At 42.1% G+C, this 244,494-nt stretch overlaps 5 protein-coding genes, 2 long non-coding RNA genes and 1 other non-coding gene across 11 annotated transcripts; 3 read left to right on the top strand and 5 right to left on the bottom strand.

Annotated features, from left to right (window-relative positions):
* Positions 1–22,852: 22,852 nt before the first annotated feature.
* On the bottom strand, positions 22,853–26,302 carry LOC128315479 (uncharacterized). Its single transcript, XR_008298276.1, has 2 exons — positions 25,971–26,302; positions 22,853–25,821 (listed from the first exon to the last, which is right to left on the bottom strand). It is a non-coding gene; the product is annotated as an uncharacterized LOC128315479 (long non-coding RNA).
* Positions 26,303–27,268: 966 nt separating this feature from the next.
* On the bottom strand, positions 27,269–66,599 carry ZC3H12D (zinc finger CCCH-type containing 12D). Its single transcript, XM_053222118.1, has 6 exons — positions 65,627–66,599; positions 55,627–56,002; positions 45,998–46,137; positions 40,248–40,482; positions 36,750–36,856; positions 27,269–35,613 (listed from the first exon to the last, which is right to left on the bottom strand). The coding sequence occupies exons 2-6, from the start codon at positions 55,929–55,931 to the stop codon at positions 34,829–34,831; spliced, it is 1,572 nt and encodes a 523-aa protein (XP_053078093.1). The 5' UTR covers positions 55,932–56,002; positions 65,627–66,599; the 3' UTR covers positions 27,269–34,828.
* A 12,798-nt stretch (positions 66,600–79,397) lies between these two features.
* LOC113598954 (U6 spliceosomal RNA) lies at positions 79,398–79,499 on the top strand. The gene has a single exon (XR_003419720.1). It is a non-coding gene; the product is annotated as a U6 spliceosomal RNA (small nuclear RNA).
* A 690-nt stretch (positions 79,500–80,189) lies between these two features.
* PPIL4 (peptidylprolyl isomerase like 4) lies at positions 80,190–116,716 on the bottom strand. Its single transcript, XM_027056656.2, has 13 exons — positions 116,560–116,716; positions 111,049–111,116; positions 110,900–110,964; positions 110,523–110,640; positions 109,682–109,824; positions 109,097–109,193; positions 108,240–108,356; positions 102,813–102,937; positions 100,574–100,640; positions 98,816–98,927; positions 94,413–94,509; positions 89,763–89,910; positions 80,190–84,012 (listed from the first exon to the last, which is right to left on the bottom strand). Exons 1-13 carry the CDS (start codon positions 116,627–116,629, stop codon positions 83,761–83,763), a joined length of 1,479 nt encoding a protein of 492 aa, XP_026912457.1. The 5' UTR covers positions 116,630–116,716; the 3' UTR covers positions 80,190–83,760.
* Positions 116,717–123,346: 6,630 nt separating this feature from the next.
* Positions 123,347–145,655, top strand: GINM1 (glycosylated integral membrane protein 1). 2 transcript variants are annotated; one of them, XM_027056654.2, is made up of 8 exons: positions 123,347–123,541; positions 128,615–128,674; positions 128,845–128,941; positions 136,776–136,927; positions 137,478–137,634; positions 138,443–138,576; positions 140,165–140,328; positions 144,955–145,655. In XM_027056654.2, exons 1-8 carry the CDS (start codon positions 123,422–123,424, stop codon positions 145,064–145,066), a joined length of 996 nt encoding a protein of 331 aa, XP_026912455.1. In that variant the 5' UTR covers positions 123,347–123,421; the 3' UTR covers positions 145,067–145,655. The 2 variants fall into 2 exon arrangements, with proteins under 2 accessions (XP_026912455.1, XP_026912456.1); XM_027056655.2 differs by having other exon boundaries at positions 123,357–123,541; positions 138,446–138,576.
* A 1,371-nt stretch (positions 145,656–147,026) lies between these two features.
* On the bottom strand, positions 147,027–189,429 carry KATNA1 (katanin catalytic subunit A1). The gene is made up of 11 exons (XM_027056653.2): positions 189,149–189,429; positions 176,975–177,149; positions 175,330–175,487; positions 167,344–167,524; positions 157,460–157,581; positions 156,194–156,299; positions 155,217–155,375; positions 150,855–150,981; positions 150,200–150,334; positions 149,760–149,886; positions 147,027–148,509 (listed from the first exon to the last, which is right to left on the bottom strand). Exons 2-11 carry the CDS (start codon positions 177,134–177,136, stop codon positions 148,311–148,313), a joined length of 1,476 nt encoding a protein of 491 aa, XP_026912454.1. The 5' UTR covers positions 177,137–177,149; positions 189,149–189,429; the 3' UTR covers positions 147,027–148,310.
* Positions 189,430–189,456: 27 nt separating this feature from the next.
* On the top strand, positions 189,457–192,620 carry LOC128315478 (uncharacterized). Its single transcript, XR_008298275.1, has 2 exons — positions 189,457–189,671; positions 192,066–192,620. It is a non-coding gene; the product is annotated as an uncharacterized LOC128315478 (long non-coding RNA).
* A 4,016-nt stretch (positions 192,621–196,636) lies between these two features.
* Positions 196,637–229,228, bottom strand: LATS1 (large tumor suppressor kinase 1). 3 transcript variants are annotated; one of them, XM_015085428.3, is made up of 7 exons: positions 228,740–229,228; positions 215,683–215,830; positions 210,383–211,893; positions 207,540–208,122; positions 204,766–204,948; positions 204,460–204,566; positions 196,637–200,528 (listed from the first exon to the last, which is right to left on the bottom strand). In XM_015085428.3, exons 1-7 carry the CDS (start codon positions 229,079–229,081, stop codon positions 200,019–200,021), a joined length of 3,384 nt encoding a protein of 1,127 aa, XP_014940914.2. In that variant the 5' UTR covers positions 229,082–229,228; the 3' UTR covers positions 196,637–200,018. The 3 variants fall into 3 exon arrangements, 2 of the variants coding, with proteins under 2 accessions (XP_014940914.2, XP_026912452.1); XM_027056651.2 differs by lacking the exons at positions 196,637–200,528; positions 204,460–204,566 and adding an exon at positions 206,663–206,726 and having other exon boundaries at positions 204,808–204,948; XR_003419265.2 differs by lacking the exons at positions 196,637–200,528; positions 204,460–204,566; positions 204,766–204,948 and adding an exon at positions 209,128–209,190 and having other exon boundaries at positions 208,046–208,122.
* Positions 229,229–244,494: the final 15,266 nt, after the last annotated feature.

The following is a 244,494-nucleotide window of genomic DNA, read 5'->3' as shown; positions in this document are numbered from 1 at the left end:
GGAGGAGTCACTTAGTATCTACTTTATCCCATAATGTGTAGGTGCTGGGGATCCCAGTGGTGCTTCTCTTGAAGAGAATCTCTATATTAAGACTTTCCGAAAAATATAACTTGGTTTTTCTGAGTATGAAAAAAAGAAAGTAGTGTTTGCTGATCTCTTTATGTCGTAACCGTAGAAAGCCCTGCCTTGCCTCGATTTGTGTTTTAAACCTAGTGAGACAGAAATACCCTTTGCCAAGGAATATGAGGCCTGGACTTGCTGGTGGTCTGGAAACCACCTTCAAGAATTACTGCACTAAAATAGAATTACGGACACTAAGAACCTCAGATGGAAAGATGGACTTCTGTTTCTCATCACTGTTATCCTTGGGTGTTGACGTTCTCTTATTTAAAGGTGAGGTGGGCAGTTAGTTCGGGGAGTCTGGATTTCTCAGAAAAGCTTATATTAACACAATAATGGCCAGTATATGCTCTTATAACTAATACATTATGCAAAGATGTATGTCATATTGCAGGTTTTTGTGAAAGTATGAAAATTAATTTCTTTTAAAATTTACATTTACTTAAAAAAAATTTTTTTTTTTTTACATTTATTTATTTTTGAGAGACAGAGAGACAGCGCGAGCAGGGGAGGGGCAGAGAGAGAGAAGGAGACACAGAATCAGAAGCAGGCTCTGAGCTCCGAGCTGTCCGCACAGAGCCCGACGCGGGGCTCAAACCCACGAACCGTGAGATCATGACCTGAGCTGAAGTCAGACGCTCAACCCACTGAGCCACCCAGGCACCCCCCATTTACTTTTTTAAGTGACCAATCTAGATGAATCTGCAGTCTAATATTGACTTTATATTGGAGAATTGAAATTGTGCACAGAATCATATCCATAGGTAGTCAAAACTATGTTGGTTATTAACTTTAAATGTATTTTAAAGCATTTTTAAACCGCAGACTTCCCTGACATTTCATCATACCTCTATCCCAGTTAAATGTTGACGGGACAGTCCAGTGAGCGGTGATGGGTTTAAGAAGTGAATGGTGTAAGCTATAATATTCAGTCCCTGAGTGATTGAAGTTGGCTGTATTGCCTTAGAAAATGATGTGAAATCTGTAGTGGCACTGAAGGCCGTTCCAGATTTAATACCTTCATGCTGGGTGTTAGCATAACTTCCCTTATAATATTACAAAATACTTCTATTTCTCTGTGACAAACATATTTTTGACTCCAGTTTTTAGAAGCTACAATTATTATATCCATGTTACTTGAAGATGAAATGGTTTGAGGCTGCATTTTAGTTTTTATTGCTTCCATCTGAAGTAAAGCAACTGAGAGAAAAGACTTCTAAAGAAAACACAATTTTGTAGCTTTATATTTGTTAAAGGAGGATTTTCCAACCCTCAGTATGCAATAGACTGGGTTTGTTTTTTTGTTTTGTTTAAGAGAATGTAGTTAATCATACAGAAATGATTGCTGTAATACCTTGTCTTTACAACTATAAATCTCTTCCTATATTCTAGGTTCAAAAATAGAACTGCCCTGTTATAATGGTTGATTGACTTACCTAGTTCTTTAGAAAGGTTGTGAAAGCACTTGGAGGCTATTGATTTTTTTAATTTCGGTATAGTTAACATACAGTGTTCTATTAGTTTCACGGATAAAATATAGTGAGTTAACAACTCTATACTCTGTGCATTTGCATTTTTAGCACTATGGCACCTTGTTCCCTAGACCCCTCATCTTAAGAATCAGGCCGGTTGAGGTCCAATTCTGGCATCTCCCTAGATTTACCCTGTAACCCTAGGATAGTTCCTTGCTTTTATTTCCCTGCCTTGTTAAATGAAGATAATTATATTAATTATGTTAAGCCTGCCTCACAGGAGTGCTGAGAGCCTTAAGGTGAAACTATCTGAGCCAACCCCTTCTCACTAGGAACTTCCCTATCCTTAAGCAGTGGGTCATGTTTTTGAATGGGTTTTGATGCATTTTTCTCATCAGTGTGAATGAATGAAACGGTAAGTTTGCTATTATTTGTCTGAAGTGGCCTAGGGACATCACGGTGGACCAGAATTTGGGATTTTGGTCACTGCGATTAAATTACTTCTTGCCTTTTAATGTCAAAATTTACTTGTTTTGCCAAGATTATCAAAGGCTAACCTGAAGATCAAGTGTGTTTATATTTCTGTTGTGTGTCCAGCTATCTAAAGAACGTGTATTTTATGGTGGAGTATGACATGATTTCTCCAGGAAAATAAACACTTTCTTCAAAGGACTTACTCCAGTGTTTGCACATTTGCATATTTGTCTCAAGGCTGAAATTGACCGAAGGTACACGTCATTCTAGCCTCTCTTTACCAATCCCCTACTTTACCTCCTTTTTTTCCCCTTTAGGGCAGGAATACATCCTACCTCTGACCCAAACTATATTCCAAAAGTGTTTATTGACCCTCATAGCACAGTGGGCAAACACTAAAATATTTCTGCCATGGAAATGCTTTCCAGAGATTTTTAAAAGAAAAAAAAAACCAAAAAACCAGACTTCCATTCCCACCTGTGAGCCCACCCGTCATTTCTTACAGCTAAGTGCCTTTTTCACACTGCTCTTCCTGGTTCTCCTGCCTCCTGTTTCTTACTCTTCCTTGCACTGTGCAGCCAGGGTTAGAGGTAACACCATGCCCATGCTCCCCTGTTTAGAAATCTTTATTGTTTCCTGACAATAAGCTGACTGGGTTTACTTGTAAAATTCTGTAGCTTGTCTTCAGGATGGTTTGTTACTTTCCAACGGAATACTCTTAGAACAATCAGCCTGTTCACTTCCCTTAGGCTTAGGGCACATCCCCACCAAGGTACTTTTGTCCATTCCACTTCCTCTCTCTGAGTTTAAACCTTCAAGGATCAGGTCAGGGGTCAAGGTCATGAGGCCTTCCCAAGCTACCTTCTTGTGGCACTTGCTGTATTTTTTGCCCACTTGGCATTTATTGCTGCTTTGACCTGTCCATTCATAAACTGACAGGGTAGGTATTAAGACGTAGCCCTTTGTGTCTCCACAGTAAATACCCGTATGCATAGAAAGAGGTCTGTAACTGTTGATGGTGATGATGATGATTGAGGGCCATTTCTAACATTTAAACGATGGGTACAGCCGCTATATTTCACATAGGACCAATATAAGTTACAGATTCCCAGGCCAGCCAGTAGTTAATAGGAATGCTTTGCATTTAAAATACTAGGATATGGCACAATGCTATTGGGATATGTAAATGCAACAAAATAATAGGATGTTTCAGTTATCTTCTGTGTGGAAAAGTAGAGACCTTTGTGGATATTCTGGAAAATACAGACATTGGCATTTGAAATTGTGGCCCCTGATTCTGTTCTATCTGATTTTACTTCAAAGCTTAAATTTTGTCTTTTCTTGGAGTCAGATATTTGAGTGGCTTCTTGTTCTTAGACATGATAAGGATCAAAAAAACTTTTTAACTCACAACTGAAGCAGAGGGACGTGAGAGAGTTTTTTGTTTGTTTGTTTTGTTTTTTTTTTTCTGAGAACACTGGTCAAGAGAAGAGAGAAAAAAGAAAATTGAGTGAAGAAGGTGTAATAACCCTCTCCTCCTTTTTCCCAAGAAAGGTGAAAAGGCAGGCTTCTGACCAGTTGCATGACAGCAAAGAGTGTATTTGTGGATTGTGTATGTAGGACCAACACACTGCCTGTGTGATGACTGCCATCAAATGTACGTTCTATTACCAACAGTAATTAACTACCTTTTGGGTTTTTAATAGAATTATTTCACAAACCCATATGCTGAAGAACCAGATTCTTTCCATAGAACAGTCTACACATCTTAGAACTACCAACCCGGGCAACCTGGCTCTATGAAGCCACTGAATGAGAAGTCGTACACACAATCTCATTGCAGTGAATGATCATAGGTGATTTTTGTTAAGACTGTGAAGTGTCCCAAAGTTACAATTATATTTAATATCAAAACGCAAAAACATACAGCAAAAGTGTTTGGAACTTGCACACTTGTATTCCTCTCTTTACCAACCACAATCTCTCTTCCATCATTCATAACCATTAATAACCTACGGTTAAATGCAGTGGGTTCACATTACATGGAACAAATGGCCCCCACATTCTAAGACAAGTGAAATAAAGAAAAAGCAGGACTCACTGAAAACCTTAGGCCAACTGTCACTTTTTCCTCTGAGCATCTGTGCTGTGGAATCTACATTTGCTGCAGTGCAGAGATCGTGAGGACCCCCTCCCCAGAGTCGTACAAGGCTTTCATTTTCATGGCATTTTGACAGACCCGTCCATCCACAAGTAAAAGGATTTTATTGCTGTAACGCGTGTCATTGATTCTATTTCCTCTGTTTTCTACAGGCGTGATACTGAGAAAAAAAGTCCTTCATTCTCAGAAAGTGCAGGTTAGTAACGTTTCGGCTTTGTCCTCTCTAGACAGAATGACGAACTGCCTTCGGTCTTTCCTTACACCGTCTGTTTTAGTGAGGGTCTAGCTTCCTCTACCGTGTTTTATGGAGTATAGTGGGACGTGGGACCTCTTGCATCCTGATTTGCTTGGAGAATGGGCTTAATGCTTGTCTTCTGGTGAGGGAGCAGAATGGCCATCCTGATGCTTAGCCCCAGGACCAAACTGTGATTCAATCTTGCTGGGTCAGAGCATCTCTTCTTAGCACATCCTTGAGTGGCCAAGAGCGCATTTTCCTAGCCAAGTAGAAGTAACTACCTGTTTCATTTACCTGTTTCCTCTCACGGATGTAATCAAATTGATCTGACAAGATCTCCTTCTTCAGTAGATAAATTGTCTGCTATGCAGTATTTCATTTTTTTAATGTTTATTTATTTATTTAGAGAGAGAGCACTAGTGGGGGAGGAGAAGACAGAGGGACATGGAGAATCCAAAGCCATCCAAAGCAGGCTCTGCACTGAGAGCAGAGAGCCCAAGACAGGGCTCGAACTCCCAAACCGTGGGATCGTGACCTGAGCCGAAGTCGGACGCTCAACTGACTGAGCCACCCAGGCGCCGACAGTTTTTTAGATAGGACTAACGTGCTCACTATGTGAGGCACGATTCTAGATGCTTTACAAATATGAACTCATGTAATCCTCAGAAGAGCCCAAAGAGCTAGCTGTTCTGATATCTCCATTTTACAGACCAGGAACTGAGGCAGAGAGATTAAGTGACCTGCCCAGGGTCACACAGCTGGTAAGACTCAGGCCCAGAGTTCCCACTCAGGCCTCTGACTCCCGTCCCGCTTTTAACCACCACGACATGCTGCCTTCAGGCTTCTCCGTCTCCTGCGAATGGATATTTATTCCTACTTCCTCCAAAGTGGCTATGGTAAGTTATCAGCTCTCAGTCTCTAGAATCATCTTTACATTTTAGGAGACGCTTTACTTCCAACTTGTGCTGCTTCCTCCTTTGCCAGTCTTCCGACTCTTCCTCTGATGTGTGAGGCCGAGGTCTCTTTCTGTGGTCACCACCGTGCACCCTGCTTCCGGCGGGGACCTGGCACATAGCAGACACACAGCAAATTTTAAGTTCAGCCCGTAAATCTGGTGAGCTCGCGTAACTGTGTTTTTCTGTTACTTCCCTCAAATGCTTCTCCACTCAAATGTGTGCACGCACAGCCCTCACCGTTCTCCCGTTGTGCAGCTTGTGACTTTGCCTGCTCGCTATAGCCGTTCGTGACATGTGCAGGTCGATGAAACATTTCCGTCTCCTGACGCTCACATTCCCAGCTGAGGTCAGACAAGGTTCCAAAGCTCTGCCTCCCTGCTTGGGCTTTCCTACTGCAAACAAGGGTCCGTGTTTACGGTCTAGTCAGTGACATGTGCTGCACGTTTGTGGTGCTTTTTCTTGGCGATTTTGCTGTTTAAAATGAGCCCCAAGCAGGGGCGCCTGGGTGGCTCAGTCGGTTAAGCATCAGACGTCAGCTCAGGTCATGATCATGATCTCCCGGTTTGTGGCTTCGAGCCGTGGGCTGAGCCCTGGGCCGACAGCTCAGAGCCTGGAGCCTGGAGCCTGCTTGGGATTCTGTGTCTCCCTCGCTCTCTGCCCATCCCCCACTTGTGCGCGCGCGCTCTCTCTCTCTCTCTCTCTCTCTCTCAAATAAATACACAAACATTGAAAAAAAAATTTTAATGACCTCCAAGCATATTGCTGCTGTCTAGGGCTCCTTAGTGCAAGCAGGCTGTGACGTGTCTTACAGAGAAAATGCATCTTGTTCGGGCCTAAGCCATAGTGCTGTGCAGCCTGTGAGTTCAGGGTTAGTGAATCAATGTGTTAAACAGAAACACATATAAAACAATGTATTGATTGGTTGATGAAGATGTGAGCAGGGCCTTGTGGGAACCTCAGCCTGCATTTGCCCCAGGAGCAATGATTTAGTACTTGCTAATTCAGTGTTTGTGAAGACTATATAGGACACAACCACCACAAATAATGAGAATCAACCAGAATTATAGCGGAAGGCAAGTGCTGTCCACAGAGGTACAGCGTTCAGTGAAGGGAGAGATGACTTCTAATGGTTGAGTCTGGGACAATTTATGATGGGAGCATTTGAGATGGGACCCAAATGGTGGGTGAGGATCTGGTGGAGGCAGGGGAAGATGCTCCAAAATGCAGAGAATAGAGTGAACCATGGTGGAGCCCAAAAACCGCAGGGGCCCCGCGGAGATTTGCAGGTAACCTCACTTGGCTGAAAGGGGAGCACGGGAGGGAGAGGTCATTTGAACCATTCTGCGAAGCAAGATGAAGAGTGTACTTGATTCAGTGAGCAAAAGGAGCCATGAAAATAATTTGGGTGGTTGGCCCCCGAGAAATGAAAACGTAAGTCCATCAGTGTTGATAGCAGCTGTATTCATAGGAGCCAAAAAGTGGAGACAACCCAAACTTCCATGAATAGGTAAAGGGATAAACAGATGGTGGTCTATCATTGCATCGGGGGTGTTAGCATCAAAAAGGGACAAATATGGTGCAACAATATCAATGAATCTCAGTGCATTGAGAGGCGTGAAAAAAAACCAGACACAGGAGTACATCTGTAGGGTTTCGTTCATATAAAGTTATAGACAGGACAAAACTGTGGTGACAGCAGAAACGGGGATAGAATTCACTGAAAAGGGTCACAAGGGAACTTGCGTGGGGTGATGGGAATGTTTCACATCTTGACTGTGGCAAGCCTGCATGGGTGTATCCACTTGTCAAAATTCGTTTAAAAATGGGTGCATTTGGGGGTACCTGGGTGGCTTAGTCAGTTAGGCATCCGACTTCGGCTCAGGTCATGATCTCACAGTTCATGGGTTCGAGTCCCGCATCAGGCTCTGTGCTGACAGCTCAGAGCCTGGACCCTGCTTCGGATTCTGTGTCTCGCTCTCTGTCTGCCCCTCCCCTGCTTGTGCTGTCTGTCTCTCTCTCTCTCTCTCTCTCTCTCTCTCTCAAAAATCAATAAACATTAAAAAAAAATTTTTAATGGGTGCATTTTGTTACATAAAAATCATGCAAAGTATATGAGAGTATATAAATTAAAATAAGAAATTTGTTTTAAAAGAAGCTTTAGGAGGGAAAGCATCTGGTCTATATTTCAATACCTTTCCCGCATCCTGACAAACAGACACCTATGAGAAAGGCAAGTAAGTGGAAAAGCAGAAACACAAAACAAGTTACCACTAGATGCTCCCTTAGTAATGATCAGGTATAAAGTACAACCCCGTCATATCTAAAGCTAAAAACTCCCCGACGTAATCCAGTTGGGGAATGTCCATGATCCATTCTGTTGCTGACTCGGATTTGATTCACAATTTCGTCTTAGGAGGATAGATACCAATTCGTCTCTATCACCACTAGCTACCTGGTGACCAATATACCTGGCGGGGTTTCTTCTCAAACTGTAACACTACTGAATTAATGCCGAGCAAGACAACTGCACGGGGCCATCTGTGGTTGGGAGCATCGTGTTCTTCGAGGGAGCTCGCGTGAAATTGGTGAGCGCTTCTGCACTGTGAAGAGGCCAAGTGGACCCTGCCGTGTGTAGACCGACATCAGCACCAGCCTAGTACTTTGGTTCTTCTGATTCTTCCACAGGATCGTTCATTCTCAGGGAGGTAAGAGCTGCTCTGTTCTGGCGGTGCTTCAACGCCCATGCAGCCACCGTCTGATGTCCCATAAAGCGTCCCCAGCATCCACGATGCTCCCACTGCAGGCACCACCTCTGGCCTACAGCACAGACAGAATTCTCCAGGCAGCTACCCACCTTCAGTTTTCCCAGTTACAGGTGTGTTTTCATGAAAATATATGCTGATTTCTGTAATTCTCTTCTCTGTAAAACTAACATCTCTGGTAACATTCGCATGCAGCCTCTTAGGCTGACAAATCCCAAACAACTGTCAGAGGTTCCTGCTTTCTCAAGTTAAACCTTGACTTAGAAATTTGATTTCTTTTTGATTCACCCAGACAATGCACTCCTATGTGCCAAACATTCTGAGTTCTGGTCACATAACAGTGAAGAAGCCCCAGTGTTAATCCCGGTGCTCGTCTGTCCCCTGGGATCTCCCATGACTGAGCTGTCACAGCGCCGGGCTCATTATGTGCCTTCCCTATATGCTGCCCAATTGCTTTGAGAGTAGTCTTACAGGATTTTGTTTTCAGGTTCCAGGTTCTCTCCTAAGGAGCAAATGCTCAAATTCAGAAGAATAAATTTCTGGATGGGAGCGAACATCGCCTTCACTGAAAACTATAAACTTTAATGCTCTTTGCTTCTGCTTTGTGAGATAGTAAAGAACCTCAGTAGTCAAAGGGCTGTTAATGCTCAGAACAGTAGCTTTTAATCACTTGAGAACTGGTTTGTGGGTGAGGCGGGGTGGCAAGCAAAGCAGGCAAGTAGCGGCATCCGTGTGCCAGCTCCCTGGAGGCTCGTCCACGTTGCTCTAAATACTGCATGCTCTGTATCTTGCATTTGTGGTACGCGGGGCAGCATCTGATTTTCTCTTTTGAAAGCTGGATGGATTCCTAAATCTGACTTTTTTTGTTTCTTTCTCGCCGTCTTTCCATCAGTGTTGTCTTTAATAAGGAAGGGAGAGTGGAGGGCATCGCAAAGGGATGATTCCCTTCTACCTAATGCTGCGTTGGGGAAACCACACGTGTGGTTGGTTTCTTTCCTTGGGCTCCACGTTCTTGCTTTCTAAGCACATCGTGAGGGCGTTTTTCACCAGCTGAGTCCAATGTGGCACCGCTCCTAACTGCTGAATAAACAGAATGGAAGGCAAGCAAGAAGAAAAGCACCAGTACACGCAGAGGCATAATTACAAGGGAACGTTTTTAAGTTGAAAACATTGCTCACCCGGAAAAAACTTGACAGAGAGGAGTTTAAGCTGTTTTCAGTTTTCCCTTCAGAAGAACTGTTTTCTTACAAGGTTGGTATTTCCACAGTTCAAAAGAAGCTGCTAGAGCAGAGGATTAAAGTTTTGATTAATTCCAAAAGACGGCACAAACACTGTGTGGCGGGCTCCCGAGCACCTGACGCTGCAACGAATGCCAAGCAGAGGAAGCCACGGTTCGTCGGGGGGGGGGGGGGGGGTGCTCAGGGTTCGAGGGGCGCCGTCAGCACCCCCCACACCGGCCCCTCTCAACTCCATCTCAGGAGGGGCGGTTTGAAAACCCACGTGAAGCCATCACCTCCCCTGCGTGAGCATACAGGCGTTCACACGCCACCTGTTAGCTGTGGAGGCAGGGGCATTAAACTGGAGTGAGACCCGTCCCCACCGCCCTCGCCAGGCGCTAACGGGAACCAAAGCAGCCGCGGCGAAGTAACCGGCTCGGTGCCCCCCACGGCGCGCGGCCCCCAGGGTAGCCCGCTGGGGTGCCCTGTATGCCTGTGGCCCCCACATGCCGAGCTCCCAGCTCCCTCCCCACCCAGCCACCACCGGTTCTTTCGGTGATCCAGGGCACGTGAGAAAAACGAGAACAATGCGCTGAATTCGCAGAAAGCAAACTGGATTTCGGCTTGAAGTCTGTTTTTTGTTTCCAGGTTTGTAAACTTCCCTATAGACCCTCAGCCCCACAGAAGGGGCCGACGGGTAGAGCTTCCCAAGCAGAGCGGCCCCAGCTGCGGAGAGGCCGGGCGGAGCTGCTGGGTGGGGGTGGGGACCCGCGGCCTCGGGGAGGGGAGAGGAGCTGCGGGGGACCAAGTGCGGGGTGGGGGTCAGGGAGAATCGCGGCGAGCTGCGGGGTCGAGGGGAGCCTAAAGGGAGGGGAACGGGGCTTGGGGGGAAAGGGGGGGAATGGGCCGGGCTGCGGCGGGCGGGCAGGGGGCGGGGCCTAGGGGAAGGGCAGGCGGAGCTGCGGGGGAGCCGAGGGAGAGGGGGGCGGAGCTGCTGCGGGGGTGGGGTGGGGGTGGGGGGCCGGGGCCGAGGGGGAGGGGAAGGGCGGGCGGGCGGGGCGGGTGAAGTAGGCGAAGCTGCGGGGCCCGGGAAGGGTGGAGCGGCGGGGGATGAGGGGGCGGGGATGCGGGGGCGGGAGGAGCCCCGGGCAGGTTGCAGGTGGGGCCGCGGCGGCCGCTGCGCGTCGGAGGAGTCCCGCGTCCCGGCGGAGGGGCCTGAAGGAGCCCCGGTGCCCGGTCAGGGGTCGGAGACCGGCGGGAAGCGCCGGAAGGCTGGGCGCGGAGGGGCCGGTGCGCCTGCCGCTGTCACCGCCCGGCCTTGTGCGTCGCAGACCTCAGTGTCCTCACTCCGCGCGCTTCCCACCCGCCCTTCCCGAGGACCAGGTTGGCTTCCTGTCACTGCGGAGGTCCCGGGGCCACAACCACGGCTGCCCCTTTCTCCTCCGCCGTCCGTTCTAAGTTTCCCTCACCAAGGCTGTCACCTCGGCACGTCTGCACGGTGGCCGCGGCGGTGCGATCCGCACCTCCCCCCTCTCCTTGGCGGCCCTGCCCGTGGGCTGCAAACGTCTGTGCGACAGGAGAGTGCCAGGAGGTGGCCGCAGGGATCGTCGGGGCGCCACACACATTACCTCCCTGGTCCCATCTGTAAAACGCAGCCCCGCCTCCTCCCGCGCATCGGGACGGCGACGCCTCACCTGCTGGTCGCCGGAGACCAGGGTCGCAGCGCCCTGCCACGGCAGTACCTTGTAGTTCCGTGGGACCTGCTAGGACCTGCAAGCCTGGAGACCCCAAAGTTGGGGGACGAGAAGGGCACAATCTCGGATGGGTCACTGGTACTCCTGGTGAGTGGAGCCACTTCTGTTCCCCCCACCTTCGTTTCCCAGCCCTGTGTACCCTGGCTGGGGTCACTACCCTGGACAGGTTTCTGACTTAATGCCTGAACTGCTTAATGCCTGAAAAGATGGCTCCGTCTTTTCCGAATGCTACTCCCGAGCCAGTGCGCAGCTGAGCAGTCAGGGGGGGTCCTTTCTCCGGAGCCACCTGCTTCTGCACTGGGGCAGTGTGTGACGGGACCAATGGCTCTGAGGATCAGGGACCGCTCCCACAGCTCTTTCTCTGTGAGGAGCATCCCCTTGTCTTAGGTTTGCTGTGTGGGACTCTGTGCCCATGGGTGAGGCATCCAGGAAGCCCCCGATGATGAAGCTGGCTGAAGCTCTGGGGGCAGGGAAGGCAAACACACACCAAGAATGTGTATCTACCTTGACAGCCCTCCCAACACAATGGGCCAAATGGGGCTGGTGGTTGTCCTTGAGGAAGAGGACCAGGCCACATCAGGGGCTCAACTTCGGCCTCCAGTGCTGACAGGTTAGAAAGTCAGAGGCAGTTAAGTAACTCAATTGGCCTTGGTAAGTGACAGTTTTCATGCTGGGCATATATATAACCTCCATCATGGCAACCATAGCCACTCCATTCATGTGCCCATCGTGCCAGTTCCAGGGGGTCAAGAACAAAATCTGACAGATGTCAACTGGCTAAGTACTTGTCTACTTCGTTGCTCAATGCCTCTTCCAGTGGACATAATGGGTGGTACAAAAATCTTATTTCATGCCGACTTCCATGTACCCTTCACGTGCCTCTACCCCAGACCTCCTTCTTTCCCATCGTCCAGTCATTTTCTTTCCAGGCACCTGATCAGACAGCCAGGCCATTGACTACTGCCCAGAGATCAGTATTAGTCTCTTGGGCCACTTCTCCTTCCACTTAAAGTACATCACGACTCTATTTAGGCAACTTCCCTTAGCTTTCTGCTCTTCCATTCTTGACTTTTTCTGTTACAGAAAAAGTTGGCTCTAGGGTCCCCATGATCTAGTAACCACCTCTGTGATTCTTGCCAGCCAAGTCCCCGTGGCCACCCCTTCCCTCTTGCTGGTCATTATAGTGATTGCAACCTCCCAGCTTCTGGTGGTTAGTGCTTCCATGGCCTCTATGACTTCATGGGGGTGGGTGGCCATCCCTTTGCCATCAACCCTGGGCTGCAGGGGAAAGCTACCATTGAACTTCCTAGTGATGCTGGGTCCCTGTATCAGTGCATTTCCTAATGGCCTGGAGTCCTCTCTGGAACATTTTCTCTGTCCTCCCAGTCTTCCTGCCTCAAATAAGATATGCTTTCTAGTATGACCACTCCCCTCTGTTTCTTTATTCCTTCCTTTCCCGTCTGGGGCAACTCGGACATTTTCACTTCGCTCAGTGTTGGCCACCACACTTCCAGGCTTCTAGCAGCCACCTCAGCAGGATTTTGCCCTCTCCCCTGGAGGCCTTGTTACAGTGTTAAATCCTGTGTCCAATAAAGCGCCCCCCAATCAATAAATTCTCGTTTCTCCAACTTTAAATTCTAGCCCCCTTAATCAAGCCCTTCAACATCCAATGCCAGAGATACTCCCTACATCCTGTGCATACTAGCTAATTCTTGCTCTTCTTCTGGAACATAATCATTCTCCTCCCTGGCCAAGTGCAGTCTGTATACAACCAAATTATGCTGGGATCGAACCCTAGTTATCAGTCTGCAGGCTGGAGAAGAGTCAGCTCTGTAGGACAGAGGCCTCTGCAGCGTCTTTCAGCACAGGGGACGTGCTCTCTTACTAGGGACGGGCTGGCCACCTCTGCAAGCCCTGAGGGTTCGGGGTGGGGGGTGTTCAGCAGAACCCACATTCTTGGAGGCACCCCCATGGGGATGCCACGTCCCCCTCCCATGCTTGCGGGCCAGGTTTTCCAGTGAGGGCAATGAGTCTAGTGACATGACGGATCTGCCTTGACCAAGTTCTGAAACGTCTCTCAAGTTCTGTGACGTTCGGGTCCTCCATTCACCGTTCAGCTGTGTCCGTTCTTCCCCCGCAGGAGACAGAGGCGTCTTTGCAAGGAGGCCCTCTGGCTCTCACACCCACCCTCTCTGTGCTCGTTAAGAGCCCTCTGTCCTTACTATCTTTCTGCAAGGCCTCAATACGTGCAGCAGTCACCAGGTAACACGGCTCCCCCTGGAGACACGGTCCCCCGTCTCCCCCTCCGAAGGATGGGTCCCACAACCTCGGGACACCACCGCGGGATCTTCGTAATGGGGCTGCCACAACGTACCAGGGACTCTCTGCCTCACACACCCCTCAGGGCGGTGCCCTCTTCGCCCTCTGGGGAGTGAGCCGTCAGGTCCTTAAGCCCCTCTCGTGTCCCCTGTGCTGGTTCAGGTCCTCTGAGAAGGAGCTACAAAGACTGGTGAGTTGTGTGAGACACATCCTGGGGGCAGAGCCCTGAAGGATAAAGAAGGAAGACGCGGGAGACCACAGGAGAACCTTGGAGGGCAATGCAGGAGGAGAGAGAGCAGGAAAGAGGGCTGAGTCCTCTGACGTAGGAGATCTGTCTCTCAGGAAAGGGGCTGAATGAGTGCTCCCGCCATGCTGTCCTTGGCTGGGAGCAGCTCGTTGGAAAAGTGGCCTTTGGGCAAACACAGCGGTGGACCCAGAGGGGAGCAGTTGGGCCTGTCATCTGTGCTTCCCGCAGGGAGAGATCTGAGGGATGCATGGCTCCGGCTGTCGCAGCAAAATACCCCTCCCACCTCCACCATTAGCTCCAAGGACAGCGGGCTCTCAAAGAAAGGCAGATTTAGATAGCTCCCACGGAGGGTGCTCCCTGACAGTCGGACAGGGTGCTCTTCCTGGCCATTGGAGAGCAAGGGGACTCAACACGGAGCCGGCCTAGGTGAGATGAGTCAGAGAAAGGCACACGCCATATGATCTCACTTACAGGTGGAATCGTAAACAGCCAGACTCTGACACGGAGCCAGGGGTGGGTCAGTCAAGGGCCACCGACTTCTGGGCATCTCCTGCCCAGCCCGGCGATGACAGTTTACAAGACCGTACTGTCTACTTAACAGTCGCTCAAAGAGTAAATCTTAAATGTTTTTACCACAAACGAAGGGGGGGTAAATATGTGAGGCGGTGGTAGTGTTACCTAGCCCTACTGGGGTATTCATCTCACGATATAGACGAGAATGGAATCATCACATCGTGTGTCCTACGCTCACGCAATGTTCTAATATAGCAGTAAAGCCGGGGGAAGGGGAATCAAGCACCCTGATTTGCTTTGTTTTGTTTTCTGTTGGGAAGCACAGTGTGTATGAGACTTAATCACCTTCTCAGAAAGGTCTTCATTAGCCATGAAAGAGAATCTCTACCGACGGACAGCAGTAAGGGACCTCAGACGGCTTGGGTGACAGTGCCCATCATTATATGTCATTTTTAAATCTCGTGATATATTGAGACGCTGTCTTACCTTCCCAACTCTTACCACTCTTATCCAGCAAGGGCCTGAAGAGATGGGGTGGCTGTGGCACCAGTTGAATGAGGGGAACAGGCTGGGGAGAGATCCAGGACCTGTGTGCCCAGTCACTTGTTCTGTCATAAACAAGACAAGCGGGCTTCCAGGATTCAGATTCGTGGGGTGGGATGGAAGGACCCCGGAGGAGGGTGGCTGCCAGGAGCCCGCTGACCGGTGAAGGGACCCTGGAACTCCATGCTGTTCTGGGCTTGGAGAATTTCAGGAGTTTGGAGGGGAGGTGGGGCAGGAGCAGAGAAAATTGATGCAAAGGCCCTGTGGCAGGAAAGATGTGGCATATCTGAAGAACTAACAGAAGTCCAGGCAGCCTGGGGTCCAGAGAGAGGAAGGGAGTGTGGCCTGCACAAAGGTCACAGCGGGAGGTACTGGCTGGATGTGCGGGTCTGCGGCCACATCATGAGTTTGGGGCTTTGAGAGGCCCAGGAGGGCACTAAACAGAGTGGTCCTTTTCTAGAAGCTTGCTCTGGCGGCAAGTGTAAAGAATGAATTAGGGGGGCAAGAGGCTCTTGGATGAGCAAAGGCCACAAACAGGCACTTCTCAGACATGGAAAACACAACAGCCAAGGCTCCAGGGAGAAGAGCTAAGCCTCACTGTAAACAGGAAAGTGCAAATTAAAACCACAGTGACATCAACGAGAGAAAGGATAAAAACCATATGATCATTTCAATAGATGCAGAAAAAGCATTTGACAAAGGACAGCATCCATTCATGATAAACCTCAACAAAGGTGGTTTAGAGGGAACATACCTCAACATAATAAAGGCCTCATATGAAAAACCCACAGCTAACTCATAAGTCAATGGGGAAAAACTGACAGCTTTTCCTCTAAAGTCAGTAAACAGACAAGGATGTCCACTCTCACCGCTTGTATTCAACACAGTTCTGGAAGTCCCAGCCACAGCAATCAGACAACAAAAAGAAATAAAAGCCATGCAAATGGGTAAGGAAGAAGTGAAACTTTCACTCTTTGCAAATGACATGCTACTATCTGTAGAAAACCCAAAAGGCTCCACCAAAAAACTACTAGAACTGATAAATGAATTCAGGAAAGTTGCAAGAATACAAAACCAGTGTGCAGAAACCTGTTGCATTTCTGCGCACTAATAATGAAGCATCGGAAAGAAAAATTAAGAATACAACGCTATTTAGAGTTGTGCCAAATATCATCAAACACTTACGAATAAATTTAGCCAAAGAGGTGAAAGACCTATATCCTAAAAACTATAAAACCCTGGTGAAAGAAACTGAAGATGACACAAAAAAAAACGGGAAAACATTCCACGCTCATGGATTGCAAGAACAAATATCGTTAAAATGTCTAGACTACTGAAAGCAATCTACAGATTTAATGCAATCCCTATCAAAATGCCAACAGCATTTTTCACATTAAGTAGGACAAACAATCCTAAAACTTGTATGGAGCCACAGAAGACCCAGAATAGCCAAAGCAATCCTGAAAAAGAAAAACAAAAGTGGAGGCATCACAATCCCGGACTTCAAGCTGTATTACAAAGCTGTAGTAATCCAAACAGTATGGTACTGGCACAAAAATAGACTCATTGATCAATGGAGCAGAATAGAAAGCCCAGGAATAAACCCACAATTATATGGTCAATTAATCTTTGACAAAGGAGGAAAGAATATCCAATGGAAAAAAGACAGTCCTCTTCACCAAATGGTGTTGGGAAAACTGGACAGCTACATGCAAAAGAATGACACCAGACCACTTTCTTATATCGCACATACAAATAAACTCAAAATGGATTAAGACCTGAAACCATAAAAATCCTAGAAGAGAGGAGGGGCAGTAGTTTCTCCGACACCGGCCATAGTAACATCTTTCTAGATGTGTGTCCTGAAGCAAGGCAAATAAAAGCAAAAGTAAACTCTTGGGACTACATCAAAATAAAAAGCTTCTGCACAGTGAGGGAAACAACCCACAAAACTAAATGACAACCTACAGAATGGAAGAAGATATTTGCAAATGACACATCCAACAGAGTATCTAGAATATACAAATAATGTATGCAACTCAACACCCAAAATGTAAATAATTCAATTTTAAAAATGGGCAGAAGACATGAACAGACATTTCTTCAAAGAAGATGTGCAGATGGCCAACAGACACATGAAACAATCTCAACATCACTCATCATCAGGGAAATGCAAAATAAAACCACAATGAGATATCACCACACACCTATTAGACTAGTTAAAATAAAAAAACGCAAGAAACAAGTGTTGGTGAGGATGCAGAGATAAAGGAACCCTGGTGCACTGTTGATGGGAATGCAAACTGGTGCAGCCACTTTGGAAAACAGTCTGGAGATTCCTCAAAAGGTTTAAAATAGAAACTACACTTAGATCCAGTAACTGCACTACTGGGTATTTACCCAAAGAATACAAAGTCACTAATTCAAATGGATACACGCACTCCTGTGTTTATAGCAGCATTGTTTATAATAGCCAAACTATGGAAGCAGCCCAAGTGTCCTTCGATAGATGAATGGATAAAGAGGATGTGGGGTGTCTGTGTGTATGTGTGTGTGTGTGTGTGTGTGTGTGTGTGTGTGTGTGTGATGGTATATTATCCAGCCATGCAAAAGAAGGAAACCTTGCCATTTGAAATAACATAGATGGAGCTAGAGAGTATAATGCTAAATGAAATAAGCCAGTAAGAGAAAAAGAAATACCATACCATATCACTCATATGTGGAATTTAAGAAACAAAACAAATGAACAAAGGAAAAAAGACAGAAATTTAAAAAAAAAAAAAAAAAAAAGACTCTTAACTATAGAGAACAAATGGTAACCAGAGAGGAGGTGGGCAGAGGGATGGGTGAAATAAGGGAAGGAGATTAAGAATACAATTAACTTGATGAACACTAATAAATGGACTGTTGAATCACTATGTTGTACACCCAAAGCTAATATAACACTACACTGGAATTAAAATAAAAAACAACAAATAGGGGCATCTAGGTGGCTCAGTTGCTTTAGCATCCAACTTCGGCTCAGGTCATGATCTCACGGTTCGTGGATTCGAGCCCCACGTTGGGTTCTGTGCTGACAGCTCAGAGCCTGGAACCTGCCTCAAATTCTGTGTCTCCCTCTCTCTCTGCCCCTCCCCTGTCTCGAACTCTCTCTCTCTCTCTCTCTCTCTCTCAAAAATGAATAAACGCTGAAAAAAAAAAAGAAAGTTTTGGAGTGGTGATCCAGGGAGTCCAGGAGAGAAATCCATGGGTGTAATCACAGCAGAAGCAAAGAAAGGGCAGGTAGGAAGCAGAATGGATGGGATAGTTGACGTTAGAAAGTGGAAAGTGTTTCAGGTGCCTGGGTGGCTCAGGAGATTAAACATCCAACTTCTGCTCAGGTCGTGATCTCACAGTGAGTCTGAGCCCCGTGTTGGGCTCTGTGCTGACAGCTCGGAGCCTGGAGCCTGCTTCGGATTCTGTGTCTCCCTCTCTTTCTCTGACCCTCCTCCACTCGCACTCTGTCTCTCTCTTGTCTCTCAAAAATAAACACTAAAAAATATATATATTTTTTTTAAAAAACAAGGAAATGGAGAAGGGAAGGTCAAGGATATCCTCCCATTTCTGGCAGCCAGGTAGGCAGTGAAGACAGGACACAGATGGAAGAGGTGTGAGGGGAAAGTCATGACATCAGGTTTAGAGCATGCACCAGTGGGTCATCTGAATAGAGCTGTCCTGGGGACAGAGCAGTGGGGGGGGGGGGGGGGGGGGGGGCGGAGGCGGGTTGCTGAACCCTGAGTGTGTTCCAGGCTGGATAGGCAGCTCCCTGTCAATGACGATTCAAGCACATAGTGGGGTCACCAGCAGAAAGGGTGAGAAAAGAAGGGCCTGACCAGCACCCCTGCACATCGTGGTCAAGAAGAACAGGGGAAAGGGGCTGGAAAAGAATGTGAAATGTCAGTGTATCAAAACAGCCAAATTCTAGAAAGCAAACAGAGGGAAATGTCTACAACAAACAAGGCAGACAAAAGATTACCATATTCAACACGTATAGCATTCTTACAATGATAAATAAAAAGCACGAAGACCTTGATGACTGAGTAGGTAAAATGCTTGAATAGTTCACCAAAGAGGAAACATATGTTGATCAAAGATGGGGAGTTTAAACTGTTCTCCTACCAAGTTGTTGGTGTGCTGGTGCTGCTGGTGGGGGGGGGGGGGGGGGGGTGGGGGGGGGCAGTTTTGTTTCTAATCAGTTCTTGCTGGTGGAGGTGATTAAGTCAGGCCCTCGCGCTTTCTGGGGAGGGTATAAATTCACCTGCCTTTTTGGAAAGCAATTTGACAATAGGCATAGCAGGGCTTCCAATATCAATTACTTTGCTTGCCTCCAGTAATTCCACTAGGGGTAAATTCTGAAAAGGTGAAAAAGTGGGGTGCCTGGGTGGCTCAGTCGGCTGAGCATCCGACTTCGGCTCAGGTCGTGATCTCACGGTTTGTGGGTTCGAGCCCCACATCAGGCTCTGTGCTGACAGCTCAGAGCCTGGAGCCTGCTTGGGATTCTGTGTCTCCCTCTCTCTCTGCCCCTCCCCCACTCACGCTCTGTCTCAGCCTCTCAAAACTAAATAAATGTTAAAAAACATTTTTTTTGAAATGGTGAAAGAGCTTTAAGCCAAAGACACTTATATATACTTCTGGCAAAAAAGAAATAAATAATGTTCAGTAAATTGTATATGGAAGTTATGATATCGTTCTAACCAATGACGTTTACAAAGATCATAGTAAGCTGAGGAAAGGCTCATGTTATAATTTTATAAGGAGAAAAATCCAGAATTTTAAATCATATCTGGAGAATGATCTCAACTATACATCTGCAAACAACAGTAACAAAAATTTGTATGTTGAAAGCGTATCAGAAGGAAATACACCAAAATGTTAAACAGTTGATCTTTTCCTTGATTTTCTAGTGTCTCCTGTGTTTTCTATAATGAGTATGTATTTCTTTCATAATGCAGTGTACACGCACATTATTTTCCAGAGGAAAATCAATGTTAGGCGTCTTCAGTGGATGTGCGCATCGTGCGGTTATCGTGAGGTTGGGCACAAGTCCCCTGCTCACGAGAAGGAGCACAGAGCAGGAAAGCCTGGGGTGGTGGCTTTTCCAGCCATCATGTGACTTTTTCACTGCATCATTATTTGGATTCAGCTTCAGTTGCTTTTTTATCATTTCCCTAAGGAAAGCCATAATCTTGCATTGTTTATCCCATTTCCGGAAGAGCCCATTCAAGCGAGGAGGACACAGAAGATAAACCCAAAGCTACATGCCAGGCCAGCACTACACACAGCTGGACATTGTACAGCAACCAGAGCCACGGGTGGCTACTTAAATTTATAATTAAATTAAGTAAAAATTGAAGTTCCGTGCTGGGGCACTTGAGTGGCTCAGCCAGTTTAAGCATCCAACTCTTGACATTGGCTGAGGTCATGATCTCACAGTTCGTGTCAAATTCTGTGCTGACTCTGCACAGCCTGCCTGGGATTCTCTCTCCCCCTCTCTCTCCACCCTTCCCCCACTTGCACTCTCTTTCTCTTTCAAAATAAATAAACATTTGAAGTTCAATTCCTCAGTCACAGTAGCCACATTTCAAATGCTCAATAGCCACCTATGTGTAATGACTACTCTCTTGGACAGACCAGAACATTCCCATCATCACAGAAACTTCTGTTGGTAAGCACTAATGGAGAAAATCAACTGGCTTTTCCCATATGCAAAGATGGCTCAACATTAAAAAATTAGAAATGTATATTAATAGATGGAAAATGTAATCGTCTTCGTAGATGTAGATAAAACATTCAGGAAATTCAAGATTTGTTCATACAAAAATAAATAACACCAATGAAAAATTGTAGGAAAGTGTAAAGAAAAAAGAATCAGTTCATAATAACAACAAAAACTACAAGGCACCAAGGAATGATTTCAATAACATATGCATGCATACCTTTGTAGAGAAAAATCTCAAATCACTACTAAAGAAAATAAAGACAACCTAAATAAGTCTAGAGATATGCCATGTTCCTAGCTGGGAAGATTCAGGATTATAAAGATGTCAATTTCCCACAAATTAGTCTCTAAGCTCAAAACAATTCTACTAAAATGTCCAGTAACGTGTTTTGTAGAACTTGCCCAGCTGATCCTAACATTATCCAGAACAAGTAAGGACCAAGTACAGCCAAGACTCTCCTAAAGAAAAAGAAAAAAAGGAGAGAAGAGACATGCCCTACTATATATCCACTCATTTCTTTATTCAACAAATGGGAAGCACACACTGTGTACTCTAGCTTGAAGTGATGGGAACAGAGCAGTTAACAGAACAGTCAGCAATTCCTGCCCTCATCGAGCTTGGTCACACTCCAAATATCAAGACTCGCTCTAAAGCTATAGTAACCGAGATGCTGTGGTGTTAGCAACAGGCTCAGATGAACAGGTGACACAGGATGGGGCTTGGTAGAGGAATAGCATGTCCACTTGGAGAAAACAATTCCTCACCACACACAACAACAAGCTATAGGTAGATTAAAGACCTAAAGTGAAATATGAAACTTTAAAACTTTTAGAAGAAAATACAAAAGAATATTTTTGTAAACTTGCGATGGGGAAATACTTCTCCTAAGACATGAAAAGCACAAACCACTAAGAAATTGTTGATTACTTGGCTGCATAAAAATTTATAACTTCTGTTCAGAAATCCCTAGAGTTTAAATAAACCACAGACTGGGAGATGATATTTCCAAAGTGTATAACTGAAAACAGAAATTATTACCCAGTATACATAAGAGACTGCTACGAATCGATAGGGAAAAGGTAATACATTAGAAGATGAGCAAAGGGCATTAATAGGCAATTCACAGAAGAGGAAACCCAAATAGCCAACAAACATCAACAGATAGAAGTTAGGAAAGGGCGCCTGGGTGGCTAGGTCGGTTAAGTGTCCAACTCTCGATTTCGGCTCAGGTCATGATCTCATGGGTTGGTGAGATTGAGCCCCATGTCGGACTCTGCCCTGATGGCACGGAACCTGCTTGGGATTGATTCTCTCTCTCCCTCTGCCTCTTCCCCTCCTCTCAAAATAAATAAATAACTTAAAAAAAAAAAGAAATTAGGAAAGTGCAAATTGAAGCAACAATGTGGTTAAAATCAGATTGGCAAGGAAAAGAACAAAACTAAAGAAAAGGACAAAAGAAGTATGTTAATAATGTGGCCAAAGAAGATGTCTACACATCGCTGCTTTATTCCTTTTTTAAAGAAGAGAGAATTTATTTTATTTTCTTTTTTTAATGTTTATTTTTGAGAGAGAGAGAGAGAGAGAGCACGAGCGGGGAAGGAACAAAGAGAGAGGGAGACACAGAATCCGAAGCAGGCTCCAGGCTCTGAGCTGTCAGCACAGAGCCCGACGTGGGGCTCCAACCCACGAACCGTGAGATCATAACCTGAATCCACGAACCATAAGATCATGACCTGAGCCGAAGTCGCCGGTTAACCGGCTGAGCTACTGAGGCGCCCCATACACATCACTGCTTTAAAAGTGGAAATTGTTTCAACCACACAACGTGAAATGAGGCAGAATTTGAGAATTGAAATGTGTATGTCCATGGCCTTTTAAATTCCACTCTTAGGTGGAAAGAGAAAGATTCTCTCGCACATGAGCACAGAGACCTATGTGAGAACAGTCATTGCACAGAAAATGGGTTAGTACCTGTAAATGGGCTCTAGGGTCTCACGGGAGTGATAGAAACGTTTGAAACTTGACTGTGGTCATGGTTGCACAACTTAGTAAATTCGCTGAAAGCCATTGAATTGTATACTTTAATAAAGTGGGTAAACTCTGTGGTATGTAAGTTATACCTAAATAAAGTTGTTTTTAAATTGTCATTTCAGCCTTACCTGCAGTAATAACAAAATTGGAAATAGCCAATGATTTTATAAACTGATTGTTGTAGAGATTCAATGGAATACAATACAGTGGTTCAAATAAATAAATCAGAGCTACTTACAGCGACAGTAATAAACCCCCAAAACGAAAAATAATGGTTGAGGTGGTAAAAGCAACTTGCAAAATGATGTAATAGAAATGGGAATATTTACATAAAATTTGAAAACACACAGAACGATGCTATACAATGTTTGTGAATACATATATAAAACAAAGCAAAACACTGAAGCAGACATGGCAATTCAATTCAAGGGTTTCTTGTAATGTCCTCTGTAATTTTCCTGTACATTTGACATAGTTTATTATGAATTTTAAAATGCAACGGTAAAAAATATTTTTATTTGCCCTTCCGGCTGCTCACCATACCGACTGCTTTTACATCCTCCATCACAAAGAGCTGTAACTGCCAGAGTGCAAAGCCCAGGTGGGCTTTACCTGTATTTTGTGTCAACTGTTGACTGGTTACTGGCCTCAGGCTGGGCACCGCTAGACTTTGGGGAACCCCACGGTCATGCAGAAATCGAAAGGCGGATCAAGTTGGAGCGCGGTCAATCGTCCGGAGCCCAGGTCAGTCCATGTCGTGTACAACAGTGACACCTAATGGTCAGGATCGGTACTTGTGTGCGCTCCTGGGTCTGAAAGTCTGGGGAGCCGAGGTGGGGAGGTGGGGGGACACTAAGCTGGGTGGCTTGTCTTCCAGCTGCTCTTACAAGAAAGAGAAGGATTCAGACTGGGGAATTTTATATTTGGCCAACTCCCTTCTCAGTGAGCTGAAGCCGATGAACACTCTCCAGAAGACCTAACCTAGTTCAGAGATTGTGCTTTTCCTCCTCTTCCGGAAGTTAAGGGCACCGAGCTTTGCGTCCTGAAAAAGGTTGCTCCCGGCGTCCTGGCAGTGTCTGAAGTCCTCTAAAAAGAACACCTTAAACCCACATTTGAAGTGAGATTTCAGGCCAAGAACTATTTCTGCAGTCGGGTAAGAAAGACTGCCCGGGAGGGGCGCCTGGGTGGCTCAGTCGGTTGGGCGATCTCGCGGTTCCTGAGTTCGAGCCCCGCGCCCGGCTCTGTGCTACCGCTCAGATTCGGATTCGGAGCTCGCTTCGGATTCGGTGTCTGCCCCTCCCCCACTCACACTCTGTCTCTACCAAAAAATGAATAAAAATTAAAAAAAAAAAAAAAAAAAAGAAAGACCGAATGGGGTCGGAACACGTATTCTTTCCTGTTTCAGAGCAAGTTGGTGAGTGATGCTAGCTGTGTGGGGTCAGTGTCTAAAGCTCACAGTATGTCAGGCCCCACAAGACCTTAGGGTTTATGTTACCAGCTCTCCAGAGGCTTTGAGACTGAGAACAAAACGGACTCAACGATGTCTCTATTTCTGACACGTCCACACAGGACAGTGAGTATACTGAGTACCCACTCCCCAAACAGGCAAGACCAGGGGAGGAGCGGGCCTTTCTTGCCACAGCCATTCATAAATTCGTGAAGTCGGCACAAGAACTAGCCCCTAGTGAAACTGACTGCTTCCTTGCCTTGACGTTGACATCATCACCAGCCTGAGTCTTCCAAAATTACCAAAAATCAACATCTTCATTTGAAGGTCGTTGACTGAGTAGGGCAGAGAGAGAGCGGGACCCATCAGTGTATTAGGGCTTTTCAAAAAAAAAGAACCAATAGGGGGCGCCTGGGTGGCTCAGTCGGTTAATGGTCTGACTTGCGCTGGATCATGATCTCTTGGTTCCTGAGCTTGAGCCCCACGTGGGGCTCTGTGCTGACAGCTCAGAGCCTGGAACCTGCTTTAGATTCTGTGTCTCCCTCTCTCACTGCCCCCCTCCCCTTGCTCGCATTCTCTCTCCCTGTCTCTCTTTCAAAAATAAATAAACATTAAAACAATTAAAATAATAAATGATAATAAACATTAAATATTAAAAAAAAAAAAGAACCAATAGGAGAGAGAGAGATTATACAGAATTTGCTTGCATGATAATGGAGACCAGCAGCCCCAAGATCTGCAGCTGAGTTGACAAGCCCAGGAGCACTGATGGTTTAATTCCAGTCTGAGTCCAAAAGCCTAAAATGAAGCGCCAAAGTATAGTCCAAAGACTGGCAGGCTTGAAACCCAGCAAGACCTGATGCCTTCAGAGGCTGTCAGGCAGGAAGAACTCTCTGTAAGTCAGGGGATGGTCAGCCCTTTTGGACTATTCAGGCCCCTCACCTGATTAAATGAAGCCCACCCGCATTCGAGACAGCGATTCCCTTTACTCACATCCAGAAACACCCTCACAGGCACACTCAGAAAAATATTTGATCAAATATCTGGGTGCCCTGTCGCCCAGTCAAGTTGACATATGAAATTAAACATCACAATCAGTGACAGTTTACCCCCTCAAGGGTGAGCATGGGAGCTGAAGGAAGCAAGTGCCCGCTGGGCCCCACGGGTGGCTCTGTGATGGAGACCCCTCCCCAAAGGCCAGGAGTGGCCACGCTGCCCTGGCCAAGGGCCTGATTCTCAAGTCTGGCTTCTTGTTTTCTGTTTCTGGAAAGTGGGTTGCCAGGCTTACAGTAAGACCCTCTTCTCTCCCTTCTCCAGGACTCCTTTCAGTCACTGTGGCTATCGGAGCAGAGGGAGAGTGAAAGCCGTTCTTGTGGCCTTTCCAGGAGTCTTTCAGCCTGGCCCTTTGCTTTCAGGGGTCTGTGAGGAATCTGGGTGACCAGCTGTCCGGTTTGTCCGGACGAAACACAGGGTTTCCTGGGTGTGTGGGGTTTTCGATGCTAAAACCGGGCCAGTCTCGAGCAACCTGGATAAGAGTCACCCCAGGAGCCCCGCCCCATCTGAGGGGCTGTGAGAGGCTCCAGTTTCTTTTCCTGCCTCGATGTCGATACCAAGCCAGCCCTGGACCCACAGAAGTGTCCAGCAGTCTCGTGGCTGACTGTCTCTGAGGCCGAGGGCAGCTGCAACTTTGGATCCCAGATGTTTTCTCGGTGGTGCAATACTGACGGATGTTTGGCAGCTGCCTTGGGTCACTGCTTTTGAGCCCTCGATGTGGTAGGAACACCGTTGTGGGTCACAGCTCTCTCCGGTTCCTAGACGGCTGGCCACTGCTTGCTTAGCTCGAAAAGCCAGGCGGCAGTCGGGTCCCTTCCACTGCCACACGCCGGCTCCCTACTCACCCCGCTCACGGTACGGCTTCAGCAAGAGCCCCGAGATGTCAGAACTGGAAAGGGCCGTGGACTTCTCGTTGCCAAGTATTTCCAAAGCGGTCCTGGCCGAGAGGTGCAGGGAGAGCCAGGCCTCACAAAGACGCGCTTTGTTTTCTTTCTTTTTCGTTTCGCTTTTGTAAAGGCTTTATTGAGGTATGATTCACATACCATACAATTCACTCCTTGCAAGTGAACAATTCGATGCTTTTTAGTACAAACTTGTACAACCGACGCCACAATCAAATTTAGAACATTTCCACCACCCCGCAACGAAACCCATGCCTTTAGTTCTCATCCCCTTCTTCTCCCAGCAAGCCCCCGGCCCCAGGAAACCACTCATCTTTCTGTCTCTATAGAAATGGCTTCTGTTACCTATTGATTTCAATGTCTCCTGGGGAAACTGTAGCTAATGTATCGCCCCAGGACTTCATGGATACTGACACTGTTTGGAAAATGCTAGGTAAAAACAAGTAGGTATCAAATCAGTGGTGGTCTGCCTCAGGGCCAGAACTGGAAGGTGGTACTTTCTCGTGCCTTCTCTTTTTTCTGTTGCCGCTTTCTCCCCTCTCCCATGCCCACCCCCCACCGCCATCTCCCGTTTTCCAGTTGTTCCGGAAGCACCTACTTAAGGCTTTCCTCTCCTTGTCTCCCCCCGCCGACCTCCTCTGGGGCTTTGGTGGCTGGGACTCAAACAGGAGGGGCTGCCACAGTCTGGGATTTCTCCTCCGGGGTGTCCATGAAGGGGACGGAAGAAGACCAGAGCCTGGATGGGGCCCAGCGCCAGCCCACCTCTGAAGCAGACAGAGGACCCTCCTTGAGTGAGGGTGGAACAGCCAGGACAGGCCACTGCCCTCCACAGGGGGGCCCAGCAGCCCTGTGGTCTCTCCACAGACCGCCCCCCACCCCAGCTGCCCCTCAGGCTGAGGTGGGCACATTGGAACAGCACATTCCAGGGGGCACAGACAGGGCAGGGTCGCCTCCTGCTGGGCTTGGTACAAGACAGAAAGGTGACAAGGCGAAGCTGGGACCAGCCCATGGTGAGAGCCAGAACACCTCGAAACCTCCAGAGTCAGTTCTTCTGGGAACACATTTTCTTTACAGGTTTCTTTTGCTTTTAAAGAGCTTTACTGGGTCACCTGGGTGGCTCAGCCAGTTGGGCGTCTGACTCTTGATTTTGGCTCGGGTCATGGTCTCATGGTTTGTGGGTTCGATCCCCCCGTCGGGCTCTGTGCTGGCACTGCAGAGCCTGCTTGGGGTTCTCTCTCTCTGCCCCCCACCTCTCTCCCTCAAAATAAACAAACTTTAAAAAAATAAAGAGACATCCTATAAATACACTTCATACATATATATGTTTTTAATGTTTATTTTTGAGAGAGAGACAGAGTGTGAGCAGGGAAAGGAAGGGCAGAGAGAGAGGGAGACACAGAATTCGAAGCAGGCTCCAGGCTCTGAGCTGTCAGCACAGAACCTGAACCGGGGCTCGAACCCATGAACTATGAGATCATGACCTGAGCCGAAGGCGGACACTTAACCGACTGAGCCCCCCAGGCGCTCCTGTTTTGTCTTTTTGGTTTTTCTAACTTTTATTTTCTTTTCTTAAGTTTATTTATTTATTTTGAGAGATAGAGTAAGTGGGGGAAGGATAGTGGGGCTCTCCCCACTGTCAGCACAGAGCCCGACACAGGGCTGGAACTCACGAACCGTGAGATCATGACCTGAGCCAAAATCAAGAGTTGGACGCTTAACCGACTGAGCCACCCAGGCACCCCTCTCTGGGGACCTCTTGAAAGGGGTTAAAAGCCAGAGACTATGAATGAGTAACATGGTCCAGGGCATCTGAAGGTTAACTGTCCGTCTGTACACGATCTGAGGCTGAGTCCCCCAGGGTGTGAGCCCTGAGGGCAGGGGCCACGAGGTCAAGTCCTGGGGTGGAAGAAATAGGAAAACCTTCTTGGCACTATAGCTCCTAAATCACCCCGGGTAAACAAGCAAAGGAAAATCTCCCCAGGGCCCCAGGCAGTGCTTTGCCAGTGAATCAAAGGTCAGCAAAGCCATAAATCAACTTGCATTTGCACCAAACAGATCATGAAGAGTTATTTTGAACTTGCCTTGGCCAAAAAAATTCCCTGGAGCAGAACCAACTCAAAGAACACAAACGGAGAATGGGGAAACGTCCATCTTCCTCCTTTCCCAAGCGACGAGGCCGTGAGGCCCCCAGGGCCAAATTCTCCACAGCGAGTGCCACCTCCTTGCCTGGGATATCACGAGCCCGAATGTACGTGTTTGGGACCCAGGGTGCCACGCGTGCTGGGCCTTCCACAGAGCAGCCACAGGAGCTGGCAGACATAGAGCTTTGGCGGGGGGGGGGGGGGGGTGGGGGGTGGGGGGGGGTGCCTCCCAGGATCCTTCATCCCTCCCAGGAGCCAGGGCCTGCACAGGATTTTCTGGCCATGGAACCAGCACAATGCTCACGGGCACCATCACGTCACTGACCACAGCTCATGCGCTCCAGGCTCTGGCGGGTGAGGATTCGCTTTCAACGAAATATGCACGCATACATAGAAAGAGGTCTGGAAAGATCTAAACTTTGGTGTTTTCACGTGTCAATTCAAGGGGCCTGAATTTTCCGCATCTCTTATGATGAATGTATACTTTACCACTTTTTAAAAGGCCGGGTTGTTTAGCAAGAAATTTTTTTCTTGTTATGAAAGCGATCAACTGGAGAAGATTTAGAAAATAAAGACCAAAAGGAGGAGAGGTTGCCTGTCCTCATAATCTCACCATCTGGACCTGTGCACCTTTTCGAGAATTTCTTTTCTATAAGTATAATATGCATTTACTAAATGTTTATTTTATTTTGAGAGAGAGTGAGAGAGAGCATGTGAGCAGGGGAGGGGCAGAGAGAGAGGGAGAGAGAGAGAATCCCAGGCACTGTCATCACAGAGCCCCATGTGGGGCTCGATCCCACAAACAGTGAGATCATGACCTGAGCCAAAATCAAGACTCACACATTTAACTGACTGAGTCACCCAGGCGCCCCATATAATATGCGTTTTTAATAAAAGAGAAATATGGCCCATTCTTTTTTTTATAATCTGCTTTTATACTTCATAATCTATGCTCAACGTTTTCTGTGTTAACATCCTCCAGCAATATCATTTTAGTGGCTTATACGATTCCATTAAATGAATGTACCATGTTTTATTTAACTCATTTCTTCCTTCAAGGCTTTCAATCAAGAAATAATTCACTGTTGGCCACCACAGGCAAACTATCATGGTGCCATTCTGCCTACCCTAAGCAGACGCACAGGAAGATCGCGCTCTCCTGCCCCGTGCAGACAGGTGTTGCCATCTACTTGGAAGCTTTAAGAATCGGTGCACTTTTGAGAACGTTCTCTTCTTCCGCCCACTTGGAAGCTGGAGACAGATCCTCCCTCAGCCTGGGTCTCTGCATGCACAGCCCTGGCTAACCTACGGCAGACCTGGAGCACAATATACCACAACCCTGTGGTCCTAGCCATTGGGATCTGGGACTGTTTGGGTTCAGTGACATAACCTCACTGATCCTGACTGGCCTAAGAGCTGATGGAAAGACAAGGCTAAAGACAAGAGCCCCAACCCTCTCAAATGTGCATGGTCTACACGCCCAAATACAAGGAAAGAGTTCAATGATGAACAGCAAATAACTACTCAGAGCAAAATCTTTCCAAGGGTGCCCTGGGGCAGTGGGAAATGTCCAGCCCCGGAAAGGACAGCGGTGAAGAATCCGAGAAGAGGACCGGGTCACAAGGGCTGGAATGGCCCCGGTAGGCTTCGTGGAGGAAGGGGAGAGAGAAGGGCTTTGAGGGCCGGAGAGCTTTGAGGGCAGCGGTGGGAGCAGGAGACCAAAGAGGACAGAGCAGAGGAGTTACATACAATCAAGTGAAACATGGCCCCCAAAAGACCACTGAGAAGGTGGTTCTGTAGGAAGAAGGGGCTTTGAGAAAACGAGGGCTAGAGACAGTCTCAGAGAAAGGAAAAGGGGGCCGGACTGGAAAAAAAAATCACCGGCGCAAAGAGGGAGACCTCATTTCCATCCTGTGCTTCCCATCCTTCCTTTGGGGGGAAGAAGCCTCCATCCACTACCCCAACAAGAACGGCATCGGTAGGGCTTGGTGTGGCTTGTTTTAGTCACACAGACGCCATTTTCAAGAGTAAGTTGGACTTCGGGCAAAGTCGCAACTATTGTGATTTACTAACCCTATTTGAGTGATTACTCAGACCTTGTCAGCCACCCAGTCAGTGTCACTCAGTGTCACTCAGCGTCAGCCAGCCAGCCAGTCGATATATATACGGCATTCGACTGGCTTTTGAGCCCTGTGGCCCACTTGCCTTTCTGTTTATTTACCACACCTTTCCTGTTCCTGGGCATTGGGGTTAAGTATGTCATTCCTCCATAAGGACAGAGAGGTGACATTGTTCCCCCAGGAACTTGGAGCCAAGTAATTACCAAGCTGGGCCAGGGCCCGCCCCCGCCCCCCCCTTTCCAGTGAAGCTGCCAGCGGCTGGGCTGAGCGCTCCGATCCTGAGAGCTTCCTGAGATCTAGAGGGCATCGGTTCAGAAGTGAGTCAAAGGGAACAAGGTCACCTTTTGACTCTGAAGAGCCACTTCCTCCTCTGCGGGGCATTTTGGCAGTCTCCCACCTAAGTGCTCATCTGGCTGCAAGCCGGGAGTGGCGAGACGCGCACGACGATCGCTCAGGCCCTGTAGCAGCAGGGCCTCCAACTTGCTCCCGCAGAGAGCTGTGCTGACTGTGGATGGAAGGTTTTTCCTGATTAAGCGACAAAGAGAAGACACACAGCGGCTCCCTTCTCCGGTGCCACCGGAGCCGGCGGTGGAGGACGGTGCGGCCAACCTAAACCCTGGCCCAGAGTCCAGAGTTGAGCGCTGTTGTTTTGCCTGGCGTTCGTTCTGTCTGCCTGGACACCGTGCCCGCTTCTTAGATCTGACGGAAGAGCCTGGCATCCCCTTAAACCTCCCGCCCCCCCCCCCAACCGTGTGGGGTCTGGCGGGAGCTGACAATCACAATACGTGCCCTCATCTGGGCCAGAAAGGACCATGAGACCCAGCTGCGTCTAGGGCAACACCTCACAGTGACTGGTTCAGTGCTGGGCACATGACCCAATCAGGTCACTCAATTCTTCCCAGGATTTTTCTGAGGCTGAAAGTCCTTCAGCTGGAAGGACACGTGCCTGGGTCTGCCAACACAGTGGCCCTCGCCGTGCAGAGAAAACCTCAGAAGGAGAGAATAATCCACATGCAGAAGAAAACCAAAGAGAGAATTCCGACAGACAGGGTTCAAGCCCGTCATTGCAGCCGACCCCGAAGCCGCCTCCGCCCCTGGCCTCCTGACCTTTGGTTTGTAAGCCATGCCCGCACCCAAAGAGCCTTGCCCAATACAAACCAGTATACTCGCTGCCCAGCTGGGCCCACCCCCACTGCCTTCTCGTACTCATACGGACAGAGCTGGTCCCGCGTCTGGTTTCCCAGGACCCTTAACTTCTCCTCTTCTGCCCCTTGTTGTCAGAGGTGGGCAGAGAAAGCCAAGGAAGGTCCGCTCAGTCAGTCCTCAGGGGGTGCAGTAGACAGTCCCTGAGGGGGAGACCTGGGGGGACCAGGACCCTCCCTGGACACATGTGGCCTTTCCCAGCTATGAAGTGTGCACATCATACCTTGGGCTCCGACACTCTGGGCATGCAAAATGTTCCCTTGCACACTTGGTAATTCCACACCGGGCAGCTTCGTGGGCAGTAGGCAGGCACACGGGGCACCCCCACTTAGAAGGACCCCATGCTTGGTTGAATGCTGTGCTGTCTTGACATTCTTGACCACGTTTGAACAGGTACCTGCATTTTTTTAAATTTGTTTCTTAACGCGTATTTATTTTTGAGAGAGAGAGAGACACAGAGTGCGAGCAAGGGAGGGGCAGAGAGAGACGCAGACACAGAATCCACGGCAGGCTCCAGGCTCCGAGCTGTCAGCACAGAGCCCGACGTGGGGCTCGAACTCACGAACCGTGAGATCACGACCTGAGCCCCAGATACTTAGCTGGAGCCACCCGGGCGCCCCCGGGGGGCCCTGCATTTTAAATCCATACAGGGCCCCACAAGTAGCTGGGCCTGGCTCTGTGCATTCCCTCACGGTGGGATTTGTGATTCCAAGTAGTTGTTCCATCTCCCAGAGCCCCCTCCCCCATCACCCATTCCTTAATGCCTCTTCCCCTCCCCCCCACCACGCTCTTCTCCCCACCAGGGACTGTTCTCCTAGAGAACGGAAGCTGTACCCGTGCCAGCGGGCAGTTGGCTCATTGTCCCCTACGTGAATTCTGTGTAAACTCCGGAGGGCTGGGATTCATTTTACCTGGAGCAAGGCTGACGTGAGTGGCTTCTCCTGCGTCTACCCCCTTGACCCCTGATATTCTGCAGTTTCTGCCGCAAACCGCCGCCCAGAGGCCTCTGGGAAAGCAGCCCCAGCAAAAGCACGGTATAGCAGCAGGCTCCTCAGATCTGAGCAATCAAGGATTCTGCTGCAGGTTTACACAGGAAGAACGGCTTTTATGAGACTGCTTTGTGGTTCTGTAACGAGGACTTTAAAAGTCTAGCAAACCGATAAGCAACCTGTGTCCTTGGTAACCGCCGGCTGAACATCCAGCAAAGGCATGTTCTCACCTTGGGCCGCCCCTGGAAAAGGCAGATCCCAGCCTCCTCAGCCCCAAGGGAGGAATAACACTAAATAAGGCAGCCACAACATCAGTTTTCACACCCACAATATTTGACGTGAAAACTTGGCCTAAGGGGAGAAGCCGCCATGGGAGAAAATGATATACAATTTGGTAACAGAGAGCCCACGTGTGGATAAAAGTGATTTATTTTTGGATCACGGTGACAGTTATGCAACTAGGAACATTTCAGTCACCCATCCATCCATGTTTTGTGTCAAAAAGACGTACCAAGACTTTGGAAAAAATTCCAAAGGGGATTACACTGAAAAGCGCTGTCTCTTCACCTGTTTTTGTGCTTGTCTTCATCACAGTGAACCAAATAAAATAGCTTTACAGCTTACTAAAACTCAAACTTGTCCTCAAAGGAAGCAGTTTAAACATCTCCAACTGTAAGTCAGCAGGGAGACGGCTCTACGTCAGGAGACAGACCCAAGAGACAAACACATAAAGTTGTCTTGTCAAAAGAAAGGAAAAAACAAAACAAAACACCACGAGGGAAATCCACTTTATCCAGGAAGGGTGGGGCCTCTTCAGGACTAAGTTCCCAAAATACTAAGATATAACTGTGGGTGCAGTTGTCCTCTGGCAAAAAGAGGTGAAGACCAGATCAGGCTGGAGCCACTCTAAGAATCTGGTTTAAAAAGACGAAAAGGGGGCGCCTGGGTGGCTCAGTCGGTTAAGCATCTAACTCTCGATCTCAGCTCAGGTCTTGATCTCAGGGTTGTGAATTCAAGCCCCAAGTTGGGCTCTGCATGGGGCATGAAGCCTACTTAAAAAAAAAAAAAGGTCAAAGGGGTCACAGGGAGACACAGCGTCACTGTACCTCCACTGGTGGCATTTACCATGAACTAGAGGGCTAGAAGCAGACTCTCCCAGGGGTGCACCCTGCTCTGTGTCCACAACGCATGCAGCTGAACGATGCTCTGAGAAGAGTTTCCCTTTGCATTCGCCAGTCTGCAGGAAGCTTTTGGGGGATGGGAGCTGATTTTCCACTGGGAGGTGCCTCACATTCTCCCTGATGGCCAAGCCACCAAGGGTCCTCACGAACAAATGAGCTAAGACCTGCACATCTGGACTTGTAACCCAGAGTGAACGGGTGGATGCCCACTAGAGATGCCAGGGCCCCTGAGGACGCAGGGTTCATACCCCGCAAGCAGTCTCATGTCCTGTCCACTGCAAGCAGGTGGGTCCCTCCTCCCCAAAACTCAAAGCAGTAGTTGGCTGGAAGAAACAGCACTGGTGGAAGGTGGCGATAAACCCCCACGACTGAGGCTCATCCCAGCTCTTCACTGACCCACCTGGAGGTTTCTGAGCACAAGTACTGACTCACCGGGCCTTGACTCAGGAGTGAGGTGTGACTTAGAAGGCTCAACCAGTTGAGGATCTGTGCTCTGCCCTCAAGACCACGTGCCCCTGCCCCACCTCCAACCACACAGAGTGACAAGCGGACCCACCCATCAAGGCTAGAATTCTAGGTTCCTCTCATGAGGTAAGAAACAGCTGATATGAAACCTATCAGATGCCAAGACCTCCACCAGTCAACTGACTACGTATTTCAGATGTCACATGATGAAATAAAAGCCAAAGCCATTTACCAGGATTTTTCAAACTTTTGCCCATGACCCACGTTAAGTTTGCACGGCTACCAAGGGCACACAGGTGCACACACATGTAGCTAACATACAAGAGTTTCATACTTAGCTTGGTCATGTGGCCTGTGCTCTGAGATTTCCGACACCACTCCTTCTGGTGTGACCCACTAAATTGACGTTGTGACCCACTCGTGGATCCCAAATGCAGGTTGACAAAACAGCCATGCAGTGTTCTGGACAAACCCCTGGAGCCGTCATGGGACCTTCTAGTCTTCCAGACATAGGAGGCCACTCCCTCCATGGATGTGGCCAGCCTTATTCTGCAGGACACCGACCTCCAGCAGCAAGCCCTGCAGTGTCAGTGAGGGTCATCAAGTGCCAGCATGGGTGCTGCTGAGGGTGAGGAAGCCGGCTTCCCTGACCTTCTTGAAAGAAAAGAGGGCTGCAGGGTGGCTCGCCCCAGGGACAGGCCGACCACCCGCCCTGACCAAGCGGCAAGGCAAGATTGGGACTTCCGGTGGCTTGGACGACTTCCTTAGGATTTCCCCACGGGAGCCCCAGACGTCTGGAATCTCTGGATGAGAAGGATGAGCCGGGTGACGTCGGAGAGCGCCGGGAACAGGGCCATGACGCTGTCCACCTGGTGGGGCGGGAAGATGCTGCAAAGCGCGATGCGCGCCCGGGCACGCGCGTCCACCTCGCCGCGAGCGGAGGGAGGCGGGGACCCCGAAGGTCCCCCGAAGGCGCCGTCGCCCCAGCTGCGTTCCGCCCAGGCCGAGCGGCCCGGGAACCGGCCGGTCCCTTGTTGGAGGGCCCGCGGCTCGGCGGGCCTCCTGCGCTGGGGGAGATCACTGTGCGGGGCCCCGGGGCCGTGGCCCCCCCTCGGCCCGACCTGGGGGCTCAGCAGGCCGGGCAGGGCTCCCGGGGACGCCGAGGCCCCCGGCGCCCCCCAGTCTGGACGGCGCGGCCGGGGCGCGAGGCCGGCGTCCCGAGGGGGCGCCCCGAGGGGCCCAGGGTCGTCGCTGAAGGCGAGGCGCGAGAAGCCGCCTTCGAGCGCGGCCACGTCGGCCGCCCGCCGCGCGGGGTGCAGGCTGCGCACGCCGGGCGCCGGGGGCCCCGGCCAGGCCGCGGCGGGAGCGCCCCCGGGGCCGCCCTGCTCCTCCCGGGCCGCCCGCGCGCTCCTCCGCCGCTCCGCCTCGGCGCCCGCGCCCCGCCAGGCCCGCGTTTGCGCGCGAAGCTCGTCGGCCACCGCCAGCTGCGCCAAGTGCGGCCTCTCGGGGTGGTAGAACTTGCACTTGACGCCGTAGGTGCATTTCTTGCCTGGGAGGGAAGGGGCAAGGGGGAGAGGGCGGGTGAGACCTCGGGTAGGAGAGGCTGCGTGGGGGTGGTGGTCGGCGCCCGGCCCTTCTCCTTGGAGACTCCTCGGGCCCTCTTCAGGAGTCTCACGATTGGGGCTGGACGAGGAGGGGAGGAGGGGAGAAAGTGTCCTGGGGCCGGATTAGATGGGTGAGGGTGCAGTACCCTCGCCCTTGGTGTAGGGCGCTGGACCCAGTAATCTCAGTGCCAGGCCGGGAGATTGTCCGTATGGGAACTCCTTTCGACCAGGGACTGAAAGCAAACCTCTAGATCCAATGACCTTCGGCCTCCACTTCCCCAGGGAACCCTGTGGATGGGGCCACCCTTGTGGAGAGGGTGTGGAGCGGGTGCGCCCCGCACAGGATTGCACGTCCAGTATGCCTCAGTTTCCACCGTTGGCCTCATCGCCTGTGCTGATCATTGCCCTCCCCAACAGGCTGTTCTAACAGAAGTGATCAAGCAGTTTATCGCCCAGACCTGGACACTTCTGAGAGGGCATGGGAGCAAGGTGAACCAACGTGAATGTGTGTGTGGTCACCTTAATTGAACAAGAAATGACTTTGAATATGACTTTGAACTTCTTTGGACACAAAAAACAAGCCCTGGCGGCATTAAACGAACAAATGAACTTGCCAAAGCAAGTTAGCGAAAGAGCTGGCTAGAAGTGCTCTGGGATAAAAAGCCTTAATTCTTAATGGATAGCATTGACGAAGGCCATGAAGGTCCAGGGGTGGAGGGCTGGTGGAGGCTGGAGGGAGGGGTGGAGGGATGCAGAGAGACACGGCAGAGTGCAAGGGGGAGGGACTGAGAAGGAGGAGCTTGGGGGTACACACGGATACAGCTTTGCCCTGTGTGGGACCCCTGCGTCCGGCCCTCACAGACACTCCCATGCAACAGCCACCCAGGATGTCAGTTCATCCTTATAACAACCTTGTCAGCAAGTGCCATCCAGAGAGGTTAAACGATCTCTCCGATGTCACACAGCCAGTTAGGAGAAGAACCCAGGCTGCTGACGAGCAGGCCAGCACTTCTGACTGTGCCCTGTGCCGCCCTCACACGACACCTGAACCGGGATCGCGAGGCATGGGGGTGCCACCCACCGTACGGACAGTGCTGCCAGGAAGGCTCTGGGGGCTTGGGCTTCCTGCTCAGGAAGTTGCTCAGGGTGGGTCCCCGGCGGCCCAAGGGGTCATCGGGAGGCATGAACCTGTAAAACAAGCACAGGGGGGCAACTGCTAGACCCACAGAAACTCACCACCAGCACCTGCATGGGGAGCAGGCCCCAGCCAGCCGGGCGAGAGAATGGGCGCAGCAGGCACGGCTGGCCTCGGGCGGGGCTCACCATCCAGGGCTCTGCCCCCCACCCCCAACCCCCCAAAGGGCTGTGCTGCTTTCAAATGCTACACGGCCCTCCCTTCTCACTGAACCCATGAGCGGAGAGCACGGCTCTCGGGAGAGCAGCCTCGGGCCTCTCCCGAGAGTGTGTCCAGCAAGGGCCGCAATCACCCGGCAACGCCTTTAAAACTGCAGGCTCCTGGCCTGTTTCCGATTCTGTGTCTCCCTCTCTCTCTGCCCCTCCCCCGTTCATGCTCTGTCTCTCTCTGTCCCAAATAAACGTTGAAAAAAAAAATTTTTTTTAATAAATAAATAAATAAAAATAAAACTGCAGGCTCCTGGCTTCCCACCAGACCTGCTTCATCAGACTCTCAGGTGGTTCAGGAATCTGCGTTTTAACAACTTCCCAGGTGATTTTTATGCACTGAAATTGAAGCGTAATCCCTCTAGGGTTCCCCTGGGCCCCGGGTCCGAAAGTGACCCTGTGCTGCTTTCTCACTGTCCAGACCTCCCTGGGGCTGCAAACAGCCCTCGTCCTGCGGGCTCCCTTACTCGGATCTCCTGTGTTGCCCCACAGCTCTGGACATATACAGGTGGGGGATAAATATTAATACGGTTTGAAATGCCAGCCAGTGAGCCGGTGAAGAAGCAGGTGTAGCCGGCACACAGAGCCTCAGTGCAGGTCCTTTTGGAACCCCGGGGAGCTCTGGGTTTGGTCTCAGCTTCCGGGGCTGCCTGACCCCGGCCCCGTTCTCTGATACCCTCCTGCCCCCACCGTCTGCCCCTTCCCATCTCCCTGGAATTAAGCCTCACAAGGAAGGGAATGCATCCTCAGTGTGCCCACAGCTCAGAGGGGAACACATTCCTTGGGAGGAAAACGCCCTTCATTTAGGGCCATCCATTTTTTTATGTGAATACTTTCGTTCCCAGGAGGCATTTCCAGGTCATACAAAGGTTCTGCTAGAGGGGTTGTGGTTCCTAAGTGGGGGTTGGTGTCCCTCTGAGAGTCAAGGGTCATACTGAGTCTCACCATGCAGACCACATACCCTAGGCCAGCCCAGGACTGGGCAATCGCTGGTGCCAGGCAGCCTCCGTGGCTCAGATCCCAGCTACACAGCCGGCTTCTCAGAATTGGGCCCTGACCAAGAATCTGGGGAGCCGTCCACTGCGGTTATTAGAGGTTCCCAAAGGCTTTACCTCCTGCTCTCTGCTAGGCCTTGGCCGCGGTGAGCTGGGCCAAGAGGGCCCTATGGACGTGCCCAGGGCACTGGGGCAGGCGTCCTCACCCACAGGCAGGCAGGGAGGCTCTGCCTTCTGGCAGCTGGGGGACCTTCTGGCAGGCCCTTAGCAGAGGCCGGTGCGTCAAAAGGACTTGGCCTTGGCCCCAGGCTGTGGCCAGGCCAAAGGCAGCCATGATCCATCAGACTTCAGTGAGGATTTTCTGGAACCGACAGTCGCCAGACTTTCCAGATTTCTCCAGGCCTGAGCTGGATAGAGGGAGCTGCCGGCCTTGAGTGTATGGAAATGGCCATGGGGGCTCCTGGGGCCGGGGAGCAGGTAGCTAGCTGCTTGCAAGCCTCTGCTCTGGGGCTGAGGAGGATAGTAGTAGGGGCACAGTGCCCTCTAGAGGCACCACGTCCTGGCCTGGCCTGAAAGTAAGTGCTACTCTTCGGTACAGTTAGGTACTCTTCGGGGTACAGCTCTCCCTAGTCCTCAAAACCATCTCAAACATATGATTAATCCAGGTATGGTTAATTCAAGGTGAGGGACATTTAGTTCAGTGACAGGGATTTCCCCCATGACACACAGCCCGTAAATGACGGAGCCTCCACTGGAAACCTCATCTGCTGCCTCCAAAGCTCTAGCTCTTTCCAGAACACCACACTGCCTCCTGGGCTTCAAGGTCAGGAACGGGCCTGCTGCGCGCAAGTGGCCTGACCCAGCCGACCTGTCACCTCTCTCCCTTCCCCAGGACCGCAGCCATTCGCTTTACTGATTCACTCACTCACTCACTTGCCATCTACAACTAGTTCTTGAGTGCCTGTGATGGGCCATGGCAGACAAGGCACATACAGCCCCTGTCGTCACAGAGTTGGGAGTTTCTCTTAAACCATATTTCTAAAGGCCAGTCCAAGAGCCCAGAATGAGGGTCAAGCTATCACTGCCTGGAACAGAAAGCGAAGTGAGAGTGATATCCCAGCGTGCTGTACCCTCTGCACCCTGCCTCCCCGCCCCGCCCTCGCTAGTCTCAGACCCATGGCCACCTTGCCAGACCCCTAGCCTTTGCCCTCAGCGTGCCTGACGACATCCACACTGCTCCCTCCCCACCTTAGCTCTGTCCAGGGGCCCTTGCCCAGCACCTGCTAACAGGTTTGTGCCTTGTGTCCATGACATTGCCCTCCCCCAGCTAGAGCTGGTTGGTTCAGGGTGGACCTGACCCAGGGGAACCAACCTAGGGGACAGAAGAACCAACTCGACGCTCTTGAAAACTGCAACCAACAACAGGTATTGCGATGGACTCAGTTCCAAGTTCTTCTCAACCCCCCCAAAAAGATGACTCCCGTATGTAATTCAAAACTTAAAAAAAAAAGGACGTGAACGTAAAACAAGTGAAGGGAAGTGCAGCAAAGTTCCGATTTTCCCCAGGATGGCTGTTTCAGTGCTCTTACCTGTAGTAAATGCTTTAAAAATAAAAGCAACAAGGGGCACCTGGGTGGCTCTTGATTCCAGCTCAGGTCACGATCTCACGGTTCGTGAGTTCGAGCCTCTCATCGGGCTCTGTGCTGACAGTGCGGAGCCTGCTTGGGATTCTCTGTATCCCTCTCTCTCTCTCTCTCTCTGCCCTTCCCCCATGTGCACTCTCTCAAAAATAAGCAAACATTTAAAATAATAAATAAATAAAAGCAACAAGTTGATGGTGCCCCAAGCTCGAGCTTGGCCCACCTGTGGGGCAATTCTTTGCCAGGTCAACCACATGTGGGCATGGGAACAGAAAGGTCATGGACAATTGGGACAAAACAGCCCTGCTGAGGAATCATGATCGCGATGGAGAGGAGACCCAGAGGGACTGAGAGAGCCTCTACGGACCCCGGGGGAGAGAGCAGGTGACTTCCAGTGGGCTCTGTCTCCAGAACTGGGTGTCCTTTGCTTTGGTACGGTGTGCCCGTGACGGCAAGCCCCGCTGGGCTTAGGCTATTTGGACTGGCTTTCTGCCAGTCACCCCAGCCCCCCGCCATGCCAGGACCCCCTGTGCCACCACGTACCGATCATTGACAAAGGAGAACATGAGCAGCCTCTGCTCGATGAACCACTTCCACTCGGGGTTCTCGCTCTGGAGGTCACGGTAGTTGTCGTTGGAGACGATGACACCATCCTGCTCGTAGGCCACCTTCACAATGTAGCGGTCATCGTAGCAGACCACCCGCTTGCCGTTCACCTTGCGGGACGGGGTATACACGAGCACCGCCTGCCTCTCCAGCTCCTCCAGGACGTGCTGCTCTGGGGGCCACAGGGCGGGCGGGAGACAGGATGTGGCGGCTTTCTGGGTGGGACCCCCACCCCTAAAACCATTCTCAGATCGCCCAGCATGTGGGGCAGCTCAGGGATCCTCTCTGAGCCAACTCCTCCTCCCCCACCCCATGGCCCAGCCTGGCACATGAGCAGGGAGGTCAAGAGAAATTTGCCAGCAGCTTGGGGTCAACAGGGCTCTTGGCTTCGGTCCCGAGAATGATACTCTACGAGGGGAGTCACTTTAGAAAGGAGAGCAAAGCCATAGCTCTTGTCCTTTTGATGGTCACATGCCATAGTACCCCTACCACAGCAGACACAAGAGGCCTCTGGAGAAAGACATTCGTAGTTTAACTGGAATCCTGGCAAAGCCTTAGAAGTTACTAGGAGACTTGCATCCACCTGGAAGGCTCCTGCCTGAGCCCGTAGCTCAGAGCCACTGTCCATCTTCCCCCATGGTACAGGAATCTGCCTGGGACACCCTTAGGACAGAGCACACCGTAACACAGCTCTGAGGGACACAAGGATGTACTAGGGAGAGTCTGGGATTCAGACCCTACGCCTGGGTTCTGGTCTCAGCTGTGGCTCCTCCCTCTCTGAACACCAGATTTTGCAGCTAGTATAAAATGAGGTTAGCAATTCCTCCTTCTGTCTCAGTGTCTGTGAGTAGACCGATAAGCTCGCGTGGGCGACAGCTTAGTATGCGGACTGGTGAGGAGGTGAACACCTGACACGCCACAAGGTCTCTTACAGGAGCTAAAACCCACACTCCCGGGAAGTCTACTCTTTGATCCTAGTTTTGCCTTTGGAGGCAGGCGAAAGAAAATCCCTTCTACTGTAACAGTTACTCAGAACTTGGAAGAACTTTAGCATATTCTTCACTAACGGTCTCTTCCCTCAAATCTACATCCTTTCCTATATGACTTTTTGAAAGTCCACAATGCACATAAGGGCACCAAGGATAACTTTTAAAGCCGCCTACGCAGCACTCCCATACAGAACTACAACGTGGCCATGCTTTTGAGGTCCCCGGCGCCCCTCCCACTTTGCACGTCTGCTGCCCCTTTGACGTAGCCCAATTTTTAGACTTCATGTTTACAGTTCCCTTCTTTTCGTTTTTTATTTTTTTTAATTTAATGTTTTATTTAGTTTTGAGAGAGAAAGAGAGAGACAGAGCATGAGCAGGAGAGGGACAGAGCACAAGTTGGGGGAGGGACAGAGAGAGAGGGAGACACAGAATCCGAAGCAGGCTCCAGGCTCCGAGCTGTCAGCACAGAGCCCGATGCGGGGCTTGAACCCACTGACTGCGAGGTTATGACCTGGGCTGAAGTCGGACACTTAACCAACTGAGCCACCCAGGCGCCCCTCCTTTCATTTTTAAAAATACGTATGTATGCATCGTCCCAAAAGGACTATTTTTCACGCGATTAGGAACCTCTAGACTTCACACACATGGAATCGTACTGTGCGTATTCTTGCTCGCTTACTTTCTTGCTGTTACATCGTGTTGGAGAGGTTCGGCCACGTCCCTGTGTTCCCCACTGTCAGTTCTGCGCGTCAGTCTCCGGGGACAGGAGTACAAGGACTTCTCTAGGGAGTAACTCTAAGAGTGATATTGCTGAGTGGTAGGGAAAGGACTTTCCAAAACAGTGCTGGATTGTTCTCCAAAGCAGTTCAATCGGCTGACTACCCAACACAGCATTCAAGAAGACCGTGTCAGGGCTTGGCTTTTCAGGTTTCTGAAATTTTGCCAATCTGGCGGGTGTACAGTGCCCTCTTATTGTGGTTTTCTTTTGTATTTCTTTGGGCACTAATGAGATTGAGCGTCTTTTCATATGTTTATTGGCCATTTATGTCTTCTCTTCTGTGAAAGGCCCATTCATACTTTAGTTCATCTTTCTGTTGGCCCTTTGTCTTTGTCTTATTAATTTGGAGAAGCTCTCTATAGATTCTGGACAGTAATCCTTCATCAGGAATGTGTGATCGCCTCTCCCAGTTTAAGGCTTGTCTTTTTTTCATTTTTCGGTTTTTGTGGTATCCACTAATGAACAGAAGCTTTTATTTTAATGCAGTCAAATTTATGAATCTTTCCCCTGGAGCTTTGCACTTGTTGTGACTTGTTTTAAAATTCCTTCCCGGGGCGCCTGGGTGGCTCAGTCGGTTAAGCGTCTGACTTCGGCTCAGGTCATGATCTCGCAGTCCGCGGGTTTAAGCCCCGCGTCGGGCTCTGTGCTGACAGCTCAGAGCCTGGAGCCTGCTTCCGATTCTGTGTCTCCCTTTCTATGCCCCTCCCCTGCTCATGCTCTCTCTCTCTCTGTCTCTCAAATATAAAATAAAACATAAAAAAATTTAAAGTAAATTAAACTGAGCTACTCGTAAGCCATGAAACTGTTCCAATACCCTTATGATGTTGCAGATGTTATTTTACTTTAATAATGGTGAGGTAATGTGAGTCATGATTTCATAACTAACTAAGCAACTTTATTAAGATAGCATTTACTGGATCTTCGTATGCGTTTAAAACAAAGTCCATTATCTGGGGGCGCCTGGGTGGCTCAGTCGGTTGAGCGTCCGACTTCGGCTCAGGTCACGGTCTCGCGGTCCGTGAGTTCGAGCCCCGCGTCGGGCTCTGTGCTGACCGCTCAGAGCCTGGAGCCTGTTTCAGATTCTGAGTCTCCCTCCGTCTCTGACCCTCCCCCGTTCATGCTCTGTCTCTCTCTGTCTCAAAAATAAATAAACGTTAAAAAAAATTTGTTTTTAATTCCTTCCCTACCCCAAAGTGATTTCCCTACCCTTTACCCATACTATATTTAAATATTACACAGCTGTTGAGAGCCGCCATTCTCCATGTTCAGACTGTAAAGAGTAATTTAGGGTAAGCAGTTCATGGTGAAGAACTGAACACAAGTATTTATCCCTGCCTCCCTCTCATAATCCTATTGAAATGGCAGTAAAGAAGTACAAAACGGGGAGGGGATCCATAATCACATTAGACCACATGGGCCAGGGAACAGCAGCAAACCCAGGAAACCATACTGATCCCCCGGCATGTAGGGAGCCATAGCCCAGAACGTGGGTAGAAGGCTGAAGTGGATGTGAGGCCATCCTTCCTGCAAAGGCCCAGAGTGTTCAGCGGGCCTGTGGAGAGGACGTGGGAAGTCCATGGAAGTCAGGGTGAACTACCTGAAGGGCTACTCCTGGGGCAGGTGCATCTACCCTTTCCCTACCCTTACTGCTATAAGGAAAGTGAGACGTCACTAGGAAGGAGGAGGTTCCCATGTGGCCTTTGACCTCCTGGAGTGAAGCCATCATGGGGCACTTTGCACTGTGCACCTGCCTGCCCCACGCAGGGTCTGCCCAAGTGAAATCTGCCGGTCTACACTGACGGTCAGTCAGCCCTGCCACTCTGGGAGAGATCCACGTACTAGGAGAGAAGATGCAAGGAAATCACATAGAGGTGTATCTAACCGATCTGGCTCTTTGTTTGCAAATCAAAACTGACGACCAAACAAGTGCTAGACCTTTGAGAAGACTTAACAGCACCCCTCCACACACACACCCACACACACTCACACACACTCATACACACACACACGCAAACACACCCCCAAACTCACACACCTACACACACCTACACATACACACACCCCCACACACCCACACCCACACCCACACACACACCACAGAAATGAACAAAGGGAACTCACCCAAGAAAAATAAATAGGATTCACAGAACTTAAAGAGAACTTTTTAAAGTCTATATTACTATAGAAATAATTAAAGATATTTCATCCCTAAGACAAGGATATATATTTTTTAATGTTTACTTATTTTTGAGAAAGAGAGAGACAGAGACAGAGCGTGAGTAGGGGAGGGGCAGAGAGAGAGGGGGACACAGAATCCGAAGCAGGCTCCAGGCTCCGAGCTGTCAGCACAGAGCCTGATGCGGGGCTCAAACTTACACACTGCAAAATCATGACCTGAGCCAAAGTTGGACGCTTAACTGACTGAGCCACCCAGGCACCCCAAGAATATCTTTTTTTTTTTAATTTGAGAGAGAGAGAGCATGCACATGCGATTGGTGGAAGTGGCAGAGGGACAGAGAGAGAGAATCTTAAGTAGGTTCCATGCTCAGCATGGAGCCCGATGCAGGGCTCGGTCCCACAACCCTGGGATCGTGACCTGAGCCGAAATCAAGAGTCGGAGGCTCAACTGACTGAGCCACGCCAGTGCCCCAACAAGAATATCATTTTATTTAAAAAATAAAGACAGAGAATCTGAAAGAGAAGAAGCAGCAATTAGAAACCATTGGTAGAATTAAAAACAACACCACAAACTTTTGGTTAAAAGGCTGAAAGAAAAAATCAAAGATGGAGAGCCTGAGTGGCTCAGTCAGTTAAGCATCTGACTTTGGCTCAGGTCATGATCTCTCGGTTCATGAGTTCAAGCCCCACGTCAGGCTCTGTGTTGACAACTGGATCCTGGAGCCTGCTTCAGATTCTGTGTCTCCCCCTGTCTCTGCTCCTCTCATGCTCTGTCTCTGCCTCTTGACAATAAATAAATGTTAAAAAGATTTTTTAAAAATCAGAGAAATCTCCCAGAATCACCAGGAGGTCAGCCCCACCATCACTGAAGAAACAATGCCAACAGTGGCTTAGTGTCTGACTTCTAGTAATGAGAAAGCCAAACAAAAACAAACAAACAACACCCTGTTTATTTAAACCACCTGCTTTGTTATTTGTAGCTTAAAATATTCCTAGCTGATATAAGAATTAAAAATAAAGAATTCCCTGGGCCTTAGTTTTCTTTTTTTTTAATTATTATTTTTTAAATCAGTTTGTTTTATGGTCAATGAGTTTCACATTTATTTATTGTTAGGAGACAGAGAAAGACCGAGCACTGGGAGGGGCAGAGAGAGGGAGAGACATAACCTGAAGCAGGCTCCAGGATCTGAGCTGTCAGCACAGAGCCTGATGTGGGGCTCAAACCCATGAACCTCAAGATCATGACCTGAGCCAAAGTCAGATGCATAACCGACCGAGCCACCCAAGTACCCTTCCTTTTTTTTTTTTTTTTTTTTTTTAATGAAGAGATTGGACAAGGTATAAAGTAAATAAATATCATTGAGCCAAATGAATGTCTCTTTCAGATCCTATATTCTGTTAGGGGCGGGATGCAGATCCAATCTCTGCAGAATGTTAAAATTTGTATGACACAATCATTTGGGGGACTTAATCATTCACACTAGAAGACAAAATAAGTAGTTTATTCATCTATTCAACAACTATTTATTGAGCACCTACTATATGCCAACTATATATTGAGCACCTCTGCTGGGTGCTAGGGCTATGGCAGTGAATACTCATAGTTAGTGTTCCCATGGAGCTTATAGTGCGGTGACAAACACAGACATTATCAAACAAATAGCTAATTGACTATAATTGCCACAAGAACTACCAAGGAAAGGTGTAGAGTACCTCTTGAGCATATATCTGCTCCAGCATACCTCTAATAGGGGTATCAGATCTTGGTGGGTCTTTCCTCCAGGATGGAACAAAAACTTTGATGTAGGCGTGTCCTCTGTCCCTGAACCAGTCCACAGCCAGCTGGATTCCCCGGCAAGAGAAGGCTTCTTTATTTCCATGGCTACGATGGGAAAACAAAGAAATCTGTAGAGTCACGGAAAAGGTTTCTGAAGAGTGATTTCCCCTGGGAATATCCTGAATCACAGGCTCATAATCAAAGGGAATCAGGCAAATCTGCATTTGAAAAATAGTTCATTCTCGGCAAAAAATGGATCCTTTAACTGGCACCATGCGGCTTGCGACAGTATGTGTATGGAGGGTCTTGGGCTCCTGGGGAAGTGCACCCCAAGGATTAGTAGACACGATCCCCTTTTTCCCTGCAGCTGTAAGGATCAACATAAGACAGAGGAGAGTAGCCATCTGCAGAATACTCTTACCCTAAGAGAGGGCTGTGTATGTGTTATGGGGCTTCCCAAGGAAGGAGGCCAAGGTGGCCCAGAAATTCCACTGAAGCATCAGGAAGTAGAGACCAGGGGAGAGAAGGCCCAAGACCAGGCAGGGCCTGGCGTGCCTTACTGAAGACTCTTTTTTTTTTTTTCTTTTTAATTTAATTTAATTTATTTGAGAGAGAGAGTGCAAGCAGGGGAGGGGCAGAGAGAAAGGCAGAGAGAGAGAATCCCAAACTGGCTCCGCACTGTCAGTGTGGAACCCAGTGTGGGGCTGGAACCCACAAACTGTGAGATCATGACCTGAGCCAAAACCAAGGGTCTGAGGCTTAACCAACTGAGCCACCCAGGTGGCCCAAACTCTTCTCCTAAAAGGAATGAGAAGCCATAGCAGGTTTTGAAGATGGGGGGTATATGTGCTGTGCTGTGATACGATCCAATGTATGTTTCTAAAAGCTCAATCTGGCAACGCACAGGACAGTAAATTGGAAGGGAGCAAGGTGGGGGTGAGATACCCAGTTAAGAAGCTGTCACTGTCATCAAAGCAAAACTGGATGGTGACTGGGACCGAGTGGGTGGTGGTGGATAAGGGAGAAGGGTAGGTGAACCTGAGAGATATCTGGAAGGGAGAATCTCCAGAATGTGGTGATTGGTTGGATCCTGGGCGATAGTGAAGAAGGCATTGAGGAGGCTTCCAGATCTCTGGCTTGTGTAGCTGGTGGGCTCCTCCTTGAGACGGGGAGTCCTTGGGGAGGACAGGGTGTAGAGGGAACGACTGCGGGTTTTGTCATGGACACATACTGAGCTGGAGGAGCCCCTGTAGGTGGACATGCTGAGTTCCAGAAGAGAGTTCTGGGCGACAAAACGTGTAGGGCATCTGTGCTTACACAGCACTGGAAGCCAGAGAATTGTCTGATTGCCGAGAGGGAGTGAGGGGCCCGGGAGACGGGTCTGGGGGAGCTCTGGAACTCAGAGCTGGTTTCGGCAGGGGTGGGGCAATCTCACAGGAGAGACGGAAAGGATCTCTCAGGCCAATAGGAAGCAAACCAGGAGTGCCACGCTGTGGAAGCCATGGGAAGGAGGCATCCGGGTGCTGCTCGAGGAACCCACGAAGCCTGAAAACATCCCTGAGGACGAGTCTGTGCAGGTCAGTGGTGTTTGGCCGGCGAAGGAGACGAGCGGATAGACGAGATCATGAGATCGCAGAATCAGTCGGACTTCGCCCCGGGTGCAATACATCCTGGCCTCTGCTTCCAGCCCAGCCACCCGCGCGGCCTGCAGCACTTTGTCCTGGCCAGCCACCTTCCCCGCTCCCACCGCAGGACCTTTGAACCAGCTGTTTCTTCCCCTCTCAGCCCGGTCCACGACTCCTCCTGCGGATCTCAGCTTCATCTCTACTTCCTCAGGAAAGCATCCCTGCCCTCTGGTCCCCCTCCGATTCCCCTATTACGAGTCCTCACGGCACATGCTGCTTCTGCCTGGCCCTAATCTCAGCCAAATGATTACACACACCTATAGGATGAACAGGTCTCCCCCTCTTTATCTCACAAGCTCCTTTTGCTCCCCATTGAATTCCCAGCACCCACATGGCGCCTGATCATCGGTAAGGGGACAGTAAAAATGTGTCGAATGCATGAAGGGCTGAGAAGACACAGGTCCTGTGAGCCACCGGAGGGGGAACAGCCCAGGCAAGGGGGAAGAACCGGGTGGAAAGACAACGCGAAAGGCTCACTGTGTCTAGGGACCGAAGAGACAGCAGAGTGACTGGGGCAGGGAGAGAGAGCAAAGGGGAGAGTTGAGAGTTCACAGAGAGCCCAGGGCACCATGACAGCCTCTGTTGAGAAGCCTGGCCCGCAGCAGCCAGCCCACCGCCCACGTCCAGACAAGGACGACACTAAATTTCCATGCTGTGCTTTCTCTTGTGTGTGTGGCCTCTCCTGCTATTTTCTCAGAGGGGATCAGGATAGGCCCAGGTTTGTAAAGAGAAGGCAGGCTTTGGAAACACCAGTCAATAGTCTTGAAAGTCAGGCTTTGTGGACATACACGAGAACTCTAAATTGCTCTGACTCCAGTAACGTATCGGGAACCAGGCCTTGAGTCCTACACCCATAGTGTCTTCCAGTTTAGGGAAAATAGTCCTTGGGCCCCTGAGGCCAAGCTGTGGGTTATGCAAACAGTAAGGAGAAAATATCAATGTCTGTGGTGCAAAGAAAGGAAGTGGAACCAGTCCCTCTGCCCCAGAGGAAGATGAAGAAAGAAAGGAGAGGGAGGGAGAAAGAGGAGGGCGTTCACAGGGTCCTTGCCCATGCACCCCCCCACCCCTGCTTCACCCACCAGCCAGAAGGGGAGGAGAAAGTATAGAAACATCAGGATGGGTGTGAAGAGGAGGCCAAAGGTCGGGCTCCCAGCACAGTGTTGGCAGGTCACAAGGCTCTTGGAGATCCTGGGTTCAGCAGGGCACAGTGTCCACAGAGCTGCACGGCTGCCTCGGAGGAAGGGGGCAGATAGGTGAGCTGGAAGCATCACCCTGGATCCCTCGCATGCCCCCAGGCCCAGGAGACTGTCGGAGGCCTAAGGAGGGACAAAGACGCCCCTGTGAGGGGGGCAGGGCTGTAAGCCAGCATGGATCCCAAAAAGACCAATGACCCTCCTACGTTGACCATTCTGGAAGCTAAGCCAGGTCAGACCAGCTGCTCCATAGCAGAGCCCCGTGAGGGTCCCAGACCCCCCTCTCCCAGCCAACATCAGGTCTCAAAGCCCCCAGATGCCGTTTGGGAGAGGAGCGGGGGAGAGAGAGGAAACATGAACCCCAAGTCATCCAGAAGGCAGGAGACACCAAGACATCACACACTGGTAAGTTTAGGTTTGCCGCTCGCCGCGACCTGAACAAGTAGGGAAGAGACTGTATCTGTCTGAGAAAATAAGGTCTATTTTCTGCGCACACTGGAGCAGGAATATGAACAACTGATGATACCCCACCCCACCCCCACTCCCAAACATGCCTCTGTCAGCGGTGACAAGTCTGTCCTCCGTTCTCAAGCAAACATCTCACCACCACCCTTCTTTTAAAAATGGCTTCTTGGGGAGCCTGGTTAAGCCTCTGATTCTCGATTTCGGCTCAGGTCATGATCTCACAGTTCATGGGTTTGAGCCCCGTGTTGGGCTCTACGTTGACAGCTCAAAGCCTGCTTGGGATTCTCTCTCTGCTCCCAACCCCACTTATACTGTAAACAAACAAACAAACTTAAAAAAATGGTTTCTTGAGTGCTCTCTTTCCTGTGACCACACATCTGTTTCTGTGACTACACACCTTTGCTGGGTGTGTGGGTGGAGGGAGCATGTTCGGTGATGAAGCTGAACCCGATTCCTCCGAGGAGGCAAAGGCGAGCAGGGCCACAGGTTCTGGTGACGATGGTCAGGACCACAGCCTGAAGTGGCCCTGGCTGGGGGCTTGTAGAGGGGAAGGGGTTGGCAGTTCAGCAGTTCAGGAAGAGAAAAACTGAGGAATGGTGCTACCGTGAGCTTCATGCAGCAAAATCCAGTCCCGTGGCCTCTCTGACCCCAGACTCCAAGATGGCAGCCCCTCAGCCAAGAGTATCCAAAGGGCACTAAATATGATTAAGACCAGAAGAAGCTGGAACAAACATACATCGGCCCATAGCCCTCCTTCCCTCCCTAAGCTGTGCTCTCCTCTCCAGCTTTGACTCCAGGCAAGGGAAGTCAGGGGCTGACCCCTAGAATCACTAAACTGATGTCTCTGGAATGGAGGGTTTTCATTCAGGTCTATTGTTTTGCAGGACCGGATTCCCACACGCTCCACCCCAACCTCTCTTCTGAGCCTTCTGGTCTCTTTTGAGATGTGAGGATTGTTACCGTTCGATCCTTGCCACATTTTTTTTTTTTTTTTTTTTTTTACCAAACTTTGAGGTTGGTAAAAACCTCATAACCCCATTATGGCTGCCATATTTCTGACCACAGAGAGCCCTGGGCCATGGCAGGATTGAAGCCACACTCAGGGACCACCTTCTCACCACGGAGGGGTCTGTCCCTAGTTGTCTGCAGAGCTCCCAGTCAGGCAAGAAAGCACTCGCGGTCACCCTGGGTCCACACCCCTCGGCACACAGAGGTAAATGCATAAGCCTAAAGCATTTATTTATCTGTGCATCCCTCCACTTACTCAATGTCAATTTATGAACATCTTCAGTGAGGCTCTGTGCTGGGTCCTCAGAGACATACCTTGTTCCTGCTTCTTGGAGCTCATTTTTAATATTTGTAGAGTCCCGTGTCCCAGGCCTCTTTGCACTTTGCGCTTCAATCATTGCAACGAGCCCCCAAGGAAGTGACCTTCTTCTGACCGCACCCTTGAGGAAACTAAAGCGAAGACAGGTGCCCACCTGGCTGGTCCAGGGGCAGATCTCAGAGCCTGATCTGTTGGGTTGCAAACTCCTCCTCCCCATCTCTTATTCCATTTATTCCTGCCCCTCCCCGGTCTCTCCCCTGACACCCAGACAGGTTAAGTTGTCTGCTGTTAAAATGCTGGAGTTTGGGGAGGGCCCTTAGGGCTTCTTAACAGTCACTGTGAACCAGCTCATCACCGAGAGCTGAGAGCCAGGCCCTGGGAAAAGGAGACAGAAGCGGTAGGTTTTGGATAAAGGGAGGGTGGTAAGGGGAAGTGGGTTGGTGCCCGCGGCAAACTTGGCCTGCGGGACAATTACGCCTGGGGCGCCCACAGTCAGCATGGCCATTTGCAGCAAGTGGACCAAGCACATTATGTGGACCATCACTGTATCGTTGACTATTGCCCAGGAGGTGTCTGCAGAAGTTAGCGACCCGCAGAACGGTGCCCGGGCGAGCAAGGTGGTGCTTGTGGTGGGGGGAGGAAAGGAAAAGATGCTTCCTTCAGGGCAGGAGGTGCAAAGCACAACCCTCTTTCCACTCTGTTTCTTTTTGGGGGTTACATTGCAAATACTCGGAGTTTTATCCCTTTCTTTCACCAAGAGATCTCTCCCCAGCTCAGGGCCGGGGGGAGAAAGAGAAGATGTGCCTTCATCGAAGACAGGGAGAAACAGGTGCAGACCGAGGTAGGAGCCCAAAGCCAGCATTGGCCAGAGTCCACTCAGGGACTCAGGAGGAGGTTTGACCCCCAGCCCAGGAGTGCCTCCTCCACGAAGAGCCCACTGAAGGGGGCTGATGAGACGCCCCCGCCCCACTGCAGGCCTGAGCTCCTGTCACTGAAGGTTGGTTACTCCAGAATAAGCCAGATTCCGTTGAAGTTTCTGAGAGCTTAGAAATGTAAATGACGACCCAGACAAAAGGCCCTCGCACGCCAACTTGGGGACTCGTTTAAGTAAAACCCTTGTCTGGGCAACAAGAGGATGTGAAATTATCAGGTGGTTTTCCCCCAAGCTGAAGTCCTTCCAAACCATCCTTTTCCTAAATTTGCCTACAGAACGCACCACGCAGTGGGCTCCTGAGAGTTTGTCGGGCAGGCAAATACGGGCACGTGTGCCGTGAAAGCCACCTTCTTTGTCAAACCTGCCAGATGCTTTTAGCTCTTTCTTGAGCTCACACCCTCCTCTCTCATGTACACACACGGGAGCACACGCACAGGCACGCCCACACCCTTTGAAGGTGCAGGTCTTGTGCTTGGAAATCACTCTGTGGGCGGCCAGCCCACCAGAGCCACCTTTCCGTGCACATGTGATGCCCGGTGGGGGCGGCGGGGAGGGGGGGTTTCCAGAAGGCTGGCAGCAGCAGAAAAGGCATCCTGGGGACCAGTCCTACAGAGATCACCTGGTGAGGGGGTCCAGCACATCCTGTGTGCAGCGGGCAAGTCGGGGCCCATCCCACCTGGGAAGGGCTCTGGTCAGCACAGGCAGGCTCTGACCCCAGAATAAAATCCATGGGGTCAGGGGCTCCCACCCTGAGACACTTTGGAAGACTGGGCAGTGGGAAAACCAAAGATGCACAGTGCTAGAAGAAGTACAGGGCTTTGGAAAGAGCTCTGAAAGCAGAGCCTGGCATTCATTGCTCTGTGACCTGGGGCAAGTTACTTACTCTCTTGGAACCTCTGCAGAAGAAGAGAAATTCCTTTCTCAGAAAAATGCATTTATTTCTTTCATGCATGCATAAAATAATCACCTCGAATCCTAGAATGTTACAGATGGAAAGCCACTTAAGATCATTGTTGTTTAGTCCAACCTCTTCATCGTATAAACAAGGGCTCAAAAACATCACGTGACTCACTCTGAGGTCACACAGCTAGGGTACAGTCCAATACCTAGGCGCTCATCGCATGTGGCCGTTTACATTTAACTTCAAATTAATTCAAAAGACACAAAATGTAAAATTCAGTTCCTTGGTCACAACAGCCACACTTCAAGTGCTCAGTAGCCCCATGTGTCAAGTGGCCATCGCTAATGGGCAGATAGGTCTAGAACTTTCCATCATCGAAGGGAGGTTTTGGTGGGCAGCTCCCAGCTAGAGGTCAGGACTCAGATCTTTGGACTCTCCCAGTGGCTCCTCAGGGCAGCACGGACATGAGCTCCAATCTGCCTTCTAAGTCCTTCCCTACCTCATGCAGCATCAGACAGCATACAAAGCAATATCTTCTTCCAAAACAGAGCGTAGCAAAGTCTGCGATACTACAAAACCTCAGAAAGGAAAATTTTCAGAAACCACGTTTCTGAGGTTAACTGAGTTTTGAGGTCAACTGATAATAACTAGACACCATGTTGGTTTCAACCACCCATTGTGTCTAAAGGGCGAGCCCCACACTTAAATCTCTCCTGCACAACTGAGATCTGGCAGAGCCCGAGGGTCATGGGTCCTCTTGACACTCTGGTCGGAGGACACAGGCGGTGTCACTGTGGGAGAAGGAGCCAGGGGATGAGGGAGAGCCTCACACCCCAACCGTCTCCCAGACTGGCCACTGAGCAAATCAGGTCCCACCCACCACGTGGTGGTTGAACAATGGGTCTTTTGTCCCTGACTCGGGATGCAGGGGCGGGGGAAGGGACGGGATGTGTGTGTGTGTGTGTGTGTGTGTGTGCACATACAGGTACACACACTGAGACTTCACACAGGCACACGTGCTCTTGTTAACTGAGATGACGTACGGGCAGCAAGTGTGTGAAAGAAAGCATCGGTGTTCTGACACATTCTTCATAATAAGCCTGAGTGATGCCTTCTACTTGTCCCCCACACAGATTGAGTACGAGGGGATTAAACTAGTTACAGTTGTGTGGGAGGGGGGACCAAATGGGTTTACCTGGGACACATCATGGTCACACGCAAGTGGAAGGTGTGGTTTGAGTTTGAATTCCAAGCAGCAACAGAGATTTTCAGCAAAATAAAATCCTCCAACACCACCCTATCAAAACAATTCCTAAAAACTCTCTGGTCCCCAAGAGAGCATGCCCACACTTCCCTGTAGCAGGTGAAGTAGTCAGTCCTCCCAGCCCAGAGCCATTCGGCTCTTTTGATCTGGGATCACAGAGCTGGTACAATCTTAGGGCTGGAAAGGTCTTCAATTTAAGCAATACCCTTTTAACTTTAGAGCCTCCTTTCTATGGATGCCCAGAAGGAGAGGTGGCTCGTCCTGATCAGACAGAGGCCAGGCCCCCCTCACAACCCTCACACACCCTCAGAACCTACCAGATCCTTTTTTTTGTTGTTGTTTTTAATTTTTTAATGTTTATTTTTGAGAGAGAAAGCGTTTGAGTAGAGGAAGGGAGGAGAGAGAGGGAGACACAGAATCTAAAGCAGGCTCCAGGCTCCAGGCTCTGAGCTGTCAGTCCAGAGCCTGATGCGGGGCTTGAACTCACGAACTGTGAGATCATGACCTGAGCTGAAGTCGGACACTTAGCCGACTGAGCCACCCAGGTGCCCCAGAACCTACCAGATTCTTAAACATCCTTTCAACTTCCCCCTGAAATCCCGAATTAAGCAGGATTTCATAGTCTGGCCTATCTGGTGCCTACATGGGAGCGTGTGTGTGGATGTTACAGAGGCCTGAGGACCAGCCCAGGGTGACCCAGCTGGCTAAAACTTGAACAAACACCACGCAAAGCACAAAGGCACAGCGCCAAGGGCTGGGCCAGCCTGGGTAGCATCATTCCAAACCTCCGTCCTACACTGCCAAGTCCAAAGTGAGTCCAAATCCCCAGGGAAAGCCACTGGCCCTGTCAGCCAAAGGACGGACACCCTCTGGACACATTTAGCGCTGCGGAGAACACGCCTCTCCTCAGTCCCCACCCTTGGCTCAGCTTTTGAAAGGGGAAGTGCGTCTATTTACAGCCTCGAGAGGCCAGTTTCCTATGGATCTGCCCTTTGCCTGCCTGTAACTAAGGGAAGAAGTAGAAAACCGCGCTTGTGTGCACAAAGCCTCCTCCTGGCCTACTGCGGAGTGTGGATGAGACGCTAAGATTGGCTTGCAGCTGAATGGAGCCGCGCAGGGAACGTGACAAGCCAGGGCACGGCCCTCCCATCACCGACGCACACAAAGATGCCAATACACAAACACTGACAATCGTGTCTGCGGCTCAGGGGCCGTGAGCACACGTCTCCAGCCTGGCTAGGGAGCCACACCACCGCCAGCCACCTCGCAGCACCCCTTCCACCCCACCCCCCAAAGAGGCTTTCTAGTTCAAGCACATTTCCCCTCTGGTTCTCATTACCTTTAGACAAGTAGCAAAGCTACCTATTAGCCCGTGTCACAGAAGAGGAAACTTGAGATGCTATGGCTTTCTGAGTCACGCAGCTGGTTAGGGACAGGCTCTAGACAAGAAGCCACATCTGCCGAGGCCCGGTGCTAGGCTCCTCCCCAGTCATCTACCGCCTTTCTCAGAAAAGAGCCTCTCTCTGGGTCGATACGATAATAGCTACCACTTGTTGAACACTTACTCTGCGTCAAGCACTGTCCTAGGCGTTTTGTGCAGCTCCAGTTCTCACAACTGCCCTCTAGGGAGGTTTTATACCAATTCTACAGATGGAGAAAGTGAGGCTCAGAGAGGTTAAGCGACTTACTTAAGGCCACACAGCTACGAATGGGATGGAATGGGGATTAAAGGTCCATCCATTAGCCCCCAAACCACTCTTTGGACAAAGCCACTGAAAAGAGGGACAGCTCTCCCACCCCGAGGCTCCAGGACGAAGAAAACTACCTCATGGCCACGTTGCTGCCGTCGATCACTATGGGTCGCAAGGAACTGGCTGGGTCTCCACGCTCTTCTTCCAGCTCTGCCGCCAGCCCGCAGTGGGCAGAGTCCAGGGTCCCGCAGGAGCCCCTGGGAACGAGCAGGGGCACAGCACTGCTCTCGTGGGCCCCAGGGCGGCTGCCAGTCTGGATCAGCTCCTGCAGCACGTCGTTGACCAGGGCGTCCTCACCCAGCTTGCCCAGCACCCTGACCACATCGTCCCGGCTGTAGCCCAGCTTCTGGAAGAACTCCATCTTGCTTGAGCGCTCCATGCCGTGCCAGCTGGGGCCCTGCTGAGGGTCCTGCCCCCAGTTTCCTTCTGGCAGAGCCACCCTGGCATGAGCTAAAGAGAAAAAGCATCCATCAGGTGTTTTCTGAGCGGCCCGGGCCTGGAGGCTGTCAGGTTACTGAGGGCAAATTATGCGTGCTCCCTCCCCGCCTTATCTGTCAGGAAATCATGTTGCCTGGTCCCCTTGGGGATTTTCAGTTGCTCAGTGTGGTTGGGGAGCCACAGATGCAATCATGCTGCTTTTACTCGTGCACTTTCTGAGGACTTCTCCCCACCCAGGTGCCCCCGCAAGGATCCACTGGCCAGAGGAGCCAAGGGCCGCTGAGCAAACCACCGAGCACTCGAACATTTGCACGCAGGCCAGAGACGTGTTTCCGAGGCTCGAGCATGGGCTGGGTTGGGCCCCCCCCCCACAATTCATTCGTTGAGGCCCAACTCCCGGTACCTCAGAGCGTGACTGCCTTTGTAGAAAGGGTCTTTAAAGAGTTGATTGGGTGGAAACGAGCTCCTTAGGGTGATTCCTGGCCAATATGACTAGTGTCCTTATAAGAAGAGGAACAGAGGAAAGACCATGTGAAGGCACAGGGAAAAGACCGTCTACAAGCTAGAGAGAGAGGCCTCGGAAGAAATCAACCCAGCCAACACCTTCATCTCGGGCTGCTAGGCACGGAACTATGAGGCAGTAACACCAAGAATAGGTAAAATATTACATATATGATATTATATGTCATACATACCACCCCTGTGGTATTGTGTTATAGCGGGCCCCGAAAATTAATATAGCTCCTCAGCTTAAAGAGGGGAAAGGGCTGCCTGGTCAATTCCATTCCCAGGAAAGCAATGCTCTGGCCCAAATTCGGCTCTGTGCTGTGGCACAGCTTTCCCCAGCAATGAATTCAGATAATAGTGAACCTGTAAAGTAGAAGGTCCTAACCCGCACTTTCCAGCGAGCATCACCGCCTGGCCTGTACCACGGGAGTGGTGGGGAGGTGGGGGTTCAGTCTGACCCGCGCTTACAAAAAGAAGACTGAATCAACACGACCCCTCTGGACAGACCAGGTCCCTCTCTCTTTTCTACTCACAGACACCAACAGCTTTCAAAAATCATTTGAAAATACAGAAATCGTCATGCAAATATATTTCGTGTGGAAAAAAATGCAACAATGTCAAAGCGTAAAGAATAACAAGAGAGGGGCGCCTGGGTGGCTCAGTCGGTTAAGTGTCCAACTCTTGGTTTCTGCTCAGGTCGCGATCTCATGGTTCATGAGTTCAAGCCTCGCGTCAGGCTCTGTGCTGACGACGGGAGCCTGCTTAGTCCTCTCTCTCTCCTTCTCTCTGCCCCTTCGCTGTTCATGCTCTCTCTCTCTCTCAAAATAAATAAATAAGCTTTCTTTAAAAAAGAAAAAAATTTTTAAAAAGATACACTGTCTCTCATACAAACCCCAAATCCCGCTTGCCTCTCCTGCTAAGTATTTGTTTATACCCTTCCAGTGCTTTTTCTACGTCTTGACTTGCATCTCTAACAGATACAACATATACTGTCCTAGCCGGGATGTTTTGACATAAATAGTATCATGCTACATCACTGTTCAGCAACTTGCTTTTCTTATTAAAAATGCATTTGGGAAATCTTTCTCTTTTTTTTATTTTTTATTATTATTATTTTTTTAATATTTACTTATTTTTGAGACAGAGAGAGACAGAGCATGAACGGGGGAGGGTCAGAGAGAGGGAAACACAGAATCTGAAACAGGCTCCAGGCTCTGAGCTGTCAGCACAGAGCCCGATGTGTGGCTTGAACTCACTGACTGAGAGATCATGACCTGAGCCGAAGTCGGACGCTCAACTGACTGAGCCACCCAGGCGCCCCTGGGAAATCTTTCTATGCCAGTTTATCTGTCCTGCTGCCCACTGTATCCCCAGCATTTAGAACAGCACCTGGCCCAGCTGAATCTCCTGCCGATTTGCTGAATGAGCGAATGATTGGCGTGTAACCATATGCCAGATGATGGAAGTTTAGTTTGCCTGCCATTTCTCTCGTGCACATCTGTCTTGTCCCCCATCTTCTTCTCAGTATGACAGGCTCTCTACCTTCCATTCCTCCTCTCCTGCTGGCATCCCCCGCAGCACCCACGTCTTCCTACTGGATCTCAGCGTGGCTTCCTGTTCCCTGCAGGGCCGCTCCCCTTAGCGCAGGAACTCCACCGAACGGACTAGGTCTAGCTCTGGCAGGAGGAGGGATTTCTCGGCTGGTCTCCTGGACAGAGAGGCCCGGCTGTCACCTCTACTCCACCTCGGCCCCCTGACTGCTGAAACACCAAAATCGCCCCCGAGGTCACCAGGGACCTCCTCATGGGCAAATCCAACAGCAGCTCCACACACCTTGCCTTATACAAACCTCTCTGCTGCTTTCAACACTGTGGACCACACCCTTGACTCTTATTTTAAATCAAGACACTTAAGGGGTTCCTGGGTGGCTCAGTCAGTTAAGCATCTGACTTTGGCTCAGGTCATGATCTCACCGTTGGTGGTTCGGACCCCACATCGGGGTCTGTGCTGACAGCTCAGAGCCTAGAGCCTGCTTCGGATTCTGTGTCTCCCTCTCTCTCTGCTCCTCCCCTGCTGATGCTCTGTCTCTCTCTCTCTCTCTCTCTCTCAAAAATAAATAAATTTTAAAAGAAGTAATAATAAATCAAAACATTTTGGACCACCTCCTCTTGAAACTCTTCTCCCTTAGGTTGTAAAACTTGGTCCAAGTCTTCTAAGTCTTTCCAGTTCTTTCCTTAGTCTCTGCTCATGGGTTCAAAGACAGGGTCCTGCCCAGGCCATCGGCTCTCCCTCTCGTGCCCTCCACCTGCCCCTATACTGGAGAGTCTACAACCGCACTTGTGGCTCAGACCTCGCTAAGCACCAGGCACGCACAGCTATAAATCTGTGAGGTAAATGGCATGCATGCTATTTGAATAAGTTCTGTGGGAACTGAGAAAATGCTGTCATTCGCCAAACATTGGCTGAGTCTGTCTACTTCAGCAGACCGAGTCTACTTCTCAAAGTGTGGTCCAAGAAAACTCGGGGGGCGGGGGTGGCCCAAGACCCTTTCAGGAAGTCCTCAAAGTAAGAACTGTTTTCATAATGACACATAATAAGGCGTAACGTGCTTTTTTCCACTCTCATCCTCGTGAGCATGTCATGAAGTATTCCAGAGACTGAGTGTTGTGGGATAACCCCTGGCGGTCCTCTGGTAAGCCAGATAGTAATTAGAGACTTGCAAATATACATCGGTGCCAGTCTTCTTACAAATTTTTTTGTTTGGGGAAAATATAGTTATTTTGCATAAAAATACATTATTTATACTAATGTAATGGTTTATTAATATTTAAAATAAACAAATGTTTATAATTGCCTGATTTTAGTTTCTAATAAGGTGCTTATCAGTGGATGGATATAACTCACATAAACGAAAGCTCTTTGGCATCCTCAATAGTTACGAAAAGGAGTTCTGAAACCAAAAGTTTCTTCTTAAATCCAGAGTTTTCTAGTAGGCATTTCCCAGAAGATGGTCCCGTGTAGGGAGCGAATAGTCATGTTATGCAGGGTCCCAGGACAGAAGCCCAGTGTCTTTCTCACACCATCCACCCACCTGTCCCACCCACACCTTCTTCATCCCCTACCTAACTCATGCTACAGCGTCCTACAGGCCTCCCTCAGCAAACCATTTGGCTCAGTCCCTGTTTGTAGCCAGCAGGATATTTCTAGAACAAGTGTGACCATGTCACCCCCTTCCTTAGAAATATCCTCAGGATGGGGCGCCTGGGTGGCTCAATCGTGTGGGCCTCCGACTCTTGGTTTGGGCTCAGGTCATGATCCCACAGTTTGGGGGTTTGAGACTGATGTGGGGGCTCTGTGCGGACAGTGCAGAGCCTTCTTGAGATTCTCTCTCTCCCCCTCTCCTTCTGCCCCTCCCCTGCTTATGCTCTCTCTCTAAATAAATAAATAAATAAATATCCTCAGACCCCGTGTTGACCTACAAGAAAGACACAAATGCCTAAGCATCCTGCTGAGCCATCACCATGCCGTGCTGGCCCCTGTGCAACTCACCACCCACCCTGGCCCACCTGGCCCACCTGGCCCTTTCTCTTGAGCCATGATGAATCTCTCCTGGCTCCCCAAGCCTTCTAGAAGGTTCTCATCACCGTGCTTCTGCATGTGCTTTCGTTTCTACTTGGAATGCCCTTTTTGGTTTGGCAAACTTCAAGATTCGGCAGAAATGCCCCTCAAAGTGGTCACACCTAAGTCCACAAACAGAATGAGTGACTCGGTCATCTCATCTACCAGGCACTTTGCTCACAGCTCTGCAATGACACATTGGATCATCACTTATCCGTATCTCAAGACACTGTGTACTATGTTCCCACCTCTTTGCCCTCAGAATCACTAGCACCTGGCACAGTGCTACTATATCTAAGGACTTTAATAGGTTTTTCTTCAGTGGATGCCCAAAGCTGAAAATAATCTTCCCTGCTCAAATATTTTTTCTTGGGTTCCCATCTCATTGAATGGTGTGCCCCAGACTAAAGAAGACATCTCAAGGTCATGTCACCTACTAGGCACCAGGCACTGTGCTGGGACCCAGTTCCATAAAAACTAATATACGGTCCAATTTCAATTTGTTTACAACCTCTTCAGGAAAACAGACCAAATAAGTAAATACCAAGCCATCAATCATGGCAATAAGCACAATACTTTCAATTAGGAAAAAAAAATGTGCTCTCAAAACTCAGGTGAGGAGTGACTTATCTTCCTTTGAGGGGACAGGAAAGGCCAGGAAGTTTCCCACAAAACTGGGCAACAGAGGATGCGCTGACATTTCCCAGTGGGGGAAGGGCCAGGGCATCTCCCCCCGGGGGGTTCTGGGAGGGCCTCCTCACCCCACTCCACCCACCACTACACTAATCTAACTAGTCCACTGACAAAAGATTTCTGTCACTCCATCCCGTACAGAGTCTCCTCCTTGACGGGTGACCAGTCCTTCTCCTTGGGAAGGTTGTTCTCTTGGGCTGGGGTCCAGCTTTGGGCCAGTCTCTGGGGAGGAGGAGGACACTCACCCAGCCTGGCAGGCCCGACTCACACCGGGAGTCACCTACTGTCCCTGAAAGACCCTTGGGCTGGCTCTCAGGCCTGCAGAGCTTCACTGGGGCTCTTCCCTCTGCCTGGAGGTCTGCCCCTCCTGCCCCAGGCCGGACTCCCCTGTCGCACCCGTCCCTCCCACGCCCCCGCCAGCCCAGCTACACCCCCACCTCCGCCCTTCCTTTCTTACACATACGTGTGGCTCTTGTTTTAATTTGGAAGAAAGATCTCGGGGGGAAAGCTCTCAGTTTTTCCCCATTGAGGATGATGTTAGCTGTGGGCTTTTCATAAATGGCTTCTATGATGTTGAAGTATGTTCCTTCTATCCCGACTTTTTCGAGGGTTTTTATTAAGAAAGGATGCGGAATTTTGTCAAATGCTTTTTCTGCATCGATTGACAGGATCATACGGTTCTTCTCTTTTCTCTTATTAATGTGACGTAAAGAAGTTGTGGTTTATATACACAATGGAATACTACGTGGCAATGAGAAAGAATGAAATATGGCCCTTTGTAGCAACGTGGATGGAACTGGAAAGTGTGATGCTAAGTGAAATAAGCCATACAGAGAAAGACAGATACCATATGTTTTCACTCTTATGTGGATCCTGAGAAACTTAACAGAAGACCATGGGGGAGGGGAAGGAAAAAAAAAGTTGGAGAGAGAGGGAGCAAACCATAAGAGACTCTTAAAAACTGAGAACAAACTGAGGGTTGATGGGGGGTGAGAGGGAGGGGAGGGTGGGCGATGGGCATTGAGGAGGGCACCTGTGGGGATGAGCCCTGGGTGTTGTATGGAAACCAATCTGACAATAAATTGCATATTAAATAAATAAATAAATAAATAAAGTTATAATGTATTACATCCACAAAAAAAATTTTGGAAGAAAGAGGAGAAGGGAAGAGAGAGGAGGGGTGTGAGAAAGAAAAGGGAGAGGGAGGAAAAGTGAGAGAGAAGGAAAAAGAAGAATGACTGTGGCAGACAGCATGAACATCACAGTTGGTGCTCACAGAGCTCTTCGCTGTTTCCACACCACCTTCACTGAGAGCCTCTCTCCCTTGAACTTGCCGTTACCCCCGGTTGGGTAGACGGTGGATAAGAGTAGCCCCTTTCCACAGGTGAAGAAGCCGAGGCTCAGAGTGGCACCGAGAAAAGGCTATACGGTTGGTAAGCGGCAGAGGCTGACAAAAAGTAGAAACCCAAAACAACGTGTTGCTCTGAGTTGTGCTCAAGATGGAGGCAGCATCTTGTTTTTGCAGAAATCGAAAAACCCGAAATACAACCGCCCGGGTGACTTCTCTTTGGTCCCAAAGTAACAGCTATGAGGAGGGTCCGGGTTAGTGTCGTAACTTTGCAGTCTGAAACCTGCAGACCGAATCACAGACATCTTCGCAATGAAAAACCTTGGGGCTTTTACCTGGGGCAGGGGAGGGAGAGGGGCTGCGTGAGGCCTGTCCTCTGCAGCTCTCCACGGCACCCACGAGTTCCAAAAGAGCTCCCTTTCTTTTATTTTTATGATTTAAAAAATTGTTTTAAGTTTATGTATTTATTTTGAGAGAGTGGGGGATGGGCAGAGAGAGAGGGGTTGGGGAGAGAGACTCCCAAGCAGGCTCCACATTGTCAAGCGCAGAGCCCAACGCAGGGCTCGGTCTCATGAACCGTGAGCTCACGACGTGAGCCAGAGTCAGGAGCCAGACGTTTCACCAACTGAGCCACCCAGGTGCCCCGGAGCTCCCTTTCTGAGGAAACTTTTGAAAGGTCATGCGTGGGACAGGAGGGCTGTTTTTACACAACATCAACTGAAAGAGTTCACCCACTTCAGAGGCTTTCTTTTGCCCCCTTGAGATTTCAAAATCAACTTCATTTCCTTTTAAAACTTCTAAATAAGGGAGAAACCTGAGGTGGGGGCCTGTCCTCAGGAGCCTCCGCTGGCCCTCAGGCCAAAACCCTCCCCTTGAGATGCGATGGTCTTTGAGCCGCAAGGCTGCCAGCAGTTTCTCACTGCTCTCTATTTTTAAGTCCTGAAAGTCTGAACGATTTCATTTGAGTTTGCTTCCTCAAGCTTGACTGGAAGTCACAAATAGCACAGATAATTAGTAACCCTTTAAAAATCCTCGGTCTCCTCAGGAGCTCGTAGGACGGTCAGCCTTGCAACACTTCCCGATGGTCAATAGTCAAGGGAGCCATGGAGATGGGCTCGGGTAGAATCCAAAGTTGGAGGTGGCCTAACAAAGCAGCAGGAAAGAAAGGGAGAAAGAGGGAGGGAGGAAAGGTAGAACTTTATTAACAAGGAGCATTAGGGGTGCCTGCGTGGCCCAGTCAGTTAAGCATCTGGCTTTGGCTCAGGTCATAATCTCACAGTTCGTGAGTTTGAGCCCCACCTTGGGCTCTCTGCTGTCAGCACGGAGCCAGCTTTGGATCCTCTGTCCCCCTCTCTCTTTGCCCCTCCCCAACTCTCTCTCAAAAATAAATAAACATTAAAAAAAAAAAAATGAGAATTAGATCAGACCGGTTCCTCCTGGAATCAGCCAATCCAGGTTGAGGGCCTCTGGACCTAGGGTCTGTAACCTCTGACTGGAAGACCTCCTGAGGAAAAGAATACAAGAGAAACTGAAGAAGGAGAAAAGGAGGAGACATTAGAGGGGTAAGACATGTAGAGAATCAGTAGCTCACATGTGCCCAGTATTTTACAGATACAAGGGACAGCCTTGCATATTGCCTTTGGAGATACCAACATCTGTGGGAGATGGAAAAGGATTCGTTACTCATGACTCATGTTGCAAGTAAGAAAACTGAAGAAAAGAGAGGTTTTGCCAACTTACCCCGGGTCTCACAGCTAATTAATGGGAGGGACTAGACTCCCAAGGGATTCCTCCTACAGCCTGGCCCAGAGGGTGCTGCCCAGGGCTGCTCAGGGGGCCACCGAGCAAGGTGAGCCCGAGCACCAGCCCCAGGAAGAATGCATTCATCACGTTGCCCCTGACCCTCAAGTCTGTTCCTGGTCACCTCTGCCACTTCTAGAGAAATCCACCCCATCATGATAGCCAGAAGTCACCTGCATGATGAGGAGAAAAGTTCTCATAGACACGGTCCGTGCAGTTTTGTGGCTCAGCTCAGATCACTGGGGTTGTCACTTAGATTTTGGGGAAGTCACAGAGAGGCAACGACTTCAGCCCACGAGATTTGGGTTTTGGGTCTGGCTTTTGGGGGATTTTTTTTAAAGGGAATTATAATTTTTTTTAAAAATGTGGTAAATTATACATACCACAAAATTTGCCATTTTAACTATCTTTAGGAGTGCAGTTCGGTGGCATTAAGCAACCATTACCAGCATCCATTTCCAGAACTTTTTCGTCTTATAAAACTGAAACCTTGTCCCCGTTAAACACTAACTCCCCACCCTCTTCCCCCACCCGCCCCTGGTAACCATACTCCTTCTTGCCATCCCTATGAATCTGACTACTCTAAGTACTTTCTACAAGTGCAGTCACGCAGTACTTGTCCTTCTCTGACTGGCTTATTTCACGTAGCATAATGTTTTCAAGTTCCGCCCTGTTGCAAGCATTTGTCAGAATTTTCTTCATTTTTAAGGCTGAATAATAGTCCATTATGTATATGGACCACCTTCTGTTTGCCCACCCACCTGCTGACGGACATTCGAGATGCTGCTCCCTTTGGGCTGTTGTAAATAGTGCTGCTGTGAGCATAGGCGGCCTGGTCTTGGGTTTCTCCTTGAGCTTGTCCCTTGCTCTTCCGTATTGCTATACGTTACTTCGGATACACACACAAGTATATACACACAAGCCCTGATCCATACCCCAGGGCAACTCTGAGTTAAAAAAAAAAAAACAACAAAAACCCATCCTCCTTATCTTCTACACCCAACCTATTCACTCGTCAGGTATTGGCATTCCTGGCCTGGCATCACCCGGCCTTGCAGAGGAGTTCATAATCCTGGACGCGTGGCCAAGGTTTCTAACAACCACAGGGAATGAGCCAAAATTGTCTCCATTGCCTCCGATTAAGATTTATTTCCATGTCCTTCTGGGCCTTCTTGGAGCCCGCAGAGCCGTCCTTTAGGAGAGATGGGGTTTGGGACTGTGGTCAAATATTCCTGATCTGCCGGGAAACTAGACACCCACAAATCAATATCTAGCCTAAAAGATATGTTTTTGGGAGCGTGGAGACAGGCTGAAAACGTGCCTGAGCATTCTCGACTTTTTGATTTCATAAAACTAAAAGATGTTCGAAGACCACAGCAGGAGTTGTCCCTTACACCTAAGAGTTCCTCCGATTAATCTTTCTCCCACGAAAGCCCTCTTGAAATAAAATTCAACTGTGCTAAAAAGAGCAAGGATTTCACCTTTTTTTTTTTTTTTATCTGTGCACTTAAAATCATGTGAGGCACGGGAAATCAGACTGCTCAGAATAACGCTAATCCAAGGACTGCTCCCCAACTTGCTCCCCGCCCCATATATTCTTGTGTCTCTCCTCCAGCCCTGGACCCCACAGCACCTGTCCTACTGAATGATGGCCGGAGCCAGGCACTCACCAGCAGGGCGCGTCGCGTCAGCCTCCACAGTGGACACCCGTGCTCCACGCAGCACCCCCAGCTCCACGCCTGCCACAGTCGGCCAGGTATCATCCAACCTGAGGGAGCCCTGCCCGGCTGGGCCACGAGGCCATTAGGAGGCCCTTCATGCCAAAGCTCCCCTTCCTGGGTGCCACGATCACATTCAGCTGCCAAGGTAGTTTTGCTCTGAGTTTTTTTTTTTTTAAAAAAAAAAGGAAAGGAAGAGAGCAATCAAATGAGGGAGGCAGACTTGAAGGCTTCGCCCCGGCATGAGTCACCGAATCAAAGTTTAACAACCACATGCAAAACAAATTCTCTGAGGGCATGGGCTGGCTGCACAGGAAAAAGCCAGGAGAGGCTCAGAGAACAAAAGTGTTCACAGGCGGAGGGTGAAAACTTCCGTTCCAAGTTCCACTCATGCCTTTGGCTGAAAAGAGCATCTGATCCGAGGGGCTCCCAACCTTACAAGCAAAACGAAAGCATGCAGGAGTGAAAAGTGTCAGGCGAGAGGAAGAACAGAAATGCCTACCAGATAAGGGTGCACAGGGGCTCGGGCGTGGAGAGGCCCTGTCCCTTCTAGCACAGAGTCCCTAACAAGTCCCAGAGGCCTTCGGGCTAAGGGCACTGGCCTCTGTCTCTAACAGGACTCTGAGCTGTCCTCACTGTAGCCCTGCATGGGGTGAGCGGCTGCTTGTCTCCATCTGGCAGGGGGAGCCTGACCTCAGGGCCTCCTGACCACGGCATCCTGCAGCTGCCTAGCTGCCAGCGACAGAGGGTGCGGGCAGCAGACCCTGAACTCTTGTCGTCTGTTTCCTGCATCGCTGGATGCCCGTCGGGGGTAGAGAAGGAGGAGGGAACACAAACCACGGCAAGCCCATCTCCCAACAATGACAGGGTTCTAAAGTCACTTGCCCAAGCACACGGTGAGCCAGCAGGTAGAGCTGGGTTTAGAGTCTGAGAGTTGTTGCTTAGGAAACTGGACTCGGCTGGTCTTCTTGATTTATCCCCCATCTGCCTCCTACAGAAGGTGTGAGGCTGTCTAGAATATTAAGACACAGAATGGGAACACTGACATAAAATCACGGTCAGAAATGATTAGAACAACAGAAACCAGAACATGGTACTGGAACCCAGATTAAAATAGTCACTTCTGGGTCGCCTGGGCGGCTCAGTCGGCTGAGTGTTCCACTTCGGCTCAGGGCATGATCTCGTGGTTCATGGGTTCGAGCCCCGTGTCGGGCTTGACAGCTCGGAGCCTGGAGCCTGCTTCGGATTCTGCGTCTCCCTCTCTCTGCCCCTCCCCCGCTTACACTCTGTCTCTCTCTCAAAAATAAACATTAAAAAAACGTTTTTTACTAGTGACTTCATCCGAGCCCTAACTCTAGCCTTGTTTTCCAGCACAATGGATTTTCTAAGAACAAGTATGATTTCTGTAGCGCCTCCAAGTGTACTCAGTGCCTTCCATCGGAGCGTCCTATCCCCACGACAGCTCTATGGCCCCAGAATTGTTATCCCCACTTGTGAGATACGATCCAGGGTAACTCAACTGCCTGAGTTCCCTCAGTAAGTGGTTGGCCCAGGACTGAAACTCGGGGCCACAGAGCTCCAAAGTATCCTCTCTACACGTGGCTTCTCCGCTCCCAAATACCGAATGAAGCACGAAGGGTTTCCGAACGAAATAAACATTCTCCTGGCATTAAATGTTAGGGGAAATCTAAATCCTTATGCTGAGTAACACATCAGACACCATCTTCAATTCAAGTCCTACAGAAGCTCAGAGGCCAGTGGAGGGGGGGGGTAGCAACGAGCCAAGAAGGGAATTCTCTGAGGATATTGTCCACTGCCACCCTGCTTCACACAACACGGGTCTGGACAATGAAACGTAAGAATCCTGGTTTGTGTCCGACCCCAGACAAAGGGCACCTCTGCGCACAGGAGGGACCACAGTGGCCAGCACCAACCAGCTCCGCAGGAAAGACACTTGAATGTGCTCACCTATCAGACAGGTGAATACTTGGCAGAGGCCCCAGAGTTCTGTGTCTGAAGACTTGGAGACATTATTGAAGCCACAAAAATTGTGACTCAGATGTCTCTGTAAGACAAGGACCACCGTACGGGGCCATTCTAGTATCCGATCTAGAGAAACCCCAGCTGATTCCTCCACAGCTAAAATGACTTAGGGGCACCCGGGTGGCTCAGTCAGTTAAGCGTCTGACTCTTGGTTTCTGCTCAGGTCATGATCTCACGGTTTCATGGGTTCGAGCCCCGCACACTGCCAGTGCAGAGCCTGCTTGGGATTCTGTCTCCGTCTCGCTCTGCCCCTCCCTCCCTCCCTCCCTCGCTCGCTCTCTCAAAATAAATAAATAAACTTAAAAAATTATTAAAACGGCTTAGTTGCCATGACTTGGAAGAGCCAAAAGACTTAAGCCACAATTTAGGCTATTTATTCCCAACTGAATGAGAAATAAGGCCTGCCAGAGGTAACAATTTTAGCTGCGATATCACTGACCCAAAACTAGACTCTACCCACAAGAGCTGTAAGAGAAGGCAGCGGCTTTCCACTTGCAGGGGTGACCGGGCGTGTGTCTACATCTCTTTAAAGCCGTTAGAGGGGCGCCTGGGTGGCTCAGTCGGTTGAGCGTCCCACGTCAGCTCAGCTCATGATCTACAGTTTGTTGGGTTCAAGCCCACGTCAGGCCCTGTGCTGACAGCTCGGAGCCTGGAGCCTACTTCAGATTCTGTGTGTCTTCCCCTCTCTCTCTGTTCCTCCCCCAGTCGTTCTCTGTCTCTCTGTCTCTCTCTCAAAAATACATAAACATTAAAAAAAATTTTTTTTAATAAAATAAAGCCGTTAGAGCATTGAGAAACTGGGTAGCAGGCCCAGCATTCTTCCCTCTTCTCCCAGGCTTACAATCGGCGTGGACTCTGCCGCGAGGCTATTTCTGTCCCCTCTGGCCCTGGTGATGATGAGACAGAGGTCTGTGCTTTCAGGAAGTGGCCTGGAGGTGTTGAGACAGTGGCTCCTAAGTGTGTGGACACACACCCTCCCCAGGGAGGGGTGCACAAACGTGTAGCTAGCTGTGCCACTGTTTCGGTGGTCCCTGGAGCCCTGGGTCAGCCACCTCCCCTCTATCTAAGGCATCTGTGAGCACCAAGAACTATCTTGCTTTGCATGTTTTCTCAGTGAGCTGACACGGCGCCTAGGTAGTTGCAGCAGGGGTACCGACAGGCGAGGGCTCAGCCAGATACCCCTCCGCGCCCCCCCCCCCCCCGCTCCCGCCCCCGCCCCCGCCCAGGCCCCTGCCACTCTCCACCAGCAGCAGTGGGAGTTCTGTTCCTCTGTCTCCTCGCCAGCACTTGGGAGGGCGAGACATTGTGCTTTTTGCCAGTCTGATGTGTGAGAAATGGTATGTATCACTTCCCATGGTTGTTTTGACTTTCGTTTCCCCAATTACTAGGGAACTTGGGGATCTCTTCATGTTTACTGGCCACGCGAGTTTGCTTTTTTCCCTCCACTGCCCGGTGTCCTCTCGTGTGGCCTTTTTCTTACTGATTGCCATTAACCTTCACCTGTTCTTCCTGTTAACCTTTCATCTTTTGTGTATGACATAATTGCTGCTAGTCTAGCACGTGTCTTTGAGCTTCGTTTATGACGTGTTGGGGCCTGAAAATGTTTTGATTTGGGGGTGGTCAAAATTATGGGCTTTTCCTTCATCATTTGCGCTCTCTGAATCTTGTTTAAGAAATCCTTCCCTATGCTAAGAGAAAAAAGGAAAAGAAAAGGGAAAAGAAAGGAAAAGAAAAAAAAGAAAGAAAGAAATCCTTCCTTACCCTGAAACTGTAAATAGATTTTCCTATATCTTCTCTAAAGTTGTAGCATTTTGCTTTTTCTAATCAGGTCTTGAATCGTGATCTGGAATTTGTTCTGATATCTAAGCTTATATCATAGTTTGGTGTCATAAACTCAGAGTCAGACTGCCCTGTCACTTATCTGCTGTATAAATAAACGTGAACACATTATTTAATCTCTCTGTGCCTCAGTTTCTTCCTATGTAAAATGGGGATAATTATCATATCTATCTCACAGAACATTATGAGAATTAAATTAGTCCATGCATGAAAAATGCTTAGAACAGCGCTTGGCAGGTATTAATTGCTGACAGATGGCTGTTATTATTTTGAGCACAAACTCCAATAAAAATGTGATTACTAGAAGTTATTATGGCAAAGTCTAGCACCCGGGAAACACTGAGCTACCATCAGAGAGCTACAGAGACCAGGGAAACAACCTCCCGGTCCCCAATAGGAATGAGTGCACCCACAATACACACAGAAGCAAGTGGACAAGAAGTTGTCATTGTCATTCTGGCTTAGCCAATAATCTAATTTAAAACAACTGTGTATTTAAAACAATTTTAATTTAGGGCACCTGGGTGGCTCAGTCGGTTAAGTGTCCCACTTCGGCTCAGGTCACGATCTCAAGGTTCATGAGGTTGAGCCCCATATCAGGCTCTGTGCTGACAGCATGGAGCCCGCTTTGGATCCTCTGTCCCCCTAGCTCTCTGCCCCTCTCCGGCTTTTTCTTTCTTTCTTTCTCTCTCTCTCAAAAAACAAAAGCAAAAACAAAAAAAAATAATTTTAGTTAAGGTGTGCCTCAGTGGCTCAGTTGGTTAAACATCTGACTCTTGATTTCTGCTCAGGTCATGATCTCACGGTCAAAGGATCAAGCCCCACGTCAGGCTCTGCGCTGGGCTTGGAGCCTGCTTGGGATTCTCTCTCTCCCTCTCTCTCTCTCTCTCTCTGCCCCTCCCCCACTTGCACGCGTGTGCTCTCTCTAAATAAATAAATAAGACAATTCGAGTTTATTAAATTATCTCTATGAATCACTCCTCTGAGTTCCACTTGAGATGTTATCTTAACTACAGGGATCGAGGCAATTAAAACTCTTAAGTACATTCCAATTTCGTTTCATACCATGCACTGGGCTGAGAATATAAAGCACCAGCTGAATGAATGAACTTTCTGCCCCGGAGTGAATGGATGACTGTAAACAAAGAGTTACAGGCACATGTCAATGTCAGCGTAGAACAGGGTTTCTCCATCTTGGCACTACTGACTTTGGGGCTGGCAGATTCTTTGTCGTGGGGACTGTCCTGTGCACGGTCGGGTCGGGTGGATGGTCAGCAGCTTCTCTGGCCTCTACTCACTAGACAGCAGCAGCACGCCCCATCACATCGTGACAACTAAAAACATTCCCAGACATTGTCAAGTATCCCCCTGGGGGCAAAATCACCCCAGACTGAGAACCACGGGACTACAGTTTCCATCAAAGAGGGAATCCCCACTCTGAGTGAGGAGGTGGAGGAGGCTTTATATAGGAAACAATGGCTCAGCTGACTTTAAAGGACAAGCTGGGGCGTCTGGCTGGTTCAGTCAGTAGAGCATGCACCTCTCAGTCTTGGGGTTGTGAGTTCAAGCCCCACGTTGGGTGTAGAGATTACTTAAAAATAAAATCTTTAAGGGGGGGGAATAAAAAATAAAAAAAAATCTTTAAAATAATAATAAGTAAAGGACAGGCTGGAGTTTCCAGGAGAAGTCTGGATTCTCTGGGACATTCCAGGTGGAGGAAAAATCTAGGCCTATGCTCAGAGGCACAAGGAAACTTGACAAGATCCATCTGTTTGGCACTTAGCCTCAGGGTGAAATAACTTAGCTCAGGAAAAATTTTAAAAACTTTTTTAAGAAGCATTTTCATTGTAAAAAAAAAAAAAGTAACTGAATCATTAATTAATATGTTCTCACACAGGCTGTTTTGTTATTTTGTTGTTTTGCTTTGAGCAAAATGATTTTCATTTCTGGGTCATCGTGAAGCTACCGGCTCAGGAAAACCAACAGTCTCAGAGCGCTCAAGGTTGAAATACAAGCGCCATCATCAAGGGCCTAGCCTTCCAAAGGTTGTCTAAGCTCTGAGGGATCTCAGACCTTCTTATCAACCAACGGTAAGAAGAGTACTGATCTGCCAGGGCACTCTCAGACTTCCTTTATTCTTTCTCCAACCTTGGCTGCTGAACTCATTGCCCTGTCGTTGAGTGCCTGGTTTGCTAACCCAGGGCTCAGGTGCTTCTGTGTTTGGTCCTGGAGACATTAGACAGCGAGATTGTCTCTATATAACCCAAATGCATTGGCATGCTGGGAAATCTCCCTGAAGTCGCTGCAGCCCACAGCTCCCATGGGTGTGCGTTGACTATGGGGCGCCCAGCCTTTCTGACGTCTTTGGTTCTCTCACAAGAGCCCTGAGGGAGATGTGAGATGGTCTACTCCTCTCTCCATTGCCAGAAAGAGAGACTATGAACCAAAAGGTGAGGTTTATGAGAACCAGGTGGAGGAACATAGGCTGAGGACAAAGAATGAGTGATGAGACATATGGTAAATTGAGGCACCTTCTCCTGGGCTAATGCTCACAGATTGTTTAAGTGGTCACATTCGAACACTTGCAATTCTCTGCGTCTGGAAATTCAGGCCCTAAGGCTCAGCTTGGTTTTGTCTCAACAGCATCGTTGCTGGTCTCTGGCCACGCTTTTCTTGAACTTTGCAAACACCTCACCCCTCACAGAGGGTTGAATGGTGCTCCCCAAAAGCTAAGCTCAAGTCCTGACCTCCAATATCTGTGAATGTGACTTTATTTGAAACAGGGCCTTCACAGATGTAGCCGAGGTGAGTTGTTATACCGGGTTAGGGTGGGCCCCAAATCCAAAGTCTTTATAAGAGAAAGGAGAGGGCGAGTTGGATGAGACACAGAGGAGCCACGGGGAAGGCCGGATGTAGAGAGGCAGAGACTGGAGTGACGCAGCTGTGAGCCAGGGAACACCAGCAGAAGCTAGGAGGAGGCAAGGAAGGCTCCCTAGAGCCTTCAGAGGGAGCGTGGCCCTACCAACACCGTGGTTTTGGACTTCTGGCCTCCAGAACTTTGAGAACACACTTCTGTTGTTTTAAGCCGCCCAGTTGCTGGTAATGACAGCTCTAGGAAACGGATATGCTCCTCAGTCCCCAAACCGCCTTCCTTCAGAGCTCTTGGCTGTGGCAACCATTTACTCAGCTAAGCACACGTCTCCATAATGGGAAGATGGGCAGGGGAGCCACAGGGCGAATCCTTGTGCCCGGGGGTTGGCTGGCTGGCCGAAGTCCACCTGTCCTCCCCGGTACAGCATCTCCTGTGCCTGCACACCTAGGGCAGACCCGAGGCTCTACCGTGAGGCCCTTCACGTTATTTCCCATAAGCATATGCCAGGGGGAAGGGCCACAGATGTGTACCTTTGGGTTGTTCTCAGAGAATGAGTAGTAGATAATTATCAACAGAATAATGAAACGACACTTATGATAAAGTTAAAAATAATTCCTGCCATATGCTGAGACTGCAGAATTCGTGAGACTGGTTTCCCACTCGATGTGAGGCACTCTCCTGCTCACCAGATGTGCCAAGATGAATCAGACAAGGTGCCCGAGCTCAGGACGGCTCCGCGCATGCCACCAACACAGCACGAGGTGAGCCCCCGTCAGCCGGGCGGTCTCCATGCCGACCCTGCACCATACCAAAGTTTTACTTAAGCCCGTTCGGCCCTGACCGTCCTAAGGATATCGGAGTTACTTCCCATAATGCCAAATGAGTGGCTACGTAGCAAGGATGGTGTGACTTAAAAAAAAATGTTTATAGTTGGGATGCCATTCCACATTCTAGTGCCACACCAAGCGGATATCAGATGCAGGTTCTGGCTTATACCTCGCCTCCTCTGGGAGCCCACTCTGATGTGGCTCTGGATGAGGGACTATGTGTTCAACAGATGTTGAATCGTAGGAATCTGGTGCCAACCCATGTGGAAGATCCTATCCAGAGCTCCTAGGGTGACTTTCCTCCAAGACCCCAGTGCCACTGCCTTTCTCAGAAATCAGGTCTAATTTTCCACCGCCTGGCAAATCAAAGCCTAGCTTCTCGGTTTTACATTCAGTGCCCTCCCTTTCCTGGTTCCTCCTCCCTTTCCACACTCGCTCGGTACCCTTCAGGGCCCGTCTGCTTCAGTCACACCATCACGTTGCTGTCCCCTCCTGGCTTGCCTCTGCTCTCAAGTTTTCTGCCTCGGAATCCCAAGCTCTCTCCAACAGACCAAACTGCCTTTGGAGGAAACAGAACAAAACTTTTCTCTTTTTCAGGAGCCAGAGGTCATCGTGGTCTTGTTCCCAGTTTGCAACAAAGCACAACTTGTCTCACTTTCCTTTTCATACAAGCTCTCTCATATAAAATAGTCCCGTGTGTGTCTCGATCTTCCTAGTGTCCTTGGAAAATAAATAATAGTGATACACACTTTTAACTGCACACAAAACGCCTCTGAAAAACCCTGCCCATCTGCCCATTTGATGCACAGTGCATAGGAGAGGAGGCAAACACAAAATTAAACCTAGTGAGCAGTCCCGTGTGGGTAAGATAAGTAAGAATGAAGACAGTTCCATTAGCAAGAATAACTGAGATAACTTGCTTTAAAAAAAAAAAAAAGACAATTTTGAAAATTAAGGGGATCTCCATAATCTATCACTTAACAACAGGAAGCACAAGCTTCTCTAAAATTTCCCAGCAAAACAATTTCATAGCAACAGCCACTGAAAGGTAAGACTTCTGTGATTTCGATTTTACTTATCTATTATTCATTCTTTGTGACTCAATCTAGATGGGTAAGAAATGTCAAACTCGAGATTAGAAATTTTTTATGATGAGTGGAAAACCTAGATATGAAATCTCTCTTTCAGTGACTAAAAAACAACCAATTTATTGAAAGGCACTTGTGAAAGTTTAAGCCTATTTCAAGTTTCTTTCTTTTGCTGTACCCACTGAAGGTGTCTTTACTCTTAACCTTTAATGGTTCTCATCAATTTGAAAATTCAGTAGGTAAGACAGATCAGCCTGAAACTCGACAGCAAAGTCATAATGAGTGAGCAATTTTAGCCTCAAAATAACTTTTTTTCTTCCCGTTAATAAAAAACAACCTGACTACTATACATCTTGCTCAATTTTTTTCCTCTGGTTTTGGCAAAAGCGGGTAGGACATCTAACGGGAGCCTGGTTTTGAGTTCACCTAAGACCTAGAGAAGCAAAACAGAAGAAACAGGAAACACAGTCACTTTACCCTAGATGTTAGTAGTAGTAACATAGGACCACGACTGCCCTGCATTTAGTCAAGGATACGCGATGGCCACTGTCAGGAGAGATCACCACTATTAAAACCACTTTCTGACTAACAGAACTCTTTGTTTCGGTGCACACATCTCTGTTAGAACTACAGTTTTTCACACCTGAAATATCAGCTTTTACAAGTAAGGACAGTTTTTCCTTGAAATGCCAGGTTCAGAAATTCAAACTGAACCTACTGAATTCAAGTTTTAGGTTCTAGGTTATTTCTTCTTATGATCCCTCTCATATTCAACCATTATTTTTCTCTTGGTCATTCATTCTTTCAGACGTTGTAGAATCTTCTGTATGGAAAACATTTAGTTTTCTATATTCAGGGTGATAGTTTCTTCTGTGAGGGCGTTACAATTTTTTCTGTTGATGGCTAAGAATTATGAACAATAGTGGAGAGACATCCACTCTTAGCAGCTTGGTAAACTGATACTCTGAATTATGACCACCTATACCATCCCCCCCCCCATCAGCCTTCTGTAAAACATCCATATGCCAGATAAATTGTAGCAGTCATACTCTAAATACACTGATAAGATTGGAAGAGGGATTTCCTCAAGACCTAAAAATGTATTAACAAGATGGTAAGCAAACCACCAGCCTTCATGTAGAGCTTGGGGAGTAAAGGCCTCAGGCCACAGGGATGAGGGGTGCCAACAAGGACCAGGCTTTGGGCCCTAAGAGAGTTGGGAACCTGAGTCTAAGATCTTCACCTAAAGCCAAGGACTAGAAAGGCCCCCCCACGGGAGAAAATCTAGGCTAGAAAAGAATATCTGCAGGCATATTCCCAGCTCTGTAATGATGGGAGATAGGAATCAAGCTTAATATAGACTGTTTCCCCCAGTATCTTGTTCTACAAATATTATGGTCTACACTATGCATGCACTTGGAAACTGTAAGCGCAGAATTCAAAGTGGCTCCAAGTGATGCGACTTGCCTGAAAGGCAAATATAAATTCTCTTTGGAGAAAAGTATTCTCGATTCAGGTACCTTAGGAGTCCCAAATTATGTATTCCCAATTAAAAAAAAATAATAATTGGAAACATACAAGGAAAAAAGCCACTATGCCCAAGAGGTAGCAGGAAAAAAACATGAAGATTCAAATTCTTAAGAAATTAAAATATTGGAATTGTCAAAAACACATTATAAAGTAACCATGTTGGGGCGCCTGGGTGACTCAGTCACTTAAGCGTCTGACTCTGGCTCAGGTCATGGTCTCACGGTTCATGGGTTTGAGCCCCGCATCGGGCTCTGTGCTTACAGCTCAGAGCCCAAAGCCTGCTTCAGTTCCTGTGTCTCTCCCTCTCTGTCTCTCTCTCTCTCTGTCTCTGTCTCTCTCTCTCTCAAAAACAAATAACATTTTAAAAAAATTAAACTAACCATGCAAATAAAACAGAGTGGAAATAAATGATCAAAGAAATAAAGGGAATAAAAAATAACCATGTGAACTTGAAAAAGAAGCAAACAGAGCTTGTAAAAATGAATCACTGAAATTAAAAATTCAGTGGATGGAAAAAAATTCAGTGGATGGGTTAAATAGCAGATTTGGCCTATACGAAGAAACAATGGGTGCCCTGGAATACATGTCTGAAGAAATTATTCAGAACGTACCATACGGAAAATATAAAAGTTAAGATACAAAGAACAGAATAAGGAGGTCTAAAAAAAAACTGACTGAGGTGGCAAAAGAATAGAATGAACAGGGGAGAGGCAATAGAAAATGGCAGAGAAGTTTCCAGAATAGTGAAAAATATCTGAAGCCATCAGACATAATATACAAGACAAGGCATAATAACCGTGAGACGAATGATATACTAAGAAAGCTACATACATCTGTACCTAGATATATCATAGTGAAACTCTATCACACCAAAGAAAAAACAAAACTCTTAAAACCAGCCAGAGAACTTCCAAGAACTACTGCCGGAGCAAGTGGATGTCCCTAAGAAAAAAACCCCAAAACTCAACCTCCATATTGCTTCTGACTCAAAATTAACTCAAAATGGATCACAGACTTAAATGTAAGACTCTGAAACTTTTAGGAAAAAAATAGGAGGAAAACCTCAGGATCTTGGGCTAGAAAAAGAATCTTACTCTTGACGCCAAAAGCATAGTCCATGAAAGAAAAAATTGATGCACTAAACTTAAATAAAATTAAAATCTTTTGCTCTGCAAAGACCCTGTAACAGGATGAAGAGACAAGCACATAAGCTACACACTGGGAGATTATTTGCAAACAATATATCCAAAAAGAACTAATATCTAGAATATATGAAGGACTCTCGGGGAACCTGGGTGGTTCAGTTGGTTAAGTTACCAACTCTTGGATTTCAGCTGTCATGATCTCAGGGTTGTGAGATCAAGCCTCATGTCAGACTCTGCAATGAGCATGGAGCCTGCTTAAGATTCTCTCTCTCCCTCTCCCTCTGCCCTTCCTCCCCTGCTCATGTTCTTGTTCTCTGTCTCTCTTTACATATATATAAAGAACTCTCAAAACTCAAAAGTAAAAAAAAAAAAAAAAAAAGGGAAATCCAATTAGAAATAGGCAAAGAACATGAAGAGATATTTCACCAGGATATGAAGATAGAAAAACGAGTACATGAAAAGATATCCAACATCATTAGCAATCAGGGTAACAGAATTAAACCCACAATCAGATATCACTATCAGAAGGCCAAAATTGGGGCACCTGGGTCGTTCAGTTGGTTGAGCATCCGGCTCTTTTTTTTTTTTAATTTTTTTTTAACGTTTATTTGTTTTGGAGACAGAGACAGAGCATGAACAGGGGAGGGTCAGAGAGAGGGGGAGACACAGAATCCGAAAGAGGCTCTAGGCTCTGAGCTAGTCAGCACAGAGCCCGACGCGGGGCTCGAACTCACGGACCACGAGATCATGACCTGAGCCGAAGTCAGCCGCTTAACCGACTGAGCCACCCAGGCGCCCCGAGCATCTGGCTCTTGATTTGGGCTCAGGTCCTGATCTCAGGGTCGTGGGATCGAGCACCGTGTCAAGCACCATGCTGAGTGTGAAGCCTGCTTGAGATTCTTTTCTGTTTCCCTCTGCCCCTTGTCCACTCATGTACTCGCACGTGCTCACTCTCTCTCTAAAATAAAAAAAAATTTTTTTTAAATAAAATAATCTGACTACACGTTGTTTCAAAGACACACTAAAACATAAGGTGTAAGATAAAACCAAAAGGATAATAAAAACTCTACCATATATTACGAACAACTTCAAGTCAATAAATTGAAAACTTCAAAGAAAATAACAAATTCCTAGAAAAATGTAGTAACAAAAATAAGCACTTGCAAGAAACCGAAAGGCTAGTAATTCCATAATCATTGAAATCTCAATCAGTAGTGAAGGACTTTTTCCACAAAGGAAATACAAAGTTCAGATAACATCATAGGCAAGCTCTACCCAATTTTCAAGGAATGGATAATTTCAATCTTTTTCATCTCTTTGAAGAGAATAAGAAAAGAGAGAGAGAACACTCACTAATTTATTCCATAAGCTGGACGTCAAAGTCAGACAAGAGCAATACAAAAAAAGAAAATTAGAGGCCAACTTCATCACTATACTAGAAATTTTATTTTTTTTAAGTTTTCATTTATTTATTTTGAGAGAGAGACAGAAAGAGAGAGCAGGAGGGTAGAGAGAGGGGGAGAGAGAGAGAATCCCAAGCAGGCTCCACACTGTTAGCGTGAGCCCACTGCTGGGCTTGAACTCATGAAGCATGAGATCATGACCTGAACCAAAATCAAGAGACTGACACTCAACTGACTGAGCCTCCTGGGCCCCCCTGTACTAGAAATTTTAGCCAACAAACACTAAAAGAACATCACTACTACAAATAAGTATACAGTAGGGGTGCCTGGGGGGCTCAGTCGGTTGGGCGGCCGACTTCAGCTCAGGTCATGATCTCGAGGTCTGTGGGTTGGAGCCCCACGTAGGGCTCTGTGCTGGTAGCTGAGCCTGGAGCCTGCTTCTGATTCTTTGTCTCCCTCTCTCTCTGCCCCTCCCCTGCTTGCTCTCTCTCTCTCTCTCTCAAATAATAAACATTAAAAAAAATTTTTTTAAATAAAAGTATACAGTAAAACCTTGGTTTGCAAGCACAATTCATTCTGGAAACATGCTTATAATCCCAAGCACTTGTTTATCAAAGAGAATTCAAGAACCATTGGTTCAGTTGTGATCACGTGACATTAGGCATCACATACTGCTGGTATTGCAAGAAATCGCTCGTTTATCAAGTTAGAATTAAAAATGTTTGCTCGTCTTGCAGAACACTCGCTGAACAAGTTACTTGCAATCCAAGGTTTTCCGGTATACATATTTTTAAAAATAATTTTAAAAATAGGAATGAGGAAAGAAAATACAATGTATTTGCAGGTAACATTATTGTCTACATTAAAGACCAAAAACAAAACAAAACAAAACAAAAAAACCCTGGAGATAAGTTTTAAATATAAGGCTTTAGTAAAATGACTGCATAGAAGGGCAGTAATCTAAAACATAACTTGTGTGCTCACTTCAGAAGCACATATACTGGAATTAGAACTATAAAGAGATTAGCACGTCCCCTGCACAAGGGTGACATGAAAATGAGCAGTATTCCATATTTTCTTTTTTGTACTGTTTCTGTAAGTCTAAAATTATATCAAAATTAAAAGTTGAAAGGTACGTGTGACCTCTTAGGTCAGGAAACAAATTTATAAAAGAATAGAGTCTTACAAAATATATGGAAACTAGGAGTAAATCTAACAAAAGGAGTGCAAAAGCTTTGTAAGGAAAATTCTAAGAGGTTCAAGAACTAATTGGAGAGATAAGCTATTTTATGAATAGGAAAATTCAATATTATGATTGTTGTTTTTTTTCCACAAAAGTTTCCATTGTTTGAACGCAAATGCAATTAAAATCCTGAAAGAATTCTTTGGGAAACCAGGCAAATTGATTCCAAAATTGCACAAAACAAAGGGCAGAGGCATTTTTAATAAAACAGGTCGGGGGGGGGGGGTTTGCTTAAATACTTTCTATTGCCATAGAAATATCGATGTGTGGTATTGGTGGAGGGATAAACAGTAAACCAATGGAAGAGAGAGCCCATGAAACAAAATCCACACATATATGGAAACTTACCTGATAGAAGATCAACAGGGAATATACATGATCTATTCACTAATGTTTTGGACAACTGGCTACATCCATATGTTAAAAAAAAAAAAAGATTTTTTTTGCTATATCACACCATACACATACACACATACAATGTGGATTAAAGATTTAAACTTAAAAAAACAAAGCTTTATTTACAACTTTTAGAATATAGGAGAGTATCTTTATTAAGGACTTCTTGAACAAAATATAAAAAACACAAAACACACAGAGAAAGGCTAATAAATTTGACATTCAACTTAAAAATTTCTGCCCAAAATATATAACCTAATTCTAATCAAACATTTAGACATAACTTCTAGTTTACGGGAAATAGAGAAGAGTTAGAAGACACCCCAGATTCTGAAACACTCTAAGAAATATTCTGGCCTGAACTCTTCAAAAAGTCAATGTCATTTGAGGTGGGAAGGATGGATAAGAAACTCTTCTAGATTAAGAGAATAAAATGATGAGAACAAGATGTGATGCATGAATGTTGAGTCTGGGATTAAAAACAAATCACTACCTCAAAATGACATTCTTGAGATATTCAGGGAAATTCAAATGTAGACTATGTGTTATTTATTCTGGGATTATTGTTACTTTTCGTTTCTCTGTACGCAACATGAGACTCCAACTCATGACCCCAAAATCAAGAGTCTCACGCTCCACAGACTGGGTCAGTCAAGTGCCCTTACTGTTAATTTTCTTAAATGTGATAATAATATCGTGGTTATATAGGACACTTGCTTTTTAAGAAATGCATGGTGAAATACTGAAAGGTTAAAGTTCATCATGTTTTCAACTTACTTTCAAATTGGATCAACAAGTTGTTATTAATTGTTAAATCTGGATGGAAGGCTTATAGATGTTCATTGTTTTTGTGTTTATATGAAAAAATTTTTTAAATCTTTTAAATATTTTTGAGAGATAGTGTGCTAGTGGGGGAGGGGTATATATAGAGAGAGAGAGAGACAGAGGATCCGAAGCAGGCTCTGTGCTGACAGCAGAGATCCTGATGCAGGGCCTGAACTCACAAACCACAAGATCATGACCTGAGGCAAAGTCAGACGCTTAACCGACTGAGCCACCCAGGCACTCCTGAAATTTTTTATATTACAAAGTTGAGGGGACATTTACAACTTGTGCTCTTCCAAGCATATCAATACAAAGGTGAGAAAATACGCCACAAACTGAGAAAAAATGTTTACAACATCAAATAGTAAAAATGGATTAGTATCCACAATCCATAAGAAAAACTCCTCAAAGAAATCTGTAATAAAAAGACAACTTCACATAAAATGGGCAAAAGACATGTGAAACTTTTCACAGAAAGCAATCAAGAATGACTATAATACATATGAAAAGATACTCAACCTTGTCAGCATTTAGGAAATGCAAATTTAAACACTGAGATTTCTACTCTGGCCAGAAAGCAGTGACAGGAGCAGAATTTACCTTCCCCATGTTAAACAACTAAAAGCCTGTACAGAAAATATCCTACAAAGTTTTTCAGACACTGGACAACAGCCAATGCAAGACAGTGACTCTTAAGAGAAGAACAAGGCAAGTCCAATAATTGTCTGAGGTTACCGCACAGTGTCCACACTACATACAGCGTGGTGATAGGGAGTCTCCATGGGCACAGAATGCAGGAGAGCCAAGATAAAGTTTGTAGGGCAGAGAATTGGAAAGAGGGGAAACTACAAAGGGAGAGTTCCAGATCTACGGAGGGTTTGCCTGAGTCTTCAGCTGAATACTAATCAAGTGTATGCACATGAGGAAACTACCAAAAGGTGGGAAAGAGCCACCAGAAAAGAACAGGCAACACAATTTGGGAGTTCATACAGGGCTCAAAATAGTTCTTGTTCCCATAGCCAGAGAGGGGAAATCTCATCAAAGACAAAGCATAGTGGAGAGTATTCAGAAGGGTTTACTCCCGTGGTGAGCCAAATTAGCCCTAGCGGCTCATTAAGCTTAAAAGCAAGCTATGAAAGGATCAGACTGTTTCCAAGTAACTTCCTTATGTTCCAGAAAAAGCTCAACATATTTAAAGGAATACAAAAACTCTAGTGCACAACAACGTAAAATCCAAAAATTACCAGGGATACAAAGTAAATTACAACTCAATAATGGGTGGGGAAAAAAATCAATCAATAGAAACAGACCAGAAATGATACAGATAGAATGGCCAAGTACATTAGAACAGCTATTATTAACGTACTCTGGGTGTTTAAAAAAAAAAAAAAAAAAAAAGGAGGAAAGCATAAGCATGTTAAGGAGAGGCATGGGGGATATAAAAAAGACCCAAACGGAACTTCTAAAATTAAAAATAATGTCTGAGGTGAATACTACACTGGGTGGGATTAAGAGAAGATTAGATACTTCAGGAGAAAAGATTAATGAATGTGAGGACATAACAATGGAAACTATTCAATACGGAACAGAGAAGAAGACTTAACCCAAATGGAGCATCCGTGTAACGTGCGACAACTTCAAACAGCCTAACATACAAGTAATCGGGAGTCTTAGGAGAGGGCTGAGAGGAGGGGAAACAGCAAAAAGTAACTGAATAAATAATAGCCCCAAATTTTCCAACCTGGTGAAAACCATAAACCCACAGGTAAACAGCCCAAGCGGAAGAATGATGAAAAAACTACACCAAGCACATCATAATCAAATTTCTTAACAGCAGTGAGAAAACCTTAAAAGCAGCCAGAGAAAGAGAACAAGTTACATATATTAGAACAAACATAAGAATAATTGCAGTCTTCTTGCTGGAAGGCACAAGAAGATACCACTAAGCGTCCACTAAATTGACAAAATTGAAAAGCGGGAAGCTAAGAAGTGTTGGAGAGAATGCGAAACAAAGGTAAGTCACATAACGCTCGTCGGGGTGTAAGCTGGTTCGGCCACTGTAGAATATAACTTGGCATTATCTTGCAAAGACGAGGATTTCCATACTGCGTGAGCAAGCGATCTCTCTCCTGTATACAGAATGGTCACAGCAGCATTGTTTGCAACAGCAAAACCAAAAACACACAAACCAACCCTAAATGTCCACTAACAGAAGAATGGGTAAATTGTGGTCTATTGATACAACACTATAAAGCGATAAAAATGAATGACTCTCAAAATATACTAAGCTGAAAAAAGCAAGTCACAGAAGTAAACATACATTATGCTATTTATATAAAATTCAAAAACATATAAAACTTAACATTTTATTTACGAATACATCCATATGTTGTAAAACTGTAACAAGCAGGAGAATGACAAATAGAAAATTCAGAATAATCATCACTTGAGGAGAGAACACACAGAGGGTTTCTAAAATGCAGGTGATACTCTATTTCTTGAGCTGGCTCATGGGTACACAAATATTTACTATTCTTTATACCTTATATATACACATCTGTGAATTTCTGTACGTATGAAATACTTCATTTAAAAAAGAGAAGAGTGGAAAATGTGAAAGACTTGAAAAATGAAGACCACTATTTATGTATAACAATAAAATTAGTGTACAAAAGTATACAAAGAAAATGTTCAACTTTTTATTGTCTTTCTGTGCCCTATACAATCAGTATTAATCGAAAAGGGCCATAACCCTAGTGTGAAAAAAAAAATAACAAGCAGAGTCTCTGACGCTTTGACACAATATCTGAGTACCTGGTGCTCCAAGTTAGACAACAGTAAATACATTAGCCACCCATGTCTGATTCTCTGTCTTTCATCTGTACTTGGATTTTTCTTTATCTTTGGATTTCCTGGGACTCCTGCTTCGGTCTCTCTTTTTACTCCGTTCTCTTTCGTAGGGGTCTGTTTGGTATTTGGCTTTGTGACTGTTACTGTAGTGGCCGTCCCTTTCTCGAGATCGGCTACGACTTCGGTTTTGAGGTCGGTCTCTCTTTTCACTCTTTTGTTTCTCCCAACAGCTTTCCTCTTCTTCATAGTGACCAAACCCCATTTCCCTGTAGATATCCTGTCAAAGGAATGGAGAGACAGTTACAGGTGGATGAGTAGAAGAATCATCTTGTAGTCACTGTCAATTAATAAAACTCAGCGAGCAGCTATACCAGCTCAGGCTGGAACACTACCACTAATGCCCAGAATCTTGTAAATCAGAAAGCAAAAATAATTCACAAAGAGACTTAACCATTTTTCTTATCGATCTCATTGCTTTGTATCTACTATTTCAGCTGAACTAAAGGATCAGATCCAAAACCAAGAACTGAAATCATCCAGCTGAAAACAGAACAAGTCTTTAGAGAAAATCGCGACACCAAGAACTCTGGTTGTGGCTGGTCACCTTTCTACCTCCCCCTTCTTCACTCCCAAGTGATCGGCAATGGAATTACTAAAATTCCCCTAAAAGCCCTACTTTTACCCCTAAAAGAAGAGATAGCCAGGAGAGGTTTTAGACAAGTCAGTCAGTCCAAAAGGAAAACAGATGCTGCATACTTTGGTCTCATTATTTTTCAAGTGTTTGTTTTACAACAGCTCCTCTCCAAATCTTCAAATAAATCTTCCTTGTTTACACTGCACTGATGTATGTTTTTATTAAAAATCATTTATTTATATATATCCGTAAAATGAGCTGAGAAACAATGGAAAATTCCACCGCCCTTAAGACAGACAATAGAGTAGGGACATTAAATTCCATTCTTAGTAATTAACAGTCGTAATTTCCACACACAGAAGAGGGTTACTTAAAACAATTCTCTTTCTGCTGGTGTTCTACCCCTAATTAAAGTGAGTATCTCAGCAAGTAGCTGAAATCTAAAGAGACCAGAGCCAATGCTCTTTCAAGAGATAAGTTTGTAAAATCCAACTTCCTTAACAAATTTCTCTCAGAGGAAAGGCAAAATCCTAAGGATTGAGCTCCCAAGGGTCCCAACTCTATCGCCACAGACATTATAGTAAAGATAAATATCAAGGTTTAAAATCTAGAGTGATGAATACCCATGGTTAAGGACTGGGTTGTAAGCAAAGATTCATAATTATTCCATACACTGTCCAGATACTGTACATGACACCCGGCATGGAGATTGTCATATGTGAAAACAGATCTAACATGATTGTTATAATCAGTGTTTGTGGAATACAACATTATAAACTGATTCATAATTTCCCACACAATCCCAATAGGTCTTGTCATTCTAAAAGAGCCCCAAGGTAGAAGAATGACTATGTGGCTTAACCCTTTACCAACTGTTTTCTAGCAAAACATGACAGCCCCGGATCAAAGAATTTTTTGGTGCTTCCTGTAACATATACAAAATGTAAATACCTATGTACTATTCTGTCTGTACACTTAATTCTTGTATTGGTTGAGACAATCAACTTTTAAGATGGAGAGACTGCTTAGCTGATGCGTAACTCTTTAAAGTCCTCAGCAATTATACAAATAGGCAATTAAATGCTTTGAGTGTTTAAAGTAACAGCGAAAGAGATAAAAGACTACACAGTACTTAATTTTTTGAAAAAATTGAGGAAGCTGAAAATGTGAAATGGACAGAAGCCTTAAAACCTCTCCTACTTGGATGGAGTATTTTCAAAGCTACACAAGCTTTGAAGTCAGGCAGCTCTCGGTTCAAATGGTCTCTGCCATTTAGGAGATGTGTCAAACAAATAATCTTGAGGTTAGATTTATCAGGGGAGGTTTCATAGAGAAGTTAGGACTGGAGATGAACCTCAAAGAGTGAGTGGGTTTGGCTGTGGATTGGCTGCAGGAAGGCTAATGCACAGAGTGGAAGTGAAAACCAAAGAGCAAGGAAGAAATCAGCACTGTGTGCATAAAAGAGAAACTTCAGGTGGCTGGATGAAGTCATATTAGAACAGATCCTTTAAGTATGTATGTGCTAGCACAGTGCTAAGTGCTTTGGGGGCACAATATTACCCTCATTCTAGAAATAAAGAAATTGAGACTCAAGAGATCTATACAGGTTGGAGATTATTATTTAATTGATCAGTAACTTGACATATAAAATTGAAAAGGGGGTGGTACAGAATAATGAAAAAAACCCCTCATACCTGACTGAATCAAAATAATGTTAAAGTTCTAGCTCTCTGATTAAACTCAAAAGGCTCACAGGCCTGTGGGGTCAGGAACTTTATATCTAAAGTGAGAGAAATTAATTCGATGAGCTCTAAGTCTTTCCAGTACAGACTATAAAAAATTGTATCATTTTATGGGTGCCTGGGTGGCTCAATCAGCTAAGCGCCCAACTTTGGCTCAGGTCATGATCTCATGGTTCCTGAGTTCAAGCCCTGCATCGGGCTCTCTGCTGTCAGTGCAGAGCCTGCTTTGGATCCTCTGCCCCCTGTCTCTCTGCCCCTCCCCTGCTCTCTCTCTCTCCAAAAATACATAAACATTCAAAAAAAAAATCTTAAGAAAACATTCTATCAATTTATACACTTAAGACATAAGACAAAATGATTAAACTAGCATGTGGCTAAAAAGGAAAGAAAAAACACCATTAAAAAGTCCTATTTATTTATTTTTTTAAGTGGCCAATTTAAACAACCTATCCAATGATTTCATGTAAAGCAGTCCAAAAAAAATCTAAACTAAGAGCCATGCTTGCTCAGGTCTTTAGGACTCAATCAAAGGTTTAGTTAAATCTAAATCACTAAAATAATACTACATGATTAAAATGACAGTAAAAATAGAGTCCCAAATTATAAGAATAATAAACACCTTAAAAGCCACAGAGGACTGACAGCCAGTATGAATACTTCTCAGCAAGGCAAAACCCACAGCCGAGAACTCACTTCCTGGAACCCCAGTAAAGTCCAAACCTCAACAACATAGTAACCACCTTTGGAATAAAGACACGAGGTGAAAAAATTAAACAGAGAAGTTTTCGAATTCAATAGTAAGTCTGTCACTCAACAAAAAACAAAGAACTTCAAGAAATAAGTTAAAACATTCTTAGGGAACTAGGCTTACCAAGCAAAATACCAATAAATAGGAAAATCTGAGCTATACCTGAAAATAATCTAGCACTGAAAATTCCCTTCAGTGATTATATTTTTGAGACTGAACTCAAAAGGATAAAGATCAGAATAATACAAAAAAAATCTGGCCCACTAAAATCTTAAATACAGATGCTATTTAACTGGAAAAAAAATAAGAGAAAATTAGTATAAGAAAAAATAAGAGAAAACTTGATTAGTATACTAAATCAAGTACAAAATCAGGGGTGCCTGGGTGGCTCAGTCATTTAAGTGTCTGACCCTTGATTTCAGCTCGCGTCATGGTCTCACATTCATGAGATAAAGCCCTGTGTTGTGCTCTGCACTGACAGTGTGGAGTCTGTTCTCTTTCCCCCTTTCTCTGCCCCTCCCACGCTCTCTCTCTCTGTCTCTAAATAAATAAATACACTGAAAAAAAAAATAACCAAGTACAAAATACAAAAACATTTGCTTTAATATACTTTGAGGGGAGAAATAAAGTTAGGAGATTATTATTTAGAATTTAACAATTTTATGTTTTTTAACTTTTTTTTTTTTTTAACGTTTATTTATTTTTGAGACAGAGAGAGACAGAGCATGAGCGGGGAGGGTCAGAGAGAGAGGGAGACACAGGCTCCTGGCTCTGAACTGTCAGCACAGAGCCCGACGCTGGGCTCGAACTCACGGACTGTGAGATCACGACCTGAGCCGAAGTCGGACGCTCAACCGACAGAGCCACCCAGGCGCCCCGAATTTAACAATTTTATAATTACCAATGGACTTAAAATTATTTGAAAGATACTAACAACATTCCCCCCAAAACTACTTGATGCCTTTTACTCCTTGCCAAAAAACAAAAGTATTTGCTATTATAAAGTTTTAAGTAATCAAAGAGAGGATAAAAACGATTTGCAAAAAGAGGAGGGAATCACAGACTTAATTAAAATGTGGCCAGCTTTTGGATTTTTTGGACCTCTGATGATTTCAAATACACCAAAATATATCTCAGGCCTGATTTCACTGATTCCAGATTCCATGTACAAGTGCAAGATGAGAAACTGCAGCTAAAAGGAACACATGGTGAGTGTGGTGGTAGGAGGAAGCAGGGGTAGAGACCAAGGAGTTTTAGTGGCAAATCTGCTAAATAGTCACAGAAACGGGACGCAGCCACCATTTTAAAAGATTGGGGTGGTCTTAGGCTAAACTGATAGAGTACAGACATTAATAAGAAGAGGGAGATGTTCCATTAGATCACACTGGATTATTATACTAGGGGACAAACTATATTAGCATAGCAATAGAATTTAGGAGAGGAAACGGCCAGGAATATATTCCAGATAAGAGCAGCAGCAGAGTGGTTAGGAGTACACGTCCAGATTTACACTGTGCTTCTCTTACTTATCAGTGGTACAAAACCAGGCAAGCCGCTTAACCTCTCCAGTTTTCACTTTCTCTGCTGTGAGATGGGGAAAATCGTATCCACCGCACACCGTAAGCACACAAGATGTTAGCTATTACGGATTCATGTGCCTATTATTTGGAGGATTGAGTAACTGAGTGAAGGTGTAACTTGAAAAATGAGGGCAGGTCATGAACGATGGCAATCTTTAAACAGCAGAAAGGCTACGGAAAAAGACACACAAGATAATAGCAAGAAGTAGGAATATATGCTATCTAGAATACAGGAAACTAAGAATATATGTAAAATACGTGTCTGCTGAAATTTTTAAAAAATGAAGAACAACCCATGAAGCACATTAAATGGTTACCTTGGGGGCAGAAGGGGACAGGGGACAGGGAAGGGGACAGGTTCTCCATTTGTACCACTTTACAGATTTTACTTTGGAACCATACAAGTGATTTTTAAAACTAAAAAACAAACAAACAAAAAATTTAAGCAATCCCTAAACATCGAAAAGAAACAAACTGAAATATCAATCTAGTTAATGGCCTTACCACAGAAACTATTCCAAGTGATTTAAAACACGCTAATTTGACTGTAACAGTAAAAGTAGTAATACCCAGTGTAGAAAATGTGTGCACCCACGTTTTCCTTCACTTAATCTCAACAACATACCTATAAGGTAAATATAATCTCAATTTCACAGAGGAGGAAACTGTAGCTCAGAAAGCTCACTAACTTGTGGACGCCACATCAACGAACAGCCGTGCCGAAATGTACACCTAGTTTTTCCGAAGCCAATCCCTTACTTTGCCAACCATACATATCTCTCCTCTGCATTTTTGCTTGACCTTCTTACTTACCATCTTGAATTTTCTCCCTTCTCACCTTTGCCTACTAAAATCTCTGCATCAACCAGGGCCTGGCTGAGAAGTCCTCACGTGGTTGATTATGAGTGCTGTTTTTATTTCAGATACACAATATAGAAACGCATAAATGTCCCACAGGCCTGAAAACCTCAACAGCTACCGGTACTATACGTAACACTTGGTAATAAATGAAAATGATAAATGAGCACTTTCTCAGCATAACCACACTGATGGGAATTAGTGTCCACATGCATGGAAATCACACTTGTTTTGCAATATGGAACTAAATGATATACCAAGCTACTCTGAAAACAATCTTGTATCATTTGTGATATATGTTCTTGACAATTAAAGTTCATTAACCCCAATGAAACCATTGGGGTTAGAACATATGCACCCTGTCCAGATCTATATGCTTAGTCCCTAACTTATGTCGCTAAGATGTAATGTACAGAGGGATAAAATGGTTACCCCCCTGCAGCTAAGGCCGGACACTCGAAGTACCTGATTAGTATTTTTGATCGGCATATAGTCCTCATCTTCTTTTTCTTCCGAGCAGTGACGAGTTTTCTTCTTGTGTTTCTTACTTGTGTGGGAGTGACTTGATTTCGGATCCTCTCCTTGCTCATCTAGTACAAGATCGTATTTCGCGCTGCAGCAGCTAGTTAAGGACAGATGTGAGAATGGACACTGATAACACACCAAAACAGAAGAATCTGGTAAACAAAGGAGGCCATGAGGCTAAAGGTAACTTTTTAAAGCAAAAAGCATCTCACAAGCATAGAGTTTATGTCTAATACAAAACTAACTCCTATTTTCTTTCATTACATAGTCGGGGAAAATGGAAAGAACCCTGACCTTAAACAAGCTATTAACACTCGGCAAGTAGGTGGGCACAAAACATGTATCCACAAGTGAAAATATAAGAAGCAAAAAATAAGGAAACCTATTTGTTAATAATGAAAAAACTTAAACTTAGAAAAGGAGGCACATGTTTCACTGGAGAAAAAAGAAGGTATTACAAACCCCAATGGCAGAGGAGCTACATAAGACAAAAGGAACATTCAGGACACTCTTCCCTTGAAGTACTAATTAGTTCAACCCTATAGGAGGAAATTTAGCAATGCAGAGCAACAGCTACCATATTTTATTTTATTTTATTTTATTATTATTTAATGTCTATTTATTTTAGAGAGAGAGAAAGGGTATGACCAGGGGAGGGGCAGAGAGAGAGGGAGACACAGAATCTGAAGCAGGCTCCAGGCTCTGAGCGCTCAGCCCAGAGCCCGACGCGGGGCTCAAACCCACAAACTGTGAGATCATTGTGAGATCACAAACTGTTAAGCTCCACAAACTGGAGCTTAACCGGATGCTTCACCGACTGAACCACGCTGGCACCCACAACTACCATATTTAAATTACAGTAAGAATTTATAAAAAATTAAAATAAGTTAAATGAACCAAGACATATATAATGATTATTTTTAATAACAAACTGACAGCAACATAAAGCATAGTAATGAAGATAGTCTTCAATATATTGTAGAACTTCAACATGATGGATTATTGCAAAGAAAGATACTAGCAATGATAAATGAATGCAATGAAAAAACCTGGAAAGGTGTTTATGAAAAATTAAAAGTGAAAAGAGACTGAAATACTGTCTATACCATATGGTAATCGTTAACTTTACAAAGCATAAAAGATGAAGACTTGAAAGGAACGAGAAAAAGCATCATTTTTCTAGGTGGTAAACTGTGAGTGAATCTTTTTTTCTTTTTTTTAGTTGAAGTGTGGTTGACATACAATATTGTATTAGTTTCGGGTGTACAACATGGTGATTCAATATTTATATACATGAATGAATCTTGTTTTAAGTTCACATAAACGTGTTATAAAAATTATGATAATGTATTTTAATACAGAGATAAGTATTTTTTTTCTAATGTACTATTACATCTTAGAATAAGAGAAAATGTAAAACTATTACAACCTCTATTGAAAATAACCTCAAATTCTAATAGAATTTAAAGAAGGCTAACAAGTGTCAGAATAATGGTTTAAAAAAAAAAAACTCTTCTGAAGAAGGCCCACATGCAGAGCAATTTTAGTGGCAGGTGGGACTAGAGTAAATCGCAGACACACTTCCCTCAGGACTCGAGTTCCAGGTCTGGCCTCACGCTGCCGCAGCTCTGCGCTTTCCTCAGGGACGTGTCACTTCTACAGAAGATGCAACAGGAAAACGCTGCAGCCTCTGGCTTTCACAAGATGGCTGCGATGGCTAATCAGCCTGCACCATCCACTACGTTACTCCATCATCTCTAACTTCCTTGCTCCTTTATAGTAGGTCACAGTTTCCAGAGTAGCTTCTGGAGCCCCTCTTTTTTCAGGTACAAATTTGGTAGCCCGTGCCCAGCATTTCACCTCACTGTGTTGCTTTACACATGCCGCGCCCTCTGTCCAAAATGCTTTAAGCAGCGGTTTTCAAACTGCTGACTGTAACCTGTCAATGGGGAGCAAAATCCACTTAGTGGGTCACGGCCAGCACTTTGTAATAATGTAGAACAGAAAAGAGTATACGGAGCCTCGGAAAAATACCATTGCATTTCTGTTTCAATTATGTGTGCGCGTGAATGGCTATCCTTGGATTGTGGTGGGTCCAGATATAAACTGTATTTCTGAAATGATGGATCAAGTTAGAGAAAACAGCATCCCACCTCAGCCCTCCTCTCCTCACATTCAAGTTGCAGCTTTTGTCATTTCTCTTAGTGTTACCCGAGGGTGTCCCCTGACTCCTTGCCTCTACAAGACCCATATCCCACAAACGCACTTCTTAGCAACACTACAGACATATTTATATTTGATCCACAGTAATTATTTAAGGTCTGTTCATCCCCCCTCTCCAACAATAAAACGTAAGGTTCTATAAGGGCAGGGGCTATGTTTTACTGCTTAGTATACATCAGATGCCAAATAAGTATCTGTAGATTATTTATTATACCACCAGATGTGACATTTGTCACATCTCTTTTCCCTTGCTTAGCTACTATCTTCTTCTGCTCACTACTATAGTCAACACTTGTAGATGCCAAATCTTTCCAGTTAAACACAAATTTGAGATCTCCCGTCTTCTTTTCCACAGTTACTTCCCCGAGATCTACCCTAAGTTAAACTTGCCTTACCTTTTGTTCTATTTTTTAATCTTCTTAGTAGTAGTGTAATTTACGGCAATTTCTTTCTTCTCAAGATCCATTAAAGTGTATCTCCACCATGACTTTGTAACTTAAAACTTACTATAAAAAAAACTTACCAGATTATTACATTGTCCTCTAAATCTCCCTTCCTTGCCATAGTAACAAAGTAACATATAATATAGAATGAGGACAATATATCTCTTACATGTTATACTTTTTGTTTTTTATCTCTTACATATTATAAACACATGTTCTACCAATCTAATATTTTACCTGAGATTATAAATGCCTTGCTGAAATGAAATCTATCAACTACCAACAACATAAAGACCACCATATTTGGTCAGACTCAAGAATTTCCTTTTTCTTGTTCAATATTCTGTTTGAGAATGATTAACATTGGTTTACATCAGGACATGTCTGTCTTCTCCATCAATTTCAAAAGACTGAAGGCAAGCATTTTTCAATACTAGTCAAATGTGGTTGTTTAAATTAATTAAAATTCAACAAACTTTACAGTTCCTCAGTCCATTTCACATGCTCAAAAAACCACATGTGGTTACTAGCCATACTGGATGGTGGAGATATTTTCCAGCCCTGTAGAAAATTCTACTGGAGAGCACTGGGCTACAGATTTCTTCTCAAACATACCTGGTTTCCTTTCTTAACTTTCAGTAATCTATCATCTTAAATTTAAAACATTTTAATACTACATATTCTTTCCTTGCAGCCTGACCTACTTACCTCTGTGAGGGAAAGACACCTCCCTGTACTTTATACTCTATGCCTATACTTCCTTTTATTTGTCCTACCCACTTCCCTTCTTCCAGCTGCAGTTACTAGTAAGTCTAAATTTAATTTCAAAGATTTGTTAAATAAATCTCAAGTGTATTCCATCCACACCTTTTATGATTTTAATATTTCAATCATATCTCCTCTAATGTTCACCTTTTTAGACTGGAACTTAGCTTACTGTTTGATGTGTATGCATGTGAAAGCCTCTCCTCATGTTGATTATGTCAGTGTATTTCAGCTTTATCCAGCTGTTACACCTTACAATGTTTCATGTATTGTAGACAGTCAACACATTTTTTTACATAAGTATATAACAAGTCAACCTGATATTCCTCTTTCTTTGATGAATACTTGGAAAGGAAATGTCTAAGGCAGTGTGGGAAAAGAGAATCCCTAAACTGCTAACAGAAATTAGGAAACAAAGAAACCATTTACCAGAAAGCATCACAAAAGAAGTAACTTTTGCAATGTGTAGAGTGATAGATTTATAATGAGAATATCAATGAAAAAACTGAAATGACATAATGTAAGCAGTATGTCTCTGATTTTTTTTCTCAACCTAAAACCTCAAAAAACTTAAATTAAATGGTCAAGTCAATGAATTTCTTTTTAATCCTATAAAAATCAACTCTTGCTTACAGTATGAGCCAAATAAATATTTGTTGCTAGACTGACAATGTACTAAGCAGAAAGAAGCAACCTAATCATATAAAATAACAAAAGGATTTTGTCAATCTACACATTTACCATCTCCAAAGAAGTTAAACATTACAAGGAAGGGTAACACCAAGAATTTAGCTAAACTATATGAAGAAAATTTCTGACTATGGGGAACTGAAAACATTACAATTATATACAGAAAATACAAATCTTACCTGAAGATTTCAGAATAAGTGTTAACCTTAACCTAAGAGTAAGGAGGGAAAAGAATTAGGCTAGAGATCTCTTTGAACTGTAAACTCCATAAAATAGAGAAAATACCAAAAAGAGAAAAGTATATGTAAGACGGTAAAAAAATATTAACAATAAACTAAATGATGTCTTCACAAACCATCTGGATTCAGGAACCTTGTCTTCTACAGACTTTATGACTTATAACATATCACATAGTACTCTACACAGAGTGGATGGTCTAAATCCACCAATTGGTTCTTGTGAAGGATACTCCTGCTTGGGCTTTACTTTATCTTTCAAAACTAAATTAGATGGTTTATCCTGTTCCTTTTCATACTCCTTGAAATCACTCTTGGTGTATTTCCCACCTATTTATTAAAAAAAAAAAAGAAAAAGAAAAAAAGAATTTAGTAAGAAAACTCACCTAATTTATCAAAGAACAAAAATTATTTTATAAGAGGTATAACATGAGCTATTTTATAAGTAGCATATATACTGAGGAACAGAAAACGACTGAAGATTAGTAATTCATTCTCCATTACTGTTTTTAAATGAAATCTGATACCTATTTTGCTAGGTAGCCCTATGCTGCCACCTAACAATTTATGAGAGTATTACAACATCAAACTTTCAATCCTAAATTACACAATGAATACTTTCACTGGGAAATAATGCAGTGTTTAAGGAGAACCATTGAGTCCATAAGAAAATTAGGTCCAAAGGAAATTGATGGCTTGAGACTGGAGTCTGAGATCTGAGAGACTTATCTTGGAAGAAGTAAGGCTTTAAAGATCTCTGATCTGTCAAAAGAGACAGACTAAAATCTCAACAGAGCACCAAGCAGATAGGGCACAGTAGGACCCACACAGAAATTCACTAAAGGGTGTGAGAGGGGAGGGTTGGCAAGAACACCAAAGACAAACTGTGTCTGCTTTCAAGTTCTTGCTTAAGAGCACCTTTATTCCTCCCAAGTGCCAAAAATGAAATCAACAATCCCTCCAGAAAAATAGGACCTACCGTTCTATCTTGACTGGCCTTTAGTGGCAGGGCAGGGAAAGAGCATCATCCTCTGCAGCCCCTTGACTCCCAAGCCTACTCTCCTACCAGATGGAGATTCAGTCCTAGACCTGCTGACCAACCTGCCTTTCCTATCCCCTCAACTACCATGACTAAGTGCTTCTAGTGGGAGGGCTTCGTACACAAGGGCCAAGACTGAACGTACAAGTAAAGCAAACTGCAGGTACACAGAGAGGTGTTTTGATTGGGAATCCTACATACAACCTATCATCAGGTTCTTTAAACAAAGGAGAAAATAGGAATAAAAGAAGTAGGTAAGCATCAAAAACAAAATGAATCTACCTGGTAATTCCAGAGACTCTTGAAACAAAAATGGCCAGTAAACAACATTTCACAATATTTCACGTGAACATGAAATAGACAACTGCACACATTACAACACTGATAACTATAACGAACAGGTACCATTTCATCACTGACAAAAGATTCTGTGCTTGTCAGGAGTTTCACTATGGATGAGGCAGTTACGGTATAACGGAAAGAGCAATGGATTAAAGTGAAAAGTTCTGTGGTCAAATCCTGACTCTAGTGGAAGGTCCTAGGTCAGCCACTTCTTTGAAACTCATTTATATTCCTTTCATTTGTAAGCCGAAAATAATACCTACATTTCACAGAGCTATAAGACAAAGTACTTAGCACTGTGAATGGCATAGAGTATATATTCAATTTATTAAATACGAATCCATAATACATAAAACTATCTCAAAATTAACTACAGTTAACAAATAAACATGTTTATGATGGCATGTGAAGCTAAAGCATCTGTCTCCCTTTTCACTCACATGTGGATCTTGAGAAACTTAACAGAAGACCATGGGGGAAGGGAACGGGAAAAAAAGTTACAAACAGTTACAAAAAATAAACCACCAAAAAATAAATAAATAAATAAAATAATAAAGCATCTCTCTCCTATATGACATTTTATTTTATTTTTTAAAGAGTTTATTTTAGGGGTCCCTGGGTGGCTCAGTCAGTTAAGCATCCGACTTCGGCTCTGGTCATGATCTCATAGGTTTTAAGTTCAAGCTCTGCATCAGGCTCTGTGCCGACAGCTCAGAGCCTGGAGCCTGCTTCAGATTCTGTATCTCCCTCTCTCTCTCTCTGCACCTCCCTGCTTGCACTCTCTCTCTTTCTCTCTCAAAAATAAGAAAATATTACAAAAGAAAAAGATTTTATTTTAAATAATCTGTACACCCAATGTGGGGCTTGAACTCATGACCCCAAAATCAAGAGTTGCATGTTCTACCAATGAGCCAGCCAGGAGCCCTCCTCTATAACATTTTATTTTATTTTATTTTATTTTTTTATTTCATTTCATTTCATTTCATTTCATTTCATTTCATTTCATTTTATTTTAAGTTTTTAAGGTTTATTTATTTATTTTGAGAGATAGAACAAGCAAGCAGGGGAGGGGCAGAGAGAGAGAAACCCAAGCAGGCTCTACACTGTCAGCACAGAGCTTGATGCCAGGGTTGAACTCACAAACCGGGAGATCATGACCTGAGCCGAAACCAAGAGTGGGACATTTAACTGACTGAGCCACCCAGGTGCCCCTTAGAGAGGACTTTAAAGTGAACTTACTTTTTTCTAAAATGTTACATAGGAAGGGCATCTGGGTGGCTCAGCTGGTTAAGCATCTGACTTTTGGTTTCAGCTCAGGTCATGATCTCACGCCTTCGTGGGCTCAAGCTCCACATCAGGCTCTGTGCTGGCAGTACAGAGCCTTCTTCAGATTCTCTCTCTCCCTCTCTCACTGCCCTTCCCCCACTTGCACTGTCTCTGTCTCTCAAAATAAATAAATAAAGTTAAAAAAAAAAAGTCCTCTGTAAATAAACTACATTGAAACCACTCGGGAAGGCAGTATCATTTTTTCAGTGGGTGGATATGTTAGGAAAAGAATCGAGAGGAAAAAAAAACAAAAACTAAATTAAATCCTATTTATATCGTCAGTTTATGTGACTCTCAATAAATCACTTCACAAGATTGTGCTTCAAGTTCTTTCTCTGTGGTGAGGAACTGTAATTACACTGGCTTCACACATACCCCAAATGCTAAAATTAAATTAGCTCTTTGGGGAAAAAAGCTCCACAGAAGAGCTACTTCTGGACCAGAACTAGAGTGCATTAGGCCAACAGCTCCTCTATAGTTCTTGAATACAGTTATTTGATTCTTTTGTTTACAAAGCTGCAATTACTACATGTGAAAAACACGCCACCTTAGTGCGTTTAGTTTTCGCGAGTCACTGAAAATAGAGAGCAGTGTGCAAATCTAGTCATGCAATCCAGCACGACAGTTTCATGGGAGAAACCAACACTATAAGGAACCCTGACCCGTCACCGTCTCCCACCATGGAGAACACAGCTTCCAGCGGGCCTTCCTCACCTATTTTGGACATTGATCATTTCTTTTTCTGAACTCCCACAAGGTACCATGACCTACCAAACAAACGAGCACATCACTCTCAAGTAGTGTTCTTTCTTATTTGGAAAAAAAAAAAAAAAGAATTCATAAAAATCATGGGAAAGAAAGAAAAGTTTTATAGAAAAAGAAAGTAATCCTGGAATTCCTAGTAAAATTTAGCATGATGTGGTGAATAACTGTCAAAGTAAAATCTTCTAAAAATACTGCATCAAAAATCAAAAACTTACATTATTTTAGCATACAGACATTCAATCTTAAGTTTGACATGCTACTACCAGAAATTCAGTTGACATATATATATGCGTATGTGGACAATGTCATATGCACAGGGACAGTAACACAGAAGAACAAAAGATTAGAAACTTCACTGTCCATTAATAGAACTAGTCCAATAAATTATGATATATACATTCAATAGAAAACTGCAGCTGCTGAGAATGTCATTTTTATACACGAATATGAATTGCTCTCTTAGATGTATTATTAAATGAAAAATGCAAGATATGAAGGCAGTATGTATAGCCTGCATCCATTTGCCTTATCCTTTTCTAAAGTTGAAAATAATACATATAAAATAAATATGCTTCCTTTTTTAAAGGAGAAACCTATAAATATACATAAAATATATATGGGGAAAAAACACGTTGAGAGAAAATTCTCAACATAAAATAAACACAGATGCATGTATATTCAAAGAATGTATGCGGAAAATAAAGAAACAGGTGAGAGTGGTTACCTCTCGGAAGGGAAATGGGGTAGATGAGGTGCAGAAGTGGGAGAGTTTTTTACACCACCTTTCATGGACCTTTCCCACTTTGTACCATATGACAACGAAAACAAAACAAAAAAAAAACTGTTTTGCATCTAAAAGAACCAAGCCACCACAACCATCATTTTGCAAATATCTGCAATGGTTTAAATGGGTTAAAAGTAATTTATAATACAAAGCCAGTAAATATGTTCATCACAGCTTAAAATACACATACACACATACATACACTCCCCTTTATCTTAGATTCTCGACAGCAGCTACATGAAACCATAAATGGCAGAAGTTACATCAATGAACATTTCTCCTAATGAGCAGCACTAAGTCAAAGGAGATATACACGCAAGCACACTCACACGCACAAGCACGCACGCGGAACAGAAACAAAGGAAGATGAACCAACATACCTTTTCCTTTCCATTTAACCTTTGCAACAGACTGGCTAAAATCCACATGTATTCTTCTGTCATCTATAAGTACATTGTCCATTTTGAAGAATGCTTTCTCACAATCTTCTTCCTGAGAGTAATTATAAAAACTCAAGCATAAAGCTTTATGGAAAAGATTTCTGCAGCTTCAACAAATACTAAAAATACAAAAGTTTGTTTTTACCCAAACTAACATTTGCAAGCTTACTACACGCGAAATGCCGTTAAATGTTTTGTGCCTGTGACCCCAGGTAACTCTGGTAACAAGTGTATGAGGAACTACTACCTGCTATCATCTCCATTTTCTCAAAGAGAAAACATCAGTTTAGAAAGGCATAGAAGTTGTCAAAGGTCAGCTGGCAAAGGTGAGAGCCAGGACGTGAGCTGAGGCAGTCTGACTGTAGTGGACATACATATACTTACAAATTGTGTTCCCCAAGTCCATAACCACTTTTACTCAAAACCCAAAAATATCCCGAAAGTTCAAAGTTGTTTTTATAAATTTGGTGTTAAAATCCATTTGACAACAAAACAGTCTCCTAACAGGAGACTATGGACTTAATTTATTCCACTTGGTATGAATATGCATTCATTTCTGTCCAGAAATTGTGATTGATTATGGAGTGCTGACCCAGAGGAGTATGACACAGTCCACAGGTGTGTGTACACACACACGTACACAATTACCTAAGTTCTGAAAAAGCCTGAAATCAGAAACAAAGCTATTCCCAATGGTGTGGATAATGGACTGTGGGCCTGAGATACCAAGGTCCTTGTTACATAAGGATTCTTCCGGTCAGCAACTTTGAAACCCCGTATTTCCATTTCGGACATCTGAACGCTAGGAATGATGCATTTCAACCCAGCACTGGCAATTATCTCCTATATTCCTGGAAATGTATCCTTTGGTCTGCTCACAACTTACTACAGGCAATTCAGAGAAGCAGACAAAAAAATAAAACCTAGTTACAATTATATTTATTTACCATGTATGTCAAGAATTAAATGGATCATAAACTCCATGAGGATACAAAGCTTTAGCCATCTTTGTATCTGTATCATTTAGAACATCATCTGGTACATGGTAGGCAATCACTGGGGGCATAATTTTAATCAAGTCACATGACCACTATGTGTCTCCACGTACTTATTTGGAAAAGGAGGACAGTACCTATTCTCACAGAGTTGTAAGGATTAAATGCATATCAGGTAGTGTAACACCTGGCTTAAAGAAAGCTATGTGAGTAACATAAACTCTCATCATTGTTATTATAGATCTAGAAGGTACCATCTAATCCAATATTCAGGTTTTATTTATAAGGAGGGTAATATCTAGAAATGAGAGTTCCAGATAAACTGTCAAATATAATAGTGACAGAGCTCAGATTAACACCTAGAACGTTATACTCAGTCTAGTTCTCTATTATTCAATTACAGATCTATGTAAACAATGCTGAAAAATCATTTCTACAACATGAAAGACATTACCTAAGACGTTAAAGTTTTAAAGATACACTCAGACTGTACCTGAATCTAAACTAAAGGTACATATATTAACACCAACAGATGTTGTATTTATTTAAATAGAGGGTATAATAAAATTATTTTTCTCGGGTGCCTAAAGGGCAAATTAATTTTCTAATCTCAGAGACTGGAAAAATTTTACAATTCTTCATACTTTAACACTATATAAGAGCAAAATAAATATAAACTTAATATATCTATATAATGACCTACCTTTTCAAATTCAATAAAAGCATAACAAAGGGATTCTCCTGTCTTCCAATCCCGGATAACTTCACAACTGAAAGAAAGTTTGGAAAAAGTGACTTTAAAAAAAAAGCATTTACTCTTACTCTTCAAAAGTGAAGAACAAAATACGCCATTTATTAAAAGTCAAAGTTAAACTCATGGAACTATATTTCTCCCAGTTTCTTCAATAACAATTCAAAAAAAGTAGTTCACCAGTGTAGTAACTAAATTATCTAAATTCTACTCTAAATGACCAATCTTGGCCTAAATTCCTAATGCACTGAAGAAAGAATAACAGTATTTACTTTACCATGCCAAAAGCAAACTAATGCTAAAAAAACTCTTTAAGTCTTTATTCACTTCTAGTCCAAATGTAAATGAATTACAGAGTATACAATGATACTGCAGAATGTATACTGTAGTATACAATGTTACTGTATGTAAATTCATACACATGTACATGTTTAATAAGTTTATACTTTGTAGAGTTTTATTTTTTTATTTTCTTGAGAAAGAGAGGGAGCGCGCGTGTGTGCGAGGGCAAAGGGAGACAAAGAATCCCAGGTGGGCTCCATGCTCAGCACGGAGCCCAGCGGGCTTGATCTCATGACTATGAGATCATGACCTGAGCTGAAATCAAGATTCAGACGCTTAACTGACTGAGCCACCCAGGTGTGCCCTTGAATTTTAATACAAACCAAGCTCAAATTAAACTTCATAACTATAGCTATTAAATACAACTAATCCATCTTAACAATCAAGTAAAAGGGCCAATAAGAGGAGTTGAAATCACCTGGCTTGCCCATTTACTCACATACCATAAGTCTCATTTTAAAAACATGAAATGAAATGAATAGGGAAATAAAACATTGTGAGACAAAGGAAAAGTAATCACATTATACCATATGGATCAACTGTTATGACATTTACATATATTAAAATGTAAATATGGAATAATGATCTAACCAAAACTATGACACAATCAAAGTAGTAGGAGGTATGAATGAAGATGGAGAAGGCAGGAAGAGAGGTAAATCCTCACATGCCTCAGCAGGAAGTCAGTATATAATATCTAAAACTCAAAAATAAAAAGTAGCAATATAGGAGTATTTTTTGTAAATATGATATACCATAAGTACGTGGAGGAATAAAGTTGAGTAGCCATTTATGGAAAGATTTTTCTTTCAACAGGAAGAATAAAGAATGATTTCATAGGCAAAAACAAAAAAAAAACAAATAAAAAGCCCCAAAACATAACCTAAAAGGAAATTCTAAACATAAAATAATACTTTTTAATCAATTACAGTTGACCCTTGAACAACATGGTGGTTAGGGGTCCCAGCCCCCTCCCCTGCAGTAAAAAATAAGCATATAATTTTTGACTCCCCCAGAACTTAACTACTAATAACACAGTCAATTAATACATATTATGTATGTTACATGTATTATATACTGTATTCTTATAATAATGTAAGCTACAGAGAAGAAAATGTTAAGAATAATAAGGAAGAGAATATACATTTATAGTACTATACTGTGTTTATCAAAAGAAATCTGTGTCTAAGTGGCCCCATGCAGTTCAAATCTGCAGTTGACCATGCAGGTCAACTGTGTAATTGACCTTCCTCAAGAATATTTCCCTTTCTCACAGAAATACTAGCTTCATAGACTTTTACATTAACAATGCAGGGGAAGAAAGCATTATTAGCAAAAGAAAAAAATTTGGGAAAACTTAGATTCAAATTTATTTTGACATAGGGGTGCCTGGCTGACTCAGTCAGTAAAGCATGCGACTCCTGCCCTCAGGGTTGTGAGTTCAAGACCCATGGTGGGTGTGGAGACCACTCAAAAAAGAAAAAAGTTAATTTTGACATAGATTGCTGGTAATTCTAGCGAGAACTTATATAAGTATTTTAAATATTAAAGATTACTGAGAATACTACAGAACTACTTAAACTGTTCCATTCACTTCCTGTCTTAGACTGAAAATGTCTGTTGGAAGTGGGAGAATCATTCAATTATATATGTGTGTGTGTATTTGTGTGTGTATATTTCTATATATACACATACACATATAAATACATCTTTTTCTCCCCTGCTATGCAAAAGAGTCATCTGTAAAATTCACCAGTACAAAATCCTAGAGTTCACAGATTCATCCAAAAATGTCATTAGAAAACCACCAATACCTAGTTTTTCTAAAATCACTAATTCTAGAGATTACCTTCTTATTGGCCCAAATCTTGAGAATATTATCTCCAGATCTTCATCTGTGGTCACTGGATTCAATTTACACACAAACAGCACATTTTCTGGAGGTTTAATATCTGCATCAGGTAGGTCTCCCACCTAAATTGTAAGTAAACAAAAATATAAATCAATTCCTTTGTTGTTTCTATTCTAACTACCCTACGTATGCCCAAAATGCTGATTTCCCTAAACAACTGAATTTACATTTGAAATTACAGGCTCAGGGGCACCTGTGTGGCTCATGAGATTGAGCCCCGCTTTGGGCTCTGTTCTGACAACACAGAGCCTGCTTAGAATTCTCTTTCTCCCTTTCTCTCTGCCCCTTCCCCACCTGTGTGCTCTCTCTCTTTCTCAAAATAAATAAACTTAAAAAACAAACAAACAAAAAAAAACAAAAGAAAAAGAAAGAAAGAAACTACAGGCTCAGGAAAAGAAATCTAAATAAGATTGCAAAATCTGAAACTATACTGTTCCTGGTAGTAATATTAATAGCTAATACTTGTCTGACTTTGTGTGAATACCATGCTTCGCACTTCACACACACTACTGCCAATTCTTAAAACAACTGTGTGGTTTCCATTTTAAAAATGAGTAAAATAAAATTCAAGAATGTTAAATAATTAACTGAAGGCCACCCAGTAAATAAGCAACAGAGTTGGGATTTGAGCCCAGATCTATCTGGCTTCAAAGTCCCACTTTTATCTCCTGTTTTTCTTTTTTCAAGTACTTCATATATTAAAAAAAGAATTATACAAAGTATATCTAAGGAATGGAGCATGAAAATAAAAAACACCCACGATGCCAACTAGCTTAAGAACTAAAATGTCCCTTTGGGCACTTTGGTGGCTCAGTCGGTTGGGAGTTTGACTCTTCATTTCGGCTCAGATCATGATCTCGCAGTTCATGGGATTGAGCTCTATGTTGGGCTCTGAACTGGTAGCCTGGAGCCTACCTGGGATTCTCTCTCTCCTTCTCTCTCTCCCTGGCTCTGCCCTTCCCCTGCTTGCATTCTCTCTCTCTCTCTCTCAAAATAAATAAACATTAAAAAAAAAAAAAAAAAAGAACTAAAATGTCCCCTGATCCCATTACTCTGTCTCACCAGAGTAACAAATATCCTGCTTTTTGGTTTTCCTTTTTGGCCATTCTCCTGTATCTTCAGAGTTTTCTCAAATAAATATGCATCCCCAAGCAATATAATTTAGTTTTGCTTGTTTTTAAACCTTTGAAAAATATGATCATACTGACACTAGCTTTCTGCATTAGTAATGCTCCATTCTTTCTGCACTGTTGTTTGATATGGAACAGCAATAATTCAGGGAGAGTGTTTCTTGTTTTTTACTCTCACCCTCACTATCATCTTCTACTTCAACCAAAATGAATTCGACTTCACAACCAACTACTGCACTGAGTACGGTATCCCAGTTCTACTAAAGGACCAATGAGGGTAACTGTGGGAGAACACATGATGGAAATGGTTTCATTGTGGCAACCCTGTATTTGCCATGGGCCTTTAGATGGGCAAACAATACTTCTTTATACATAAATTTGAAAACTCTCACTAATGATTTCTGATAACACTATCATGTGAAGTATCTCCTCTTGGATAAACACACTTAAAAAAAAATTTTTTTTTTTTTTTTAAATCAGAAACAGTAATAAGCAACAGAGCCAGTTAGATCTGCTCAGTGCTTCTGAAGCCTAACAAAAGACAACAATCTGGAGCACCTGGCTGGCTCAGTTGATAGAACATGCTTGATCTCAGGGTTGTGAGTTCAAGCCCCACACTGGGCATAGAGCTTACTTAAAAAAAAAAAAAAAAAAATAGAAGATGAAACCTGTTAATAGTGAGAATCAAAACAACACACAGCCACATATTAGAATGGCTAAAATCCAAAACACTGACAATACCAAATGCTGACAAGGATGTAGAGCAATAGGAACTCTCCATCATTACTGGTGGGAATGCAAAATGGACAGCTAGTTGGGAGGACAGTTTGGCAGTTTTTTAGAGATAAACATAATCTTACCATAAATTCCAGTAATTGCATCTTTAGGTATTTGCCCAAATGAGTTAAAAATTTCTGTCCACACAAAAATCTGTACACAAACGTTTACAGCAGATTTGTTCATACTTGCCAAAACTTGGAAGCAATCAAGACACTTTTTTTGAGAGAGAGTACACACATGCACAAGCTGGGAGAGAGAGAATCCTAAGCAGCCTCCATGCCCGGCACAGAGCCTGGCGCTTGATCTCACAGCCTTGAGATCATGACCTGAGCCGAAATCAAGAGTTGTACACTTAACCGACTGAGCCACCCAGCTGCCCCAAGACATTTTTAAATAGGTGAATGTTTAAACAAACTGTGGTGCATTCCATACAATGGAATGTTATTTCGTGATCAAAAGAAATGAGCTATCAAGCCACAAAAATACACGGAGGAATCTTAAGTGCAAATGGCTAAGTGAAAGAAGGCAATCTTAAAAGGATACATACTATGTGATTCCAACTATATGACATTCTGGAAAATGCAACTATGCAAACAGTAAAAAAAGACCAGTGGCTGCCAGGGGAGGGGGGCAGGGAGAGATGAATATGTGAGCACAGAGGATTTTTAAGGCAGTGCAACTATTATGTATGATGCTGTAATGACAGATACATGTTGTTACACATTTCTCAAAACTCACAAGATGTACAACACAGAGTGAAACCTAATGTAAATTATGGACTTTAGTTAATAATAATTTATCAAATATTGACTCACCAAGTGTAACATATCTACCACACTAATGCAAGATATTAATAATAAGAGAAACTGTTGGGGAGAGGGATGAGTGTGCACAGAGAATTCTCTGTTACTTTCTATTCAATCTTTCTACAAACCTAAATCAGCCCTAAAAAATAAAATCTACTTAGGGGTACCTGGCTGGCTCAGTCAGTAGAGCATGCGACTCTTGATCTTGGGGTTGTGATCTCACCAAGCACCATGCTCGGTGTAAATATTACTTAAAAAAGTAAAATCTTTGGGGCACCTGGGTGGCTCAGTCGGTTGAGCATCTGACTTCGGCTGAGGTCATGATCTCATGGTTCATGGGTTCAAGCCCCGCGTCAGGCTCTATACTGACAGCTCAGAGTCTGGAGCCTGCTTCGGATTCTGTCTCCCTCTCTCTCTGCCCCTCCCCTGCTCACACTCTGTCTCTCTGTCTCAAAAATAAACATTTTAAAAAAAAGTAAAGTCTTAAAAGAATATATAAACTCCAAATTTATTAAAGTCAAAGCAAAAAAAAGAATCCATGAATCCTTAGTAAAAATGCACATATAGATAAAAAGATAAAAAAGAAGGGCCATTCCTTACAGTAGAAGGCAGACTGACAAGTGTAGAAGTAGTGGGAATTAGAAAATCACCACTCTACATTCATCAAAGTAAACGCTGGTTGAGACAAGAATCATGAACAGCTGAGAAATCCACAGAGACAGTTTGATAAGGGACAAGATATTTGAAAGGTCTCAAATGCTACAGATTGTTTACTAGCTGCAAGGGAAAAACCAAGTATGCAATGGAGACACCAGGCAGAGGATTACCTTGATCAAGTAACCAAAATGAACACTTTCCAATGAAAGGCAGATGGATATTGCGGACCTGTTACTGCAAATGTTACATCTGAGACGGTCACTTATGTAGTATTCTGTCTGTGCACATAATCTGAATCTAATCACAAGGCAACTGTTGAATATTCTATAAAACAGATGGCTTGTATTCCTCAAAAATGTTAACAGCATGAAAAATAGACAGGTTAAGGAATTCTTTCAAAGGTTAGAAGAAACATGATAACTAAATGCAACAGATGATCAGTTAAGAGCTGGATTCTAGACTTTATGGGGAAAGTTATAAAGGATATTACTGAAATAACCGACAAAATTGAAACATGGGTAAAATTTTTATCAATTTTAAATTTCCGGATTTTGATAACTGCACTGTGAATATGCACAATAATATCGTTGCTCTTAGGAAATGCACACTGATGTAAGAGGTAAAAAGGAATGATGTTTATGACTTATTTTCGAATGGTCCAGAAAAAATAATATGTGTATATACATGTATAATTGGAGAGAGGAGAATGGGAGAGAGAAAGGGAGAATGAATAATCAAGCAGATGTGGCAAAAATGTTAAAAATTGGTGAATCTGAGTAAAAGGTATAGAGAAGTTCTCTGTACTACTTTTTTAACTTTCTCATAAATTTGAAATTATCTGAAAAATAAAAGGTTTTGTTATGCTAACCCAACATCTTCCTGGCATAAATTGCCTGTACTTTTGCTTTTGAAATTCTGATGCTAATATAATGTTCTTTCACTTATAAGTCACATATTCTTCCTGCCCAGTTGCTCAAAAGATTTTTCTTTTAAGTGCAGTAATTTTCTTAGAACTTGTTATTCTGTTGGTTGTTCTGGGTCAATAGTTCCAGATACACAGTGTGCTCATTAAAAAGTGTATTTTCAAATTTTTTTTAATTCAGTAAAGTTTTCTTGAATTGTAACCTTTAATATTTGTTCCTTCAGCTTGAGATGAGAACAATGAATTTTGAAACAGGACAAGAATCTGCAAGCTCTACTATGTAAAACAATGATAATAATAAAAACTGAATTATTCATTCAAATATTTATTGATGATCTACTGTGTGATAGGTATGCCTATTCCACAAAAAATTAACAAATGGAAAAAATGTCTGGTAGGTCAATTAATCACTATTGAAGAACTGTTCCCCAAAGGACTTCATACTGTTAATAATACAAAGCAGTATGTTTTAGGGTGCTCAATTTCTATACAGGTTCCTTCCTCCTGTAACTACTTAACCTCAATACTTGAGTTGTACAAAGAATTATTAATATACATAAAATTCAGTGCAATAAACACTCTTTAAAAATGAGATAAATAGGGGTACATGGGTGGCTCAGTTGGTTAAGCCATCCAACTCTTGGTTTCGGCTCAGGTCATGATCCCAAGGTCATGGGACTAAGCCCCATACTGGGCTCTGTGCTGAGCTTGGAGCTGCTTGGGATTCTCCCTCTTTCACCCTCTCCCTTTGCCCGTCTCCCCAGCTCACACACACGCACACTCTCTCTAAAATAAAATAAATAAATGAGATGAATATAAATAATTGAAATTCAACCCATATTCGAAGTTGTATATCCACTGCCTATTTTTGAAAAAGGCACTTAGCACTATATTGATAATGGAACCAAAATTTGTTTACCTTTCATGTGTCCTATAAAGTTTAATCCAGAAAAAATTCAAAGCTAAGTTTTTAATATTTTGATTATCAAAGAGCCAAAAATAAATTTACAATGAGTTATATATTAAATAAATTTCAGAACAACTATATGACCAAAAATAATCATCTTACCATTTCTAACAGAATAGCCTGAGTTTTGGCCTCTTTTTCTGCCTTTATTTCTTCTACTTCTTCAGCTGATCTTCCTTTAAAATCATCAATTTCTTCATCTGCTCCTATTCGACCACTCTGTAAGGCAGAAGCCACTTAAAAATATACTAAAAGAATTGAAAAATCTGAGAAACATGGGAGACATGACACTTTATCCTTAGTTCCATCAAATATGTTAGAACAGAAACTCAAACAAACTTACAAGCCTCAGAAAATTATTTTAAATTAATTTGATAATATTGGCCAGACTAAGCTTCTAATTTATTGTTAAATCAAGATAAACATTTTTAAAGAAACTATCTAGTATCCAACTCAGTGCTGAATGCAGAAGATAAATGATCTTAAAAGTTAAGCACCAAATCCCAACTATAAAAATCAATTCAGCTTTGACAAAGCTTCATAAACAGAAACTTATACCTTAAAACGTAAGAGGAAAAAGTCTGCATTATGCCACAAAAATATCCAGGTTCTAGTATAGCTTCAGAGTGTCCCCAGTTGAAAAGCTCCCTTACAAGATGATGTTTAATTTAGCCTCAAAGCTATACTCCTACACAGAGTTAGGAGATAAGAAAAACATTTTCACAAGGTATTAACATAAACTTCTAGAGCTAAGGCTCTACTGGTGGAACAGAAATTGAAGAAAGAAAATCAGGGAAATGAAAACAAATTAGGGAAAGGAAAAAATAATTCTAAACTTGTCCTAGTACAACTGATCAAGCAAGACATTCTGAAGAAATAAGTTTTAACAGACTAAAAAGCAAAATCTATGCAAAGCATTAGTATGCACATACATTCAATCACAAGAAGGCTCTACTTACATCGAGCTGTTCCCTTGTAGGTTCTGGTGATCGATCAGGGATTAATAAATCTGGAGGGTCATCAAACGGATCATCTAAAATCACTGTGTGATTTATCCTTACAAAATAAATCCAAGTCAAAAGGTTACATTTACATTATTTCAGAATCCATGTTTTACTTTTTACAAAGGTTATAACAAATGTCTTAAGTATCTCTAATGACAAAAAACCATAGGCACTTAAATTTTAATGCACAAGGATATATTACTAGAGTATCATTTATCTTAGATTTACTACTCTGCATTGCTCTAAAATAACATGTCTAATATTAACATAAATGTCTAAATCTTAGTTTTGCCATTATTTCTCAATATGCATTTTTTAAAAACTAAATTAAAGGATTAATAATTCTTCCCAACATAAGCAACTATAATTAGTACAAGTATAAAAATACAAAAAAATCTTGTTTACTTTATGGAGTTTTATAGTCTTGTATTAATACACATTTTGGAATTATCCAAAAACCAGTCCTGCACTTGGTATCTCCACTATGTGTCAAACACTACAGTATTAAAACATTCTAGTACATTGAGACAGCAAACACACCTGATATCCTGATATGGTACAAAGTCCTTGTCAACAAAGGTCTCATTAATTTTCTTAATTATGTCCATGCCTTCTGTCACCTCACCAAACACCGTATGAACACCATCAAGGTAATCTAGATTATCTCCTGTAGTAATAAGAAACTGCATAGAAAGACACAGCAAAATATAAAAATATATCTATAATTCTAACTGAAATCAATGACAGACTGACAGAAAAAATACACAAAAGTAATACTTCACATTAACTGTGTGGATTCTTACCCACTTGTTACTTTTAAAAAATATTCCCTGATTGCTTAAAATACTTGGGCAAACCAAAGCTCAGTTTCTTCACATGTGAACTGAGAGGAAAAAAAACCATCTACCCCAAAATGGGTTGTTGTAAGGATTAAACGAGACAATGAATGAAAGGTTCTCAATATGATCTGTTTTGAAGTACAGACCACAATGTCAACAGTGATGGTCCATGGATAGTGGGATTGTAGATGCTATTTTCTCCCATGTACTGTTTTGTGTTTTCTGATCTCCTCATAATGGACATACCTTACATTTAAAAGGACAAAATAACTTTTTTTAAAGATTTTATTTTTAAGTCATCTCTACACCCAACATGAAGCTCAAACTCACAACCCCGACATTAAGAGTCGCACACTCTACCTACTGAGCCAGTCAGGCACCCCCCAAATGTTTTTATATAGAAAAAAATATAGTGTAATATTTTTCTTCTAACAACTATCTTTGCAATTCTCTTCTTATTGGGTAGTTTGAAAAGATAACTCTGTGGCTCTTTCTAGTCCTTCATTTTAAAACAAAATTCATCTTCTCACTCATTTCCTCACCTGAGATCCATGTTGATCACTGCCATTGTTCACCATGGACACAGTGCCTTTCTTCTTGTGCTTAATTCTTGGTACTTTTTCAGCCTCGAAAAAGCTTGCTTGATCACCATACAGTTGACTGAAAAAATACATAATAAAGCTTTAAAATATAAGTACGCTCAATATGAAATACAGAAGTTCTAGTACCAAACAGAACTGCCATTTCTTTGTAGAAATACCATTATGATTCAGAATACTCTTTTTTGCTATAGACACTTAGAGAACTTAAGGGAAAAATCTATCTTTGAACGATATTTTAAAAAGCTGATTGAAATATGCTAGTTAACACTGTTAAGAGGCAATTCTATTTTTTCTCATTTAAAAACAAAAGAACTCACCCAAAAACAGACTCTCCTCCACGGCCAGTCCCTGTAGGATCACCAGTTTGTATAATAAAATCCCTCTATAATAAGTAGGATACATTATTAAATCACAGAGTTTGCTAAGTGGTTCCAATAATAGACATGACTAATATCTACCAACTTACCTGTACATTGTGAATAAGACAATAATTGTAATATTTTATTTTGCACAACTTCAGGAAATTCAAGCAGGCTGAAAGAAAGTAAATATTAAACTTATCACAGTAGTTCACAAATACATTTTTAAGCAAGTATATGCACAGTTGGTATAATTTAATTTCTAAATTGCCATATAAACACTTCCCCCCAATGTTCAAATGTCCAAAGTCATAAAAAAGGAAGTAAGTCTAGGAATATATTTTAAATCATATATATATTTATAATATATATATATCAATATAAATCAATAAAATAAATAAAATAAATATAAATCAAATTAAATAAATAAATAAATATAAATCAATATATTTTAAATCATCTTTGTATTCTCTTTTTTTTAGGACTTCTTGATCATCCGAGCTAATGCAGGAAACTGACATTTGGGATAAGCAATCATTTATTAATGGATTAGTTTTGCAAGAGAAAAAAAAGAACAAAGAATATACTACAATATAGTATAATTATATAACACAGTATACTACATTATAATACAGTAATATATTATGTAATATAGTATATACTGTATATATATGTACATGTGGTACATATATAGTATACTCTTAGATGTATACTATACGAATCCAGCAGAGTACCTGTAAATGGATATAAATTATATAAATTAGAGAAAATCAAATATCTGACACCAATTTTTTTTAGAGATTTTATTTTAAGTTATCTCTATACCCAACATGGGACTCGAACTCACAACTCCAAGCCCAAGTGAGCCAGCAAAGCACCCGAGACCAATTTTTTTACGATGATTAAATAGCCCTTCACAAAAATCCATACGCTGATCATGTACCAGCTTTCTCATATAAATTCACTCACTTATTCAATAAACATTTACTGAGTACTTTTTAGGTGCCTGGCACCACTGTCACAAATGCCATTAAACCATAGTCCCTGTCCTCGACAAGTTCACAGTCTAATTGTGGAGAGATACACTAACAAGTTCTCAGAACATTAAGCCAGAAACCAGACAGAAAGACCTATGAGGCTGTCTAGAGAGCTTATACCCAAACCAAACTAGTTACAATACTGGATATACCCGATAATACCATTTGTGCCACTTAAATAGCAAAATAGTAAAAAGTTATTTTAAAAAAGCCGCAAGAGTTCAAAAGAAAGATTGCTTCTGGCCAGGAAAATTAGAAGACCTCATGGAGGTTTAAGGTGGGCATTAAAAGAACTAGACAGGCAAAAATTAGACTGAGTAAGCATTTCAAGCTGAGAAGACATTATGAATAAGTCTAGAAGTGCAAATTTAAATGTTTTCTGAAGGGTCCGAAAGACCAGTTTACGTTCTGTAACACCCTGGTAATACTAGAGTGAGAGAGGGTAGAGAGACTGAAGGGGTAGGATGGGGCTAATCTATTGGAAGGTCTTGAGTACCAGGCTCTTGATAGTTTTTCTGGAAAAAACAGATTTCTGGATTACTGTTGAATACAATGCTACAAAGTACGTATGGTACGAATGTGCAACAAAGGTACCACTCTGGTAGGGGATACTGAAAATGGGAGAGGTTGTGCATATGCGAGCATAGGGGGTATATGGGAAATCTCTCTAAATACCTTTCCCTCAATTTTACTATGAACCTTAAATTGTTCTTAAAATATAAAGTTGTTTAAAATAGGCAAGGGGGGTAGTGAACACAGAATAATGTATAGAGAAGTGGAATCACTATACTGCACCTAAAGTAATGTAACGCTATGTGTCAACTAAACTCAAATTTAAAAAAAAAAATTTTTTTTAAGGCAAGGGGGAGAATCTATAGATTAAAAGATATTTAAGAAAGGGGTGTGCCTGGCTGGCTCAGTTGGTAGATTATGGGACTCGATCTCAGGGTTGTGAGTTCAAGCCCCATGATGGGTATAAAGATTACCTAAAAATAAAATCTTTAGGGGAACCCGGGTGCCTCAGTCACTTAAGCGTCCAACTTTGGCTCAGGTCATGATCTCGTGGTTCATGAGTTCGAGAATGCTTTGGGCTCTGTGCAGACAGCTCAAAGCCTGGAGCCTGCTTCAGATTCTGCGTCTCCCTCTCTCTCTGCCCATCCCCCACTTGCTCTCTCTCTCTCTAAAAATAAACATTAAAAATAATTAAAAATAAATAAAAATAAAATCTTAAAAAAAAATTTTTTTTAAAAGGTATTTAAGAGATCTATCAACCAATATAATAATGGACCCTGTATGGATCTGCATTTAAATTAGCAAATATTTTTTAAAAATTTTTTTAAATGTTTGGGGCACCTGGATGGCTCAGTCGGTTGGCCGTCAGACTTCGGCTCAGGTCATGATCTCATGGTTCATGGGTTCGAGCCCCACGTTGGGCTCTGTGCTGACAACTCAGAGCCTGAAGCCTGTTTCATATTCTGTCTCCTTCTCTCTATGCCCCTCTCCCGCTTGCGCTCTGCCTCTCTCTCTCAAAAATAGACAAACATCAAAAATTTTTTTTACTTTTTATTGATATTTGAGGGACACAGAAAGAGACAGAGAGAGCGAGCACTTGCGCACGCACTTGAGCAGGGGGAAGGGCAGAGAGATGGAGACAGAATCGGAAGCCAGCTCCAGACAATGAGCTGGGAGCTCGAACCCACAAGCAGTGAGATCACGACCTGAGCCAAAGTCAGACACTTAACCAACTGAGCCACCCAGATGCCCCAAAATTACCAAATATTTTTAAAACATTTATGAGACAATAATAAAATATGAATGAAATTAAAATATTGCTAATTTTTTAAGATACGATAATGATTTGGGGTTATGTTTTTTTTTAATAATTTTTTAGAAATTCAAAATGAGGGGTGCCTGGGTGGCTCAGTCAGTTAAACGTCTGACTTCAGTTCAGGTCATGATCTCGCTGGTCCCCGAGTTGAGCCCCACGTCCAGCTCTGTGCTGACCACTTGGAGCCTGTTTCAGATTCTGTGTCCCTCTTTCTCTCTGCCCCTCCCCCATTCACGCTCTGTTTCTCTCTGTCAAAAATAAACATTAAAAAAATTTTTTAAATACAAAATGAATTACAGATAAAATAAATCCCATGTAATAGACTTATTACAAAAAATCCAGTATAAATGAAACAATACTGGTTATGTGTTGACAGCTCTTCATTATAGCCGGTCATTGGCGCATGAAGGTTCATTTACGTGACTCTTTCTACTTCTATATATGTTTCAAGTTTTCTATACTAAAAAGTAAAAAAATAAAAGAAATAGAAGAAAGGGAGAGAGGGAGGGAGGAAGGAAAATAAGCCTGGATATGTTTACTATAAGTTGATAAGCAGTTACACACGTAAGTAAGTATCCAATCACATGCTGGCAAATATATACAAATGGGGTGGGCTTAGTTTTTAGCGTTCCAAACTGCAGTTGCAGAATTGCTACTTGTCTATTCTGCCTGCGTTCACTAGGTGGGCAAACCCTACTCCCTCTTGAATTCCTCACAACCCTGGGAAAAGAGGCCCCAGCCAGGTGCCCCACATGAAGAAACCAACTCAAAGAAAAGCAAACCAAGAGATGAAAAATACAATTCCCTATAACATCATTTGAACCCCTGGATCCCACCATCCTTAAAGCCAAGTTTACCCCAGTAGCAGGAGGCAATCAATTATTTTCTTTGTTTAAGCCAATTTGATTTGGGTTTCTATCATCTGCACAGAGAATCCTAACTAATAAACACACACATATACATTAGTCACTATAATGAGCCTTTAGTGTGTGCAAAGTGGCAGGCGTTGCACTAGGTGCTTAGGATAGAAAGACAAGGAAGGCACTACGGTCCCTGCTCTCGTGGAGTTTACAATCTTGAGACAAGAACTGCAAACAATTACAGGATAACAGGCAAACGATGTAACAGAATGTGTTACATGCTTTTTAAAAAGATCTTAGAGCAGAAGAAACAGATCTAACTCTGCTCAGGGACAAGGGAGAGCCTCACAGAAGAAATCATGCTTGATCCAAGGTGTGAATAATAAGCAGGAAGTCGGCCAACAGGACAACAGTAGAGAGAACTGTGGGGTAGAGGCAACAGTACGAGAAAGGCCGGGATGTATGACTGAGCATGTAGTGTTGTGGGGTGGGGGTGGGGGGTGTACAACTGAGTGCAGGATACTGTGACAGCAGGAAAGCAATTACTGCACGTGGTACTGTGGCTTGTTTCATCTTTTAAAAAAAAATTTTTTTGAATGTTTATTTTTGAGAGACAGAGAGAAAGAGCGTGAGCAGGGGAGGGGCAGAGAGAGAGGGAGACACAGAATCCGAAGCAGGCTCCAGGCTCCGAGCTGTCAGCACAGAGCCCGACGCGGGGCTCGAAGCCACCAGCCGTGAGATCATGACCCGAGCCGAAGTCGGACGCTCAACGGACTGAGCCACCCAGGCGCCCCTCGTTTCATCCTTTTGATGGACTCTGCGTTCCAAGGGGACAGGATGCTAATTGTAACTTATCTCTGTGGCCTCCAGCTTCTCCCTGATCTGAAACATCCTCCACTGTTGCCCCTTATCTTCCTAAAACAAGTCGGCCATGCCTCAATCCTGCTTTTAAAACCTTCCAGGACCCTCATCAGTCGTCAGTAGAGCACACAAGACTATTCACATCTGACCTAACCAATATAACCTATACGACCAGACACGCAGTCTGCCATTCCGTGTCACATATCATTCCTTCAAGCCCTGCCAAACTACTTGCTGTTTCCAGAAAGTTCTAAGCAAACTTAAAAAAAAAACAAAAAACAAAAAACAAAAAACAAAAAAACACCCTCACTCCCACTCATCTTTCAAAGAGCTAGTTCAAGTGTTCTACTTTCTTTGCTGGCTTCACTTCTCCCCGCCCCCAGCCAGGAAGAATCACTCCTCCCTCCGGTTTCCATGGCAACTTACACATTCTTCAACCACAACACTTACAATGGGTTTGTAAGACTTAACAACACTTAAAGGGGCTCCCACGCCTATTTCTCTTGGTGGAAAGTTAGACCCTTAAGGACAAGACGCCTATCCCAGAGCTTGGCAGTCTACACAGCAGGCGATCAATGAGCGTTTGCTACGGCTCCGTGCACACCTCCGGACAGCCCTTCCTCCACCCACGCTGGATGCCCACACTCACTGCTCCAAACACATCCTTCGTACTTCCATCAGGACTCCCTGGTTACACCCCAAGGAATACTGGTTGTGTTCCTCTCACAAGTAAAGCGCAGTACAGCCACAAAACCTACAGGCTTGGTTATATGCAGCCTGCACGCGCACACACGCACACACACAGGCATTTAATGCCACAAGCACCCGCCACCCGATTGGCCGGCACCACATTCGAGAGAGAGGCCGCTCCTCACAAAAACTTTTCCAACCACGGCCCGCTAGTGAAACAGCCCAGTCGTGGGCGCCAGGAGCCCAGGAGCTCGAACCCGGTCAAGGGGGCCGGGCAGCGAAGGGACAGTGGGGAAAGGAGAGCGCGGCCCCGGCGAAACGCGAGCGGGGCCCGGGCCTCACCGCGCGGCCGCTCCTCGGTGTACAGATCGATGACGACGTCGCCCAGAGTGGTCTCCAGCAGAACCGCCATGGCGCCCGCTGCTCCTCCGCAACAAGCCGCGGGTGTGACAGGCGCAGCCCGTCGTGGTCTACGCCACGCGTCACTCTCGGCGCGACGCCTTTTTACGTCATTCTTCCGGCGACTCCGCCCCCCTCGCGGGCGGCTCGGTCCGCGCGTTGGCTGTGTCCGCGTGGTGGTGTGCTGATGGGTCCCGCCTCTGGCGCGGTCCTTTTGAAAATCCTGGTTCGCCCCGGGCGACTGGCACGGAAGCCTGGCGCTCGAAAGGACGTCTGTAAAGGGTATTGTGCCTCTTTTGTGTCCATCTCAGGAACGAGGCGGACCTTCCAGCAGCCGTTTCTTCTCTGCTCCTCGCCCCCTCGAGGGCGACAATGGCGCCAGCTTCGCCTGTGTTCTTGCGGGTACTACTCGGGGTTTCCTAATCGGTGTCTTCTCGTCTCCCTAAATCGAAACCTTTAGGCGTTAAATGCACAATTTGTCACCCAGAAAGGTGGTTCACAGGGAGTTCTTCCCTGGCTAATCGTGCCTGGGGCAGAGGCCCTGTTACGGCAACAGATAGTGGCTGGTCCTTCGTGCGACAAGCTAAAAGGCTTCATCCCCAACTCTCCACTGGTTTTATCCATAGTCTTTGATTTTGAAGACTTAACAAAACTACATCTGATCTCTGTTCAGGGTTTCCATGCAAAGTTTATTCCCCGAAATCTGTCCAAGCAGATCACTCCCTTTTTTTTTTTTTTTTTTTACCATTTTATACATACTTCTAGCTTCCAATTACTTCACATCTAAATAAAAGCCAACGTTTTTATAACGGTCTACAAGGCCGTACCGGATACTCTGCTGCCAGGTCTTACCTGTCTTCTCTCTTATTCTGAAGCCACACAAGACTCTTGCTATTCTTTGAATGGCTATTGGCCATTCTTCTGCCTCAGGCCTGTGGGCTCGCTGCGCGTTCAGATTAGAACCCTCTTGTCTAGATACTTGCATGGGTCTCCTTCACCTACTATAGGTCTCTTGCTCATAGGTCATCTCAATGAACCCTTCCCTGACCACCATAATTAAAATTAACCCCGTATACATACATGTTTGGTTTTTTTCCAGACAGCTTTTCTCCATGGCACTTTTTACTAATGCTATTTATGAATTTGTTTATATTTTTATATTGTTATTAAAATATAAGCTCTAGGGGCGCCTAGGTGGTTTAGTCCATTAAGCGTACAACTCTGGATTTCAGCCCAGGTCATGATCTCACGGTTCCTGAGTTGGAGCCCTGCCTCCAGCTGTCTGCCCTCAGCCCAGAGCCTGGTTCAAATCCTTTGTCCCTACCTCTGCCCCTACCCTGCTTGCACTCCCTCTCTCTCTCTCTCAAAAATAAACATTTAAGGGGCACCTGGGTGGCTCAGTCTGTTGAGCTTCCGACTTCGGCTCAGGTCATGATCTCACAGTCCGTGAGTTCGAACCCCATGTCAGGCTCTGTGCTGACAGCTCAGAGTCTGGAGCCTGCTTCGGATTCTGTGTCTCCCTCTCTCTCTGCCCCTCCCCCGCTCACGCTCTGTCTCTCTCTCTCTCCTATAAAAATAAATAAACGTTAAAAATTTTTTGAAAAATAAACATTTAAAAACAATAATAATAAAATATAAGCTCTAGAAGGCTATAGCAAATTTTGCCTGTCTTATTTACTGTTATATCCCTAGTGCTTATGACAGCTTGCCACTTAATGGATGAATAAATATTAGCTGAGTGAATTAATGAATATTGGCAATTAATTAAAGAAATGCAAATTAAAATAACAATGAAATTGTTGATGGGAATGTAAAATAGTACAGCTGTTTTGGACACTGCATTGAACTCATCTGATCTTTTCCCAATATAGTAAGAGTACAGATTACAGGGTAATATTTGATAGAATTTTGTATATGCTTAAAAGAAATATTATAGATGAAGAAAAAAGAGGATTTGGAAAAATTAAGTAATTTTTAATGACAAATTTGGACTATTACAAAAAGAATTAGAAATTGGCATAATAAATATGAGGAATCATTTCATATATAAAGTGATTCACTAATGACCAGAAATGATATTGCCAGTCTCTTTTGCAGACTCCAAGCCCAGGTGTGCATATCTTATGCCCAAGATAGAATACCTTATTTATTACTCAGTGTGTAATTTGCTAGATCTTTAAATTATGGTGTGCTGAACACACACACACACACACACATACCGACATATCATTAAATATCAAATACTCTACCTTCGTGGGAAACATGCCATTTCATGACATGATATAGTTTATGCTTGTCATCATCTTAATTACACTTGGAATTTCTAATGGTATAAATATTTAAGTGGTTTATATAGTAAATACATAGGTGAAAAGAAATGAGATACGTCCTTCACAGTTCTACCAAATATAAATACTCAAGTAGATTTAATTTAGAGAAAAGATTAATAAATTTGTATTGCCTTCCAAATATCAATATCACCAACCATCGTGACTAATTTCTCTGTTGACATCTTTTCATATGCCTAATCTGAACAACCACATTCAAAAGTCTGTAGCCTCACTAAAATTGCCAAAAGTAAAATCCTGATATTAAATGACTAAATATATGAACAACAAAAACGCATGGAGTACCTGGGTTCCTTGGTTGGCTAAACATCTGACTCTGTTTGTTTGTTTTTTTTAAAGTTTATTTATTTTTGAGGGATAGACAAAGCACAGGCAGGGGAGGGGTAGAGAGAGAGGGAGACACGGAATCTGAAGCAGGTTCCAGGCTCTGAGCTGTCAGCACATCTGACTCTTGATCTCAGCTCAGGTGTTGATCTCAGGGTCATGAGTTCAAGCCCCATGTTGGGCCCCATGCTGGGTGTAAAGCCTACTTAAAACATACACACACACACGCACACATGCACACACAATGCACTATTTATGATCATATTTGTTGTAGAGTATTCACGTGTTTGACAAGTCTGGCATGATTTCCTTTATTCAACTTTTGTTCCTTTTCCTGCTTTTCCCCCTCACACCCTAAGAAATTTCAGTTTGGTGAACTGAGATTCATCCTAGTGACTTTTGTCCTAACATTTACAGTAGGATATCTGGGACAGTGGCAGTCCAGGGGCTACGGAACAATTTTGGCTGGCTGAGAAGCCTGCTTCTTCATCTGCCTATCTTTGTCAAGAACTTTAACTGCCTTTTCTTTGTTGTGATTATTGTAGCATTGACCTTTTCAGTCGATATTAGTATGGTGTTTTAAAATGTAGGTTTGGGGGCACCTGGGTGGCTCAGTTGGTTAAGCATCCAACTCTTAATTTCGGCTCAGGTCATGATCTCACAGTTCGTGAGATTGAGCTCTGGGTTAGGCTCTGTGCTGACAGCATGGAGCCTGCTTGGGATTTTCTCTCTCCCTCTCTCTCTGCCCATTCCCTGCTCTCTCTCTCTCTCTCTTTCTTTCTCTCAAAATAAAGAAGTAAACTTAAAAAAAAAAAGACCTTTAAAAAAATAAAATGTAAGTTTTAGTATTATTCATGTATGGTGACGCCAACAGGTCACGAGATGACTGCCATTGAAAAAATAGTTTTGGGGGCACAGGGTGGCTCCATCTGACTCTTGGTTTCAGCTCAGGTCTGAGCTTGCAGTTTGTGATATCCAGCCCCCATTCAGCTCTGTGCTGACAGTGAGGAGCCTGCTTGGGATTCTTCTCTCCCTCTCTCTCTGCTCTTCCACTGCTCGCTCTCTCTCTCTCTCTCTCTCTCTCTCTCAGAATAAATAAATAAACACAAAAGAAAAAAAAGTGGTTTGTTACTCACAGTTCCCAAGACAGGCAGTAGCACACCATGCCATGCAGGGCCAAATAGAAAGTACCAGGGTTGGTCAGGAGGCGGAAGGAGCCAAGAGGAAACCATAGGCAAGAGTTCTTATTGTGGTCTCTATGGGAAAAGTAAGAAAAGGTAGGATAAACAGGCTTTGTTGGCTAGTTTGAATAATTTCAGTGGGCTCTGGGGTATATAGGCTATATCTAATTGTCTAGTACCTGGCTCTGGGATGATTAGGACAGAGGAATATTGCCTCCTGAACCTTAAGAGCCTGATAAAGGAGGAGATTCAGAATATGGACTCTGGATTGATTGTTTTGCATATAAAAGGCATGCTGTGCATTAATAGAAAATGCATATTGGTCTCTGCCCCCAGTTCCTGGCATGGAGCTCCCAAAAACCATGTAATTTCCTAAGTGATAAGACTACTAGGAGGGGCACCTGGGTGGCTCACTTGGTTAAGCATCCAACTTTGGCTCAGGTCATGATCTCACGGTTCGTGAGTTTGAGCTCTACGTCGGGCTCTGTGCTGACAGCTTGGAGCCTGGAGCCTACTTTGGATTCTGTGTCTCCGTCTCTCTCTCTGTCCTTCCCCCCACTCACACTGTCTCTCAAAAAATGAATAAATGTTTAAAAAAAAAAAGAATACTAGGAACATCTCTTGTTCTAATATTGTTTTTTTTTTTTTTCTTTTTTAAGTAAGCTCTAGGCCCAATGTGGGTCTTGAATTCATGACCCCAAGATTAGGAGTCACATGCTCTTCCAACTAAGCCAGCCAGGCACCTCTAATATCGGTCTTTGACTCTGTTACTGACACAGAGCTTCTGAAGCCATTGTGATGTCCTGGGTGATTGGAGTCTTTTGTTCTAATGAAGTAACTCTTAGTGGGCTTCTGGCTGGCTCCTGGTTGAGGGCTGGTCACCAGAAAGACCACGATGTAACTAGACACTTAGAATTTTCAGCCCTTCCCCTGATTTTCTTCAGATGGCACAAGGGCTGAAAATGGAGTTAATGATTGATGATGCCTCTATTAAAATCTTATAAGTACAGGGTTTGGAGAGCTTCAAGGCTGCTGAACAGGGGGAGGTGCTAGAGTATGGCATGCTTGGAGAAGGCATGGGAGCTCTGCCCCTTCCCACATACCTTATCCTATGCATCTCTTTCCCTCTGGCTGATCATCTGTACTTTCTATTATATCCTTTAATAAACTGATAAACGTAAGTGTTTCCCTGAGTTCTGCTCCAGCAAATTAATCTAGTCCATGGAAGGAGTCATTGGAACCTCTGCTCTGTAGCTGATTGGTCAGAAGCACAGGTAATAACCTGGGCTTGCAACTGGCATCTGAAGTATGTGTGGGTGAGGGTAGGTGTGGGCTGTCTCACGGGACTGAGCCCTTATCCTGTGGGATCTGATGCCATCTCTAAGTAGATGGTGTCAGAGTCAAATTAAATTGTAGGACACTTAGGTGGTGTGGCAGAAAATTACTTATTGGTGTGTGCCAAAACCTCCAACAAACCCCTAAACTAGCAGGCTTTTTTACTGTGTTTTGGTCAAAGCCTTCCTGGAGCTCAGAACTAGCTATGGAGACAAACAAGTGGAAGAATAATGGATGGTAAGACTATGGGGGAGAGCTCTGTTGGAAAACACAGACTACTTCATCTTCCCTATCTACTTTTTCATATAAAGGTACTTTAGAATCTTACACATATGTTACCAATTAAAGTTATGCAAATCTACATGTCATGTGTTCTAATCTTCAGATTCCTTTTTAATCCAGGCAGTGTGAAATAGAGTGAAAAACCCAGTGGTTGTAGTTGGACACCAAGAGTGGGTGGGACTTCATTGCAGAAAGCACTTGCAGGTTAATAATGTTGCTGCATATCTCATAGTAGGCAAGGAGTTAGTTGAATAATTTTGTAGTATACCACAAAGATTTTAAAATTTACCCCAGCTAGAAAAGCAGGCATGTGGAGAGGGTTTGATAAAAGAAGGGCTAAGAGAGAAAGAGGCTTGGGTTCTTTCCAAGTCAAACGTTTTACTTTAAAAAAAAAAAAAAAAAGGCTAAATGTTTCTTATTCTGCCTTGAATGGTAATATCTCCAAGTTCTTCTCAATATTCAAACCTATTAATCTGAAATGCCGACCTTCTTGGCACTCTCTGTTTTGGAGAGTTTCATAAAATATTTTTTAAGAATACGAAAGGGGAAGACATCATCTTTATTTTATAGATTAAGAAACTGACTAGAAAGGCTCCCAGAGCCCAGGTAGACTGGTTTCCTGCTGAGAATGTTGTTCCCATGCGGTCTAAAGTGATATGCTGAATGTTGAACATTTGATGTGTGGTTGATCCTCAACCCTGTCACAATAAATCACTTGGGGAACCTAACTACCAATGCCTGAGCAGCAGCCCTGACTAATTAAATCAGAAACGCGGGTGCCCCGGAAGACCCCAGAGTCAGTAATTTTTAAAACTTTTCGGGCAATTCCCATGTGCAGCCAAGGGTGAGAACTACCGATTTAATAAAATTTCCCCTCTAAACGTGACATACTCTGTTTATAATGTAGAACAGTCTTCACCTATATTACCATTATATTTATTTTATATATGTAAACACATACACACAGCTATAGTTATGAGCATACCCATATATACTAGTCTTACTAGAATATACTAATTTTAAAATAATAGCATCGAATATCTTTTCACTCCGTTTGTATTAGTAGCTCCCTCCAACCCACACCTCCACTCTGAAGACGAAATCTGACCTTCCCCCGCTTGACTCCGCCCCTCGACGTTTCGTGGCGGTGCGCGTGCGCAGCCCGTTTTTTCCAGAGTCCCCGCCCACCGGTGCCGCGGGTTCCTTCCACGGACCGGCTCGCTCCCGCCCCGCCTCTCAGAGTCCCGCCCCCCCCAATAGCCTCGCCCCGTCCCCGCCCTTCGGGCTGGCTCGGCCCTCAGCTCCCGGCTGTCCACCGCAGCTGGCCTGTCCAAGATGGAGGGCTCTCCACCCGCGCCGTTTGCCCTCCGGCTGCTCCTGCTCGCGGCGCTGCCGGCCGCCGGGTGGCTGATGACCGTTACCCATGAGCTGCCCCTGCCGCCCCGAGCCCCGAAGGTAGGGCAGGGCGGGCGCGACTCGGCCGCTCCTCCGCCCGGACCCTCTGGCGAGGCGCGGGCCAGAGCCGTGGGATTGCGGCGTCCTCGTCGATGCCTCTTAAGACCGCCCGACGGGCCAGGGGCTGGGGTCCGGGCGCCCAAGAGAGTAGTGGGGAGAAGCCCCCAAGGAAATGGGGGCGGCCTGGGAGGAAGCGAGAGAGCGAAGAGGGCCCTTTAATGTGTGGTTAAGCCTTGTGCAGCGAAACTTAGCGATTCTTACAACAGCCCAACTGTTGCCAGCCTGAGGGGGTTTTGCCATCGAAAGTACCGGATCACAAGTGCTCTCAGCCTTTTGTAATGGCGCCTTCCTGGGGTAGAGCGGGCACTGGGGCAAGGCGGTGTTTCTGCCTTATGTGCACGGGAAATGTAGAAGTGGCTCGGTGAGGGAACAGGAACGATTCCAGGCCACCTGTCTGCCCCGGCGGGAAGGACTGCCTTCCCCCGGCGGGCAGGGCCCCGGGGTGCGCCTACGCCGGGTCGACGGGGCGGGAGGAGAAGGGCTGAAGACCCGACTCGTAACCTGACGTCGTCCCCTTGGTGGGTGTTAGGAGGAGTGGATCTTTGAGCGTGGCAGGACCGGCCACACCAGCATCCCCTGGGAAACTGCTGGAAACGCACTAATCCGATGCTCTGGGGGGTGAGGCCCAACAGTTTAAGTCAGCAAGCCCTCCAGGTGAACCTGAGGCCAGCTAAAAGTTGGAGAGCCGCAGCATCCTTGTCCTAGAGGGTGGCTGGTCCTTCCGTTTTTGCCGGGGAGTCCTGCTGAATTAAACCAGTATTTGCCATTCATCGATTGCATGTATGGTTGGGACAAGTTTGAAGATTTTGAAATGCGAGTTTTCCCAAAATGAAAAGAAAGAATATAGGTATGCCTTTTCTTACTGGTCGGGACCCACATCCAGGGGTGACTTACACCATAAATGTCACTTTTTAAAAAAAAATTTTTTTTAATGACATTACTCTCCCTGGGAACAAAAATAAAGAGCATATCTCAGTTTCAGTTCTGCTGGGGCCTTTCAAGAAGCCACAGCAATGCAAGCCCTAAGAACCACTTGTATTTGAAATTGTATGTGGACCACAGTTGCAACTGGTCAAAATGTGAATGTGATTGGCAAGCACCAAGAGACCAAGTACAAATGAAATGATTCCTGAAGTTCCAGTAATACATTGTTTTCCAAATTTTAAAGACTCATCATAATCACTTGTAAACCCAAAAGACATTTAAGGCCCTATAGTTCGAGAAAAATGCATTTTGACTGCGAGCTGAAAGTACACTGCACTGTGGGCTTAGTGAATTCATCATTTCAGTTCTTCCTTTTTATGCCTGCCTTCCACTTTTGGAAAGTCCAGATCTATACTCAGAATTTCACAGATGAAAGAATGTTGAGCAGCGACAGGGAGAATCTCATTCCTTGGAAATGTTTATATGGGAAGCTGAAGCCTCTTGATCTAACTTCTTCAACATTGCATTGTGAAAATTTTCAAATGCACAGAACACTTGAAAGAACTTTACAGTGGTCACCACGTTAGATAAGTGCAGTCCCGTAGACCACTGTATAGTGATGGGGTTTCTCTGCTCTCTGCATTACAGTAGTCACAAGACTACTGTCAGTGAGCGTTTGAAATGTGGCTGACCAGGATGATTGAGGAACTGAGTTTTAAAACTTTTAGTTAATTTAAATGTAAACAGCCACATGTGGTTAGTGGGTACCATATTGAATAGTGCAAACTTAGACTGCTATTAATGTTTCACTGTACTTACTTTATTATTTTTTTTAATGTTTGTTTATTTTGCAAGAGAAAGAGCATGTGCGTGCGGAGGAGAGGCAGAGAGAGAGGGAGACAATCCCAAGCAGGATATGCCCTGTTAGGGCACTGCCCGTCGCGGGTCTCAGTCCCACAAACTGTGAGATCATGACCTGAGCTGAAATCAAGAGTCCTGTGCTTCACCTATTGAGCCACCCAGGCCTCCCTCGATTTGCTTTATATCTGCTCATCTATTCATTTTTGTAGCCAACCTGATCTGAATGTAAGAAAACTGATTGAAGTGAGGAAAATTCTCTCTATGGCCCTTCAGTGGCTCAGATCTACCGGATTATAAGCATGTTCTGTTTTGTTTACATATGAGTTGTTGGAAGTTGAGGCTACCCAGGTTGTAAAATAATACAAATTTTTATAGTACGTTCTTCTAATGTTAAAATAACTTAGTCACCAAAGAGAGGCATCCAGAGGACACTTTTTAAAAAACAAATTTTTTTTTTTAACGTTTATTTTTGAGACAGAGAAAGTGTGAGCAGGGAAGGGGCAGAGAGAGAGGAAGACAGAATCCGAAGCAGGCTCCAGGCTCCAAGCTGTTAGCGTCAGAGCCGACACAGGGCTCAAACTCATGAACTGTGAGATCATGACCTGAGCTGAGCCAAAGTTGGACGCCCAACTGCCTGAGCCACCCAGGCGCCCCTGCACTTATTTTCTTATATGTGTAAATATTTATTTCATGTATTTCCCTCAGACTTAATTCATTTATTTTAAGCCTTAGGATGTCCTTAGGATGCCATTGTGTACCAGCTGGGCATCTTGTGAGTGAAGGAATTAGAGGAAGAATTGAAAATGGGTGGGTAGAAACTTCAGTTCTGCCACCCACTTTTTAAGCATCCACCACCTTGACTCACAAGCTTGAACTTCCAGTTCAGTTAGAGGCTCTCAGGAAGAGCAAGAAATATGACCTATCTCTAAACTTGGGCCCAGGAGGTAGTAAGGGATTAGAATCTCTTCTGAAATGAGATCATTCAGGAAGACCAAAAAGCTTAATTGCCTTTGGTTCTCTGCAACATACAGCATGATAGTATCTGTTAGTTGTCTTTTACAAACCCCAGATTTTACTAGGCAGGTGATATATGTAAGTGCAGTAAATTACTGGTAATACACTGTAAGTTCACTGCTGAAAGGCAGAAGCTATAAAAAGGTTTCTTAGAATACCATCATTGGATGGTTTTCTCTGGGCTGTTAGAAGAAACAATAGTCCATAATCAACGGATCCTCTATTTTGAAAAGAATTCTTGGCTGGAATTAGGATGCCAAAAAATACACCACCAGTTTGATGACTTACTGAGTGTTGGTTTGTTCTAAAGATGAATGTATTGGTTCTAGCTCATGCTTAGTTCTAGATAAGGGTGGGCCAGGAGAAAGCCAGGCTGGTTCTGAAGTTTCATATGCCCAAATATAAGTTGGCAGGTATACCAGAGTGAGCCTAAATGTACGGTATAGGCTTTACATGTTAGAACCCTGTTCTTTGAGTAGAATCACCTCAACCTCATACAATCATTTCAGTTTTATTCTCTCATTTGTTGGAGATATATAAAGTATTGGAAGCAGTCACAGTGCCAAGAGATTCACTTGTATATTATTTTGTTTATGAACAATTTTCAAAGTTAAGAATACCCCCATGAAAAATATTTTTATTCTAGAATAACAGCATCTACCTGTGAAAAAAATTAGGGGAAGGATTTGTTTTACAAATGACATATTGCAATTCCTTTGAGTATTGGTGAATATTTCTTAAAATACTGCTTTCTTCTCTACAGAAAGCATGTCATTAATAAACTTAAATATTTGGGGCACCTGGGTGGCTCAGTCAGTTGAGCATCTGACTTTCGATTTCGGCTCAGGTCATGATCTTGCAGTTAGTGAGTTCAAGCCCCATATCAGGCTCTTCGCTGATGATGCAGAACCTGCTTGGGATTCTCTCTCCCTCTCTCTCTGCTCGTTCTCTCTCTCTCTCTCTCTCTCTCTCTCTCTCTCTCTCTCTCTCTCTCTCTCAAAACAAATAAACTTTAAAAAATAAACTTGGGGCACCTGGGTGGCTCAGTGAGTTAAGCGTCTGACTTAGACTCAGGTCATGATGTCACAGTTCGTGAGTTCGAGCCCCACGTTGGGCTCTGTGCTGACAGCTTGGGGCCTGGATTCTGTGTTTCCCTCTCTCTCTGCCCCTCCCCCGCTTGCACTCTCTCTCTCTCTCTCAGAAATAAGTAAAAACATAAAAAATTAAAATATTAAAAAAATGAAAGTAAAGAAGCAAATACTTGAATAACTGCTTTTGAGCATGCCTTGAGAGGTACTAAAACAGATTTTGTACAGTACATACTTGTCCATGGGCACTAGGGGACACATTTAAGAAGAGTTAGAGCAGTTTTGTTTATGCAAACAAAAAAGTTGGAAACAATTCAAATGTCCATTGATAGTAGAACCAATAAGTAAATTGGTAATCATTTGATGGGCTTTTTATGCAGTACTGTAAATAAATGTCCACAGCTGCATGCATCAACAGTTGTAAATAAGAGAAGTTCCAGAAGAATACATATAAAATTGTTCCACTTACATAAAGCTCAGAAACAGGTGAAACTAAACAATATGTTGTTGAGAGAGAGAGAGAGAGAGAGAGAGAGAGACAGTAAAACTATAAAGAAAAGCAAAAGAGGCACCTGGGTGGCTCAGTCAGTACTCTTGATTTCTGCTCAGGTCATGGAGCCCTATGTCAGGCTCCATGTTCAGCGCGGAGATTCTCTGTCTCCCTCTGCCCTCCCCCCCCACCTCTCGTGAGCTCGCTCTCCCTCTCATTCTCTCTCTAAAAAAAAAAAAGAGATTAATATGGAAGACAACCCAGGGATTCCTTCTGAGGATAAGGGAACGTGATAGAAAGGGGGTGACTTCTAAGGTGTGGACAGTATTCTAGTTTTTAACCTAGGTAGTAGGGATTTGAGTGTTAATCTTTTCTTTTAAACTTTACATTTGCATGTTAGAGGCTGTTAAATGTGATATATTTCATAGTTAAGTGGAAGAAATGCAGATTATGAAAAGTTGGAATTGTGAATAAGGGCACAAAAAGTCCTGTGAAAAATGCTGGGTTTTACAAAATGTCGATGTTATAAGTGATTATACAATAAATGTAATTGAAGGGAAAAGAAAAAGAACTGAGTTATTCCCATTCTGTGAAGTGCAATTTCACCTATCCAATTTATATATATATATTTTGCAGGACAGCCTCAGAATTAATGTAACTACCCTGAAAGATGATGGGGCTGTATCTACAGAACAGGTTTGTCTCCTTTTGATTATGATTTTAATATGTCACTTAGCTAAGTATTAGGCAGCCTATGTTATTTTTGCCTACACATCTAGTTCAGTTAGATCATGTATTTTTTACATGAAGATTTTGTCATCATTTATAAACAATTGGAATTAACGTATATGCTGCTTTATTTTAAGGTTATTCTTAACATAACCTACGAGAGTGGACAGGTATATGTAAATGACTTGCCTGTCAATAGTGGTGTAACCCGAATAAGCTGTCCGACTTGGATAGGTGAGTACTACTAAATTATTTCCATAATTGTTCTGCTTTTAGTAATATTAGATTTGTGAAACACAGTTCTTTGACGTATTTTCATTTTAAATTAATAATATATGTCATTATTGGAGTATATAGTAATACTAATGTGTTTAAAATTCAAATCCTACTTTATATCGGTTATTCTTGGCATATTCACATTTCTTTTTCGTGAGGTGGGCATTGATTGGAGCTGCATTTCTGGTAGGTTGATATCCATGTAAGGATGTGCAGGAAATTCATAAGTGGAGATTTACAAGTAAGAGGCAAAATCTTGGAGGAGTGCTTATCACAGATATAAAAAGTAAAGAGAAAAATAATGTTGTTGGTCTGATGCTTTCCTTTTCTGTTTCTTCTGCCCTTAAGTCCAGATAACATTTTTCTTTTTAACCTTTTGAAATCTTGAGTTGTTCAAAGACAAGCAAATATGTTACATTGTACCATAGTGTTTGAAGGAAATAAAGAATATGAGAAATATGTATAGCATTACTACCTGTTTTAATATATGCATTTAGAGCAGTAAATTTTTCTCTCAACAATTGTATTCTGCACTTGATTTATCATGTACTTTGTCCGTGCAATTCGTAGTATTTTCAGATTATTTGTTGTGATATCCCCTTGTCCTGTGGTCCATTTAGAAGTTATAGTACTTAATTTCCAAACATTTTGGAACTTTTGTTTTTACTGTTTCCACCTCTATCATTAGAGGCATACTGTGTATAATTTTTTTTAATGTTTATTTATTTATTTTTAGAGAGAGAAAGAGAGTGTGTGTGTATGCGCGAGCAGCGCAGAAGGAGAGGAAGAGAGAGAACTCCAAGCAGGCTCCACACTCAGCATGGAGCCCAATGTGGGGTCGATCTCACAAATCCTGAGATCATGATTGGAGCCAAAATCAAGAGCCTCAGTCAACTAAGCCACCCAGGCACCCCTATGCTGTGTATAATTTTAACCCTTTGAAATTAGAGACTTGCTTTTTGGCTTGGCAGATGGTCAGTGTTAGTAAATGGTGATGTCCGTGTGTCCTTTAAAAGAAAGTACATGGGGCACCTGGGGTGGCACCTGGGGTGGCTCAGTCGGTTAAGCGTCCAACTTCGACTCAGTCGTGATCTCATGGTTCATGAGTTTGAACTCTGTGTCAGGCTCACTGCGGGAGCCCGCTTCACATCCTCTGTCCCCCCCTCTCTGCACCTCTCCTGCTTGCACACATGCTTTTCTGTCTCTCTCAAAAATAAATAAACGTTACAACATTAAAAAAAAAAGGAAGTACAGTACATAATTACTTGGATGTGATCTATATATGTCAGGTAAAATTTGGCTATTCATATTGTTCAATCTGTTATGGAATTGCTGAGTTTTTTGTTTGTTCGCTTGTTCTGTCATTTACTGAGAATGGTATGTTAAATCTCCACTACGTAGCTTTGTTGTCTCAGCTTTGTTAATTATTGCTTTTCTATATTTTGGCACAGTATTACTAAATTCATACAGATTTAGAACTGGTATGTCTTTCTTTAGATTGACTTTTTTATCATTATAATATGTTCTTTATCTCTAGTGACATTTGTGCTTTAAAATCAGCAGTACCTCTATTATTTTAGCAATAATTGCTTTTTGGCCTGGTGGGAGGTGGATTGTTGTGTGGTATCTTCCCATTTTCTTTCAGTCTTTCTGGGTCCTTGTAATTAAGGTGAATCTCTTATAAGCAGCATATATTGATTTTTTTTTTAATCAGTCTGTCAATTTGTCTTTTAATTGGGATTTTAATTTATTTACATTAATGTAATAACGAATATATTTGGATTTAAATCTTTCATCTTAATTACTTGTTTCCTATTTGTGTCCTACCTGTTTTTTGTTCCTTTTTCTTCTCCTTATGTCCTCTTCCGGGTTATTTATTTTTTGTTTCATCATTTCCCTCTTTCTTATTGGTTTTTATGTTATTTTACTATTCTTTTAATGGTTACCCTTGAAATCAACTAACTAGTATTTTTATCACTTCCCAAACAATACAAGAACCTTAGCACACATAAACTCCATTTATTCCCTTTCTGATTGATTTTGTGTTGTTATTGTCATACATTTTAACTCTTTGTGTTCTTTTTTTTTTTTTTTTTTTTTTTTAATTTTAGAGAAGTGGGGAAGAGGGGCAGAGGGAGAGAAAGAGAGAATCTTAAACAGGCTCCAGGCTGAGCACAGAGCCCGATGCGGGGGCTCGATCCTGTGACCATGGGATCATGGCCTGAACCAAAATCAAGTGTCAGATGCTCAACCGACTGAGCCACCCAGGAGCTCCAACTCTTTATGTTCTTAAGCCCTAATATTATACAGCACACCCATAATTATGCAGCATAACTGTTCTTATTATTTTGTGGAGTCCAGTACTCATTTATTTTTACCTTAATGGTTACCTTTTCCATCGCTCTTCATTCCTTATCTGTGTTCCTCTCTGAGGTCACTTTCCTCTTGCCTAAAAAATTCCCCTTAGGAGGGGATTAGGAAATCCCCTTAACACAGAGTTGTTAGCAGTGAATGATGTGAGCTATTGTTTGAAAACATCTTTACTTTGCCTTCATTTTAAGAGGATCTTTTTACTGGATATGGAAATATAGGTTAGTTCTTCGTAAGTTAGTGTTTTAAAGACTGATTTCATGGTCTTCTTACTTCTGTCGTTTCTGTTGAGTCCGTGTCAGGCTCATTGCTCTGTTGTGGATAATATGGGTCTTTTTTGTCGTTGTCCTTGGTATTTTTTTCTGAGTCTTTGGTTTTCAGTAGTCTTACCGTGATGTGCCCAGGTGTGCAGACCTTTAATCTGTGACTTGATATCTTTTGTCAGTTTGGGAAAATTTTTTGGCCGTTATCTTTTCAACGAGTGCTACTTCTGCCTCTTTTTTATTCTCTTCTTGCTTCTTATTTACACATATGTGTGAAACTTTCACAAGGTTCCATATATATTTTACACTTTTTTTCTCTCTTTTTTTTCTTTTTATCCTCCTCACACACAAATTCGTCAGCTCTGTGTAATTAATTTTGTTTACTAAACTTTACCTCTAGGATTTCCATTTATTTCCTTCCTTCCTTTCTGCCTTCTTCCTTCCTTCCGTCCTTCCTTCCTTCCTTCTTCTTCATCTCCCACGTGGGCCCCGGATATGGGGCCACCTCTTTTTTTTTTTAATTTTAATTTTTACTGTAATAGCTTAGACTGGTCTGGTGAAATTCTCCATTTTACCATAGCTTTTCTTGAACCTATTACTTTCAGTAACTTTATTTCTTTATTATTTTTTTTAAGTAGTCTCTTACGCCCAATGTGGGGCTCTAACACAACCCCGGGATCAGGTGTTGCATGCTCTACCGACTGAGCCAGCCAGGCACCCCTACTTTCAGTAACTTTGAAGTTCACATCTGCTCAGTCTAATTTCTTGAGCCCCTCTGGATCTGTTTATTCCCCCCGCCCCCCGCTCTTTTTCTTTTAAAGGTTTATTTATTTATTTTGAGAGAGAGCGCGCCAGCAGGGGAGGGCAGAGAGAGAGGGAGACAGAGAATCCTCCCAAGTGGGCTCTGTGCAATACGGGACTCCATCTCACAAACTGTGAGACCATGACTGGAGCTGAAATCGAGAGTGGGATGCTTCACTGACTGAGCCCCCTAGATACCAGTTTTTTCCCTCTTGATGCTTCTCCGATATGTGTTGTTGTTTTTGATACTGTGTAGGAAAAGCTATAAAGGCTCTGGATAATATTATTTTACTCCAAAGAGGATTTACTTTAACCCCTGGCAGTCATGATAATAAGAGGCAGAGTACCTTAATTTTTAAATCGAGGATTAGACTGTTTGAAGGCTGGATTCTCATCTTTGCAAGGCTTAGTCTATTCCTCATTAACTGTTACTCCTCACATGTAGCTCATCATAGGTCCCAAGTGAGAACTTGGAGTGTTTCTGAGGGCCCTTCTTTTGTGGGCCCCAAACTCCCTACTGTCAGGAGCCTGTCAGAAGTTCTGCTTAACTTCTCAGTGTCTTAGGTATATGCTCAGTTTCTCAACCAAGCCTGACTTACTAATCAGCAAACGCTTCAGTGGGGAAGACTGCACAGAGTGTTGGCTTACTTCTGTGCCTCCCTTCTCTCTAAGATCTTGTCACAAGTCCTGGATACCTTTGTAGCCACAGTCTTTATTTTATGCCCCTCTATGTGAGACTGCCGACGTCTGCCTCTTTACTTCTCTGTCATTGCTTTCTATTGAGCTTTCCAGCTTCTCTACCTGTCCAGCTGGGCAATCAGCAAATGCCTTGTGGGGGTGCTGGCCGTCTTTTTAAAAGCTCTCTGGTGCCTCTGGACAGATTTGGGTTTTGAGTGTAGATGTGTGCGTTTATTTTATTTTATTTTTTAACGTTTCTTTATTTTTGAGAGAGAGAGTGTGCACACATGAGTTGGGGAGAGGCGGAGGGAGGGTGGGGACAGAGGCCCCGAAGCGTGCTCTACGCTGACAGCAGTGAGCCCGATGTGGGGCTCCAACTCATGAATCATGAGGTCATGACCTGAGCCAAAGTCAGACGCTCACTCAGCTAACTGAGCCACCCAGGTGCCCCTTGTGTTCTTTTTTGTGGTTGTTGTTACATCTTTTCTAGTAGCTCTCAGTGAGAAAGTTGGTGAACAACAAGCTAATTCCTCATAGCTAGGAAAAGAAGTGCTATCACTGGCTTATATAATCATTCTGTTGATGTTATATCCGTTACTGAATTTGCTATGGAGTGTGACCTGGCTGCTGTCTGTGTTGTAGCCACCTTCCTGGTCATCCAGTCATTGCACTGAGTTTTGTTGATAGCTGCAGTAAATGCCCATCTTATCAGTTGTAAGAATCTTCAAAACATTAAATACAGCCTCAACAAAAGTCTTCTTTCCTTAAATTTTCAAAGTAATTCTTCTTTGGTAGGTGTATGGGTTATCGCTGTGTAACAATTTAATCCTCAACTTAGTAGCTAGTGACAGTATCATCTCATGGCTCCTGTAAGTCAGGAATCCGAGCCTGGCTTAGCTGGGACCTCTGGCTTTGTCCTAAAGACGCAGTCCTCTCAGGGCTCCACTGGGGAAGATCTGCTTGCTAGCTCCTCCCGGGTGTTGACAGGACGTAGTTCTTGTGAATTGTCACACTGAGGCCTCAGTTCCTCACAAGAGGTTGGCTGGAGGGCTCCCTCATTCCCTTGCCACGTGGACCTCTGTAGGGCATCTCGCAACATGGCGGCTGGCTTTATCGGTGAGAGGACAAGGGAGACTGTCAGCAAGAGAGCACTAGCAAGACAGAAGTCCCAGCCTTTATAATCCAACCATAGATGTGCCATTCCATCACTTTTACTGTGTTCTGTCTGTTAGAAACAGGTCACTAGGTCCAGCCCACACTTAGCAAGAGGAATTACACAAGGATGTGAATTATCAGGATCAAGGGTCAGTGAGAGCCGTTTTTGGAAGCTGCCTACCACAGTAGGGAAAGTCAGAATATCAAGGGCTTTTGTTGTTTTTAATTTAATTTTATCCTGCAGCAGAGTTACCAGACTGGGGACTGAAGAATCACCACTCTGATGTATTTATAAGACCGCATTTTCTCATCCATTGAATCTCTTGTGCCCTAGAGCGCCAGCCTTTGGATGTACAGATACGCTGACAGGGAGCCTACTGTTTTGTGAGCAAGACCGATGGGCAAACAGGGAAAACACTGAGATGGACCACAAGAGTGGGGAAGTTTTACAGTTAGGAGCCTTAGAGGATATGAGGGAGGATAGGCAGACCAGAGAGAGGGGGAGCAGCGAGTGCCCCCATAAGGAGCCTGAAGAAGGACCATTCAGAGAACTATCAAAAAAGTCACAGGTTGCCACTGAAGGCATTTGAGCAAGGAGGCTGTGTAATCAAAACTCTGTTACAGCAGATTAATCGGGCACTGTTGTGTGAATGGTTTAAAGGGGGAGAGATTAAAGAAGCAAGTAGTTCAGTAACTATTATAACAGTAAGTAGTTCATGAACTACATATTGGTTGGGTAGGGAGGGAGGGATGGAAAGGACAAATATAAGAGAATCTGGACCCGGAATGGCCTGAAAGAAGCAACTAACTGGACGCAGGGAATGAGGGTGAAGAAATCAAATGTAACCTGGTAACTTTTGTCTTTGCTGGTTTGGAGAAGGGTGAGTTTATTCACAGAAACAGCAAAGTCCAGGAGGACCAGTTTTGTGAACACTTGGGCTGAACTAAAAGGTTAGGTCACTTGGTTCTCAATGGAAATGTCTGTAGCTATTTAAAAAGTTAGAAATGTTAGTCTGTGCCTTCCAGAGATTTTGATGTGTTGAGATTGGGGAGAGGCTCTGGCGTCTGTACTGTTTTCTAGTTGATTCTGATGCAGAGTTAGGATTTAGAACCACTTGACCAGGTGTCTGAACAGTATTGATAACTTATGATGGCATATTTATTTTAAATTATGTATTTATAACTCTGGATGGAATCACTACTGAACAAAAGCCATAGAACAATAAACTTAATGCATTCTGTCAAGGAACGTTGCCTAGTCAAGGAGACAGGCTGATAAGCTAAGAGCTACACTGCAAGAAAGTTAGTGCTTTAAAAAAAAAAGAAAAAAAAAGGCATGAGGGGCACTTGGGTGGCTCAGTTGGTTGAGCGTCTGACTTTGGCTCAGGTCATGATCTCATGGTTTGTGAGTCTGAGCCTCGCATTGGGCTCAGTGCTGATGGTGCAGAGCCTGCTTTGGATTCTCAGTCTCCCTCTCTCTATGCCCCTCGCCCCGCAGGTGCACACATGTACATGCACTCTTTCTCTCAAAAATAAACATTAAAAAAATTAAAAAGAAAAAAACAGGCACGAACTCAGCAATGTAGGGATATAGTAGCTAGAACTACCTAAGTAGGAGTTTATTAAAAACGGATGAGGAGAGAGGGAATAGTAGAGAACATTCCAGATAAAGGGAATAGCCCTGTACAGGCACTGAATCAATTTAAACAGCTGGGTTTGCATGTAGAATATCCATCTTGGTTCCTTTTTTGTCTAACAGTCCTCATACAATAACATTTGAGGGACCAACAGTTGAACAACTCAGTGCTCCTTTTGCACTAGTTTCATGGATTTATATTGGTTTATCATTTTCTGTAGTGTTTTCTGCCTTAATAGGATTATCTGCTGCTTCTGTAGACCAGCTGCAGTGGTCACACCACACTTCCACTGGTGTGGGCTGGGGGGCTCTTAGCTAGAGGGGAGTATAGCCAGTAGCTAATCCTACCCCATTGTCCACGGGTGGAGAGTAATTACAGGGCTTTCCCATCCTCCTCCCCATTCCTGCCCTTTCCGGTAGCAACAGGTCACTTACTGGAGAAAGAACTGAGAAAAAAACTCAGTGTCTTTACTGCTTTAGGCCCCTTATATCCCCGGGTTTTGTGAATGAGTGAATGGATGAATGGATATGCTTCCCTTACTAAAACATGGGATTGGCTGTGTCTTCTGACTTGCTTTGTAAGTAGTTACGTCTTATTCATTCCTCCTTGACAAACTCTGTAAAAGAATAGGAGTGAAGTTGCTAGTGTAGTGGTCTAAAGACCACCAAGCACTTTTCCCTTTTCCAGTGACTGTAAACATGGTGAGGATTTGCCAAGTTGTCTTTGTTTTCATAAATTCTGTAACATCAGTGAAGTCGGAGATGAAGAAAGGCAAAGAAACGGTTATCCAACTGTCCTGTTCCCCGTGAATGTCATCAAAATAATCAAATTCAGTAACAGGTTTGGTGGCATTTTTGTTCAAAGCTGTGACTACTTTTTTTTATATAGTGAAGAATGAAAATCTGGAAAATTTGGAGGAAAAAGAATATTTTGGAATTGTCAGTGTAAGGATTTTAGTTCATGAGTGGCCTATGACGTCTGGTTCCAGTTTGCAACTAATTGTCATTCAAGAAGAGGTAGTAGAGATCGATGGAAAACAAGTAAGACAGTCCGATTCTTAATTGGGAATTAAATTGTAAAGATTTGTGCTAGGTATTATACCTGTGTTCCATTACTTTATTACTTATATCTGACTTGAGAAGGAAGAATGGTACCCTAATGTTGCCTGTAGCCAAGCGTTTAGAAGTTTCTTTTACTTGGTTTAGCATTTGTTCAGCATCTGAAGTATTAATTTTTTTTAACAAACTGAACATATTTGTACATATTTATGTCACTTTAAGATATTATAAACATTAGTAAACAGAAAAGTAAATGAAAAGACTGAATTTGGTTCATGGCTCTGCCGCCTTTTCCTCTGGCTAAGTCTAAGTAAATGAAACACAATGGGGAGCAAGGTTGTAATTCTGAGTGCTCAAACACTCAGATTAAAGCTGCTAATTAAATGCCTGAAAGTGAGGGGAATACAGAGGGATTGTGAACAGGGTAAGCTTTTTAGTTAAAGAGATCAAGGAGGAAAAGTTAGCTTTAGATGCTTACGGGGTTGTGCCATTATTTAAAATGAAGCGTAACTGTTTATGTTTTCTTTCATAGGCTCAACAAAAGGATGTTACTGAAATTGATATTTTAGTTAAGAACCAGGGAATACTCAGACATTCAAGCTATACCCTACCTTTGGAGGAAAGCATGCTGTATTCTCTTTCCCGAGACAGTGACATTTTATTTACCCTTCCTAACCTCTCCAAAAAAGGTACTTTAAAAGACTGTTACTTAAAGCATTAAGGAAATTAATTTTTTAGTGGGTAGCTTTTGAATTGTAGTTAGTATGTTTGGAAGTAGGCTTCTTTCAGAAATGTTTTATAACACCTATTACTTTTATGTCCCTTTAAAAACGTTGGAATCTATTTTGGGTCTTAATAGAAAGTGATGAAAAAAAAAAAGTGATCAGTGATGACTGCTTAGCGACACTTTGTGGTAATTATCTACTCTTACTCTGGGCAGTCATCATAAAATACACAATAAGAAAATTGGTTATGGGGCACCTGGGTGGCTCAGTTGGTTAAGCATCCGACTCTTGGTTTTGGCTCAGGTCATGATCTCACAGTTTGTGAGTTTGAACACCATGTTGACCTCTGCATTGACAGCATGGAGCCTGCTTGGGATTCTCTCTCCCTCTCTCTCTCTCTCTGTCCCTCTTCCACTTGTTCGCTCACTCTCTCTCTCTCTCTCAAAATAAATAAACATTTTTAAAAAAAAAATACTGTTTAGGTTCATTTAGAGAAAGAAGTATTCATTCTTCCCATTGAAACATGGAACTTTTTGGAGATTTGACCTTCTGCATAATAGAATCGTAACTAGCATAGCTCCTTGTAACTGTTTTAGTTTATGGCTCCTGTGCAGCATTTAAATCTGAACATTCAAGTGTCATTTTTTTTTTCTCCCAAGGCAAAATACATACTCTTAGTGTCCTACATATTTTTGAAATAGTAATGTTAGAACTATTAGGAGAGACACCAGCATGCACCTAGCGTTTTGGTAACTTGGCTCTTCCTCCTCAGTAGAAAGTGTTAGTTCATTGCAGACCACCAGCCAGTATCTTATCAGGAATGTGGAAACCACCGTAGATGAAGATGCTTTACCGGGCAAGTTACCTGAAACTCCTCTCAGGGCAGAGCCTCCATCTACGTATAAGGTAGGTATTTGGGGTTCTCTTTATATTACAAGCATTTTTGGAAGAAGATAGCCTTGCAAAGGAGGTGGAAACCATGAGGATTGGAAGTATGAAACATTGTTAATAATGGGCTCATGGTTATTTTATTTTTTGGTATTCCTGTTTTAAGTTTCATTTAACAATATAGTTACATGATTATGAAGTCATTGGATTTCACTTTGGGGGGGAGTTTTCACATCCAGAGTCATTCCCATATTCTCATTTATTCTGTGACTGCCACCTCACGCGCACGTACGCACACACACACGTGGTGCCCTCAGGATCTTGAATGGTGACCGAACACACTTGGTTCAGAGTGTCCTCCAGGAGTCAGGTGGCATAGCTCTGAATCTTGGTTCTGCTGCTGACGAGTTGTGTGATCTTGGACAAGTTCCTGGTCTCTCTAACCCCACTGTATCTGTACAATGGGGCACCTCCTTTAATCTGTAGAACCATGCAGTCGTTAACCAAGATTGAATAAACTGGGTACAAACACAAGAGTGTATTTGTACCTATTAAGTATTCCTGTATTACCGATGACATTATACAACTGCCTGGGAATGTACGCACGGTTCAGACCGAGTATCTGGACTTCTCCAGATGTGTGAGCTAGGTGTCTTAGTCAAAATAATTTCTACTTAAGTGAGCAAGGTCTGTTGTTAGTCTCAAAGGATTCCAGAGACTTCTTTGAAGTTTCCGCTGAAAGTTGAGATTGCTTATTTGGGGTTGCTGGGAAAGTCAGGTCACTTTTTGCTGCCCGCATGCCAGCACCCTGACCCTGTGTACCTGCCTTCCTCAGAGTGAGGCAGCCCGCACCATCCACGCGCACGTTGGTGTCGACTCTGACTCTAAGCAGAGTCACTGTGTTTTTGTGCACGGTCAACTCCCCACGTGGGCCAAAGACTACTGACATGTTTGTCTTTCTTCCTCCTCTTGTCCTCCAAGTATTAGGAACACATCATTGCCTCTGGTCTGTTTTGCATAGACTAACCAAACCTCTTACCATTTAGCAATTACTTACACTGAATTTATATACAATAGTATAAACAATCGTAAAAAATAATAAAATAACATTCCTGTGCCGTATTACTAGAACATAATTTTAAAAACTGTAAACAACTTTATCAAGATACATTTTAAAATAAAATGCACCCATTTAAAACATACAGTTAAGGGGCGCCTGGGTGGCTCAGTCGGTTGAGCGTCCGACTTCAGCTCAGGTCATGATCTCGCGGTCCGTGAGTTCGAGCCCCGCATCGGGCTCTGTGCTGACAGCTCAGAGCCTGGAACCTGTTTCAGATTCTGTGTCTCCCTGTCTCTCTCTGACCCTCCCCCATTCATGCTCTGTCTCTGTCTCAAAAATAAATAAATGTTAAAAAAAATTTATTAAAAAATAAATAAATAAATAAAACATACAGTTAAATAAGTTTTGATTAAGGTAGATATCCATATAACCAGCATCACAATCAAAATACAGAATTTTATCATCACCCTAAACTGGAACATAATTTTTAAAGTTTCATAGAGATCAGATGATACTTGGCTTATCTAATCAAAACTTCTTTTTTAGGTGATGTGTCAGTGGATGGAGAAGTTCAGAAAAGATCTGTGTGGATTCTGGAGCAGTGTTTTTCCAGTGTTTTTTATGTTTCTGAACGTCATGGTGGTTGGAATTCTAGGAGCAGCTGTGGTAATAACCATCTTAAAGGTGCTTTTCCCAGTTTGTGAATACAAGTAAGTATTTCTTATTTTGAAACAACATTAGTATTTTTACTAATTAAAAAGCAAGTTGTATTACTTACTGTGTTTTAAAGTAGAAAATATAAATATATGCATGGCTATAAGACAGGTGGGAGGGAAAATAATGTCGGCTTTTTTTAGCTCGTCTTCCAACTGTAGCAAAATTAAGACGCTTATTGGATATCTGTTGTGAACAAGACACCGGTCTTGGGGATTCAGACGTGAATAAGACAGCTACTCCCTAAGGACTTAGTCTGGGAGAGAAAGGAAGCCTGTATCCTAATGGGAAATGCAGTGTTCGGTGAACAAATGAAATGCGGGCCTCACTATGTGCTTTCTACCCCAAAGTATCAATCTAAAACGATGTGGATTTTAGAAGACTAGCAAGGTATTTGGTGCGGCATTGCTTGCAACAGCAAGCAGAAGAGGAAAGCTCTGAACCATTTACCTGCGGGGGCTAAACTAACTACTGGTTTACGCGCGCAATGGGATTCTGTGCAGCTGAGATGCGAAAGGTCCAAAATCTATTAGGTGGGGAAAAACATTGCGTAACAGTATGATTTCATTTGGGTAAAACAGAAGTATTATGTTTGTATGTATATAAGTGCAAAGAACATTTCTGGGATGACAAAGTGATCTCTAGTGAGTGGGAATGAGAGCAGGGGCAGAGAGACTGACTTTCACTTCTTCCCTTTCTGTACAGCTTGATTTTTTTAACCTTAAGAAATTATTTTATAAATTTAAAAGTGAATGTGTTGTTAGCAGTTTTACAAGTTAAACAGTCAGGGTCTCCTGGCTGGCTCAGTCGGTTGGAGCATGCAACTCTTGATTTTGAGGTGAGTTGGAGCCCCACGTTGGGGGGGAGAGTTTACTTAAATAAAAAAAAGAAAGAAAGAAAAATAAGTTAAACAGTCATTTTAGTCGTCTTAGTAGAAGTAAATCTCAGTAGACTAGAGATGACCACAATTTTTGGCTTAAATTATATTGTACTATGTTGGAAAGCCCATAGGATTTACAGAAAAAAAGACCCGATTTATTTTTTTTCTTTTTTTTTTCAACGTTTATTTATTTTTTGGGGGACAGAGAGACACAGAGCATGAACGGGGGAGGGGCAGAGAGAGAGGGAGACACAGAATCGGAAACAGGCTCCAGGCTCTGAGCCATCAGCCCAGAGCCCGACGCGGGGCTCGAACTCACGGACCGCGAGATCGTGACCCGGCTGAAGTCGAACGCTTAACCGACTGCGCCACCCAGGCGCCCCTAAAAAAGACCCAATTTAAACATTCACTTCCCCACTTGCTTGTCGTTAAGGTCTTCAAAGCTACCATTTCTTTATGTGTAACATTGAACTAATGCCTCCCTTAAAAGGGTTGCTAAAAGGCCATATTGCAAGCAAAGTGCCTGCAGAGTAAAGAAATATTAGTACCCCTCCCACCTTTTTGTTTGGTTTCCCCTGAAGAATTCACATTTCCCATTTCTTTCTAAAACTGAAAATTCTGGAACTTAGTGGTTTCTTTCTATTTCCTTTGACTGCCAGGAACCTCAGGACTTTTTTCGAATTTTATTATGCAAACCTGCATAGAAAACTGTGTTGCAGGGTTTTTTTTTATTGTTCTTTTACCAAATGTTTTGTTATGGGCTTCTCTGTGGGAAAGACAAAATGTAAATTAAAAACCAGATTTGCAGTATACTGGGTTTTTTTTAAAGTTTATTTATTTGGAGAGAGAGAGAGAATCCCAAGCACACTCTGCACTGTCATCACAGAGCCTGACATGGGGCTCGAACTCACCAATGTGAGATCATTTCCTGAGCCAAAACCAAGGAGACACTCAACTGACTGAGCCGCCCAGGCACCCCTGAAGTGGACTTTTTATCAATGGCAGTTGTACTAAGGTAGTTTCTAGTAGTAAAAGATTTCATCAATGCAGAAATACAGAGAGCAGTTAAAATACCTCTGCTTTTCCCTGTTCTTTAATTCTTGTAACTAGGGGGAATCACTGTGCATCTTTTATCCAAATTCTGTGTATTGATGTAAACATATGCTAAGGTAATTATAATTGTTTATTATCCTAGACGGAGGTTCCTAAACTTTCTTATTACATAGCACTCTTAGTGTGCCAGTAACTTTTCCCAGTGCCTCTATCTAGGCCAGAAGAAAACTCTAAAAATTTTTATTTAATTCTTAATTTATATACACACATGTGCATGTATGTAATTCTTAACTTACATTTTCAAATGGGATGTATGTGCCTATAGGACGCTGCACAAAACTCTTAGACTGGACACTGCCACCCTATTTCCTGTTCAACACTAGCTTTTGTACAGTATTTGTTTTTTATCATAATAACTGCCAAAGTCCAACTGGGCAAAGATCTGACGGCATTGAAAGGACAGTGTAGTACAATCTAATGTTGGAACTGTGAACTCCCTCAAAATGAAATCGTGAAACTTTGTAATAGTCTGCAGTGCCGCCCCAGGATTTCCTTTGCATCTGGGAACGTGGGCTTAAGGTCTTTTCCTGTCCACACTTAGATATGCTTCTTGATTCTCCTTATGGCTGCACAGTGTTTTTACAGTGTGGATATGCCATAACTTAACCATTCCTCCACTAGACCCTCCAGGAACTTCCAAGTTCATGTTATTTCCAGTAACGCCCTAGTGTACATCTTAAATGTACATACATCTCTTTGCATGTGTGTATTGAATGTAGAATAGATTCCTCAAAGTGAATTTACTGGGTCAAAGAATGTATGTATTTAATATCTTGCCAAGACTTGACAGCAGTGTTTTGTTTTTGCCACTGGGGACAAAAATATAATCTCATTTTAATTAATTCGCATTTTCTTCTTACTAGCATCCTTGCGAGCCCAGGTCTGGCTGAGTCTAGCATCTCTGTGACAGCTGGCTGGCTCTTTCTCCTCTGACATGCCTGTTCATAGCCTTTGTCCATTTTTCAGTTGTGTTGCCTTTTGTAATCATTAGTATATTGGAGCTCCTTTGTTTGTTATACACACATAGTATCTTTTCCATTTTTTTTTTTTAATCCCAGACTGCAATTTGTCTTTTGCTCTCAATTCTAGTATCATACAAGAATTTTAAATTTGGGGGCTCCTGGGTGGCTCAATCAGTTAAGTGTCTGATTCTTGATCTCAGCTCAGGTCTTAATCTCGGGGTCGTGAGCTGAAGCCCGATCGGGCTCTGCCCTGGGTGTAAAGCCTCCTTAGAAAAAAAAGAAAAAGAAAAAAGTTTAAGTTTGGGGTTAGAGCAAAGTCCTTTGTGGCTTTTAAGGGTTTTAAATTTTTCTTAAGTAGACCTTTTCCCTTCTTAAAATTATTTAAGTGTCATCTTCAAACTCTTTTTACCAGCACTTGTGTATAGATGAGGCCAGAATTCTGATTTTTTGTTTTCTAGAGAGGCTACTGTTCCAGCTATAATTTGCCCACTGAATCGGAATGTTACCTTATTATGAACTAAATTCCTGCACATATTAGCCTTATTTCTCCTGCTTTGTCAAGCACTGTTCCAGCGGCAGAGTTCTGATTCCTATACTGCATTAACAAAACCAGCAACAGGGGCGCCTGGGTGGCTCAGTCGGTTGAGCATCCGACTTCAGCCCGGGTCATGATCTCGCGGTCTGTGAGTTCGAGCCCCGTGCCAGGCTCTGGGCTGATGGCTCAGAGCCTGGAGCCTGCTTCCGATTCTGTGTCTCCCTCTCTCTCTGCCCCTCCCCCGTTCATGCTCTGTCTCTCTCTGTCTCAAGAATAAATAAACGTTAAAAAAAAAATTTTTTTTTAAATAAAAAAAAAATAATAAAACCAGCAACCGTCTCTTCCCCCCATTGTTCTTTTTAAAAAAATTGTTACAACTATTCTTGCAGTTTCTCCCTCGTGAACTTTTAGAATCAGCTTGATGAGTTCCATAAATAACTAACTTCAGTTGCCATCTCAATTAGGATAACACTGAACTTGCAAAAGAGGTCTTGGATACAATCCAGAGATCTCCCTGGTCAGGTACTTTGGGGAAAAAAGGGAAAATGCTGTCTAAATATCTAAGGTTGCAGGGCGCCTGGGTGGCTCAGTCAGTTGAGCGTCCGACTTTGGCTCAGGTCATGATCTTGCAGTTTGTGAGTTCAAGCCCTGCGCTGGGCTCTGTGCTGACGCCTCGGAGCCTGGAGCCTGCTTCGGATTCTGTGTCTCCCTCTCTGTCTGCCCCTCCCCCACTCACACTGTGTCTCTCTCTCCTTCAGAAACAAACATTAAAAAATATCTATCTATCTATCTATCTATCTAAGGTTGCATCCCAGTGGTGAGTACCAGTTAGAAAGCTGCTTGGGCCTGGTCTTTTAGACCAACTTGTGCAAATCTGGGCTTCTGTCTGCCTTGGAGATCTGTACTTACCCAGTCCTTTCCCTACTTACAGTGTAAGTAAGGAACTTCCTCTTACACCTTCTGTTCGCTCAGCTTGGTTAAAGCAAACTTTGGACTCAGAACTTGTCCTACTATTAAATGAAGCAAAAGCACTTAACCCCAGGGTATATATTTCATTATAACCTTAAAGTAGGCCTTTCTTACTACCAAACTGTAGACGGGGAAATGTTTAATTTTGATTTTTATATTTCAGAGGAATTCTTCAATTGGATAAAGCAAATGTTATACCTGTGACAGCTATCAACTTATTTCCAGATGATACTGAGAAAAGAGCAAAAAACCCTGAAGATAAAACATGTGTTTAAATCAAATCGTGGACTCTGAATTAGTCTTTTGGCTCTAAATTTGCCACTTGAATAGAATTTTCTTTAAATCATTAAGAATCAGTTTATACACCAGGGAAATTGCTAAACTCCTAAAACTGCCTAAAACTTGACCTTTAAAGTGACAAGTTAAAGTTCACCTTAGTCTATAACAGGGCTGGCTATTCAGATGATGAATTGTTAAGAAAAACCTAAATGAAGTGGAAGAGAAGACGTGAAGAAACTTCCAAATTACAAAAAAAAAAAAAAGGGAGCAAGACGAAATGCCATGTGCCAATACTTTTCAAGGTGCCTTTGTAAAGGAAATTATATCCACTTAATTACTATAATATATGAGACTTTATGAAAAGCACTTTATGAAATTCTAATTTAAAAGCTCAAGATTTAACACTTATTTTTTTATTCAGTAAAATGTGCCTTTATATTAAGTATGTGACTCAGTATAAAATCACTGAAGTGTATCATGATTTGACTGTATCCTGTACCAAGACTACTTAAACCTTGAATGCACAAGGATTTAAAAATCGTAGTGACATGTTCTCACTCTAAAATAAACTTTTTTTGAGGAAAACAGTATAGAGTTTTGGTATAAAAACACCTCCCGGGCAAGAATTACTTCTTTGTATAAGAGCTCGTTTCACACACTGGCTGAGACCAAGGCTCAAGTCAATTAATGAGTCCATCAGTATCCTGGAATTAGAGCCCTTGCTCTTGTCGTCCTTAGTGCCGTTTACCCTTCAACAGTGTTTGGTCTCTTTTTAAAAAAACTTCTCTCATATTGACATCTATTTTATAATGTCTAGGATATATATAATACCTTTACTCCATGTGCTCGATGTTTTCTATTGTGTTTTATTATCTTTTATTGCAACCCATGATTTTAAACACTTTGTTCAAGAAAGTAGTGACTGGCTTTTAAAACCACCTTAGGGAAGAGGGGGTAAAAAATAAAACCACCTTAGATTTAGGCTGAATAGATACGTATGTGTGGGGGAAAGATGACAGGTGGCAGAGTGAAGGAATGAGGTTTCATTTTTGCCTAGCTGGTTTTAATAAGGACTAACAGCCCTGTGAAATACACTTTCTCCATGTTATAGAAGAATAAGTGATAGCATGCAATTTAAATTTAGTTTGATCCTAAAGTCACCCAGCTTATAGTAACTCTTTATGTCCTTCCTCAGAGTTGCTAGAAATTACCAGCTCTACCTCCAGTGCATCCATTAAGCATGATGCTTATAGACTCTAGTTAAGGAGAACAATGTAGGAGGCTATGTGGCCAATTGGAGAGTGTAGGCTTTGCAGTTAGCAGAGCCCTCTCCTGCCTTGCCTCCTTACCAGTGACACCTGGGACCATGGTGTGACAGTCTTTTTTTTTTTTTTTTTGAGAGAGAGAGAGAGAAAGCACAAGCGGGGAAGGGGCAGAGAGAGAGAGGGAGACACAGAATCCGAAGCAGGCTCCAGGCTCTGAGCTGTCAGCACAGAGTCCGATGCAGGGCTTGAACTCACAAACTGCGAGATCATGACCTGAGCTGAAGTCGGACCCCTAACCGAATGATCCACCCAGGCACCGCAGCACTCAGTCTCTGTGAGGCTCTGTTTTCTATGGTTGAGATGATACAAGAAGTTGTCTTTTACAGAGTAATCCTTGGGGTGTCTGGATGGCTCAGTTGGTTTTGCGTCCCACTCCTGATTTTGGCTCAGGTCACGATCTCACGGTTCGTGAGTTCAAGCCCTGCATCCGGCTCTGCACTGGCAGCTAGGAGCCTGCTTGGGATTTTCTCTCTCTCTCTGCCCATCCCCTTCTGTCTGTCTGTCTCTCTCAAAATAAATAAACATTTTAAAAAAGTAATCTTAAATGAGTATCTTAGGTAAGATTGTATGCCATTAATTTTTGTTTCATTTATTAACTTATAGTTGCACCATTAACTGTTACTTTAAAAAAAAAAAAGTGTTTATTTTGAAAGAAAGAGAGAGAGAGAGGGAGAGAGACAATCCCAAGCAGGCTCCATGCCACTAACACAGAGCCCAGCTCGGGGCTCAGTCCTGCCAACTGCGACATGATGGCCTGAGCCAAAACCAAGAGGCAGACTTTAACCCACTGAGCCACCCAAGTGCCCCCATTAACTTATTTTAATTATGCACAGTATCCATGAGCGAATGGGTTAATGAGTCATTTATTAGGGTACAGTGAGCAGCGTAAGCTTATGAGAATTTACTTGCCTACAGGGCAGCTCATAGGTAGGCAGAATAAAGTCAAGCAAGAGTGTACACGGGGCGCCTGGGTGGCTCAGGTGGTTAAGCGTCCAACTCTTGATTTCTGCTCAGGTCATGATCTCACGGTTTGTGGGATGGAGCCTTGTGTCGGGCCCTGCAGTGACAGTGCGGAGCCTGCTGGGGATTGTTTTCCTCTCTCTCTGCCCCTACCCTACCCCCCTCTCACACAGTCTCTCTCAAAAGTAAATAAACTTAAAAACATTAAAAGCAAGGGGCACCTGGGTGGCTCGGTCAGTTGGGCGTCTGACTTCGGCTCAGGTCATGATCTCATGGTTTGTGAGTTCGGGCCCCGCATTGGGCTCTGTGCTGACGGCTCAGAGCCTGGAGCCTGCTTCAGGTTCTGTGTCTCCTTCTCTCTCTGCCCCTCCCCAACTTGTGCTCTGTCTCTATCAAAAATAAATAAACAAAAAATTTTTTAAAATACATTAAAAGCAAGTATATATAGATACATATTTTTTTCCTTTTAAGTGCATTGTAAAACGAAGGGGCTTTAAAGCTCTCCCAGGAAGAGGAAGGAAACCACTGGAACGGCAAGCAGGAAGGCGCGCTAGGCGTGGTTCATGCGTCACTGGCCACTTGTGTAAAAATGGTAGGGAATTTCCAGTTATCCACTGACACCCAGGGTGCTACAGCCAGTCTTACTCCTTAGAAGGAACGGCAGACGCACAGGGGAAGAGAAGACGCTGTGCACAGAAGTGCGTAGAAAGACGCTTTCCAAGCTAAGAATCACATTTGTGCTGCAACATACGTGCTCAGTGAAAGAGAAATGGGGTTATACTAAAATAAAACAAATTTGCTTGCAGCTTTAAAAAACTGCCTTTATTCAGAATCGTTTTTAAAATCTTACCATTACGAAAGTTTAAAAAAATATAGCACTCGGTGCAATGAAATACTACATTTAATTATTATTCAAACACTTAAGGCAGGTTTCTCACAGTTTACATGTGAGAATTTAGCATGATCCAAACTCAAATATCCATTTCTCGTATCTTTCGATATCTGCAGCAGAAACTGACTTAGAAACTTTTTTTAAAGCCATTTCAAAATCCTCCATAGTTGTAGGCATGTGCATTTCCTCTTTTGAAAGATTTCTGATTTCTTCTGGGGTCAAACCTTCAATACGCCTTCTCATTGCCATCAAGGACGCATCCCTAGTTTTTAAATTAAAACACACACAGTGTTATTTTGATTGAATATAAACCTGGGGAAAGAAAACTTTTTCAGTATGTGTTACTACTCTGTTATTATCCACACTGGACATATGTAGTAGTGCACAGAATCTTGTATCAGATACAAGGCTTGTTCTGAGTTGTTTTTTAGCAGTTAAATCTTCCAAGATGAAAAGAAGGATATTAGTTTAAATGAATGATACTGAGCAGGAAGCCCGAGGAAAAGTAAAAGGGTATTAACAATGACGCTAGCAACTGAATTTCTTTCTAAGTGGCCGATAAAATAAACATCAGAGAAGAGAGAACCTGTTAGCTGAAAAATATTTTCTACCTGTGTAAGAAAAACTAAATGATCAAATCAAGGTGTTTCTCTTTTCCTTTCTGTATTAGTTTTGTTTGTTTTGGGGGCTTTTATGGTTTTGTTTTTAAAGAAGAAACTTCAGATTTAAGGACCTCTGCTTTCACCAAGTTTCACCTTGGATAACAGCCACCATTTATGCCAAGGGGCCTGCTGGGGATTCCGTCTTCCTCTCTCTCTGCCCCTCCCCTACCGACCTCTCACACGCTCTCTCTCTCAAAAGTAAATAACCTTAATAAACATTAAAAACAAGTATATATAGATATTTATTTTTTCCTTTTAAGTACACTGTAAAATAAAACACAGCTGCTTCACAGACACACATTAGTTTTCACTAATCCTCACGACAACCTGCGTGGGGAGCTTACTTTACAATGAGTACCTTGCTGATAAACATATGAACTAATACTTAGATCAGGACAAAACCTACTTGAATCAACTGGATTAGAGATTTGTTTCTTTTTCACTGCTGTTCCTATCATATTCGGGACACTTGCCCTGAAACAGTGAGATCGTACTCTCCTTGAGTATGCCCAATCAGTTCCACAGTTCTATTTCTTACAAAAAAGTATATGCAAAAGGCACAGCAACATTTTTTTAATCCGAGAATTACTGATTTTCTATATTACACCAGTTGTTCTAATACCAAATTCTCAAACTTGTCGTTTTCAAATGCACCACACTTGTTCAATGACATGCAAACCACTCAAATTCTTACCAGCACCTTACCACGAACTTAATACCAAAACTTGTGTCTCTGACTAGAAACCGTAATATAGGTCTTTATTCTTCACCTGTCTTATTAATTCGGCGTAAAAGCTTCCTAACAGAAGTTAATACCCACAAAAACCTATGCTTTGAAAATAATTCATACCTGCACACGTTGGTAATGTCCGCACCCGAATAACCTTCCATATTTTCTGCTATACTTGCAAGGTCAACATCATCAGCCAATTCCAGCTCACGTAGACTTATTCGTAACAGCTCCTCCCTGCCTTTTGCTAATGATGGAAACAAATTTTTAAATGTTAAGCCTTCAACATAAACATAATCAAGTCTACTTTGTATAAGAAGTTGGTTTTCCAATTCTTAGAGCTCATTTGCTTAAAAATTTAAGAGACACTCCTCGCTATTTAAAATTTCCTGGCATCGAGGCTTTCAGGTTCTAGATAGAGCCAAACCAATTAATACAAGCAAAGACATCCTACAAGTGTCTCCTTAAAGGAAAGTCAATTAATACCAGATTTTAAAATCTCTAAGCAAAACTACCTAACAGTTAACATGAGCTTTCTGACAATATTCAAATGAAGATACCTGATGGTAATGGAATATAGATTCTTTTCTCAAGACGTCGTCTTAATGCCTCATCAATATCCCAGGGAAAGTTAGTAGCTGCCAGAACCATAACCATCTTGGAAGGGTCATCATTTTCAGAAGCACCCCCAACACCTACGAAAAAGGGTGAGGAGAATGTAAAAAGACACTAAGTCAGTATACAAACTAAAGCTCAACTACTTAAAGATCATCTCATATTTGGTACTAAATTACAAGGTAGTATAATTGTTAAGCCTCCCTACGACTTCTTAAGCTAACTGGTACATAGATGAATTTGGGGCCCAAGAAAACTAAGTTTTAGTGTGCAAAAAAAGAAAAAAAAACCACCTCAAAATAGATTTAATCAAAAGACCAGCTCAGCTTAACTGTATACCAATTTCTACAATTTTTCAAAGCATCCGTATCCCTGAGGCAAAGTTATTTGCATTTATTTCAATTTCATTGCTAACAATAAGAAATCCGAGCATATCCCACGAGGCTCTGTGAATCGCCGTTATTTCTCGCATGTCCCCACAGTCAGTGTACCCAGTATACCGTCAACCTCCAGGACCTACTGCCAGCCCCCTCCGGTCGTCTAGAGCGTGTGGCTTAGCACCAGGAGTAGAGCTCAGTCCGTGCGCAGACGCACACATACCATCCATCTGAACCAGCAGCTCTGCTTTCACCCTCCTGCTTGCCTCGTGCTCTTCTGAAGTCCCTCTGCGACTACAAATGGAATCGATCTCATCGATAAATATGGTAGCCGGGGAGTAAAATCGAGCCTAAATGAAGAAACCATGTAACACCAGGTTTTTATTTCATTTAAAAATACCCCAGAGCAATCAGGAGAAGAGCCACAACGCATCTGTCTCGTCCTAATTCTGGGGGGAGAGGATAACCTGGAACAGCTAAGAGAGCGCGTCTAACATAAGCTTACCATACACTTGAATCTTACATGGCTTTTTTCGTGACACTAAGTACTTGAGCTGGCAATATATGTTTACTCACGAGTGATACACATACAGAATTACCTTGTATGCTGCAACAATAAGGGCGACAATGGCCGGAAAACATTTACAGATATTTGTAAGTGTTCTCAAGTTCTAGAAAAAACTGGTTACAGACAACCATTACCTTAAATAAAATCATATAGATTCCCTCTAAGAAATCCTCATTAAATTGCCGTTTTTCATTTGACAATACACTTATTACAGTAACTAAAGAAGTTCATTACTAATCATTTTTAAATGAAGTATCCAAACTTACAGAATCAATGCACAGGAGGGTTTGAAGCTAAATGATGGCAAAGATTTCTCAAAACACGGCTTAGTGAACCAACAGCACTTTTCAAAGGTTTTTCCAAAAATAAAAGTCTGCGATGGCAAGTGAACATTATGGACTTGAACACGCAATTATACTGGGTCTACAATTCTCTTGGACCATGAGTTATAATCTAGCATGCTCTAAGAGGCAATTCACTGTTTTGGAAGCACTGTGCCTCCAAAGTATGGATTCAGTTTTAGTCTGTCCACCTGGAAAATCCTTACATTTTTAAATCTCATTTTCTCTTTTAGTTGAAAATCTGAATTCTAAGTCATCAGTTCCCTCCACAGGGATAATCTAATTTTTTTTTAAGTTTATTTATTTTGAGAGAGAGGGAGAGAGAATAAGAGTGGGGGAAGGGCAGAGGCAGAGGGAGAGAGAATTCCGAGCAGGCCCCACGCTGTCAGCACAGAGCCTGATGTGGGGCTCAAATCAGGAACTCAGGGATCATGACCTGAGTCGAAATCAAGAGTCAGACGCTCCACTGACTGAGCCACCCAGGCACCCTGGATAATTTTTAATAAGGTGTCCTGATTTGATTTTAGGTAGTACATACAAAAATTTTTGTACTCTTTTCAAATAATAGGAAAAAAAAATAGAGGAGAAAACAAGAAAAAAAAAAAGCATCCAAAAAATAATCTCAATTGAAATTCTATCAAGAAACCACCTGTCAACAGAGCCTACACTAACAAAAATTAAATTTCAACCTACTTGTTGCCATACGAAGAAAAAACCTAGTAGATTCTTCCCAACTATTCAGGGTCTGCAGAATGGTCTGACTTAAAGCAGAGGCTACAAGGCACATGTAAATTGGCTTTGGATGACATGGAAAATATTACAGAAAGATTCAAATGTTTTGGCCTGCACAGCAACCCTTCTGGTAATAGAAGTCCACCTTTTCATTCATTAACCATCCTTTCACATTCTTGTTCCACTACTTCAAGAGAGGCCAACTCTTTTGAAGTTACAGGGGCATCATTCAGGCCTGGCCAATCAGATCGCTCCCAATTCTCTAACCAAAATGATGGATTGAAGCACGGGCATGTGACTCAAAACAGGCCAAACATTAATCCCTGGAATTCTGCTGGAAGAACTGAGAGACGAGGGCTAATTCCTCTGGGATTACCTTAAAGACAATAAACACAAGGCTTAAGGCTCTGAGAGCTATCTTCACCACCACTGAGGACTGCCCCAAATCAAAGCCAACCCACAGGAAAATAGAGGCAAAGGTCAGAGAGACATCCCAAAAACATCTGAATTGCTAGATCTTGGTAGGTCTAAAAATCTAAAACATAACCTCCAAAAATTCCTAGTTACATGACCCAGTATATTATTCTTTTAAACTCATTCGAGTAAGTTTCTGACACTTGAAAATGAAAGTTCTTGACAATGCAACAAAAATTATACCATTAAGTTTTTGTATGTGTTTGTTACCATGTCGTGAGAAAACTCCTGTATACGCTTATATTTATGTGGCATTATTTAAAATACAAGCCTTGAGGCATGTTTGCTTTGAGAGATTTCTGGGGGACAGGGGTGGGCCCTCAGGGAGAGGCAAGTCCTCTATAGAGCAGTCAAAACAAGATATGAGAGGCAGTATCACTTTACTCCATAAGAGAGCCCATATGGTGAACAGAAAAAAAAAAAAACAACAAACAAAACAACTAAGCTAGTTTTAAATCTGAGCTCTAACCAAAAGTCGCAAAGGCAGAAGCTCCAAACTGTAGGCACTGGCTTGTGATTAAGCCCCTACCTAAGCAGGCAACTCAAAGCAGCACATTCCAGATAAGCAGGCATTTATTTAGAGATGGTAAACACCAGGGAAGCCAGTAAAAAATAAGCTGTTTGATACACCTTCATAAACCTCACTATAAAAAATAATGTAAATTAATACTTTGAAACAGGCTTCCACACAGAAGAAAATGGTCAGTTTTCTCAAATATAAACCCTCCATTAGAAAATATATCAAATAATTCTTAAACAGAACAGCTAATTTCTATTTGCCCTTGTGAGTCAGGCTCTGTATTAGACAATTTATATGCATTAGCTTGTTTCACAGAAGTAACTCCTGTCGAATGGTCCTCTTTTTATAAAGCAACTGAGGATCAGGAAAGGACTCTGCCCACAGTTACCAGCTCGGAAAGCGAGAGAGGAGGGGTCTGAACCCAGGCCACCTGGCTCTAAAGACGCCCCACTTAGCCATTCACTCTACTTAGCTTACATTTTTAAAAAGCCTAGTTATTCTGGAATCCTGACAGTAGAATTTTCTTTCCCCTGAAGCAAATAAATGATCTAAGAGGTTCTCCACTAGATTCCTCTAGTGGCATAAATTATTGATAAGCTATTAAGAAGAACCTGTTAGAATTTGCATCCTGCCTTATAAGTTATCGAACCTGAAGGACAAAATAGGAATTGAAACAGAAGACTTTACAGAAAATGGATAACCTGGGGCACCTGGGTGGCTCAGCTGGTTGAGTATCTGACTTTGGCCCAGGTCATGATCTCGTGGTCCATGAGTTCAAGCCCCGCATCGGGCTCTGTGCTGACAGCTTGGAACCTGGGGCCTGCTTCAGATTCTGTGTGTCCCCCCTCCCTACCCCTCCCCTGCTCGTGCTCACTCGCTCTCTCAAAAATAAACATTAAAAACATTTTTTTAAAAAAGACATGGATAACCTGAAATTATATAAGGGTTTTCGTTTGCTTGTTTTTATTCTGAGCCTAAGGAAGTAAGATCTAGCGTCATTAACATAGCCATCTAAGACTTCATCCATGATGGAGTCTTTAGAGTTAAGAATGCCAGCCATTCTCTATAATAAGTGTAACTTTGTTCTAATACATGTAACTACATGATTTTTTTTTAACGTTATTTTTGAGAGAGAGAGAGAGAGAGACAGACAGAAAGAGCACAAGCAGGGGTGGGGTGGAGAGAGAGGGAGACACAGAATCCGAATCAGGCTCTAGGCTCTGAGCTGTCAACACAGAGCCCAACACGGGGCTCAAACTCACGAACTGCGAGATCATGCCCTGAGCCGAAGTTGGACACTTAACCAACTGAGCCAGCCAGGCACCCCTAAACTACACAATTTCTTAAATGAGGCAAGACTGAAATCATCAGTGAAGCTTAGAGTCTGAAGTCTAAAAAGCTGTTGAATTCAATCTAAACACTCTACTAGAATTTGTTGAATTATATTCCTTCTGATATTCAGATTAGTGGGGGTGGAAGAAGGAAAAAAGAAACTCAAAGTAACAAGCAAAGAAGTAACAATCCAAAGACTGGGGCATTAAACGCAAGGTATTTACTATCTAGTTAATAGACTGGAGGTGATCTAAGTTCCATAACTACTTGATTTTCACCATTCTGCATTACTGTTATGACAGTGCATTTACCATATTATACCTAAGCCTACTGATTTAGAAAACAGAGTAATTTCAAACTCTTATAGCAGGTTAGTAATGCAGATCCCATAATGTGAGCATGCCCATAAGCCATCAGAGATGGCTCTTCCTCTAGAGGAAAGGAGACATGGAAAAAGTCGATTTACTCATGTGATTAAAGGATTCTAGCTTCGAAGGCACGGGAATCCCACTCTGGGCACATCACCTTGCCTCACTGTTCTACACACTGGAGATAGTTACGACTCACTTTCTCCCCTTTTAGAGGTAAAGAATCTTTAGAGTTGGCTCAAACGTTCACCATTTCGAACAGAAGACGGACAAGCTTCTCGGACTCTCCTCTGTACTTGGAAGTCAGAGTGGATGAGGACACATTGAAGAATGTTGTCTTGCATTCCGTAGCTACTGCTTTAGCAAGGAGGGTCTTTCCTGTGCCGGGTGGCCCAACCATCAACACTCCCTGTTGCGGAGACAAGAACATAAGTGAGAGATTTACCTGCCACTGTTCTAATTCATAAGAATTCCATTACTACGAATTTGCAACTAATACATATTAAGACAAATAAAACATAAACAAAAGGATACTTTAGCACAAATTTACTTTTCTCATTATAAAAGGTAACTACATTAGTAAAAATCTGGAACTCAGAAATGAGAAAAATATAATCAATATTATTGATACTATAATAATCACACTCTAACATAAATACCAATATTATTTGGACATATTTCCTCCTAGTCTTTTGGTTGAACAAATTAGTTTTTTTGTTACACAGCTGTACTCAAAGTAGGTCTAGAACTTTGTAGCTTGCTTATCATTTCATATTTCAAGAATTCTTCATAAGTGCAGTTAGCCATCAGCACATTTTCCATATCCAAGAAAGGTTTTTTCACTGTCTTTTCAGAGAGCGCATGACTTTTTAAAAAAAGCACCTACTCGATACAGATGTCTCCATCTCTTAAAGACAAACGCCAGAAGTAGAGGATACAAGTGTAGCATCTTACATAAAACAGCGTTTCTGCATTAGGCAACTTGTTAATAGGCTAATACACGCTCACTCGAAATCAACTTTCCAAAGGTCACACTGTACCTATTTCTTATTCTGGGAACCTCGCAAGAGCTTTGGTCTAAACAAAATTCTGAATGACATACCTTCTAACTGAAAGCTTTTCTTACCTATTCTTTCTCCCCTCACTTCCCTGAATAAGATAAATACGAGTTTTCCACAGCAATACACGCCCTTCACGCTGTCAGTGCCATAACAATAACAAACTTACTTTCCATGGTCTCCTGATACCCTTAAAGAATTCTGGCATCCACATGGGTAACACCACGGCTTCCTTGAGCAACTTTTTAGCTTCCACTAAATCAGCAATATCGTCCCTGAAAGAGAAGAGATTTTATCAACAAGCTCTTATGTTCCACATTTAGCTCTACGTAGTCGTCCCCGAGAGCTGCTGGAGGCACACGGGCTCACAGCGCCCACACAGTGCCCGCCCTCCCGCAGCACACCACGACGAGGCCCGCCACACCGACCGGCGGACGTGAAGCACAAGCTCACTCTCGAGTTCCTGGCAGGAAAGACTGTCCACCCGGTAAAGCAGAACACAGGTCTGTGGGCCCACTTAGATCTTAGATCAGGTGTCTCATTTTACATTCCTGCTCTTGTGATGCTCATTCCATAAACTCCGTGACTTAGAAACAATGAGCCCGTTAAAAACAAACAAGCAAACATAAAGAATGAAAAGGGCATAGAGCAGAGCTAGGCTGCAATATTGCCGCTTTGCCTCCAACCCTCCTGAGAGGTAGACCCCAGAGATAAAGAGTATCAGACAGACCGCCACGAAGTCATCTCCAACCACTAGAAAACTCTACTGCTGCTACATGTGGCATTTCCATGAAAATAAATGCTCACTGTACAAATCTCAAATACCAAAAAACATTTGGAAAACATCCCCAAAGCCATCCCTAAAAATCATTAAGGGAGCTTTTAGAACTCAGTGCAACAATGATATTTCTTTGATTCAATGTAATATTAAACAAGTTCAGAGCCATTACTAGAAATCAGAGAAAATAAAAGAAACACCCATGGGATAAACCTATAGGTAACAAGCAACATGGGGCTCCTGGAAGGCTCAGTCCGTAGAACACGAGACTCTTGATCTCGGGGTCGTTAAGTTCAAGCCCTACTTGGGCACAGAGCTTATGTAAAAACCAAAACAAGCAACAGACATGTAATAAGAGTCATTGCCATTTCACCATTGGAGGATGTCCCAAAAAGAAGATGGAAATTTCTGTGATCTTCTTCCCGTTCTGTACGGAAGATTTTCTTATTTAATATAAACTTACTTATCATTTGTTATAATCAAATCAAATCAAATCGTTTCAGACAGACACTTGATACAGCCTGAACCAAGTGTTGGGTTCACACTACATGTACTCTGGGTCCATCCCCAAGGACTAATCTTCAGCGCGTGCCCACACTGGTTCTGTTTTCTTTTCCTAAAAGCATTATCCCATTATCTTGTTGTGATATAACTTACCATCGAACATTGGGATTCTGAGAAATTATATCTCTTTCCAAAGCTTCTACTAAGTCCTTATCATATCCAGTACTATCAAATTTACTTGTCTCTGGTTCTGTAACTGCAGCAGGTGATTTGTTCTACATTGGGAGAAAAAAAAAAACAGGAGCTTCTGATTGCCTCAACAATTATATTGTTTCTGTGAGTCAGACACAAAGACTGGACTCCAGTGATATTTTTTTAAAGAGCCAATATAATAGTACAAGTAATAAGGAGAGAATCAAAGACTATTAAGTCATCCTTCTACACCAACATCAGAGTTATCAGAGTTTCATATTCAACTTTTACTTTTACATAAAAAGTATGACAAAAGTGCTCAAGTGAAACAAAAATATTATGTATACGAACTGGCAAGAATCAAGAAATCAATACTGAGATGAACTGTGGTTACTAAGGAATATCAGATATGTGTGACATTTATCTCAAAGCTTTAGGGGACATAAGGTTAAAGGCAGACGGTTTCTGTAGCTAAGATTACAGCTCACTCTTAACCACCTACTTGGCCCCCACCAATGCTCCTAAAACCTCCCTTTCCACAGTTCCCACCCCACTCCAAGAGACACCTCCATCCCTAGGTGGGATCCCCTCCTGTGCTCTGTGCCCCCAGTCCTTAGGGTCACAGCTCGTAAGCCATGTACGAAAGTACTGCAGGGCACAATGGCAAACTCACAGAGCACTGCAGGATATTTTACATTTTTGAGGGAAACACAGCAGAATCTGTTGAACACTGGGTGAACTACCAGTTCCAGGTAGTTCTGTTTCTACATTAAAACTACTACATTCCTTTCAATAATGCCACATTTTTGTGAAGGTGCGTTTCTGGCAGTTTCTGTGATAAAAGAATAGTGGGAAAATCAAGGTGAAAGAGGAATGACAGTGAAATGTCTACTCTGCCTCCAAAGTCTGAGAAACTGAGCTGTGTCCAACATGTGCTGTTAGGACATGGCAAAGTGGTCTGAACCTAACTTCTTCACTAATGGATGGGTATTCTCTTTGTCCTACGAGGTGCTGTAAAAAATTAGAGATACTCATGAATTTTATATAAGGCAAGAAAACGTACAAGGCTCTGAACTATGGTAAATATTTACTTGGCCTTGTACCAGAATTCCTATCCTGTCTCATTAACATTGGTTAGCCCGTAACATGATTTCTTAGTGGTGGGATCTAAAAGTATTAATGTATCCACTTAGCCAATATTTATAATATTCAAAAGTCTTACACTAGATGGTAAAAAAAGTATGTCTCACAATATACATATTCAATATCTGATACTAACATAAAAAATTCAAGGAAGGTATTGTGCATTTAAAAGAGGAGAAGGTCGGGGCACCTGGCTGGTTTGGTCAGAAGAGCATGCAACCCTTGATCTCAGGGTTGTGAGTTTAAGCCCCACACTGGGCATAAAGATTACTAAAAAAATTAAATTAAAAAAAAAAATAAGGGCGCCTGGGTGGCTCAGTCGGTTAAGCATCTGACTTCAGCTCAGTCATGATCTCGCGGTTTGTGACTTTGAGCCCCACGTCAGGCCCTGTGCTGACAGCTCAGAGCCTGGAGCCTGCTTTGGATTCTGTGTCTCCCTCTCTCTCTGCCCCTCCCCTGCTCATGCTCTGTCTCTCTCTGTCTCAAAAATAAATAAACACATTAAAAAAATTTAAAAAAAAGGAGGAATCCAGCAAGAAAAAAGAATTGTATACTATAACCAACTGATGTTTATTCCAGAGATGCAAGGCTAGTTCAATGCATAATACACACACACACACACACACACACACACACACACACACGTAATCTATATATTAACACACTAAAGAAGGAAAACTATAGCATCATACAATAGATGCTAAAAAAGCATCTGGCATAACTCAACATCCATCTAGAATAAAAACTCTCAGAAAAACAGGATTAAAGAGGGACTTCTTCGACATGGTAAGGAGCATACACAACAAACCTGGCATTAATGTTTTATTTAATAAAGAAACACTGAATGGCTTCCCCCTAAAACTGAAAACAAGATAGAATGTCCACTTTCATCACACTTATTCAACACAGCGCTAAAAGTTTCAGCCAAAGTAACAGAGCAAGAAAAGGAATAAAAGCATCTAAATCCAAAAGAAAGAAACAAAAATGTTCTATTTGCAAATGACATGATGTCTACTCAGAAAATGGTAAGGACGCTACAAAAATTCTCCTAAAATTAATAAATGACTTCAGCAAGGTGGCAGGACACAAGACAAATATCATCACAAGTCAATTTCATCACTAGAGAAATGCAAATCAAAACCTCAATGAGATACCAGTTCATACCATCATGATGGCTATTATAAAAATTTGTAAAAGCAAAAAAACACAGAAAATAACAAGTGTTGGCAAAAATGTGGAGAAATTGGAACCTGTGTGCATTATTGATGGAGATGTAAAAATGGTGCAACCACTGTGGAAGTTTGGTGATGCCTTGAAAAATTAAAAACAGAATTATACATGACTCAATTCCACTTCTAGATGGATATATATATATCCATATATCTCCAAAAGACTTGAAAACAGGGTCTCAAAGAGATTTTTATACACCAATGACATGGAAGCATTATTCACAATAGCTAAAAGGTGGAAGCAACCCAGTGTCCATTGATGGATGATTGGATAAACACCAATGGAGTTGGTGAAATTCTGACAGACCTTATACTAAGCAGAATAAGCTAACAGAAAAGGCAAATACTGTACAATTCCATTCATATGAGGTACTTAAAGCAATCAAATTCATAGAGACAGAAAGTAAAATAATGGTTGCCAGGGGCTGAGGAAGGGAGGAATAGGGAGTGTGATACTATGATTTGTATTAAGTATATATTCAGTCTAACTCCCATTCCTGGCACACAGTTCCTACAACGCTTGTAGTTTCTTAAGTGATAAGAACTATGGGAAGATCTTTTGCTATAATATTTAGTTTTTGTTCCCAGCTCCTAAAATTGCTCCAGAGCAGTAAAGATGAAGAGGTGTCCTTTGTTATTCTTAACAGGCCCCTTTGCACCATGCCTGCGCTTATGCTAACACCTTAAGTTTTGGAAAGCCTCTAGATAACCGCAGGATAGGGCTGTTGCCAAGGGAACCAAACAGGTGATTAAAGTGTTGGAACTTCAGCCCCACCCCACCAACCTCTGGCAAGGGGAGGGGGCTGAAGGTTCAATTAATCACCGATAGCCAATGATTTAATCAATCAGGACCACATAATGAAGTCTCCATAATAACCCAAAAGGATGTGGTTCGGAGACCTTCCAGTTTGTGAACACGTGAAGGTGCTAGAAACGTGGCATGCCTGGAGAAGGCACAGAAGCTCCCATATAATATACCTTGCCCTATGCTACTCTTCCATCTGGCTGTACCTGAGTTGTATCCTTTGTAATAAACTGGTAGCCCGGTATAAACTGTTATTCCTGAGTTCAGTTAGCTGCTCTAGCAAATTACTGAACCAAGGAGGGAGTCATGGTAGCCTCTGATTTATACCAGTTGATCAGAAACACAGGTGACATCCTGACTTGCAAGTGGTACTGATGTGGAAGCAATCTTGTGGGACTGAGCCCTCACCTGTGAGATCTGATGCTAACTCCAGGTAGAGAAGTGTCAAACTTAAGTTGTAGGATATGCAGCTGGTGTTGGCAAGTTGGTTGGTGTGGGGAACCCTACACACTTGGAATTCAGAAGTGTTCTGTGAGCAGGGAGTAGGCAGAAGACAGGGTTTTCCTTTTCAGGGAGCTATTTATTTATTTATTTAATGGGTAGAGTTTCAGTTTTGCAAAATTGAAAATGTTCCGTGATGGATGGTGGTGATGGTACAAAAACATAAATGTACTTCACTAAACTGCACACTTAAAAATGGTTAACATGGGGGGAGCCTGGGTGGCTTAGTCAGTTAAGGGTCCGCCTCTTGATTTTGGCTCAGGTCATGATCTCAGGGTTGTGAGATTGAGCCCCATGTCAGGCTCCATGCTAAGTGTGGAGGCTGCTTAAGATTCTCTCCCTCTGCTCCTCCCCAGCTCTCTCTCTCTCTCAAAAAAAAAAAAAAAAATATATATATATATATATATGTGTGTGTGTATATATATGTATATATGTGTGTGTGTGCGTGTGTGTGTACATATATCCTAAAATGGTAAATTTTATGTTACTTCATATTTTTAAAAAAATTTTTTAAATGTTTAGATTTATTTTTGAGACACACACACACACACACACACACACACACACACACACACAGAGTGTAAGCAGGGGAGGGGCAGAAAGAGAGGGAGACACAGAATCTGAAGTGGATTCCAGACTCTGAGCTGTCAGCACAGAGCCTGATGGGGGGCTTGAACCCACAAATGATGAACCAACTGAGCCACCCAGGCACCCCTATGTTACATTATATTAAAACCACCATTAAAATATATATATTTTTTGGAAAGTCAATTCTGTTTCCATATACAGTACTAGCAATGAATAGGTAGACACTGAAATTAGAAATACAATACCACTTACAATCACTTAAAAAAAGTGAAACAAATGTAAAATCTAACAGGACATCTGCAAGACTTGTATTCTGAAAACTATACAATGCTGATGAAAGAAATAAAAACTCTAAATAAAAGTAGATAAATAACATGTTCATGGACTGGAAGACTTGATATAATAAGGAGGTCAACTTTCCACAAACTGATATACAGATTTAACATGATTCAAAACCTCATGAATCAAAACCTCAGCAAGATTCTTTGTAGATGTAGAAAAGCTGATTCTATGGGAATGCAAGCTGGTGCAGCTACTCTGGAAAACAGTATGGAGGTTCCTCAAAAAACTAATAAAACTACCCTACGACCCAGCAAGTGCACTACTAGGCATTTATCCACGGGATACAGGTGTGTTGTTTCAAAGGGACACATGCACCCCCATGTTTATAGCAGCACTATCAACAACAGCCAAGTATGGAAAGAGCCCACATATCCATCGAAGGATGAATGGATAAAGAAGATGTGGTACATATATATATACACAATGGAGTATTACTCGGCAATCAAAAAGAAGGAAATCTTGCCATTTGCAACTACGTGGATGGAACTGGAGGGTATTATGCTAAGTGAAATTGTCAGAGAAAGACAAAAATCATATGACTTCATTCATATGAGGACTTTAAGAGACAAAACAGATGAACATAAGGGAAGGGAAACAAAAATAATATAAAAACAGGGAGGGGGACAAAACAGAAGAGACTCATAAATATGGAGAACAAACTGAGGGTTACAGGAGGGATTGTAGGAGGGGGGATGGGCTAAATGGGTCAGGGGCACTAAGGAATCCACTCCTGAAATCAGTGTTTCACTATATGCTAACTAATTTGGATGTAAATTTTTAAAAATAAAAAATAAAATTAAAAAAAAAAAGATTCTAAAATTTATACGGAAAAAGAAAGGAACGAGAATAGCTAAAACAATTTTGAAAAGAAAGAATGAAATGGGATGAATCAGTCTACCCAATTTGAAGACTTATTAGACAGCTCTAGTAACCAAGACTGGGTAGTACTGGTTGAGAGGCAGATACATGTATCAGTGAAACACAACAGAGAACCCATAACTAAAGGCACACAAATATGCCCAACTCATTTTTTAAAAAAAGGTATAAAAGCAATTCAGTAAAATATAGCCTTTCCAACAAATGGTGCTGGAGAAATTGCACATGTATAATAAGTGAACCTCAACCCAAGCTTTACACAAAAATCAACTCACAACAGATCATGAGTTTAAATGTAAAACATAAATTTATAAAACTTTTAGGAAAAATATAGAAAATATTTAGGATCTAGGGCTAGGCAAAGAGTTAAAAACTCAATACCAGAAGTACAATTTATAAATTGGAATACTGGACTTCACCAAAATTAAAATATTTTGCCTTGTAAAAGATCCATTTAAAACAACGAACAGACAAGTTTCACACTGAAAGAAAATAGTTGCAGAACACGTATCTGACAAAGGGCTAGTACCCAGAATATATAAGGGACTCTCACAGCAAAACTAAAAGGCTACCAATATGGGAGAAGATACTTGCAAATGACATATTAGATAAAGGGTTAGTATCCAAAATCTATAAAGAACTTAACATCCAAAAAACAAATAACCCAGTGAAGAAATGGGCAAAAGACGTGACACTTTTCCAAAGAAGACATCCAGATGGCCAACTGACACATGAAAAAATGCTTCACATCACTCATCATCAGGGAAATACAAATCAAAACCACAATGAGATACCACCTCACACCTGTCAGAATGGAGAACATTAACAACTCAGGCAACGACAGATGTTGGCGAGGATGCGGAGAAAGAGGATCTCTTTTGCACTGCTGGTGGGAATGCAAACTGGTGCAGTCACTCTAGAAAACAGTATGGAGGTTCCTCAAAAAATTAAAAATAGAATGACCCTATGACCCAGCAATTGCACTACTAGGTATTTATCCAAGGGATACAGGTACGCTGTTTTGAAAGGGCACATGCACCCCCATGTTTATAGCAGCACTATCGACAACAGCCAGAGTATGGAAAGAGCCCAAATGTCCAGCGACAGATGAATGGATACAGAAGATGTGGTATATACATACAATGGAGTATTAGTCAGCAATCAAAAAGAATGAAAACCTGCCATTTGTAACACCGAGAATAAAATTAGAGTATATTATCCTAAGCCAAATTAGTCAGAGAAAGACAAATATCATAGGACTTCACTCATATGTGGAATTTAAGACACAAAACAGATGAACATAAGGGAAGGGAAGCAAAAATTATATAAAAACGGGGTGGGGGGGATAAAACATAAGAGACTCTTAAAAATAGAGAACAAACTCAGGGTTGCTGGAGGGCGTGTGGGGGGGGGATGGATTAAATGGGCAAAGGGCATTAAGGAGGGCACCTGCTAGGATGAGCACTGGGTGTTCTATGTAGGGAATGAACCACTGGATTCTACTCCTGAAACCATTATATGCTAATTTGGATGTAAATTAAAATAATAATAAAATAATAATAAAGAACTCTCAAACCCCAACGGTAGAAGGACAACCCATTTTGACAACAGGCAAAAGACCTGAAGAGAAACACTGTGGGGCGCCTGGGTGGCTCAGTTGGTTAAGTGTACAACTTCAGCTCAGGTCACGAGCTCACTCACAGTCCATAGGTTCAAGCCCCAAGTCAGGTTCTGTGCTAAGAGCTTGGGGCCTAGAGCCTGCTTTGGACTCTGTGTCTCCCTCTCTCTCTGTCCCTCCCCCACCTCTCAAAAATAAACATTTTTTAAAAAATCAAAAAAAAAATGCACTAAAGAGCACGTGTCTGTGCTTGTATTTCCTTTCCTCTAGTCATTTGTACAGCTACTATTTAGAACAGACCAGCTCAATATAGAAAGATTGTCAGGATATACTGACTGCTGAAAAGAACAGATTACTTTATGATTCCACTTTTGGCAAAAAAAAAAAAGTCATGTATATGGAAAAGGATATTCCATGGGATTAACAGATCTCAGGAAGAGTAGGAATGTGAGTTTGAGGGGTTTTTACTTATTCTATTTTCTGATTTTCTAAAATGAATATGTAATAAAAGATTTTAAATAGGATAAAAGTCTATTCACCTTTTATGGCTTAATGGTTTTATTCCATGAAGTTTTCTGACTACCATCATCTTCTTCTTCTAAGAAGTCTGTTCTATTTATTTTTTTTAAGTTTATTTATTTATTTTGAGACAGAGAGACTGCAAGCGGGGGAAACGCAGAGAGAGAGAATCCCAAGCAGGCTCCGCAGGGCCAGCGCAGAGCTCAAGATGGGGCTTGAACTCACAAAACCGAGATCATGACCAGAACGGAAATCAGACACTCAACCAACTGAGGCACACAGCCACCCAGAAGTCTGTTCTTTTTAGTCACTAGTTACTACCACCATTCAGCATCTAATTACAGTAAACCCTTGGATTGTGAGTAACTTGTTTTGCTAGTGCCACAAGATGAGCAAACATTTCTAATAAATTTTAACTTGATACACGAGTTATGTCTTACACCACAAGTAGTATGTGATGCTGAACATCAGAAGATCACAAGTGAGCCAATGGTTCCTCTCTCTCTCCCTCTCTCTGCGGAATTGTGGGTGATAGTCTCCCATGCTTGGATCCCTGGTCTCTGGCCGCGGTGTTTGGCAGAAATCAGTGATTTTTCAGAACGCTGGAAGGTGCCCACAACTGGCACTAGTATATTTTTGTCACTTCAAAGCACCTATGGACAGTCTTTGCTTTTTCATACGAGAGTAAGCTTAGGAATGTTTTGCTTCCTTCTAGGTCAGGCTGCCTGAGATATAGACCCTTTCTTCTCCTGCCTTAGTTCCAGTTATGTTAAATACAGTATATGACAAGAGTTTATTAATATAGTACTGTGGTCAACATCCGTGCAAGCATATACAATGGCCTCCGTGCAGAAAAAGATTCTATTGAGCTAATAGACAGCAGTGATTCCGTTAGTGATAGTCAAAGTCATCCTACACAATAACCCTCCTCTGTCTCATCTCCCTCACACCAGCCATGAAAGTTTTCAAAGCTAAGTGCAGGTTAATTTATTTATTCTTCTTTATATATTGTATTTTCTTTATTATTTTGTATTATATGAGAGTATTGTAATCATTTTTATATGAATATTTTTGGGTTTTGGAACAAATCATCTGAGTTTCCATTATTTCTTATGGGGAAATTTGCTTTGATATATATAAGTGCTTTGGATTACAAGTATGTTTCCAGAACAAATTATGCTTGCAAACCAAGGTTTTGCTGTATTACAAAACCATGATTTTTCAACTGTCATAGGAATAATTGATTTAGGCAAGGATCACTAGACGCTAAAAGAAGTAAATGAAATGGTGATGAGAAATAGGATATTTACATAGTCTCAAGGTGTCTCCCCCCAAATTATTATAAAGGGAGAAAGAACAACTTCGCAGTGGAGAGCCCAGGCAGACACCACCCTAACAAAGCACTCCAATTTATCTCAAGTCACAGGACAAATAAACATCCTGTACCTCTTTACATAATACACTGCAAAGAACAAAACTTCCCTTCAATGGTATTCCTGCCCAAAATGTATAACCTTAATCTAATCACAAGGAAACATCAGAAGAGCCCAAACAGAGAGGCACTCTACAAAATAACTGGCCTGCACTCTTCAAAAATGCCAGGCCCAAAACAGCAAGAACAAAAAGAGCAAGCCGAGAACATTTTCACAGCAACGAGACTAAGGAAACAGGACAGCCAAACACAGCATGTGCTCTCTTGCTGCACGAGGCTAGATGAGCTCTTGACGCCATTACTGGGATAACTGGCTGAATTTTATGAGGGTCTATGGATCAATGTAAAATATATGGCTTGTGACAACAGATTGTGTTTATGGGAAAGAATGTCCAAGTACTTAGGAAATACACTATCAAGTATTTAAGGGTAAAAGGGCATGATATCTACAACTTACTCATAATGCTTCAGAAAAAAAAAAAAAGTATATAGAAAGTAGATGATAAAGCAAAAGGGGCAAAATATTTGCTAAAATTGGGTAAAGAATATATGGAAATTCCTTACACCATGCTTGCAACTTGTTTCCAAGTCTTAAATTATATCAAGATATAAAGATACAACAAATACCCAAAAATATCTGTTTAATAGTGAGTGGGAAAAATCCTAGGTGGAATATGACTAAGGTTTTGTTATACAGTCTGGTGGTTTCAACCACTAACAATTATCAAAATTTATAGTGTCTTCATTTTTAAGTTAATAAATATTTAATTTATGAAAATCAGTAACAGTTACCTTTTCCTCTCTTCCTTTATTTTGCTCTTTCTTTTCCCGACAACGAACAGCTTTCCCTCTGTCGTTGTGCAGACTGTGTGCAGATGAACGGTGAACTCTGGCAGTTGTATTTGGTCGATTACTGTGTGGTTTAGGGTCACCGTACTGAGGAGACTGGCGTTTTCTAGGTCCTGGCGAGGGCCTAATTAGACGCAAGATCATGAAAATCATAATGAACCCCTGGAGGTAGTCCAAATATACATGGACACATTATCATGTGTAAGTTAAAGTTTATGAACCAACGAAACCAAGGCAATAACGGAATACAAGACAGGACTGAATAAATTTAAGTCACTGAAATCCAAGATTTAACGTATAAATCTGGCACAGATTTAACGAGAAGAACAGACTGCAGTATGGTTATATGGTAAAAATAACAGAAGTGATCATCACCTCTCCTTTGAGAGGAAATAACTAGTGTACATCAAGTACTGATGTACTAATGAAAAATTAGTCTGATTCTTTGGAAACTGACAAGACAGCAATCAACGAAGAGTTTTATAAAAAGAACCGAACACAGCAAGTACAGAATTCACATTTATCCACTGGTACATGTGCAAGTTGACACTATTTTTTTCCCTGAGATAGAGCACGAGCAAGTGCATGTGTGCACAAGTACAAGTTGGGGGAGAGGCAGAGAGAGAGAGAGAGAGAGAGAGAGAGAGAGAGAATCCCAAACAGGCTCTGCACTGTCAGCGCAGAGCCCGATAGAGGGCTCCATCCCACAAACTGTGAGATCATGACCTGAGCCGAAATCAAGAGTTGGACACTTAACCAACCAAGCCACCCACCTGTGTGCCCTATGTTGACACTATTTGATTTAGAATATATCATAGTTCTTATATTTTAATTAATAAAATTTCACCATTTTGCTACGGACAGTTACGAGAACTGATGTATAGTGTTTTACATTCACATACGTTGCTTTATGTCACCTTTATTTCTGTGGCAGGATTCATACCTCTCAAATATTTCTCAGGGTCCTACACTTGGTTGGGGCCATTAAAATGAGCAATAGAAAAGGTAAGAGAGGCCGATCCTCAAATACCTCAAGTATAGGTAAGAGATGTGTAAAGCTAGGCAAGCATACCAGAAAGTGTAAAAGAGATCTAGTGCTATCAATGACCTCAAGAAGACCGAAAATAAACTGGGCCTGGAAACACAGGAGATGAACTAAACACAAGGGTATAACTGCAGATAAGAAAATCAGTGTAGAAAAGGAAAGATATCAAAATGAGCATAAGCGGGGTGCCTGGGTGGCTCAGACAGTAAAGCGTCAGACTTTGGCTCAGGTCATGATCTTGCGGTTTGTGAGTTTGAGTCCCACATCGGGCTCTGTGCTGACAGTTCAGAGCCTGAAGCCTGTTTCGGATTCTGTGTCTCCCTCTCTCTCTACCCCTCCCCTACTCATGCTCTTGTCTCTCTCTGTCTCAAAAATAAATAAAACATTAAAAAAAAATTTTTTTTAAATGAGCATAATTTAGGTAAAGGATTCTAAAGACACTAACCATAAAAACAATGGTGAGCATTCGGAGATGATACTGAACAGAGAAGGTGGCTCAGTAAGTAGGAAATCTGAATACCAGTTCAAGAGGCTTGGCTCTTAGCTAAATGCTGCTGATAAGGTTTTAGAATGACAAGTCTAGTGCTGTATAAGATACGCTGATAAAGGAAACAGAAAGCAGGGAGATATGGGCAGGTTACAAGTGTCATTGAAGCGTGAGGCGAGGGCCTAGCTTAAGGCAGTAAGCAAGAAGAGTCCAAGAGATGTACTTGGATACTCCTAGACATGGAAAATTGAGAATGAGGATTTGACAGGATAAAAAAGCCAAACCAATGTGGAAGGAATGACGGGGGTTCAATTTTGGATTTAGACACCTGGATGGCCAAGTGGAGATATTTCTTTAAAACATGTATTTATTTCTCCCTTACTAGAAAAATAATATAAAACAGAAAACTGAGATATAATCAACTATAAAGAATAAAGGTCACCTGTAACCCCATTATTCAAAGTTAGCCACTTAACATATTAGTTTACCGTCTTATAGTTGCCTTTTATTTAAACAAAATAGGAACCAATGTACACACATGCACTCGTATTTTCTCTCCTCATATCATAAGACATTTCCTGTATCATCACCTCATAAATGGCTTTTAATGACTAGATGGCAATTACGTATAAAGTGTACCACATTTTATCCACTTCTTACTGCTAGCTATTCTTTCATCCAAAATACAATTTACTGAACTATTACTATTGATAGGCACTACTCTATGTATTAGGGATAAAGCATTTATAGAAGTTTAATAAAACCTTTACTCTTATAGACTTACATACGTGTGTATGTGTGTGTGGAGAAGGGGCATCAATGAAGATATGAACAGTACGTCAGATGATGCTAAGTGCTATCAAGAAAAATAAAGAAGGGTAGGGGCTATGATTGGGGGGTGGTGGAATTTCAGGTAGGAGTACTGCTCAGAGACCTTCCTGAGGTGACATTTAAGTCGAGACCCGAAGGAAATGAAGAGCAAGTCATAAACATCTGAGCTGAAGAAAAGGCAAGTGCAAAGAACTGAAGCATCTGCGTGTGTGACCTGCTCGCAGAGGAAGACACTTGTAAGAACTGAGGTCCTAGAGGTAGGGAAACAAGACTCATGTGCTATTGAAGGATATGATGAAGACTTTGGGTTTTATTGTGAGATAAGAAGATATTTGAGGGATACTAGCTAGCTTTAAAAGGTTTTAAATTATATTTTATTTTTTAAAGTGTATTTATTTGGAGGGAAGGAGGGAGGCAGAGAGAGAGACACACACACACACTAAGGAAAGGCACAGAGAGTGGGAGACAGAGAATCCCAAGCAGGCCCCACGCTGTCAGCGCAGAGACCGATGCTGGGCTCAATCCCACGAACTGTGAGATTGTGACCTGAGCCCAAATCAAGAGCCAGACACTTAACCAACTGAGCCACCCAGGTGCCCCTATTTTTTATTTTTTAGAAAGAAAGAGTGCATGAGTTAGGGAGAGGGGTAGAGGGAGAGAGAAAATCTTACGCAGGCGCCACACGGAGCTCAATCCCACAACCATGGGATCACGACCTGAGCCAAAATCAAAAGCTGGATGCTCAACCAACTGAGCCACCTAGGCGGCTCTATTAACTGGCTTTTAAAAAATATTTAAAAAAAAATCACATTTATAGCTTTGAAGCTATTTCTAATCTTTGCTCTAAAAGGCTCAGTGGGGGCGCCTGGGTGGCTCAGTCGGTTGAGCGTCCGACTTCGGCTCAGGTCACGATCTCGCGGTCCATGGGTTCGAGCCCCACATCGGGCTCTGGGCTGATGGCTCGGAGCCTGGAGCCTGCTTCCGATTCTGTGTCTCCCTCTCTCTCTGCCCCTCCCCCGTTCATGCTCTGTCTCTCTCTGTCTCAAAAATAAATAAAACGTTAAAAAAAAATTAAAAAATAAATAAATAAATAAATAAATAAATAAATAAATAAATAAATAAATAAAAGGCTCAGTGAACCTCCTTGTGTCAACATTTCTGCGTACAACCATAGAAGAGAAAACTGGATCAACTGAATCTGTTCTTAAATGGACTAAAATCTAGCTGATGACAAGAATCACCAACAGAGTTCAAGAAAGAACAAGCTCTCTTAAGCATAAGTACAAATGAAGGCTAACAAAAAATAGGTTTGAAGGACAGTCAGTTGAGGGAGCAAGTAAAATAAACTCCAGGAAGAAACAAAGATGCAGCAAATAATGTCAAAGAAGAGAAATTTACAGGGGCGCCTGGGTGGCTCAGTTGGTTAAGTGTCCGACTTCGGCTCAGATCACAATCTCACACTTTATGAGTTCGAGCCCCGTGTCAGGCTCTGTGCTGACAGCTCAGAGCCTGGAGCCTGCTTCAGATTCAGCCTGCTATGATTTGTTCTACTGCTTCAGATTCTGTGTCTCCCTCTCTCTCTGCTCCTCCCCTGCTCATGTTCTGTCTCTCTCTCAAAAATAAAATAAACATTAAAAAAAATTAAAAATATGGGGTACCTGGGTGGCTCAGTCGGTTGAGCAACCGACTTCGGCTCAGGTCATGATCTCACGGTCTGTGAGTTCGAGCCCCACGTCGGGCTCTGGGCTGATGGCTCAGAGCCTGGAGCCTGCTTCGGATTCTGTGTCTCCCTCTCTCTCTGCCCCTCCCCCACTCATGCTCTGTCTCAGAAATAAACATTAAAAAAAAAATTTTTTTTAATTAAAAATAAATAAATAAAGGGGGGTGTGTCTGAGTTGCTCAGCTGGTTGAGAGTCCAACTCTTGATTTTGGCTCAAGTCGTGATCCCAGGGTTGTGGGATCAAGCCCCACATTGGGCTCCGTACTGCGCATGAAGCCTGCTTCTTTCTCTCTCTCTCTTTCTCTCTCTGTCCCTCTCCCCAACTCATGCTCTCTCTCAAAATAAAAAAAACAAAACATTGAAATCAACTAAATTTTCACTGGGCACATGTATTCATTGGAAAGTTCTTACCAATGACTGAGAGATGAGTTACAGGGCTGTTATGGACTGAATGTTTGTGCCCTCCCCCACTTCATTATGTTAAATCCCTCACTCCCAATGAAACCATTTAGGGTACAGGATTAATTACAGTTGGGGGTGCCTGGCTGGCTCATTCAGTAAAGCATGTGACTCTTGATCTCAGGGTTGTGAGTTCAAGCCCCACACTGGGCGTGGAGCCTACTTTAAAAAAAAAAAAAAGTTAAATAAAGCCTTGATGTGAGGACTGTGTCCTTCTAAGAGACACAGAGAGTTTGCTCATTCCCTCTGCCATGTAAGCACAGAGAGAAAGCAGCTGTCTGCTTAGGAAGAGTCTTCACCAGGAACCAAACTAGCTAGCACTTTGATCTTGGACTTTTTAGCCTCCAGAACTGTGAAAAATAAAGAAATAAATTTCTGTTAAGTCATCCAGTCTGGGGTAATTTGTTATGGCAACACGAACAGACTAATAATACATGGGCCAAATGATGATTCTCCAGAAAAAGGAAAGAAAAAAGAAAGTAAATAGAAGTAAAACATATTTCTAGGCAAGAAAAAATAAAAACGCAACTTGACTCAGCTATGATTTGTTCTACTGAAATTAAGAAAAAGGTAATCATAAATGTAGAAAAAGATTCACCCACAAATATTGACTTTATAATAACAAAAAGGGGAAAACAACCAATAAGAACATGGTTAACTATATAGATTATACATAACCCTTTAAAACCAAAATATAACAGAAAAAATAGTACAAATAAGTGCTTATGAGCAAAGGAAAAATTTAGTAAATATTAAAAAGTGAGTTGGGGCGCCTGGGTGGCTCAGTCGGTTAAGCAGCCGACCTCGGCTCAGGTCATGATCTTGCAGTCCGTGAGTTCGAGCCCCGCGTTGGGCTCTGTGCTGACAGCTCAGAACCTGGAGCCTGTTTTGGATTCTGTCTCCCTCTCTCTGACCCTCCCCCGTTCATGATCTGTCTCTCTCTGTGTCAAAAATAAATAAACGTTAAAAAAAAAAAATTAAATAAAAAGTTATGAGTCAATAACACAATATTAGTACTTTTACCTGGAGCTGAGGAAAATTAAAGTGGCAGTACCCATTAGCTGATCATAAAGTGGAAAGGGAGCATTGTGGCATGTGCTTCTCAAAGTGTGACCCATGGACCAGTAGTATGATGTGGATGTTGTTGGATGTGTTGGATGTGTTTTTACAAACTGCGGTTTGTGGCAACCTATCAAGTCCGTTGGTGCCATTTTTCCTACAGCATTTGCTCATTTTGTGTCTCTGTGTCACATTTTGGTGATTCTTGTAATGTTTTAAACTTTCTCATTATTATTAGATTTGTTATGGTGATCTGTGATCGGAGATTATAACTTGTTGAAAGCTCAGATAACGGTTACCATTTTTTAGCAACAGAATATTTTTTATTTTTTTAAGTGTATTTATTTATTTAGAGAGGGAGAGCATGTGGAATGGGCAGAGAGAGAGAGACACAGGAAGAGAGAGAGAGAGAGAGAGAGAGAGAGAGAGACAGAATCCCAAGTAGGCTCTGCAGAGCCCCATGCGGGGCTTGAACTCACAAACTGCGAGTTCATGACCTAAGCCAAAACCAAGAGTCAGATGTTTAACCAACTGAGCCACCCAGGCACCGCGGCAATAAAGTATTTTTCAATTAAGGTATGTACATTGTTTTTTTAAGACATAATGCTATTGCACACTTAACAGATTACAGTATAGTGTAAACATAACTTTTATATGCACTGGGAAACCAAAATATTTATGTGACTTTGTTGAACCCACAACTATCTCCTAGGTATGCCCGTATTTTATCAGACTCTCAGGAGTGAACACCCAGCATCTACATTTTAATGAGTTTCCCAATAGATCTTAGGTATACTAGAGTTTGAGAATAAGTGGTATGGCAGAGAATTCCAGCTTTGTAATCAAATATATCTGGGTTCAAACTCTAGCTCCACCAATTATTAGCTTTGTGATAATGGGAAAAAGTTATCTGACTGCACTGTACTTCAAGGTATCTTATCTAAAATACAAAAAAAAGAACATGGCTTATTTGAAAGGCTAACTGTGAATAAATGAAATAACATGTGTAGTCTCTAATAGTGGTTAGGACACGTGAGCACTCAATATCTAACACCTATTGTAAAATAGAATCAAGAATTGAGAGTTACAATGACAACGTGAAACTGAAAAACATCTGAGCAATGTCTTAGTGCAAGGTTCTCAAACTGATTAGGAGGCAAAGAATCTGCAAGTTGGTGTTCTTTACAGAATGCTATATTTGCATATTTAAACCCACAATACAAACTAGGAAATCTATTATGTCAGTGAAACAGACAAGTGATAGCCATTAAAAAATGTGCAGTGAAACTAAGCACAACTGGCTGTGTAGAGCATTCTGGAAATATCACCACTAAAGTGATATTGGCCAGCTACAGGTAATAGGAACCTGGGGGGAAAATGTTAAAGAGAAACCTAAAATAGAGAACATTTTATTTATTTATTTATTTATTTATTTATTTATTTATTTATTTATTTATTTACTGTGAATCAAAAAGCCCATTTTGGGGCACCTGGGTGGCTCAGTAGATTCAGTGTCCAACTTCGGCTCAGGTCACGATCTCATGGTTTGTGAGTTTGAGCCCTGCATTGGGCTCACTGTTGTCAGCACGGAGCCCCCTTTGGATCTTCTGTCCCTTCTCTCTCTGCGCCTCCCCGCTTGTACTCTCTCTCAAAATTAATCTTAAAAAAAAAACAACTCATTTTTCGGGGTGGCTCAGTTGGTGAAGCATCTGACTCTTGATTTTGGCTCAGATCATGATCTCACGGTTCACGAGCTCAAGCCCTGAGTCAGGCTCTGCACTGACAGTGTGGAGCTTGCTCGGGATTCTCTCTCTCTCTCTCTCAAAATAAATAAATAAACTTTAAAAAATTTATTAAACTATTTTTTTAAAAAGCCCATTTCTCATTTTAGCAATTTTGATGAATAGAAGTATTCTGTGATAGCCTATTTGAGAACCACTGCTTTAATCTAACTTCCTCACTTTACATAAGAAAAATTAGAGGCCTAGAAAAGGTTACATGCTTTTCCCAAAACTACAGAAAGTGGAAAAGATAGAATGAGAGCCCAGATATTTCAGTTCCCAGCCCCATGCTCCTTCCCTCAGATAATGTCTCCACTATTATAAGCTCATTCACAAAAGCATGTTTTCGGCTTATTCCCACCTAAGTTCAATTTATTGATATAGGTCATATAGGTCATAGTTAGATGACCCATAGTATAAGCGCTATAAAAGGCATTCAGTAAAAAATGCTCTCCTGTTCCTGTCTCCCTGCCACCTAGTCCTCCTAGATGTGACCAATGTTGTCAGTTTCCTATGCTAATTTGTTTCTTAAAAGGTGTCTACTTACCTTCGTTCAACAGGTACAGGCAGGGACCAGACCTCCCCCTCGGACGCTGGAAGCTCGTGTTGGGCAGCTTTCAGTGGAGTGTGGTCTAGTTTAAAGCTCTCCAGTGTCTTCATGATATCTTTAACATGCTTAGCTTCCACATTTATTTCCTGCCAAACCTGGTTTCAACGGAGAATATGACTCTTTATATCTGTAACTGATAATTCACTGCCAAGATTAAACTAGGGCCATTTATTACAGATGTTAGAAACCTCCATTTTGACATCAGCTATACTGTAAATCACACCCAAATATTCTGTCAAAATTTTAAGAACGATTAAGTTTTTGTTTTCAACTGCAAGACAAAATGAATTAAATATTCTGAATAATTAAGCCACGTTCCTGACTTATGATTCATATTCAAATTACATAACAAATTGACGATAGCTATAACTTTCTTTTTGGAAAGTTTGAATAATACTTTTCTAAGTTGATTCTCTAATGGTTTTCATGGTATGTGACTGACTCTCAAAATGGTGATGAGAATGCACTAATTTCATAACTCATTAATGGATTGCAACCCACAGTTTGAAAAATATGGCTTCAGATGAAAATGGCCCAATTCACACACAACCAAGATTGTTTTAAGCATTGTTGATTCAATTTAAAAACAACATACACAAAATATTGAAATAAAGTTGGTAATGTTTTGTTTTAAAACTAAACGAGGGGTGCCAGGCTGGCTCAGTTGGTAGAGCGTGTGACTCTCGATTTCAGGGTTGTGAGTTTGAGCCCCATGTTGGATGTAGAGATTACATAGAAATAAAAAAGTCTTTTAAAAAACAAAGCTAAAGATGATTTAGTATCTTTACAAAAAAAAGGCTCAGACTTTTAAAATAAAAGTCTCCAGCCTACAGAACAAAAATCTTTCAGTGACAAACTTAAGACTCTATGAAATAAACTATTTTCCTCCTCTGGTAATGTAAGGAACATGCAGACAGATTTAGGGGAAAAGGTTTAAGTTCAAAGAGGTAGGATACTTCTCTCTTTTAAAGAAATTAAGGACAAGTATGGAATACTATCAAAGAAGCAGTTTAGTAGAATCTGAGGGAAATATTCAACCGAGAAGACCACCTCAAAAAGACTATTAAATTCTGTCATATTTTTTTCCTCTGTGATAAAGTTGAACCTTGTTAGAAATGCCACCTTCAAGTGGACTTATAACTTCTACACTTTCCACCTGTAAATTTCTATTGATCCTCAGTGACTAACATTCCTCAAATGGGATTCAAATATAGTCTGCTTCCTAACAGTCTACAGAAAGTACGGTACCCATGAGATCTGGGTGCCATCTGCAGTTTCAGCAATGGCTTAATAAAGTCCATTCTAATTTTACCAGGTAAAAGGTAAAAAATGTGATTTAGAAAAAAAGGTCAAAATTATTTCTTTCATCTATTAGATTCCAACAACTATAATTGAGAACTCATAATACTGATGATGGTGAATATAGACTATTACTAATATAAAAAAAAATTCAAGTAACATTGTATACAAATCCATGTAACAAATCACTCTTCATGTATAACTGCAAAAAGCCCTGACAACCTCCACGTCTTCTCTTCTGAGTACTTACACCATTAAAACATACAGCAGCCACGATTCTCACCTGTTGCCATTTCTGCTGGAGATAGGTATCTTTGACTGAATACAGATACTTGTTCATCTGGTCAAGAACTCCCTGGTAATAGACCATGGCAGAGTCATAGTTCCCCAGCAATGCATACTCACGAGCCAATTTTACATTCTCACTAATCATGAGAAGACTCATGCTCAATTGTAAGCTAAAAAAAAAAGAAAAGAAACATTTTCACAGGTCTCTGAAAAATAAGTTGCAACACAGAGTTTCTTTCAAGTATACTTTCCAGGGCTCTGTCAACATGCTCACAATCACACACACTGCGCTGTCCATCTCTGTATTTGCTCGTGCCATTTCCACTCCTTCAAAGAAGCTTCTAGGTTCCCATGGGGAAACGAACCCTGATGTGCCAAAGCCCAGCTCAGAGGGCAGTTCTCCCAGTCTGTCTGCCCTCTGAACATCTCAGTTTGAAATAAACTCTCCGCCTTCTAATGCCCCCTGGCACTTTACTGGGACCTTTCATAGCAAGACATGTACCTACTCTGAATTACAGTTACTGATATATGTCTTATCTTTTCTTGGAGAGCAGGATTTATATCTGAAAGATGTGAGACTATCCTCAGTGCATGACACGCAAGTGTTACTGAACAAGTGCAGAGCAAGTGCACAATGTCAGACAGTTTTGGAAGGTGGTTTGAAAACATGTGTTTTGAAGTTAGAACAATCTTGGTTAGAATTCTAATTCTGACACCTTGGTCAAATCCTTTAACGTTTCTAAGCTTCAGTTTTTCAATATGTAAAACTGAGATAGTACTACTTCCCAAGACGTGCACTATAAGGAATAAATGACTATTTAAAGTATCTAGCATACTACTTGGCAAATAATAGGATGTCAACCTTCCCTGCATCTTCCCTAAAACTATCTCTATCACAGTCTCTGTATTAGTAGGATATGGATATATGGATGTGGCTATAAAGCATCAGAAGTAGGTGCTCGGTAAACGTCAGCTTCGTTGATGTTGACAATAATTGCTATTACTAACTGCATATAGCATGGTGTAGTTCAAAGTAAGTTAGGGTAGTGGCTCTCAAAATAAAAAGAAATTTGAAACGCACGGTGAAAGAACTGCTCTGAGTTCAAATGAATGAAGTTCCAAGGCTGTGGAACTAGAAAATACAGGAAAGCTGAGAAGAGACAGATGTGTGAAGGAAACGAGATGATTTTTTTCTGACTCCTTTTGTCAGTGGGCTACTCAAACAGCTGTGTCTCACAGATGAACAGAGATGACTTCAATGTGGGGCCCTCTCTAGCTAGCCTAATCTAGCCAGAGGCTTTCTTAAAATTGTGGTTTTGACCCCTCCCTTCCCCACCCCACCTATGGGTCAAGTGACGCAACAGAGCTTAAGTCTGATAGAGACCACTATGGCTCTTGTGTTATTATTTAAATTCTCTAATCGGGGATGAGGTTTTGTGAAAAAGCATGCCAAGCAAAATTCTTGAGTTTAATTTAGTGCAGACTGTTTAGCTAGTGTGCAGAGCAAGGAGAATGATGGCAGACCAACCAGGAATATCTAACAAACACTACATTACACACAGGACTAGAAAGATTTCCTGCCAAATAGACAAGAGAAGGTAATCAAACCCACACAGCCGGAATTAGAGGACTGTATAAAGCAAGATTAACAGGAAATATTGCCAGGCAGAAAAGTTAAAAACCAGCACTGCTATCTACAGCAGGGCAGAAAAGGGAGGACACTTGCTCCCTAGGACAGAGATTACAGGGAGATGGGATCACCTCAGTGGAGACGCAGGGTTGTCAAAATCACACCAAGAGCCTCAGGCTTCCATTCCCGGCCAGTCTTTGGCAGTTCGCATTCTCTAACCAGCAAAAGGCACAACTGTGGGGGCACCCAGGTGCTCAGTCAGTTAAGCATCTGACTTCAGCTCAGGTCATGATCTCACAGTTCGTGAGTTCGAGCCGCACACAGGGCTTTCTGCTCTCAGTACGGAGTCTGCGTGGGATCCTCGGTCAACCTCTCTCTCTGCCCATCCCCCATGCGCCTGCACGCACTCTCAAAAAAAAAAAAAAAAGTTAAATAAATAAATAAAGGCGCAGCTGCTGCACCTCCACCCAGTTAGGCTTAATACATCTCATGTATTATTTACTAGAATCTTTACTTTTTTATAGACTTTTTTATTTTAAGTTTTTTTAAATGTTTATTTATTTTTGAGAGAGAGAGAGAGGAGAGACAGAACACAAGTAGGGAAAGGGCACAGAGAGAGGGACACACAGAATCCGAAGCAGGTTCCAGGCTCCAGCTGTCAGCCCAGGGCCCGATGCGGGGCTCAAACTCACGAACCGCGAGATCATGACCTAAGCTGAAGTTGGTTGGTGAAGTGAGCCACCCAGGTGCCACTAGACTTTGTGTGTGTGTGTGTGTGTGTGTGTGTGTGTGTGTGTGTGAGAGAGAGAGAGAGAGAGAGAGAGAGAGAGAGAGAGAGAGAGAGAGAAAGAGAGAGAAAGAAGGCGGGACAGAGAGAGGAGAAGAGAATCCCAAGCAGGCTCCAAACTGTCAGTGCAGAGCCGGATGCAGGGCTCAAACTCCCAAACCATGAGATTATAACCTGAGCTGAAATCAAGAGTAGGACATTAACCGACTGAGCCATCCAGGCGCCCCTTATTAGGATCTTTAAACCCAAACATCTTTAATCTCAGTATGAGGTTCAATTCCTAAGTAGGGGGCAAAATAAGAGGCCAAGACAGCAACTGGCCCCCTTCCTGAAAACCAATTCTAGAAGAGCCACAGTTACTTTGTAGAAGGTTGATGGATCCTAGAACTGAATACAAAATTCTGAAAAAACACTGAAATACCAGATGGTGATTTCGGTCCCACTGTGTGGGGAGGTACAAGGCAGCTTGGAGGGAAATAGGGCCAGGTTAGATTTTTCTATCTGTGCCTTTCTGAGGTCTATTCTCCTGGGCCATCCTTGCTGACCCTACCCACACTTACTGCTATAGGTCAGAAGAGCAGCTGGATGGAGACATCATGGCAAACCTAGGCCTGGATAGATTGGGGAACTGATAAAAACAGAGGTCAACAGGACAGCTCTGTGAGTGGTCTCTTGCTGCCACACTTCCATTCAGTTTAGGCTAGATGGTAACAACTAAGAAAGACAGTTCTTAGGAATATCAGTTTCCAGGCTCAGAATCCCTACTGGCAGGACTGGGACAGCACACAACTGGGACATCAGGAAATGATGAAGGTGGTTGAATAAGACAGCAGAGACTCAGCACACCGCCCCACCCCACCCCAAGAAAGTAAACATAATTGGGCTAAGCCATCAATTCAAGAAGCTAGATAAAGACTAACAGAGCAGACCAAAAAGTATACGAAGGGAGAAGATAAAGGGCCAAATTTAAATAAAAACAAAGAGGAGAGGAGAGTGGAAGAGAGGAGAGGGGAGGGGAGGGGAGAGGAAAGGAGAGGAAGAAAATCCCAAAACACTGGAAAAGACTTTTTAAAAAAAGCAAAATATGAGTCATTAAAAAATTGAGAAGCAAATCTTGGCAAGTCTGATTAAAGGAAAAGAAAAAAGAACATGCAAATAAATAAAATACAAAATGAAAAAGAGGAAATAACTAGACAGTCTTGAATTGAAAGAAAATTTTTTTCTTGTTTAAAAATGTTTCTTCTCTTATTTACTAGAAAATGAAATTTAAAAAAATTTTTTTACATTTATTTATTTATTTATTTATTTATTTATTTATTTATTTATTTTTTGAGAGACAGACAGAGACAGAACACAAGTAGGGGAGGAGCAGAGAGAGAAGAAGACACAGAATCCGAAGCAGGCTCCAGGCTCTGAGCTGTCAGCACAGAGCCCGACGCAGGGCTCGAACTCACGAACTGTGAGATCGTGACCTGAGCCGAAGTCGGATGCTTAAACGACTGAGCCACCCAGGCGCCATGAAATTGAAGTTTTAATGAGAGACCTCTACCTTTAAAAAGCTTCAGGCCCAGAGGATTTTTTATAGGTGGGTTTTACAACTAACTTCTAAATAGAAGGTAATTCTAATAACATAAAAGTTGACTGAGAAAACAACAGAAAAACTGACCAACTCTTTTAGGAGGCTGGGCTCACCTCAATTTCAAAATTGAATAAGAACAATATAAAGCCCACTTTGCTTATGAACAAAAATAAGAGCTAACAATGTTTCAAAACACACACTATCTCTGATCAAGAATTATCCCAGGGGGCACCTGGCTGGCTCAACTGGAAGAGCATGTAACTCTTGACCTTGGGGTCGTGAGTTTGAGCCCCATATTGGGTGTAGAGATTACTTAAGTAAATAAACCTTAAAAAAAAAAATTATCGCAGGAAAGCAAAGGTAATTTAAGATCAGAAAATCCATCCTTGGGGCAACTGGGTGGCTCAAGTCAGTTAATGTTGACTGATTTTGGCTCAGGTCATGATCTAAGCCCTGTGTTGGACTCTGTACTGGAAGTGGCTGGTGCCTGCTTAAGATTCTCTCTCCCTTTCCCTCTGCCCCTCCTCCTCCTCCATGCATGCTCTCTCTCCCTGTCTCTTTCTCTTGCTCTCAACAAAAGAAAATCCATTCTGATAATTCCTCATTCTAATGGACAAAAGGACTTCATACGAAAAAAGTAAAGAGAATAAAGGACAATTCATGGAAGGGAAAATCCAAATGGCTACAAGTACAGATACTATTAACAGATGAATGCAAATGAAAGTAATCAGAAACCCCTTTTACATTCACCAGATTAAAAACAAAATGGTAAATCTAATAATACTAAGTACTGGCAAGGATTTGGGAAAAAAGAAACCCTCACATATAATGTGTAGACATAAACTGGTATAGTCATTTTGGAGAGCAATCTGGCAGTACTTAGAGACATTACATATGCAAATATACTACAACCCAGAAATCCCACTCTTCTCTAAATATTCCAGAGGAAGTCTCACCCGCAGCTCCAGAGACTTGTTTTAGGTGTTAATGACAGAATTATTTGAGAAATCAAGGAGTTGGAGGCAATCAACCTATTCCCTGCTAGAGAAATGGGTAAGAAAATGTGGTGGATGCATACTATGGAATACCATGTGGAAGAGGAAGCAATTGACAAAATTTAAAAATAGCAACATGCATAGATCATTGAAATACAGGGTTGGGTGAAATAAAACCCAGACACAGAACAAGATTTAGATCACAATAGCATTTTGTAAATTCAAAATATATATACTATATAAAACACTCTTTTGTCAGGGATATATACACATCAAAAAACACATATTAAATATATTAGAGTATCTTTGGAGGGTAAGATACAGAATATAAGTGGAGAAAAAAGATGAAGGCTAAGGAAAAAACAAATAATACACACTACAAAAGAAGAGTCTTATATCAACATATAGCCTCTAAGATGCCCCCTGGTATCCCTACCCTTGTGTAATCACCTTCCCTTGAATATGAGCTTGTTAATAGACAGAATAAGCAAAAATTATGGAATGTCACCTCTGAGATTTGACTGTGACTTCCATCTTGCTCACAGCCTCTTGCTGGCAGCTCTAAGCTGTCCTGTGCAGAGGCTCACATGGCAAAGAACTGAGGGGGACCCCAGGCCAACAGCCAGTGAGGAGCTGAATCCTGCCATCACCATGTAAGGGAGCCTGGAAGCCAATCCTTCCTCAGTTGAGTCTTGAGCTGATTGCAGCCATGACTGCTACCTTGATTACAGCCTGGGAAAGACTCTGAAGCACAAGCACCCAGCTAAGCCATGCCCACAGCCTAACCAAAGAAACTGTGAGATAAAAGTTTGTTGTTTCAAGGGACTAAGTTTTGGAGTAATTTGTTATGAAGAAATACAGCTATGAACTAACTCAAGACTGAGCATCTGAGGTCCAAAAGACAAAAAATTCCATGACCTAAATAGTGATTCCATGGAATCATGACCACTCTAAATATTTCATCTTGATAAAAGCTCCATGCCCAGAGACCATGGCTCTCTGTTACTTACTGACCGATCCCCAGCACCCAGAGCCATGTCTGGCACACAGCAGATAATCAATCTTTGAAGGAACGCATACTGCCAGGTTTTTGTTATAACCACTAAGATTTCTTACCTTTGTCCAGTTCCTGACCCTCAGCACTCTCACATTCCTTGGTCCTCAACTCTTCCTGACCAGAACTGTGTGATGGCTCCTACCCTGAAGCTATAAATGCCCTACGGTGACACCTAGTCTGGGAAACGATGTTAGAAGAGTAGAGCTGGGGCCAGGCGCTGGCAGTAAACAGTGGCTCTAGAGGAGTTGGGTGTCAAGCCTCTATGTCTTTTCCTTAACTGACCCCCTCCACATCTTTCTTCATGTCCTCCTACTAAAAAACAAGTTCTAAATCAAGTTGTTACTTATACATAGGTGCCTCCCCCTACTTTTTGTTTTGAGGGCCATGATTCAAAATCCCAAACCTCGTAGAATTCACTCCAGGCCTTCATTGAAGGTTCTGTGTTATGAGTACTTCTAGTCAGATAAAATTCCTTAGCATCCAATGAATTGGCATTTTCTAACAAACAAATGTAAAAGTCAATCCAAGGCCATATTAAAAATGACCTGAAAAATTCTTGATTGTCAAAGAAACAATGTGTTTACTGAAAATAGTATCAGGGGCACCTGTGTGGCTCAATTGGTTGAGCATCCGACTTTGGCTCAGATGGTGATCTCATGGTTTGTGAGTTCAAGCTCTGCATCAGACTCGTAATGCTATCCGCACACAGACCAGTTTGGATCCTCTGTCCCTCCCTCTCTCTCTGCCCTTCCCCCACTTGCACTCTCTCTCTCAAAAATAAACAAACAGGGGCACCTGGGTGGCTCAGTAGGTTAAGCTTCCGACTTCAGCTCAGGTCATGATCTCACAGTTCATGGGTTTGAGCCCCACATCAGTCTCTGTGCTGACAGCTCGGAGCCTGGAGCCTGCTTCAGATTCTGTGTCTCCCTCTCTCTCTCTGTCCCGCCCCCACTTGTGTTCTATTTCTCTCTCAAAAATAAATATTTAAAAAAATCAATAAACATTAAAAAAATGTCCTTAGTTGATTAAATGTGAGACAAAAATAAATTTTCCTATTCGTCCAGTAGTCTCTAAGAAAGCTTTCTCAAATGAATATCAACACTGCAAATTTATGAGATTCTCAAATGTCCAAGAATATAACCTTATCATTTCTAAAACTACTCTGCAGAAGTACAGAAATGAGGTCTACCTAGCACAATATCTGGCAATTAAAAAAATATTTTTTTAAGTTTATTTATTGTTGAGAGAGAGACAGAGCACGAGCAGGAAAGGGGCAGAGAGAGAGGGAGACACAGAATCTGAAACAGGTTCCAGGCTCTGAGCTGTCAGCCTGTAGGGCTCTAATCCACAGACCTTGAGATCAAGACCTGAGCTGAAGTCGGATGCTTAACCAACTGTGCCACCCAGGCACCCCAATATCTGGCAATTTTTGAAGAAATTAATATATTTGGAGAAAAGCCTATTGACCAAATTTTTTTTTCAACGTTTTTATTATTTATTTTTGGGACAGAGAGAGACAGAGCATGAACGGGGGAGGGGCAGAGAGAGAGGGAGACACAGAATCGGAAACAGGCTCCAGGCTCTGAGCCATCAGCCCAGAGCCTGACGCGGGGCTCGAACTCCTGGACCGCGAGATCGTGACCTGGCTGAAGTCGGACGCTTAACCGACTTAACCACATGCTTAACCACCATGAACAGTAAAGACTATCCACTGGTTCAATTAATAGAACACTTACAAAAATGAGATTGTCCACAGGGCAGCTGGGTGGCTCAGTCAGTTAAGCATCCAACTCTGACTTTGGGCTCAGGTCATGATCTCTCAGTTCGTTCACTCTGTGCTGCCAGTGTGGAGCCTGCTTGAGATTCTCTCTCTCCCTGTCTCTCTGCTCCTCCTGCATGCTCCTTTCTCTCTCAGAATAAATAAACAAACTTTAAAAAAAAATTTCCTTAAATAAAAATAATCAGATTGTCCAGAAAGTCAGATTCATGATTAGACATTATCAAAGAGAAAAATAACCATAGGTGATGCCTACTTTAGGCATCAACCAACCTGTTGGTTGGTTAAGAACCAACCTTTTGCTTACATGGCTTGTGCATTTATTTTAGCTGATGACTAAATCAATTTATCTAAACTAAGTAAGATGCAACATGAAATTTTAATTCAAGTAACAGAGTCAAAATTTTTACTTTATTTTATTTTTAAAGTTTATTTCTTTATTTTGAGAGAGAGAGGGAGACAGAGAGAATCTCAAGCAGGCTCCACACTGTTGGCACAGAGCCCAACTTGGAGCTTGAACCCATGAACTGTGAGATCATGACCTGAGCCAAGATCAAGAGTCGGACACTCAACTGAATCACCTAGACACCCCCAGAGTCAAAACTTTTAAATAATAAAAAATATTACAGAAAAATTTCTAACAAACTTAATATTTGCTGTGGTGTGGTATCTCCACAAAGAGACTTAGACTATTGTTTTCTCCTTCAGGATTAGGGGAAAGAAGTGATCAAAGAGACGGAAAAAGAATAGGCAACAGATCCAGTGAAGAAATGGGCAGGGGCACCTGGGTGGCTCAGTTGGTAGAGCGTCCGACTTCAGCTCAGGTCATGATCTCATGGTCTGTGAGTTCAAGCCCCGCATCAGGCTCTGTGCTGACAGCTCAGAGCTTGGAGCCTGTTTCAGATTCTGTGTCTCCCTCTCTCTCTGCCCCTCCCCTGCTCATGCTCTGTCCCTCTCTGTCTCAGAAATAAATAAAACATTAAAAAAAATTAAAAAAAAAAAAAGAAATGGGCAAAAGACATGAATAGACACTTCACCAAAGAAGACATTCAGATGGCCAACTGACACATGAAAAAATGCTCCACATCACTTATCATCAGGGAAATACAAATCAAAACCACAATGAGATACCACCTTACACCTATCAGAATGGCTAACATTAATAACTCAGGCAACAACAGATGTTGGCGAGGATGCGGAGAAAGAGAATCTCTTTTGCATTGTTGGTGGGAATGCAAGCTGGTGCAGCCACTCTGGAAAACAGTATGGAGGTTCCTCAAAAAACTAAAAATAGAGCTACCCTATGACCCAGCAATTGCACTACTAGGCATTTATCCATGGGATACAAGTGTGCTGTTTCAAAGGGACACATGCACCCCCATGTTTATAGCAGCAATAACCAAAGTATGGAAGTATACAAAGTATAACAACAATAACCAAAGTATGGAAAGAGCCCAAATGTCCATCGAAGGATGAATGAAGATGTGGTATATAAATACAACGGAGTATTACTCGGCAGTCAAAAAGAAGGAAATCTTGCCATTTGCAACTATGTGGATGGAACTGGAGGCTATTATGCTAAGTGAAATTGTCAGAGAGAGACAAAAATCATATGACTTCATTCATATGAGGACTTTAAGAGACAAAACAGATGAACATAAGGGAAGGAAAACAAAAATAATATAAAAACAGGGAGGGGGACAAAACAGAAGAGACTCATAAATATGGAGAACAAACTGAGGGTTACAGGAGGGGTTGTGGGAGGGGGGATGGGCTAAATGGGTAAGGGGCACTAAGGAATCTACTCCTGAAATCATTGTTGCGTTATATGCTAATTAATTTGGATGTAAATTTTAAAAAATAAAAAATAAAATATAATCCACACACACACACACACACACACACACACACACACACACAGAATAGGAACAGATGCAAACATCTGAGTTCTAAGATTCCTACTCTCTCCCAAAACAACAAATATGGGGACCTCCCTACTCCACACCTAAAAAAACGAGACCATATCAACTCAATTTTAAGGAGTTAGACTGGGCTCCACTAATAAGTGCAGTTTTTACTGTAATGTGCATAGGTCAGTCATTCAAGAAATATTTACAGAGCACCTACCCTGTTGCAAGGAATCGCACAGAAGACAAAAATAAGAATTAAACCTGAGCGCCTGGGTGGCTCAGTCAGTTAAGTGCCCAACTCTTGTTTTCAGCTCAGGCCATGATCTCACGGTTTGTGGGTTCAGGCCCTGCATCAGGCTCTGCACTGACAGCACAGAGCCTGCTTGGGATTCTCTCTCTCCCGCTCTCTCTCTGCCTGTCCCCCGCTTGTGCTCTGTCTCTCAAAAATAAATAAACTTAAAAAAAATGAGAATTAAACTTTTAAAACCTTGATGTTTAGAAGAAGGGACATCATTTGATCTATCCTAGGTGTTATTCTTTACTTACGAAAAAGAAACAAGCATAACATATTATTAAGCTCAGGCTAAAAAATCAACATCAATGTTAAAAATATTTATCTGTAAAACTGATGTCCTAAAATAAAAACAAATGAACCTCAATCACACATTTGCTTGAAGGCATTTCAATAAATCAAGTGTGTGTAACTCTAAAAGTGACAACACACTATTAAGCAACGTTCAGAATGTTCATCTCTGGGATATAAAAACAACCATAATACTGATTTACAGTCAGTCATTAATGATTATGAAAAAATACAATAAATGAGTGACCCATGACCAATTACAGCATGGCATGCATTTTTCTTACCTTTATAATCATCATATGATTAATGCTCAAGAAGCATGAGAAAGTTATCAAAAGAGTGCCAAAAGAAAAAAAAAAAACTGCTCAGGAAAAAATAATACACATATATATATTTGGTAAACTTTCTCTCAGTTTCCCCTGAATAAAACAAAAATAAATCAGTGAATATAACAATTAAAATGTAATTTAAAAGCTATATTCAAATTGTGCCAATAAACACCACAAGCAAAATCTATTTAGCATGTTATCAACACTGACCATATTGATTTGATACACTATCTTTTTAACCAGTCAGTAGCTAAAAAGAACCCAAACCACTGTTGTAAAGGGAAATTCAATAATGTTAGTACAGTAAATTCTACAAAATTCTCTAATTCTTAGTATTTGTCAGAACGGTGACACCAGTATCAAAATATTATGCAGAATCTGTTGTATAATATGCCTACTATTGAATCTGTAAAATGTAAAAGATTCTCCAATAACCAATGCCATGGAAGAGCTGTGCATAGCTTTCCACAGTCTAGGAATGTTGGAAATTGATCAGCACTTCCCCCACCCCCTCTTTTTTTTTTTTTTTTTAAGGCATGATACAGGCCACAAGTTAATAGCAATACAAAATAAAGAGTTCTGCCACTATTTCTGTGTGAGAATTTACTGATTACAGATATCATCTCCTTTGGAAAAGACAATAGGGCTGCACAATGAGACATTTAGGCCTCTGAACTTTACAAGAATCTTTCTTGCCACCGGGGTGTTCTATCATTGTGGCAAAGATCTATCGCACACATTCTAAAACAGAAGGAATGTTTCCAGCAGTAACCAAAGGTCTGATTTCAAAGAGCAACACATAAGTGAATGCTTTGAAGAGAGAAAGATGCAACATTGTGCTGCTGGAATTTAGTAACTGATATAAAAATGGCACTTGGCAGTTAAAAGAAAAAGTTATTTTTTATTAAATAAGGGTTGAGACTATTCACTGTAAGGCACTTAAGGGTCCACGTTTATCTCTAACTCCGTCACCGTAGAATATGCCATATGAAACGATGTTTAGAGGGATACATTTTCTAAAGTTCCAACTCTAAACAAAAAGGGCCAAAAGCCTCCCAGAGCACGCCTGGCTCCAGAATAAATAAGAAAGAATATCCTCAACGCTATCACACCAATCCAATAAAATGTAAGAAAAGAAGCTGCATCCCAATGTCAAGGCTTTCGAGGTTTTTCAGGGGTGAGGGTTTGGGGACGGGGGCGTGGATGGATTCAGGAGAAATCCGCTCAAAAAAGCGAAGAAATAAAGAAAGACGTGTTTTTCCGGCCAGAGACGTCTCTAATGACACAGGCCTAGAAATGGGATCGCCAAGAGCCCCCCAAAGTCCTCGGCTGGACAGGATTCCTCAGGCAGGGGAACCGTCACCTGAGCCACAGGTGTCAGCGACAACATCAAGACCTCGGCGCAGGCAAGGGCAGGCTCACAGCGGGATGCGCAGAGGGTTCCCATTGTCCGCCCCTAATCCCTCGTCGAGCTGGCCACGGGAGTCGGGGATCCCAGGGCACCGGGAGAGGGAACACTCACCTGTGCCTGCCGAGGCTCCTCGGGAAACCGCCCACCGCCAGGCGGAGGGGAAGGGCCGTGCGTGGCTCGAGGCGGCAAGGAAGCAGGGCCCAGCCCAGTCCCAACCCCTCTGCCCCGTTCACGGACCCAGCACTGCTGGGTTCAACCGTCACAAGCCCCGGCGCGGCTTCTCCTCGCCGAGAATTTGAAGGCAAACCCGCCAGGGTCACTTCCGGTGCTGGGGGTGGCCTCGTCTACTCCGGCGCACGCGGGGCGACGCCCCGGGAGCGAGGACGCCGGGCAGCGTGCGCGCGCCGGGCGCCGGGCGCAGGCCGGGGCCTGGGCAGGGCAGGCGGGAGCGCGCTTGCGCAGTGAGCGCCGCCTCGTGGAGGCCGTCAGGGTGGAGGGAAGTGAGGGTTGAAAGGTTGTAACCGTAGCAGGTATCCTACCTCGCTATTTTTTTCGAAGTTCTTCCTCTTTTTTCCTCCCATTTGGTTTTCTCCACACTCCTCAGAGGATAGGAAGTCAGAGTGTCATTTTACAGGTGAGTGTCAAGGGCCAAATGATTTGTTTGTGACAAAGCCAGTTTTAGAACCAAATACGCAGAATTCCACTGGAGGCGCCTGTCACGGCATAAGATGAATAAAATAGGGAATCGGTAAAGAAAGATATTCGGACCTGCTGCTAGTGGAATTTTATTTTCTTGAAGAACAATTTTTTTTTTTTGGTCATCGTTTTAATACAACCAGACAACACACAATACTATGAATTTTCACAATTTATAGATACGTACTCGACAGTGCTATTGGCCGTGCTTCGTCCAGTCTTAATCGCCATCTTCTCCCTCCACCTAAGGTGGAATGAGGCCCTAGATAACGTTTTCCTGTAGGAGTGCATGGGAATTAAAATTCTAATCTTAAATCATCTCAGTAATTTAACAAAGATTTATATAAAGGCAATTCAAGGAAAATATGTCCATTTAGTCCACAAATATTTATTGAGCAACTACTATGCTATTGGCATTGTTGTAGGCATTGATGGATCAAAACAAAACAAAACAAAAAAACTGAAGCTTAAAGTCTTACCTAAGTAGAAAATAATAGTTTTGCTATGGTGGCTAGGAACTGAATTGTAATGAAGCACCGGAAACTATATAACTAGTGTATCTTAAAAAAAACAAAACAAAAAACAAAACAAAACAAAAAACAATTAGGGGAGGTACATATTAATTACCCTAGTTAGGATGAATCAACCTTCATCTTTTATGTATGCAAATGTATGGTGAATTAGAAAGCCCATTTGTACTTTGAAAACTTCTCAAAACAGGGGCGCCTGGGTGGCTCAGTCCGTTGAGCGTCCCACTTCGGCTCAGGTCATGATCTCACAGTTCGTGAGCTCGAGCCCTGCGTCGGGCTCTGTGCTGACAGCTCAGAGCCCGGAGCCTGCTTCCCATTCTGTGTCTCCCTCTCTCTCTGCCCCACTTCTGCTCTCTGTCTCCAAAATAAATAAACATTAAAAAAAATTTAAAAAAAAAACCTCAAAACAAAATGAATACATATTATATGATTCTGTTTATATGAAATTCTAGAACAGGCAAGACTAATCTATAGTAATAAAAAGCTGATCAGTGTTTGCCTGAGGCTGGGAGGAGGGATGGAAAAGGATTAAACTTCATAGAGGCATAAGGAAATGTTTTGAGGTGATGAAAATGTTAGGGTATTGGTTACACAGATGTATATATTTATTAAACTTCATCAACGAATACACACAAAATGGATGTGTTTTATTTTATTTTTTAAGTAAGCTCCATGCCCAGGAAGATCCCCTGGGATCAGTGTATGCCCCAATGACTGAGCCAATCAAGCACCCCAAAATGGATGCATTTTATTGTGCATAAATCATACCTCAATGAAGTTATTTTTTTTTAATGTTTATTTATTTATTTTTTTTGAGAGAGAGATAGTGCAAGCAGGGGAGGGGCAGAGAGAGAGGGAGAGAGAGGGAGACAGAGAACCTGAAGCAGGCTCCACATTGCCAGCGCAGAGCCTGACATGGGGCTTAAACTCAACAAACCATGAGATCATGACCTGAGCCAAGGTCAGACGCTTAATCAACTGAGCTACCCAGGCGCCTCAGTTCATTTTTAAAGTAAATAAATAAATAAACCTCCAGAGTGGCTTACATTCACTAGTTCCATTTCTTCACTAGTTGTACTAGTTAGGGAAGACGAGGCTAAGCTGTAGTAACCGCTAAATCAGAGGTTTCAAATGACAGGATTTGTTCTTTTAAATGGTAGTATAAACATTTTCCCTTACACCAAAAAAAGTGTTTCATTCCAGGATAAACTGGCTTTTTGGGCTAGCTAGATGATCCAAAAGGCTGGAGAATATGAAAGTTAAAAAAAACAAAAAAAGTGCTTGAAAGCACCGTCCTTTGAGGACTCACTCTCCTTCAGGCAGCAAAATGTCAAAAAAATTAACTGGCTCAAAAATTATATTGAGAAATCAACAGGAGGAGTTAGTTATAGCTTGGAGAAAACAATTTGAGAACAGATGACACTAAATGTGGCTAGATTAATAATTCTGAAGTTTCCCTGGAGTTGTTATTTTTTTTAATTTAAAATATTTTTAAATGTTTATTTATATTTGAGAGAAAGACAAGTGTGCGAGCAGAGGAGGGGCAGAGAGACAGAGACAGAATCCGAAATAGGCGCCAGGCTCCGAGCTGTCAGCAGAGAGCCCAACATGGGGCTCGAACTCACAAGCCGTGAGATCATGTCCTGAGTCGAAGTAAGATGCTTAACCGACTGAGCCACCCAGGTGCCCCTGAAGTTTCCCTGGAGTTATAATAGAACTCTGAGTTTACCAAAGGGGCCATAAACTTGTGCTCCTTTTAACACAATTTTTTTTTTTTTCTCATTTACTCTCTATGTTCATAGCAGAGTGGATGCAGGCACTGGAACCCTTGGCAGTAGGGGGGGGAAAATGAGATAATCTGCACAACTTGTCTGGATATGACACCTGCTACTTCTGCCCACATCTCATTGGCCAGAGTAAGTCATGTGACCAAGCCTGACTTCAAAGGGATGGGACTGTGCAACTCTGCAGTGTGCTCTGAAGAAGAAAAAGAGAATGTGTGTTCCACAGTCATGACTACACTAGACATTTCTTCTTTTACAAGGGTGGCTCCTACAACCACCAGCCTTCTAAAGTGATTGTGTCCAAACTGGGACTCAGAAAATTATTTATTATTATCACTCATATAATAATAACGAGTGATAATAATAAATCTTCAATAGGAAAAATGGAGCCATGCAAGTTTTCAAATGAAGGCATAAGTTATATAGCAAATAGGGACATTAATTTGGCAGCTGTGAGTAGGAAGGTTTGGAGGGGAGGAAGAAGATTGGGAGACTTGCAAGAGGTGTGGTGACGTGGAATTACACAGAAAGTTCTAGAAGAAATAAATACATTAAATCATTTTTTAATTTAAATTTTTATTACTTACTGTTTTATTTCTTAAATTTAAATTTAAAACAATTTCCATTTCATCAGAGAAATCTAAAAGGACTTTTCAGACCACTTTATTAATTGTACTCACCTGGTCGATTGCATCTGGCAGTCCTTTTTCGCATACTTCAAAAATTTGAGCCATCTCTTAGGATACAGAGTATATATATATGAGAACATTCTTTTTTTTTTTTTAATGTTTATTTTTGACAGAGAGAGCATAAAAGCAGGGGATGGGCGGGGGGGGGGGGGGGAGGGAGACACAGAATCCAAAGCAGGCTCAAGGCTCTGAGATGTCAGCTCAGACCCCGAGGCAGGACTTGAACCCACAAACCATGAGATCGTGACCTGAGCTGAAGTCAGATGCTCAACCAACTGAGCCACCCAGGCCCCCAGAGAAAATTCTACCCATGAGTAAGAATACTGAATTTCTATATTCTGTTAAAATATTTGCAGTAACCAACTGGGACAGATACCCAGTGTTGTTCATTAATTTTATTATAGGGGTGCCTGGGTGGTGCAGTCGGTTAAGCATCCGACTCTTGATCTCGGCCCAGGTCATGATCTCACAGTTCGTGGGTTCAGGCCCCGCATCGGGCTCTGCACTGATGGTGCAGAGACTGCTTGGGATTCTGTCTCTTCCTCTCTCTGCCCCTCCCCTGCTTGTGCTCTCTCTCTCTCAAAATAAATAAATAAACTTTAAAACATTAAAAAAAAAAACCCCACTTTATTATATACACCCTTCCATCACAGTCCTGCTACTCCCAGACTGCTGAATGCTACAGGGGGAAAAAAAAATCACACCACCATGAAGATTGATGCACAACTTTGTAACTTCCAACCCACCTGAAGCATATTTTTCTTCATGTTTCACCTCCATTCTCTGTTACTCTTGACATTAGTTATTTCAAACTTTCACCACTTTCCTCAAGCCAGCTACCTACCCATTTCTGTCATCTCAGGAAATCACTACGTCTCCACCCTCAGAGAAGATAGAAGCTATTAATTAGGTCGAAATTCCCTCAACTTGCTCCCTGAGGCAGAAAATGCCATCCAGCCACCAAATACTCATTTTCCTTACTTAGTAACAGAACCAACTTGACGAAATTGGGCCATCTGGAATAAGAACCACATTTCCAGACTCTTACGCAGCTAGGTGTGGCCACAGATCTAACTTCTGGCCAGTACAAGTGTTATGTACAACTTGGAGGAAGGCACCTTAAAGGGAGGGGCCCTGAAACTTCCCCTTATTCCCTGTCACCATCCCCTCTTTTTATCAGATTAGAACAGGGGAAAGATGGGAGACAGTATGTATAAGCAGCCCAGTGCTGACATAAGTAACCTTTAGGATAGAAGCCCTATGATGGAGGTGGCAGAATTGAACACGTGAAGTGTGGACTGCCAGCTCGGATGTTGTATTTCTAAGCAGTGATCGTTTGCATTTTATATGCAGCTAAGCCCAATTCCAGTACTTTTACCCTCCAATTTACACATGTCTCTACTTCACACTGCCCTTTGTTTTTTGCCTCTCATTTCAGTGAAAGTGAATCTTCCTTTGTCTATGCCCAGGTCCCTCACTTGAACTTAGATTTATTTCCACTTTATGTCTTTGTATTTATATGGTTAAAACTCAAAAATAATACAAAAGATTATATAATGAGAAGTCTTCCTCCTATTCTTGCCACCCTAGAAATCCAGGTCCCATCCCCAGAGACAATCAATGATATCCAATTCATTAATTACCTTCCAGATGTCTTTTTTTTTATCATACATGCAATGAAATAATGCAATTTATTGGCCCTCTCATGAGCTTTCTCATATTCTGCCAGTTTATGTCTTCAAAGGACAGTCTCTTTTTGTTATTTTTTTTTTAATATTTATTTTTGAGAGAGAGACCGAGCACAAGTGGGGGAGGGGCAGAGAGAGAGAAAGACACAGAATCCGAAGCAGGCTCCAGGCTCTGAGCTGTCAGCACAGGGCCTGATGTGGGGCCTGAATCCACAAACTGAGATCATGACCTGAGCCAAAGTCGGACACCTAACCAACTGAGCCACTCAGGCGCCCCTCTTTTGGTTATTTTATAGCTTCCATTTTCTTGTTGGGATTTCCTATCTTTATATTTGTTATGAGAGTACTTTTCTTTAGATCATTGTGCATAGTTATAAGAGCGATTGTACTGTCTTTGCCACTTCCAGACGTTAGAATAGGATCTTAGAGTTGACCTCCACTGTTCGTTTTCTTTTGAGACTAGGTCATATTTTTTGTATTTCTTTGTAGGTCAGGTAATTTTGAAGTGTATCCTGGATATTGGATATGTTGTGTTATATATCCCCTGTTTCAAATCTGTGATGTATCTCTGGAGGTGGTGTTTGTTTGGGTGGTGGTTGTTAAGCAGGCAATTAGATTTGATCCACTTTCTGTTGGGCAGCACCTCAAATACCAGTTTAGTCCTTTTGTTCTTGGATTCTTCCTCACAGATGTGTGGCTAATGATTCAGCTAGAGATTTGGGCCTTTCTCAAGCAATGTATCTTGAAAATTAGATACCCCTCGAGTGCCACTCCTCTCTGCCAAGGGTTGTCTTCGATCCAGAATCTGCCTGCTCTTGGTTCCACTCAGTATCTTTAGGTGGATGTTTTTGGATTTTCCTCCGAGTTTAAAGTAGTTATATGAGATGAAGTCAATCCAGTGAGAGCTTACTTGGTCATTCCTTTTCTCTAACATCTCAGTCCAGGATGGACATACAGCCCTACATCACACAGTCTCTCAGGTAACCAGGTTCTATTCATTTTGTTGATCCACCACCAAGGTGTTTTCCTAGCTCTCACGATCAACAGTCACCAGTCTGTCCCTGTTCCATACTGTGGGAAAAGGGGAAAAGCAAGTGGAGGGCAAGCAGTATCAACTTTTAAGTGTATAAACTTTAAGTATCACATATGCTCATATCCCAAGGGCCAATCACGTGGCCACACCTAATTACAAGGGAATATGAAAAACATGTGGTCGCTTAGGACAGTCAAAATTGGACAGGGATGGGGGCTCTATTCGTAAAAGACAGAATGGATGTGGGGGAACGAGAGCGGCATGTGTCATGAGTCAACCACTATGAGAGCTAAGTTCTCATGAGAACCCCTTTTTCCAATACAGAAAAATTTAACCCCTCTCCAGGGGAAACAACTCAAAGTTCCACCCAGATTCTGAATCCAGCAGTATGTTTCAGATCTCTGGATCTTCTAAGTAGGAAGAAGGAGAGATTAGATATTAAAGAGAACAATAACTGCATATATTTCAGACATAAATTTGATATCTCTTCTCTACCCTTCACACACATAAACAGATACAATTTTTGTGTGTTTGGCTTTGGCATAACAAAGTAGAGTCACAAGCATACCAAACAAGGGTCTACAATGTAGTATAATGAATCATAGGAATAATGCAACTTACATCAACTATACAACAGCCTCATGTAGACCAAATACAATTTTATAAAGAAGTGCAAACATGAGGATAAAGGACACTAAGAGTGATGGTAATGCTTGAAAAAGGATAAATAAAACTAAAAATGTGTGCATCTGCAGAAAGTTGATTTTTACATAATATCAATATATGTATTAGAATTATAATATCAATATATGTATTTTCTCTGGTAGGCAAACATGTGATAAAGGACTGCAAATAAAGGAAAAGACATTAGTCAACTACATATTTAAAAAATTTTTAAGTGGACTCAAATGATACTAAATGAGGAGTTTAATAATTAGAAAAGTTTAAATCTGTGCTGATCTAAAGGAAGCCTTCAACACGAAATATATATTGTACTTATGTTGGGCAAAATGAAAACATTTTACTGGGTTACTTTACTCAGTTTGCCTTAACCTAACTAGGTATTATCATTATATATATTTTAATTCCAAAACATCAAAGTTTTAATCACAAATTTTCTCTAATAAAGATTAAAATCAAACTACATAGATGGCTTAAAAATCAGCTTTCCACACATAATTGAAAGATCTGAATTCTTTTTTTATTATTATCCCAGCAAATGTTACACTAGAGAAAATGATTGGGAAAATACAAATACAGTCATTAAAAACACAGGCTGATTATTCATATCTATTACATTCAGAAGTATGCAAAACAATTTAGTTATATTGCAAAGCTGTAATTCCTTTTCCTAACAAAGCATTATTTTATAAAACTGTAGTACTGTATTGATTCAATTTTAATACAAAATACTTATATACACAATACAATATAAAAGTAAACTGTGGTATAGTGCCTTCCACAAAGGGATATATTAAGGCGCTTTACAAACATACCAATATGTTGACTCAAATTACTTTTTGCTTTAGATTAAAACAAACAGGCTAAATAAATGTTTCACTTTAAATACCAAAGGGATTTTTGTTTTTTTGTATATTAAAGAAAAAATTTCTAAAGTACCTTAGGTAACAGCAGCAGCAATATCTAAAAATCCTCCCACTGTATTCTCTAATTTCTAACATATTATTAAGTCAGAATAAAACATTTCCACTCACAGTTTTGCACTTTGCAACAGCAGAAGGTAATAACTTTTTTAAAAAGTCAATCTCAAAGTGACTTCTTAGTCATACATTCTATGGTTCCTATTACAAATAAGGTAGAAAAGATACAGCAATAGGGCCTGCCTTAGGATGTCACTGGACAATACATAATAGTATCTACAGTTACATAATTATAGAACACATTTTATAAATACTATTAATATACATAAAAAGGGGGTAAGTATAAGAAAGACAGCAAGTTTTCAAATGAGTGGGAAAATGATTTTAAAAAGAAAACGTATAACCAATGTTTTCACTCTATTTCAATTGAATGCATATAGATTTTTTATGTTGTTCTCCTATTTTTGGTCAGGAAGCACCAGATTCTATGCTAGAAGAACCAGATACAGTTTGGGAATAGGAGAGCTAATAAGTATATCCAAACTGTTAGAACTGCAGACACTAAAGGCTTGCTTTAGATAAACACAGAAAGCTCATATCGTCAGAGGAAAATTTAAAAGAACACACAATTTGTAGTGTCAACACAGATTTTGTGGGGAGAAATGGGGAGGAGACAGCACCCTAGTTTTCCTAGAACATGAAGGTAACAAAGTTGGTTCTTACGGCATTGTACCACAATCCAGAAGTAAAACAACCAAGTGGAAATTTCAATAAATCTGACTGAGAAAAGCCAAAGAGCCAGAGGGATATCTTAAAATTTGAGTAGTGAGCTAAAAATTCTTGAACTATTTTGTTTTGCACAGGATTTTATACGACTAATCAAATGTTCCATGAAGTGAAGACTGCCAACTCAGTATAGTGCCTTTTCTTACAATTCTCTAATGATTAGAAGTCCTTCAGAAATATTTCCGTATCAAGCCTGTAACAAGCCAAACATGTATTTCAATGCCCTCAAGTGTATGTTTAAAATGCCTTAGTGCTATACCAGCGAGAGAAAGGCATTCCTAGGGATACGTTATCACATGTACAGAATTTTTCCATCACAAATTATCAGTGTTTATACAAGATGTGCTAATCTGAGTACTAACCAGTAAATTTAAAGCAAAGTTCTGAGTTTAGTGTATCAGTGTTCTTACAGGACAGAGGTCCTTAACCAAGTTTGTGACAGTTTTCAACATGTCCAGAATCCCTAAGACTGCACACAGCATTATATGTGTGTGTGTTAATGTGCAATTTTCTGGGAAAAGAGTCCGCAACTTTCATCAGACTCTCAAAAAACCCAACAAACCCCCAAGACCCACCACTACACACAGTGGGGTATGCAGTGGTTTACAAGCTGAGCTCTGAGACAGCCACCTATGGAAAGGTGCAAGTGCGAACTAATGAATCTTCTTTGCCCTCCCCAATTCAACTGGAACAGCTTTGCCTTTACTTTCACTTACATATAGGATTTCCACTAGCTTGTTTCCATTGGTTTGAAAATCACTAAAATTACGCCTCTTCTTATCTACACATATACAATTTTGATAAAACAATTCCCTATCAGAGGAGCTTAAAGGAAAGGAACTAAAATACAAATTTTACTAATGTCAGAATAGAGCCCTTTTCCCCTTCCTAAAAAATAAGCTAAATGTATTTTGGTATGAAACCACAAGTGTTCCTTAAAACCTAAACATTATACATATATATATATATATATATATATATATATATATATATATATAAAAAATAGGCATGCTGAAAAACGTATTATTTAACGTTAAATTAAGTCAGGAGGATTTGAATTTTCTACTAAGACCACTATATAACTTTTTCTAATTACTAACAGACACCTTAAGAGTTAAATAATTTTTTCTACCCATAGGTAAAATACTGCCAAATAGCCAGATTTCCTTTGCCAATAACAACTTGTATATACAGCACTGTTCTGAAAGAGGAAACATGTAACATTACTGATGACATAATCAAAACTGTCACTATGCAGAAAAAGTACTTTTCTAGTGAATACCCACAAATAATTTTTCTACTTAAAGTTTCTTATGAAACTGAAAATAATCTTTCTGCTTAGGATGATAGAAACTTAAAAAAAAAATTCGAAGTAAAAATATGAAAGATCTTAGCATCCGGTATTGTAAATTTTGACTTATGGCATCTTTTTTCCCTTTTAAAACTAGAAGCAGCATTAAAAATACCAGTATAGAAAGAAAAATGGTAGTGCTTTGCTTCTTTTAAAGTCAGTAATTCTTGAGAAATAAATGCTAGAAGAGTAAATATTCCACAGAGGGGAAAAATAAGAAAGAGAAAATGCAGTATTTTTTCTTCTGATGAGCATACTGTTTCAACCCTGTATTTCTTAATTACAAGATGTAAATGATCAGATTAGCCTAAGAACACTCATCACCATAATGGCTTAATTTCTATAGCTTATTTTGTACCAAAAACCAGGATATGGGGTAAAAAAAAAAAAAAAAAAAAAATCTGTAAATGTGGGGTACATTTCATATTTGGTTAAAGCAAGATAAAACTAAAACTGTCTTTCAAAAAAATTTCAAATATTCTTGTCTTTTAAAATTATTTAGTGTATGTACAAATAGATACCAGGTTTCTCCTTTAAACAAAGCACTATTTTTTTTTTAAGTACTTTAAGTACCAAGAACTGACTATAATATTCAGTTCATAATTTATTTTCTTTATAACAATTTTTTTTTCTAAATTACTGATTAAAAAGGCTGGAATAAATTAACATTTAAAAAAGATTTTCCATAATTTAGGAACATAAAATATTGTACACAGAGCACTCATACATAGCTCTGTCACATTTGCATAATTTTACTCTCGGAGCCTCAAAAAACTCTGCGTTTCAGGTCTTTTTGCAAATCCTCATTACATTTCCTAGTGTGTTAAACATACACTAGATCACGATTTTTGATCTCTGAGCCTGTGTGTTGATCATCTTCATCTGACTGTTGCTCTGAGCCTTGTGAATTAATATATTCATATTCAATAGGCTTTGGATAATTATATGGGTAGCCATTGTCATCAAAAAACCTCCGAAAGGTAAATTCATAGAAAGCATGTTCAGGGTGCTTTCCATTTTTATACCATCCGTTGAGAGTGTCATTTACATTTTCTTCCTCATTATCATCACTCCATAACTTATCAGGATCAACAGGATCAAAATTTGATGTATCTGTTGGGTGTGTGATTTTAGGAATGTATGAAGCAGATTGCTGTCTCAGGTCACTGGAGAAATCAATTGTTTTAAAAAATGGATGAGCTTTTATTTCATCAGCTCCATTCTTGCCTAAGCGATCTTCTGGTCCTCGGCAAAGTTTAATAATAAGATCAGAGGCTTCAGGACTCAGTTTAGCTTGAGGTGGAATGTGAAGAGATGTTTGCCAGTTGATAACCTTTAAAGAGGATTTTTTAGAAATTAGGAGGGAAGAGGTAAATAAGAAAAAAAATGTCCTCCAAGTTTTATACCAAAGTCTTACCTATTTTTATCTTTAAAAATAAATTGCACAGTATTCTGCCTTCCTTACCTTTAATAATGAATGAATCGCTGATGGGAAATAACCTTTCCTCCCATTCCCTCCCCCCCAGGCAACTTATACTCATACTTTAAGACTCACTGTAAGTTTTAGCTCCCCTGTTAAGCTCTTCTACCTATGGCAGAAATGACAATTTCCATTGCGCTGTCCCGTTCCATGTGTTTACCGGTATCATAGTACAGACTTCGTGGGACCTGTTCTGTCTATGTCCTTCTACCACAGATAAAATTCCATAAGGCTATAGATCATGTTTTGTCTTTGTATTTCTTAGTGCTTGGCAAGTTGCCTGGCACATCGTTAATAGACGTTCAATAAATATTTATTCTGACTTTGAATAAACCAGAATGAGGGAGAGAGGGAGGGAGGAAGGGAAGAGAGGGAAGGACGGAAGAAAGGTAGTAGGTAATCAAGAAATATTTTTTACTGTTGAGTTTCGAAAGTTCTTTTTATGGTCTAGATACAAGCCCTTTGTGGGAAATGTGTCTGCAAATGTCTCCCCCCAAGCTGAATCTTGTCTTCATTGTCTTAACTGTGTCTTTTGTATACTGAAAGTGTTAAGTTTTGATGAATTCCAGTTTCTCAACTTTTTCTTTTATAGATCATGATTTTGGTATCATTTCTAAGAACTCTTCCCCTAACCCTAGGCCATAAAGATTTTATAGTATTATAAAAGTATTATAGTAGTATAGTATTTATATTTTATCTCTGGATCGACAAACCATTTTGAGTTAATCTTTGTGTAGGGATGAAGTTTACATTAAGTTTCAGTACTTTCTGAATATGGCCGACCAATTATCCTACATTTGTTGAAATACTATTCTTTCTCCATTTGCACCTTTGTCAAAGATCAAATGGACATATTTGTGTGGTTCTATTTCTCTATTCTGTATCTTGTTCCATTGATCTATGTTTGTGTCCTTTTGCCAATATCACCCCGTCTAGATTACTGTAACTTCATACTAATTCTTAAAAGTAGTTGATTCCTCTAACTCTGTTCTTTTAAAACATTGTTTTCATTATTCTAGTTCCTCTGTTCACCCATATACATTTTATTTACTTTTAAATGTTTGTTTGTTTGTTTATAGTGAGAGCGTGCACACATGTGCATGCATGCGAGCAAGCAGGGGAGTGGTAGAGAGAGGGAGACAGAAAATCCCAAGCAGGCTCCATACCACCAGTGCAGAGGCCAATGCAGTGCTCGAACTCACAAACCATGAGATCATGACCTGAGCCGAAACCAAGAGACAGATGCTTAACCAACTGAGCCACCCAGGCGCCCTACCCATATACATTTTAGAATTGGCTCATCTGTACCTACAAAAATTAGGATGGAATCAAATCTATAGATTAATTTGGAGATAAGTGATAGCTTTGCTATGTTGAGTCCTCCAATCTATCGACATGGGATATGGTACATGTCTCCATTTATGAAGATCTTTCTTGATTTCTTTCATCAGAGTTTGTAGCTTTCAGCATAGAGATCTTGTTCATGTTTTATTAGATTTATACCTGCATATTTCTTTTTTTTAATGTTTATTTATATTTGAGAGAGACAGACAGTGAATGAGTAGAGGAAGGGCAGAGAGAGAGAGAGACAGAATCCCAAGCAGGCTCCAGGATCCAAGCTGTCAGCACAGAGCCCCAATGTGGGGCTTGAACTTACAAGTCATGAAATCGTGACCTGAGCCGAAGTCAGACGCTTAACTGACTGAGCCACCCAGGCACCACCCCCCTGTATATTTCAATTGGAGGAAACTTCTATGAATGGTACTGCTTTTATTTTTTTAATGTTTATTTATTTTTGAGAGAGGTGGGGAGAATGAGAGCAAGCACAAGCAGGGAAGGGGCAGAGAGAGAGAGAGAGAGAGAGAGAGAGAGAGAGAGAGAGAGAGAGATACAGAATCTGAAGTAGGCTCCAGGCTCTGAACTGTCAGCACAGAGCCCGACACAGGGCTCAAATCCATGAACCATGAGATCATGACTTCAGCTGAAGTCAGATGCTTAACTGACCAAGCCACCCAGGCACCCCTGAATGGGACTGCTTTTAAATTTCAGTTTCTGGTCATTTATTGCTTAAATATAGAAATACAATAGATTTTTATGTATTACCCTTATAAGTCTACAACCTGCTAAACTCACTTATTATTTCTATGAGTTTTTTCATAAATTCCCTGGATTTTCTATATAGAAAGTTATGTTGTCATCTCTGAATAGGCTAAGTTTTTATTTCTTTCTAATCTGTATGCCTTTTATTTCTTTTGTTGTTGTATTACCCTGGCTAAGATTTCTAGAACTATGTCTAATAAGACTGGTAAAAACACACATCTTTGCTATGTTCTTGATTTTGAGGAGAAAGCATTCAGTTTTTCACACGCGCCTGCACACATGCGCACGCACACACACACACATTTATATATATATATATATATATATATATATATATATATGCATATACTTTCATATACATATATATTAAAATGAAGAGGAAATAAAGACACTTTCAGACAAACTAATTTGAATCAAACCTAAGAGAATGCATTATCAACACACCTATACTTAAAAGAAATTTTAAAGGAAGTTTTAAATATATTAAAAAAAAATTCTTAATGTTTATTTATATTTGAGAGAAAGAGAGAAACAGAGAAAGAGAGTAAGCAGGGGAGGGGCAGAGAGAGACAGAAACACAGAATATGAGCTGTCAGCACAGAGCCCGACCTGGGGCTCAAACTCACAAACCACAAGATCATGACCTGAGCTCAAGTCGGACGCTTAACTGACTGAGCCACCCAGGCACCCCAAGAAGTTTTAAATATATTAAATGCAACGAAAGAAGTAGTTACAACTCAGGGGGAACATCATAGAAGAGATATCTTAAGAATGATTAAGAATGAGTTAGTTCAGGAGTTAAGCAGGTTTAAGAAAGTAGGGAGAGTTGTGGAAGATGGGAAAGAAAGAAAGAAGAACATTCCAAACAGAGGGAATGGTATGAACAGGGAAGGGAGTATAAATTTGGACTTTAATCCATGGACATGAGAACCACTGAAGGGTTTTTAATGGGACTGTTTATGACGACCAAAATTGTGGGCAGCTTCTCATTTAAGTCCCAGAGGTAATTTCAAGTGGAGATACAGATATTTGTTTGTTGTTTGGGGGTAGACTATGCATGGAAGGAAATAAAGCCAGGAGCCAGAAGGTGACAAAAAGTAAATTAGAATAAATCTGCACATAGTACTAAAGACTTCCATGAGAATGGAATGAGTATATAAGCACATGAGTGACAGTGTGATGACAGTGGGCTGACTGACACTAGAGTTCACTCCTGGAATTTCAGTGACTTCCTCTAACCTTACCAATTCATTCTTTTTTTTTTTTTTTTTTTTTAAAGTAAACTCTACCCCCAAGGTGGGGCTCGAACTCATGACCCCAAGATCAAGAGTCACTCTACTGACTGAGCCAGCCAGGCGCCTCCTTACAAGTTCATTCTTTTTTTTTTTTTTTTTAATCAGGTTTTGTTGTTGTTGTTTGAGAAAGAGAGAGGGAAGGGGAGAGAGAGAATCTCAAGCAAGCTCCATGCTCAGTGTGGAGCCTGATGCAGGGCTCGATCTCATGACCCTGGGATCATGACCTGGGCCAAAATCAAGAGTCAGATGCTCAACCAACTAAGCACCCACGTGCCCCACCTTACAAATTCATTCTTAAATTCCAGAATAAGATGTTCTAAATAAGGGATTGCTAAAAGTCTATGATATAGGGACTCTGACAAGTCTTTGGTATAGATGCTATATCTTACCTTCATTTGTGTTTCTAATGGTGTTTGTGCCAAGAAAGGAGGTTGACCCACCAACATTTCAAAAAGAATTACACCAACACTCCACCAATCACATAACTGTGTATAGCCTAAAATAAGATACCAAAGTTATAGTTATTCAGAAACTTTTTAAAAAGTGCTCAGAATACAATCAAAATATTAAATCACCAAAATGCTGTATAATTAATATTTTTATTATAAACCTGAAAAATAAGCCACATGTTAATTAATGTAAATTTCAGCTGGTCTAAAGGCCTATTGAGATTATCACAAAACTAATGTTTTTACCTGTTCGTAACAACACTTCAGGTGCAATATAATTGGGTGTCCCAACCAACGAATGTGCAAGACACCGCTGGTGTTGGCGTGCAGCTCTCCGCTCCAATGGCTTCAATCTATCTCCACATCGACAGTTAGAAGGGTCACCCCATTCATTACTGAAATCCATACTATCTTGCCGTGGATGGTCACCTATGTAGTAAGTATGTAAATAATAAATAAATAAATAAATAAAAGCAACAAGAACAAGAGTGAGCCTAAAGACTGTTTAATCTTTTGACATCATGGTTTAGAGTTAACAGTACTCTTCCCTTGAGACAAAATAAGACACAATGTATACCATATCACTGATGGTGTTTATTACTAACTACAGCCTGTGCTCCGAGATACTAATAGGACAAATGTTACTCTAAGAAAAATTAGTATAAGTTTCAGTAATTTACTCAATGTTAAGTGATGATAATTAAAGTCATGAGTTCGTAGGATCAGGAATTTGTTATGCAGACTGCTTCCCCTTACTATTCTGAACAAAGTTTCAAACAAATGAGATCAGTGTTTGTTCATTCAATAAATGACAACGACAAATAAGACAGGGATCTTCTTTCAGGTAGCTTCTCTGTATTGGACAAACACAACAAACAGATATATATATATATATCAATATATATGTAGTGATGCATATATATGCATATATATATGATACATATAAAAATATATATATATAAAAATAGTGATGCATCCCATTCAAAGAATCAACGTGAGTTAATATGACAAATGTACTAGGGTGGCTCAGGAAGACGAACTGAGGTGACATTTGTAAAAACCAGAGGGACTCAACCATTTGAAAACCAGGGCAAGACATTCCACAGAGAAACAACAGTAACAAGAGAGAAGACCAGTGGGGCTGGTAAATTAGGAGAGAATGGTGGACAATAGGAGTGGGAGCCGGTGCACCTGGGTTTAATAAGCAAAAGAAGTGGTTTGCCTTTTACTGCAAATGCAGTGGGAAGATACCAGAGAGTTTGAAGAGAACGACAAGATCTGATTTATGTTTCAAAAAGAAAACACTAAGTGCCATGTAGAGCACCAACTGTAGGGAGGACAAGCGTGAGGAGTGACCAGTTCAGAGGCTACCCTGACAGTAACAGTGGAGATGTAGAAAAGTGAACAGATCAAGGGTATTTTTAGAGGTGGAATAAACAGGATTTATTGATGGATTAGATGTAGACGGTGTGGGGAAAAAAGAATCAAGGATAACTAAGTGGGTGGTGGTAGTGCAATTTACTAACATGGGGAAGACTGGAGGGGGAGAAATTGAGAGTTGTTTATTGGCAATGTGAAGTTTAAAAGGCCTATTAGACACACACGTGAACGGGAGGGGCAATTTCTAGAGAGAGAGATTTCGAAGTCACTGGAATGAAATGGCATTTAAAGCCATGACTGAATGAAATCACCTAGAAAAATACAGCTCATATTTAAACTGACTGTAATAATCATCTAGGCAGGGTGCCTGGCTGGCTCATTCAGTAGAGCATATAACTCTTGATCTCAGGGTCACGAATTCAAGCCCCACACTGGGCATGGCACCTACTCAAAAGAGTAAAAAAATAAAAAGCAAACTTTAAAAAAATAAAGTACAATTTCTCCCCTCCAGTGAAGATTTTAAATCAGAAGACTGGAATAGAGCCCACGAATCATATTTTTAAGAAGAACCCCAAATATTTAGGGTGACTCTGAGGAGACAGGTTCAAGTGTCTCAGTTCTATCCACTTACTGTCAATCTACTTGGCTTCACAGAAACACAGAAGGCTAATATTACCTGAGAAGATTGCTGTGACCCTTAAATTAGAATATATGTAAAGAACCTGGTCATATTAAGTATTCAAGAATTGTTAGATCGACTTACACTTCCATTAGCGCTTTGAAGGGATCTTGGTGAGCAGTGTGGTGTAGTAGAAATAACATGGGCCCTGTAATCAGACAAACCTGGGTTCAAAGCCTAGCCCCTACACTTCTTTTCTGTCTGACCTTGGGCAAACTGCTTCATCTAACTAAGCCTCAGTTTCTTTATCCTGCCTCACAGTGATGTGAGATTGAACAAAATCATGTACATAGAGTGTTTAAGGTTAAATAAGTTGTATAATAGTCATACCATGGAATCCTAAATAGTAGTGAAAATACATGTCATATGCAATAACACAGATCAACCTCAAATACATAAAAGAAGTGAACATAGAAGAATACATATAGAATGATTACATTGAAATAAAGTTCAAGGCAAAATAAAATAACATTGTTTAGGGTTATAAACATTGGGAAAAGTATAGGGAAAAGTAAAGAACTGTGATTACGAAGTTCTGAAATAATGGTTACTTCTGTGGAAGAAAAAGGGGAAGCAATCGTTTAAGGGCTTCAGAAGCACTGACAATCTAGTTTTTAAGCTGAATGGTGGGTATGGGACTTCATTTAAAAATTCTGGGGGATGCCCGGGTGGCTCAGTTGGTTAAGTGTCTGACTCTTGATTTTGGCTCAATTGTGAGGTCCCACTGAGCATGGAACCTGCTTGGGATTTTTCTCATTATTTATTTCTAAATAATGATATTTAGAAATAATCTAACACATTCTTTCATTTTATAAGTCTTGGTGTCTAAAGGATTCACTCACATTTATCCAATAGTCAAGACTGAAACCAGGACTTATGGCTTCCATCCAGTGAGAATACCTTATATCTTATTACATTTACAAGTCATATTAATATGTACAAATTTTATGGTTTTACTCACCACTCTGATAGTACTTAGAATCATGTGTCCATCTGAAGCCAGTGCAGAGGCCGAAGTCAGTCAGTTTAATATGACCATCACGATCAATCAAAATATTATCAGGTTTAATATCTCTATGAATAAAACCCATTTTATGAACACTTTCAACGGCACAGGTAAGTTCTGCTATGTAGAATCGTGCCAGATTTTCTGGAAAGATGCCCATTCTAATTAATAGGCTCATCATATCACCCCCAGGAATATAGTCCATTACAAAGTATAAATTGTCCTTATCTTGGAATGAATAATATAGACGAACTACCCATTCATTGTCAGCTTCGGCCAGGATATCTCTCTCAGCTTTAACATGAGCGACTTGATTTCGAAGCAGAACATCTTTCTTTCGAAGAGTTTTTGTTGCGTACAAAGCCTTAGTATCTACTTTTCTTGCTAGACAGACTTCACCAAATGCTCCTATTCCTAGTGTCTTTATCTTCACAAACATAGACTTGTCCATTTTAGCCCTCTTAAGACGGATATAATTAGACTCTTTTTGGCAAAGCATCTTTCTCATTTGATCCTGGGCATCTTGAGATAGTCCAACCTAGGCAAATAAACTAAAGGTTAAATGAGGAATTAGCTTCTATACCAAATATAAAAAATAGTTTGGAAAAATTCAGGCATATATTTAAAGGTTAAATGCATAATAATTTTTAATGAAGCATGTTAGAAATCTAGAATATACTTCAGAGAAAATTAATTAACACAAGTGCAGCTTAAGGGATAGTTAACAGGATATACAAAGGTGAGTTTTTTTTTATGCAGATTCTGCCGTGGAGAGCAAGATGATACCAACGGTCAGCTTCCTACTGTTTTCTAATGCACCCCAACAAAGTTCCCAATGTGCAACAACCAAACATCTGTTAACATGCATCCTCATCCATCTCCCCATGCATATTCACCCCAAATTATGTGATCAGACTACCTTTATTATATATGCTTCTCTTGTGGAATGCCTACAATTAAAATATTCTTCCTCTTTTCTTTCATGAAAAGAAATTCTTCCCTCAAGATTCATTTATTCTAAAAAACTGATGTATTAAGAACAAAAGAATGTCTTCTCTAACTTAACCACTCATTCACAGCCCATCTTTCTTTTGTTTTTCTCAGGCACTAGAGGAAGGGTAGGTAGGGTGCACAGCCACCACTAACACAAAATGCAAAAGGTTTCTCCTACCGCATTTAAAAAGGACAACTTGTTTGATTACAAGGTATCCTTTCGGTATTTTGGAACATTTCAAAGAATAGTCAATGTGACTTATGAAGACACCAAAAAACAGATTAAAAACAAAAGCCAACTTCTGAGTAGACATGGACTACCTGGATTTAGAAGGAAGTTTATTTTTGGCTAGTTTAATAAGAAACTAATTTAAGGGTTAAAATAGAATAGGAATGTAAGAAGTAGAGTCTGATTCTAGAAATGCAAGCCTAATTAGAATATAGCAACCTCATGCTTCTGTTAGGGTGTGCGCATTTGCATGCAGTATCTTTTAAGAAGGGTGGCATGCCAGACTTAGTGTAGAACTGTTTCTCTTAAAATCTTACTTGCCTACACAGTAATGGAGGCTACAGAAGTCAGCAAAGCTTCCAACACCATAAAAGTTTAAATCAGCTATTAGTGAAAGTGAAGAGGAAAAAGGAAAAATAAACTAAGAAAATACATACAGACAGACTTTAGTAAGAAATCCTAAGAGCTAAAATATGGATGGGTCATACAGATTATCATGGTGTTTCTCATCTAAGAAAATTCAATTTATAGCAGGAATAACAATACTGTGAAATCAGATTTAGACAAATCATTTTAAAAGAATGGCTCTCGTGACGCCTGGGTGGCTCAGTTGGTTAAGCGTCTGACTGGCTCAGGTCATGATCTCACGGTTCGTGGGTTTGAGCCCGGGCGTCAGGCTCTGTGCTAACAGCTCAGAGCCTGGAGCCTGCTTGGGATTCTGTGTCTCCCTCTCTCTCTGCCCCTTCCCTACTCGCACTCTGTCTCTCTCTCAAAAATAAATAAAACATTTAAAAAAATTAAATTTAAAAGAATGGCCCTCAAATTATGTGAGGAAGTTTCATCACAAATTTAAGCCTCTTGGATTCTGAGTGAAAGTTAAATTTGTTTGAACTGTAAAATGTGACAAAAATAGTAACAATGATAGTATCACCATAATATCCAGTGAAGATATGTACATAGAATCACAACAGACTAATTTAAAATGAGTGAGCACTTATTCTTGATCTCCCTTTTAGTGGTTTAATAATTTCAGCATATTTTTCTAGTACATTATAAAAAAAATGAAATTAGATGAGGAAATAACTGAAGAGATAAGTCTTTGGTACTTTTTAATAAGACCAACCAAATGAATAAACCTGACGAATAAGGTCCCAAAACTACTATAAGTAAAAAAAAAAAAAAAAGTTTCATATCAAGAGATGTACCCAGATATTTCTAGCTAGTTTAAACAGTTGTAAGAAAATGTATACAACTTAGAAAATAACCTTTGCAAAAAAAAAAAAGAAAGAAAAGAACCTTTGCTATTTCCATAAAAAGGGATTATGTACACCTAAATAGCACTCCATAAAGTATATTTTTCTTAATTTATTAGAACTTTATTACAGGAAATGGAGTAAATTTTGAAATACTAAAATAAAATGGTATAATCAAAAGTACGTTAAAGTTTACTGACTTTAAATAATTGATAATGTACTTAGCTATAAAAAGAAGGAAAAAACACTGGACTGATATTTAAAAATAAACACTAAGCAAACAGATGATCAAGTATAAAAATCTGCATTTTAAAAGGTTTTACCCGCATCATTTCATTCTCTAACTGTTTTTTCCGATGTAGCCGTTGCTGATGAGATTTGAGTACATTTTCTACATGTTGCTCCATAAAGAATTTAAACGCCTGAGGAGAGTAACTTTGAATACGAGATTCCCTTCGCTCTTCATCTTTCTTGTTTTTCCTAACAGTGATGGGTGAAGTTGTAATCTGTTTCTTTTCTTTATCCCCACCATCCATATTTTCGTAACTTTTTTCACTCTCATCTTCCTTGGGCAAGCTGGGCTGATCCTCTTTGCTAGATTTACTGATTGATTCATATGGGGGAACAGATGGGTTTTGGTGTAGCAGATGTTTTGGGTAAGGTGGAGGTGGGCCTTGATAATTTGGAGCCTCAGCAACAGGAGGCATAACAGTCATATTTGAAGTGGTACCCTCAGAAAAAGGACTAGGTTGAACCGTTTGAATTGGCTGGGGTATCCAAGAAGGGTGTGTAGGTGCTAACGCAGTCTGTAGCTCTGGTTTTAATACACGTATACTTTTCACAGGCTGTTGAATAGGAGCTGGTGTAATTGCAGTGACTGTTGTAGCTGAGGGCTGAGAATTAGCAGAATGACTCGTTCTATTTCCTAACGGGTTATTAAAGGAATTTGACCTCACTGGTATGTTAGGTTGCCATGTGGGGATTTCATGCCCACTGCTTGGGGATGACTGGGCTGGAGCAGAAGATGACTGAGGCCACGTTGTTTGCAGTCCAGGTGCATTAATGTTATAAAGTTCCATGTTATGACTGTTTCTGTTTGGCACCATCATAGATTGGGGAATATTTCCATTTGTATATGATGAAGGGGCAGCAGATCCCCCTGTTTGTAAAGCAGAAGAGCTCTGTCCATTAGTTGGGGTCAGAGGATACGGAGGGGGCGGCTGCCGATTCACAGTGCCAGCAGGGACATTTTGGTGTATCATAAAATCAGTTTGACCACTACCATTCTGAATTCCAGGTCTTCCTGGTGGAAAGTTAAATTTGTTGGAGCTCTGCATGATGATAGGTTGTCTGCCAACAGGAACAGAACTAATGCCTCTCTGTCCCTGATTAGGAGGATTCATTGGGGACGTGTTCAGAGGCGGTGGAGGATAGCCCTCCTGCCAGGCTCCAGGTGGAACTGGAGAGATTCGGGAGATTACATATTCCATGTTTCCGGAATAGCGCTTTGTTTGAGAGTTTGGTTCCCACGAGGGAGGAGGTGGAGTTGTACCTCTTGGAGGGGGAGTCTGGCCTCTGGGAGGTGGGGGAGGAGTGACACTCCTTACTTGAGGAGGTGGTGGGGGATTCACCCTCTGTCCGTTGCTTGGGTGGGCTTGAGCAAATGCTGTTATACCAGATCCTGACAAAGGTCTTCCTACATCTGTCTGCGAGTTGGGACTTTCGGAACGATAGGCCACGCTTTCTCCTAGTGGTGGGCCATGTCTCTGAGGAACTAAGGATTCTTTGGAACCTTTCCAGCTTTGTTTGCGGTTAACTGGTTGTTGCACACTCCCTATGGTCATAAAACAGAGAGAAAAAAAAAAGCAGGTTTTTAACATCTTATTTTTAAAAAATTAAGTTTGGAATTCTGACACAGCTAAATGGTAACTCTCTTTCAAGAATTATAAAAATCAAAGTTTAGTACAGTAGTATTATTTTACCTTTCAAATTTTACTTATTTTGACTAGGTAATACATTTTCATGGCTAAAAATTCTAGAAGTACAAAAGAATACCCACGTCTGTCCCTTAGCCAACCAGCTTCCTTTCTTGAAGGTAACCATTATCATTAGTAAGATATTTTAGGGATACACAAGTAAATAGCATACTTCCTATTTATATTATTATGCCTACTCTTCTTCTTAAAATGTTGAAGATTCTGTATATAAAATGTTTTCTTACTTTTAAAAAATGTCACCACAGTGTTTCACTGTATGGATATACCCAAATTTATTTAATCAGTTTTCCTACTGAAGAATATTAAGGTTGTTTCTAGTCTTTTGCTATACAAAAAAAAAAAGGCATCGAAAAATTTTGTGCAGATATCATTTCATATATATGTTAGGTAGATAAATTATCAGAAGTGGCATTATTGAGCCAAAGTTTTGTCCATTTAAAATTTTAATAGATACAACTACTTTTAAATATATTTCTAAGACACCAGGGGGTAACTAGCTGAACACTAAATATAGATTTTACAGAGTTTCTCTTTACTAAAATTTCCAAATAAATGAAATAGGCAAGAAAATATATGATACTCATACCCGGCCCCCAAATGAAGTTTTTAAAATAGTCTGGATACTTGGAAAAGATCTTTTAATACATTTAAAAATATATAAAATACATTTGTATAAAATTCAATATATAAAAATAATACAGTACAGAAAGATTAAGTATTTCAGTGTAAAGATGAAACCATACAAGCACTAAGAAAAAAACAAGTGAACATCCAGTAATATTGGGGTACCTCTTTTGTACCTCTTGGGAAGGTCTTCCCAGGTAGGACAAGGATAGAGAACATACAGTAAAGACTGACAGATCTAAATACATAAAACATTTAACAACATTCAAAACAAAATAAGAAACATCTACAAATCTGAAAGGTCAATATCATCCTGGGAGAAAATATATTTAATAACACATATGAGAAAAAAAAGGTAAATGTTCAGAATGTACAGTTTAGGGGCACCTGGTGGCTCAGTGGGTTAAGCCTCTGGCTCTGGATTTGGGCTCAGGTCATGATCTTACAGTTCGTGGGATCAAACCCCACATCAGGTTCCATGCTGACAGCAAGGTGCCTGTTTGTGATTCTCTCTCTCCCTCTCTCTTTTCCCCTCCCCCACTCTCTCTCTCAAAATAAACATTAAAAAAAATGTACAGTGTAACAGTCTATTTCAGCTAGACTGGGCAGCATACTGGGTCTGTGACTTGAGGAAAATCATCACTCTGGGCAACCTAGGCAAGTCCTCTGGCCTCCAAGCTCAGTCGCACCTTCCTCAGAGAGTCAGCTGAGGCTAAAGACAACATGTATTCACTCCACCGGCTTTTACCAGTTAAATCAGAAGTCTCCGCAACCTTCAAGTACACTGTCCTCTCTGTTCTGCACCTCCCATAAAGCTCTCTGTGTTCTCCCACTTCCCAAACCCTCCCACTATTGCCCTCCAACAAATGCTCCTATATCATAACCTCTGCCCCAAGCTTTCCCACCACCTCCTTAAAGTTGGTTATCTTCTGCTAACATTACTTTCTTTTCGGTCCTTTGCAATTAACAGGTTTTCTTTAAAAAATGAACTGAGCTAAAGATGGGATTCTACCTTTTATTATTCCTTCACACTCTTTGGACGCTCATGCTACCTGGGCGGCCACGTTCATTCCTCTCACTTAACGAACTCCTACTTGTTCATCCTCATTCACCCATAGTTTTGACACCTGGTCTACCCTAAGCCCTGCCATCATTCTGTAACTTCAGCATCCACAAGGACGGACCATCCATCACCCTCACCTCTCAGTTCCTTGGTCTCCTCCCCTCGACTCTACCTCAAGTATCATTCCTAAGATAACATTTCTAATTTTGATATCATCCATATCTGCTTTTTTTAAAATCACTTCTTTGAGGTTTATACTCTTGGACCACAACTCTCCTTTCCTATTTAACTACTACTACAAGCATTCTTCAACCCCATTAAGACCTCCATATTAATCCCTACTTCATTAATCGTCTGCTTTCTTTGTGATACACTTTAGCTATTTTGTTTTTATTATTCTTTTAAGTTTATTTATTTTTGTGCATGTGAGAGTTGAAAGACAGGATCTGAAGTGGGCTCTGTGCTGACATCAGAGAGCCCTATCCAGGGCTCGAACCTATGAACTGTGAGATCATGACCTAAGCCAAAGTTGGACACTTAACTGAATGAGCCACCCAGGCACCCCCACTTTATCTAATTTAAATCCATGGTCCACTACTTCTTACTTTCCTCTGTATTCCCTTTTCTCTTCTCATTTCTATTCATTCATTAAATTTTTATTGAGCATCTAATTAATCTAAGTACAGTGGTGAACAAATAATATCCCTGGCCCCATGGAACTTCCATTCTTGGGGGAGAAGACTGACAATGATAACAAACAAATAAACAAGGTAGGGGTGCCTGGGTGGCTGAGTCAGTTAAGCTTCTGACTCTTGGTTTCAGCTCAGGTCATGATCTCACAGTTTTGTGAGTTCAAGCCCCACATCAGGCTCTGAGCTGGCAGTGTCTCCCTCTGCCCCTTCCCCACTCACACTGTCTCTGTCTCTCTCAAAATAAATAAATAAACAAAAAATAAATAAACAAGGTAATATCTGTGTATTGATAAATCCAATGAAGGAACCATAAATGGTGTCAAATGATAGAGAGTAACAGGACAGAAAGGGATGGCATTCAGAACAGAAAAGGCTCCACCAAGCAGATGAATTAAGAGTAGGCAAAAGTCCTAAACTGGGAGCTTGGTATTTTCCAAGAACCAAAAGAAACCCAGTATGACTGGAGAGAAGTAAATGAAGGGAAGTGGGGTACTGGATAGAGTCTGAGAACATCAAGGCCATCAAGAGGTGTCTGGAAGGAATGAAACGCCACTAAAGGTAGAGGAGGAATATGCTCTGATTAAGAATTTAAATTATAAATTACACTTTTATCAACATTCTGAACTCCCTTTATCGATCTTATTTGTACCTGTTTAGAACTCTACTCACAGATGATTCCAGTTACCCACTTTTTTCTCACACCTGCCAGAAAAGGTGGAGTAAAGTGCAGATTGATTCCACTATAAATTCAACGATCAGCATCATCAAATGGCTTTAGCACCGTCAGGAAATTCTACTGATTCTTTTGGTCTCCACTACAACTCTCCCCTGTTCTGAGTCTCCTCAAATCACCTATCCCATTCCTCACACACCACTCCAGACAAATGACCTGATTTTACACTTCAGAGAAAGCTGAAGGCATCAGAAAGGAACTCCTTATCTTCCCTACATCACCTAAGCCTGTTTGTTCTCATTAAAGCAAAATGGTTGTTTCTCTTCCTCTGTAATATGCTAACAATCTGGGGAGGGGCAGTGAGAGAGGGGGACAGAGGATGTGAAGTGGGCTCTGCACTGACAGCAGCAAGCCTGATGTGGGGTTGAGCTCACCAACTGCAAGATCATGACCTGAGCCAAAGCTGGACAATCAACCAAATGAGCCACCCAGGTGCCCCGAGAGTTGATACACTGAAATGATTCTAAAATAATACTATTAAGAAATGAGAAAAAAAAAATGTCTGATTAATCACCTGGTTTCAAGCTGGCATTGAGAGGTCTGGCAGCTGCTGCAGCCATCTGTTCCCGGCGAGGATCTTGGTAACTCATTTTACTAATGAATTCAATTGCTGCCTCTATACTTCTGTTGTTAGTTTTCTGAAGAGCTTGTATAACCATATCCTGGTATGAAGTTTAAAAAAAAAGACACAAAGTTTGAATCTGGTAATTAATTAAGAGGCAAAGAGCACTATGAACTCCACCAGAGAAATTCATAATTAGGAATAACAGGGCCCCAAACCATATGAATGTCCTGTTTGTAAAACTACTACAAACACCCATACAATCTCAAAGTAAAAAAGAAAATAAATCTTCAAATCTTTCACATGTTTAATATTTTCACCTTTATGTAACATATTAAAATTTCTGGGGCAATCACAGCAACATAACTGATTATTTCCCATTCTTAATTTCATCCTTACACAAAGAAGACTGTCAGATTGTTAAAAACGTATCAAACAAAATACTGGAAGCCACTCTTTTGTATCATTAAAGTATTTTAGTAATCACCTCTGTCACTGTCTTTACTAGTAAAAGAGCTAGTTTTTGCTTCTATCCTTAGAGCTTCCATTTTTAGAGAACCTTATTTACAAGGACATATATCTAGAACAAATGGTAGAAAAAACACTTAGACTGCTATAATTATGTGATGAAGACTTTAGGAAGCTGCATGGTATGATGAAAAAGCAGAGAGTTTGGAACTAAACAAGTGAGTTTGCGTTCCAGCAGCCTCACATTACTATGCTTTTGTTTTTTATGATTAGAAGCAAAAATACATTCCAGTGATTGCGTGGCCCACTTTAGAACTGTATCAACTTTGGAAAATTATTGAACATTTCAAAGCTCAATTTCATCTGCAATACACTCACAGTGTTGATGGGAGGACTAAATAAGAAAACACGTAGGGTGCCTGGGTAGCTCAGTTGTTGGACATCCAACTTTGGTTCAGGTCATAAACTCACAATTGGTGAGTTCGAGCCCCACATCGGGCTAGCTGCTGTCAGCGCAGAGCCTGCTTTGGATTCTCTACCCCTCCCTTGCTTGTGCTCTTTCTCTCTCAAAGATAACTAAACATTAAAAAAAAAAAAAAAAAAAAAAAAGAAGGGCACCTAGGGGGTGGTTCAGTCAGTTAAAGCATCCGACTTCAGCTCAGGTCATGATCTCACAGTTCGTGGGTTCGAGCCCCACATCAGGCTCTGTGCTGACAGCTCAGAGCCTGGAGCCTGTTTCAGATTCTGTGTCCCCCTCTCTCTCTCTGCCCCACCCCCACTGTGCTCGGTCTCTGTCTTTCAAAAATGAATAAACATTAAAAATATAACATTTAAAAAAAGAAGAAGAAAACCTGTAAAAGCACATAAGCACAGGGACTGGAGATCAGATATGGGTTGTCCTCCTGCCCTGCTCCTTGCCCTTTGTATGTAAACCTAAATTATACACTAACATGCAGAAAATATATGGACAGGCTTTTTTCAAGAGGGAGGCACATATTTACTTATCATAGAGGAGCTAGTATTTCAAACAATATTTTAAAGTGAGAAATGGCTTAGTAAGACTAATGGGTGAACAGACTGCTGACAGACAACCCTCCTAATGAAACGACTAGGGTGAGACCAACCAAAAAAAAGGTTGTGGCAGAGACTTGCTGCCTACTCAAGATCCATTTTCCCTTTCTTGGAAAGTTACTGATTTTGTTGGAAGAAGTCTTCCTTATAGCTACAGTGGCCACATGACAATTCTGACAATGAAACAAAAACAAGGATTTGTGGAAGAGTGTTGCTATCCCTGATTTTAGGTACTAGTACTTCCTGTATCCTGTTTTGTAGATAATAGATACAACGTCTGTGCTAGAGCATGATGCCACCAACAAGGAAAATTCAAGAAACTCTTAAGAATCTTATGTTCTGACATCTTCAAGAGACTGAACCAATACTAGCTATATAAACTGAGTCACTATTTTGTTTAAATCATTACTATTTGGATTTTTGTTAAAAGCAACCAAACTCAAGCCTTAACTGATACAAAAGTTACAGTGTGATCACATTTTATGCCAATCAGACTTCTGCAATTTTGTAGTGAGACACAAAAGAATTAATAAGTTTCACTTTGTGTACAACTTTAATACAAATCACCCCAAATTAAAAATCAGCAGGGAGTGCTTAACTTCTAGCTAAGCCATACACAAAAATAGATTCAAAATGGATGAAAGACCTAAATGTGAGCCAGGAAACCATAAAAGTCTTAGCACAGGCAGCAACCTCTTTGACCTCTGCTGGAGGGACTTCTTACTGGACACGTTGCCATTGCCAGAGGCAAGGGATATAAAAGTCAATATGAACTATAGGGACTTCATCAAGATAAAAGGCTTCTGCACAGCAAAGGAAACAATCAACAAAACTAAAAGGCAGCCCACGGAAGGGGAGAAGATATTTACAAATGACGTATCTGATAAAGGGTTAGTATCCACAATCTAGATCAACTCAACACCCAAAAAAACCCACAAATAATCCAGTGAAGAAATGGGCAAAAGACATGAATAGCCACTTTTCCAAAGAAGACATCCAGATAGCTAACAGAAACATGAAACAATGCTCAATAGCTCATCATCAGGGAAATACAAATCAAAACCACAATGAGATACCACCTCACACCTGTCACAATGGCTAATATTAACAACACAAGAAACAACAGGTGTTGGTAAGGATGTGGAGAAAGAGGATCCCTCTTGCATTGTTAGCGGGAATGCAACTGGGGCAGTCACTCTAGAGAACAGTATGGAAATTCTTAGGGATGCCTGGGTGGCTCAGTGGGTTAAGTGTCGGACTTTGGCTCAGATCATGATCTTGCAGTCCATAAGTTTGAGCCCCACATTGGGCTGTGTGCTGACAGCTCAAAGACTGAAGCCTGCTTCAGATTCTGTCTCGCTCTCTCTCTGCCCCTCCCCTGCTCACTCGCTCTCAAAATAAATAAACATTAAAAAGAAAGGAAGAAAAACAGTATGAAAGTTCCTCAAGTTAAAAATAGAATTACCTTATGATCCAGGAATTGCACTACTAGATATTTACATAAAGGATACAAAAATACAGATTCAAAATGCACCCCAATGTTTATAGCAGAATTATCAACAACAGTCAAACTATGGAGAGGGCCCAAATGTCCACCAACTGATGAATGGATAAAGAAGATGTGGTATATGTATACAACAGAATATTACTCAGCCACCAAAAAGAATGAAATCTTGCCATTTGCAAGCACATGGATGGAACTAGAGTATATTATGCCAGGCAAAATAAGTCAGTCAGAGAAAGACAAATACCATATGATTTCACTCATACATGGAATTTTAGAAACAAAACAGATAAACATATGGGAGGGGAGAAAAAAAGAGAGAGAGAAGGAAACAAACCATAAGAGACTCCCCGCCCCCCCCCCCCCATAAGAGATTCTTAAAGACAGAGAACAAACCCAAGGATTGATGGAGGGAGATGGGTGGGGGATAGATTAGATGGGTGATGAAGGAGGGCACTTGTTAGGATGAGCACTGGGTGTTGCATGTAAGTAATGAATCCCTGAATTCTACCCCTGAAACCAACATTGCACTGTATGTTAACTAATTAGAATTTAAATAAAAATTTGCAAAGAAAAATAAATCCACCAACTGATGAATGGACAAAGAAGTTGTGGTTTCTATATACAATGGAATACTACTTGGCAATGAGAAAGAATGAAATCTGGCCATTTGTAGCAATGGGGATGGAACTGGAGAGTGTTATGCTAAGTGAAATAAGTCAGGCAGAGAAAGACAGATACCATATGTTTTCACTCTTATGTGGATCCTGAGAAACTTAACAGAAGACCATGGGGGAGGAGAAGAGGGAAAAAAAAAGTTACAGAGAGGGAGGGAGGCAAACCATAAGAGACTCTTAAATAAAGAACAAACTGAGGGTTGATGGGGGGTGGGGGAGAGGGGAAAGTGGGTGATGGGCACTGAGGAGGGCACTTGTTGGGATGAGCACTGGGTGTTGTATGGGACCCAATTTGACAATAAATTATATTTTTAAAAATATAAATAAGTACAAGAAAAGAAAAATAAATAAAACTGGTTAGGCCAAATGAACTATATTCATGCTACTCTCCCACAGCAGTGTCATCTCACTTGGTAAGAAAAACTGGCACCCAACATGCTTTTTCAATATTGTGGGAACCATATCTTGTTAATTACACTAGAATTTTAGCTGGTGATTATTATGCTGGCTTTTACTTTTGAAAAGTTATTGCTATATGTCAAAATATTTTTTACATCTGTTAACAGTATTGACCAAAGTTGCAAAACTGGAGTGTTAGTACCAGTGTGAAAAAGAGCACTCCCATATCAGTAACTTTGGAATAGAAGTTTCATGTGATAGGAAACATTGTGTCCACATTACTATGGTTTTTTTCATGCTTAGAAGCAAAAATACACCCCATTGATTATATATTTACGTACTCCAAGAATGCATCAATCCTGTTTAACATTTATTCCTACAAAGAATTTAATCTCAAAATATTTGAGATTTTTAAAAAATTTTAATTATATGAGAAAGATTGGGGAAGGGGCTGAGAGAGAGGGAGACAGGGCATCCGAAACAGGCTCTGTGCTGACAGCAGACTTGAACTCACAAACCGTGAGATCTTGACCTGAGCTGGTCGGACCCTTACTGACTGAGCCACTCAGGCGCCCCTGAGGTTTTAATCTTAAAGACCACTAGAAACATACTCTCAAAAAATTGCAACAGCTTTGAACCTGGTGTAAAGGAACAGATAGGATTTATGAAATGATAAAATAGTGAGGTGAAAACTGGACAAAAATTTTAAAGCACCAAGTTAGAAACTTAAACAAATTCTTCAATATAAAGAGAAGCTATCAGAATGAGTGATTCAAGGAGGCAGCAGAAAAAATCTGCCATACCATATTCTCTATATCACCATGGAGATAAATACTACTCTAACTTCATTATTTGGACAAATGAGGATTGACAAATGCCTAAATGCTTTTAGTAAAGCAACTTTGCTTAAGGGATTATTAATGTCAATAAGGTGACAATTTTGAAGCGTGTGGTGGTAATAAAGCTAACATATCTTTGTTAATGTAATGACTGTTATTATTGCCAACAGATAAAGAATAGGCTATTGACCTAAATGAAGTTAAGTCAAAGAAAGACTCAATACCCTACGATTTCACTTATATGTGGAATCTAAGAAACAAATGAATAAAGAAAAAAAAAACAGACTCTTAAATACAGAGAATTGGTGGTTGCTGGAGAGGAGGTGGGTAAGGGGATGAGCAAAATAGATAAAGAGGTACAAGAGGTACACACTTCCAGTTATAAAATAAGTAAATCATGAAGAGGAAAAGTACAGCATAGGAATATACTCAATAATATTCTAATAACAACATATGAAGACAGATGGTGACTACACTTACCACGGTAGGCAATGCATAATGTATAGAATTGTCAAATCAACATGTTATGTACTTGAAACTAATAACACTATATGCCAATTACACTAAAAGAAAAAAATAGAGCATTAACTAATGCTTTAGATTTCTGAAAACAGTTTACATTACAGAAAGAATTTTTAAGTTCCTGAAAGGAATAGACCATGTTCGATATGACTCATTCTGCTGACTGAATAGTTCACACACAGTAAGAAATACATAGCTACTAAGGTGACTTCTCTGACATAACTCATTACTACTTAAGAGTCTTTATAGCCATGTGACTTTCTAAATGCTCTTTTCCTAGCAATATATAAAAGGAAAGAATAAGGTCAACGATTGCCTTCTGGCTAAGGGATTAGGGAAAAAGTACTCTGGAGAAACTCCATGTGAGCCATTTCCTTAATTCTCCAACTACTAACCAGGAAAACATCACAGGTCCTCTCCTCCTCTCTCTCTCTCTCTATTTTCAGGTACAAATTTAGTATTTTTAGAACCCGTAAGCATAAAAATGATAGTAAACAATATTAATCAAATGGATGAACAGAGTAGGCCAGAAAGATTCATCTTTTTTCTCCGTGGTTTAAGTGGAATCTCCCTTTTAAAATTCTTTACTATAATGCATACTTAAGTTCTGAACATTAGAGATATCTGAAAATGTTACCATATTAACAATAGAAAGAATTTTAAAGGTAATTATCTTTATGTAGTGGAGCTAAAAATAATTTTTGTTTCTTCTTTACATTTTTAAATTTTTGACAGGAATAGGTACTTTTATAATCAGTAAAAAAAGTTACTGTAACTTTAAGGAAAACATAATACTTGCTCATTCACATTTACATTTTCCATGGGCAATTTGTATCCAAAATGATTTCTGCCACCTAAAATATTCACAGAAAGTATGTAATCATGCAAAATAAATTTTGTTAATAACCGAAACAAAATATATATGTATACGTATATGTATGTTTGTATGTGTGTATATATATACATATATATATGTATATATATATATATATATATATATATATATATGCTATGAAAAACTTTCAATATGAATTCTAAAGGTAAATATTAAAGACTTGGCCTAATTTACATGAACTGAAATTTCATTAAAGTAAAACTTAGAAGAGAACTCAGTGATTCATTAAAAAGGAATAGCATCCCAATCACAGGGGTCCCAGAAGATGAAGAGAGAGAAAAAGGGGTAGAAGGGTTATGTGAGCAAATCATAGCAGAAAACTTTCCTAACCTGGGGAAACAGACAGACATCAAAATCTAGGAAGCACAGAGAACTCCCATTAGATTCAATAAAAACTGACCATCAACAAGACATATCGTAGTCAAATTCACAAAACAGACAGACAAGTAAAGAATCATGAAAGTGGCAAGGGAAAAAAAGTCCTTAACCTACAGGGGAAGACAGATCTATCACAGCAGACCTATCCACAGAAAGGAGTGGCAGGATATATTGTGCTGAATCAGAAAACTATGCAGCCAAGAATTCTTTATCCAGCGAGGCTGTCATTCAAAACAGAAGGAGAGAGGGGCGCCTGGGTGGCGCAGTCGGTTAGGCCTCCGACTTCGGCTCAGGTCATGATCTCGCAGTCCGCGAGTTCGAGCCCCGCGTCGGGCTCTGTGCTGACCACTCAGAGCCTGGAGCCTGTTTCAGATTCTGTGTCTCCCTCTCTCTCTGACCCTCCATTCATGCTCTGTCTCTCTCTCTCTGTCTCAGAAATAAATAAATGTTAAAAAAAAAATTAAAAAAAAAAAAATAGAAGGAGAGAGAAAGAGTTTCCCAGACAAACAAAAACTAAAGAAGCTCCTGACCACCAAACCAGTCCTACAAGAAATTTTAAGGGGGGACTCCCTGAGGGTAGAAAAGGTGAAACAAAACAAAACCAAAAGCAACAAAGACTAAAAAGGACCAGAGAACATCACCAGAAACTCCCAACTACATAGGCAACACAATGGCAATAAATGCGTACCTTTCAGTACTCACTCTAAATGTCAATGGACTAAATGCTCCAATCAAAAGACTTAGGGCAACAGAATGGAGAAGAAAACAAGATCCATCTATATGCTATTTACAAGAGACCCATTTAGACCTAAAGACACCATCAGATTGAAAGTAAAGGGATAGAGAACCATCTATCATGCTAATGGTTGCCAAAAGAAAGCCAGAGTAGCCATACTTCTATGAGACAATCTAGATTTTAAAATAAATTCTGTGGGGCACCTGGCTGGCTCAGTCGGTTGAGCGTCCGACTTCGGTTCAGGTCATGATCTCACGGTTTGTGAGTTCAAGCCCCACGTCAGGCTTTGTGCTGACAGCTCAGAGCCTGGGGCCTGCTTCGGATTCTGTGTCTCCCTCTCTCTCTGCTCCTCCCACGCTCACACTCTGTCTCTCTCACCTTCAAAAATAAATAAACATTAAAAACAAAATTTAAAAAAATAAAAAAAATAAAGACTGTAACAAGAGATGAAGGGTATTTTATCATAATTAAGGGGTCTATCCCCCAAGATGACCTAGCAATTGTAAACATTTATGTCCCCAACTGGAAGCACACAAATATATAAATCAATTAATCACAAACATAAAGAAACTCCTTGCCAATAATACCGTAACAGTAGGGAACTTCAACATCCCACTTACAGTGGACAAGATCATCTAAGCAGAACATCGAGAAGGAAACAACAGCTTTGAAGGACACACTGGACCGGATGGTCTTAACAGATATATTCAGAACATTTCATCCTAAAGCAGTAGAATACACATTCTTCTCAAGTGCACATGGATCATTCTCCAGATTAGATCACACACTGGGACACAAATCAGCCCTCAACTAGTACAAAAAGATCAATATCATACCGTGCATATTTTCAGTGTTTATTTATTACTGAGATGATAGAGACAGAGCATGAGTGGGGGAGGGGCACAGAGAGAGAGGGGGGACACAGAATCCGAAGCAGGCTCCAGGCTCTGAGCTGTCAGCACACAGCCCAACGCAGGGCTCGAACTCACAGACCGGGAGATCATGACCCGAGCTGAAGCCAGACGCTCAACCGAGCCACCCAGGCGCCCCAAGTGTTCATACTGTGCATATTTTCAGACCACAACGCTATGAAACTCGAAATCAACTACAAGAAAAAGTTTGGAAAGACAACAAATACTTGGAGACTAAAGAACATCCTACTGAAGAATGAATGGGTTACCAAGAAGTTAAAGAGGAAATAAAAAAGTATATGGAAGCCAATGAAAATGATAATACCACAGCCCAAAGCTCTGAGACACAGCAAAGGTGGTCACAAGAAGGAAGTATATAGCAATCCAACCCTTCCTAAATAAGAAGAAAGGTCTCAGATACACAACCTAACCTTATACCTTAAAGAGCTAGAAAAAGAACAGCAAATAAAACCCCAAACCAGCAGAAGACAGGAAATAATAAAGATTAGAGCAGAAATCAATGCTATCTAAATCAAAAAAATAGAACAAATCAATGAAACAGGAGCTGGTTCTTTGAAAGAATTAACAAAATTGATAACCGCCCCAGCCAGTTTGATCAAAAAGAAAAAGGAAAGGACACAAATAAATAAAATCAAGAATAAAAGAGGAGAGATCACAACCAACACTGCCGAAATACAAACAACAGTAAGAGAATATTATGAGCAAGTATATGCCAATAAAATGGGCAATCTGGAAGAAATGGACAAATTCCTAGAAACATATAAACTACCAAAACCGAAACAGGAAGAAATAGAAAATTTGAACAGACCCATAACCCATTAAGAAATAGAATTAGTAATCAAAAATTTCCCAAAAAAACAAGAATTCAAAGCCAGATGGCTTTCCAGGGGAATCCTACCAAACATTTAAAGAAGAGTTTAACACCTATTCTCTTAAGCTGTTCCAAAAAATAGAAATGGAAGGAAAACTTCCAAACTCTTTCTATGAAGCTAGCATTACCTTGATTCCAAAACCAGACAAAGACCCACTAAAAAGGAGAACTACACACCAATTTCCCTGATGAACATGTATGCAAAATCCTTGACAAGATACTAGCTAATGGGATCCAACAATACATTAAAAAAATTATTCACCACAACCAAGTGGGATGCAACCAACCTGGGATGCAGGGCTGGTTCAATATCCACAAAACAATCAATGTGATATATCACATCAATAAAAGAAAGGACAAGAACCACATGATCCTCTCAACAGATGCAGAGAAATCATCTGACAAAATACAGCATCCTTTCTTGATAAAAACCCTCAAGAAAGTAGGGATGGAAGGATCATACCTTGAGATCATAAAAGCCATATATGAAAGACCCACCATTAATATCATCCTCAATGGGGAAAAAATGAGAGCTTCCCCCCTAAGATCAGGAACACGACAGGGATGTCCACTCTTGCAACTGTTATTCAACATAGTATTGGGAAGTGCTCACCTCAGCAATCAGACAACAAAAAGGAATAAAAGGCATCCAAATAGGCAAAAAGGAAGTCAAACTTTCACTCTTCACAGATGACATGATACTCTATATGGGAAACCCAAAAGATTCCACCAAAAAACTGCTAGAACTGATCCATGAATTCAGCAAAGTCACAGAATATAAAATCAACGTACAGAAATTGGTTGCATTTCTATACACCAATAATGAAGAAGCAGAAAGAGAAATCAAGGAATCGATCCCTTTACAATTGCACCAAAAACTATAAAATTTCTACGGATAAACCTAACCAAAGGGGTGAAAAATCTATACATTGAAAACTATAGAAAGCTTATGAAAGAAACTGAAGACACACACAAAAAAAGAAAAATATTCCATGCTCCTGGATAGGAAGAACAAATATTATTAAAATATCAACATTACCCAAAGCAATCTGTATATTCGATGCTATCCCTATCAAAGTAACACCAGCATTCTTCACAGAGCCAGAACAAACAATCCAAAAATTTGTATGGAACCACAAAAGACCCTGAATACCCAAAGCAATCCTGAAAAAGAAAACCAAAGCTGCAGGCATCACAATCCCGGACTTCAAGACGTATTACAAAGCTGTAATCATCAAGACAGTATGGTACTGGCACAAAAACAGACACTTAGATCAATGGAACAGAATAGAGAACCCAAAATGGACCCACAAACGTATGGCCAACTAATCTTTGACAAAGCAAGAAAGAATATTCAATGAAATAAAGACAGTCTCTTCAGCAAGTGGTGTTGGGAAAATTGGACAGCGACATGCAGAAAAACGAACCGGGACCACTTTCTTACATCATACACAAAAATAAACTCAAAATGGATGAAAGACCTAAATGTAAGACAGGAAGCCATCAAAATCCTAGAGTAGAAAGCAGGCAAAAACCTTTCTGACATCAGCTGTAGCAACTTCTTACTTAACACGTCTCCAGAGGCAAGGGAAACAAAAGCAAAAATGAACTATTGGGACCTCATCAAGATAAAAAGTTTCTGCACAGCAAAGGAAACAATCAACAAAAGTAAAAGGCAACGGATGCAATGGGAAAGGTATTTGCAAATGACGTATCAGATAAAGGGTTAGTATCCAAAATCTATAAAGAACTTATGAAACTCAACACCCAAAAAAACAAATAATCTCGTGAAGAAATGGGCAAGAGACATGAATAGACACTTTTCCAAAGAAGCCATCCAGATGGCTAACAGATACATAAAAAAATGCTCAACATCACTCATCATCAGGGAAATACAAATCAAAACCCCAATGAGATACAACCTCACACCAGTCAGAATGGCTAAAATTGACAACACACAATTCTGGGGCGCCTGGGTGGCTCAGTTGGTTGAGCTTCCGACTTTGGCTCAGGTCATGATCCCACGGTTTGTGAATTCGAGCCCCATGTTGGTCTCTGTGCTGACAGCTCAGAGCCTGGAGCCTGCTTCCCATTCTGTGTCTCCCTCTCTCTCTGACCCTCCCCCCGTTCATGCTCTGTCTCTGTCTCAAAAATAAATAAACATTAAAAAAAATTAAAAAAAACAAAAACAAAAAAACACAGGAGGGGCACCTGGGTGGCTCAGTTGGTTAAGCATCCAACTTTGACTCAGGTCATGATCTCACAGTCCATAGGTTGGAGTTTCCTGTCGGGCTCTGTGCTAACAGCTCAGAGCCTGGAGCCTGCTTCTGTCTCTCTCTCTCTCTGTCTCTCTCTCTCTCTGTCTCTCTCTCTCTCTCTCTCTGCCCCTCTCCCACTCACACTCTGTCTCTCTCAAAAATAAATAAACATTAAAAACTTTTTTAGAAATAATAAAATAAAATAAATTAACAACACAAGAAACACCAGATGTTGGCAAGGATGCAGAGGAAGAGGATCTCTTTTGCACTGCTAGTGGGAATGCAAACTGGTGCAGCCACTCTGGAAAACAGTATGAATATTCCTCAAAAAGCTAAAAATAGAACTACCCTATGACCCAGCAATTGCACTACTATTTATCTAAGGGATACAAGTGTGCTGTTTTGAAAGCGCACATGCACCCCAATGTTTATAGCAGCACCATTGACAATAGCCAAAGTATGGAAAGAGCCCAAAAGTCTATCAACAGATGAGTGGATAGAGAAGATGTGGCACGTATATATACAATGGAGCATTACTTGGCAATCAAAAAGAACGGAATCTTGCCATTTGCAACAACATGGATAGAACTAGAGGGTATTATGCTAAGTGAAATTAGTCAGAGAAAGACAAATATCGTATGACTTCATTCATATGTGGAATTTAAGATACAAAACAGATGAACATAAGGGAAGGGAAATCAAAAATAATATAAAAACAGGGAGGGGGACAAAACATAAGAGACTCTTAAATATAAATATCAAACTGAGGGTTGCTGGAGGGGTTGAGGGTGGAGGCATGACTGAATGGGTAAGGGGCATTGAGGGAGACACTTGTTGGGATGAGCACTGGGTATTATACATAGGGGATGAAACACTGGAATCTACTCCGGAAATCATTATTGCACTATATGCTAACTAACTTGGATGTAAATTAAAAAATAAAAAATGAAATAGAACAAAACAAAATAAAACTTCTAAATTCCAGTAGATTGAGCAACATGTAAATTTTTAGTTTTGTGAATGTGGGCCTGAATGTGATGTGAACATCGCTGCTTAATGAAACCCTGATTATATTTCTTTCTCTGTAGTACAAACTTTAACTTCAAATGTTTCGAGCTGTCATTTCTACACAGCTCCCCAAAGCTCCTACTGCAGGCAGAGAAGTCCCTACCTACTCTGTCTTCCCCTGTGGCTTTCGTCAACAGCACTTACATTCTGACTTCATGACTTGACCTTTTAAGTCCCAGAAACCACAGAGAAAACTAAAGAAATAGTTATTTGATTTTGTTTTACTAATTAATGGAATTGTAAACAACATTCTTTGCTGACAGAGTATACAAATTCATATACATAGTTAAATTGTCTCAAAGGAATTATTTTGCCAGAAGATCACCTAAAAAGTGTTAGGTAGTAGTGTAAGATAAGAAAAATTCTTTCTTTTCTTTTTAAAAATTCCTACCTCATCAAATCCAGCAGCTTGCAAATCTTGAAGCATTTGTGGATTAACTTCTGAAGTACTCCGACTTGTTTCATTTGCAAACGGTTGTAGAGAGTTTCGAATTTCCAGTAAGGCTTTATGATGGGTCCCAAATTTGGGTGGATTTCTAACTTGTCGAGGATCTTCAGTTGACATTTTACTTATGTTATGCTCAGCTTTAGCAGCATCTGATGGTTTGGATAAATTCCTAAGGGATTCCCGAATTTCTTGCAACATTTGCCGGCTACTGCCAGAGTAGTTACTGGCAGGAAAGGTCTTAGGCCTCATTTGTCTATATCCTTCTGGCTTTTCACTCCTCTTCATGAAAACATCTATATTTACAACCCACACAAAGGACTTCTTTAAGAGCTACTTGATAGATTCAGAGCTTTCTCTTGAGCAAAACTGAAAAAGATCCTTAGCAGAAGTCGCCAGGAATGATGAAATTCTTTACAATTCAAATAATTAACCCTATAAAAGAAAAATAAATAAAAGGTATAAAATGATTAATAAAGCAGTACCATGTATTTGGGGGGGAAACACTGATTTAGTAGTTAGAGACCTGTGTTATAATTCTGGCTCCATTAAGGACGGATGCAATAAGTTAGTTAACCTTTGTGCCTATTTCTTAATCTATAAAATCACCTCAAGTACTGTGGTGATAAAATGTAATTTTAAGAGTGCTTAGCTGGGGTGCCTGGCTGGCTCAGTTGGAAGAGCATGTGACTGTTGATCTCAGGGTCACTGAATTTGAGCCCCATGTTTGGTGTAGAGAGTACTTAAATAAATTAAAAACTTAAAAAAAAAGTGTGCTTAGTAAGCATATAAAGTATATACAAATGGGGCATCTCGGTGGCTCAGTCAATTAAGTGGCCACCTTCAGCTCATGATCTCATGATTCACGAGTTCAAGCCCCACATTGGGCTCTATGCTGATAGCTCAGAGCCTGGAGCCTGCTTTTTGGATTCTGTGTCTCCCTCTCTCACTGCCCCTCTCCCGCTCATGCTCTGCCTCAGTCTCTCTCTCTCTCTCTCAAAAATCAACATTAAAAAAAAGTATATACAGATATAAGGGATTACTAAGAGAATAATACAATGGACAACCTCTCGTCAATTTCACCTTGCAGCTATGATTCTAGATTTTACAAATTAGACTTCAAGTATAAGATTTCTTTAGAAGAAAGGGTACTATTGTTGCTTTAAAAAAGTTTTTAAGCCAGTAGTCCAAAAGATACCATTACACTTCAAAAACAGATACTTAGGTGTATTTCCCAAACTGTGGACTGGGACTCTAGAGACAGTAAGATTATTAGCAATAGGATGGGGGAAAAGACCTCCATGGACAATTTGTCTTATTCCTCACTTAAGGATGAATGTCTTCTAAAACACACTGGAAGAACAGTCATCTAAAGTCTACTTAAATGTCCTCACTGATAGGGAAATCACTAATGCAAGAAAGCCATTCCACTTGTGACCTGCATCAAGTGTTAGAGATATTTTCTTTTGTGGAACATCATGAAATCCCACTCAGCGCATACTAGAGCCTGTAATGGGCTGGTGGTGCTAAACACCTCTGCCTACATCCTTACTTAACCATCATCCTAACACCCTGTGAAGCAGGTTTACCATCTTTACTTTGTATATGAGGAAACTGAGGTTCAGAGAGTTTGGCTAAAACAGTTTGTAAGTGGTACCACTGGGATGTGAAACATTGCTGATTATCACATATTAGGAGCCTATTTCTATTCTTATATATTTTTAAGTAATCTCTACACCCAAAATGGGGCTTGAATTTACAATCCCAAGATCAAGAGTCACATGCTACACCAAGCCAGCTGGGTACCCCATTTCCATTCTTATAAATGTAATCACCATTCACGTTACACAAAAAGCTCTACAGACAGATACAGACACATCCTTCTAGTCATTTAGGGTTCAACCCTATGTCACCTTTTCACCCACCCTTTCTCTGGTAACCTAATTATCCTATTTTCTTAATAGTACTTATTACTATCTAAAATTATTTTACTTGTTTAGTTGTTAATTGTTTATCCCCTGAGAATAGAAGACCTTATTTGCCTCATAACCAGTCTGTTCACCACTGATAATCAGAGCCTGCCTGACACACAGCGAGTGACATACAATGAATGTATACATTGACAAATGAGCAATAAACATGTGTCTTCTAAACATCCCCAATTCCTTTAAATGTTCTCTAATTCTAGCCATGTTCTTCTGGATATACTCTAGCTTGTCAAAATCCCAGAGGTGAGAAGAAAAAAAAATTATTCAAGCACCTGTTCTGTTAATTTTGGCAACGTGAACTCATGCATTTACTTCTCTCAAAACTGTCTCCTGAGGCATAAAATGGTTGGAGTAACATGGTTTAAGTTAAGGCTTGAATAAGGATTAGGAAAAATGCAATACAACTAAAGGAACACAAGTGTTCGAAGATGAAGCGTGTTCCTTGCAACACCATCTATAACGGCAAAACATGCTATCAATCCCGATGCTCATCAGCAACTGCTGGAGCAAGTCACAGCACATCAATATGTGACGGGGTACCTGGTAAAAAGAATGATGCAATTCTATCTAAATGTACTGACAAGAACAGACACCCATAATATATTCTTAAGCAAAAAGGGCAAGTTTCAAAACTATACATAAAACAAAGCCATTTTAAAATTAGATTATGGGGGTGCCTGGGCGGCTTGATCGATTAAGCTTCTGACTTTAGCTCCGGTCATGATCTCATGGTTTATGAGTTGGAGCCCTGCATTGGGCTCTGCACTGACAGTGTGGAGTCTGCTTCAGATTCTCTGTCCCCCTCTCTCCCCGCACTCCCTCTCCCAAAAATAAATAAATACACATTAAAAAAAATCAACTTTAGGGGCACCTCGGTGGCTCAGTCGGTTAAGTGTCGGACTTCGACTCAGGTCATGATCTCACAGTCCGTGGGTTCAAGCCCCATGTCGGGCTCTGTGCTGACAACTCAGAGCTGCAGTCTGCTTTGGATTCTGATTCTGTGTCTTCCGCTCTCTCTGCCTTTTCCCCACTCGTGCTCGCTCGCTCTCGCTCTCTCTCTCAAAAATAAATAAGCGTTAAAAAATAAAAGTAAAATAAAATCAAAAAATAAGACGATGATAGTTGTATTGCTCTGTAAATATACAACCACTGAATTGTATACTTTAAATGAGTAAATTTTATGGTATATAAATTATATCTTAGAGCTGTTAAACACTTTATTTTTAAAAATTACACTTATGTATATTCATTATATATGCCCATGCACGAATGTTTGCAGCAGGCCTGAAAAAGGATGAAGTCCTGAAGTAGACCATCAAAGCACAGTTTCTTGATGACTTCACCTCAACAATCAGTACTTTTGTGATACAGTTCTTAATTAGTTATGATCGATCCAATTCTACTTGACAAGCAGCCCACATTTCTCCATTTTATAAAAATAAAACCTGTCATTTTGTTGCTGAAAATTACACATATTCTGTCTACAACATAACCCAATCTACTGATAATTACTTCATAAACGAAAGACTGACACATCTTGTGCTCTTATGAAGAAAGCTGGTCCCTAATGTGTACTTTTTTTTCCTAAGCATTCCCAAAATATTAATAGCTTACTAATGAAATTTTTCTAGGTTTCACATTTAGCTCACCAGTCTAAAATCTGCAGAATTCCCCTTTTCACCCTTTCTGAAAGCGAACGTATTTTCCACTCCTAGTTCCGGAACCCATCATTTCTCCACAATCAAGGATTAACAATGGCAGTTGTGCAGGGGCGCCTGGGTGGCTCAGTCAGTTAAGCGTCTGACTTCGGCTCAGGTCGTGATCTCACGGATTGTGAGTTCAAGCCCCACGTTGGGCTCTGTGCTGACAGCTCCAGAGCCTGGAGCCTGCTTCAGATTCTGTGTCTCCCTCTCTGTTCCTCTCCCGCTCACGTGCTCTCTCTCTCAAAAATAAATAAAGATTTTTTAAAACTTCAAAAAAAAACCAATAGCAGTTGTGCAATGTCATGTGTCACTTCGCTCAATAATTGGGTTACATTTCATTCATAGCATCTAAGCATTCCTTTAATACCTCACTTATTTTGGGTTTCAACTCTTTCCAAAATCATTCTCCTTGATAAAGAAAAAAACAAAAACAAAAAAAAAACCCAAAAAACAAAAACAACCATAATTTGCTCCTGTCAATATACAGTATTTGCTTCCATTGCTAACACAAAACTTGGTAAACGATAGCGGCACTGCAAAAATACCTGTTGAGCTAATAAACGCCAGTGACTTATCCTTTCCTTTTACTCTTAAAAATCTATAATCAGTTTTTTTCTAATTATACAAAGATGCATCCTTACTGAAAAATTTAAATATTATAGAATTATGTAAAGTAGAAGTCCCTCATAATTCACCTCCCTCAATATAAGAATCACTATAGTAGGCTGAATAATGGCATCCTAAAAGATATCTAGTTCCTAATCCCTAGAATCTTTAAATGTTATCTTATTTGGAAAAAGGGACTTTGCAGATGTCATTAAGGATTTTGAGATGGAAAGATTATTATAGATTATTCAGGTAAGCAGTATGCACAATTATAAGTGTTCTGAAAGGGAAGGGGAGATCTGATACAAACAGAAGGGGAAGAGGTAATGTGACCATGGGGACAGAGGTGGATTGGTATGGCCAGACGCCAAGGAACGTTGGCAGCCAAAGTGGCAAGGAACGGCTTTTCTCCTAGAGCCTCTGGAAGGAGAACAGCCTTGTCAACACCTTGATTTTGGGCCAGTGATACTGATTTTGGATTTCTAGCCTCTAGAACTGTGAGAGAATAAATGTGTGTGTGTGTGTGTGTGTGTGTGTGTGTGTGTGTCTGTGTGTGTCTGTGTGTGTTTTTAAGCCATCAACGTTGTAGTAATTTGCTATAAGCCTCAGGAAACTAATACAACCACTATTAATACTACATGGGGCCAAAAGATACATGAAAAGATGTTCAACATCCTTCATAATTAGGGAAATGCAAATCAAAACCACAGTAAGATATCAAGTCATACCTGTCAGAATGGCTAGAATCAAAAGACAAGAAATAACAAATATTGATGAGGATGTTGGAAAAGAGGAGTCCTTGTGCATGCTGGTGAGAATGTAAATTGGTGCAGCCACAGTGGAAAACAATATGGAATGCAAATACCATATAATCCAGTAATTTCATTACTGAGTATTTACCCAAAGAAAATGAAAACACTAACTCAAAAAGATATATGTACCCCTATGTTTATTGCATTATTTATAGTAGCCAAGATATGGAAACAATCTAGATGTTCAATGACAGATGAATGGATAAGGACGATGTAGTCTATATACACAATGTAATAATACTCAGCCATTAAAAAAAAAAAAAAAATGAAAACTTGCCATCTGTGACAACATGGATGGACCTGAAGAGTATTATGCTAAGTGAAATAAGTCAGAGAAAGACAATATGTAGAATCTGAAAAAAACAAGTGAACAAAACCCCCTAAAACCCTCATAAATACAGAGAACAAACTAACAGTTGTCAGAGGGGTGGGGGTGGAGAATGGGCAAAATGGATGAAGGAGACGTAGGCTGGGAGGTATAGGCTTTCAGTTATAGAATATGTCAGCCACGAAGATGAAAGGTACAGTATAGAGAATATAGTCAGTGCTATTGTATGGTGACAGATAGTAGCTACACTGTGGTAAGCAAAGCATAACATCTAGTTGTCCAAACTGTATACCTGAAACTAATGTAGCAGAACATCAACTCTACTTCAATTAAAAACATTTTTTTAAGGGTGACTGGCTGGCTCAGTCAGTGGAAAGTCCACTCTTGATCTCAGGGTTGTGGGTTTGAACCTCATGTTGGGGCTAAAGATTACTTTAAAATCTTTTAAAAAGTGTTCTTAAATACTGCATATACTTGGGGCACCTGGGTGGCTCAGTCGGTTGGGTGTCCAACTTCGGCTCAGGTCATGATCTCACGGTCTGTAGGTTCGAGCCCCACATCGGGCTCTGTGCTGACAGCTCGGAGCCTGGAGCCTGCTTCAGATTCTGTGTCTCCCCCTCTCTCTGCCCCTCCCATGCTCATGCTCTCTCTGTCTCTCAATAGTGAATAAATGTTTAAAAAAATTAAAATACTGCATATAACATAATACTACTATTAGTCAAATGGGAGCACAAAACATGACATCATTCTTTTACATAATATGTTAATTTATAAGAGAAGGTGTTGCCCAAACTTATCTGACCAAAGCACGTTTTTTCCCTCAGAGCATTTCATGAGATTCATTCCTATGGAATACATTTTAGAATATGCTGGGCCAGGGGCACTTGGGTGGCTAAGTTGGTTCAGCATCCAACTTTAGCTCAGGTCATGATCACCCAGTCTGTGAGCTCGAGCCCCACATCGGACTCCGTGCTGACAGCTCAGAGCCTGGAGCCTGCTTTGGATTCTGTGTCTCCCTCTCTCTCTCTGCCCCTCCCCTGCTCACACTCTGTCTCTCAAAAATGAATAAACGTTAAGAAAAAAAGAAAGAAAGAAAGAAAATGCTGGACCAGAATCATTCTAATCCTATATTCTCTATCTCTATACTTGAATAATGTAATTTGTAACACTGCTAACATCTGAGTATACAATGGTCACAGAAATAACTGAGTTCTGGTATATGTGTAATAATGTGTTTTTAAGTTAAAATAAATAAAAAAATTGGTTTATGCTTTATCTCTTTCATCTACATGTTGTAATACTTACGAATAAAATATGATGCCTGGAATTTATTTCAATATAATTCGGTTTTGTGGTGAACTGCATGGAAACACGGATGAGACAAAGCACCGGGTAACTGTTGTAGCTGGCTGAGGGGCACATGAGAGTTATACTATCCTCCTTACTTTTGTGTATGCTTGAAATTTTCTGAAACAGAAATGCTCTGGATCTTGCAATGGTTCTGCTGCAAATTACTCTTACTCATATACAAACCACACCAAGAACACAAAGGATTTCTTTAAAGGAACCATTTGGGGCACTTGGGTGGCTCTGCTGGTTGAGTGTCTGACTCTTGATTTTGGCTCAGGTCATGATCCCAGGTTATGGGATAAGCCCTGCGTCAGGCTCCGTGCTGAGTGTGGAGGCTGCTTAAGATTCTCTCTTTCTCTCCCTCTCCCCCTGCCCTGTCCGCCCCTAGAGCGCTCTCTCTTTAAAAAAAAAAAAAAAGAAGCCATTAATACCATGCAACAACATCATTTCTTTTCTTTTTTTTTTTTTTTTTTTAACATCATCATTTCAACATTTTCTTTTCAGGGAAAAAATAACACAAACATTACATTTAAACATTCATTAAGTCAGAAGTCAGGTAATCCATACCATCTGATTTTCGCTAATGATGGAAAGGAGGAAATGTGGCAGATCTTTATCCAACTGCTGTTGACAAATCTTTGTGCCAGAGTCTATTTTCACATACTGCCCTCTACTTCCCAAATTAGTTCTGGTCAAAGCCCTGTGAGCGGATGTAACTAATGTGTCAATTCTGGGCTGAGGCAGTTAAAAGCCAGTTCTTCTCCATCTCTCTCTTTCCACTTCAGTGACGATACTCGTCACTTTTTGAGATGGTAGCTTCACAATATGCAGTGAATGTGGGTCCCTAAGCCACTACTTAAGCTTCCTACTGAACTCCACTGGGGTCTGTGTGAGCAAAATAGGAATCTGTTGTGTTACCTCATTGATATTTTGCGATTTTACCACAAAACCACCTAAGACTATTGTGGAAATAAAGACCACCTAAAGCAGGCAGAGTCTATTCAGAGCTTGCCATAGCAAGGGAGTCAGCCACAGTCTCTTTGGCAGAGACTCAAAGGCAGGCAGGGAAGTAGAAAAGCTTTAAACTGAATAAAAAGGAAGACATCAGGTATGCTCTGGTTGTCGGCTGTTGCCACAAGGAAGCTGGAGGCCAGCTAACCTGAAGCAGGACATCCTATGTAATCGGTTGGCGGATATATGTCTTTCTCTGGTAAGTTCTGCGTCAGAAGGTGGCAGTTACTGACCAAGACCTGGCTGTTTGGGCCTACTGCTACTGAGGCTCTGGGTCACAGTTCTATTTTCATATATGATCTGGCCATTGTCTATCTGTATATTTAGTCTCTCATTCTCCTAATAAAGAAATTGGTACCTATAAGTGAGGTGCTATTATAACAAATACCTAATAGAGTACTGACTTAGTAGTCAGGCTGAGGGCTTCAAAGAAAGTGATACTGGAGGCTGGAAAAATGAAGAACCATGTTTTACAGTGGCAAAATATTTGATAAAGCTGTTGCCGTTATAACGTGTAAGGTGACAGAGTCTGCTAAATTTGCAGTTCCATAAAGAGTCTGAAAAAGAGAATCTTAGAAGTGCACTTTGGCTGCTACTGGCTATTTGGCAAAGTATTATAAATGAGGAAAGAAGCAGCTGATTTGCAAGCAGAAATAGGAAGGAATAGAAAGAGTTTAGAAACTAAAGTCTTGCAGGGTTGGAAAGCAGCTTGCTTCTAGGCCCCAAACAAGAAGAGATGGGAATAAAAGGCTGAGTACAGAGGCCCACTGGAATCTCTCAGCTGACTAAAGTACTTCAGTGGTAAAAAAAAAAAAATTAAATTAAAAAATAAAAATAAAAATAAAAAATAAAAAATAAAATCACATGAACGGGATGGCCTCCCCTTTAACCAACTGAGAAGAGAAATGGGAGCTCTCAAATCTTTGAATGAGGTTACTAACACATGTGAACTTTGGTTACGGACACATGGAATTGACTGGAACTAAACACATCAGAGGCTTATAACTTTGAGGAAACTGTTTTTGTTAAAGTTTGTTTTTGTTTTTATATAAACCACTCAGGCTCAGACTAAAAATAGTCTTTCACTATTCACAATTTAAACCCCTTGGGTTCCCAATTCCCACAAACCGGAAACTAGATGAGAAAGATTTGCACTTTCCAAAGAGGGACTATTCATTCCCCCAAAGCTCACACTTCATATGAGGCCAAGGATAATAATGAAAAAAGAATTCCAAGGAGGTTCTTGGAGTACAATGGCCAAGAGTCATAGATAACAATGAATGAGGGAGTTCTTTCCATATAATTGAATTAAGGCCCAATCAAGGAATCTCCCCTACTTCCAAGGCAGGTTGCTTTCACAAGACCCGCCTACAGAGATTTCAAAATTATTATAGATCAGCAATTGCTATTTCCTATTTTTCTCCTTTTCTAACAGTAGCGTTTATTACGGCTCCGTGTCATACTACTGTGTACTGTGGTGAGTAAATCAGTGAGAGAGGGACGGAGAGAAGGGCAAAGAGTGAAAGCAAAGGTAACTGAACAGGTCTCTGGAGCAAAAGAAACCATATTTGGACCCAAAGAGGACATTACTGGACATACCGACCACAGGGTCTATGAATCTAGCTACTGGTGCTTAGGACACAATATACTAGCAAAAGAATTACGTAATACAACGAACATCTTACAGTAAGTACAATATTTTCTTGATTCTAAAATACATACTTTTCCATATTCTGATATTTCTGAAGTTGAATATATCTTACATTCTATATTTCTTTATAAGATTTTAAAGTAATCTCTACACTCAACATGGGGCTCAAACTTACAACCCTAAGATCAAGAGTTGCACACTCTACTGACTGAGCCAGCCAGGCACTCCTTAAAGTCAATATTTAAAGAAATTCTGGGGCTCACCTGGGTGGCTCCATCGGTTAACCATCCAACTCTGGCTCAGGTCATGATGTCACAGTTTGTGAGTCTGAGCCCCACATCAGGCTGTGCTGACAGTGCAGAGCCTGGAGCTTGCTTCGAGTTCTTTGTCTCCCTCTCTCTCTGCCCCTCCCCTACTGGAGCTCTGTCTCTCTCAAAAATAAATAAACATTAAATATATATATATTTAAAGAAACTCTGTCACCTCCAAAGCAGAGAAGTTCTGGAACAGCAGACAGTCCACATAGCTAACCTGATCATAAATAAAAGGTGAAATTTCCTTGTCACTTCCACTGTGTTATTTTCATCGGCAGCACCACATATGGTTGAATCTGTACCCTTAATTAATGGTCAAAATGTCTTCAAAAAGATTCCACTATGACGTAGCATTATGTATTCAGGAATTGTCACCCAACAGGCAATGCAATTAAAGATATAAACAATTGTCAAATTTAGATGAGATCACAAAATTGTCAAAGAGATTCAAGTACAAACACTCAAATATGAACTTTCAAAGCCTTTTGAGTTACCAGAAGATGTTTTATTTCCAGCAGTAACTCACTCAACTAAGAAAAAAAATAGTTTAAGCAAAAAGACAAAACCTCAGAATTTGTCAACATGCCACAAAATCATAAAAACAATAAAAGCAGCATGTCACCATGTTATGTGTTAACTATCCCCAAGCCCCAAGAAATTCAGAAGAATCCTAGATTCTGAATGTGAAGAAGGCTGAGATTCAAACTTCATCATGACCAAAAAAAAAAAAAAAAAAAAAAAAAAAAAGGGTATACAATTGACAGGATAAATGTATGCTGCTGAAGGTTAATAAAAACTATGTTTAAGGGCACCTAGCTGCCTCAGTCAGTGGAACATGTGACTCTTATCTTGGGGTTGTAAGTTTGAGCTCCACAATGGGCACAGAGATTACTTATGAAAAAAAAATTTTTTTAACAAATACTATTGAAAAAATTAATTACAAAAACAAAAACTACGTAGGGCACCTGGGTGGCTCAGTCAGCTGAGTGACCAACTCTTGATTTTGGTTCAGGTCATGATCTCATGGTTTCATGAGTTCGGGCCCCATGTGGGCTCTGAGTGGGCTCTGTTTGAGCTCTGTGTTGGCAGTGAAGAGCCCGCTTGGGATTCTCCCTCTTTCCCTGTCCCTCCCTCCCCCAAAAAACAAACAAACAAACAAAAACCCCTGTTTATTTTCCTTTCCCTGAAATACTGTTACTAAACAGATGACTTTTGACTTACTGTTTAGAATTTCTTGAAACAGAAAATATGACAATTCAACCTCATCCTTTTTCATAATTATATATTGAATTACTTCATGTAGATGTACTATAATTTATCTATCCCCTACTCATGGGCATTTAGGTTCTTTCCAATTTTTTCTATTATAACATTTCAAACACTGATAACTTGAGTATTATTGGTAAAATTCTACTTCTGAGGATTGGTGGGGAGTTCATGAATGTTCCTCTTTTATGATCATAGCTTACATGTATATAACATATTCCTTGTAAATATTAAATTAGTTCATAAAAATGTGACAATAAAAACTGTTGTGCAAACACTGTTAAGCATTTCCATTTTTTAAAAAAACGTTTATTTTTGAGAGAGAGTGAGCACAAGCAGGGAGGGGTGAAGACAGAGAGGGAGACACAGAATCTGAAGCAGGTTCCAGGCTCTTTGCTGTCAGCACAGAGCCTCATGCAGGGCTGGAACCTACCAACCTTGAGATCATGACCTGAGCTGAAGGTGGATGCTTAACTGACCGAGCCACCTAGTTAAGCATTTCCCCAGTTAAGCCCCAGTTAATGCCCCAGTTAAGCATTTCCCTTGAGATAAATTCCCAGAACTGGAGTTACTGCATCAAAGAGAATGCATACAGGCATATCTAGTTTTATTTGGCTTCACTTTACTGTGCTTCACAGATGCTTCATTTTTTTTTTTTTTTTAACAAATTGAAGGTTTCTGGCAACCTTGCCTTGAACAAGTCTATTGTCACCATTTTTCCAACAGCATTTGCTCACTTCATGTCTCTGTGCTATACTTTAGTAATTCTTACAATATTTTAAAACCTTTCGTTATTATTATACTTGTTATGGTGATCTGTGATCAGTGATCTCTGATGTTATTACTGTAACTGATTCAGTGCACCATGAACCACACCCATAGAAGACAGCAAACTTGACAAATGTTGCAGGGGTTCTGACTGCTCCACCGACCAGCCATTCCCCCATCTCCTCAGGCATCCCTGTTGCCTGAGACACAACATTGATATCAGGCGAATTAATAACCCTATAATGGCTTCTAAGTGTTCAAGTGAAAGGATTTAGCTTTAAATCATAAGCTAAAAATGACTAGGGTGCCTGGATGGATCAGTTGGTTAAGCATCCAACGTCAGCTCATGTCATGATCTCAGTGTGTGAGCCTGAGCCCCACACTGGGCTCTGTGCTGACAGCCTAGAGCCTTCTTGGAATTCTCGCTCTCCCTCTCTATCTCTCTCCGCCCCTCCCCTGCTTGTGCTCTCTCCCCAAATAAATAAATAAACTTAAAAAAAAAAAAAGCTAAAAATGATTAAGCTTAGTGAGGTAGTCATGTCAAAAGCTGACAGGCCAAAAGCCAGGCCTCTTGCACCAAACAGTTAGCTAAGTTGTGAGCGGAAAAAAAAAAGTTTTTAAAGGAAATGAAAAGTGCTACTCCAAGGGCAGCTGGCTGGCTCAGTTGGTAGAAGCATGTGACTCTTGATCTCAGGGTTGTAAGCTCAAGCCCCACATTGGGTATAGACATTACTTAAAAATAAAAATCTTTAAAATAAATTAAAAAAATAAATAAAAGTGCTACTGCAGTGACTGCATGAATGATAAGAAAGCGAAATACCCTTATTGCTGAATATGTAGAAAGTTTTGGTGGTCTGTACAGCAGACCAAACCAGTCACAATATTTTAAGCCAAAGCCTAATCCAGAGTGAGGCCCGAAGTGTCTTCAATTCTGTGAAGGCTGAGAGGTAAGGAAGGTGCAGAAGAAAAGTTTGAAGCTAGCAGAGGTAGGTTCATGACGTTTAAGGAAAGAAGCCATCTCCATAACATCAAAGTGCAAGGTAAGGCAGCAAGTACTGATGTAGAAAGCGCATCAAGTGATCCAGAGAATCTAGCTAAGATAATCGAAGTGGCTACACCGAACAACAGATTTGCACTGGAGATGAAACAACTTTCTATTGGAAGAAGATGCCATCTAGGCCTTTCATAGCTAGAGAGAAGTCAATGCCTGGCTTCAAAGTTCAAAAAACAGGCTGACTGTCTTGTTAGAGGCCAATGCAGCTGGTGACTTTAAGGTGAGGCCAATGTTCATTTACCATTCCAAAAGTCCTAGGGCCCTTAATTATGCTAAATCAACTCTGCCCCTGCTCTATAAATGGAAAAACAAAGCCCTGATGACAGAACATCTGTTCACAATATGGTTTACTGAATGTTTTAAGCCCATTGCTGAGACCTACTGCTCAGAAAAAAAGATTCCTTTCAAAATATTACTGTACACTGACAATGTATCTGGTCACCCAAGAGCTCCGATGGAGACGTACAATGAGATTTATCTTATTTTTGTGCCTGCTAACACAACATCCATTCTGCAGCCCGTGGTCAAGGAGTCATTTCAACTTTCAAGTAAGGCTATAGCTGCCACAAACAGTGATTCCTCTGACAGATCCAGACAAAATACATTGAAAACCTTCTGGAAATGATTTACCATTCTAGATGTCATTAAGAACATTCATGATTCACGTAAAGAGCTCAAAATAACAACCTTAACAGGAGTATGGAAGAAGTTGATTCCAACACTTAGGGATGATTTTGAGAGGTTCAAGACTTCAGTGGAGGAAGTTAACTATAGATGTGGTGGAAATAGCAAGAGAACTAGAATTAGAAGAGGAGCCTGAAGGGGCACAAGGGTGGCTCAGTCAGTTGAGCATCTGACTCCTGGTTTCAACTCAGGTCATGAGCTCACGGTTCATGGGTTTGAGCCCCATGTTGGGCTGGGCTCTGCGTGGGCAGTGCTAGAGCCTGCTTGGGATTCTCTCTCTGCCCCTCCCCCGTGTTCTCTCTCCGCCCCCCGCCCCCAAATAAACTTAAAAAAAAAACAAAAAAAAAAAGTGAAGCCTGAAGATGTGACTGAATGGCTACAATCTCAAGATAAAACTTTAATGGATAAGGGGTGGCTTCTTATGGATAAGCAAGGAAAATAGTTTCTTGAGATGGAATCTACTGCTGGTAAAAATGCTAGGAAGATTATTGAAATAACAAGAAAGGATTTAGAAACTGAGTTTCTTAGTTGAGAAAGCAGTGGCAAGCTTTGAGGATTGGCTCCACTACTGAAAGAAGTTCTACAATGGATAAAGTGCTATCAAACAGCTTCACATGCTACAGAGAAATTGTTTATGAAAGGAAGAGTCAATTGGTACAGCAAACTTCACTATTTTCTTATTGTAAGAAATTGCCACAGCCACCCCAACCTTCAGCAACTGCTACCCTGGTCAGCAGCCATCAACATCAAGGTAAGACCTTCCACCAGCAGAAAGATTAGGACTTGCTAAAAGCTCAGATGATGGTCAGCACTTTTTAGCAATAATGTATTTTTTTTAATATATGAAATTTATTGTCAAATTGGTTTCCATACAACACCCAGTGCTCATCCCAACAGGTGCCCTCCTCAATACCCATCACCCACCCTCCCCTCCCTCCCACCCCCCATAGCAATAATGTATTTTTAAATTAAGGTATGTACATTGTCTTTGCAGACATAATGCTATTGCATTATCAGTAGACTACAATATAGCATAAACATGATTCATATGTACTGGAAAACCAAAAAGTTCATGTGGCTCATTTTACTGCAATATTTGTTTTATTGCAGTGGTTTGGGAACTAAACCCACATATCTTCAAGGGATGCAGGTATTTAAAGTCCTGACATTTGGGGGTGCCTGGGTGCCTCAGTTGGCTAAGTGTCCAACTCTTGCTTTCAGCTCAGGTCACGATCTCACATTTGTGAGATCAAGCCCCAAGTTGGGCTCTGCACTGGGCATGGAGCCTGCTTAAGATTTTCTCCTCCCTCTGTCCTTCCTCCACACACACTCTCATAAATAAATAAACACATACATACATACATAAATACTAAAACCAAAAATATAATTAACAACAAGTGTTGGCAAGGATGTGGAGAAAAAGGAACCCTCTTGCACTGTTGGTGGGAATGCAAACTGGTGCAGCTACTCTAGAGAACAGTTCCTCAAAAAGTTAAAAATAGAACTACCCTTAGATCAAGTAAATGCACCACTGGGTATTTACCTCAGAAATATAAAAACACTAATTCAAAGGGATACATGCACTCCTATGTTTATAATGTTTATAGTAGTATTATTTACAATAGCCAAATTGGAAGCAGCCCAAGTGTCCATCAACTGTCCATCAATACATGAATCGATAAAGATGTGGTTCATATGTGTGTGTACACACACACACACACACACACACACACACACACACACAGGAATATTATACAGCCATAAAAAAGAATGAAATCTTGAATTTAAAAGGACATGAATGTAGCTAGACAGTATAATGCTAAGCGAAATAAGTCCACCAGAGAAAGACAAATACCATATTTCACTTATATGTGGAATTTAAGAAACTAAAACAAACAAGCAAAAGGAACCAAAAAAGGATGAGACAAACCAAGAAACAGACTCTTAACCATAGAAAACAAACTGATAGTTACCAGAGGGGAGGTGGGTAAAACAAGCAACGGGGATTAAGGAGTGCACTTGCTGTGATGAGTACTGGGTGGTGTATGGCATTGTTGAATCACTATATTGTATATCTATAACATAACACCGTATGTTAATAATACTGGAGTTGAAAATTAAAATTTTTTTAAGTTTATTTGAGAGAGGGAGAGAGAGCATGTATGC

The sequence above is a fragment of the Acinonyx jubatus genome, chromosome B2 (assembly GCF_027475565.1).
Source record: "Acinonyx jubatus isolate Ajub_Pintada_27869175 chromosome B2, VMU_Ajub_asm_v1.0, whole genome shotgun sequence".
NCBI classification, from domain to species: domain Eukaryota; kingdom Metazoa; phylum Chordata; class Mammalia; order Carnivora; family Felidae; genus Acinonyx; species Acinonyx jubatus.
The sequence above is the reverse complement of the archived record's forward strand: the minus strand, read 5'-3'. Positions and strand labels throughout refer to the sequence as shown.

Coding starts and splice junctions, on each gene's coding strand:
- ZC3H12D (XM_053222118.1), bottom strand. CDS start 55,931: ATGGAGCGCTCAAGCAAGATGGAGTTCTTCCAGAAGCTGGGCTACAGC. Junction 46,138..55,626: donor GGCAGCAACGTGGCCATGAG/GTAGTTTTCTTC, acceptor TTCCCATCGTAG/CCATGGAAATAAAGAAGCCT. Junction 35,614..36,749: donor CTGGCAGCACTGTCCGTACG/GTGGGTGGCACC, acceptor CTTCCCTCCCAG/GCAAGAAATGCACCTACGGC.
- PPIL4 (XM_027056656.2), bottom strand. CDS start 116,629: ATGGCGGTTCTGCTGGAGACCACTCTGGGCGACGTCGTCATCGATCTG. Junction 110,641..110,899: donor GGAGGAGAGTCTGTTTTTGG/GTGAGTTCTTTT, acceptor GTATTTTTTCAG/TCAACTGTATGGTGATCAAG. Junction 89,911..94,412: donor AAAGTAAAGCCCAAGCAGGA/GTATCCTTCACA, acceptor TAGCTGCTGCAG/CGCGAAATACGATCTTGTAC.
- GINM1 (XM_027056654.2), top strand. CDS start 123,422: ATGGAGGGCTCTCCACCCGCGCCGTTTGCCCTCCGGCTGCTCCTGCTC. Junction 138,577..140,164: donor AGCCTCCATCTACGTATAAG/GTAGGTATTTGG, acceptor CTTCTTTTTTAG/GTGATGTGTCAGTGGATGGA. Junction 140,329..144,954: donor TTCCCAGTTTGTGAATACAA/GTAAGTATTTCT, acceptor TTTATATTTCAG/AGGAATTCTTCAATTGGATA.
- KATNA1 (XM_027056653.2), bottom strand. CDS start 177,136: ATGAGTCTTCTCATGATTAGTGAGAATGTAAAATTGGCTCGTGAGTAT. Junction 150,982..155,216: donor TCCGTCTTCTGTTCGAAATG/GTGAACGTTTGA, acceptor TTCTTCATTTAG/GCTCGATTTTACTCCCCGGC. Junction 148,510..149,759: donor GACATTACCAACGTGTGCAG/GTATGAATTATT, acceptor TTTAAAAACTAG/GGATGCGTCCTTGATGGCAA.
- LATS1 (XM_015085428.3), bottom strand. CDS start 229,081: ATGAAGAGGAGTGAAAAGCCAGAAGGATATAGACAAATGAGGCCTAAG. Junction 211,894..215,682: donor CAATGCCAGCTTGAAACCAG/GTGATTAATCAG, acceptor TTATGACCATAG/GGAGTGTGCAACAACCAGTT. Junction 200,529..204,459: donor CATTAGAAACACAAATGAAG/GTAAGATATAGC, acceptor TCCTCTTTAAAG/GTTATCAACTGGCAAACATC.